The sequence below is a fragment of the Rhamphochromis sp. 'chilingali' genome (assembly GCF_963969265.1).
Source record: "Rhamphochromis sp. 'chilingali' genome assembly, chromosome: 1".
In the NCBI taxonomy this organism is placed as follows: Eukaryota; Metazoa; Chordata; class Actinopteri; order Cichliformes; family Cichlidae; genus Rhamphochromis; species Rhamphochromis sp. 'chilingali'.
Genome location: NC_137929.1, coordinates 35,857,545 through 36,112,742, shown reverse-complemented (window position 1 = coordinate 36,112,742; position 255,198 = coordinate 35,857,545). Strand labels below are relative to the sequence as shown.

The following is a 255,198-nucleotide window of genomic DNA, read 5'->3' as shown; positions in this document are numbered from 1 at the left end:
TTATAACCAACTATATTGAAACCATGTTTTAACCCACCATGTCATAACCAACCATATTATAACCAACCATGTTGTAACCAACCATGTTATAACCAACTATGTTATAAACATGTTATAACCAACCATGTTATAACTAACCATGTTATAACCAATCACGTAATTACTATGTTATAACCAACCATGTTATAACCATGTTATAACCAACCATATTTTAACCAACCATGTTATAACCACGTTATAACCAACTATGTTATAACCATGTTATAACCAACCATGTTATAACCAACTATGTTATAACCATGTTATAACCAACCATGTTATGACCATGTTATAGCCAACAATGTTATAACCAACCACGTTATAACCATGTTATAACCAACCATGTTGTAACCAACCATGTTATAACCATGTTATAACCAATTATGTTATAACCATGTTATGACCAACAATGTTATAACCATGTTATAACCAACCATGTAATTACTATGTTATAACAACCATGTTATAACCATGTTATAACCAACCATGTTATAACCAGCTATGTTATAACCATGTTATAACCAACCATGTTATAACCATGTTATACCCAACCATGTTACAACCATGTTATAACCATGTTATAACAACAATGTTATAACCAACCATGTTATAACCATGTTATAACCAACCATGTTATAACCAGCCATCTTATAACCATGTTATAACCAACCATGTTATAACCATGTTATACCCAGCCATGTTACAACCATGTTATAACCATGTTATAACCAACAATGTTATAACCAACCCTGTTATAACCATGTTATAACCAACCATGTTATAACCATGTTATAACCAACGATGTTATAACCAGCCATGTTATACCATGTTATAACCAACCATAACCAACCATGTTATAACCAACCATGTTATAACCATGTTATAACCAACCATGTTATAACCAAACATGTTATAACCATGTTAAAACCAACCATGTTATAACCATGTTAAAACCAACCATGTTGTATCCAACCATGTTATAACCATGTTATAACCAATTATGTTTTAACCATGTTATGACCAACAATGTTATAACCATGTTATAACCAACCATGTAATTACTATGTTATAACCAACCATGTTATAACCTTGTTATAACCAACCATGTTATAACCATTTTATAACCAATCATGTTATAACCAACTATATTGAAACCATGTTTTAACCCACCATGTTATAACAAACCATGTTATAACCAACCATGTTGTAACCAACCATGTTATAACCAACTATGTTATAAACATGTTATAACCAACCATGTTATAACTAACCATGTTATAACCAATCACGTAATTACTATGTTATAACCAACCATGTTATTACCATGTTATAACCAACCATATTTTAACCAACCATGTTATAACCACGTTATAACCAACTATGTTATAACCATGTTATAACCAACCATGTTATAACCAACTATGTTATAACCACGTTATAACCAACCATGTTATGACCATGTTATAGCCAACGATGTTATTACCAACCACGTTATAACCATGTTATAACCAACCATGTTGTAACCAACCATGTTATAACCATGTTATAACCAATTATGTTATAACCATGTTATGACCAACAATGTTATAACCATGTTATAACCAACCATGTAATTACTATGTTATAACCAACCATGTTATAACCATGTTATAACCAACCATGTTATAACCAACCATGTTATAACCATTTTATAACCAACCATGTTATAACCATGTTATAAGTAACCATAACCAAACATGTTATAACCATGTTATAATCAACCATGTTATAACCATGTTATGACCAACTATGTTATAACCATTTTATAACCAACCATGTTATAACCAACAATGTTATAACCAACCATGTTATAACCATGTTAAAACCAAGCATGTTATAACCATGTTATAACAACAATGTTACAACCATGTTATAAACATGTTCTAACCAACCATGTTATAACCATGATATAACCAACAATGTTATAAACAACAATATTATAACCAACCATGTTATAACCAACAATGTTATAACCAACCATGTTATAACCATGTTAAAACCAAGCATGTTATAACCATGTTATAACAACAATGTTACAACCATGTTATAAAAATGTTCTAACCAACCATGTTATAACCATGCTATAACCAACAATGTTATAACCAACCATGTTATAACCAACCATGTTATAACAATGTTATAATCAAACATGTTATAATCATATTATAACCAATCATGTTATACCAAACCATGTTACAACCATGTTATAACCATGTGATAACTAAGCATGTTATAACCAACCATGTTATAACCAACTGTTATAACCATGTTATAACCAATCATGTTGTAACCATGTTATAACCAAGCATGTTATAAAAACAATGTTATAACCAACGATGTTATAACCATGTTATAACCAACCATGCTATAACCAACCATGTTATAACCAACTGTTATAACCAACCATATTATAACCAACCATGTTATAACCATGTTATAACCAACCATGCTATAACCAACCATGTTATAATCATTTTATAACCAAACATGTTATAACCATGTTATAATCAACCATGTTATAACCATGTTATAACCAACTATGTTATCACCATGTTATAACCAACCATGTTATAACCATGTTATAACCAAACATGTTATAACCAAACATGTTATAACCAAACATGTTATAACCAAACATGTTATAACCATGTTATAACCAACCATGTTTTAACCATGTTATAACCATGTTATAACCAACAATTTTATAACCAAGCATGTTACAACCATGTTATAAACATGATATAACAACCATGTTTTAACCAAGTATGTTATAACCATGTTATAACCATGTTATAACCAACCATAACCAAACATGTTATAACCACGTTATAATCTACCATGTTATAACCATGTTATAACCAAGCATGTTATAACCAACAATGTTATAACCATTTTATAACCAATCATGTTATAACCAACTATATTGAAACCATGTTTTAACCCACCATGTCATAACCAACCATATTATAACCAACCATGTTGTAACCAACCATGTTATAACCAACTATGTTATAAACATGTTATAACCAACCATGTTATAACTAACCATGTTATAACCAATCACGTAATTACTATGTTATAACCAACCATGTTATAACCATGTTATAACCAACCATATTTTAACCAACCATGTTATAACCACGTTATAACCAACTATGTTATAACCATGTTATAACCAACCATGTTATAACCAACTATGTTATAACCATGTTATAACCAACCATGTTATGACCATGTTATAGCCAACAATGTTATAACCAACCACGTTATAACCATGTTATAACCAACCATGTTGTAACCAACCATGTTATAACCATGTTATAACCAACCATGTTATAACCATGTTATAACCAGTCATGTTCTAACCAACCATGTTATAACCATGTTATGACCAACAATGTTATAACCATGTTATAACCAACCATGTAATTACTATGTTATAACAACCATGTTATAACCATGTTATAACCAACCATGTTATAACCAGCCATGTTATAACCATGTTATAACCAACCATGTTATAACCATGTTATACCCAACCATGTTACAACCATGTTATAACCATGTTATAACCAACAATGTTATAACCAACCATGTTATAACCATGTTATAACCAACCATGTTATAACCAGCCATCTTATAACCATGTTATAACCAACCATGTTATAACCATGTTATACCCAACCATGTTACAACCATGTTATAACCATGTTATAACCAACAATGTTATAACCAACCATGTTATAACCATGTTATAACCAACCATGTTATAACCATGTTATAACCAACCATGTTATAACCAGCCATGTTATACCATGTTATAACCAACCATAACCAACCATGTTATAACCAACCATGTTATAACCATGTTATAACCAACCATGTTATAACCAAACATGTTATAACCATGTTAAAACCAACCATGTTATAACCATGTTAAAACCAACCATGTTGTATCCAACCATGTTATAACCATGTTATAACCAATTATGTTTTAACCATGTTATGACCAACAATGTTATAACCATGTTATAACCAACCATGTAATTACTATGTTATAACCAACCATGTTATAACCTTGTTATAACCAACCATGTTATAACCATTTTATAACCAATCATGTTATAACCAACTATATTGAAACCATGTTTTAACCCACCATGTTATAACAAACCATGTTATAACCAACCATGTTGTAACCAACCATGTTATAACCAACTATGTTATAAACATGTTATAACCAACCATGTTATAACTAACCATGTTATAACCAATCACGTAATTACTATGTTATAACCAACCATGTTATTACCATGTTATAACCAACCATATTTTAACCAACCATGTTATAACCACGTTATAACCAACTATGTTATAACCATGTTATAACCAACCATGTTATAACCAACTATGTTATAACCATGTTATAACCAACCATGTTATGACCATGTTATAGCCAACGATGTTATTACCAACCACGTTATAACCATGTTATAACCAACCATGTTGTAACCAACCATGTTATAACCATGTTATAACCAATTATGTTATAACCATGTTATGACCAACAATGTTATAACCATGTTATAACCAACCATGTATTTACTATGTTATAACCAACCATGTTATAACCATGTTATAACCAACCATGTTATAACCATTTTATAACCAATCATGTTATAACCAACTATATTGAAACCATGTTTTAACCCACCATGTTATAACCAACCATGTTATAACCAACCATGTTGTAGCCAACCATGTTATAACCAACTATGTTATAACCATGTTATAACCAACCATGTTATAACTAACCATGTTATAACCAATCACGTAATTACTATGTTATAACCAACCATGTTATTACCATGTTATAACCAACCATGATATAACCAACAATGTTATAAACAACAATATTATAACCAACCATGTTATAACAAACAATGTTATAACCAACCATGTTATAACCATGTTAAAACCAAGCATGTTATAACCATGTTATAACCAACCATGTTATAACCATGTTATACCCAACCATGTTACAACCATGTTATAACCATGTTATAACCAACAATGTTATAACCAACCATGTTATAACCATGTTATAACCAACCATGTTATAACCAGCCATCTTATAACCATGTTATAACCAACCATGTTACAACCATGTTATAACCATGTTATAACCAACAATGTTATAACCAACCATGTTATAACCATGTTATAACCAACCATGTTATAACCATGTTATAACCAACCATGTTATAACCAGCCATGTTATACCATGTTATAACCAACCATAACCAACCATGTTATAACCAACCATGTTATAACCATGTTATAACCAACCATGTTATAACCAAACATGTTATAACCATGTTAAAACCAACCATGTTATAACCATGTTAAAACCAACCATGTTGTATCCAACCATGTTATAACCATGTTATAACCAATTATGTTTTAACCATGTTATGACCAACAATGTTATAACCATGTTATAACCAACCATGTAATTACTATGTTATAACCAACCATGTTATAACCTTGTTATAACCAACCATGTTATAACCATTTTATAACCAATCATGTTATAACCAACTATATTGAAACCATGTTTTAACCCACCATGTTATAACAAACCATGTTATAACCAACCATGTTGTAACCAACCATGTTATAACCAACTATGTTATAAACATGTTATAACCAACCATGTTATAACTAACCATGTTATAACCAATCACGTAATTACTATGTTATAACCAACCATGTTATTACCATGTTATAACCAACCATATTTTAACCAACCATGTTATAACCACGTTATAACCAACTATGTTATAACCATGTTATAACCAACCATGTTATAACCAACTATGTTATAACCATGTTATAACCAACCATGTTATGACCATGTTATAGCCAACGATGTTATTACCAACCACGTTATAACCATGTTATAACCAAGCATGTTGTAACCAACCATGTTATAACCATGTTATAACCAATTATGTTATAACCATGTTATGACCAACAATGTTATAACCATGTTATAACCAACCATGTATTTACTATGTTATAACCAACCATGTTATAACCATGTTATAACCAACCATGTTATAACCATTTTATAACCAATCATGTTATAACCAACTATATTGAAACCATGTTTTAACCCACCATGTTATAACCAACCATGTTATAACCAACCATGTTGTAGCCAACCATGTTATAACCAACTATGTTATAACCATGTTATAACCAACCATGTTATAACTAACCATGTTATAACCAATCACGTAATTACTATGTTATAACCAACCATGTTATTACCATGTTATAACCAACCATGATATAACCAACAATGTTATAAACAACAATATTATAACCAACCATGTTATAACAAACAATGTTATAACCAACCATGTTATAACCATGTTAAAACCAAGCATGTTATAACCATGTTATAACAACAATGTTACAACCATGTTATAAAAATGTTCTAACCAACCATGTTATAACCTTGTTATAACCAACCATGTTATAACCATTTTATAACCAATCATGTTATAACCAACTATATTGAAACCATGTTTTAACCCACCATGTTATAACCAACCATGTTATAACCAACCATGTTGTAGCCAACCATGTTATAACCAACTATGTTATAACCATGTTATAACCAACCATGTTATAACTAACCATGTTATAACCAATCACGTAATTACTATGTTATAACCAACCATGTTATTACCATGTTATAACCAACCATGTTGTAACCAACCATGTTATAACCACGTTATAACCAACTATGTTATAACCATGTTATAACCAACCATGTTATAACCAACTATGTTATAACCATGTTATAACCAACCATGTTATAACCATGTTATAACCAACCATGTAATAACCATGTTATAACCAACCGTATTATCACCAACCATGTTATAACCAACGAAGTTATAACCAACCATGTGTAATGCAGAAGGCTTTAGTACCCAGGGGACCCAATGGAGGGTATAAAATAAGAAGTAGCAGCAGGTGTTCTTCATTTCCACTGACAAGCGGCTGTAAACAATGGTTGTGTGAGTAGGTGAAGAGCCTGAGAAGTTTTAATTGTCTGCTACCCAAACTGTTGTTTTAAACCTCTACAGCAGAGGTTTGAGGTACAGGCTGTTTTTCCTTTAGTGTTTTGTTTAAATTTGTTGAAATGTATTTGATGTTTATTGTATTTTATGTTTTTAGTAGTGATTTTAGAAGATAAGCCAAGATAAGCCAGGTGTGCAGCAAACACAGTTGTCTGCTGGAGGTATGTTAACTTAATATATTTGGACATTAAAAAAAGTATATTTATGCACTATAATCTAATTTATATTGTATTGCCTCCTGCAGGGCAGGCTGCACATGTGAATTTGTCACTGTTTATTCCTCCTCCTTTTTGTTGCGTTTTTTTGGTTAGTAGGGTCACCTTTTAAAACTGTTTTTTATGCCGGGTTTGTTTTTATTTCTACTTGGCTTGTGCAATATTAGTCGGGCAATGTGCAATCCCTGAGCGGGGCTCTTACCTTAGGGGAATTAGGATTTTTAGAGGTGCTCCGTGTGGATTTGCAGTGAATAAGTTTTTATTAAGAGTGATTTTTAGTGCCACCGATTATTGCCTGAACTAGCACTTGTTCTAGTGTTCTGTTGGGCTCGTATTTATTTGGGGTGGATTTGTTTCTTTTAAAGCAAAGAGCATCTGGGACCGCCAAGGGAGAGCAAGCCCTCAGGTGATAGTTGCATTGCTGGCAGGTTGCACCAATAACACTATCTTGTGGTCGTTAGTGACCTTTCCCATTTTGATGTTTTAGGCCTTTTGCAAACCCTTTGTGTTCTTTTAAAATAATAAATTTTAACATATCTGACTGATATTGACCCTCTTGTCCCGTTTATTCTGGGCTCATTCCTGTGAGACCTTTGGGCCTGAAAGTTTGCACAAGTAGTATAGAGGCCCTTAGCGGTTGCTTGGTTGGCTTTCACTCGCTACACATGTTATAAGCATATTATAATCAACCATGTTTTAACCAACCATGTTATAACCAGGACGGTCGTTTGATGAACGCAGTCAACTGTTTTATCAAGGGTGATATGCATCTTTGGGGTTGTGTTGTTCGTCCGCAACTGCATACTTGCTGCCAAGTTCATTACCTACAAGTCACATATTTTAAACAATTAAGGCGGTATGGAGAGGAAGTACCAGAGCACCTCCATCCAGCCACCCGGTCCTCTCTCGAGGCCCCTGCTTGGCTTTACTCAGTCTCTGTGGCGCAATCGGTTAGCGCGTTCGGCTGTTAACCGAAAGGTTGGTGGTTCAAGCCCACCCAGGGACGATATCGTTGTTATTGCCAGGTAATGCAGAATCCTGCACAAACGTGCAGTGCGACAGTTATGTTGGTTATACCATGTTATAACAATCATGTTATAACCAGGACGGTCGTTTGATGAACGCAGTCAACTGTTTTATCAAGGGTGATATGCAACTTTGGGGTTGTGTTGTTCTTCAGCAACTGCATACTTATTGCCAAGTTCATTACCTACAAGTCACATATTTTAAACAATCAAGGCGGTATGGAGAGGAAGTACCAGAGCACCTCCATCCAGCCACCCGGTCCTCTCTCGAGGCCCCTGCTTGGCTTTACTCAGTCTCTGTTGCACAAACGTTTACCCCACAACCAAAAAGACCGGAACACCCGCCCCCAGTCCCCCGTGCAGTCTCGACACCTGTGGGCTGCGCATTGTCAGTCTCTGTGGCGCAATCGGTTAGCGCGTTCGGCTGTTAACCGAAAGGTTGGTGGTTCAAGCCCACCCAGGGACGATATTACAGTTATTGCCAGGTAATGCAGAATCCTGCACAAACGTGCAGTGCAAGTGCTTCCCAAAAAAGCACTGATTTTGTTTCACAATAGCGTCCATGCTAGACTCGGTCATTTGATGAACGCAGTCAACTGTTTTATCAAGGGTGATATGCATCTTTGGGGTTGTGTTGTTCTTCAGAAACTGCATACTTATTGCCAATTTGTATTGTATTGTATTCTATCTTTATTTGTTTCAGACATATAAAACAAAAAAACAATATATACACACTACATATATTTTCATTTACAGATACGAATATATATGTAGATATACACATACACACGTATGTGTTCAGATAAACAAAAAATATATATAATGAAATAAAACAAAATCGTCTGACATAATGTAACAATGTTTGGCCTAAAAAGGAGTAGGAAGAAGTATGAACATACTTATTAATTCCTACCCCTGGTCAACATCTTATTGATCCCACATAATTCACCTAATTCCCATCATCACATACTCCACACAATACACGAGGAGAACCTATATAAACATGGCTACCGTGATTGATATAATTTGGATATAATTTGATATTTTTATACATACAATGGGTGATCATCTTTATCGGTATCATATTCTTCCAAAATCAGTTTTCGAAGTATTTTCATGAACTTACTAATTCCTGAGCATTGCTGTAGATCTATCGTAAAACTATTCCACAGTTTTACCCCATAAATAGTGACACAAAAGGTTTTAACCTTTGACCGTGCTTTAAGAATCCTTAGATTCAATTTCCCCCTCAATTCATAGTCTCCTTCTCTGTCATAGAACATCCTCTGTATATTTCCTGGTAACATATTGTATCTGGCCTTGTACATAATTTTTGCAGTTTTATAGTTTATAAGATCCATAAACTTCAGTATTTTTAATTTCAAAAACATGATGTTAGTATGGTCTCTAAATCCTGCTTTATTAATCATCCTGATTGCTTTTTTTTAAATTTTACATATTGGTTGAAGTGCAGTTTTATATGTGTTTCCCCAAATTTCCACACAGTATTCCAAATATGGCAATATAAGTGAACAATAAAGTACCCGGAGTGATTTGGAAGGCAAAAAATATTTAACTTTACTCAGTACGGAGATGCTTCTTGACAGTTTGGCTTGTATATGCTTTATGTGAGGTTTCCAGCAGATTTTGTTATCTATTATCACACCCAGAAATTTTGTATCCGAAACTTGCTCTATTTCAACATTGTTTACTAATAATTTTGCTTCTGCATCTTTTTTACAATTTCCGAATAACATAAATGTAGTTTTTTCCAAATTTAATGATAGCTTATTTCTATCAAACCATGTTTTCAGTTTAATCATTTCTTGTGTGACAATTTCCAAAAGCTGCTGTGAATTCTCTCCAGCACAAAAAATATTTGTATCATCTGCAAATAGAATAAACTGTAGTATATCTGATGTTCTACATATATCATTGATATAGAGGATAAACAGCTTTGGTCCCAATACTGACCCCTGCGGAACTCCACAAACAATGTCCACACACTCTGAGTGATATTCCCCAATTTTCACAAATTGCAGCCTGTCTCTCAAATAACTCTTTACCCATTCTAACACCACTCCTCTAATGCCGTAGTATTCCAGTTTATCAAGTAATATGTCATGATTAATTGTGTCAAAAGCTTTTTTTAGGTCAATGAATACACTAACTATACATTGTCTTTTATCTATATTGTTGGTGATATTTTCGATCAGTTCCATTAATGCCAATGATGTTGATCTATTTGATCTGAAACCATACTGACTATCCATTATTATTTTGTGTTTATCTATAAATTTGTCAAGTCTATTACTAAAGACTTTTTCCAGTATTTTTGAAAATTGAGAAAGTAGAGAGACAGGCCTATAATTTGTGAATTGGTGTCTGTCACCATTTTTAAACAGTGGTGTTACTTTAGCTGTTTTCATTTGTTTTGGGAATGTACCAGTTTGTAAGGACAAATTGCAAATGTGTGTTAAGGGTTTGGAAATGCCCTCCATCACTCTCGTAACGATTTCCATATCAATGTCGTCAGAGTCTGTAGAGTTTTTTGTTTGTGATTTCCCAACAATGTCAATGATTTCCATTTCTTCCACCACCGTTAAGAACATTGAATGAGGATTGCGGTCAATGAGTCTAGTTTCTTTCTCTACAGAATCTGTTATATCAGGAATTGTTTCAGCCAAGTCTGGCCCAACACTTACAAAGAATTTATTGAACTCATTTACCACATCTCTCATATTAGTAATATTTCTATCATTATTTGCGAAATACGAAGGATAGTCTGCCTGCCCCGAGCCCTTTTTGATGATGGTATTTAATGTAAAGTTCATTACCTACAAGTCACATATTTTAAACAATCAAGGCGGTATGGAGAGGAAGTACCAGAGCACCTCCATCCAGCCACCCGGTCCTCTCTCGAGGCCCCTGCTTGGCTTTACTCAGTCTCTGTTGCACAATCCTTTCACCCCACAACCGAAAACACCGGAACACCCTCCCCCAGTCCCCCGTGCAGTCTCGACACCTGTGTGTTGTGCGTTTTCAGTCTGTGTGGCGCAATCGGTTAGCGCGTTCGGCTGTTAACCGAAAGGTTGGTGGTTCAAGCCCACCCAGGGACGATATTACAGTTATTGCCAGGTAATGCAGAATCCTGCACAAACGTGCAGTGCGACAGTTATGTTGGTTATACCATGTTATAACAATTGTGTTATAACCAGGACTGTCGTTTGATGAACGCAGTCAACTGTTTTATCAGAATCAGAATCAGAATGGGTTTATTGCCAGATGTTGAGGTTTACAACATTAGGAAATTGCTGCGGTGCTTCAGTGCAAACAATAAGAATTAAAGTGCTATGTAGAAAGAAAGATATGTGCATGAGATATACATGAGATATATACATGAGAATAAGAATTATGAGTGCTACGTAGAAAGATATATACATGAGTGCAGGTGGTGATCAGTGCCAAACATATATACATGAGAATAAGAATTATGAGTGCTACGTAGAAAGATATATACATGAGTGCAGGTGGTGATCAGTGCCAGACATGAAATGATGCAGTGACACAGCGTAGGGTCATGTGTTAGTGGCGGGGACAGTCATGTGGTTATTGTTCATGTGTCCAACAGCAGAGGGGAAGAAACTGTTCTTGTGGCGAGAGGTTCTGGTGCGAATGGACCGGAGCCTCCTGCCTGAGGGGAGCAGGTCAAACAGACTGTGTCCAGGGTGAGAAGGGTCAGCTGAGATCCGGGCTGCACGCCGCAGTGTCCTGGAGGTGTACAGGTCCTGCAGAGATGGGAGTCTGCAGCCAATCACCTTCTCAGCAGAGCGCACAACACGCTGCAGTCTCTGTTTGTCCCTGATAGTGGCTCCAGCGTACCACACGGTGATGGAGGAGGTGAGGATGGACTCGATGATTGCAGTGTAGAATTGCATCATCGTCCGTGTTGGCAGGTTGAATTTCTTCAGCTGCCTCAGGAAGTACATCCTCTGCTGGGCTTTCTTGATGACGGAGGTGATGGTGGGCTCCCACTTCAGGTCCTGGGTGATGGTGGTACCCAGGAAGCGGAATGAGTCCACAGAGGTGATGGGGGTGTCAGTCAGGATGATGGGGGGGAGTGGGGCTGTGTGCTTCCTGAAGTCCACAATAATCTCCACTGTCTTCTGGGCATTCAGCACCAGGTTGTTGTGGCTGCACCAAGACACCAGACGTTCAACCTCCCTCCTGTAGGCAGACTCATCCCCGTCAGAGATGAGCCCAATGACGGTGGTGTCATCTGCGAACTTGATTAGCTTGACAGACTGGTGGGTGGAGGTGCAGCAGTTGGTGTACAGGGAGAAGAGCAGAGGAGAAAGAACACAGCCCTGAGGGGAGCCGGTGCTGATGGTCCGGGAGTCCGAGACATTCTTCCCCAGCCTCACGTGCTGCTTCCTGTCCGTCAGGAAGTCAGTGATCCACCGGCAGATGGGATCAGGCACATTCATCTGGGAAAGCTTGCCTCGGAGATGGTCTGGAAGGATGGTGTTGAAGGCAGAGCTGAAGTCCACAAACAGGATCCTGGCGTAGGTTCCTGGGGAGTCCAGATGCTGCAGGATGAAGTGTAGGGCCATGTTGATGGCGTCGTCTACAGACCTGTTGGCTCTATATGCAAACTGCAGGGGGTCCAGGAGGGGGGCCGTGAGGGTCTTGAGATGGGAGAGAACTAGGCGCTCAAATGACTTCATGACCACAGATGTCAGAGCCACGGGTCTGTAGTCATTTAGTCCAGTGATCCTAGGTTTCTTGGGGACAGGGATTATGGTAGAGGACTTGAAGCAGGCAGGCACATGACATGCCTGCAGTGAGGAGTTGAAGATGCCAGAAAACACTGGGGCCAGCTCGTTTGCACAGTGTCTGAGGGTGGCAGGAGACACACCGTCTGGGCCGGGAGCTTTCCGAGCATTCAGACTCCTAAACTGCTTCCTCACATCTGCTTCATGAATATGAAGAGTTGTGGTCGGAGGAGGTGGTGTGAAATCCTCTTTTGTGTGGGGTGAGGGGGCGGGTGTTGCAGGTGAACAGTTTGAAGGTGGTGATGGCTCTATGGAGGGGGGAGAGGTGGGGGAATGAGTGTCCAAAGTGCCTCTATTGTTGGGGTCGTTGGAGGTGTGAAGGCTGCCTGATGGCTCGTCAAAACGACAGTAGAAGTCGTTAAGGGTGTTGGCTAAGAGCAAGTCATCAGTGGAGTGGGGGGTTTTAGGCTTGTAGTTTGTAATATTCCTAAAACCTTTCCACACAGAGGCCGAGTCATTCTCTGAGATCTGCTGCTGCATCTTCTCAGAGTGCTGATGTTTGGCAATGTCCACTTCCTTAGTGAACCTGTACTTGGCCTCTCTGTAGCAGTCCCTGTCTCCGCTTCTGAACGCCTTACTCTTTTCCAGCCACAGCTTTTTGAGTTTAGGGGTAAACCAGGGTTTGTCATTGTTATAACTCACCCTGGTGCGTGATGGCACAATGCTGTCCTCACAGAAGTGGATATAGGAGGTGACAGTGTCCGTAAACTCGTCCAAGCTGTTAGAAGCAGCCTTCATTGTGTCCCAGTCTGTAGACTCCAAACACGTGCGAAGCTCCTCCACAGCCTCGTTGCTCCACAGTTTTTTTGTCCTCACGACAGGTTTGGAGAGCTTCAGCCTCTGTCTGTACGCGGGGATTAGGTGGATCATGACGTGATCAGAAAGTCCGAGTGAAGCGCGCGGCACCGCGCGATAGGCCCCGCTGATCGTGCTGTAGCAGTGGTCCAATGTCCTCTCCTCTCTGGTCGGGCATTTAATATACTGTTTGTATTTCGGAAGCTCAATCATATCAAGGGTGATATGCATCTTTGGGGTGGTGTTATTCGTCCGCAACTGCATACTTGCTGCCAAGTTCATTACCTACAAGTCACATTTTTTAAACAATTAAGGCGGTATGGAGAGGAAGTACCAGAGCACCTCCATCCAGCCACCCGGTCCTCTCTCGAGGCCCCTGCTTGGCTTTACTCAGTCTCTGTTGCACAATCGTTTACCCCACAACCAAAAACACCGGAACACCCTCCCCCAGTCCCCCGTGCAGTCTCGACACCTGTGTGTTGCACGTTGTCAGTCTCTGTAGCGCAATCGGTTAGCGCGTTCGGCTGTTAACCGAAAGGTTGGTGGTTCAAGCCCACCCAGGGACGATATTACAGTTATTGCCAGGTAATGCAGAATCCTGCACAAACGTGCAGTGCGACAGTTATGTTGGTTATACCATGTTATAACAATTGTGTTATAACCAGGACTGTCGTTTGATGAACGCAGTCAACTGTTTTATCAAGGGTGATATGCATCTTTGGGGTTGTGTTGTTCTTCAGCAACTGCATACTTATTGCCATGTTCATTACCTACAAGTCACATATTTTAAACAATCAAGGCGGTATGGAGAGGAAGTACCAGAGCACCTCCATCCAGCCACCCGGTCCTCTCTCGAGGCCCCTGCTTGGCTTAATCAGTCTCTGTTGCACAATCCTTTCACCCCACAACCGAAAACACCGGAACACCCTCCCCCAGTCCCCCGTCCAGTCTCGACACCTGTGTGTTGCGCGTTTTCAGTCTGTGTGGCGCAATCGGTTAGCGCGTTCGGCTGTTAACCGAAAGGTTGGTGGTTCAAGCCCACCCAGGGACGATATTACAGTTATTGCCAGGTAATGCAGAATCCTGCACAAACGTGCAGTGCGACAGTTATGTTGGTTATACCATGTTATAACAATTGTGTTATAACCAGGACGGTCGTTTGATGAACGCAGTCAACTGTTTTATCAAGGGTGATATACATCTTTGGGGTGTTGTTGTTCGTCCGCAACTGCATACTTGCTGCCAAGTATGTGTGACCTACAAGTCACATATTTTAAACAATCAAGGCGGTATGGAGAGGAAGTACCAGAGCACCTCCATCCAGCCACCCGGTCCTCTCTCGAGGCCCCTGCTTGGCTTTACTCAGTCTCTGTTGCACAATCGTTTACCCCACAACCAAAAACACCGGAACACCCTCCCCCAGTCCCCCGTGCAGTCTCGACACCTGTGTGTTGCACGTTGTCAGTCTCTGTAGCGCAATCGGTTAGCGCGTTCGGCTGTTAACCGAAAGGTTGGTGGTTCAAGCCCACCCAGGGACGATATTACAGTTATTGCCAGGTAATACAGAATCCTGCACAAACGTGCAGTGCAAGTGCTTCCCAAAAAAGCACTGATTTTGTTTCACAATAGCGTCCATGCTAGACTCGGTCATTTGATGAACGCAGTCAACTGTTTTATCAAGGGTGATATGCATCTTTGGGGTTGTGTTGTTCTTCAGCAACTGCATACTTATTGCCAAGTTCATTACCTACAAGTCACATATTTTAAACAATCAAGGCGGTATGGAGAGGAAGTACCAGAGCACCTCCATCCAGCCACCCGGTCCTCTCTCGAGGCCCCTGCTTGGCTTTACTCAGTCTCTGTTGCACAATCCTGTCACCCCACAACCGAAAACACCGGAACACCCTCCCCCAGTCCCCCGTCCAGTCTCGACACCTGTGTGTTGCGCGTTTTCAGTCAGTGTGGCGCAATCGGTTAGCGCGTTCGGCTGTTAACCGAAAGGTTGGTGGTTCAAGCCCACCCAGGGACGATATTACAGTTATTGCCAGGTAATGCAGAATCCTGCACAAACGTGCAGTGCGACAGTTATGTTGGTTATACCATGTTATAACAATTGTGTTATAACCAGGACTGTCGTTTGATGAACGCAGTCAACTGTTTTATCAAGGGTGATATGCATCTTTGGGGTGGTGTTGTTCGTCCGCAACTGCATACTTGCTGCCAAGTTCATTACCTACAAGTCACATTTTTTAAACAATTAAGGCGGTATGGAGAGGAAGTACCAGAGCACCTCCATCCAGCCACCCGGTCCTCTCTCGAGGCCCCTGCTTGGCTTTACTCAGTCTCTGTTGCACAATCGTTTACCCCACAACCAAAAACACCGGAACACCCTCCCCCAGTCCCCCGTGCAGTCTCGACACCTGTGTGTTGCATGTTGTCAGTCTCTGTAGCGCAATCGGTTAGCGCTTTCGGCTGTTAACCGAAAGGTTGGTGGTTCAAGCCCACCCAGGGACGATATTACAGTTATTGCCAGGTAATACAGAATCCTGCACAAACGTGCAGTGCAAGTGCTTCCCAAAAAAGCACTGATTTTGTTTCACAATAGCGTCCATGCTAGACACGGTCATTTGATGAACGCAGTCAACTGTTTTATCAAGGGTGAGATGCATCTTTGGGGTTGTGTTGTTCTTCAGCAACTGCATACTTATTGCCAAGTTCATTACCTACAAGTCACATATTTTAAACAATCAAGGCGGTATGGAGAGGAAGTACCAGAGCACCTCCATCCAGCCACCCGGTCCTCTCTCGAGGCCCCTGCTTGGCTTTACTCAGTCTCTGTTGCACAATCGTTTACCCCACAACCAAAAACACCGGAACACCCTCCCCCAGTCCCCCGTGCAGTCTCGACACCTGTGTGTTGCACGTTGTCAGTCTCTGTAGCGCAATCGGTTAGCGCGTTCGGCTGTTAACCGAAAGGTTGGTGGTTCAAGCCCACCCAGGGACGATATTACAGTTATTGCCAGGTAATACAGAATCCTGCACAAACGTGCAGTGCGACAGTTATGTTGGTTATACCATGTTATAACAATTGTGTTATAACCAGGACGGTCGTTTGATGAACGCAGTCAACTGTTTTATCAAGGGTGATATGCATCTTTGGGGTGGTGTTGTTCGTCCGCAACTGCATACTTGCTGCCAAGTATGTGTGACCTACAAGTCACATATTTTAAACAATCAAGGCGGTATGGAGAGGAAGTACCAGAGCACCTCCATCCAGCCACCCGGTCCTCTCTCGAGGCCCCTGCTTGGCTTTACTCAGTCTCTGTTGCACAATCGTTTACCCCACAACCAAAAACACCGGAACACCCTCCCCCAGTCCCCCGTGCAGTCTCGACACCTGTGTGTTGCACGTTGTCAGTCTCTGTAGCGCAATCGGTTAGCGCGTTTGGCTGTTAACCGAAAGGTTGGTGGTTCAAGCCCACCCAGGGACGATATTACAGTTATTGCCAGGTAATGCAGAATCCTGCACAAACGTGCAGTGCGACAGTTATGTTGGTTATAACCAGGACGGTCGTTTGATGAACGCAGTCAACTGTTTTATCAAGGGTGATATGCATCTTTGGGGTGGTGTTGTTCGTCCGCAACTGCATACTTGCTGCCAAGTTCATTACCTACAAGTCACATTTTTTAAACAATTAAGGCGGTATGGAGAGGAAGTACCAGAGCACCTCCATCCAGCCACCAGGTCCTCTCTCGAGGCCCCTGCTTGGCTTTACTCAGTCTCTGTTGCACAATCGTTTACCCCACAACCAAAAACACCGGAACACCCTCCCCCAGTCCCCCGTGCAGTCTCGACACCTGTGTGTTGCACGTTGTCAGTCTCTGTAGCGCAATCGGTTAGCGCGTTCGGCTGTTAACCGAAAGGTTGGTGGTTCAAGCCCACCCAGGGACGATATTACAGTTATTGCCAGGTAATACAGAATCCTGCACAAACGTGCAGTGCAAGTGCTTCCCAAAAAAGCACTGATTTTGTTTCACAATAGCGTCCATGCTAGACTCGGTCATTTGATGAACGCAGTCAACTGTTTTATCAAGGGTGATATGCATCTTTGGGGTTGTGTTGTTCTTCAGCAACTGCATACTTATTGCCAAGTTCATTACCTACAAGTCACATATTTTAAACAATCAAGGCGGTATGGAGAGGAAGTACCAGAGCACCTCCATCCAGCCACCCGGTCCTCTCTCGAGGCCCCTGCTTGGCTTTACTCAGTCTCTGTTGCACAATCCTTTCACCCCACAACCGAAAACACCGGAACACCCTCCCCCAGTCCCCCGTCCAGTCTCGACACCTGTGTGTTGCGCGTTTTCAGTCAGTGTGGCGCAATCGGTTAGCGCGTTCGGCTGTTAACCGAAAGGTTGGTGGTTCAAGCCCACCCAGGGACGATATTACAGTTATTGCCAGGTAATGCAGAATCCTGCACAAACGTGCAGTGCGACAGTTATGTTGGTTATACCATGTTATAACAATTGTGTTATAACCAGGACTGTCGTTTGATGAACGCAGTCAACTGTTTTATCAAGGGTGATATGCATCTTTGGGGTGGTGTTGTTCGTCCGCAACTGCATACTTGCTGCCAAGTTCATTACCTACAAGTCACATTTTTTAAACAATTAAGGCGGTATGGAGAGGAAGTACCAGAGCACCTCCATCCAGCCACCCGGTCCTCTCTCGAGGCCCCTGCTTGGCTTTACTCAGTCTCTGTTGCACAATCGTTTACCCCACAACCAAAAACACCGGAACACCCTCCCCCAGTCCCCCGTGCAGTCTCGACACCTGTGTGTTGCATGTTGTCAGTCTCTGTAGCGCAATCGGTTAGCGCTTTCGGCTGTTAACCGAAAGGTTGGTGGTTCAAGCCCACCCAGGGACGATATTACAGTTATTGCCAGGTAATACAGAATCCTGCACAAACGTGCAGTGCAAGTGCTTCCCAAAAAAGCACTGATTTTGTTTCACAATAGCGTCCATGCTAGACTCGGTCATTTGATGAACGCAGTCAACTGTTTTATCAAGGGTGAGATGCATCTTTGGGGTTGTGTTGTTCTTCAGCAACTGCATACTTATTGCCAAGTTCATTACCTACAAGTCACATATTTTAAACAATCAAGGCGGTATGGAGAGGAAGTACCAGAGCACCTCCATCCAGCCACCCGGTCCTCTCTCGAGGCCCCTGCTTGGCTTTACTCAGTCTCTGTTGCACAATCCTTTCACCCCACAACCGAAAACACCGGAACACCCTCCCCCAGTCCCCCGTCCAGTCTCGACACCTGTGTGTTGCGCGTTTTCAGTCTGTGTGGCGCAATCGGTTAGCGCGTTCGGCTGTTAACCGAAAGGTTGGTGGTTCAAGCCCACCCAGGGACGATATTACAGTTATTGCCAGGTAATGCAGAATCCTGCACAAACGTGCAGTGCGACAGTTATGTTGGTTATAACAATTGTGTTATAACCAGGACGGTCGTTTGATGAACGCAGTCAACTGTTTTATCAAGGGTGATATGCATCTTTGGGGTGGTGTTGTTTGTCCGCAACTGCATACTTGCTGCCAAGTATGTGTGACCTACAAGTCACATATTTTAAACAATCAAGGCGGTATGGAGAGGAAGTACCAGAGCACCTCCATCCAGCCACCCGGTCCTCTCTCGAGGCCCCTGCTTGGCTTTACTCAGTCTCTGTTGCACAATCGTTTACCCCACAACCAAAAACACCGGAACACCCTCCCCCACTCCCCCGTGCAGTCTCGACACCTGTGTCTTGCACGTTGTCAGTCTCTGTAGCGCAATCGGTTAGCGTGTTCGGCTGTTAACCGAAAGGTTGGTGGTTCAAGCCCACCCAGGGACGATATTACAGTTATTGCCAGGCAATGCAGAATCCTGCACAAACGTGCAGTGCGACAGTTATGTTGGTTATACCATGTTATAACAATTGTGTTATAACCAGGACGGTCGATTGATGAACGCAGTCAACTGTTTTATCAAGGGTGATATGCATCTTTGGGGTGGTGTTGTTCGTCCGCAACTGCATACTTGCTGCCAAGTATGTGTGACCTACAAGTCACATATTTTAAACAATCAAGGCGGTATGGAGAGGAAGTACCAGAGCACCTCCATCCAGCCACCCGGTCCTCTCTCGAGGCCCCTGCTTGGCTTTACTCAGTCTCTGTTGCACAATCGTTTACCCCACAACCAAAAACACCGGAACACCCTCCCCCAGTCCCCCGTGCAGTCTCGACACCTGTGTGTTGCACGTTGTCAGTCTCTGTAGCGCAATCGGTTAGCGCGTTCGGCTGTTAACCGAAAGGTTGGTGGTTCAAGCCCACCCAGGGACGATATTACAGTTATTGCCAGGTAATGCAGAATCCTGCACAAACGTGCAGTGCGACAGTTATGTTGGTTATACCATGTTATAACAATTGTGTTATAACCAGGACGGTCGATTGATGAACGCAGTCAACTGTTTTATCAAGGGTGATATGCATCTTTGGGGTGGTGTTGTTCGTCCGCAACTGCATACTTGCTGCCAAGTATGTGTGACCTACAAGTCACATATTTTAAACAATCAAGGCGGTATGGAGAGGAAGTACCAGAGCACCTCCATCCAGCCACCCGGTCCTCTCTCGAGGCCCCTGCTTGGCTTTACTCAGTCTCTGTTGCACAATCGTTTACCCCACAACCAAAAACACCGGAACACCCTCCCCCAGTCCCCCGTGCAGTCTCGACACCTGTGTGTTGCACGTTGTCAGTCTCTGTAGCGCAATCGGTTAGCGCGTTCGGCTGTTAACCGAAAGGTTGGTGGTTCAAGCCCACCCAGGGACGATATTACAGTTATTGCCAGGTAATGCAGAATCCTGCACAAACGTGCAGTGCGACAGTTATGTTGGTTATAACAATTGCGTTATAACCAGGACGGTCGTTTGATGAACGCAGTCAACTGTTTTATCAAGGGTGATATGCATCTTTGGGGTGGTGTTGTTCGTCCGCAACTGCATACTTGCTGCCAAGTATGTGTGACCTACAAGTCACATATTTTAAACAATCAAGGCGGTATGGAGAGGAAGTACCAGAGCACCTCCATCCAGCCACCCGGTCCTCTCTCGAGGCCCCTGCTTGGCTTTACTCAGTCTCTGTTGCACAATCGTTTACCCCACAACCAAAAACACCGGAACACCCTCCCCCAGTCCCCCGTGCAGTCTCGACACCTGTGTGTTGCACGTTGTCAGTCTCTGTAGCGCAATCGGTTAGCGCGTTTGGCTGTTAACCGAAAGGTTGGTGGTTCAAGCCCACCCAGGGACGATATTACAGTTATTGCCAGGTAATACAGAATCCTGCACAAACGTGCAGTGCGACAGTTATGTTGGTTATAACCAGGACGGTCGTTTGATGAACGCAGTCAACTGTTTTATCAAGGGTGATATGCATCTTTGGGGTGGTGTTGTTCGTCCGCAACTGCATACTTGCTGCCAAGTTCATTACCTACAAGTCACATTTTTTAAACAATTAAGGCGGTATGGAGAGGAAGTACCAGAGCACCTCCATCCAGCCACCCGGTCCTCTCTCGAGGCCCCTGCTTGGCTTTACTCAGTCTCTGTTGCACAATCGTTTACCCCACAACCAAAAACACCGGAACACCCTCCCCCAGTCCCCCGTGCAGTCTCGACACCTGTGTGTTGCATGTTGTCAGTCTCTGTAGCGCAATCGGTTAGCGCGTTCGGCTGTTAACCGAAAGGTTGGTGGTTCAAGCCCACCCAGGGACGATATTACAGTTATTGCCAGGTAATACAGAATCCTGCACAAACGTGCAGTGCAAGTGCTTCCCAAAAAAGCACTGATTTTGTTTCACAATAGCGTCCATGCTAGACTCGGTCATTTGATGAACGCAGTCAACTGTTTTATCAAGGGTGATATGCATCTTTGGGGTTGTGTTGTTCTTCAGCAACTGCATACTTATTGCCAAGTTCATTACCTACAAGTCACATATTTTAAACAATCAAGGCGGTATGGAGAGGAAGTACCAGAGCACCTCCATCCAGCCACCCGGTCCTCTCTCGAGGCCCCTGCTTGGCTTTACTCAGTCTCTGTTGCACAATCCTTTCACCCCACAACCGAAAACACCGGAACACCCTCCCCCAGTCCCCCGTCCAGTCTCGACACCTGTGTGTTGCGCGTTTTCAGTCTGTGTGGCGCAATCGGTTAGCGCGTTCGGCTGTTAACCGAAAGGTTGGTGGTTCAAGCCCACCCAGGGACGATATTACAGTTATTGCCAGGTAATGCAGAATCCTGCACAAACGTGCAGTGCGACAGTTATGTTGGTTATAACAATTGTGTTATAACCAGGACGGTCGTTTGATGAACGCAGTCAACTGTTTTATCAAGGGTGATATGCATCTTTGGGGTGGTGTTGTTCGTCCGCAACTGCATACTTGCTGCCAAGTATGTGTGACCTACAAGTCACATATTTTAAACAATCAAGGCGGTATGGAGAGGAAGTACCAGAGCACCTCCATCCAGCCACCCGGTCCTCTCTCGAGGCCCCTGCTTGGCTTTACTCAGTCTCTGTTGCACAATCGTTTACCCCACAACCAAAAACACCGGAACACCCTCCCCCAGTCCCCCGTGCAGTCTCGACACCTGTGTGTTGCACGTTGTCAGTCTCTGTAGCGCAATCGGTTAGCGCGTTCGGCTGTTAACCGAAAGGTTGGTGGTTCAAGCCCACCCAGAGACGATATTACAGTTATTGCCAGGTAATGCAGAATCCTGCACAAACGTGCAGTGCGACAGTTATGTTGGTTATACCATGTTATAACAATTGTGTTATAACCAGGACGGTCGTTTGATGAACGCAGTCAACTGTTTTATCAAGGGTGATATGCATCTTTGGGGTGGTGTTGTTCGTCCGCAACTGCATACTTGCTGCCAAGTATGTGTGACCTACAAGTCACATATTTTAAACAATCAAGGCGGTATGGAGAGGAAGTACCAGAGCACCTCCATCCAGCCACCCGGTCCTCTCTCGAGGCCCCTGCTTGGCTTTACTCAGTCTCTGTTGCACAATCGTTTACCCCACAACCAAAAACACCGGAACACCCTCCCCCAGTCCCCCGTGCAGTCTCGACACCTGTGTGTTGCACGTTGTCAGTCTCTGTAGCGCAATCGGTTAGCGCATTCGGCTGTTAACCGAAAGGTTGGTGGTTCAAGCCCACCCAGGGACGATATTACAGTTATTGCCAGGTAATACAGAATCCTGCACAAACGTGCAGTGCAAGTGCTTCCCAAAAAAGCACTGATTTTGTTTCACAATAGCGTCCATGCTAGACTCGGTCATTTGATGAACGCAGTCAACTGTTTTATCAAGGGTGATATGCATCTTTGGGGTTGTGTTGTTCTTCAGCAACTGCATACTTATTGCCAAGTTCATTACCTACAAGTCACATATTTTAAACAATCAAGGCGGTATGGAGAGGAAGTACCAGAGCACCTCCATCCAGCCACCCGGTCCTCTCTCGAGGCCCCTTCTTGGCTTTACTCAGTCTCTGTTGCACAATCCTTTCACCCCACAACCGAAAACACCGGAACACCCTCCCCCAGTCCCCCGTCCAGTCTCGACACCTGTGTGTTGCGCGTTTTCAGTCTGTGTGGCGCAATCGGTTAGCGCGTTCGGCTGTTAACCGAAAGGTTGGTGGTTCAAGCCCACCCAGGGACGATATTACAGTTATTGCCAGGTAATGCAGAATCCTGCACAAACGTGCAGTGCGACAGTTATGTTGGTTATACCATGTTATAACAATTGTGTTATAACCAGGACGGTCGTTTGATGAACGCAGTCAACTGTTTTATCAAGGGTGATATGCATCTTTGGGGTGGTGTTGTTCGTCCGCAACTGCATACTTGCTGCCAAGTTCATTACCTACAAGTCACATTCTTTAAACAATTAAGGCGGTATGGAGAGGAAGTACCAGAGCACCTCCATCCAGCCACCCGGTCCTCTCTCGAGGCCCCTGCTTGGCTTTACTCAGTCTCTGTTGCACAATCGTTTACCCCACAACCAAAAACACCGGAACACCCTCCCCCAGTCCCCCGTGCAGTCTCGACACCTGTGTGTTGCACGTTGTCAGTCTCTGTAGCGCAATCGGTTAGCGCGTTCGGCTGTTAACCGAAAGGTTGGTGGTTCAAGCCCACCCAGGGACGATATTACAGTTATTGCCAGGTAATGCAGAATCCTGCACAAACGTGCAGTGCGACAGTTATGTTGGTTATAACCAGGACGGTCGTTTGATGAACGCAGTCAACTGTTTTATCAAGGGTGATATACATCTTTGGGGTGGTGTTGTTCGTCAGCAACTGCATACTTGCTGCCAAGTATGTGTGACCTACAAGTCACATATTTTAAACAATCAAGGCGGTATGGAGAGGAAGTACCAGAGCACCTCCATCCAGCCACCCGGTCCTCTCTCGAGGCCCCTGCTTGGCTTTACTCAGTCTCTGTTGCACAATCGTTTACCCCACAACCAAAAACACCGGAACACCCTCCCCCAGTCCCCCGTGCAGTCTCGACACCTGTGTGTTGCACGTTGTCAGTCTCTGTAGCGCAATCGGTTAGCGCGTTCGGCTGTTAACCGAAAGGTTGGTGGTTCAAGCCCACCCAGGGACGATATTACAGTTATTGCCAGGTAATACAGAATCCTGCACAAACGTGCAGTGCGACAGTTATGTTGGTTATACCATGTTATAACAATTGTGTTATAACCAGGACGGTCGTTTGATGAACGCAGTCAACTGTTTTATCAAGGGTGATATGCATCTTTGGGGTGGTGTTGTTCGTCCGCAACTGCATACTTGCTGCCAAGTATGTGTGACCTACAAGTCACATATTTTAAACAATCAAGGCGGTATGGAGAGGAAGTACCAGAGCACCTCCATCCAGCCACCCGGTCCTCTCTCGAGGCCCCTGCTTGGCTTTACTCAGTCTCTGTTGCACAATCGTTTACCCCACAACCAAAAACACCGGAACACCCTCCCCCAGTCCCCCGTGCAGTCTCGACACCTGTGTGTTGCACGTTGTCAGTCTCTGCAGCGCAATTTGTTAGCGCGTTCGGCTGTTAACCGAAAGGTTGGTGGTTCAAGCCCACCCAGGGACGATATTACAGTTATTGCCAGGTAATGCAGAATCCTGCACAAACGTGCAGTGCGACAGTTATGTTGGTTATACCATGTTATAACAATTGTGTTATAACCAGGGGCCCGTTCTTCGTACGTCGCTTACTACATCCAAGATCAAATGACACATCCAAGATCAAATCATCGCGCCAACCGTGAGCTCGCTAATCCGGTTCCCCGAACACACCTGCTGTTGACGATTAGTACAGCTGGACGCAGTAATGTGACATCACTGGGTGTCATAAAAGGGGCTAGGCATCGATAGTAGAAACATTGATCGGCAACCCTCTGATTGGTCGGCGAAAATGTCGAAGGAGCGCGCTCGGCTCGGTATTTTTCGGCAGCAGAGCAAGAACTCCTGAGTGAGGGATTTCAGGAGTTTCAGAGTTTAATCAGAACGCAAGGGAACACTGCAAAGGCTGCAAAAGCAAGGAGAGAGGGCTGGCAGAAAGTTGCTGACAAATTAAACTCGTAAGTAATTTAATAATAATAATAATAATATATTGGATTTATATAGCGCTTTTCAAGGCACCCAAAGCGCTTTACAATGCCACTATTCATTCACTCTCACATTCACACACTGGTGGAGGCAGCTACGGTTGTAGCCACAGCTGCCCTGGGGCAGACTGACAGAAGCGAGGCTGCCATATTGCGCCATCGGCCCCTCTGGCCAACACCAGTAGGCGGTAGGGTAGATTTATTATATTACACTATATTATCCAATATTATATTACATTATATTATATTGTTATATTATATCCTCTTTCACATTAGAGCCACAACAGGACCCACTAGAACATGGGAACAAGTAAAAGTGAAATATAAGAATATTCTACAGAATGGTAATATTTATCACTTATATTGCTTTTCGTCTCTTGGAAAGAGACCCTGGAATACTCTGTTTGTTTGTTTATAACAGCAACCAAGAAAAGGGCAGAGCAAAAAAAGACAGGTGGTGGTCCTGCACCCCCTCGTCAACAAGTTGGTTAAGTAAATAATATCCTCACGGGAAAATCGATATCTCTCAATGAGCACACTGTCGCGCTGAGCTAAAGGATCCTGTCTGTCCCGCAATATACGCTGAATTCTGAGGACTCTCCTTATCAATCTTGCACCTTCCGCAATGGGTGGCTCGCGTAAACGGACAGGACATGGCTGCGACAGACTTCCCAAATCCACCTTGGCTTTTATAGCCGTGGTCTCTCATCTTGATTACACGAAGTAATTTACAATTACTACTCTGAAATATGAATTACATCTGTAATAATCACATACATGTAATAGAATGTTAATAGTACATTTCCCTTTTTTAGGAAATGACCTGTATGTATCTGTGTGACATCAATAAAAGGATCAAGTGCTGCATTATCTTCAGTTACATTGATGTTATTTATTTATCGCTGTTGCTTTCGTATAAATGAAGCGGACATACCTGCGTGGCCGCGATCTAATCCTGTTTACATAAAGTAAACCTGCTCCCGAGCAGGTTTACGCTTACGGCTCTGTTGCTATGACAGCAAGTCCCGGATGAGCTTCGGGGAACCGACTGATCCAGGATCACGCGAAATCGTCAACAATCTAATCCGGCTAACCTACTTAGCGAGGTACGAAGAACGGGCCCCAGGACGGTCGTTTGATGAACGCAGTCAACTGTTTTATCAAGGGTGATATGCATCTTTGGGGTGGTGTTGTTCGTCCGCAACTGCATACTTGCTGCCAAGTTCATTACCTACAAGTCACATTTTTTAAACAATTAAGGCGGTATGGAGAGGAAGTACCAGAGCACCTCCATCCAGCCACCCGGTCCTCTCTCAAGGCCCCTGCTTGGCTTTACTCAGTCTCTGTTGCACAATCGTTTACCCCACAACCAAAAACACCGGAACACCCTCCCCCAGTCCCCCGTGCAGTCTCGACACCTGTGTGTTGCACGTTGTCAGTCTCTGTAGCGCAATCGGTTAGCGCATTCGGCTGTTAACCGAAAGGTTGGTGGTTCAAGCCCACCCAGGGACGATATTACAGTTATTGCCAGGTAATACAGAATCCTGCACAAACGTGCAGTGCAAGTGCTTCCCAAAAAAGCACTGATTTTGTTTCACAATAGCGTCCATGCTAGACTCGGTCATTTGATGAACGCAGTCAACTGTTTTATCAAGGGTGATATGCATCTTTGGGGTTGTGTTGTTCTTCAGCAACTGCATACTTATTGCCAAGTTCATTACCTACAAGTCACATATTTTAAACAATCAAGGCGGTATGGAGAGGAAGTACCAGAGCACCTCCATCCAGCCACCCGGTCCTCTCTCGAGGCCCCTTCTTGGCTTTACTCAGTCTCTGTTGCACAATCCTTTCACCCCACAACCGAAAACACCGGAACACCCTCCCCCAGTCCCCCGTCCAGTCTCGACACCTGTGTGTTGCGCGTTTTCAGTCTGTGTGGCGCAATCGGTTAGCGCGTTCGGCTGTTAACCGAAAGGTTGGTGGTTCAAGCCCACCCAGGGACGATATTACAGTTATTGCCAGGTAATGCAGAATCCTGCACAAACGTGCAGTGCGACAGTTATGTTGGTTATAACAATCGTGTTATAACCAGGACGGTCGTTTCATGAACAAAGTCAACTGTTTTATCAAGGGTGATATGCATCTTTGGGGTGGTGTTGTTCGTCCGCAACTGCATACTTGCTGCCAAGTTCATTACCTACAAGTCACATTTTTTAAACAATTAAGGCGGTATGGAGAGGAAGTACCAGAGCACCTCCATCCAGCCACCCGGTCCTCTCTCGAGGCCCCTGCTTGGCTTTACTCAGTCTCTGTTGCACAATCGTTTACCCCACAACCAAAAACACCGGAACACCCTCCCCCAGTCCCCCGTGCAGTCTCGACGCCTGTGGGCTGCGCATTGTCAGTCTCTGTGGCGCAATCGGTTAGCACGTTCGGCTGTTAACCGAAAGGTAGGTGGTTCAAGCCCACCCAGGGACGATAAGTTATTGTCAGGTAATACAGAATCGAAGGACAGTGAGGAGGCATCAAAGTTCCACAACACCTCCACCTTTTCAAGTGGTGACATTGCCTCATCGCCATTCTCCTCCTCATTTGTTGTTAACACAGAAGACACCATGTGTTGCTTTGCTGTGTTGGCCATGTTACTTTCTCCTTCTTTAAACGATGCATCAGAATCATCATCGTTCTCCATTGTGTGAAAGCTATCAGTTTGTTGGAAATCGATGACCCAGCCTGTAGATTATAAACATTTATAGCAGAACAATAGTTCCCTGTCTGTGCTTACAAGTGAATGTATAACAATGAGTCTGGTTTAATCTAATGACCCAAAAACTAGTGAGGTGTACACTCAGTGTTTTAATATTAAATGTTCACTGGATAAAATTAAAAGACCTAAAATGCTTCGTTCAACTTTTAATGGGGAAAAATATGTATATAATAAACTGGCAAATTTCATAAAAAAAATAATAAATTGGTGTTAAAAAACTTAAAAATGCAGTGTTAAAGCATTCCACATATTAAAATATACTCTGTTATTTATCAGATGATTTACATTGTATAAATCAAAAGTAGCTCTGTCTTGTCAATAATAAGACCAAAGAGCTGTGTGTACAATGGAGAACACCACCAGTAGATGGACAGAAACATCTTCAACTTGCAGGTGAAATAAAGCAGAAACGGTTCAAACTAAAAGAATTAGTTGGTGCATTAAAAGCAAATACCAAAGCTAAACATATATAATTAACCAAAAGAGCATTTTAGGACAAAAAAAAACTAAATAATGAGTAGATCTATGATTAGCAAAGTTTACAAACAATCTCTGTGACACTAAGAGCTTTTCCACAAGAACAAACAGACTGGTGGGAGTAGCCAGAACTATGATCCCGGTACCTGTTACCATCCCAGTAGTAATCTTTCCCACATGAACACTTCTACTGCTGATGCTGAGTCGTGCTGTGGATATTTTGCTTTCCCAGTTGGACAAATGGGGCCAGGTCTCGGTTACTGATGCTTACTTTAAGCTTCATTGTGATTATTTCTTCTCTCTGGTGCTGTCTGGTTCTGCTGAAGAAGGACAGCGTGGAGGCAGTAAAGTTCCACAACACCTCCACCTTTTCAGGTTGTGGTACAGGCTCTTCTCCATTCTCCCCCTGATATGTGATTGATGCAGAGGTTGTCACGAGTTGGGTCCCAGTTTTGGCTGTGCCAGTATTTTGCACCTTCAAACCTTGTGAAGTGGATGACTGAGAACCTTCATTTCTCTTTGTTGTGAGGCTGCTGAGCTGCTTATCCTCCCAGCACAGTCCATACACAGCTCCATCCTTCAAGTTCTTTGCACACTTTTTATCACATAAACCAATCGTCCAATCAGACTCTTCGGACAGACTGACCACCCACCTCTGAAAGCTGCTGGCTGTCTTGGTACTACAGATTAGAAGAGTTGCATAGCACTGTCCCAGCCAGCTGTTGTGGAAAACCTTCCTGTTGTCTTTGGACAGCGACATGCCAGGACCCAGAGACTGTGGCTCAAAGATCAGGTCTGAACCAGTGGGAACAAGCTCCTGGTGATGTTCAGGATCAACCAGAGTCAGCAATGATCCCCAGAACTGAGACGCTTGCTTCACCATCTTCTCCCCATTCTGTCTCATCTCCTCAACCAGTTTGTCCCGATGGCTGCCCGGCTCCAGCCCTTTACTCAGATCCTCAGCTTTGGCCTCCTCCACATCCTGATGCACCTGAGAATACATCTGCAGGAATCTGAAGGTGTCCTTCTCCTTCTGTGCTGCTTCCAGGCTGCTCTTGCTGGTTTTCAGGGACACCATACGAGCAGAGACTGAGCTCTGGACGCTGGTCAGAGAGATGTCACGCAGCTTAGTCACAGCCTCAATCAGACGCACACTGCAGCCACCCAGCTTCCCTCTTTCACTCTTCTCCCACTTTTCCAGACTCACATTCTCATCGTCTGTTTTCTCCTGTAAGATCAGCTGCTCAGCTTTCAGCTTCTCCAGGAGCTCTTTGTGGGCTGTGGAGAAGGTCTTCATATTGTGTAGGCGGTGCTGGTCCTCAATGGCACAGGAAACACACACACAGGTCATGTCGTCCAAGCAGTAGTACTCCAGGAGCTTGCCGTGCTGAGAACATTTGGTGTTCCCACATAAATCCATGGGTTCAGTCAGAGGATGAGTCTGCAGTAACACAGGTGTGGTCAGGTGGGCCTGGAGGTGCTGGACACACATGGAGATCTCACACTTCATGCACGTCTTCTTTGCTGGTTTCCTGTCCTCTGCACACATGTCACAGAGGACAGTTTGTGGATCTGTTCCTCTCCTTTTTGTTTGTATGCTGTCAGACATGTTTTCCAGCAGGAAATCCTCCTTAGATTTGTTGAATATAACTCAGTGTTGTACAACAGTTTGGATTATCTGGAAGTTGGTTTGAATTTTACACTGCTAAAAGAAATAGAGAAGGTAGAGTCAGGCAACTTTTACTGCAGAAATATGGACGTGCCAACATGAAAACACAGATCAGAGTTTAATTTGCAAACACACTTTTGTGCTAGGGTAGAAGAGACATGGACTTGTAATAAAATGCAATCAAATGATAAAATCCAGGCAGCAATGTTTCTATTGTTGAGCCAACATTAAAAACTGTTAATTTGCCATAATATAGCTTATGGATGACATCCCTTCACTGCCCTTGCCCTAATTTTCTATCTGTAAAATAGAGGAAAGTTTTCATGTAAAGTCACAATATTTGATTATTATATAAAGGCTTTGATGCTTGAGGCAGGATTTACTTCAGTATCAGTTTGTCGGTGCACAGAATAAATTGACTAACTTTCTTCTTTTTTCATAGGAACAAACATGAAAACGCGGTGTTCTCGCTTCAGTCAATCAGATAAATAAAATCATCCTATATATTAAAAATATACTCACTTTATCATCTATCAGATCATTTAAATCGTATAAAACAGCCGCTGTGTTTCTTTGTTGTCATTAATAAGACCAAAAAGCTGTATTTATGCCGATCATAAACTGAAAACAACCAGAAAAGATGGACTCGACGATGCTAAGAACGACCGTGAAACCGAAGATGGAGTAAGATAACGCTAGCGGTCAGCCGACCGAGGCTAATGTTCTGGATGCAATTCAGTCGCTCAAAATGCACTTTACAACTTACCTGCGAAAAGTTTACATGAAGAAATGACAGGTGCAATCGGAGTGTTTTCCGAGAGCCTCACCTCAGCAGAATCTCGTATTAGTAAAGTTGAGGAAGTGGTTTCCTCACTAACAAGTTGGGAGGCCACTTGTTATTGAACTAAACTGTCAGGAACTCCTGCTGAAAGTGGACGACCTTGAAAACAGAAGCCGGAGATCCAACATGAGACTCGTCGGATTACCGAGAACTGAACCAGGGAAATCCCTGTGTTTTTACAGAGCTGGACTGTGTCCAAATTCAGGGGCTGCTCCTCCTTCGGAGCCCGATTACGTCGTAATGTTTTCGTATTATTTCCGTATTGTTATTCTATTTTAAATTTTAAATTATAAACTTTTTAGATTATAAACCTTTATACAATTGTGCCCTGTATGTGCTGACAAGTTACTGTAGAAAAACGAGCCCTGTCTTATATAATGACACAAAGTTTTTGTCATTATATAACACCAGTAGTATTTTCCAGCCTGGTTCTCAGTCTTTCAGTTTTAAATTGAAACTAATTAAAAGTTAATCCAAAGTTATTTACTTTACCTTTTAGACTGACATGGTGTACTTAATAAACTGGCAAATTCAGTAACTTTGGTCGTGGTCAGGCATTTTCCTTTCCCAGTCGTACAGTTCTTCTCCTTTCTGTTTGTATGTTGTCAGACATGTTTTCCCAGCAGGAAGTCCTCCTTAGATTTGTTGAATATAAGTCAGTGTTTAAATCAATCTTTATTGCTTTGGACTCCCTTTTAATGAAATTCACCATGAACCTCAAGAATAACTGGGTTTCGCTCTTTTTATTTAACCTGTTACTGGTCAATGTATTAAGTCTGTAACACATTCAATTCTCTGGGCGATATTATCTCACTACTGCTAAACCACACTCAAGGAGTGGTTAGACAAGTTTGACTGCAATTGTTTTCTAATGTTAGTAATTCAGTTAAATTTCCTTCAAGATTAACAAGAAACATGTCATACATACAGAGTGAGCAAGCGATGAAATTCAGGCAGCAATAAGCCAGCTATAGTCTGTCTTGAGCAAGTAGCTCAAGACTGTTGGAGTTGCACCATTTATGATGACCAAACTTACTTTAGACTTTCTTTGCAAGTTTAAGCAGTAATAAGACTTTTGCACAGCCAGCACCACATGTTCGTTTACAGATGATCAGCATTTTAAGAGGAACTGAAAACTGTGGTGGTCAATAAGAAACGTGGTGACGTGGGTTTTGGACAACAGCATGGGTGTTATTTACAGAAGTTCACAAAGCACCGCTGTGATTGGTGGGGAACCAATAATATTTCCACAAGAGCAGATTGACTGGGAAGAGTTGGAGCCTAATGCCCCTCCATAATTGAATCCATAACTAGACTTAACATTAAACATCCCACATGAGCATTTCGACTGATTCTGGTATTGTTGTGGAAATCCTCCAAATGGAGATGTCGTTAAACTTGAACTAAAGGACAACTCATTTGTCGCTTCCTTTTCTAAACCCTGGAGACAAACAAAAGGGTTGAGGTCTGAGCTGGTAGAGCTGATTGTTACTGTGAGTAAGTTTATTCTCTGGTGCTGCCCGATCTTGCTGAAGAATGATAATGAGTCTGGAAAGCTCCACACAACTTCCACTATTTGTGGTCTGTTCATCTGTTGTTCCACATTTCCATCTGCAGTGTTGATCACTTGTTGGGAAACCTTATAATGCTGTTGGGGCGTTTCAATTTTCGGCATCCCAAACCCCATTACAGGTGGAGTTTCTTTCATAACCCAACTAGACTCTGTTGTGAGAGAGAAGAGCTGGTTACCTTGGCAGTGTAGGCCATAGATATATCCATCCTCCATACTTGTTGCATAAGTGTCGTCACATACACCGATGGTCCAATCACAGTCTTTGGAAATGCTGATCACCCATCTCTTAAAGTCAGGAACAGGAAGTGTACCCTTAATGAAGAATAAGCAGGAAGAACAAAATTTCATCCACTGACTGTGGAAAACCTTCCTGTTGTCTTTGGACAGCGACACGCCAGGACCCAGAGACTGTGGCTCAAAGATCAGGTCTGAACCAGTGGGAACAAGCTCCTGGTGGTGCTCAGGATCAACCAGAGTCAGCAATGATCCCCAGAACTGAGACGCTTGCTTCACCATCTTCTCCCCATTCTGTCTTATCTCCTCAACCAGTTTGTCCTGATGGCTGCCCGGCTCCAGCCCTTTACTCAGATCCTCAGCTTTGGCCTTCTCCACATCCTGATGCACCTGAGAATACATCTGCAGGAATCTGAAGGTGTCCTTCTCCTTCTGTGCTGCTTCCAGGCTGCTCTTGCTGGTTTTCAGGGACACCATACGAGCAGAGACTGAGCTCTGGACGCTGGTCAGAGAGATGTCACGCAGCTTAGTCACAGCCTCAATCAGACGCACACTGCAGCCACCCAGCTTCTCTCTTTCACTCTTCTCCCACTTTTCCAGACTCACATTCTCATCGTCTGTTTTCTCCTGTAAGATCAGCTGCTCAGCTTTCAGCTTCTCCAGGAGCTCTTTGTGGGCTGTGGAGAAGGTCTTCATATTGTGTAGGCGGTGCTGGTCCTCAATGGCGCAGGAAACACACACACAGGTCATGTCGTCCAAGCAGTAGTACTCCAGGAGCTTGCCGTGCTGAGAACATTTGGTGTTCCCACATAAAGCCATGGGTTCAGTCAGAGGATGAGTCTGCAGTAACACAGGTGTGGTCAGGTGGGCCTGGAGGTGCTGGACACACATGGAGATCTCACACTTCATGCACGTCTTCTTTGCTGGTTTCCTGTCCTCTGCACACATGTCACAGAGGACAGTTTGTGGATCTGTTCTTCTCCTTTTTGTTTGTATGTTGTCAGACATGTTTTCCAGCAGGAAGTCCTCCTTAGATTTGTTGAGTATAATTCAGTGTTGAATAAAGTCCTTGTTGCTCTCTTTCTGACTCTTTTTTAGAAAAAATTTGGAATTTGATGAACTCCTGAGTTTTGCTCTTTTCTTGCCAGTTTCTGATCACCGTGTTTAGTCTGCTCAGGAGTGCTGCACCACACTTTCAATTCCCTGAAAACTCCACACTGAAGGGGTGGAGTCAGACAAATGTGACTGCAGCTGTTTTATAATGTTTGCAATTCAGTTTAATTTCCTCCAAGATTGACAGGAAACACTCAAAATGTTAAAACACTGAATAAGCAATCTATAAAATCCAGGCAGCAATAAGCCAGTTATAATTAGCACAAGATTGATTTTAGGAGCTATTTAATATTCACATTTTCTCACTTCATATGTTTGTACAGAACCACATCTTCATTTAGCTCCAAAATAAGCATCATCATTAAATGAAACAAAGAGGATACTGGAGTTCTCACACTTCATACAGGTCTTCTTTGCTGGTTTTCTTTCCTCTTTCACACAGAACAGCTTATGGATCGGCCGGTGTTTTTAGATGTTTATTTAAATCTGGATCTCCTGATTTGATTTGTTGAATGTCATTCAGTCCTTAAAGAATCTCTGCTGCTCTTTGTTTGACTCCAGTTCAATGAACAGAAGTGTTTTCTAGCCTGGTCTCTCAGTTATTTATAAATCCAGTAGCACCATACAACAGTTTGGATCATCTGGAAGTTAGTTTGCACTTTGCACTGCTAAAACAAATAGCGAACAGGCAGAGTCAGGCAAGTTTAACTGCAGAAATATGGACGTGTTAGAAAAAATGATCAGAGTTTGATTGGCAAACACACTTTTAGGGTAGAAAAGACATGGACTTACATGGAATTACGAAATCCACAGAGCAATTTTTCCATTGTTGTGCTGACATTAAAATACTGTTAATTTACCATAATGTAGCTTATGGATGACATTCATTCACTGGCGTTCAGCTGCCCTTATTTTCTATCATGTGTAACAAAGAGGAAAAACATTTTTAATGTAAAGTCACAATACCTGGTGATTATTTAAAGGCTTTGATGTTAGAGGCAGGATTCCTGTCAGCACTGAACAAATGTATTTATCAGATTGTTGGAAACTGACCGCCCTGCCTGTAGATTATAAACCTTTATGGCAGAACAATAGTTCCCTGTATGTGCCTCCAAGTTACTGTAGAACAATGAGCCTGCTCTTATCTAATGAGACAAAATCTTATCAGTTTTTGTGTCCTTATATAAGACCCGTAGTATTTTGCAGCCTGGTCTCTCAGTCTTTTCAGTTTTCAATATTCAAACTAATTAAAACCAATAGAATGCAGATTGATTTGCTTTACTTTTATACTGACAAAGGTGTACTTAATAAACTGGCAAATTCAGTAACTTTCTTTTGTCCAATTAACACAAATGAAAATGCAATGTTCTCGCTTCAGTTACTCAGATATGTAAAGCATTGCATATATTAAAAGTATACTCACTTTATTATTTATCAGATCATTTACATTGTATAAAACAACAGCTGTTTCTTTGTTGTCGATAATAAGACCGAAGAGCTGTGTGAACAATGTGAGAGCACCACCAGCAGATGGAGACACGTCTTCAACTTGCAGGTGAAATAAAGTAGAAACGGTTCAAACTAAAAGAATTTGTTGCTACATTTAAAGCAAACACTGGAGCTAAGAATATTTTAATTAACAAAAAAACAAAATTGTTTTACTTTTTTAATTTACATTACTTTCATATGTGATACATCGCACAACAAGTTAATCACTGAAGCAGCACAATGTCTTCACAGTTTATGAATGTGAAAGACAGTCAGTTACACTGATATTCATACAGGGACAGAAAATGACTAAATGATCAGCAGAGTTTGAACTAACAGAGTTTACAAACCATTTCTGTGACACATGGACCACCAATCATTTTTCCACAAGAACAATTAGCCTGGGAAGAAAAGCGGGACACATTATTTCTGTATCCATTACCATCCCTGTAGTAAACTTTCCCACATGAGCACTTCCATTCTTGCTTCTGGGTCGTGTTTTGGACATTTTCCTTTCCCAGTCGTACAAATGGAGTCAGTTCCTTGTTGTTCAGGCTCATCTCAATAGTTATTATTTCATCCCTCTGGTGCTGTCTGGTTCTGCAGTAGAAGAAGAGTGAGGAGACATCAAAGTTCCACAACACCTTTTCAAGTGGTGGTAAAGGCTGGAGGTGCTGGACACACATGGAGATCTCACACTTCATGCACGTCTTCTTTGCTGGTTTCCTGTCCTCTGCACACATGTCACAGAGGATAGTTTGTGGATCTGTTCTTCTCCTTTTTGTTTGTATGTTGTCAGACATGTTTTAGAAGAAAGAAGATTTTGACAGGAATTGGTCTTGTTTCCAAAGATTCAGAAATTAAAAAGCTTTGATCAGTGTGCATACCCCAGTGTGATGTGATAGTTTGAGCTGCACTCCGTCCTCACCGGTATACTTTACTCAGAAATAACCCAGTGTCAGCTATAAATTCTTATCGTAGCAACCTAATCCTATATGTTCACACTCCCATAAAAAAAATCTGTCAAAAAATATGAAATTGTTTAACACAGGCAAAATAAATACACAGTTACAAGTATAAACACCACACCTAAATAAAACGTATGTCAGCTAAGAAATGATTGACCTTTGTGGCCAGGGTTAGGCCACAAGGGCAGTTACTTCATATCATTTCTTAAAACTGTATTAAAAAAAGAAATTCCTAGCATAGCCTACCTGGCTGAACAGGTAAACCATGTGCCATAAGGTTGTTGCAGAGGACTGAATATGGGACCATTTACTGCAATTTTTCTCTCAGTTTTCCTGCCTTCTTTCTGTCCCAGTTAATATTTTTAAATGGGATATTTATTAAAACCAGGTGTATTTCTGGCTCAAAATCTTTGTGGGGTGTCATCGAGACAAAAATTAATTTTGTTTTGTTTTCTCATTTAATAAATTAAAATCGGAAAAAAAATGATTTAAGAACATTTCATTTGGGAGATTGAAAATGGTCAGCACCCCAGATGTACCTTATATGTAAAGTGAATGCAAGTCTATCACATTTCATATATAACCTCTGTCATGAGCCAAATAACAATGTGTTCCTAATGATGTGACCAGTGACTTCGGGGAAGAATTTGTAAATTATTTTTTCGCCTTTTTATTGTATATTTCGGACAGTTTTCAAAGGGAACATCAGACAGGAGCTGACGTTGTTTCTCAAGGTTGGCGGGCGCCAAAGTTTTATGAATGCAAGGCAAACCCAGGAAATACTTTTATTAAGCTAACTACACCTGTGCACCGAAGTTAGCCTTAAACGTACCGCTAGTGCTAACAAACAGGCAGCAGTGCTCCGATAAAGCAACGGGGTGAACAGTGAAGGTAACCAGTACTTTTTAACATCACTGTGTGTTACTCATAACCGGGTTAGAGAGGTCAGTCCCGGTCAGAATATAACAAGCTAACATCAAAGTGTAGCCAGCTAAAGTTAGCTAGCTAAGTTAGCTAGACTTTGTTTAGTTAATTAGCTAAAAGTATTAAACAATAAGTAATATTTAATTAATTAAAGTAATACGTAATTAACAGGAATCAGTTTGGGTGTAACCTTACTTTCTTGGGCATTAAATCACTGAAACCAAAAGGATTAAAATTAACATTTAGAGTATTTAATATGTTCAGTTCTTACTCTTACGTCTTATGTCTTACTCTTATTGAGGTACTACTAACTTAGGGGATTAAATTGAGCTCCAGGTATGAGTTAATTTTATAATTAATATTTTAAAAAATATATAAAATAACCAGCTGTTATAAATTACACAGCACCATTAAGTTTGTGAAACAACTTTAGCAGCGCCACGGTGAAAATGGTGATCATCTGCCAAAAAGTGATTTCTGATATTAAACTTTTGTGGACCTATCATCTATCAAATGTGTCTCTAATGAATGATCAAAAGCCATTATGTAAGCGAGTAAGAAAAGACCTGCCAGCATGTAGAAGTTGCAGCCACTCTTTGGCAAAGTCACTTTTATATATCTTTTGTTTATGTGGGCAAAATGTCTCATTGAAATCAAAAATCTGGTATAAAAAACTGCAAGAAATATAATATAACACTAATATTAAGACATTTAAGTGGCCAAAAGGACTGGATTGATTATAATGTGAAACAGACTACATACAATAATGCACAGTTATAAGGATGCTTGCAAAGCAGGTCATTTTTAAAAATTTAAAATTTTATCTATAACACCTTATAATGCCCGTTCATAATGTAAATAAAGATATTGGACTATTCATCTTAAGAACTAATCACTGTGCAATAGACTGACAATAGTCAAAATACTGTGCAATAGACATTTTCCTGGAGGAACCTACCCGAGGGATCTATCTATCTATCCGTCTTCTGTATCTTATCAGTTTCTCACATAGCTGTGGAGAAATTTTGGGATATTCCTCGTTACTTGTGTTCTGGTTTTGTTCAGATCTGCTGCCATGTTCATTCTAGACCAGGGGTGAGCAGGCCTCGAGGGCTAGTGTCCCTGCAGGTTTTAGGTGCGTCCTTGAACCAACACAGCTGATTTAAATGGCTAAATTAGCTCCTCGACATGTCCTGAAGTTCTCCAGAGGCCTGGTAATGAACTAATCATGTGATTCAGGTGTGTTAACCCAAGGTGCGATCTAAAACCTGCAGGACACTGGCCCTCGAAGCCTGGAATTGCCCACCCCTGCTCTAGACAGAAGAGTTTTTTCCCTTAACCCTTTCTAACAAGCCATACTTTTTCAGTTTTTTTTCTAATAATAATGTCATGAACATTAATCGTGCTAACTGAGACCTGTAGAGCCTGAGATGGAGCTCTTTGGTTTTTTTGCAGTGTCTCTGAAGATTGCATGGTCTGATCCTGTTGTGAATTTGCTGGGACGCCCTCTCCTGGGAAGATTGAGTCTTTATGTTAACACACATCTGAATGCTCCAGACCATTAAACTGCCAAAACTTCTGCTTTTATAGACATGCTCACGCCTGCTGATACCTCATTAATCAGGTGCATTTGATTATCAGCACCTGGCTGCTACTTACCGGAAGTGCACGATAAACAAATCAAATATCTAAGAAATCAAATACTTCATCACAGGCACTGGGAAAATCCTGCTCAGTAATTTTGACCTTAGAGTATTTTATTTAGTTGTACATGTTTCTGTCTGCTGTTTTCAGGAGTGCATCACGACAGATGAGTAAGATGAGGCACTTTGCTGATGAAGAGCTCCTCGGACTCGGTCAGAAACCACCTGGCACTCGTGAAGAGACTCCAGCTTTCTCAGACATGAGCCCTACCCCCATGGCTAACGGCATGAACCAGAGAAGTGTGGTGTGTTTCCCCTTGATCTCTGAGAGTAGGAAGCTTGTGTGGGTGCATTCGCACCAGATCGACTCACAGATACACGGCGCTGCGGAGCTGGACGAGGCCTTTGACAGGTTTCCCTACCTAACACACAGACAGACCGCCGAACTGGCAGAGAGTTGCCACCTGCACCCAGACCAGGTGAAGGCGTGGTTCATGGCACAGAGGCTCCGCTACGGCATCAGCTGGGACTATGAAGACATCCGTGAGGTCCAAAGGAAGTTCAACTCAAGTCAGGAAAAGAAGGAGCTTCAAGGCGGGACGGAGAGAGAAATAATGGAGGACGGAAGAGAGAAGAGAAAAGTGAAAGCAACTGGTGGGAATGCAAAGGGAAGAGGAGTGAGAGGAGACAGCGCAAATGTTAATGAGCAGTTGAAGAGAGACATGAAGGAGCAACCAGTGAAGGAGAAAAAAAGCAGCACGCAAAAACGAAAAAAGACAACAGCAACAGACCAGATGGGAAAGAAGATCATGAAGCGTGATAAGGAGGAGATGATGGATAAAGTGGAAAGTGGGGGAGAAAAATGCCCCAAGCGTCGTGGCAGAAAAAGAAAAAAACCAAGAGTGATCAAAAGTTGCATGCAAGAGGAGAGTAATGCACCTCCGGCTCCCAGCTCTCTGCTCGGCCCCCAGGCTGAAAACCAAACTTCTGATGCATCTCCAGCGCCTGACAACCAGACACGTCTGCTGCAGAGAGCCGGCGATCCCTGCTCTACCATAGACGGCGACTTCAGGGAGAAAAAAGAAATCGAGGGTGCAGATCTGCAAGCAGAGCCGGACCACAGCGTTTTCATCACAGATATTGACAAACTAAAGGCCCTCATCGAAGTGAAAAACACCCCCTCTTCCGCAGAGCCTACACCTACTACTCGGCTCCACTGCAAGACGCCGGCCCAGCTGGCAATGATGAAGATGGCGTTCCTGCAATGCCAGTACCCAGACAAGGAGCAGTACAGCCGGCTGGCAAGGCTGGTCGGTGTGCCACGCTTGGCGGTCATTCAGTGGTTCGCCGACATGCGCTATTTCATTAAGAGAGGGAGGCCTCGTTGGATGAATGAGGAGGAGCACCATCGGGTACTGGGCAACATCATGTATCAGCAGTACATGAACGCGATGACTAAAGTAAAGTTGCCCAATAGCATTAACTCCTGGATTATGATGCTCGAAGGGAACAAAGGCTACAGCGAGGAGAAAAATGTGAAGATCCCTCCAGAGTAGAAATAGCACAACAGCTCTTATGGCTCATATAAAAACACAGCTGGATCGTTTTTTAGTTCATCTGTTCTTCAGGCAGTTGTCAACTTGTTTATCAAGTTCCCATGTTAGACAGACCCCCTGATTCCATGTTTTTCCTGCTGTTTTAGTTAGTGTGTTCAAAAGATCCTCATTCGGATTCTAGGTGCAGTTTTAGTCTGTTTATGCTGTGCAGCTGTTTTCACTGTCTTAATAAAAGCACTTTTATTGCTCTTTCAGCAGGACTCAGCTGATTAGTTACAGCAAAACACAAATTATTCCTCAGTGCGGACAGAAAACACAGGGATGTTTGAAAGAAGACACATGTTTCAGCATGTAATCCACACTAAATTACACCAACACTGGACACTTTAAAACAGTGGTGTCAAACATAAGGCCCGGGGCAAAGAATCGGCCCAATAAAGACTTCAGTCCTGGACTGAAACTGTGAAGGAGAGTGTAGATTTTGGGCTTTTCACTAAATTTTACATGTTTTCCTACTAAGAGCTCTGCAGGTCATTCATACTAAACCAAAGTAATTAATAGCTAAATGACAGAGAAGTTATTTTTTCCCCACTGTGTACATTTCTTTCATTTTCTGCTATTTAGGTTAGGTTCAGTTTTATACTTAAAGACAGTCTAGAAAATGAGCTACCAGAAGTTTCTGTTATTTTACACTTTTATTTCTTACAATTTAAACCCAAAGAGCGCTTCTTTTTATTATAATAACATACTATGTCCAGGATTAAATGTGCAGTTAAACCTCAGTGCAGGAGTTTTACTGGTCTGGCCCTGCTGTGAAAGATATTAAGTGGGTAATATTTCACAAGTTAGCCAGCTATCTTACTAAATCTTGCTTTGTTAGAGGCAAAAAGTATTAAAAATCAGTTTTAAACCTGAAATATGATTACAAAAATACGACATCTATTCATACAATCACAGTTAATATTTACAGATGCTACCTCAGCAGATAATTTTCCAATACTGTAGGTACTGAAGGGTTAGAGTAAATTGAGAGGCTCTCAAACAGGTCCAGCAGTCACACAAAAGACCTCATTACTTTAGGTTGCATGTAAACGGGTCCATCTCAGTTCCATCTGGCTGCGTACTCCGCCCTCTGCGGCTGCCAGAGCTCTGCGCCTTCGATGATGCGGCGGATCATGGTGGCAGACGTGAGAAGCAGGTGTCCAGCAGCCTGAAGAAGGGTGGAGGCCACACGCAGCACTTCTCTGGGAACGGCACAGTGTTATCAGGATTAAAGGTCAGTGCAGATTCTTCAGCCTGAACCAGAAACATCTAATGTGATCGTTAAGCTTTTAATAGCTGGCTGTGAGTGACAGCTGCTATTTCTCTTATCCTCTTTTAAAGTTTAAAGTTAAATAATCCAAAATCTGTAGAAAACTGAGACTTATACACAAGTATTTCTTTAGTGTCCTTTTATTCAGATGTTATACTGTTATTATTTGAGGTACTAATCTGGGAGTATCAAATCAAGAAATATCAGAAAAATCAAAGCAAATTTGTGTAATAAAATTTATCGTGTGGATCAGCTGAACTCCACCTAACTATTAAAATGTATTTGAAGTACATAACACAGGCTGGAGCCAGAGCAGGCAGGAAACCAGGTAACTTACTGCACCCTTACTACTTCCATAGGAATTATTGTGCTGCTGCTGATCAAATGCATTTTGTTAACTGAGAATCAGAAGTTCTGGCAGTCTGCTGGTCTGTGTGATAACACCATGCAACATCCCAGCAAATTTACCTCAGGGTCAGGTCATGCAATGCTCGGAGAAACTGCAAAATCGCAGTAGCTACAGCTGAGACTCTACAGGTCTGAGTTATGATGTCAAATATTAAAGTTAATGACAGTGGAGTTTGAAAAAGACTGAACAGGTCTGTGAGCCTAAGCCTTGATGCCCAAGCCAAAATTGCATCTGAACAATCCACAGAACATCTGAAACAATGTCCTTTAAGATGAGAACAAAGTGGAGATGCACAGCACCACATTTAAAGAAAACCAAACTCAGCCTATCAGCAAACACACCTCACACCAACTGTGAAACACGGTGGTGGAGGTGGTGATGATTTGGGTGTCTTACAGTCAGTGAGTTGACTGTGAACTCCTCTGTATACCAAAGTTTTATAGAGTCCAATGTGACGTGTTAAAGTTATTGCTACTAAAGTTCTGTCTGTTCATTTTTATTAAGTGCAAACTAAAGTCTGTATTGATGCTAAAAGACTGAATTTTTCTTCTGCCACTGAAAGCTTGCACAGCACTACATATCCAAATGAACCTTTATTACCCTCCTAACCTTTTCACTTGGCTTACCTGAGAACTTTCTTGGGCCCAAGACACTGAAAGTCAGCGCTCACTGAGTACAGGCCTTGAAATGTGGCCTGCACATTCAATGAGCCAAACACATCTTTGGGGCTCATCCTGTAAAGGTCAAAGGTGACGCGGGCTATGTCTCTCCCAGTACGTGACTTGTTGTGGTCTTGAGCTTTGGGCACAACTGCACCCTGGGGGGCATCAGAGAGATTAGAAAACTGTCACCAAGAGACAAAAAGCACACCCTAAACCCAGACACAGCTTCTGCGGTCAAACCCACCTGTTGTGATCTCCACGTCTGTCCAGGCTCCAGGGCCATGAGCATGACGTTGTCGGGTAGGGTCATGAGGAACTCATCAGAGTCGACTTCTGTACCGTCATCCTCACAAACCAGAGACAGAGACACAGCAGACAGCGAGAGCAGCAACGCCTGGCATACCTGTCAGTATGAGGACAGTAAGCAGTCATATACAGAGAATATGAATTAGTGATATTTACTTCCCAGCTGTAAAAAAAACAAACCCTCATTCTTAATCATTTATTAGCATTAAATAATAATTCAACATGATATGGACTTGAATGGAAACATTTCCATGCCATCTTAAGGACTTAGTCTTAGCCTTTGTTAATACCATGATCATCAGTTAATAAACCAGTTTTTATGGCACCCAATTGGCAAGAAAAAATGCATTTGATCAGCCTCTAGGTGGAGCTGTTGTACACATAGCTGATATTCAGCTGGCGTTTGGAAATGCAGTTTGGCCCTCTTATATTCTGCAGGCAAAGGCAGTGAATATTTGACTAATGACTTCATGTGATCCTATACAAAAATTATAGATTATGATATCATGTTTTTAGATGATGTCATGGCCTTAAGGTAATGAACTATCTTCTAAAAGATTATTTAATCCTCTTTTATTGCCACATTGAAATCATTTGCCCTATTAATTAATTTTATAATTTTAAAAGCTTATTTCTCTTTTTTCAAATTTAATAGATTTCTTAATCTTCTATTTTATTTTGACATTTTTGGCTGAAAATATTTTCACCCTATTGAGAACCTTTCCTCAGTCACTCTCACCCTCTCCTTCAGCTCCTCCAGCGTCCCGGCCGTGACGCCTTTCCTGGTGTTCCTGTTGTGACAGCACACTCTGAAAGGTCTCTGTGTCGGGGACCACACTCGCTTGGTTACAGACCTGAGGACAGACGAGACAAAAAAAGGTTTGAAAATAATAGAACGGTCTCTTTAACAAATGTTTGACTTTTATCTGAGAGGATGCTGGTTTTGTGTCCCAGTAGGTTATATTAACAAGCTGATATTACCCGAACATGACCCCAAAATCTATCAACTAAATTGCATTGAGCCGTTTTTAGTTTTGTTATTTACACAAAGTACTTAACGTGAGTCAAACTGTTATGTGAGTTTGATCCTTGTGCGATAGAGACCATTTTCACATACATTCCTTTTTTTATTGTTATTTCTATTTTATGCACCATCTGTATTTTTATTTACATTAAATCATCCTCTCAATTTCACTCTTCCATTGTCACACTGATTTTACCTGCTTTTATTTTATTTTACGGTTTTTCTTAAACATTTTAATCTGAAATGAGAAAAAAGTTTTTTTCATACCTCAGTCTTACATAAGTCACAGTACTGTACATTTTTGGGAACACCTGTCGAATCATTAAGTTACTTATGCCTGTTTTACGATCGTATCAAGCTGCAGACAGCAGCAGTGTACTAACTGGTACGTTAAAACTCATTTGTCACTTACTTGATGAATGAAGATGTTGTATCCATGCTGGTTAGTTTCTTCCCTTCTCGTCTCTCAGCCTGATGTTTTTGGGGCTGTTTTGGTGTCACACACTGTATTAGTGTTCGTGCTGCTTGTGTTTGACCCAGTTGCTGGACTTTACCCCGGGACTTGGTGATAATTCAGATACAGAACAGAACAGGGTAAAGTTCATATTGATTGTGTTTGACTCAGACGTGCCTTCTTTTATCTGAAAAGCAGAATAATGATATCTACAGCTGATAATTCAGAGGTTGTTTCCTGTGTTTTTATAACTGAACATAAACAGTTTTTTAAGAAGTCTCTTTTTTTTTCTTTAAAGAATTATTAGATGGTGTTAGCTTTGTTGGGTCTGTAAGCCTGTATACTGGAGACTGTTTTATGTTGTAGGAGATAACTATAGTGCGTTGTAATCTTTTTGTAATTTTTGGCTGACATAAGGTGTTCAATAAATCATTTAAACAGAACCTGTCTGACAAAGTGAAGTAGGCTAAAAGATCTCAAAAAGTAACACATTATGCCACGATCTAAAGAGACTCAAGGACAGCTGGGAAGCAAACTGACATCTGTCTGTATGGAAAGGTTTGAAAAGTTATTTCTAAGGCTTTGGGATTCCAGTGAACCATACTGAGAGCGATTTTCCACAAAAGGAGAAAACTTGGACCAGTATGAACCTTCCAAGTTCATACTAACAGTCAAACATGGTGGTGGTAGTAGTGTGATGGTCTGGGGTTGCTTTGCTGCTTCAGGATGGCTTGCTGTAATTGTTATAACCATGAGTTCTGCTCTTTACCAGAAAATCCTGATGAGACTCACTGAAGGACAAGTTTCACCTGGGCTATGGAAAAGATCAATGATCCAAAACACATCAGCAATTCGACCTCTGAATGGCTTAAAAAAAGAAGAAGAAAGACAAAGTGTGTCAAAATTCCTCCAATGTCACGTGAAACACTTATTGCAAGTTATTGCAAACACTTGACCGCAGTTTTGCTGCCAAGTTGGGCACAACCAGTTATTAGGTTTAGGTGGCAGTTATTTTTTTCAGAGGATCAGGTAGATTTGTACAGATTTTTTTTCGCCTTAATAAATAAAACTATCATCTAAAAACTGCAATTTAGAAACAGTAAATAAACACTTTCGGGTCGTTATAAAGATATAAACTAAATTAATTATTAAATTAATCTAAATGAATCTTTTCTGGTATTCCTCGCCTCAGCTAATATATAATTTTCATTTCTATTTACCTTTTTTCCATTAAATGTTTTCTTTAAATCATGAAGTGTTGGCTGGCAGGCAACGTCAATACGTCATTTCCTGAAACCAGATTGGGTGCGCTTGTGTAAAACGTTTCAACACACGCCAGGGGTGGAGTATTGTGTTTTGATCTGAAGCACCGCCCATTCGGCAGATTCCAATGAACACTGCGAATGACTGCGAGCCTGTCAGTGAAGGCGGGAGGACGAGAAGGCAAACTTTTGATGGACGTGAACGAGCTTTATTTGCATCGCGGGAACAACAGCAGTGCCATTTATGTTTATCAACAGGTGACTCCAAACAGTACTCGAGCTAGTATGTGTTATTATTCCTAAATAAGTTCCTCAGCATTCAGTGTTAGTGCCCGTGCTATTTTGAAGCTCAGTGCGGTTAGAAGCTCTCCAAGTTGCTAAGCTAACGTCAACTTTAGAGCCGGTTTCCTTCTGGACTTTTTCAGTGGAATGGCCCCCAGAAAACCAAAGGGAAGCGGTAAGCGTAACGTTTAAACTGGACGTGTGGTGATTGATGCCACTATTTCCAACTTTTACTGTCAGGAGCTCATGCAAGTGTGATTCAGTACTGTAGTCTATTTTTGTTTCTTGCGCAGATGCCAGCCTTCCTTTCGCTGCTCTCCAGCTGCTTGCCCCGCCTGTGCGTCTGGTGTCTGCAGCCCTGTGGAAGGTGCTGAAGCGGAGGGATGTGATGCAGTATGGGGTTGTGGAGGAGTTCGTGACATCTTCCTGTGAGGCTGTGCCTGGGTTGCTCACTGTGAGACACCAGGGCAGGCTGACAGTGGGGCTGAGAGCAAGAGTGAGTATAACAGGAGAAGCTTCACCTCTGTTGCTTGTGAAGCTCGCACACAAGAATTTCACTCACCTGTACCTGCACATGTGATGTGACAATAAAAGTGATTTGATTTGGAAATCGGATTTAAATGTGTGCTTGAACCACTGTACTGTGTCCAAGAATGGCACAGTCCCAGTCTCCACCTCTGCAGCTTTAGCCTGGAGTTTGCATGTTTATTAGGGCTTTGACATAGTATTAAAAAGGAAGCACACCATCCTAACCTCATTGCTGGAAGACAGCACAGCATCGATTAGGAAAAGTAACACTATGAACAAACTTGGAGTCATTTCTGACCAGGATATGTCCTGCAGATTGCAAATTGAAATATTATGCAGGACTGCTTTCTTTTATCTGCTCATCATCTTTAAAATTGGAAGCACTCTGTCTCAGTGAACCTTTTTCATGCATTTATTTCATTTATTGCTTCTAGCCTTTAAAATTATAATTCATGATTATCAAGTTGCTCTAAACACTCCTTGAAAACCCTTCAGTTGATCCAAAATGCTGCAGTGAGAGTACTGACAGGGACTAGAAAGACAGAGCATATTTCTCCTATATTGGCTTCGCTTCGTTGGATCCCTGTTAAATCCAGAATTTAAAATCCTTCTTCTTGCATACAGCTTGTCATTAATAGACCTTATATTATCCCTACAGTACACTTCCCTGTGAGAGTGCGTGTTTACTTGTGGTTCCTACAGTATTTAAAAGTAGAATGGGAGGGAGAGCCTTCAGCTTTCAGGCCCCTCTTCTGAGGAACCAGTTCCCAGTTTGGATTTGGGAGATAGACACTGTCACTACTTTTAAGATTATGTTACTCATTTTGATCCAGAATACTGTAGGGTCTTTATATTACAGTATAAAGTGCCTTGAGGTGGACTGAATTTTATACCAGTGGGGAAAAAAGCCATAAAGACAAACTAAATCTTTGAACCTTTCAGTTACGAACCTTTCAGCAGACAGACGTTAGTGCCTATGTTATGCCCCTCAGCACTTGTTGACGCCGCTCTGTGCCTTAAAGTGGTCTGACACTTCATGGTTGAGTTGCTGTGGTCCATAAACACGTTCACTTTGCAATAACACCACTAAGAGTTGATGTTTGAATATCTAGGAGGGAAGAAACTTCACAAACTGACTTGTAACAACAGTAGCAGTTGCCACGCACTCATTCTCACACCATGCAGACCTTTTTATAGAAGAGAGGAAAAACACACCAGTGATGCAAAATTACAAAAATATGATGGCGGTCCTATCGGAGGCTATGAGAGTGGAGGCGGGGACTGTACCTGGTGTTTCTCTGTAGTCAGATGATCTTTACCTCGTTCTTTTTTTGTTTGTTTGTTTGTTGTTTAACAAGTTGATCTTGGAGCTGTGCAGTTCACAGCCTGATGCTGAGGTGATTGAGGAACACCTGGAAAGAGTCCGTGTACCTGCTGGAACTTCTTCAGTAAGTGACCTCACAGATCACACTGCCGTTTTTGACAACTTTTATTCTGTGGCGAAAATTTGATACTGATTTTCCTCAGTGTTTTCGTATTCCTTCTGCTCTGTGATTGATTCATTTCAGGCACTGACCACAAAACATGGAGCTGATTTCGGAATTAAACATTGCTCAGTTGAACCTTTGATATTTAGGGAAGAGCTCATAGTGTGTTGCAGCACAGTACTTGTAGCTGAATACTTGCATTGTGATGCAAAGATTATGTATTCAAAAAGACGATGTGCCAAATGGGGATTTTTATGTTACCAATCTACATGTCTTATTTGCTTACTTGCAGATTTCCTGATTGTGGAGAAAATAAATGTAATTTCTTCTCTTTTTCTTCCCAGAGTAAGGATGTAAAACTAATGAGAACAGTGAAAGATTTCCATTCTTTGATTCACACGTTCCTCACAGACCCAGCGATTAGAGAAAAGTTCTACAAAGTGAGTACCTCGCCTCTGCAGCACACACTTCAGCACCTCCACCTGTTGATGAACTTTCACGCCCTCTCCTGACAGGAAGTGTTTCCTGTGGATTACGGAGCAACGTTTGACCAGGAGCTGGAGAAGCTGCTGTGGGAGTTTTTGGTTCGACTGGACCAGCTGCTTCCTGTTCCCAACCTAGTACAGGTAATGAGAAAACGGCTGTTTCCATAGCGTTAGCCATGATTTATTGCTCTTATCGTCACTGCTTTAACAGTTTCTGTGTGCAAGAATTGATCTAATATTTGGGTTTTATTTAATTTTTTTGTCAGACTGCAGCGTGGCTCAGTGACGCCCCCCCTGTCCTGGAGGAGTGTGCACGGGCAGCCACGCAGCCCCAGCTCCTGAAGATTTTACTTCAGCATGAAACCTGCCTTGGCCACCTGGAGTCAGCAGGTTGAAAAAGATAAGATCTGTGTTGTGACGACTGTGACGGGAAGACTTTGAGTGTCAGCTCATGATAATGCTCTTTGCTCTTTACAGCGTCACTACCTCCGAATATGGGAGACTCCATCCTGGCTTCACTCTCTCTGCCACCATCCGGAAGAGTCCCATCAGATCAGCCGACAGCAGCCAGGAAGTTGTCAGTGGATGAATCTGAGGGCGCCGAGCCAAAAAGCAAACCTTCATTTATCGCACCTGTTATTGGACTAATATCGAATGAAGACGTCCCGGTCTTGAACTCTGGCATTAAAAGAACACAGAGAAGTGATGGTCCAGCTGACAATGCTGGACATGAGCAGCTGAACTCCAAATTCACCTCAGTGAAACAGAGGCCAAAAGCCAACGATAAAGGAGCGAAGGAAGGGCGAGAGCAGCTGGAGGAGGAGGAGGGATGCACCCCAAGTCAAAGGAGTGGGGTGAAGCGCAAGAACTCTGACAGAGGAGAAAGCGATTTGGAGGAGGAAGAAGTTCTAAGTGTAACAACACCCGTGGAAAAGAGACTGAGCGGGCAGACGCAGAGTAAAGGTGGCCAGAGGAGGAAGGAAGGCCGAGCAGAAACTATAAGAAAAGAGGGATGCAGCAGGAAAGTCCTGGCAGCCCGGATGAGAAAGCTAGGTGTTAAAACACTATATCACCCTGAAGATCAACACCTCTACTCTGTTTTTGTCGATTGTCTGATCATGGAGCCCAGGGTTGTCATCGAAGAAATGTCAGCTGCTTCTCTCAGGGCTAGTACATCTGGGCCAGAGGAAACATCCTCTTACCAGGCACAAAACAAGCAGAGGAGGAAGTTACCGGCCACAACGTCAACGCAGAGACAGACAAGCAGCCATCTGTCGTCTGACACAGAGTCTCCCGGCTCGCAAGACAAAGAGTAAGGGACTAAAGTGCATAATGGCAATAAACCAAGCACTGTGGTCTGTGTGAATAAGTAATATATGGGTAATGCTATGGCTGCATATTTGTTTAAGAACATGTTTGAAGTAAAAATAGATATTGTGGTTCAGTCAACTCGTTTAAACATGGCATAAACTGTCTGAATACAATAAAAACATCTGATTTAGCTCCACAGATTTCTGGTTTCTTTTGTCTGATATTAATGACTTAACTATGTGCAGCTAGATCACACACACTGATCAACATTTGTACTTCAGTGTTTTCTGGTTGCCTTTAGACTTCAGTTAGAAGTGCACGAAGCTAAGCAGGTCAGCTCGATGCTGCCCCCCCCCGTGATTAGTCACCAGTTAACAGCTACTGTTGTTTCCCCTCAACAGAAACCATCCTGCACTACACAGCATGAGAAGCTCTCCCTCTCAGCAGCAGAGTGACACAGGTGAATGTGGGGTGTAATTATGTAAGAAATGTATCACCTGCAAAGGTTTGAGCTTATGTGTGTTTACTGTTCTGTTCAGAGGTGCTGGCCGGTGCAGAAGATGACGACTACGTGGCTGATTCAGAGGATGAGGCGACGAAGAACTTCAAAGTCAGGGTGCGTATGCAGAACATATCCAGTCTTGGCTTTGATTATACCTGAATGATGTGCAGTTTCAGACAAAATAGTATAAATGGGAGTGTAAAGCATAAGACTCGGGGGGGCCAAAATCGGCCTGGCAAGGACTTCAATCTGGCACATCGGGTGGCTTTGTAAAATGTGGAGGGCATGAATTGCAGGCTCAAATACATGTTCATGAATTCTTACAGCTCTTCCTGCTGATAGAGAGCGCCGTCATGGCCATTCAGACTTCACCAAAGTAATTAATAGATAAAAAAATTAAATGACAACACATTGCTGTTTTCTTTGTTTTTCTTTATAATTCATTCACAGAAATTAAAAAAAAATATAAAACAAAAACATTTCTTTATAATTACAAGACCTTTTCTGTATATTTATACATTAATTTACAGTTGAAGCCCAAAGATCAAGGCTGACATTTCTCTCATAGCTGAACAACTGAGATGTGCTGAGACTTGTTTTTCTAATTTTAGATCTCAGGGGTTAAATGTGCAATTAAACGTGTTTACACTGATAGAAAGACTCTGGTCCGGCTCACTCAGGACTAAAACAGTGTAAAATAAGTTTGACGTCCCTGCTGTAACTGATGCCTGTAACACAGTAAACTCTTATTCTTAGTGCTTTGAATTCCTTTGTCTCCCCCAGCTGTTTATGAAACGCTACTACAAGACCAAACACGGCACCTACGTGCCCACCCTGAGGGAGTTTTGGAAACCTGCGATGACCCGGCACCGCTTATTGTCTGCTGGACACAAACGGAGGTGATGAAATGATTTTTGTCCTCCACCGGCGACATGGTCGGAAAGAATAACAGGTTTTTAAATGCTATTGAGACTGATGGACACTTTTATCTTCCATTTGCTTGAAATAAACCTGACTCAGGGCGATTAAAACTTGAACAGGTGCTTTGACATCGTGGATAAACGTAGCCACGGTTACAGGCAGTGTCATACAGCTTTTTTAAGTCATTTAAATTGCATTTTTTAAAAACATATCTGGATTGTCTGTTACAAATGTGAAATATTTTTAACTTGCAATATGTAATAATATCTCTGTTAATAAAGTTTGTGATTTTTGTATGAAATATATGAAATGAAATGCAAAATAAAAACTGGTTGATGATGAGACTGGTGCACGCTCCATTTGGTTCATCGATGAAGGCGAAGCTCTCAAACGGCTCCTGATGTTCAGCTCATGTAATGACTGTTAATAAAACCATCCCTGGCCTGTAAATCATGAATATGTTTATGCACTGAAAAAGCTTTTATCTCATAGCTGGTGCAGTTTAAAATGACACATTTCCTCATTTTAAATTATTTTCTTTTACAAAAACATCAGATTTTTCATTAGAAACCTTTACACAACAAAAATCAACCTGGAAACTCAAGACGCTCACAGTAACCCAGAGCTCTCTGCTTCATTATATTGGTTTATATTAGTGTGTTGCAGCTCCTGCGCTAAGCTTAGTTGTGGCTGTTCTCTGCCAGCACTTCAGAAAAATAGAAGAAATCCAATTAAAAACGATGCGTTCAAAGTCGACAGTTCATCCCTCCGGTCACTGTGATGGTCTCTCCGGTGATGTAGGACGCTTCCTTGGAGCACAAGAACGCGATCACACTTCCGATTTCCTCCGGTTCTCCAACTCTGACAGGAGAAGCAAATTCAACGTGTCAAATCCTGGACTCTGAATATTACCAACAAGCTTTCCTGTGACCTTGAACTTCACCTTTTAATGCATAGCTGCTTTTTGAACTCATCCACGATGCCTTCATTCTGCCACAGCTGGAACAAAAGAGTTTATTATAAAAAGTACAACACTAATAAGAGAAAGCACGACTGAAATGCAACAAAAACCACATTTTTAGCAAAGGACTCCAGCGCGTGTCCTCACCGCAGAGCTGAAGCGGGTCTTGATTATTCCAGGGGCCACGCAGTTCACTCTTATGTTACTCTGAGCCAGCTCCGGGGCCAGAGCCCGGGTTAGACCCAGCAAGGCCGTCTTACTCACGCTGTAAGGACCCAAAGCCTGGAGAGGTGCACATGCACACCACGTGAACAGGTTTGCAGAAACAAAACAGAGCATGTCACTTCTTTACATTCAGGTTTATGTCTCACTCGTTTTAAGTGCATATATCCATTATTAGCTGCTTCCTTATTAACACGGCGCCACAGCGGGTGCCTCTGCATGTTTGACTTGGCACATTTGCCTTTCCAGACACAACCGCCAAGGGATTTTTATGTTCTTCTGAAATCTCCTGGTACACTAAGACTACCTTACCAAACACGGTTTCTAAGACTTTTCTCCCACTTCAAAAGCCATAAAAGCTCAGGCTCCACACCTCTAATGCTGTGTCAAACACTGGCAGATACTGGAGTCTGTGAGTAACATAGATGCTTAACATTACAGCTTTTCTCCAGAGAATTGCTTTCTCACTTCCATCTCTATGTCTCGATGTGATGTAAGGAGGCGACCAACCAATCCTGACCGCACTGATGAGATTCAGTCACAGCACCACACGAATTCCTGCCAAGGAGAAATTCCTCACTGACCTGCATTGGTTGGTATCCAGCCACAGATGACACAAATATGACATTTCCACCTCTGAAAGAAAAACACAGACCTGTGAGAGGTGTTAGAAATATTACAGCAGGCAGGTTTTTATGGACGCCCCTTTTGGTGCCATTGTCACTCACCCTCTCTTCTCCATATGAGGCGCCACCAGCTTGGTCATGAGGAAGGCTGATTTTACGTTCACATCTAGGATCTGAAAAATGTCGACACAGTGACAGTGAATACTTTAAATAACAGAGTGATCTCAGAGTGACGTAAACAGCTCTTCAGAACCACATTTTGGATTTATGTTGTTTTTTTATGACAACATATCAGTGCTACTGTATCCTTCATTTAAAAAAATGCAAATTTATGTCGTACATCATAAATGATTGGTGTGGGCTCAATTTTTGTACGTACCTTATCCCAGACCTCCTCTGTGGAGTCCATGATGTTTCCAAAGAAAGGATTGACTGCTGCATTGGACACCAGGATGTCAATGGCCCCACACCGATCCAGAGTCTGTACCAAACACAGAGCCAAGCACTCGTTCACGCTATTACACAGTGACGCCAACAAGTGGAGGACATTTTAACAGACACGTGCACTTCACCTCTTAATGCAGTTTGAGTCACAAAAGCAGCTGCTGATGTGAACCACGCTTTGCCCAAAAGATGAACTGTTTGCTTTCATGAAACTCTTACAAAGTCGTGTAAAAGACACTGTTCAGATACACTGTCTAAAACTCAAAGCGTTTTACTTGTGTGGCCGCTGTCGTCCTTAAAAACAAGCGTTGAATACAATAAGGTCAAAGGTACGCCACTAAATACTAAACAAAGTCCAAAAGGAGCTCAGAGGAAAAGCTAAAGGAATGGCTGGAGCTGGTTCACATCTGTCTTAATGAGTCTACCATGCAGGCATGTTTTACGTGGCAGGACTCCACAGAAGAAACCACAAAAAAATGTAAAAAAAAACCTCCACTAAAGTTTTCCACAGAGCACCTTAGCAGTCCACAGTGCTTCTGGGAAACGTCTGCAGTCTGATGAATTGTCTGAATTGCTCATGACCAGTTGAGTGATGCAGCATGACAGCGACCCCAACCTTAAAAATACAGCAGACCAAGAAAATCTGCTTCACCTTAAACCCATCGGTTATTGTGGAATGACATCACAGACCAGACATCCTAATATGGCTGAGCTGGAGTGCCTCTTTAAGACAGAGGGGTCCATTATCCCCCCTGAGCACGTGCAGCTACAGAAAGTGCTCTAGGTAACCACCAAACCACCAAAAGAGGCTCAGCTAATGGTTCCCACTTACTTTTTTCCACCACCACTGAGGATGATGAAAGGGGACTTTTTGCTCACAGTAACATGGAGAGTTTCAAATAATGACACCAGCATATGTACAAGTAATCACTGTGAGCCAGAAGCTCAGGCTCAGACCGCCCGAAACGCTCAGCTTCAGGCAGCTTGTTCTGCTTTTAGCTCTCTGTGATGCCACTTAGCACAGATATCCTTAACATGCACATCTCAGGCACAAAGCTCTGACTGTGAACACTGAGGTAAATAGAGATAAGCTCCAGACTGTCCAAATAGTCTGTTTTTGAGAAGCAGCCAATCAGATGAAAGCACAGCAGTGCATGATAAGTGGACTTAAATAGCATAGACTTATACAGACTCATTCACCCAGTCACACACACACATTCATACGAGCTTTTATCTGTTCACACACACTCAGCGGGTGCAGTCAAACACCGATCCACCAACTCTCTGATTGGTAGATAACCCGCTCTACCACCTGAGCCACAGTGGCTCTTAAACTGTGGGGAAAGCCCTGCAGGTGTGGTGTGGATGATCGGGGACTTTAATGAGTTTGCGTCAGAGCTAAATATGTTAAAACACCAAAGTTACAGAGTAACTAATAACAGATGTAGACAGGCAGCTAAAGGCAAAATTACAGTTTTTGGACAGTTTGGTAAGACCATAAGAGTGGGTTCAGTTCTTCGTGGGAAAGAGCTGTGACAGCAACTTAAATCTTGAAAACGCTTTACATACAGTCCACATTAGAAACGGGAGGTATTTGAAACAGTCATAGTGGTTCTCTGAGTCGTCCAGTCGCGCACAGCTGTAGTTTCAGTGCTTGTGTTAGCAGCATGCTCTGACTCTGCCCTTCACACAAGTAAGAAGCATCTGGGGTGGAACTATGGCCAGATTTTAACTCATTGCCAGTTAGTTACTTATTTCCTGCATAGAAAAGGAGGGAAACTGTAACTGGAAGCGTTCCTGTTGCTGACAGGGCAGAGGAATGTGGCAGCGAGGGACTTCGGCTTCATATAAAAACATTATAAAAACACATTTTCACAAATAGCAACTTTAAGTGGAACTACATTGAAAAAACAGCGAAAATATCAGGCTGAACTTTATTCTACTAAAATCCAGCTTGGATTCCTTTTTATTGTTAATGATTGATAAAAATTGTTAGGTGCACGTTGGCTGAACTTTTCTCCACCTCTCAAGTGGCTCATGCCAGATAAAGTTTCATAGGTTTTTTCACAGAGGATCAACTGAGGGGCTAGACATATAATAATTATTTTGAACCATGAAGCTACTCTAATAGAGTCCAAGAGTAAAAATATATGTAGAAATGAGCACCCATTTAATAGTTGTGTTATAATAAAGAGCCAAAGCTTGGTCTTGTATAGTTTATGTGCTGCTCTACACCTCTGAGCACGATGGACGGCTTCTTACCATCTGAACCAGTTGTTCTCGGTCTTCCCCTTTCCCAACATTACAGGTTGTTCCAGTCACTTGGATGCTCTGGCTCTGCAGCAGTGCCACAGCTTTGTCTACATTGGCCTGCCGCCGGCTGCTCACAACCACATGGGCACCTCTTTTTCCCAGAGCCTGAGCCGCAGCCAGCCCGATTCTGAGGAGGGGGGAGAAGAGCTCTATGATGCATCGCTTTAACCCCTTTACAGCAGTAATTACTCTCATGAATGTGCTGAATCTGAGAAATAAGCATTTTAGAACATACACAAAACAATCAAACAAACATGGACTAAGCTCTTCTATTACTAATTCTCCAATAATCAGTGATTTGTCATGATTGGAGACAGGTGACTAACACAGTCCTTGCTTGGTTACTGTTTGTTTTTTCATGGACAGCACCAACAATCAGGGGTCAATCACGTCATTTTTACCCATCTGTGGAGGCAGTGACTATGGCTACTTTGCCAGAAAGACTGCTTTGAGACATATTTCTTTGGCCAGCTACAAGATTGGTCCTAAGGCACCTGAATACACTCCTCAGCATCACCTGTGGACAGAGAGCACGCACGGATATGTTTTCAGCGCAAACAGCAGTTAAGTAGGGCAGAGGCCATGCACTTTGTTGAGCTCGCATTCCCAACTTTATTGTCACTCGCAGTCCGACATTTTACAAAGCAAATGCAGTTGTGCAAATGTGACGAAGAGGATTGTCTCACCCTGCAATGCATGAAAAGCTCAACACGAAGAGGTGCAGAATAGTTTGATAAAAGACTCTCAAAGACCTTTGACTACTGACGATTCGTGTCGCTACAGTCGATATTTTCCGGGTAAACGTCCCCCTGTCAAAATAAAAGCATACAGCCTACTTCGCTCGCAATTGGCTGTGTGCATATGTATATAAAAGTGCTGAAACCATGCTCACTTTAATAATACTAGTAATTGTGCAAATTAATCTTTTTTCTATGGCAAATAAAGATAACAGCAGTTGCCAACAGCAGCTGACCGTTATTTTTCCCCATTTGAAAATCGTTTACCTGGTTTACAGAGTCAGTCGTCCTTAAACGCAACTTTTAGGAACGAGCCAATCAGAAGAGCTCTATTTTTGAAGCGACGGCTAGCTGCGCGATTTTACACACGTCGGGATTGGTGTAAACGCTGGAATTTACGCCCTGGTGTTACTTGTAGATCAGCGAAGCTCCGCGACCTAAGAAAGGGGCGGAGATAATTTTGTTGTCATCGAAGATGATTGAACGGCGATGACCGCAGATTTTCACGCATGAAAAGAAGGGATTTACGTATCAGAGGCTGTACCCCAATGGGAAGTTTATCGGCGATAAGAAAAGAGAAAGGTAATAATTTTCATTACGGCGGTCCTGAGTGCTAACGCTGTTCGGTAAATAAATCGCCTTTGGCCGCTTTATACGGCGGTGCCATTGTTGTTTTGAACTAAACCAGCACTAGCTAGCGCAGCGTTAGCCCGCGTTGGCTGGTGTTTAGTGGCTAGGCCGCGACTGCACGTCTATTTATACTGGCTACTGTTCAAATGAATTATCGTTTGACCTAGATAGCGGTTTCATACACAGCTGCACGCCGTATTTTAGACGCTCACTGCACACCGCTTCTTTTTTGCAAACGATGCTAAGCTGTTGCGGGCTTCCCCCGATAGGGTTGCCTTTAAAGAAACGTTACTGGGCGTGGAAGGCATAGACAGGTGTTACCTCCGTCCGCCTACCTTTCAGTTTCACGCGAGACTCAGAGCGCACGGGTGAAGTTTTGCTGTCTATACCTATTACATGTGACTCGTGAGAAAATAAACATTTAAAAAAGCGTTTCCGTGTGAATTTTAGGAGCCTTATGAAGACCGGGGACGACGGAGCCCCCAGACCGGGCGATGTGTCCTAAACAGAGCCAGCTGTGCCTCGGCACCGAGGGTCTCTGCCCACCGGCATATCCGTGACAGCTGACCTCCCAAAAATGACCCGACTGGTGTGGACACTTGAGTGATAATTTCTCGGAGACTAAGCTGATCACTTGGCAATCATGTCTGTCTCGGTGAGTACAGTTTTTCTCTTTATGTTCGTGGATTTGCATGTGTTCGTGTGGCAGTGTCGCAATAGCTCGGATACTTTGAAAGTCAAGGAATAATTTGCTTTCCTCGCTTTCTTTCTTTCTTTTAAACTGGTTTATTTGTTCTCTGTGTCTTATATTGGGATCCTCAGTGCCTCCATTGCAAAAGAGGTCCCACATGGCTCATTGGAGCTCGGTTGTCCCCGGGGGGTTGGTTTAGAGAATGAAAGGGGGCCTGACTCTCTGGCTTTGGGTTGGCAATTAAACCCTAAACAGCAAGGGACAGATGTGCCTCTCATCCCCTCCCCCTTCCCTCTCATCCCGCTCATTACCATTAAGCTCTTGTGTCCATTTGATCATTGATCCTCCCTGACTGTGGCCCTCTTTCTCCCTTCCTCAGGATGAATTGCACAGCTGTGAATTTTGATTTGGCTTTTAAATTTTCCATCTTTTTCTTTTTTTGTTTTGTTTTGTTTTCGTTTGCTAATCCCCCCCCCCCCCCAACCAGGTCTTTCACACAGACATTTAACGAGATCTTCCCTATTCACTCCCTTTCACTCTCCATTCAGCATCGAAACAATCACCCTTTTTATACTCCTCACTTGGCACTGCCACGTCAATGTACTTGTTTGTTTGTGGCGTGCAGGGAGTGTGAATTCAGGCTGTTGATTAATTTGTGCTTTCATATGGCCATTTTAGTTGTTGTTTTTGTGTGTGTGTGTTTTTGTGGGTCAGTGCTGATCACTGCTGCTCTCGTCTCTTCCTCCTGCACAGACGGTATTGGCAAAGGCGTTGTTTGACAACACGGCAGAAAGCCCAGAAGAGTTGGCTTTCCGAAAGGGCGACATCCTCATGGTTCTTGAACAGGAGCAGAGCGGCGGGCCCGGGTGGTGGCTCTGTTCGCTGCATGGCAGACAGGGGATCGCCCCCGCTAATCGCCTTCGACTCCTTCAGACCGCCCCGCCCCCTGGCTCGGACCCCTGTCGTGGCTCCAGTGAAGACTCGGTCTACCTGTCACCTGGTGCCCCGCTGGCTCGGACCGCGAATGATGCGGACGGAGTTTATCGCTCCCCGCCAGCGGTGGGCGAGGGACGAGGAGCGGGGTCGAGACCAGGGGAGCTACGCAGAACTGAGGGCGGGCGGCCACGCTCGCACTCTAGCTCTGGCACCCGGCCCAGACCTGACTGGGATATCGGGGTGGTGGGGCGGCCACGCTCACCCTCTTTGAGAGGACGAGGAACAGACATGACAGGAGCGGTTTATCAGAGCCCAGTGAGTCCCGCGCCTGCAGCAGCTCAGCATGCGAGGCAGCCAGGAGCTCACCTGGCTTCAGAGTCTGTGTATCTTGCCCCCAGCGGAGTGCCGAGGACAGCCGATGAAGCAGAGGACGCTACATATCTTGTTCCCAGAGAAACAATAACCACGGGGGCCTCGGATGACTGTTACTTGGTGCCCAAAGGCACGCCTCTTGCAGGCGATGATGTTTACCAATCCCCAACGGGAGGCTCTGTGGCCAGTGCTTTTTGCTCTAATGGACCATTGATAACCAATGGAACTACAGCTACCCCCCAATCAAAAGCGAACCAGGACACACCTGGGATGTACCAAACACCCACTTCTGTGGGAGTGAGCCTTCCGAGGACACCAGCAACAATTCTGGCTCACCACTACCCGCCTCAGATAACCTCTGCCCAAGCGTCTCCTCGAGCCCTGCTCAAGGGAGCTTCGCCCACCCCTGCCGCTGCCAGGGGCAAGCCCGGCCTTGCCTCTCACCGGGGATCCCCATTGCTTATCAGAGCTGGCCAGGTCAGGGCTCCTGGATCGCCAAATTTCGCCCGCAAACCACCTCCACCAGCACCTCCAGTAAGGAGCGTCACCAGGAAGGACACACAACCATCACAGCTGTCAGCTGACTCTAACTCTGTCCCCAAATCTGCTGCTCAAGCAACTTCTGCAAGCCTGCAGCAAGAAGAGGGCAAACAGAGGGCAGCCCCCCAGGGAACGGAGGAAAGGACGAGTAATGGCGTGGAGAAAAGCAGCAGTGTGCAGAATCAAAAGGGAGAAAATCAGGATTATTCAGATCCTGTTGATGATCAGGTATGTGACGATTATACTTAAAGCGATTAAAAGTTGTTCTATCTAATTCTTCAGTATTTATAAAGTAAGAATAAAGTTATTACCTGTTAATAACATCCTGGCTCAGCAGCTCTGCATGCTGTGAGGGCAGTGAGCCTGTTTCCTTGCTGAACAGAAAAAAATCTGCGTTTCCTGTTCAGTTTTGACCATTTGATAAAAAGAAATGTGACTCATATCAGATTTTAAAAAAGTGTTTCGTTTTTGTTAAATGTTTGTTTTTTGTTTCGTTCTTTGGAAACCCTGCTGGGTTTCATCTAGGGGGTGGGGGAGGAGGCATTTTTAGTGGTGTGTTAAGCAGGTTAGGTCGTCCTGTAATGTTGCTTTAGTTCTCAATATGATGACATCATAAGCAGTTTTTTTCCTCTGCATACAGAAGATGTTTGTGAAAGAAGTGGAAAAATCACCAGAAGTGTTACAAAATAACTTTAAGTCAGTATTTTTTTTTAAGCATGGCTTGATTTACAACAGTTTTGTTTATCAAATATCAGGAAACTGCATAAACTTGTGTTAACTAAGGTAACAAAGACTGTTCTCTAACTATATGTGGACTGATTGTTCTCATGTCCGTTGTCAACGCCCCGCACCAAAACTTTAAAGACGTCTATTTTGAGCCAGGAAAAGCCCTTCACCATGTACATGAATCCTTTTATTACTCCTGGATGGTACTTGTTTGGCAATAAACTTTTAAAGTCTCCATCATATTTACTGGGAATATTTTAGTGTTAAATTAAATTTTTTTTTTATGGATTTTTCTTTTTTTTTTTTTTTTTAATTCTAATGTTGCCTTGGTAGGTATACGATACACCTCCGAAGGGCAGGTGGCAGCATCCAGTCCCCTCTGCACTTGGAGAAGATGACAGCATTTACGACACCCCCCGCAGTGTGCCACCGCAGGCCGACGCTGAGTCAGAGGTAAAGACTTTGCACACGAGGCTGACTTATGGATAAACCTCTGAATTAGTGTCTAAAGCAACTGCTTTATTTGTTGTTTGACTGTGAGCTGTCAAGTGGCTTTATATCCTCTTTGCCTTCCTTGTGTGGCCACGATGAGCTCCACTGCTGGCTGTGGTAGCTTGGAAGTTCAGTGTTTTATAATGATTAAATGTTTGGGACAAACTGTTTTCCTGTGGTCAATCCATCCACCTGTTTTCATATCTAGGTCCACACACATTTATTTAATTAATTAAGCCAGTATTAAATATCACTTAGAGGAATTACTGAAACAGTGGTACGTTGCAGTTGCTGCTTCATCTCCCGGCACACAAAACGCAAAATCAACTTTAGAGAGCGTCTGACAGAGAATTACTTACAGGGCTTCTGTGTTTCTGTTTTGTTCCTGTCATATTTTGACCTGACAAACATCCAGCAGAATCAAAATGCTCTGATTACCCCCAACCCTAGTATATTAATTTGCTGGGAACTGTGGGAATCTGCTGTGCTGAATGCATGCCTACACAAGCAAAGAACAAGAGATGACTATCATATACCCCGCCACTATTTCTTCCCACATTCCAGTATTAGCCTGTCTCCCTGCCCCCCTTCGAGGCGAGGCCACACCTGTCTCTGTGTGCTCCTGGAGCCAGTCTATCCAGTACAAATGCTGCTTCTATTTTTCTCCCAGTCACACCCATCTGTCACAACCATGCCAAGGATACACCACCGCCATCACCACCACCACCACCACATCCCTGCCCCCAGTGGTCTCCACTTTAAAGTTACTTGAAAATGTGTGCCAGCTGCTGGGTTATTTTTTCCCTCCTTGCCTGCAGTCACTGTATGTGGACTGCAGGCTCGCTTTAAGACTTAATGAATAAAAATGTGTTTCCCACATCAGTGGGAGTCAGTAACTCTTTGCTGGATGTACCTACAGAGTGCATATGGGTTCCCTTTTTAATGTAGCATATAATTGGTACTTACTGCATTTACTGCATGGATGAAATGTTATTATTATTATTATTATTATTATGCCATTATTGGACTAAATAATAAAGAATCTACCTGGAGTATCTTCCTTCCTTTCTTCATATGTTTTTCAAATTTCAAAGTTTCGCAATGTTTTCTTTATTTATTTAAACAATCAAATCTGCTTTTCCCTCTTCACTGATAGGTCTATGATGTCCCCACAATCACTCTGACTAAGGCCACAGTAGATGTTCAGCCTGACGAAGCTGATGATGAAGTCTACAGTGTCCCTACACTTCCGGGCGTCCCTCTGGCACCGGGAGAGTCGACCAGCAGCCTCTGTGGGGAGGAAGTCCCTCAGGTCGGACGGGTTTCTTGTGTTCCTGGATCCGAGAAACGAGTCAGTGGTGGAGATAATAGCCGTGGTGACTCTGAGCCCGATGGTGGGATTTATGACATGCCAGCTCTGACTGTCGAAGTCCTTCCTCATTCCTCATCATCTTCTTCCACCTCCACACGCCGCCTCTCTGTGTCTAGTAACGGCTCTGGTGACATGCAGTGGCGAGCTTCGCTTTCCAGTCTGGTCCACTCTGTGCTCACCACAGTCTCCAACTCGCCCTCCACTCTGTCATCACGGGACCTGGCTACCTCACTGGCGGAAATCCTGTCCACCTGGAAAGCCAGTCATTCAGGGGATCCCCCGCCACCCCTTCAGCAGGCCTGGGCACGCTTATCGGACCTGCTCCCAGCGTTGTCTGCCGTCGGTAGCGCTCCTCCATCCGAAGGGCTCTTGTCGCTGGTCCAGCGCTCGCTTGAGGAAAGCACCCTCCTCTTACAGGCTCAGGGCCGGCCCCGTCTGCCTTCCCAAGAATCTCTGTCACGTAGGCCGTTGCCTGCGCTCCCGGTGCCTGATGGGAAGTCATCTGGAGGAGGAATGGGTTCCCGTAAAAGCAGCTGGATCCAGGAGAGGCCTCTGCCTCCAACCCCTCAGCCTGCTTTCCCCTTGCCTCCTACTCCAGCCACGGTGATGCTCACAGTGGGACCTGCTGATGAAGAAGATGATCCCAGCAACGAGTATGCTGGGATCGGCTTGACTCCCATCCCGGCTCCAGTTCCTACTGGAGACAGTGTTGGATATGTAAAGCTGCAGGTTAGTTTTTATTATGTTAGGAATGCATCGTTTTATAGTATCACATTAATTTCTTCCTTACCTTGATATTTATGCTATATATGCATCTAATTCCTTACAGTTTCTGTTATTGTGCTTTAACACATTTTTTCCTTTGCTGGTAACTAGTCACACATGTTCTCTGGTCACTTTGCTCTAGGGTAAACCTGAACCGCCTCCTGACGCCCGCACTGAGAACGGACAGACACAAACTATCACCTCAGAGCCACGGGTGAGCTGTTCCCTCTGTGTTTTTACCTCTGTTTACTTGATCCTTTGCTCCTGACTCACTCACAGTGATTCCCCACAGCGAAGGCATCAATTCACTCTTGTTTTCACAGTCTGCTCTGTTTACTAGTGAACAGTATGACTCTTTAATCCAGTTTGCAGCAGCTGTTTGTTTTACCAATACAAGCTTTATACTCCATAAGTTTACCTAGTGCTGTGTATTTGTATGCTACTGCAGTCTTTCAAATGAATCTGTTTACTCCGCAGTTAATTCTGAAATCAGTCATCCAGGTTGACAGGAAAGTCAAGTAAGCACATACATCAGCATAAATGTATGAGGTGCCATCAAAAAAATTAAATTCTTTTTATCTGTATTTGGCCTCCATCGCTTCAGAACTAGTCACATTGTGGATGGATACGCTGTTCCTTGGCCCATTTTGTAAGCACCTCAGGCACCTGGATCTCCTCCACTGTGCCAAAAGAAATCTTGAATTCCATTTTGGAAAAGAGCATGAGGTTGAAATCTGGAGAATAAAGCAGAGCAGCAGGGAAAGATGGTGGTAGAGGTGCAGCCAAAAAAACGTGGATGTGAGCAAGCATCCATCAAAACTCTGGGTTAGCGCTGATCCTCTCCCTCAGTCACCTCAGGGTGTTTGAGGAGAACTCTGCTTTGATAGCCTGACAAATTGTGGCCTTCATCTCTGTGAACCTGGGCTTCTTGCATCACCATGTGTCAACCCTAGATGTATATGTGCGTGTCATCTGCACAGCAATTAAAAATATACGTTCACATACTCTTGCCAAGTGAGAGTATGAAGACGGAAAATAAAATGGGGCTTTAAATTGAACCTTGTGGTACACCACAGGCATCAACACGACCATGCTGTGCTCAGTTTACACACGACGACAGTCTCTGAGCTTTTTTTTTTAATCACACCTTGTCCTGTCTTGCGAAAACTCGAAGTCAGTTCTGTTGCATCAGACTGAAGTCATGTCTTCTTATTGCTCCGTCTGCATTTTTCCTGCCCCTCGCTACATTCCCTTGTTTTGTCATCGACGGGTAACAAGAGGTCACTTGTGGATCTCAACAGACTTTCTTACATAGGACGGAGACTCCAGGACAATGAGTGACAGAAGAGCACAGTCATCCTTTGAGCAGTGGCTGACGTGCTGTATGGACCCTCTGTTTGTACGACTCGGGTTCAGTTCAAGGCTGCCTGCTTTGACTTACCATATGCTAATTTGGTTATATATTTTCTGCTCTCATTAGCAGCTTTTTCATGTGTTATTAATACATTTCCTGTTATTTGACTATTATATTAGGACCGTTTTTGTGTATGTACCACATGCTTTGATCCTATTTGGATTTTATGAAGACAAACAGCCTTAAACAGTTATTTGGCACAATTAACAGTGGCTGCAATTCTTGCGCAACTCTGATAGGAAACTCTGACATTTAGGACTTTGTCTTTGCTGGCTAATATTAAAATATGAAGTCAGTTGACTGAAGCCTAGAACTACTTTGACAATCAAATGCCTTCTCTGGCACACGATTTGTAAGTGGGGTGTTAATAAAATGTGAAAATGTCTTAAGCTTTGAGATGAAGGAATTTCTGGGCTTTAGGACGCAGTCCTGTGACAGTCTGTTTTGGTATTTTGGAGCTCAGTTAGGAAAGAAATAAATCAGAAGGAGCCATTTGGACTCTAAGACGTTTATTGCAGGTGGTTTCTCAGCCTCTTTTACACTTTGTGGACTAAATGATTAGTCAAGACATGGTTGCAGATTATTGCTAAGGTTAAAAAATAATATAGAATACTTTGCAAAAGTCTTGAGCCACCTTTCATTTCTTTATATCTGACTCTATTGTGATTATTTAATGTGGTCTTGAGCAATACTTCTCCAGTCTTTCTGAAGCTCCCTTAAAGTTTTTCTTTGGCTGCTTTTTCACTCATTTTCAGTCCAGCCCTCCTACCTGACCATTTTCAGATGTATGAATCATGCAATCGTAAAAAGCACCTAATTCAAGTGTTGAACCAGAGTTCTGTCTACACATCATAATTTAGCAAATATGAATATTAAGTGGTATCTTTAGGCACTTTGTTAGTAGCAGCCTGCTGCAACAACACATCATTTGATCCCATTTTTTTAAACATATATTTATTGGATTTTGCATATTCCCAAATTTAGTTATGTATTTTTCATTACCTCACTCTCTCTCCACTTCCTCAACTTCCCTAAACAAACTAAACTCGATGTTACACTGTTTAACCATTGGTCAAAAGAGGGGCTATCAACATTCTCCCAGCATACTGCAACACAACGTTTGGCCTGGAGTAAGCAAAGGTAAACTGTCTTTCTCTCTGTACGAGATAAATTACAGTCATCTGGATAAATGCTTAAAATACAGAACACAGGACTTAACAGAACAGGGAAACATGGGACCCGAGAAATGCATTTTAACACTGAGCACCAAAACTTTTTACACTTCCACAAACAGTGATACAATGAAGCTTGGTGATTGGTACACTTACAACATTTGTCCAGTATATTAGGATCAAATTTATTTATTTGCAGGGGAGACATTTGTTCGCATTATCCAGTTAAAGTCTCAATCGGGTGTTGATGGTTTGGGTGTGTGTCTTTAAACATATTTTACTCCACTCAATGGGTGAAATATCTTCTAACTCTTGTATTCACTCCTGTCGCTTATTGTCTGAGGTGCCTCTGTGCTTCTCAACCAACATGTTATAAAACTGAGAGACCGAAGCAATTTTTTGTAACGTGTTTCTAGGATGGAAAGTGGAGGCTGTTGCACTGAATTTTTGATTGAGCCAGAATAAAACGTCATTTGTTATTGACTATATAACAAAGATGACACAGTTACAGGCATAAAATTGTATTTTTGCATCAGTTAGGTGATTCCCAAAGAGCAATTAGCAGAATATGGAACTTTTCTCAGCATTTTGTGAAATGTGTCCTTAAATTTTTTTTGAAGAGACGGAACAAGTGGAGGACAAAAGAAATGTCCCCCAAAAATTATCTACAGCCGATGAACAGTTTCATGTTCTTTGTAATACATGGGGAAAAAATCCAACAAAGACCCTGCACAGGAGCTGAGAGATGCTTCAGTTGATCCATCTGCTGTTCACTGAAGCCTCATCAGAAGTGAGTGTCCACAGGCATCTGTAAGACACGGAGGAGGCTCTGTCATGGTTTGGAGCTGTATTTGAGCCAGTGTTGTTTGAGATCTTGTCAAAATTGGTTGAATTATGAACGCAGGTCATCATGAACATCAGATTATGATCCATTTAAGAACATCTCACACTGGCAGCATCTTCGTTTTTCGGCATGACAGTGATCCCAAAAACACAGCCAATGGAGTGGCAGAGCCTGGACCCTGAACATTATTGAAGCAGTGGGACCATCTTGACAGAGAAGAGAACCAAAGACTACTTGAAGAAATGACACCAAGGATTGCAAAAGAGAGTTCAGATTGTGAAGAATAAAGGCAGTCATACCAAATATTAGCTTTCTAGCTTGTACCACCTCTGTTTTTGCCTTATATACTATATTTTTATGTATGTTTCCACGTGTTTTAATAAATCGCTGCTCCCATTTTCCATGCACTATCCTAAGAAATAATGAGATTTGCACAGTGCTGTAAATATGTGCGTTGTGTTTTTTATTTTAATTTCTCAGGACTTCTTTCAGTTTGCTGTTTATGTATCTGAAAGTCTTGTTTTCATTCTCCTTAATTCAAATTAGAAACCTTCTGGCTACTTTCCTACATTTCTTGTGCAGATTTTCATTTTCCTTTCTCATCTTTTTCAGTTGACCCCCTCCCCTCCTCTGCCAGTGTCCCTCTCCCTGGAGGACTCAGAGCTGCTCTCCTTCTACTCCTCTCAAAGCCTCGCCCACCTCTCCTGCCTGGCGGATGCCGTCGATGTGCTCTTCAGCAGCGTGAAGGGAAACCAACCTCCTCGAATCTTCGTCGCCAGAGGAAAGAGCCTCATTGTAACTGCGCACAAGCTGGTGTTCATCGGGGACACGCTCTCCCGTCTTCTCACATCTGCTGACCTCCGGGCCAAAGTATGTGGAAAAGTTGGCATGATGTTTAGATCCAGCATTTCATAGCGGTGTAATATCTTTAATATTTTTTTCCCCCATCAGATCACTACCTCGGGGGGACGGCTCTGCCAAGCTTTGAAGGCAGTCGTGGTGGCAACAAAGGGTGCTGCACAGAACTATCCATCAGTATCTGCCACCCAGGAGATGGTGGACCGTGTCGCAGAGCTCTCCCAGCAGGCGGCCGGCTTCTCCACTCTGCTGCAGCGTCTGGCAGAAATATCTTCATGATGTTTCTTAGTGCTTACGTTAAAACAAACAACTTTGTCTACACTACACATCTATTTCCTCCTCTCTGAAATGCCTTATTTGTTGTTACACTCGTTCATTACCCCTGTGCTTGAATGGGATGGAAGGAAGCGAAGCCGAATCCTGCGGCGAGGCGTTTGTTCCTCGCCACAGCTGTTATCCAGCTGTTTTCACCGTGTTGCGTGTGTCGCCTGAGCGCGTGCTGGTTTGCTTTTGTTTCTCCACTGACCTCTGTGCTTTGATGCCAGGCAAAAATAGTTTTTTAAGTGTTAATTTATTGAAGATTTTGAAGCCCCTGTGTGGTTTAAGTGTCCGTGTGGACTTCCTATTTTGGGAGCTTTGCTTTAATGTGCTTGCCATATTTTTTTTTTCTCCCCCCCCTACCTCTCACACGATAGCCATTTTTCCTTCCTTCCTCTATTTATTCAGCCACCCCCGATTTCCAGAAATAGTCCAGAGGAGGAGACTTTACATCCTTTTTTCTTACTGTGATACCTGAAGGGCCTTTTGTGATTATCAATTCAGAAGCTGCAGAAGCAGCATGTTGTGTGTGTTTTTGGGGGGCTTTATTTGGGAGAAATGTTGGAAGTTTTCCCAGCTTCTATTCTCAATCTGTGCAAGTGTTTGCGTGTTTTGTGTAGTGCCCCATTTCCACTTAACAAGAAACATCTCCTCATTCTTCAGTTTGCACGTGTTTCACATCTCTATGAAGAAAAACAAAAGCTTTTTTGTCACAGAGGGAGAATATGTCTGTGGGTCGATGAAGGGGTTTTTGATTGAGCAACGTTAGCTGGGTGACAAATTGCCTCATCCTATTCTTTCCCCACAGTCATGTGGCAGGTTTGGTAATGGATGCGAAACCTGTTGACCGAGTTCACCTGTCTTCACACGTCTTGTTATGACTTGCATCACTTCTCTTCTTTGACTTTTGCTTTTCAGCATCATTTTCCCATAAACTGTCATCGCCTCTTATTTATGTCCGCTTTGATAGTTTGAAGCCATCTTATTGTGGAAGTGCACATCAGAAACCAGTTGTGATTATTATGACGGAACAAAGACGGGGACGACGGTTAACTCTACATCAGTTTGTGGGACTTTATTGTGATCGTGAACCTATGCCTGTGGAATGAAGCATAGTCTGCTTTTCAATTTAAAAGAGACACTTTGTATTTTACAATCCATGAAAACAAACCTGTTTTGTGTCTAACACTACTCCACTTTTCATACTGACAGGTGCACAGCACGGCCTGTGAGTCATAATTGGTATTATGCTCCTCTCTGCGACAACACGTCAGCATATTCACACTACACATCTTGTTTGTGAGAGAACACAGCCAGGGGGATAAAACTTGAATATAGCACTACCTTCTCTTCTGGCAATCATATTACTTTGCCCCCCCCCCCCTTTATTTCCCCCTACTTTTTCTTTTTCTAATGTTTCAGATTTAAATTGTTGACTTGGTTTCCAGCTTTTACATTTTCTTTGCTGCAGTGCCACCCTGTGGAGGTTTGAAGTATTTTCCAATGACTAGCAGCCTGTTAAAATGGGCTGTGTGTGTGTGTGTGTGTGTTAAGGGAGCATGATGGGCAAGTAACCTTTAGCTGTATATTTATTGTATGCCAACGTTTATGTTCCTTTGCTTTCCCCATCTGCATGGCTTTAATTTGCTTATACTTTATACATATATATATATATATATATATATGCACATCCTTCACCTGAGTGATGTGATTGGGTGATTTGCAATGAACAAAGTTTTTCTTTTTCTTTTTTTTTCCGAGTTACAGTTCAAAAATGGCTGTCTTTTCTTTTGTAACTGGATGGGGGTTTTTTTGTTTTTTTTACACTATTTGAACTCAGTATGATCTGTTATGCATATTGCTGACATATAGAAGTGAATGCTTTTCCTACAGTAATAACAGACCTAATCCTCCTTATTTTTAACACTACATTGGTTGTCTGTCTTGTATTCCTGTTCAGAAAACACAAATACATTTTTTTGCAAATAAAATATTGTTTGTTTTATTTGTTGTTATATTACTATATTAGTCGTGTTTATACAAAAAAAACATTTTGGTAAGAGGATCGTTCGGACAAGCCGAGCGCTTCCGGAAACTCCCGAGCTGTGACGCCGAGCGGCAGCCGTAGCGACGGAGTTTAGACAAGCGGAGGGAGCAAAATGGCGGACGAAGATATTACGCTTGATGGAAAACCTCTTCAGTCGCTCCGAGTTGCCGATTTGAAAGCGGCTCTGGAGCAAAGAAACCTCCCAAAAAGCGGACAAAAGAACACACTTATCAAGCGACTCAAAGGGGTAAGTTTTCTCTCACGTTACGGACGTCTGTGCCGAGTCTGGCCAAGTTCAGCAGGAGGCGAGAGACAGTGGGGGGGTTAACAGTAGAGGCCGTAACGATGTGTGTATGTGTGTGGGCTGTGAAGCGGGAATACATAAATCGCCGTGCACGCGTTATTACTCATAAACAACAGTTTTCCTCTTCGACTGGTTGTAACTGACAGTTTAACCCGACGGCCCGGCTACCGAGTTCGGACTTAATTCGTAACTACTCGCAGAGCACCGTGTTGCACACAGTTGAACTGTGCACCTGTCAAGTCCAGGCCTAAGCTGAGAGTAAGCAAGCCAACAGCCGCACATAGTGTACATGACAGTGCCCGCGCGCGCACCGTGCTTGCGTGTGCGTGCGTGTGTGTATTAGGGTTACGGGGGGCGCGCCTCGTGATGTAAACACATTCCGCGCATAACCAACAGCTATTTCATTCAAATTTTCTTCAACTTATATTTTTGTAAACGCCGTTTTCACCGTTAAAAACCGGGATCATCTCCTTCGCTAAAGTCACATTTAAAAATTATGTTACCAATTGATTGGTCTTTTTTTAAATAATACGTTGCTTTATGTATTTATTTTAATCATAAGATTATAGTGAAGCAACACCTCTTGATTGCGATATAAACTCCCCATATCTGACTCAAACCGTGCGTTAACGGCACAGTATTAAAATAAACTGATATCAGCATGCATACAGTAAAAAATACGGTGCTGATAAGATTAAAGCAATAGAGTTGCTCTTAAAGTCTCTTTAAGGCTTTGTTGATGGAGAATAATTTTATTGTGATTTACCTATATTCAAATTATTATTCAAAACAATGATGTGTAGGATGCCTAAAGTTTTTTTTATGTGCCTTTCTTGTCAAAGAATTTAATACACACTCACTAACTACTTCAGGTACACCTTACTAGCACCCTGTTGAGCCCCACACGCCAGATGGGGTTTCAACAGGGTGAATGAATGTGTTTATATGAAGCGCTTCAGTCAGGATTCAGAGTTTATCTTTGCACAGAAAAAGCACTGATGGAAAGTGTCTTCTCTTTACTTCGAACAAACATCTTGGATCTTTTAGGATTTAGGCAGTAGAGAATGTATAAAGAGAGACTCATGCATGCTTCATTAGTTAGACAGCGCTAGTACTGGGTTGGGCTTCATTTTTGAATTTCTTGATTCTTCTTGCCAAAGATTCAACAAGGTGCTGGAAACATTACTCTGGGATTTTGGTCTATATTGACAAGATAAGTTCACACAGTTGCTGCATATTTGTCTGCTGCACATCCATAATGGCAATCTCCCATTTCACAAAATCCCAGAGTTATTCTATTGGATTGAGATGTGGTGAGAGTGTAGGTCATTTTAAGTACAGTACACTCAGTGTCATTTTCAAGAAACCGGATTGAGATGATTTGACCTTTTGGACACGGTGTGTTATCCCTGTGGAAGCAGCCATCACACAATGGCTAAACAGCGGTCATAAAGGGATGGACACGAGCAGTGAAAATATTCAGGTAGGCTATAGTGTTTAAACAATGGTCAGCTGGTAATAAAAAGCCCAAAGTGTGTCACAAAATATCCTGCACACCATTACACCTCCACCACCAGTCGAAAACATTGTTACAAGCCAGGATGGATCCATGCTTTCATGTTGTTTACAGCAAATTCTGACCCTACCTTGCATATAATGGAACAGAAAGCAAGTCCAATAAGACCAGGAAACATTTTTCTGGTCATCTATTGTGTAAGACATGTGAATTGTAGCCTCAGTTTCCTGTTCTTAGCTAACAGGAGTGACACCTGGTGTGGTCTTCTGTTGCTGTAGTCCATCTGCTTCAAAGTTAGATATATTGTGCATTTAAGATGCTCTTCTACATACCTCAATTGTAACAAGTGGTTATTTGAGGGAATCATTGGCTTCCTGTCAGCTTGAAGCACCGTTCTGACCTCTGCTGTCGAGGCATTGCTGCTGCTTACGGGATATTTTGCCTTTTCCACACCGTTCTCTGTAAACCTTAGAGATGATTGTGTGGGAAAATCTGGCTTGAACAACCATGCTACGTTCAAAATCGCTTAAATTGCCGTTCTTTCCCATTTGATGTTCAGTTTAAACTTCAGCAAGTTGTCTTTATCATATCTGCAAGCCTAAATGCTCTGAGTTGTGATTGGCTGATTAGATGTTTGTGACAATGAGTAATTAAACAGGTGTACCTAATAAAGTGGCTCAGGAGTGACGATGCTTTTTAGTCATAAATTTATTGCATGTGATTAATAGACTATTAAGTTAATATACATGCATTTATGTTAATTCTTTTTACAATTCTTAAAGTGCCCTTTTTTATTAAGTATCTTACATTGTAGGCACATTTAGTATTATTATTGGGTTTAGGTCTGCCTTTTTAATGTTGTGCACAAAATGCAAACCTATATGCGATATTTAAATATACAAAAAGTCAACAGGTATAACAAGCGTTATAATTAGAGGACTCAGAATTCTAGTATCTGGTTTACAGTTTTCTTTAATATTCATTCTGGCATTACGTTAACATTTAAATGAATTCCCCTCCCCTCCTCCTTACCATCAGGCTCTGATGCTGGAGAACCTACAGAAGACATCGTCCTCTCACAGTGGGCTGCAGCCCAACTCTCAGGTAGGAGATTTTAAAATCTGCAGTAGTCTGGTGATGTTTTGACACAATGTCACATTGTTTTAAAAACGCTGTGTTACAGATAGGAGAGGAGATGTGCCAAAACAGCTTCATAAAGCAGTACCTGGCCAAGCAGCAAGAGCTCCTTTGCCAGAGACTGGAGAGAGAGGCCCAGCAGGGGCAAGACGCTGATGGTAAAAGATTCAGACCACAAACACACACTTGGCCCGTCCTTTGGCTCAGACGACTCGCAAAAACTCCCTGGTGGTCAAACGTCTTTGCTTACCTAACTTTATGTGCTTAAAAATTAAAAATAACATTTAAATAAATGTGTAAAACCTACAGTGGCTTGTCAAATGAGCATTTCACACTATGGGAAAAACTACACTCTAATCTCTGATTTCACAGCCATTAAGACAGAATTTCTCTAAAAAACGATTCAAGTTTTTATTTCTCTTTTTCGGTGTGAGGAAAAGAAATCATTACAAGTTATTGTTAGAAAAGTTTTGCTTGTGTGAGATCCAGTAGGCATGTCCTGGGAGTATAATTCTCAGACCGGGGTCGACTTTTAACCTCTGCCTCGTGCTTCTGTCTCTCAGAGAGCCCAGCTGTACCTGAGGAGGATGAAGAACACTCGGAGGACAATGACAGCTCCTCCTATGCCTCTGACAAGGTCAGTACCCTCGAGGAAAACAAAGCTTTTATCCTGTGGAGCAGAAAGGTACAGAAGAATCAGATTTTCCGCATTTGTCAACATTCTGTGTACCAAAACAAAAATAATAGCATGGTGCTTTTTGCATGATATAAACTATTTTTTTCTAATGATTACAGATTTAATCTGATTAAACTCATTTTTTTTAAAAATACATCAGCAGAATTAAGTCATCATGTTTCGTCTCCCACTGACTCAGTTATCTGTGCGCAGCCACGTCAGGTTCTGGCCAGGCCTGAGGAGAGAGGGGCAGGAGACTCAGTGACAGGTCATGGCACCACCCTTCATCACCAGGAGGCCCATGACGCTCCAGGAGCTAGGATGCAGCGAGCCACCTTTCACCAAGGACACAAGGAGCCACCAGCACCCTCTCCTCCCCGTGCAGTCGCCTCCCTGTCAGTGCGCGTTCTGGGACAGCCCGACTGTCCCCCAGCAGTACCCCCAGCTCAGGAGAAGGAAGGCACCGCACCGAGTGAACCAGGATCGGCTCGTTCTGTGCTCCACCTGAGCCGATCTGCTGGGGGTTCAGCATCAAGCCATGTCCATGAGGATAGTGATGAAGGTGATGATGGTGATGATGAGAGTGATGATGATGAGGACTGGGGGCCTGGTCCCGGTGGGGTCCGAAAGGGAAGCAGGGGACCTGCCCCATCGCAGCAGATGCCACCCAGCGTCCCATCATCAGCTGGAAGATCCAAACGCAAACTTCAACCTCCGCAGCACATCCCACCTCCACAGGTACACCACACCCCCATGCAACTGCGCCACCCCACACCTCCTCCCTCTCCACCCCCTAATCTGTTCCCCCTTCCTGACACTCCCAAGCAGAGCCCGCCAGACCCAGATGACCGTGAAGAAGCTGGACGCAGCCAAAGGGTGGTGTCATTCCCACCTTCCAAGGTGCAGAGGCAAGATTCTGACTCAAGTTCTCGTTCCAGCAGTCCCGAACCATGCGTGAAACGTGGGACAGGGCCCCTTTCTCTGCTTGTACACAAGATGGAGTCAGAGGGGGCTGGTGTGTCAGGAGAGACTGCACACTCCACTGCTGAGTCTTCCAGTGAATCCCCACAGCCAGGACGGGAGACAAAGATGCAACAAGAGGACAGGAAGATGGAGGAAGAGAGGCAGCTGAAGGAGAGGGAGGACAAGGAGAGACAGCAGGAGCAGAAGAGAGAAAGAAGGAAGGAAGAAGAACAGGAAAGAGAAAAGAAACGCTTAGAAGAAGAGAAGGAACAGGAGAGGAAACGAATGGAGGAGGGGAGGAAACAGCGTGAGAAGGAACGAGAAAAAGAGAAGAAACAACAACAGGAGGAGGAGAAGAGAAGAGAGGAGAAACGGCTAAAGGAGGAGCAGGAAAAGAAACAGAAGACGGCAGATGAAGACAAGAAGCTGGTGACTGAGGTCCAAGATTCAGGTTCTTCATCAGATTCTGACTCCAAATCAGACTCGTCGTCACGATCATCACAATCGTCCTCCTCTCAGGATAAAACACCACCTGCCAGGAAGCTGAAGGTTAGTAAATAAACTGTTGTGGATATCAGGGAATAGTTAGAAACCGTGCACTATCTGTAGCACTAGAAGAAATTTAACCTTCAGAGTGAAGAGCATTTTGAAGCTGAATCTCTTTTCTCTATATAGCTTTTTATTGTTTTTATTTTGAATCATCTCACAGAAGGTGGACCAAGAAGCAGATGGTGAGAAAAAAGCTGACCCGAGTAAAGGGGCAGAGACACCACACCTTTCCAAAAGGTAAGCAACCTTTATTAAAATATATGAAACCTGAACAGCAATCCTAACCCTCACTCTTAAAATGAGTGCTTTACGTTCTTCAACATAGCTTAACTTTTCAGTTCACCAGTTAAATGGTTTACAAGACAAGGCGGTTAACACTTGTCTCACCTCTTTATATCAGTTGTATTAAGCATTGCTAAATATGCCATACAAACATAAAATTTGCTTAATAACCTGTCATACAATAGACAAACACCGGGACTTAATTTGTGGTTCCATTTTTTTGATTCCTGTATTCCAGATTTCTGAAAGTGATTTATAAATCGCTTTTCAGGAATAACCTCACAGAGTTTGGTAACTAATTCTGGTGATGGATTTACAAAGAGATGCTCACTGGCTGCTGATGTCCAGGTCAATTTTCATCTTCTTGTTCTTGTTTCTTTCATGTTTCCTCTCCTCATAACTGTGTCTTCCTCACTTAAATCACAGGATGTTTTGGGTATCGTAGATCGTGATTCTATTTCATAGTTATATGGTCAGGCAGGGTTCAGCATAGCCAATGTTGGACAAGCTTATTGGCCATGTGCTCAGGCCTGTGATGGTATATGCAGCAGTTGTGAGGCACCCTGACCAATTAGAAGTTCTTCTTACAACCATTAAAATACAGTTAAAAGCTCTTCATTAAAACCCTTGCTCTGATAGTTTTGAGCTGCTTGGGTTGTTTGGGTCGCTACAGAAAAATACACACATCGAACACCTAGTGCAGTATTTCACAAACTTGCAACAGCTGCTGCTCATGTTAAAATCAGAAAATCTTTTGCACCTGGTCAACCCTGTAATCACAACTCTGGTTGTCATATGAGGATACGATAAAGTATGTCCTGTTTGTGTTTGTGTGTTTGATTTTCTGATAGTTGACGTGAGGTGCTGTACTTGCAGCACGTGATAGCCACTGTGCTTTTGGGCTATTGAAAATGTATAAAAACTATTCATGATTACAATGGCTGAAGAACACAAACCGAAAAATATAATGTCATTTTTTTTGTGTGTCTTTATCTCGGCTCACCGGAGCGATGCAGTTGCTGTGTGCAATGTTTCTGCACAGACGATGGGCCATATTATATATATATACACACAATACTATTATGTTACTGTCAGCAAGGTTTATGATGGCCTATACATGAAAGTGGAAACTGAAGAGGAATAGGCCTTTCAGCTTATTTTGCTTTACTATATCTATAACAAGGCTGTATAACATGCTACCGAAAGCCACTTCTGGTCACACCCAGGGTTAAAACACAGTGTTTATTGTGTAATTGTCAAGCAATTATTGCTATATAAACACTATATTGCTGTAGTAGTTATTCATGCATAAAGAATTCAGAATCATGTGTGATGGTAGATAAATTGGTGTGCATGTTTGTAATGGCAATCAACTTGAGTTTTATCCCAGTAAACTAGTAGTTTAATTGATAAAGATTATTTTTAAGCCTGCTTGGTGACATAAAGAGTGTTATATGTAATTAATGGGCATCTAATGGCACATATCTAAAAAGTTATTCATTTAAACCTAAACATATCTTAATGGTTTCCTTCTTGTAGCACATATTATGTAGTTTTCTTTTCTGGTGCTGCGTTAAAGTTTAAATACTTTTTCTTTCGATATGCGCCAAGGTTGGGCGTTAAATTGGGCTTTTATTTTGGAAATCTCAGACCGGAAGGTAGCCGTTGCTCTTTCGCGCTAGCCAACATGGCCGTCATGCATGCAGTGCATCCCTGATACCGACGCAGTGTATGGCTAATCAGTAATTGAAACATACGAGCAGGATATTTTTTAAATTTCGCGTTGCCGGTTTCAAGCAGCGCCTGACCGAAATAACATCCAGCGGCACGGTGTCATCTTTTATCCCCGGGGGTTTCCTTTCAAGGCCGGCCATAATGCTGTCCGAAGGCAACAAAAACGGGTAAGAGGGAGCCAGAGGGCGATTCAAGGCTTCAGGTTGCCGTTTGTACTTTCACACCACTTAAATAGAAATCTGCCGGGATACGTTATCCGGGTTCGGCGTGTCGTTTTGCGCCGAAAAGCTAGCAGCTCCTGCTCGGCTGATGAATATCATATCATGTGTCCACATTGGCCTGGTTATGAGCGTGTTCGCCCATGTGAAGAGGACCGGGGGTGGGGACGGCGGTGAAAGCCTTTTGTTGGGTGAAGGAGCAAGGGAAGACTTTTTTTTTCAGAGCGGGAAAGTGGGGGTCTCCTTTCTTTGAACAATCCTTGAATTAAATTTGCACTAAAGGAGCTATTGATGAATAAATAATGTCCTCAGATTTCAGGATGTGATGAGAAGTATGTGGACATTGATTTCTCCTCTTCCATCTTTCCTTCTGACCTCGTATTTTTCCTGGCATGCTTGCAGCCAAGATAAAGGACTTTCACCCCCCTCTTGTTTTAGAATATCTCTTTAAAAGCACACTTATGTTTAATCTCCGCATGCATTTTGATGCTTAAATGACAGTGAACAATATTTGCATTTTTGGCTTTGTGTTGCTGTAGCTGTTAATGATCTCACTGTTGTCAAGGGAGATCATTAAAGCAGACATCTGTTAGCTGTAGAGTCAGTGTGAATGGTCCCTTATGGTGTGATAAAATTGTCCCAGCTGGTACCAGCACTCTCGCTCTCCTCCCCTGGGATCTGACTGTATGTCCAGTTTGATTGGAAACCATGTTTTGTTAAATTGGCCCTGAGCCGCTTGCTTTTTTAAAAATCCATTTAACGTTAATATGAAAAAACGTTATGCTTCAACATTTTACAGATCTTGTTCCTCACCTTTTAACGGGCTTCCTCATTCCTGACTGGTGACATTATTGCAAGATTATTGAGTAGCGAGAGAGGGAGCTTTAAATGTGTTACTTGAGAAGAAAAAGCTGCTCATTCTTTCTCTCTGTGGTCATTCGTCTTAAGATCTTAAGCGGGGGTTGTATTTCTAGCTGACATCTGTCTTCCCTTTATAGCCGATGCAGGTGTTCCTCTGGCCTTGCCCACACACCCGTAGACAATGAAACCAACACCTAGAGCAAATGTGTAGTCTGTGTGTTGTGTGGAGGAAAGGGAATGCTGTCGTCTTCATGACTGTCCTGCTGGTGACTAATCTCAAGAAGAAGAGGTGAAACCGGTTCTGCTGTTGCCCTGGGTAGATTTCAGTACTGAGACTAACATTACAGCCCTTCCTCTAAAAGATGCAGTAAAACTTAACACTGGTTGTCTTACATGTCATGGAGAATGTGCAAAGCTAAGATTTGTCTGTCTTTAACCAAGACTTGTGAGAATGTTTGAGTAAGTATTGTTGGATTATAGCGAGATTGTTGTCACTTTAAAAGACATGGATTTGAATGTGTAGACCCACAGCTAACACCTCGCTGAAGGGGTTCTTTGATGCCTTTTGGTAAAAGTGACTCACCCAAAGTGACTATGGGTGTAAAACCTTCCAAATATATTGAAAACAAAATGATTGAAAAAAGCTTTTCCTTCATGCGTTATATACCCAATATGACCCTGTTCTTCAAACACTGTCCTTCAGACTCGCTTGCTGTTTAGTTTAGTGCAGGTTAAGATATCAGAAAGACTTTGGTCGGCCAGATCTGTGTAGATGAAGTAGAAGTCACAAAGAGATTTGTGTAGGTGAACCTGAAGGAGATGACCCTGTGTTTTCTACCACCTCCATCTTCACGTGATCGTTGCCCTTGTGAGATGGGCTTTAGAGTCAAAAATACGCCAGTTTTTATTTTTCATTTTATCTCGTGTAAATTAGATTTAAAGCTGAACCCATTAAAGTCTTTTTTGCCTAGTAATAAATGCTAATTAAGTTAATTGTTTGGTTTTTTTTGTTAAATAAGTTGTTTTAATACTGACCCACAATCCTATAACCATGATTCATATTTTTGGCATTAACAAACTAATCAATGAGTCACTTGTGTGGATAACAAACAAAAATGAAGGAGTTTCATCCTGTAGCCTTTTATAATGATCGAATAAGTATTTTTGGAATAGACACACATTACTTTATTCTTAAAGATTTAATAGGCAACTTTTATTCTTTTCCTCAATAATTAGTGAATTAAAAACATGTAACACACATCACATGCACTGCTCATATTTGTTTGTTTCTTTCTGGAGGTTATAGCTATCACTGCTGTTTTTCTGCACAGGCTGTTGAATAAATGGCATTGAACTAGTGCCTAAACGTGTTGGAGATTTTTGCATCTTGAACAGGCTTTTTGTTGCCTTCAGGTTTTTTAGTATTGAGAAGCATTTTTCAGTGTGTCCTGTTACATATAATGCAAATAAGCATGCGAACAGCAGTGGGTGATGAGCACGGTGATTAGAGTGAAGGATGCTACAGGATGTGATTCTCCCACCTACAGGGTGCTGCCTCGCTGCCCGTGGCATCACATGGAGGCAGCGGAGGCGGCTTCTGATAATGCTGGTTGGGGGAGTTGAGGGGGTAGCTAAAAATATAATGATGCCATCTCCTGTTTTTATCTTCATCTGAGATATGAGTAATAAAATATCACAACATGAGGGGAAGCATTTGACTGTGTGAGGTCCGACTCCATTAACCGCAGTTCATGGCTTTTATTGGTTGAATCAGAGGTGTTGTTATACTTTTCTTTACCCCCACAATGATCCAAATGGATAAGATGAAGACCACACACAGTCTTCTGTGAGGTTATGTCTGAGTATGAGTTAGTCTGAGAAAGGTTTGTGACCCTGGGTGTCAGTTAGCTGGTGAGTTATTTATAGCAGGAGTGACCCAGATCACTGGCCTTCACCACCCTTCCTCTCTTTTCCTACACATTGTTTTTTCTCCTATTATACAAACCCTAACACTGCCCAGGCCTCAACAGCTTAGACATTAATAGCTGCCGGACTCATTTCTGTCTCAGTTGTCTTTGATTGGAGCCTCAGCACTGGTTACTTTCTATGCTTGTTAAAATGTGGCCATGTGGGACATCCTTCCCCAGCAATCAAATAAAAATAATACTGGGAATTTCTTTTTTTTTAACTGTAATTTATGGTCACAGTAGTTTCTCTCTGCTCTCGGTTTCACCGTGTATGTGTGTGAACCCCTCCTCGATCCCAGGAGATTCACCAGCTGTTTTCACGCATGTTGCAAATCTGAGACTTTCTAGACGTTTATGCAAAGCTGGATGTGACAACATAAATGTCAGACATTAAATGTTTTAAAGACTCTGTAATCCCTAAACGGTTAATATGTTAACCTTGTAAAACCCCCTTCATGAAAGCTAAAAGTATGCATTTCATATCCACTGGGGTGGTTTACAGAAACAAAATTTTAAAAAAAACTGTCACTGGCTAAATGTTTACGGCTTGGACTGTAAGTTGCCTATGTGTTTATTATAATTGATTGTGTAGTTATGGTCAATGTGAGGGTTTTTTTCATGGAAATAACCTTCACTCTTATCCTTTCTTCCACTGTTTTCCTCCTGCAGGGAGGTGTCGGAGCCCAGTGCAGCCGCCGTGACGGAGGTGGAACCAGATTCGGAGAGCTCCATGGACCAGCAGCCAGCCTCCGGGGCTGAGCCTGAGAACAGTGAGGGCCGCCATGAGGAGGTAAGGTCACTGGGAGGGTGTAGGAGCCTGGGTCTTTTCCTGTCTCCCACTAACCTGCATCCTCACTCATATACAAGCATGTTTAATTATCAGTGTAATTTAAGGATGGGTTACTCAAAACCAACACACCCCAGTTTCTTTGCAGGTGTTAATGTATTTTTTGCCTTTGATTAAATCTGACTTTACAGTGTGTTCATCAGTTAAAGCATCGTAATAGACAAATCACTCAATTTTTTGCACAAATGTTTAGTGTGAATGACCTGGGGTTGAGTTGGAATTGGGTCCAGGGTTAAATAGGAATCACCTCATCCCTTCCATCTGCTTTTAATTCAACTAATATTTCATAACAAGCTCATTCATTTAGATGATCTCTCACACATGTCCATTGTTTGTGTGGGCCCTGCAGAGGTACATTAAGTGGTAAAAGCTGCTGGAATGAAAGTATTGATGGTTATACTGTGTTTAAAATAGATATCCATGCTGCAGAGAGTGCATGCTTATATATCCATTAGTGTGTGTGTGTGTGGGTGGGGTGAGGTAATGGCCTTAAACATCTAAAGATCCTGACACACCAAGTTGACAGTGACCCACTTGACATTGCTGTAGTTACTCCCTCAGTTGTGACAAGGGTCTGGTTGGGTCTGGTTTGATCACCATCAGATGAATATGAGGCTGCGTGTGGACATCTTCAACTACAATGCATATATCCATCAAGAAAGCACAATAGAATGGACTACTTGTCCATCGTGTCCACAGCTGTTTCTTTGCCTGTTTCCTTTTGTAAGAAACTATTTTAAAAGTTACTCGATTGTCACTTTTTGTTAAGTATTCTCATTAAGTTTGTTTCCTATTAAATTTGATATATAACTTCTTTCTCAGCACAAGTTCTTGCACGTGGTGTGTCAGGGTCTTTAAGAGGCATCATCACATCAGACAACATTTTTACAAGTACTGCCACCATTATAGTCTAATTATACCACAGAGAATTGTTGATAGTGCTAACAAAGCTCCCGTTTGTCGGATAAAGCTTTCATCCATCGCCCTCAGAAACATTAGAAAGGACAATCATGCATTACACTCCAGCCCATCTAAAGTGCTCGAATTAGATTTTCTGGTGAGCTTCTGTGCAGTTTGAAGTTGTTATCGCTTTTTCAATGTGAGTGTGTATTTGTGGGTTTTGTTTTCCCCCTTTGGGTTTGCATGAATAATGGACCCTGACATTGTGTGTAGAGATACATCAGGGCTTGTTTCTGCTGTTTCTTCCACCCTGTTTCTCATCTCCCTTTGTCCTCTTTCTTGCTCCTTTCAAGCTGCCTCCCTTTTTGTCTTATTCACTCTCTCTCTCTCTCTCACTGTCTATCTCCACCTCTTTTCATCTTTTGCCTTTGTATCCCATAATGAACACTTCTCTCTCACTATATATATTTATGGTGTGATTGCTGTTTAAAACCCCATTGATTGCTTTGTTATGAAGGTGCCCATGCCTCTTCCATTGCCCCTATTGGTACCTGCTGCGTACTACTACTACTACCACCAACAACACCACCAACACCTCCTCCACTCCTCCTCCTACTTCTCCTACAAGTCCTGTCCCGCTATGCCCAAGTGCGTCGCTGGTACCTGAGTTAGGCCCAGAGTCTGCAACCCCATGGCACTGAGTAAAGCGTCAGCCTGCAAGGCCTCCTGTCAGCCAGCAGTAATGGGAGCTTGCATCAGAGCACCACCGACAGCAGCGGCAGCCACAGGGCGTGGAAGCCTGCTCTCTGTTCTGGACTGGACTGTGTGGTGGTGATGAATGAAGGGTTAAAGGAGGGGGAGGGTGTCTGATGCTCTGTATCCCTCTCCCTAGCCCTTTCTGCCATTTTGAGGATAAACACAGTCTGCAAGTGTTGTCCTCCAAAATCCAGACAAAACTTCAGTTCTCCAGTTTGGTTTTTGATGCTTCCTCTGTTCCCACGCTGCCCTCTGCTTGTGGAGTGGAGTAATGACTTTGGACTGAGAACTGTTGCAGTAACTGCTAATTAATGCTGCTGTCGCCGTTTTGGGTTTTAAGACTCTTTCAAATGGAGCAACTAAGACAATCTGCTAGTAAGCAACAACCCATGGGCTTTTTTTCTTTTGTTTTTGTTGGACAACTTTGTGGATAAGACAAAAATCTATGGATGTGACACATCTGGATTTCTGGTTTTGTAAAGCCTGCAGCTATCATCTGCCTTGACAGTGTGGCACACCTTTCAAATGGGACTCATATTGAGCTAAGATCACAACAGTTTTCCTGAATGGTTCCAGTTTAGTAAAGACACAGAGAGACTTTTAAAGACATCTGTCCAAGGACAAGTAATCTGACCACAGTGATGCACTTTTTCTGTGGTTGTATTGATCATCTACGCTTTGCCAGGAAGGGTGGATCTGCTCCACAAACTGCTGCCCGTTCTTTCCCTGCAGTGAGCACCAGTGTGACTCAGTGGATGTCTCACCGTGACATTGTGATATTCTCTCTCTACTGTGGACCTTGCAGATGGACTCCTGCGGTTGTTGCTGTTACGTATTTATTTATGTATCCATCTCTTCGCTACACCCACAGCTTGGCCCTGGTAAATTTTTTTTGCATGGTTTCATGCGAGTGTGTGGGGGGAGTCATGCTAGCACTGCTATGAGCCCTCTGTCTTTGACTACAGCCGTGGATTGCAGTTCAACAAAGACTGGATTATTTTTTTTCCATCTTTATTCCTGTTAAGAGACTTGATTCTGATCTTCTGTGCAGTGAACTCAAAGCAAGCGTAAGACTCTCGCTGCATACTTGGAAACCTACGGAAACCTAATGGGTAAAAAAGAGCTGGAAGGCATCACAGACAATCTGGGGTTATCATGTTGAAAATCCCATTTTTTTCCCAAGTATCCACGGGGAATGGAGAATATGTAAGCACCAATGGAAATGAAAGACACTAGCCTCAAGCGTTAACAAAAGACTCATCAGATGTACGTCACAGATCCTGGACTCTAACAAAGTAAACCTACATCCCTCCCCTGACTCCGTCAGAGTCCACAGAGACGCTCTGAAACCTCTGCCACCCCCCTCAAAAAGACTGAATCGTGACTGTGTGACCAGCAGTCAGTCAAGAAAAGTCCTCCCCAGAAAAAAAGTCCAATCTGGTGATCAGTTCCTGCCTGGTGGCTAATCTGCACTCTCAAATCGAGCCCTGCCCTCACTTCTCTGCCTTCTCTGATTGGATCCTTGTTGCCTAGATACAGTGCACACTGTCGTGAGGTTGGGCCAGTAAGGAATCAGGTGTTAAATGGTACCAGGAAATGACTTGTCATTATACCTCTATTTAAAAATGTGTAAATATTTGACAGGAGTTAGTGTATAAAATATTTTTTTCCTCCTCTTGTAATTTAGTCCAAAATTCTGGAACTGTCATGTGTACTGCAGTTCAATTTGATATGTTTACATCAAGCCGAGAGTGCTCTGTATACATTTAAACACAGACTGTGGATCTGCAATAGCCTTTTGTTAATATGATGCATTCTTTAAGGTGAATTACAACTGCAGTATTGATAGTTCTGCTACAGATTAGTACGTCTTCAGCACTTGGTTTTCCACCTCTGCTCATTAGCACTAATATTTTACCATCATTCAATTGCACCACTTGACTCAGCTACACACCATTACCTTAATGCTTATTGAGTGCATTAGCAGCATCAGCACCCTGTAAACGCAGAATAATAGTTACAAAAAGCCACACAAGTTCAAACCATTCAAATTTGCAGCCACAAGAGGGCAAACAAAATATACCCTTATGTATTTGCATTTGGGGTTTTATTTTGTTTACCTGCACACTGCAAAATATCTAGAGATAATTAAGTAATATAGTGCTGTCGAAGAACACAGATCAGTAACGTTTCCCTCAGCACGAAATGGAATTAATGAAACTGTCAGGAAGCCACTAGCCACTTCATACGGTTTATTTAGGAAGCAAAGGTCCTGCACTTCCTGCCATCTACTGATCAAAACCTGAAACATGGCGAAACTCTTTTAAATCGAAAACAGTGATTTGAATGTGTTCGTTCTGTCAGGACCATAGTTGGGTTTGTGTGGAACATTTGCAATCCTATCAGCTGTAGTCATTGTGAAACATATTTGTAGGGTGTTTCTTATTGTAATAATAATTATTTTGCATGTAGAAAGCTAGTAAACATGACTTTACATACTTCTACATTCACTTATTATCGCTGCTAAAGTAACGCGAGCTCCTTCTCGTTACATCAGCAGTAGTGTGTGTAAAGTTAGGAAGCCTCTGAAACTTCACAACTTTGCCACAGTATGTAATGTTGGCACCAATTTTTTTTGGTGTCTGAAGAATTGTTTTAGTTTACTAAGACTTACTTGTGACTTTAGTCTGCAGATAGACACCATCTTGCTGCCCTACTTGTGTCCTAATACTGATCCTGTAGTTGCTTTGCTCTTAAAGTCCATATTGCTGTCAAACGCATGTAGAAGTGAAGAAGCATAAAGATTTATCTCAGCGGCTCTGAGCAGAGGTGGATGGCAGAAATGTGTCTGGAGCCTCTTGGTATAAACCAGAGATTTTTTATTTTTAATGTAATACAATTAGAGCCTCCGGGCTTCTGTTACTTTAACCCCCTCGTCCCCCCACCCCTCCTCCACTTTTCCTGTTTCACCTCGTCTCTGTTGATGCCTGTTTGGGTCTGGACTCCCGGTTCTCATCTCACCCCGCACCCCTGGGGTTTCTGTATGTTTTTTTCTGTCTCTCTCTCTTTCCAGAGCACCACCCCTAAGGCTTTTGCTGCTCGCAAGATATCCCTGACCAGTAAGTATACCAGTTATATCGTTTTTCCTGGAATCCTGGACCAGAAACCTTACCCATGTTACAGGATACATGACGATAGATTCAGCAGGATTTAAAGTGAAAGATTAGACACTTTTTTTTTTCTTTTCTTTTTTTTAAGCGGTGTACTTGCATGAGCAAGATGGCAAAAGTAAACTCTGTGTAATAACATCTAATCAGGAAAAACACTGCAGTACACAAGTTTCCTTTTTTATTTCAGCACATTATCTGGTTATTCTTGGACTCGACTACCATAGCTCCATGGATTTATCCTACATAGCACTTCTGTTTATCCACATTCAAACTGATGGGAACTTCTTCCAATTGGCTTCCCCTCACCTGGCCTCCTCAGTCAATCAAAACTTTATTTTTATAGGAATTTTTATGCATTAAGATGCAGAAAATAAACTGAAATACACACATACACCACCTTCTCTGCACTCTCTCAACACCCCTCCTACACACCCACTTCTACACATTAGACACCCACCTATCATACAGAGAAGAAAAAAATAAGTAAAGGGTAAATATAAAGTATAATAAAAATAATTAAATGAAAATCAAAATAAATAAAAATTAAAATAAATAAAACTGACACAAAAACCTTAACCAGGCGTGCTAAAAAAAGGAAGGTCTTGAGTTTTGTATTAAACATCTCAACAGTTTCGGCAGCCTTCAGGTCTTCAGGTAGACTGTTCCATAAACCCGGAGCATAATAACTAAAAGATACCTCTCCGTGAGTCTTGGTTCTAATTTTAGGGACTGTCTCCTAGCAGAGGACCTGAGGGCTCTGGAGAGTTTGTAGTGTAAAATTAAATCAGAAAGATAAGAGAGTCTTAAAAACCCGTTAAAGCATAGGTGTCAAACTCTGGCCCGCGGGCCAAATTTGGCCCGCAGCATAATTACATTTGGCCCGCGAAGCCAAACCAAATTACTATTAGAGCTGGCCTACTGGTATTATACAGCTAATATATATATTGTTTAGTATTAAGCTTTGCTTGTTCCATATTCAGTTTTTCAGCAAAACGTGTTTGAGTCCATAAGAAAAGATTCATTCCTATATCTGGAGGATTAAATATATTTCAATAAATATTAACGTTAGCCCGCGACTTTGTTCCAGTTTTGAGTTTTGGCCCACTGTGTATTTGAGTTTGACACCCCTGCGTTAAAGGATCTTTAAATCTTCCGGCTAAACCTGGTGATTGTGAGCACCGCTACTTCATCATGCAGGTGTGGACATTAAAAAAACAACCTAACCCTACTTGGAAACGCAGTTCCTCGCGTTTTTTGAGCATGACTGTCGTTCTGAATGTGAGTGTGCGCTGATTACTAAGACTGTGTCGGATATTACTGTCATAGCCTGCTTATTATGGGACCTAAAAGCAGACTTAGTCTTTCCATCAGAAGACAGATTTTTTTTTTTTTAAAACGTGCATGTGAAAAATCTGTCAGATGTCAGCAGATAAAGAGCCTGCCAGGAAATACAGAAGGAACGTGGCACATATGGCGTTCTGCTATCACCAAACTATTATACAGTATCTCCCTGCACTATTGGTTATATGTAGTAACCTGTAATAAGGGCCAAAATCCCAGATTTAGTCCATACCACAAAAAAAAACCCCACCACACTTGATTGCGATTGGATCATACACCAAAAATAAATTTAGTTGTCAACTGTTTCCACGTCACTTGTTACATGAACAAACTTTAAATAGTACAGCTTTAGATTGAGGAAAACTGCACTGACGTCAGTAGGAAAAACATAGAAGTCTACGTTTACCTCAGTGACTGAAGGTTTTGCCATATTTGAAATGAACAGCTGATGAAACCCTGTTATATCTTGGAGATGAGACAGCTGCTCCTCTGCGGTGTGTGCTGTACACCAATGAATGTAGTCTCTGTTGGATCGTAGCGTTGATGGTATTAAAACAACATGACATCCTTTGTTTTCCGTTCACACCTAATAGCTCTGGTAGCAGCACAGTGATTAAGAAATGATAATGAAATGAAATGGTGTGCTAGTTTGACTCAGAGTGGGTTTAAAAAAAAATTACTCACTGGTCTCTCCAATTTCAACACGCTACAGCAGGGATACTGTCCATGCTTGTTTCCTCAGAAATGCACTTTGCCTTTATCCACTACAGGATTCCTAGTCTCCTCTCTTTAAAAAGTGCTGCCTGTTAGCTCTGTGTTAGGAGAAAGCAGGTGTGCAGAGGCTTTCTAGCAGACTCTCTGTGGAAGCAAGCCAAAACAAAAATGGTCCAGTATTAGAAGATTGTTAAGGAAATTGTTTAATCTCTCAATTACATTTCTGAATTTTGTCCTAAATTACTTACTGCCACCATTGCCAAAACAATTTGGGTAAAAGCATTTGGACAATCATTGCTGCTTTCAGGCTGTGAGCTTGCAGTAACTTGTCAGTGAAATCCTTTTCACCAGAAGCCAAATCGCTCACTTTCATGATGATAAATTACTTTTTTTTTCTCTCCCCCAACTCCTGCAGACAGTAAGACTTCTCCCGCCACCACAGACGGAGGAGCAGGAGAGACTGAGACGGGAACCGCAGCGGGGAGAAAGAGGCGATGGGGTTCCAGCACGGCCGTCACTGCTAAGAAGCCCTCCATCAGCATTACAACGGACTCCCTGAAGGTACCAACACAGCACAGGGATGAGCACCTGGCATCCAACAGATAGTAGAGAAGTGAAGGTTATAAAAGGTGGTGTAAGAAGAAAGAACACTTTATTTTTTTAGAAGTTTCTGATTGAAGTGAAGCGTTTTTTTTTTTCTGGCTCCGGATCAAAACTTACATGATCATTCTTGTTCAAAGTGAAGACACACCCAGCACTTCTGACATTGTGATGACTTATTTTGGGAAGATTTTCCGTTTTAAATTGGAAAGAGTGATTTATCATGAGGTGTTCTTATTGTTTTCATTTGGTGGAAGCTTCACCTACATTTTACACTCGACTGCTGCTGTGAGGTGTGTCATATTATCAAACAATTGTGTAAGGAAATTGAAAATTTGGAAATTTGAATAGAATGTGTGAGAAGCTGTCAGATGTTCCCACATTAACATAATTCTTTTTCTCTTTTATCTCTTTTCTCCTGTCCACATCTCTACGCTTCAGTCTTTGATCCCCGACATCAAAGTGAACCAGGAGGCAGTCGTGGATCTTCACCCAGAGGAGCTGCAGTTGTCTGGTGATGAGGAGAACCCGGATGCCAGCAGAAGCGACCCAGACAAAGGCCTCAAGATCCGACGCACCGTCACACAGGTAAGGGAACGCCTGTAGGTGGCGTTGAGTGAAATACTTTGGAAACTACAAGGCTTCTCTTCATGTTCCTGTTTTGTTTTGGGCTTTTTTTCCTCTCCAGGTTGTCCCAGGTAGCAGCCAGGAAAATGGACAGACAAAGGAAGAAGAAGAAGAGGAGGTGGAGAAAATGGAGACAGAGAAACCACGTCGGACTTCCAGAGACAACAGGAAGAGCAGTCTTTCCGAGGACGCCCCAGAAACACAGACGTCTGTCAGCCTCGACGGGGAAGCGAAGAAAGGTGAAAGTTTGTGGATTCTTAATTGCTATAATTAATTGCTACCTCCAGCTTTCCGTCATGCCTGTAGCAACATTCCAGTGATTCCCTCTCACTCTTCCTGGCTCTTTCTCATTTTTTTTCCAACAGTTACCCCCAGCGACAGCCTGGTGCGTCGCTCCATAAGTCAACAGAAGTCCGGTGTGTCCGTCACGATCGACGATCCCGTCCGCACAACCAGGCAGCCCTCACCACCTCGTGGAAAAGTGTCAAACATCATCCATGTGACAAACCTGGTGGGTTTGTTACCACACACACACACACACACACCTCCCCAATCTGTAAAATTCCCCTCTTAATCGTGTGTGTTTATACCAGGTTCAAGAGTTAAACTTTTGTAGTTTTCCATGAATGGGATATATTGTATGCCAGTGGTAATCACATGATCATCACCATCTTTCCCATAATTACAGACAGGAATGCTTACCCAGGTGTTAAGGTTGTAGTCAGGCATCAGCTTAAGTCAGGGGCACAGAGCATGACTTAACAGACTGTGACAAGACTAGACGTTACACATTTAATCACTGCCATTTGGAGATTTTTGTTGCTTGCGTCATATGTGGGTTATACGTTGGTCACCAGGGCTCAGTAATCTCAGGTGGCCTTACACTTTAGAAACACAGGAGCTGACGGTGTAAGCAGATGTCAAACCTAGAAATGGCCGTCTTTGATCGTCAAGTGGGAAAAAATATGCTGTTTGGCCTGATGGTGGCACTAGAGGAGAACGTTACCTAAATTCAAAAGGGTTATTGTCTGAGCTGTGACCTTAGGGCATTCCCCTGTTTAATATGCTGCAGCTTTAATCTGTAATACAGCTGAAAGTGGTGAAAATACAGATTACATTTCATAAAACGATTAAAAAAATAATATATTGGTAGGGCTTTCTTTACCAGACCATCATTAAAGTATGTCTTCAAGTCTGAATCTTTTTTTTTTTTTTTTTTTTGTCCAACAGGTGCGACCTTTCACCCTGGGCCAGCTGAAGGAGCTGCTGAACCGTACAGGGAGCGTAGTGGAAGAGGGCTTTTGGATTGACAAGATAAAGTCTCACTGCTATGTCACAGTACGTATTGCCAAATGAACCGTTTCACTGCATCAGGAGTGGATGCATGTGGTTAACAAGCTACATGTGGAATTATGCAGCGCTCAGTTTCTAAAGTATATTGTTTCCTAATCAGCATCTGTCAAACGGCTCGATAATTTGTTTTTGCAAATATATGTTAGAAAATTCAACAAGGAACATTTGCATAATATTTTTGACCTCTGCATTCTCATCCATCTGCTTCCATCTGTTTGTGCCGTTGCCTGTTTTCCCAGCTTGTGTTGGCTGAGATGTGATTGGGTTGTTTTCTCTCTGTTTCCTTTCCTCCTACCCTCGTAGTACGCTACAACAGACGAGGCTGTCGCTACCAGAGCTGCCCTCCACAGAGTCAAGTGGCCTACGAGCAATCCCAAGGTCCTCAACGTGGACTTCTGTGAGCAGGCTGAGGTAATAACAAGCCAGAAATGCCACAAATAAAAATGCACTGCTTTCAGCACACACAAAACTTGAAGACTTCACATTGGGTGGTGGCGAGGACAGTCCAGCCTTAACATGGTTTGAGCTCATTTTATTATAATGGATCATTTTTCTGCTACTTTTAATGTACTGAGGAAAAATAGGGCTTCGCTATTACCTCTTCTTTAACTTCTAGTGAGTAGAAATAACTTGACCTCACTGGTTGCAGTCTAATATTGAGGTGTTTTAAAAAATAAACCTATAAATGCACCTTTGTGTGCATTTAATAATCTCTCCACAGCTACTCTTTAACCTGCCTGCTTATGTTTTCAAACAGCTGGACTTTCACAAAGGTGTCCTGAAGCCAGACAAAGAGGAGGAGCCTGTTCCCCCGCCCGCTGCCCCACCGATCCGGCTGCCCCCTCTGATGCCTGAGCGAGACAGAGAACGAGACAGGGACAGAGACAGGGAACGTGAGCGTGAACGCGAGCGAGACAGAGGTGTACGGGATCTGTGGGCAGAGCGAGAAAGGGAGATGCAGCGCCGAGAGAGGGCGCGAGGCGAGCGGGAATGGGACCGGGATAAAGTGCGGGAATTTGCACGGCCGGGAGAGGATGGACGACGATCTAGATCCAGAGACAGAGACAGGAAGAGGAGAGAGAGGGCCAAGAGCAAGGAGAGGAAGACTGATAAGAAGGGTAAGACAACTCACTAAGAGTATCACAGTGGGGGAGGGGGGAGTTTAATCCAAGTACACCTTACTGAAACAGACAGTAATGATTAATTAATCAACACGGAAAGCTTCCCGACTGTGTCACTTTTGGGGATGAAATGAGCTTCATGTATTTAAAAAGAAGCAGAGTGATCTGGGAGCTGGTTCAAAGAATCTGAGGCTTTTGAGAAATTGGCTCATTAACGCTTCAGTGTCCATCTCTTTGTGCAGCTCTACACTGCTCCCTGCACTCCTGCTGCATTTGGCTCACTCCTGCAAATATCTAACCATTTGCACAGGTCCACTTATCTGTGTCCTACCCTGCATTTGGAAAAACAAACCAAAAAAAACGCTACGGTAAGGAGAGATCAGTGGAGATAACTGAACATGATTTACTGAAGTTCAGAGCTTGTGATAAATAATTTGTCAATTAGACTCAAATTAAGCTACACAGCTGAGCTGAGTCCCAGCAGTGGGAGGAATTGGACTTTGGTGGTGGCCAGGATGAGGTGGAGATGGAGGTGAAAGGCGGAGTGATGGAAGAGATTCAAAGAACAGGGAGCAGAAGCTGATTGGCTTCTGAATGTGGGGAAGAAAATAATTGGACTGGATTGATGACACAAGTTTGGCAGCGTTGGGAAAGCTTAATTTTTTCACAGGGATCCAAATCTCTGTTTTATTAGATTGATGTTTCCACTTTGTGAGTTTAAGGTTTGTGATGAAATCACAAGTGAAAATGGTCAGAATGGGAGGGGGGTTGAGTTCAACTATATTTATACAGCACCACCTCCAGTAGGCCATTGGTGTGAATGTCTTACGGGGCTTTATATTGTAATAATACAGAGAAAACCTCAACAATCAGATGACCAGCTTTGAGCAAACACCTGGCAACAGTAGAAAGAAAAACTCCCTTTTCACAGGAAGAAACCTCCGGCAGATTCAGGCTCAGGGAGAGTTAGCCATCTCCCGCTATTGGTTGAGGTGAGAGGAAGAAGACAGGACAAAAGACACACTGGAAGATAGCCAGAGATTAACAATAACTATTGATTAAAAGCAGAGTGATGTATAAACACAGAGTGAAGAAGAAACACAATGCATCATGGGAAATTGCCAGGAGCCTTTGCTGCTTTATGAAAAAGGAAAGTTTTAAGCTTGATCTTGACATTAGAGATGGTGTCTGTTTCCTGAATCCAAACTGGGAGCTGGTTCCACAGAAGAGGGACCTGAAAGCGGAAGGCTCTGCCTCCCATTCTGCTTTAAATAAAATCTAAAGGTGCACAATTTGGCAAAGTAACTAAGATTTCTTTCCCAGCGAGCCCTTTACTCATATGCAATACCCAAAGTTGATAAACACAAGCAACCCCACATCCCCCAACTGTGCAGCAGTGTTTGCTGTGTGGTCTGTGAGTCACAACTTTAATCACATGTATATTTGCGCTCAGGTTTCCATGTGTAACAGCCTGGTTCTGTTTCCTCACTGACAGAGAAGGCAGATGAACCTCCAGCCAAACTGTTAGACGACTTGTTCCTCAAGACCAAAACAGCTCCGTGTATATACTGGCTTCCCCTCACCGAGGAGCAGGTTGGTCCTTCACATGTTGACATTTAGTGTCGAGTGACTGGTGTGGTTGTACTTGCACCTGAACAGTGCGCCGTGTTTGTGCCCCCTCTCAGGTGGCGCAGAGGCTTTTGGATCGCACAGAGCGACAAAAGGAGCGCGAGCGAAGGCATAAGGAACTGCAAGAGGAGGAGAAGAAACGCGAGGAGGAGAAGGAAAGGCTGAAGGGCCGGGAGAAGGATGGCAGCGTGGCGACGAGCGGCGGAGCAGCCGGGCGAGGCGCTGACGGAGACAGAGAGCGGGGCCGAGACAGAGATCGGGACCGTGAGGGGGACAAGAAGAGGGATGGCAGCCACCGGCCCCGACGACCTTCGCCGGGCGCTGCTAGTGGACGGCGGTCTCGTAGTCGGAGCAACCCGAGGGACAGGCGCCGCTGAGGGATGGACGGAGGCCGCAGGAAAAGCTGGAGAGGGAAGCAGTGTAGCTGAGGACGCAGCGGGCTGGCACTGGCAGGGGTGTTTCGGTGTCTGCTCCTCCCCTACCTGCCCCCACTGTGCTTGAATTCGTCCACTATGACACCAGCGTTGTCTTCCACACACTTCTGCCACCCACCCCACTCCCCATCTTTTTAACAAATTCCTTTGCAGAAACATGACGGTTCATCGCGCTCCCCTCCTCCTCCGTTCTCTTTCCGTCTTCCAGCAGAACACCGGCTCCTTCCTCCTGTAGAGAGTAGCGTTTCCTCCTCGTCTCTGTTTCAGTGCTGTCGGTTCCCCTTTGATTGAAGAAAAGAAGAAGGGCGGTAGTTTTCTGGCTCGCCTCTTCATTTTTTTGTCCCACTGAGGTTTTGGGAGCCCGCCTCATTATTTTAGTTCTGCGGGTGCACAGTTCCTTCCTCCTCAGCCCTGTAATAAAACCAGTCCAAAATAGATCCCTGACCTTCACATATTTTCTAGGATCAGTTTTAATGTTCTCCTCTTCAGCACAAAACATTTTTTCTTTATCTTTGTTTTGTTGTTGTTTTTTTTAATGTACCTTTATGGGCGACCTTTGTTGATATAAGTTAATTTTGTTTTCTTGGAAATTTGAGGAATCATGTTTATTTCTTCAGCCTTTGAAGGCTTGTTGTGCGAGTGACGTCTCGACACTGCGACAGTAGTGTTAGAGAGATGTGGCATTATGCCTAACTTTGTCCTTTTGTGGGATGAGGAGAGGATATGAAATACTCAGATGATTATGGGAAGCTGACCTTCCCTGCACTGATGTCTATTTGAAAACGCCTCCTCTGATCCTTCAATCTTATATTTAAGAGGAGGTGAAAATAAAAAATCTTTATCTTCTAATAGAGTAATGGTTAGAATTTTAAAATTTTCTTTTTTTAGTTTAAAACTGATTTTGTTGCTTTTTCCTCCTACAAGTGCTGAATGTACCGAGAATTAAAAAAAAAATATGAATAAACTTTAATTGGTTATCACATTGTCTGCTGGGATGTTTTTGTTTACATGCATTTCTTGTCTGGAGTAGCTTTGGATGATTCACAGTTAAAAATAATCCTTATTTATTCTCATACTGAACCACCCTGTTCACCCAGACTTAAACATGCTCCTTTAGCTCCCTTCTATTCTAATGATTGGTTGCCTCTTGCAAACAGAAGATATGATTAGTAGCAGGTGGGTGGGGCTTCTGTGCTGAGATGACCATATTTGGAAGATCCCCTCTTGCTGACGTTCATAACTAAGAGCAGAAAATGAATTAAGAGCAGTCTGAAGCCAGGGGTTTTGGTTCATGGGGATTTTTTCTTGAATATAACCGTGCCTTCATTACTTGACCCTTTTGGTCATGTTTAAATAAGACTGAGGTGATGATTGGTGATTAGTAGTGTGGCTTCATACTTAAAAGGAGCTATACAGATGTGATATTTGCTTTGAGAGGTCAGGCAGGAGTGTCTGTGGACTCTTAACTGCAGATGACATTGTAATTGTACAAGTTAACACCTGTAGAGGGAGTGAGTTTAAATACCTGGAGTCAATCGTTCAAAGCTATGGACAGTGCACAAGACAGGTGGAGTGGGTGTAGAGGAGTGTCCGGTGATTTGTGACAAGGTTTACAAGATTGTAATGAGACCTGCTATGATGTATGGTCAGTGTCATTGTCTCCTGACAAAAAGACAGGAGGCCAAGGTGGAGGTGTTAACATTTTCACTGGTAGTGAGCAGAATGGACTGGAGGGGTGAGCAGTTTGGAGACAAAGTTATTATAGAGACATGCTTAAGATGGTTTAGACGTGCAGAGAGTGGACATATGGGACAAAGGATGCAAAAAGAATATCTCAGAGGAGGTTCAGGATATTAGAGATGGAGGCAGATGATCCACTGTGGTGACCCCGACAGGCAGCAGCCAAAACAGACACGAAACAAGAAAGCACGATGACTCCTCTTTGAATTTTGACCTAGCTACACAATCTGTGTGAGCAGAGAAAATATTTATTACAACATAATCATTACAGTAATGTGTTTTCCAACTTGTACAGATTCACGTAACAAATCTCTTACAGTAAAGTCAAATTTAAGTGCAAAACTTCTGATAGCAATAATGTATGTACAAAAACAAAAAAAATCCCTCATTTCTCTACAGCAAACAGTAGCCACATTAGGGTAAAGAATTAAAAAAAGCAGTAGTTTTCCTGTTCCCTTTTAACTGTTGTACAGTAATAGTACAAGAAGTACAGCAAGCAGTACATGTGGCAATCAGAAACTGATCCAAGTCAGACAAAATAAAGGTGAAGTGTGAAAACATCTCAATCTCAGCAGGTTTGTTGTAAAGAAAGAGCGAATGGGAGGGGGATGGACAGCATATTAAGACCAGCTTTTACATAAAAATAAATCTACAGCTGCATAGAAGCCGATCAGTGTGTGTTGTGAGGGGGGACGTTATGTGTGGCGCACACTCTGTTCACATGGCACGAGTGGCAGAGGAGGTGGGAGTCCAGAGGGAAGCACTGCGAGCCGGGCTTATCGGAGAGCTGCTTGCCGCACTCCTGAGGGTGGAAGAGAGGAGACGGGGCGAGGTCAGCTGTGGGTTCGCTTCAAAACGAAGTCAGAAACGTTAAGTCGTCACTTACCTCACAGTGGTAGCACTCAAAGTGGTAGTCTTTGTTCATAGACACGACCCTGAGGATGTCTTCACTGCCCTGAAACAGCAAACAGGTCAGCAGAGCCACATTTCCAGTACTTTCCTGCCTGTTCTGTGTCACACTGCTGTGTAAAGTTTGGAAAACTGCCCAAAACAAAGTAAATTATGAACACAGTCATGCTAATTCGTTGCTGTGGGACAGATTCTGGTTCAAACATACACCGCTGAATCCGAAGTGTTGTGACACAGCAGCTTTTAGAGGGCAGTGTCTACACTCACGGTTCATGAGTGCAAGCCACAGCTCATTTTTTAACCAGGCCAGCTGACCAATCAGAGCAGATGGGGCCTTCTAGGAGGGAAGGCTTAACCAGATGGGAGCTTAAATGGTAGGAAGAGGAACAGTACGAGATAGGTCAGCGTTACTCACCTCAGTAGGCAAGATGGGTTGTAAACAGGCAGCGCACTTCGGGGCAAAAGTCCTGCAGTGAGACACAGGAGCGGTTATTTTTAAGCAGCAGCACATTCTGCAAAATGTTAAATGTGCAAACTTCATAACATCTTCAGTACAGAACAGCTGAAGCTCTTATAGCAGGAGTGTCAAACATAAGGCCCAGGGACCAGGATTTGTCCAGCAAAGGCTCCAGTCTGACCGTTTTGTGCTCGGGTACAATACTCACTTGTTGTAGTCTGCAACGCAGTAAATTTTGCTGTGCTGGTCAACGGTGAAAGGCACCCCATCCAGAGCCTTGGAGCACACCACACAGCGGAAACAACCGGGATGGTACGAGTTCCCAAGAGCCTGCAGGATCTGAGGGTGAGAACAACCAGATCTAAGATTTAAGTTCAAAAATAAAAATATCAAAGGCTGGATAAGGATCCACCAACTGCAAGGGAGTGGTTGGCTATTGTGAAGGATGTGTGTGTGTGTAGGAGCATAAAAGGAACAGAGAAAATTTTGTTAGGTTTTACTTTTTCTAGTCTTCCGTTTCTTCTTCCTCCAAAGAAAGCAGATTACATCAAAACAGACTACATCAGATTTGATGTAGGCCGCCCAGCTTTGACGATATCTCCCTCATCTTGAGTATAATGGCATCAAAAGCAAACATGTCTCTGACCAGAACTTACAATCTGGTTGCTCAAAAAACAAATAAAAGAATACAAACCTTGAAGCTGTTCTGAGTATTTTCAAATAGCAGTGATTTTTCCCCCCACCAGTCAAAGACTCACACAGCCAGCTAAACAGTACAGCCATTAATGATGACATCCTGTCACAGCCCTCTACTCCAGCTCCCTTTGCACCGTGGCTCTTCTGTTTACCCTCAAGTTACATTTTCTAGCTACTTGGGGACAGTTTCCAGTTAAAAGTGAGGTTTTTTGTCCCCATTGTTGTCAATCCCTTGCACATAAATGATTACTGGTTTTCTTTCTGTAATGCATTAAAGTCTCGAGTGATTTGGTGCCATATTTAAAAAGTAAAGGGGGAGGGGGGACTTCCCATAAAGCCAAAAAGAGCATCAGACTCAGGTAATAACAGGTTTAGCATTACCACACTGTCCTGCCAACATCCTCCACTTTCAATCAGTAATCCAGCAGAGACCAGACAGCGTTCAACAGGAGACAAAAGAATAAACTTTATTAACTTGAATGTTATACTTTAAGCAGCAGTGTTTCCAATTAAACTCCCAAGTCCAGCAGGAATGCATTTTCCCCTCTCAACACTGTTGCACCAACAAGTTTTCGAGCCACTGATGCAGAAAATAATGCTTGTGGATCACAGACACAGTGACAGCCTGCTATTTATATTATGGGTATTATGTGGTTCAAATATGGTGAAAAGTTTTAAGATAATCACTGCAGAGCCATTTTTTTCCCTTTATCAAAAACCCAAGGCAAACATTCCAGTGAAAATCTGTCGTGGGAAACCAACGAGCAGCCAACAGAAGGACGTCACTGAATTTCTCTACTCTCCGAGGTATTCTTCGAAAACATTATGGGAAACGTTGGATGTAAATAACTAAAAGGAAGATTAAAGATTAGAGCGTTTCTTCTGAGTTCTTCCAAATGTTTGGGAGGTATTTGGTGTGCTGGTTCTCACACACTCACACAGAGCCCTCACCTGTTCGAGAATAAGGTGGCCACACACGCTACACTTCTCCGCAGCCGCCTGGAATCCCGAAAACTGTAATTAAAACAAAGAGATTACTAATATCGCAACCTCGATTCCCCCCAAACCGACTCCGAGCACGTCTGAGTGTGTTTGTGTGTGAGAGAGGCGGATGACAAAACAAGCCTCGGCCTCGACTCTTACCATATAATCCTCTTTACAGTACACAGAGCCGTTGACATTGTAGAAGTCCTTGTTTCTCAGGGTGCGTCCTGCAGATGGGGGCAGAGGTGACTCAGCATAATTAAATCTCCACATTTTTGTGGTAAATGCTTCAAAGAGGGCGTTTGCAGAAGGTGTGGCGGTGGCACAAATTCATCATTAAGCCTGATCATCATTGCTGTGTTTGGTCAGGTGTGTGTGTGTCTGTGTGCGTGGGTGGGGGGAAGCCGTACTCACCGCAGGACACGCAGGTGAAGCAGCGAGTGTGATAGAGGTTTTCCAGAGCCTGGCAGGCGTTATCCGCCCCGTACACTCCTTTCCCACACTTCACGCAGGTTCCTGCCGGGACACAAACTCGCATTTAGTCGGGAGCAATGGCTCGGCGGGGGCTCTCAGCGCTCTGTTTACGACGCATTCCTGGAGAATGTGTCTGAAATCCAACTCCACACAAAGTGTCAACACTTGTAAATCCTCTCGTTCGCACCACCTAGGGGATTTTCACACAGTTAAAACCTCGTTACCCATGCCAGCCTGTTTGCTCATCCACTCATGAGTGTCTGCCGAGCCTCTCTGTTATTAAAGGGAAACTCCGCCGGATCTGACTTCTTGGCAGCTTTTCCAGAACATAGACGATTCTTTCTTCTGGAGTTTGGAGACCGAGACCTTTAAATTTAAACTTAAACCCCCCACATTAAGAGCAATTTGGAGACTTAACATCATAGCCATTTTTCCCTCCCCCTACCATGCTGGGGGCCAAAACTACAAAGCAAGCAACAACAAAATTAATAGAAATTAACGCTTGTGCAGCTTTCCTTAAATTGCTGGCCAGTGGCTAAGAAACAAGAAGCTTGGTGGCATTTTTGGGGGCTGAAATACTGAAGATAACCAAGCAAAATGGACCTACAAAAAAAGAAATGCAAGTAATCAGTTTTACTTCTGTGAAAAAGCTTCAAAAATGAGCCTGTTTGTCTCCAACCTCATTCCACAATCATATGTAAAGCAGAAATGTGGTGGCCTGCGCATCACTCTTTCTGTGATCAATTTAAGGGTTGGTCTGAGCTTTTTCCCCCCCTTCTCCTTTCTAATGTGGCTCAGGGAGTGCCACACAAATCAAGAATTCCTACACCCTGCTTCTGCGAGCTTGGACAATCCCTCCGATATTTAGGAAGAGGCATGAGCCGGTGCCAAAGCCAAAAACCAAAGAGCCGAAACTTTAAATATAATGTATGAAAACGGCTGCATATAGAAAGAGATGGAAAGAAAGCGGGGTTGACATTACTCACTGAAAAGAACGAAAAGAGAAGACTGAACTTAGGGTTTAAAAACAAAGGGTTTTTCAAAATAAAGCTCACTAGGGGCACAAAAGTCAAGTTGATACCAAAGAAAATGACAAATGTCACACTTTGAACTACATCTGCTCTCCTTTCATGACTTAAAACTAATCAATAGACACATCGCATGACTACATTTGTGTGACTACACCTTGTTCTTTTCACATCATGAGACAATATAAGGTATTTAAGGTGGACCTGTTATTCTTATTTCCATTTTGTTTTAATTATAGGACTCTACTAGAGCAGCTTTGCATGAGTCACAGCGCAAAATAATCCTTACTTATCTTATACTGGGTCTGTGTGGCCCCTCAGTTCATCCTCTTCCTGCTTTTTTCTGATTGACTGCCCCTGACAAACAGAAGCTTTCTATGCTCTGAGCCACATCCTATTAAAATAAAATAACACTCGCTGAAACGCATTTATAGCAGCCTGAAGCCTGAACTTTTGGCTCACACACTCGCACACATGCCGCCCTCCATGCTGGAAACTCTGAGCATGTACAAAATGAGCGTGAAACAGTGAAGCTTAAAAGCTATAAATCGACATCTGTTCAGTTTATGTTCCTCTTCTTCCATTTTTACTTTCTTTTTTCATTATTACTGCGTTTATTTTTTTTTAATTTTGTTCAGCTTTACACCTGAACACAGGTGTGTGCTGCCGAGCTGAGCTCAGGGCGTCTGTCTTCACGGCTCAGAGCTTCTGATTCCTCGCTAATGGCTGAGAGGAATACAGTATTGTATGTCCCCTCCAGGCACACATACCTGAGCTGAAAAACAGGCTACAGCACACCACCCCTGCACACGCCAAGGCAGCATTACACACACACACATATACACATGACTCACACACACATTGCGTTACTGTGGCCTGAAGTCACTCAAAGGGGGGGGGGGGGACACACCCTGCCACAAAGAAACAATATACACACAGAGACATACGCACATTCATCTAGCCATCCTAACACACACACGCTCGCGCACACACACACACTGGCACACTGAGAGAACTGGAGCCCTAATCTTGTGTGACTCAGTAATAGCTGGAGCTGTGTTTATATGGAACCATGTAATTTATGTCTGAGTGTTACAGCAGAATTTTGCACTTTAATCGGCGTGCAGATCCGCTGCATTAGCCCTCTGTGCGCACCACCACTGTGGCAAATTGGCAAGATGTGCAAACATCAGCTGACAACCGTGCGTAACTTTTAGCGCACTGATTTTCTTTCCTCTCTCCGGTCAAACACGTCTACTTGTCTGCATCTCGGTTTCTGAAGCCTGGCTGATGTTTTTTTTTTCTTTCCCCTCCTCCCCCCTCCCCTTCTCCACTCCTTTAATGCTTTGTGTGTTATGACCCTGCATGTCTCTGCAGGTTCTGTGGCACCATCCACCTATCCATACACACTCTTTCAACTATTAATCTGTCCATCCATCCATACAACCCTTTCATTTAGAGAGAAACCTGTGATCCGACACCAGGCGGTGAGGACAACAGTAATAACACAGTGAGGGGCGGACGCCGTGGGGACGGATGAGCAGTGAGGCTGCTGGCTCGGGTTAGGGATGTGATTTTACTGTTTTTAAAGTTAAACACAGCTGCCCATCTCCATCCAGTCCCACTGATTTGCTTCTTTTACTTTTTGTTTTGCAAAATAAATTTATAAAAATTTTTAAAAAAAAATAAGGATCTCACCAAAGAACTCCTGCCGGTTTTCTGTTGCCTCTCTCCCAGGCAAGGCTCCTGGCTCCTCCTGAGGTTTGGCCAGCCCTCCTGCTGGCGTGACGCCCGATTTGGCGTGAGGCGTGAGGCTGAGAGCCTGCTCCTTCAGCATCAGGCCCTCCAGCAGCCCATCGCCCTCCAGCGCAGCATCTCTCAGCAGAAGTCGGGTCAGCTCTTCCTGGTATCGGGTGCCGGGCAGGTCTGAGTATCGGGCCCTCTCTCCCATCGTGCCTGGATCTTTGCCTCGTACGCCCGCTTGCTGCTCTTCCCACCAATCTGGAGCTGTCTGATAACACGTTGCCGCGGGACTCCCAACCGCAGGCGGGTAGGAGTGACGGCTATCGTACACACCTGAACGTATCCCTGCCTCCAGGTACTGAGTCCAGGCCTCTACGGAGGTCACTCCGGCCCTGCCCGGGACTCCGTATCCAGTTGCAGAGCCTCCGGTCGGCACAGATGGGGACTGCTGCTGGGTAGGGAGGCCTCCGGATGCAGAATAGCGCAAGTCGTAGCCGAGACTGATGCCACTGGTCCGGTTGCTGCTGCAGCGGCTCCCCATGGGACTCCCTCCTCCTCCTCCGCTGGCCGTGCTGGAGGCAAAGCTGGACCTGGGGCTGACCAGCACAGACTCCTGGAAGCTGAAGGATGAGCACGGACTCAGGGTTGGCCCTGGCGGGTAAAAGAGGCCTCCACCTCCTACACCTCCTCCGCTCATATCAGATGGGCGATGTGGTGGATGAGAGAGGGATGCCGGCCGGGTGCTCTCCCACAGATCGTTGCCTGTGCTCAGCCGCTTGTAGAACAGGGTTTCCTGGAGAGACAGGCGTTTGTGCCGCTCAGGCTCAGAGAGGTAGCCGGGCTCAGCCAAGCCGCCTCCGCCGCCTCTGGGCGCCGATCCATATCCCGATGCAGCAGGGTATGGTGGCGGGACGGAGAGTGGAGGCGGCTGGGACAGGAGCTGCTGTCGTTGGACCAGCTGCTGAAGCTCCAATGAGTATCGACGTTGATTGAGGGACACCTTGGAGCCGAACGCTCCCATGGGGTCGCACTCGGGACTCAGGCCGGACTCACGCCTAAGGTGGGAATCTACACCTTCACCCAGGTAGCAGGAAGCCCGCTGCTGAGAGGAAGGACGCCTCAGCGGTGCCAAGGTAGAGGGGTGAGGTGGTTGCTCAACATCTGGGGGGATGGTGCCCACTGTGGAGGAAGTAGATGGTGTGGTGAGGAGCTGAGAGGAAGTCAACCCCATTCCTCCTGCTCCTCCTGTGCCGCCTCCTCCTCCTCTCCCACTTGCTGGCACACATGGATCACTTGTGGTTGCCGAGGCAAGCGGGAACTGGCCAGGTCTTGCGGGCGAGGCAGCTGCAGAGCTGGGAGCCAGCGGAAGAACGCTGCCCCCTCCTCCGCTGCCGCCCACAGGGACGCCGGTGTTGGCGTTGCTGTTATTGGAGTTGCTGGAGGAGTCGTGCTTTTTCTTCGACACGTTGAATTTCACACTCCCCGAGTCCGTTAGCTTCAGCTTCTCCAGCAGCTTGCTTATCGGCCTGTCCATGATTAAGCCTTCCTGTGCTCCCTCTCACACACACACCTGCCTGGGCAAAGTCAAGTCTTACAGCAACTCCCCCCTCTCTCTGTTTTTTTAAATGTTACAGAGTACTGCACTCAAATACAGTGTGAGTGGACGTACAGCAGAACAAAGACTGAAATCTACAGTTATTCCCTTGTGACGGCTACAATAAAATCTGTAACAAGAAATTAAAAAACTGGCCTGGAATCTAGTTCAAAGCTACAAAAGAAAAACAAAAGCAGGACCCCTTCTATACAGATACAATAAATACAAAAAAAGAGCAGATAAATAAAAACTTTTAAGACATTACAGGGTGGTTACATGACTTGAGTCCTGTGAGTCACCTGGCTGCCCTCATGTGGTAAATCCACAGGTACAGGTAGGCTGTGGTGAGGAAGAATCCATTGGAGTACAAAAAAATTACTAACACAATTCAATCCAGCCAGGAAACGGGAGAGACAGACATCCAGGAGACTTCTGCGTGGACCTATGATCGCAGAGGGCCTCCTTTGTGGACCCTCATGTGGCTCCACAGCTGCATGGTCTCTGTTTAAAGTTTTTAAAAAGAAGACTTAAATACACTCGAGCCAAGTCTCGGGCTGCTATCGCGGATCTCCTCCAGTCTGGGGTTTGAATTTCCTCTTAACGAAGCACAAAGCGGGGGGAGAGAGAGAGAGCGAGGGAGAGAGAGGTTCAGCAGGATGCAGGCTATCACCTCTTCATGTGGGTCCAGTGTAGACGAGAAAAGCAGAAATCCGCTTGTTCGCAGATAGTCGACTCACCCGACTTCTGCCATTCATCTCAGGGGGGAAAGTTACTCGGAGGAGGGAAAATAATGACAGAAAAGGCGTATTTTAGTTGTAAGCGAGCCAACGGAAAGCGCACACACCGCACTGGCTTTACACTCCTCCGTCCATCCGCCTGTGCTCGACTCCTTTTATCATTCCCGTTTTCAAAAGAGAAATCCTGTTCGGGACTCGGTAGGAAAGCAGCGGGGAAGTTTGGGAGGACAGCAGGAACTGAGGGGAAAACCGGCGCGCCGTTACACTCGAATCAACCCCCAGCAGGCCGGTGCAGGACTAAAAGAGCCGCTCGTGATAAATAAAAATCCCTCCCCGTGAGCACTGCACAGTCGACAACTTTGTTTCTTTCTTTCTTCCCCCTAAATAATTACTTACCTCCCCCTTCGCCCACAATGTCGTCAGGCTAACGAAAGCGCGACCAAGCTAGTTCCGGTTACGTTTTTTTCTAAATAAACCTCTCCAGATACGTGTTATGTTTTACTCAAGCAAGAGGATAACAGGAGCTCCTTTGTAGCATGGGTTTGTCCCAGATACGAAACAATGCTTTCGAGTAACGTTTAAAGTGCAATTTTGTAGTTTACAACGCCACAAAATCGGATTTGATAGCCTCCGTGTTGAAAGCGTTAGTTTAACGGCTTTTATATTGAAGGCGGAACATCGCGACCGTTACACTGCGTGTGAGTGGTGCGTTCGACTTAACGCATTTTAAACGGCGGCTTGTATCCCCCAACAAGGCCGGAACACCTTTTTACCAGACATGCTGTGTCGTCATTCATAACGCAAAACTCCACAGAGGATAACGCCAGCGAGACCGTCTCTACACAACTACATACTCAACATTTAATAAACATCATAATAATATAAAAAGAACACTTAAAAATAATCGAGCCAAGCCAAAACTGTTTTTTTTTGTTTTAAAGTTTCCTGTAACTAAATATTTAGACCAAAATAGATTGAAAAATGTTTCTATTCAGTTTCTGACTTTTTAAATGAAGACTTCAGCCTCACCCAAGGCCTTAGGAACCACTGAGGTAATGTCTAAAGTGGTGGAAGTAGTCATCAGAGTAGGTCAAGGGAGCAGCTCCACAATTCAACACTGCATTTACATTATAAGCACTGGACAATAAAATACGCTTAAATCCGTCATATAGCTATGCTCTACTTTTTTTTAAAAAAAGAAGAAGGTTATTTTAACAATAGGCTGTGATTTATTAAAGTGCAAACATAATTATTCTGGCTGCTAGTGATCTGCTTGATATACTACCTAAACTTAGTCAACTATTTTATTATTGATTACATAAGCTGCCAAAGAGATCTGCTCTTTTAAAAAGAGAGCAATATTTGCCTTAAAAATTTAGTTAATTTGTATTTATTTGTTCACCACTGGGGTTTAAGTCCAGTAAAATCACGTACTTCTACAACTGCACCGTTTTAATGCTCAAATTAGACACTTCCTGAAAAATAAAATTCAATAAAGTAAATAGGATTCAATTCATCTTAGTTTAATCTTTGTGCTTACATCAGTCATGCAGCAATGCATAAAAAAATAATGGTTTATTCAAACAATAAGTACCAATTCATTAGGTAGGTGTAAACATAATTATTCAGGCTGTTCAACTGTAGCTTCAGCTATTACACTAAAATTCACTACTTACTTTATATGTTTTATATAAGCTACCAAAGAGATGTTCTGGTTTAAAAAGTTCAATATTTGCTTTCAAAATGTAGCTAAGTGGTAAAAACTTAAGGAGTAATTTTACTTAGATCATTTTAGCACTGGTGTATGAGTCCACGGAAGTGACATTGTTGTACATTACAGTGTTTTAAAGGTCAAATCACACATTTTCTGGGGGACAAAAATCACATTTCAACAAAGTAAAGAGGTCTAAATGCATCCCCACAGGACTATTGCACATGAGGTGGTAAAACAGGGGCACATGTTCATGCTTGCTTAGCTTCATTTAAGTCTTCGTTTATTCTTTAATATGTTAGTTTATTTTATAATTGGCCTGTTTTTTGACTTTCACTGACTAATACACTTGGCTCCAGGAGAAGCATAAACAGGACCCCCCCCCCCCCTCCCCACCCTGGGGGCCCCTGAGAGGGTTAACCTGCCCCGAAGCGCTTCTAGCCATTAGGTTAGCGTTGTGATGGAACTCTGGATACACACGTATTCATGTGGTTGTGGCTTGGCACAAGCTTAAACTGTGAAATGACCACCAAGCCAAACCAACAGTATAAACAGTCCTGTTTTCAGAAATACCCTCATTTTGTCTGTGCTCATATAGGCTGACTGTAACCAAAACCACGGCCCTGTGCAGTTTACTGTAGCGCCAGCTGTAAATCCTAATGTTACAAAGCAGTAATGGAAAGTGACTAAGCTGAAATACACATTGAGAGTGTAGGCCACTTGGACTTGTCTACTTCAAAATAAGAGTGACATACTGCAGTTTTTTTTCACACTTCTTCACTTTAGCTGACACCAATATTTACTAGTTACCTTTCAAATTAAGACTTCCTCTTTATTTTTTCAACTTAATGCTGTTAAAGCACAACCAAAAGCACGTATATTTGCGGGAACAAGCACCACCTCGCTCTCCCTGCACATTAATACATCAACACCGTAATAATAAGCTCTTAGCTTCAAGGATATACATCCCTAATGTTTCCCAGTTGCTTGTAGTTCATTAAGAAGCCTCTGTTTTGACACAGAGCGCCTCTCTGGCTCTGTTTAACATTTATAATCACGTGTTGTTGCACATTAGAGTCACAGCAAGTGGATCCGCGTCGTTGAGGCAACGGGCCTACTTTGTTGTACCACCAGCCTGTGGAATGCGCGGAAGGACACGGCGCGGTGAGGCGGCCGGTAAATTTTTTCAGCGTGTCTGAGCTCTCCAAGGACGATACAGAGTAAACATCCCGCTGCTATTTCAGGACTACCCGGCATTAGTCTGCGCGGATTCCGGCCGATTTGCGGCACTTTGACGGAAACACCAAAAAACACAGCAAACACAGTCCGGCTGTATGCTGTGTTTGCAGGAGGCTCGCTGACCTTTCAGTTTATTTTATTTTTAAACATATGCCCCTCAGATCTCTTCCACACGCAGCCCATCGCAGCTCCTGCGGGTTTCACCGGAGTACCTTGCAGCAACCTCTGGCAACCTCTGGCGCTCGCCTCACGGCTGCGAGTGGGAACTTGTCTGCAAAGCTAACAGAAATTCTTCAGGGCTTAGTGTCGGTGCTGTTCATACAAAAACAGCACTTTGAAGAGCTGCGAGAGCGGCCGTGCTCTGCCGGTAATGATTACAGACAGGCACGTGAAGTGCAGACCCATCTATCTCCATCACTGTGTATATAAATCACTCACTATTTGTATTATTTCTCTTAAAAGGTAGCTGCAAATAGAACAAACACAGCTGCGAGGTGCCCCACAACCTCAAGTTTCTGGCAAAAGACCAGCTTTCCCCAAATGTTGATTTTGGTGATTTTATGAGCATTTTGTTTTTCAAAAAAAAAAAGTAAGACTGAAAAAATGTGGAGATTTAAGCTTATGAGCTTATTAGGCCTACACTTTATTTTACAGGCAACATGTTCTAAATTCAAGTTCTGATTACTTATTCAGCACCAAAACGCAACATCAGTCACCTCAACAAACTTCATATTATAAGGTTAGAGGTCCTAAAATAATACGGGTGATGATTTGGCGCCAGCAGCAAAGAAAAACTCCCTTTTAACAGGAAGAAACCTGCAGGTTCAGGGAGCTGTGCACAGTTGGGGTGAGGGAACGAGAAAAATGGCAACACTTACCAAAGCAAACACAAAAAGTTTAATGAACAATGGTAGTCATACTCTACCTTAAAATTGGAGGCACAGAGAACTAATATAATTGTTCCTTTGATGTTTTGGACACCTAGTTTTCAATGTTTCCTCCTTTTTGTGCTTTAAAGGCCCCAGCTGTGGGTCAGCTGATCTCACATTAAGGCTAACCTTGTGCGGGATCAAAACATCACACTACAACCTTTTGATCAGCTAAAAAAAAAAAAATCGGAATAACCTTTACACGATGAGCAAACATCTTTACATTTGAAAATTTCCAGCTTCCCATTAGCAGTCTGGATAACCTGCGACCTCTCTAGCATGAAAAACCTGTTTTTTACTGCTCTTATCACATCTGACATGCTAAAAAGTGAATAAATCACCTAAGCTGTTCTTTGAAAGATCTCCCTCCTATTCATTTCCATTATAACCTCATTATAAGTGGCGTTGCACTCACTCAAGAAACAGGTGCTCCTCAGACGTGGAGCGCCACGGGATGACCACAGAGGCCTGACTGGTTTGAAGTCGGCGAGTGCGACGGGGATGAAAAGAAATCAGCCTTCTAAACATTCCCAGATGTCTTGCTTCATCACCTTGTCGTGCCTTTGATATGCCAGCAACGACCACGCCATCCATAAACCGTGATCACACAAGAAAAGTGTGCTGTAACCAATTTCCCCGGCACATATCTGCACTTCCAAGAAAAAGCACAGGTGCCACATTAAACAGAAATGCTGCGTGGAAGCATTAACAACAACATGAGCTGCAGCCATTAAGGTTGTTACTTACAGCTGCACCTTTCCTTCACAGGTGGGCTGCGATGGTCCCAATGCAAAGGTTTCCAGCTGGATTAACCTCTTAAAGGCCCCCAAGGGGGAAAAAAGAGCTGCTGGGCCACTATTTACCCCTCTCCTGTCTGCATTGTTGCCCGTGTGTTCCCACCACAGAGTACACACACCAGACTCCATCAGACACACGTATGGCAGCTTTTTGTGGTCATTTTAAACACACATAGATTGAGGGATATGTACCATGTGCAAAGTTTTAACAGTTCTTTTATACATTTAGCAGTGCTAATAATATGAGTAAGTCTTTATTTCATTTGCTGCTATGCAACTGTGGAATGAACTGCTGACCCCTCAATCCACACACAACCACACATTCATACTTTACCTTTTTTCTCTGTACACTTCAATCACTTTGTTTACCTCACATCGACGGAATCTTTTAGATGAACCGTTTAACTTCATATGCATGTCTTTGTGCTAGTGAAGGAAGCTGGGGGACCTAAAGCATACTTGCAAGCTCATTACTAAAAGGCCCCAACAAGGTTTTATACCAGGATACTTTCACAGCCCACCATGTGGTGTTGTGCGTGCTCGTTTAAGGTCACATTTTCATCTCTAGGGGGGAACATCAGTCCTGAAAGTACGTTCTAATTCGTTATACTTCATGTGTGCTTTCCCCTAATTTCAAATACAGTTGTTGAGAAACATTTGAAACAAAGAACACACCTTTAATGTTTTAAATTACTTTTTATGCATGTATACCTTACTGTCCAATTTATTTGAATGTATTTTAATTCAGATGTGTCAAATTAATTTAATTAATTTATTAGTTTCTTTATTTAATTCGTTTATTTTTTTGTATATATTTTATTGGACACATAGATTGTCTTATTGTCTTGCTGCTTGTCAATAATAATGGATTGCATTTATATAGTTTTTCGAGACCCTCAAAGCGCTTTACAGTTCCACTACTCATTCACACACTGGTGAAGGCAAGCTACAGTTGTAGCCACAGCAGCCCAGGGGCAGACTGACAGAAGCAAGGCTGCCATATCGCCTTGCTTCTGGGCCATCGGCCCCTCTGGCCATCACCAGCAGGCGGTAGGTGAAGTGTCTTGCCCAAGGACACAACGACAGACAGAGCTGGGGATCAAACCGGCAACCTTCCGGTTACAAGATGAGCTTCCCAACCCCATCAATCACTGTCTGAATGGGGAAAAAAATCCATAATTTCAAAATTACATTATTACAAATGAGGAAAACGAGGCTTAATATATTATATATACTTTTTTCATGAAAGCTTTTTTATGCCACTGGGAAAAAAAGCATAATCCATGAGTAGGAAGAATATAATTTGGGTTTAATAAATCAAAATGTCAAGTTATTTTGTCACTATTTATAGATAGTAATTCGACATTTTGAGATAATAACCGAGATTTTTACTGATGGATGTGTAAAAACAAGAATGACGGGGCAAAGTGAATAACAGGACCTCGGCGTGTCTTTGGCGCCCCCTGGCGGTAGGCTCTAAATTGTGCAGGCAACATGGCGGCCCCCGTAAGGACGTTGTGCTGCTCAGGTGAGACAGAGGTTATCCTCACATATTTCCCTGTGTGTGTGTGTGTGTGTGTGTAGTTTCATCGCTGAAGCTGAGTGTGATAGCTGTAATAACCTGCTTTTACCAGGCTCCCTGCCTGTGCGAGTGACCGGCGTCAACGCGGTGATGTTGACGAGCAAAGCTAATGCTAATGCTAACAGTGTGTGTACCTGCTCGTAAACGCCACATATCTAATTAAACAGGCTCGTGTAGGTGACTGTTTGTTTGATGTTGTTTTCAGTGCTGAGGTACTCGCGCAGACAGTTCAGCACAACGTGTGGAGTCCAGGCTGGAGAAAAGTGGCGGAAAGAGTGAGTTCACTGTCATTTAAATAAAGATTTCCGCTGTTTGAATGTGGATTGATCGATTGGATGAAACCTTTAATTAAAACCTTTAGACACCCTCACAGCAGCCTCACAGGCAGGAGTGAATGGTCGTCAGCAGCAGCTTCATTATAACACATAACGTTTGCACTCACAGCGTCACAACAGCATGAAGTGTACGAGGAGAAATGCAGATGTTTCATCTTTTCTTTGTTTTTAAGAACCTGGGATGGAGTCAGGTTAAATGTGTAACTACTGAAAACCATTTAAAAACGAGACTGTGCAGGTTTATTGAAGCGTGTGTTATCTTGCAGACATGGACTTGCTAGAAGCGGCACAGAGTACGGGCCTCTGACAGATCTGCCTGATTGGTCGTTTGCAGGTATTTATATTTTTTTATAGAGAAAAATAAAAATCTGTAAAGCTGTATTGTTTGTGGACCATCTACAGGACATCATTTAAAATGTAAATAAAGGAAAACAGAAGAAGCAGCTACTTTTGTCTGCTGTTTTACTCACAAAGGGTTGGCACAGTGGGTAGCTCTGTGTGTTTCTAAGCAAAAAGACATCGTCCCTGGGTGGGCTCGAACCACCAACCTTTCGGTTAACAGCCGAACGCGCTAACCGATTGCGCCACAGAGACTGTGGGTCATGTACAACTGACTGAGCTAGCTATGCTAATTTATACTGATCTTTGTGAGTTTCATTGTGTTTCTTTCCTTCTTATCCTGATAAATTTTGAATGCATTTTGCCTGAAACTATTTGACAAAGCTGCACCAGCTGATTGCTTTTGTGCCAACTTTGTCTTCTTATATGCACAGATGGACGGCCGGCACCTCCAATGAAAGGCCAGCTGAGGAGGCGGCAAGAGAGAGAAGCTCTATCTGTGAGTGTCACATAAAAACCTCCTTATCGTCTTTAGCACTCCCACTCATCTGTTCATCTCTTTTTCTTCTCAGAGACGTATTGTGATGCTGAACTCGGAGGTGGACCGAGGGATGGAGGCGTGGAGGGAGAAACAGGAGGAGGCCAAAAGAATGGAGGAGCACAAAAAGTCTCTTTTGCTGAAACCCAAAGGGAAACTACTAATGAAGAAGAAATCTCAAAGTTAGAGGCCGACTATCCTAACTCTGATATTCCATGCTGATATTCAGGATGATGGATGTATTTATGATGGGTTTTCGTCTGCTCTGTCATTTGTGTTTTTCTCTACTCATGCAATAAAATGTTTCTTCTTTATACTCTGTCATGCATTCGTGGGTCCTTGTGGTAAAATCTCAGCTCATGTGCATCTGCTTCCACTAGAATGCAGCATTTCTCTTCTGTGAGGACGCGAGCTGGCTCGAACGCCATTTTGTCTGAGGCTGGGCGCAGAGCAGTACTGCTGGGCTGGCAGTAGAAAGGGAGGAGCTGGCACACATAAAGCAGCAGTGATACAGGACCAGAGCGAGGGGTTCACACCGTGGCACGCTGCAGTAACCGTGTTATTAGCTGAAGACAATGACAAACCCCTCAGTCCTGAGTGGCTCTGGGAGACCTGCTCCAAACTAAAACACTGATTTGTGTGAGATAAGGTTTAAGAAAAATCCAAGCTATAAAAGCACAAGGTCTGATGATAACAGTAAGCTTTATGGTCAAAGAATCACATTCTTTATTTTTCCTGGGGAATGCACTAAGGAAAAGGAAAATCTGGGGTTTTCATCGGGCCTTCCTGCAAGCCTGGTGCCTGGAAAGACGATTATCCGGCTGCAGGCGAGTTTTTGGCAGGAAGTTTAATCCCATGGAAAGTGATCTTTTTGGTGTTGACTCAAAGTTTTTTAGGTGGATAATGAAGATGCAGAAACACTTAAAAAAGCCAATAAGATGACGGTTGAGTTTCAGCGCTGGTCGATTTGCACTGACCTTAATCTGTTTTAACGTGTGAGACGGCACAAAATCCAACCCTGGCTGTTAAAAGGAGCAGCTGTGCCTTTGTTTAGTCAGCATTAATTCACTGCAACTTTGACTTGTAAACTCAGTATTTATGAAATGAGGTAAGCCCCCCCCCGCCTGTCTTCTCACCCTCCTTTCTTCCCCCTTCCTCACATTTTGCCTCCGTCTCTCTCTCTTTGCCCGGGTCTTGTGCAGACTTCAGCACAGTCCCATGTAATTAGGGCTTCTAGCCGCTGAGTTGCAGATTCTTTTCCGTGGAAGATGGGAAGTTTTTCTCTGAACCTCCCCCCACCTCCTCTGTGTCTTAACGTTTTCATACAGCTGACCAAAGGAGCTGACTCTTTGTAGTGTTACAGTGTGGGAGGACGTGGTGCAGACCACAGAGGGACTTAACAGACAAAAAAAAAAGAAGTAAGAAATTTCAGCAAGGTGACTCTAAGTTCACACACATCCTCACACCTGGATCATAAAAGACTCCCGACTGCACCGGCAGTGAGAAATGGAGCTCCTCATTCTTTCTCTTGACTCACTGTCTTTTCACATGGATGTCTTTTCTCCTCAACAGCCTCTCCCTCTCGACTCCTCCCAGCCTCCCCCTCCCCTCTTCCTCTCCTCCCTGTGTTGTTTTGGTTTTGTGGAAATGAGAACCAGATGTTGCTTATTGTGCAGAAGTCAGCGATGGATGGATGGAGGGAGGGAGAGAAGGCAAGAGGAGGTTTGGAGGGGGGGTGTTAGGTGAGGTTACAGGGGCTACAGGATAAAGGAAAAGGTGGGCGCTTGAAGGATGAGACAGATGTGGTTATATTTGAGGATTAGCTGACAGACCTCTGTAGCTTCAGCCAGAGACCAGATATGAGGAGGGTAGATACTTCCTGGGGGTGCAAAAGGTTGGGGGGAGGGGGGTTAGTTTGTGGAGGGTCTGATTCAGCAACTTTGTCCCAGAGACCGCTTCCTGACCTGGGTGAAGTGGGGGTGTGGGGCCGTTTTAGTAGCATGTTTGTCAAAATTACACAGTCTGAGTATCCTGAATGTACACGACAGAGAGCTGGCCCCGCAGGCTGCAATTATCCTTGTTTGCTGCTAGTTGGACAGTTAACCACGCGGCTTCCGTGGTATAACTTGTTTGTCCTTCATGCTACAGAAGCATCGGCATAAATAATCTTCAGCGCTTTATGGGAATTGTTGGTGACAAATCTGAGGTTGGGCTGAAGCTGGAGGAGTGAAACATTAAATCAGGACATGTACTTAAAATAAATGACAGCATGTCAGTGTAAAAACAAAACTCATCTGGAATCAAAGAGGGAAAGAAATAGTAAAATTATCAACAGAATACTCGCTTGTTCTTGCCAAAGTGACTACATTCATTCTGTTTTTGAGTTGTGGCTTTGTAGAAATACAGCCAGGTTTACTAAGAGAAAAGGATGCAAGGCTTTCTAATATTGTTACCTGGTAGAGCACAAGTGAAATAAGGTGTGAAAAACATTTTTCAAACCTTTAATCCAAATAATAGATCCCGATTCTATAATTAATTATTAAAATGTTCCTGATATAAGTGATTAAAAAAATTCAGACACCTATATAGAAAAAAATGGTCCCTTTGACCACCTGCTGAAGTTCAAACTGAACATCGAAATGAGGAAGAAAATTGATTTGTGACTTTGAAAGTGTATGATTGTTGGTTCACACACAACCATCTCTTTACAGAGACAAAACATCCAGGGAGCCGCAGGTGAAAGTCGTCAACGCCGAAGAAGAATGACCAGCGTGCTTTGAGCTTACAGGAAGGAAAAGTTACTCAAATAAACACTTGTTACAAACCAAGGTACGCAGAAGAGCATCTCTGAATGCACAGCATGTTGAACCTTGAAGAAGCAGGGCTACAGCAGCAGAACCACACTGCTTCAGCCACGAACAGGAAACGGAGGCTACAGTTTAAACAGACTCATCAAAACTGAACAACAGACAAAGAGACAAATGGAATGAAAAGCTCCACCCTGCCTTATATCAACAGTTCAGACTGCTGGTGTTGTAGGGTTGGAGATATTTTCTTGGCACACTTTGGGCCTCCCAATACCAACTGACCATTGTTTAGACACCACCGCCTGCCTGAGTATTGTTGCTGACCATGTCCATCCCTTTATGACCACAATGGACCCATTTTCTGATGGATGCTTCAAACAATTGACCTTTTTATAACCCATAACCAGTCAAACACCTCTTGACTTTAATGGGGTTTAAATAGTTGGCTATTCAACCTTTTAAGACAATTCTGTGAAGATCATTACTTGCTCAGCACACGCCAGTAACGTCCTAGATTTTCTGTGTAATAACATGGTTTTATTTTTTAACTATGCCAACAAGTATACATAAAAAAATGAACAATCCAATTAAAGGAAGTTTGTTCCCATGCTACAGTATTGTTTGACCTGTTTGTGGTGTTGACCGCTATGATGCATGTTGACTGAAAACGACGCAGTGCTGTCGTACACTGTTATAGGTGCAAAAATGCAAACAAAGAGTCATTTTAGCCCTCAGCTGGGTGGTTGCTAGGCAACACGCTAACATTGTTTTTTGTAATGTGTAATTTGGCTTTTGCAGACAAAACTGAGACTGTCATGAAGTTAAAATCACAGAATGCATTCATGAGACATAACATAACAACTTTGACATGACACACCATGTCATAACCCTCAAACTGGCTTCTTGAACATGACAATGAGTTCACTGTATTCAAATGACCTGCACAGTCACCAGACCTCAGTCCAGTAGAGCACATTTGGGATATGGAGGAAAGCTTTGATTGCAAATTTTAAATTCCGATCAGTTTATCTGCTTTTCTTTGGCTGGGCACAGATATGGTTTGAGTGAGCGAGTTTCTGTCCACCACTGAAAACCAGCAGAACGAGAAAAAGGAGAGACAAAGAAGTGGTACTGAAGTTTTAGAGTAGAAGTCATAATGTAGGTCACCCAAACAAAGTCCCAGGTTGAATTGCAAGCAGCTGTCCTGGCCACTTCCTGCCTGGCATGGAGAAGGAGTGCTGAGCCCGATGGTTGGTCTTGCCCCGCCCAGCCACACTGTATGAGCTCAGCATTAAAATGGCTGACAGACAGAGACAGAGAGAAAAGGGAGGAGAAAGAAGAATGGAAGCCAACATGGCTGCCAGAGGTTTCATGTGCATCCTTCTCTGTGACCGGACACAACTTTGAGCAGATGCTTGGCAGTCAATTCTGCAGCAGCTCCAAACAGACATCCAAACTGGTTCACAAAACAAAGGGAACAGAGTGAAAGAATGTGCTGCTTGTCACAGTTTGTTTCCTTTATTGCATTTTCAATCCCTGCAACTTACCAGCAACATCTTTCTCATACATTAAACACAACTGTGTCCTCTGAGTGTCTGCCCATCAAGATGGCATCACCTCAAAAACACAACTGATTCCCAGGCTAAAATATAGAGCTGTCTGGGAGCACCACCACAGTTTCCCTAGAACTGCACAGGACATATGCAGTATCATTTAAAAGGAGCACAGGGAGAAGACACTGTTAATCTGACACTCTTTAAAGTAACTGAAGCCACATAACTACTTGCAGTATGCAGTGGTTCTTAACCTGGAGTTTTAGATCCCCACAATAATTCAAAGGAGCTCTGACGAGACTAACAGGAGGAAAAACCAGAAAAATGTCTGCTACACAAAATGTGGCCTTGTTTCACTGTTGTGAATTCTTATTTAATAGGTTTAATTGTGAACTGCTGGTGAGATTTTCTGCTGTAGTGTTTGAAGTTTTGGATTTCTGCTTTTAATTTCCTGATTATTCTACAGTGAGTCCTTGTTTTATTACCCAGTCTCTGTTTACTTTATGGTTGTTTTTGTGATGGGCTTTGCTCTATGTGTTTACTGATGTTTTGGTGTTAGGGTCAGTAACCATAGTCATAATTTCTGTCTCAGTCTGTCTATGGATCAACCCTTTGTTTTCTTTATCATGTGTTATATCTGCGCCTCCTTTGGTTTTTCCCTGTCTTACTTTGAAGGGCTGTTTTCTTTGGTGTCCTGGGTCAGTTTTGCTTCCTGTCTGTCCATCCTGATTGCCTGATTTTTGTTGCTCGTTGCTAACTGTTTTCACCTGTGTTCAATCTTCTGCGCAAATTTCCATTCTCATATTTTTCTTTCATTTGGTCGGTCCTTCCAGTTTAGTTAGTCTTTGTTCTTGCTTTGTCTCCATACCTTGGATTTCCCCCCTCCCCTATGTTTTTGACTTCATTTTGGCCTTTGGTTTACTTTAAGGTTTGTTTTATCTCCGTAGACTTGGGTTTCAACCATTAAAGCTTACATTTGTTCATGACCTCTGCCACTTGTGTCCTGTGTTTGGGCCCCTCCAATCTACTAATCATAATAAATTAAAGGTTACCATTTATTCTTCAGATCTACCCCCCCCAACACAATTGACTTTTTTATAACCCATAACCAGTCAAATATCTCTTGACTTTAATAGGGTTTAAATAGTTGGCTATTCAACCTTTTAAGACAATTTTTTGAAGATCATTACTTGCTCAGCACACGCCAGTAACGTCCTAGATTTTCTATGTAATAACTTGGTTTTATTTTTTAACCATGCCAACAAGTATATATATATAAAAAAATGAACAATCCAATTAAAGGAACTTTGTTCCCATGCTACAGTATTGTTTGACCTGTTTGTGGTGTTGACCGCTATGATGCATGTTGACTTAAATGCTTGTTGACTGAAAACGACGCAGTGCTGTCGTACACTGTTATAGGTGCAAAAATGCAAACAAAGAGTCATTTTAGCCCTCAGCTGGGTGGTTGCTCGGCAACTCGCTAACATTGTCTTTTGTAATGTGTAATTTGGCTTTTGCAGACAAAACTGAGACTGTCATGAAGTTAAAATCACAGAATGCATTCATGAGACGTTGTAGTTGCATGAAAGCAAAAAGGAAAAAAGAGGTAATTTTAGCCCACTGGTAGGTAGTTGCTAAACAACATGATGAACTCATAATGTCTGATATAGATAAGGACCTTGAGGGGCCTAGGAGGTACCTGTGTGCCACTTTTAGCAGCGCAAGTCTTAATCGTGTAGGAGGAGTTTGCGGACAAAGAAACAAACAGACAGACAGAGCTTTTTTGTTTTATAGCAAGATAAATGAAAAATCAAAATGCAGCTGCTTTCCCGAAGTTAACTTGCTTCTGTTATTGCATCTGTATAAGACACATTAGAAACTTTAGGATAAGTGCACGGGTAACTGAAGCCTAATGTTTTGTCTGCTGGAACAGGAAGCATTCCCACACAGCATCTACAAATCCTTCACTGTTCGAACAGAGCAGCAGCTGGATAAGTTGACAGAGTGCGGGAGAGAAGTCCACTGAGACAAATGGAAAGAGCAGGTGACAGAGAGTTTAGCCAGAGGAGGAGGAAAAAGGTCGAGCAGATGTGCAGAGAAAAAAAAGTGGAAACTGAGGGGTTAGTCAGGTTACTTCTGTCAGGTTTACTCCTGAAAGTGAAGCAGAGGGTCTCATTCAGTAACACACAACCTTTGCATGACAACAGGTTAGTTAATGAATTTGAGAAGAGTAGAAACAGAGAACCAGTGTGTGACAAACTACACACACCTCATGATTCAGTTGCTTGTAGATCCACCAATAACAGCGATGACTTAAATACGTTTTTGTGTCTCTCACATCACAGTGGAAGAATTTTGATCCAATTACAGTTTACAGTGTTGCTTCTGTTCATTGAAATTTGCAGTCATTTATGCAGAGTTCTCTTAAACTCCCACCTCAGGATTTCAATCAAGCTGCGGTTTGAACTTTAATCGGGCCATCGCGACACTTTCATTCTTTCTTTTTTCAGCCATTCTCTTGTTAATATGCCTGTGCTTGGGATTCCTGTGATCACTGACCCAGTTTGGGCAAATATGGCCTCATGTTCGACTCTTTGCAAACAGAGAAGTTTGTGGTTGACTCAGTGACTGCAAGGTGGCCAGGTCCCATGGCTCCATCATGCCTCTACCACTGCGCTGACAGTTGGTATGAGGTGTTTGTGCTGATATAGCATTTTAAAGAGGGTATACTTTCCTTTTACCGCGACTGTAGGTACCACATTTATGCAGAAATGTACTTCACGGTGGGCCGCTACTCTGTAACGTCCCTGCTGAATGTGCATTGCTGTCTATCAAACTTTACCCCCACCTCTTTTATTATGCTCTTTTTGTTTAGAGTTTTGTTTACAGAACATTTAACAGATTAAAGACCCAAATTTCCCCTCCTGATATGCTGGCGTGCAAAACTGAGGTTTATAATCACGAGTTTGCATGAAACCTGAGCCCAGAGTGTTGCTGCATAAATGCTGGATGTGTAAATAAACATTGTTTTTTCCCTAACAAGTTTACAACATGCAGTGATTTGTCAGTGTTGTGATGACAGCTTCTTTCTCCAGAAAACAATGACCCCAAAACAGAAGAAATGCAGCTTTAAGAAGCCAACGATAGCTCGCCTTAACAAGGAAGTGGTGCATTACATGGACTATATTGCTCTTTTTACTGTCTTTTGTTTTCCTTAAAAACAACATTAAGCTAGTTATCAAATTACAATCTAAAATAGATAAGGCCTGAACAAAATCTGCATTCATAAAGAACAAAATGCACAAACAGGGCCGCAGATAGAAGTGCTGAAAACTAAAAGTAAAACAGGCGAGGTCAGAGTCGCTTAAATATTCTCCTTAAGTTTGTGGTTAATCCATCATTATTGTTATTTACCATTTGCTGTTGTGTGGATGTGAAGGGTTAAACCAGAGAGGAAAAAAAGGGTAAGGGGGGGAGGAAGAAAGAGCAAAAACAGACCAGAGATACTTGTGGTAAGAAGAGGAGGGGTGGTTCGAGTCTGCAGCCTCAAAAAAAAGAAAAATTTTGCAGCGGGTGAGGAAATAAGAGGAATTAAGGGACGGGGAGGAGGCTGCTTGCAAAAAAAAAAGTTTTTGGAGAGGAACTTGCAGAGGGAATCATATCCCCAAACCTATGAGATAATTTCTGGCCATCCCTTCCCTCTTCTCAGCTGACTTACTCGCTTCTTTTTCTTGTTTTTCTTTCTGTAAAACTGTTTTTATTTGCGTGTTTAATGGCATGTTTTAAGAGAAACGTTACCTTTAAATGTGAACACACACACACACACACAAAGAGGTGCAGCATCCACACACACGCATGTGCAGGCTGCAGCCGATGTTTCAAGAATACCAGATGCTCGGCTGGAAAGCGTTTCTCTGAAAAATGTGACCGTTCCATCATTTTTTCCAGCTCGTTCCTCGACACATGACTGCCGACTTCGGGTCCAAATCAACCAGCGGTGTAACTGTATCCAGACGGCTCCTCTGCAGCCCTCCAGCAGCTGCACCAGGCTCTCCTGCAGCAGGCTCAAACCTGGTGAAAGCCCTTTATCAATTCAAACGTGACACATGACCTTTGACACATATCTCTCTCTGTCTTTTCTCTTTTTTCCCCATCTTTGTTTTCGTGCCGCTCTGCTTATTAACCCTTTCTCCTCTGAAGGCCCAGCACTGCGCTGTTTTCTCTGCTTCTGAAGGTTGCAGAGAACACTTACTGTAGGTCGAGGTGCTCACGGCTAGAGCTTATATGGATACTTACAACAGATTTTAGATGGTTGTGCACAACGGAAATCAGACAGCTTTTTTCACTTTCTCTAAGGCTGTGCATGAAAACACAGAAACACCGCAGTAAGAGCGTAATCACCTCAGTTCAGTTCTGATGACTGTTTTTGTCCCACACAAGAGCATATAATGAAACGAAACACAAAAAACCCTCCTGAATGGAAAAAAAGGAGGAGAAAACCACAGATGTTGATCTGGAGACAGCAGAAGTTGAAAGTGAAGGCAGCAGGAATGATGTAACCCTCCCAAACAACCAGTTTTGTCTATAAGAAAGACAAATTTAGTAGGAGACATGGCAGTGAAATAATATGGCATCAGCTGGCACACATTTTGATTGCTGTTGTCAAACCTTGTTTACTGACGTACCTCTAAAGCCGGTCCAGATGGACAGGATGTCAAACTCCCTTTGCAAAGGGGGCCAAATAGAGTTCAGCTCGATCTTAACTATTGTCTTATAACCTATAAAAACAGAGTGGTCCCCTTTCATTCAGTGTAAAATGTAACTATGAATTTAATCAATGCCATGTTTTTAGAAAAAGAATCGCAATATCAGTAATATGTTACTGAGAGTGTCGCATTGGGCTTACGCTTTGAGTAATGCCCTTTTTTTTTTAACCAACCAATAGTAAAAAAAAATAAATGTTATTCAGTAAAAAACAATAAAAAACACAAGGTTCCATTTTCTGTCATTTAAGAGTTTATTTAGTTTACTTTGGTATATTATGGCAGGTCATGCGTCTCTTTGTCAGTTAAATATTCAGTATTTTCACGTTTTCCAAAGCCTTCCCGTGGGCTTGATTATACTGTGGGTGAAGCATTTTCTAGCACTGTGGTCATATGTTTGACACACCTGACTTCACCAAGCCCACCTGGTGATGCTCAGATGTGGACTTACCATCAGTGATCACATTCAGCTACCACTAAATGAAGCAGATCTCATTCATCTGGTGTGACAAGCCAACAATGTCTCTTGTTTAACTGCACTGTAGGCCTGAAATTTCAACCTCTGACGCTGATCATTTACATCTTTTCATTCATAATTTTCACCAGATACTTAAACTGTAAACTAGCATCTGCTGAGCTTATTAGTTTAACCGTACTGTTTGATAACAATTTCATCTCTTTAATGCAACAGATCATTTTTTGTCATTAACTTCCTTTATTTATATTTTGACTGTTTCTGCTACTAAATCACATCTCTGACTAACTTCACAGCTCAGATGTCTTCAGATCCACTCAGTGCTTCAGTTTTTGACCCTACTTTACCTACAAAAGTGTCCTCTGGGTTACATTTACCTTTTACTCGAATGGCTAGTAGCTACACACTTGGCATTTACTGTAAACTTTCGTTTTTCCGGTATCACTATTAAGACTGTGTATAAGTGTGGCGTGCAGAATGGGGAAATGTAGAAAAGAGTTTAATTCCACTCGATCCGATGAAATATAAACGTGAACAGGCAGGAAAAAAAGTATTTGTTCAATTTTATTGATAAAATCATCATTATAAATATAATTACCATTATCATTGTTATGAATTAAATCAATTTATCTTTAGATTTGACTGGTGTAAAAAAAAAAAAATCAAGCACCATTCGCATTAATAAATAGAGTTGCTTGTGCCAACATCTGGGTTATTTTGGGTATTACAATAAAAAAATATCCCATATCTCACATTCACCCCCCTGATCTGAACTAATTCTTCTCACACTGGATGTAAACTGGGATTCATTTCCATCATTGTCACGTTATGCCTCTGTCCAGCAGGACTCCAAATGACAATGCGCAAAAACAAAGAAAACCAAAAGTATTCAAACTTTTCCAAGAGAACAATAATAACAATAATCATACTTATAATAACAAGAATTTCCATGAAAACAATCATAATTAAAAATTGCACCATGTTGTAGCTCTGCTCGTATTTAACATTACTGTACTTCAAAAAAAAAAAAAAAAGAGATAAAGCATCACATTTAAAAACATAATCTTTACCATCTGACTGCTTGCACTGAGTTTGGTTTGCAAGTTTGAGTGTAAGACAAAATCCTTCGTGTTCATGTTTCGGTTTTTAGACTCGGTGTGAAGCCTGAATTACAAACCCACGTGTGTGCATGTTTAAGCCTGCATCAATCAAAGCTAACACTGTGCACAAGAAATGTGCTTTTACATAGAGAGCCACTACATACAGTTACAGGGAGTATCGACTGCATCAAGTACCTTTCATTAACAAATAGGAACATTCACCCCCATAAACACCAATTTTAGATTTAAAAAAGCTCAGTTATTGTAAACGTTGCAAAACAGAATTAGTACTTTGTGTCATTTGTGTTAGAAAATATTGAAATCTTGGATTTATTCTCAGTGCTGTGGATGCTTTAAATCACTATTATGTACTGAGGTCATAGTTCCCTTGTAGCCTTGTTATTGGTTAAAAAAGAAAAGAAAAAACGAAACACTGATTTAAGAGGAAAATGTCATGTTGAAACTTTAAATCTCCCCCCTCAAAGTCCCAACACTGTTACCAGAGACAAATTTCTTGGTAAAAGTCAAACAGAAACACAGTTTTCAGAATTATAAGTGAGTCAGACAGCAGTTCAGGTGGAGTCGTCCAGTTAAGGGTAAGGATGGGATGAGATGGGGGACAGAGGGGAGAGGTGGGAGGTTAAGCTGCTGATGAGGATGAGTCTTTGTATATCTCCCTCCTCTGTGTGAGACTGCGGGTATTTTCTTAATCTCTCAACACACAACAGTACACGTAAATAGTTAACATACAAATATACATTTTCCTGATTTCAGTTTCAAGGGCCTTTATTGTTTTGTTTTCCCCTTTTTATGGCACTTACAAACCACCCAAAAAAACTTTAAAAAATGTCCCCCTCCTGTCTCTCATTTCTTCAGGTTTTTCTCCAGTTTCTCTCTTCTTCTTCTTCTTCCTCTCGATTTCCATCCTCGCTCGGCCCTCGCTCCGTCTCTTTCTGTCCCTCTGCGGCAGTCTGTCAGCTACCTGCTGCTCTGTCTACACCTTGTCCAGCAGGGATCTCTTGCAGTAGAGGAGGCGTCGGGGCGTGCCGTACTTCCTGAAGAACAAAAGCGCTCCCAGGGTGATCACAACCAGCACCAGAAGGAGGACGGGGATCACCACGGCCAGGGGATTGGCCCAGCTCTCCGAATCCGACTCTTTGCGACCCTTCTTGGGGTCCTCGTTCTCGCAGCCCATCCAGTCTTTGAGCACGGACTTGGGGTAGCCGGACTCCACCTTCAAGTACTGGTTGTTAAACTTCCAGTACTTGTTGGCTTTGTAGAAATAGGTGTAAGCTGTGGAAACAGGGTCCGAAATGGTCACAGAAATTCTTTAAGTGTCAACAATGGAGCTGCAATCTAATAATTTTCATTCTTAAACTAATTCTGAGACTATTGTTGTTTCAGAAATCTAACCAGTGCATCTGAGATCTCAAAAAGAAAGCAGCAAATTAAAAACCCTTACATCCATCTTCACTCATGATGGTTGCTTTGACGTTATCTGGTGCACCGGTCCACTTGCTGATGGGCTTCGGGTAATCTTTGTCCACTCTGCGAGTCTTCTCGTTGAAACGGTAATATCTGCAAATGACGGAAACATTAAAGACAAGAAATAAACGGCCTCGGGTGGGCACCTCGAGCAACAGAGGCAGAGCAGAGGACTCAAACTCGAAATCATATTATAGGCAGTAGTCCTACATCGGGCTTTAAAGGGTTGCTCCATCTCTTTACAAGTGGGATTTTAAAAAAAAATATGGCCTCAAGACGTGCAGATTGGTGGCCAATTAAAGGAAAAACTTGAGCCCTCGAGGCAATGACGAAACATGTGTGGTTCTTCCAGGATTTCAAAAGCCCCATCCACGAGGCATGAATGATCACTCACTGGTTTGAGCGAAAATATGACAGTGCTGTGAATCATATGTTAACGCCTTTTAAGCATCTCGACCCAGTTAAACATGTGTGGAAGATTTTGGACTGGCATATAAAAACAGTGCTCACCATCAAACACAGGGAGTATCTTTAGAGAGGACTGTGCTCCATCCCTGCAGCAGAGTTCAGGGACTCAGAGGTCAACGCTTTGCTGTTCACACAGACGTCAGCGGCCCAACACATTACTGAGACGCTTCATGGTGACTTTTCCCCCCCTTTAATTAGCAAACTGTTTGTATTTTATCATAAAACCAATGTTAGGTCTGGAATTTGATCTTTTAAGATGTCTCGGAGCTTTGATGCAAGTCAGCCCTCACATATTTCCTCTATGTTGTTATTAAAAAACAAAACCTACAGTTACTGCTGGGGTAAAAATCAATTCTCATGCCCATCTGCAACTGTGTGTATGTTAGACAGCATGAGAGTAGCAGTGCTTATTTTTAACAAGTTCACAGATGAGCTCGCAAAGTGTTTATGCCCACAATCCTTTAACTTACATGTTTGAAACATGTTACATGTTCAACATAGATCCTTTAACTGGAATACATGTAAGTGTGTTACAAAAGCACAAGGTAAAACGTTAAATTTTACTGAAGCTGGTTAAATTACACTTCCTTGATAGCTATACATTAAGGTATATTTTCCTTAATGATTCATTATTTTAATAAATAAAACTTTGATTTGACATATTTCTGTTGGATTTTACTTAAAGTGATTCATGTTTATGAAAGCAAATCATTTTTTTAAGTGTACAAATACTGTTTTATGGGGCTTCACAGTAAAACCCATTTCATGAGGATATAACAAGAATTAAAAGTATAAAACGATTTTTTAAATCAATCTAACACCTAACATTACATGCAGATTTGAAAAGAGGTTTGGTATGATATAAAAAGTTACAAATACCTTAACAGATAAGGTTGCATATATTGTGAGAAAGGTTTCTTCTCATTTAGGAAACAAAATAAAACAAATGGGGAATAAAAAGGAAAACTCACTGAGAGTCTTTGAAGAAGTACGTCTGTCCTGTTGGCGTGTAGAAGAGAGCGGCGTCGATCTTATCTTCGGGCACACCGGCTCCCAGTTCCCTCAGGCTCTTTGGAGAGTCCTTGTCCATGGTGGACTCACTGAAAACCCAGTATCTGCTACCTGGAAGTTAAAAAGAACAAAGATTGAAAACAGACCATTTCGGTCAGATTAGAGTGTAGAACACATGCAACAGCTGCAGCGATGCAGTCATCATAAATCTGATTCTTCACTGATCCCATATGGAACCTACCCTTGAAGAAGACAAATTTTCCATCATCTCTCTCGTAAGCGGCATTGATGTTTGATGGTAGGCCTTTCCAGAAGTGGCTTATGAGCATCGGGTAGCCAGGCAGCACCTTGTGGTTGCGCAGACGCCAAAACCACTTGTCCTGAAAAGATACACGGGAACCGATCGACCCATTAAACAACCAAATCATTAATAATTAAAACTTCTGAGATTACCCAAATGTACCACTGAATGACATAAGAAATGTAGTTATGCCCTTTTGCACATCTTCTACAGAGAAAATAACAAAGATTTACAGTTTAAAGTAAACTTTCAATCAAATATATTTAATCTCCGTAATATTCTGGATATTATAATTGAGCTATTTGTATATATAAGAGCTATTTCTTATATTGTGTAACTTTGTGATGTAGTGTATTATTTCATTTAGTTTACATAGTTACTATTATTACATTTTGTAACCTTAGGGATAAATAAAATATTCTAATTCCGATTCCTCTACAAGCTGTAGTCAAGATTCCCAATATTTCTAGCATCGATTAAAACGTTGATTTTTCAGAGTTAGCCCTGATTGTGCATTTTTATCTGCTGGGTTATGTTATTGAAAACACAGCACTCTCCCAACTCAAAGAAACCGTCTTTTGTACCTTAAATACAAACTTTTCCCCTCTGAGGACAGCGATGGTGTCAAAGTGTCCATCACAGACGTCAGGGCCGTGGTCTGGCTTGTCGGGATTGGAGGGTTTAGTGGGACGAGGAGGAGGAGGAGGAGCCCCAGACTTTGATCCTATGATCAGAGAGAGAAGTGAAACATGCTTAATTTGCAGGACCGCAAAAAAAAATTTAATCTATTTTTAATTATGCTTAGAACTTCTTTTTGCTTTGCTACATATTGCAGTATTTAAAATGATGATTTATTGCACTTACTCAATATTCGTCTTAAATTTAACTAAAAAAAGAACAATGCTGACACAGTGAAAGAAGGTTTTGTTATTTAGACATATTTTTTCAAGGACATTGTTTTAATTGTTAGGTTTTACTTGTTAGCGTCGTATTGTGTAGATAATTCAGGGGGAGAGCCACGCAGTCTCGTAATCTTTGAGTTCAGGTGTTGCCAGTCCCATCGGCACAGGTGTATACAAACAGCCATATAGTCTACTTTACAAATTTTTATAAATGAATGGGTTTTTCTAAAGAGCTCAATGAATTTGAGAATGGTGCTGTAGCAGGATGCTACTTTTACAACAAGTTAGTTTGTGAAGTTTCTTCACTCCTAGATATTCCACCATCAGCTGTAAGTGGATTTATTGCAAAGTGGAAGTTTCATGAATCACAGCAATGAATCCATAAAGTGGAAGACCACATGAAGTCACAGAACGGGCTCAGTGAAAAACACCCTGCAGACTCCATAAGTGCAGAGTTCAGGGCTCCTCTGGCATTAACATCAGCACACCAACTGTGCACTGGGAGCTTCATGGCATGATTTTTCCATGGTTCAGCAGCTCCCGTAGGTGCAACGTGTAGGCGGCCCAATTATTTGTCCATAAAGGGTAGTTTATGGATTAAGCTTGCTAGCATTAGCTAATTAAGAAGAACTCTAACTTTACATATAAATATGGTACCTTTTGCCTCTAAAAGCAGATTTTAAAAACTCCAGTTTACAAAACAGACAAGTGATGTCAAGATAACTGTTTACTTTTTACTTATAGGCCATGGGACCAATGGGGTTTCTTTGTAAAAAAGTGACCCAGTAGCCTCAAAGAGGGGAGTCTCATAAAGTATTAGTGTCACCAAAAAAGTTGGTTCATTAATAAATAAATGCCTGCTTCTTCTACTAAACCAACGCACCATAAATTGCCTGGATTCCTCTGCGGTCATCATCAGGGAGCTGGAAGTTTTCGGTGTCAAACCATTGATAGAAGGGGGCCATGATGGCAGCGGGGTCGTTGGAGTGCTCTAGACCCAGAGCGTGACCAAGCTCGTGGACAGCGACCAGGAAAACATCGTTACCTTCAAAGAGAAGATCAGAATGTTGCCGAAAGCTCTGTTCAAAGTCCTGAAACTATCGTTTTCATGATTTCAAACAATCTGCAATACACAAAGTTTGTCTTGTCCTCTTCTTCTCAACCTTTCACCCACTTCTCTTCTTTCTCTTACCTCCCTGATCGACTGTCCCAGTGGTCCAAGGTTCAGCAAGGTCAAAGTGCGTGTCCCCACCAATGGCTGGACCGGGGAAGTAAGCGTGAGCTAGGAAACCGCCCTCGCCGTCAAACGGTGTGCTGTCGCCGTGGAATCCCTCTGCAAAGGAGAGCATGATGTCTGCGTACTTATCAGGTGAGCCTCTGATCTGACTGAAGGGGATCTCTCTGAAGGTGAGCGGGATGGCGCTCTCCCACACCTTGAAGGCCTTTCGAATGGCGTCGAACGTGGCGCGTTGGCCCACTTTAGGGGTATAGTTCTCTATGCTGGAGAAGCAAAGAGAAATGAATCAGCTTACATCAATAATAACAATTTGTGATTAGCATTAGTCACTGTGTTTTCTTGAGCTAGAACCCAGTACACTTCATATTTCCAGAATAAATCAGATTCTATATGCAAGTTGTAAAGTAAAACCAAATCACTGAATAGTGTGGTGAATTCTGACCTGAAGGTCACCTCAGACTTGTCCCACTTCAGACCCTGCACAGCATATCTCTTTCTCCTCAGGTTGCTCTTCAGCACTGGTCCAAACTTGTCAGGAACGCCACATCGCGGCCGTTTCATCGCCCTGGAAACACAAAGGTAACACTTTCAGTTTTAATCCAGAAAGTATGTGGACTCCTCTGAAGAACTTGTGGTTATTAAGTCTTTAATAATGGCAGTTTTAGCTTCTCACACAGCCGCTTCTATCCAAAAGTGTATAAAGAATGTGACAGTCCGCTATTCACCTGTAATAATCTGAGGCCAAGCTGTTATCTTTAATGTAAACCAGGACTCACTCTATTGTGTTGGTGTCTATGGAGCCAGTGACGGTCAGTCCGTAAAAACTCTGCATGGCGGATATCGCTTTACTGATGGTGTCTGGTGAGCGGATGGCCTGGGCTCTCACATCACCTGGAGGCAGGTAGCCATACTGCTGCAGCCAAGCCTGATGGAGAGACAGAGAGAAATAAATGTTGAATAAGACCTTTAATGCACAAATCATTTTCTGACTAGCTGGACTAAGCTAAACACTGATGCTTTACTGAAAAGAAGAACTGTCTTGTATGTATTTAGTTTTAGAAATTCAGTACTATTAACATGAGCATTTTCATTCAAAGTGGTGTAATTTTGTCATCAAGAAACACGTAACGTTTAGGTACAAATGAGACATGTCAGTTATGGAAGTTGCCCATAGTTTGCATGGAAGATATTAATTGGCAGACAACTGTAAAAAGTGTAAACTGGAAACAAAGACAATAAAAGTTGTATCTTTTCAGTGGTAAAATACTGGTACTGGTTGGCAAGTAGTTGGCAAGTGTTTGCAGACAACTCAGCAAATGTGGCAGTCACACCCAGCGACATCTAGCAACTATTCCCGAACTACGGAGGGAAAACACATTTCCCTCGTGACCACGTGTTGCTGTGGGGGTTGGCGACTGCTAGTTTTTTGGCCTAAGTGACAGAGACCTTGATTGGTAATTTACTTTGTGATTTTTGAGTCACACAAATGCATGTTTTTCAAATTTTTTGATGAAATAAGTAACTGAAACATAAAGAAAACACAAATTGTAAAACAGACAATAAGATGGATTAACATATTTCTATAATGTAAGAAAGTTTGTGGGCACGCTGCTTTAGAAACACCAAAACATCCTTTATTACTGCAGTATTTTCATCTATGAAGAAAAGTCACACTCCCACTACGCGTAAACCTTAGAAATCTACTGATGCGTGAGTGTAGAGTAAGTGAGGAGTGTGCTCGAATAGGCATGCTCACAAAAAGGAAAACTTCAAGCTTGTAAAATTTTTTTATTTATTTGCTAAAATAATATTGTTGCTATAGGAGACTTTTATTTTCTATTGGGCATATAATTGCTGTTGAAATCTGTTTTACTTTCTCTCTGAGTTAATCAGACGGGCCAAAAACAACAGTAAAACCACCTGAAAACATCAAAAAACATCTTAGTCAACAGAAAAGAAGGGACTGGCCTCCCGTATGAGCCTGTGGGTGTTTGTCTACTTCAAGTCAATTTTCAGAGCTTGTTTGGACCTGCTTCTCTTAGTTCAGCTGTACATCACACATTATATGGCAGATAATGGGTGTGTGTGGGTGTATGAGTGGGTTTTTGTGTGCCATGCTGTCTTGCTTAACCTCCCTCTTCAGCAGCCAACACACGCTGAGGTAACTCAGCATGCTAAATTTATTGTCTTTTCTTCATGTGACTGTGACATTACCCAGTTTATGGTTTCTTTAAAGCTAACATCAAACCCTCAAATGTCCCCTTGATTTCTGCTGGACTTGTAACGGGAAACTTTGTTGTGTGGTCATAAGGAGGCATGAGAGAGGAATTGAAAGCCAAATAAAACACTGATGTCATCTTTGTCACAATGACCCATAACTCTGTCTAGACGATCGCTGCCAAATACAGCTGTCACGAGGCTGGAAAAAAAACACCTTCAGGAACATTTGGGCTCCTCAAAGCTTTAACTTTAAGATCCCTTTGCCACTGTCTGTGTCTATTGTCCTCCTCACTGTCTGCCTATCTGTGCTCTTGCCAACCGAAACCACCACTGTTTATCTTTACACACTAAAGGTCGGTCTTTTCTTTCCACTGCTGGTGGTCAAAAACTGGGCCACTGTAATGGAGAAGTTTGACAATGGGGGAAAGGGGAGAAAAGTCAGATGACACCTTCGATGGCACTCCTACTTGCGAGGAGATAAAAAAATCAAAGAGCTAATAGGTAGTAGCTGACAGTAAGTAGTTGTTTACCCATTTGTAGATAGAAGCTAAACTAAATAAAAAGCTGAGCTGAGCAACCTTTACACTGGTTTAAGGTACTTCTTGAACGCTGCCTTGAATTTAGATGTAAATGAATGTTAATAAATTAACATGGTACATAGGTTGCCTGCTCAACCAGGTGAGCTAAAGGTTCACAGCCATGTATAACACACACGATATGGTAGACAGTGGGTGTGTTTGTTTTTATGAGTAGGTTTGTGCCACAAAAGATAGATGTATTAATCCTTTTATGGCAGTAATCTGTGCTTCTTGCTTTCTAAAATCTCTGCATGACACGGAAACAGCGTCAACATCCGTCCGTCCACATTTTAGTCTATGCCATCATGGACCACAAACTATTTTGATTAGGGAAATGAGGTCAAGGTTTTAACCATGTTTGGCTATAAATAGACAGCCTAATATGCATAATTTGAGTCAACATATAAAGGTCAAAATGTCTAACAAATGGTTGAAACAGCTAGCTAAACAAATAGCTAAATTGTTAGCCAATACAGAAAGTGCTAAAACTGCTCTCAAGTACCCTGGCGCATTTAAAACTGTATGGTTAAATAAATAAAAATGCTAATAAACATACTTGACCTTATGAATAAAAAATGAATTTTAACTAAAAATAAATTGCAATTGCAAGCTAAAAATATGACAATAGAAAACAAAATCGCTAACAAGGATAAACGGTTGAAATAGCTAGCTAAAAAAAATCTGGATAAGCAGTTTAAAGTTGTCACTATACTTGGCGGATGTTGTTTTATCACTATGTTCTGTTAATACTGTGATGACAGCAAACATCACAGCTGGTGTTGATAAAAGGTTCTTAAGTCAGTTTCGTGACATTTTAAAAAGGCTGTAGCTTTACATTTGACTATCAGATACTGGAGTTGTAGCTAACTCATCATCTCCTGACTCCCTTGTTGAAGCTAAATGCATCTTCAAGTGTGTGTTTCCAATTATGTATGTGCACACACAGAGTTAAAACAAATTTTTATCCCCACCACAAATTAAGCCAGTGGAATTACCCCAAATTCTTTCGTTAGCGTCATCTAAACCTCAGATATCTCTCTTGTTCCACCATATGTCCTGGTTTTCTCTTCAAGCCTGCCTCCAGCAAGTGAAGGGCAAACCATGGATGGAAAAGGAGCAACTGGGCAACAACTGGGCCATCCACAGCCTGTGCACACACAGCTACTGTTAGTCATGTGGTGGGCAGAGAGGCCAGAGAACAAGGTTCACTTATGTTAACCCGCAGAGCGACGACTTATCCCCCTTCTCCCTATCTTTGCATATTCAGTCGGATTATTTAAACATCTAGTAAATGTATTTTATCCTCTGACTCTCTAACACTAACCAACCAAATTTACTTTCTCTGCCTCTCCACTAAATACGACTAGTGTGCCCTGTGGCTCCAGTGCGGTGAAGCGTCTGCTTCTATAAAAACACTCTCTGCTCCACTGCATGAAAGTCTCTCCCACACTGTGAGGACCTCCACTTCTCTCCTCTAGTCCCAAACTACTCCACACACCGCCACCACCTCCGGTCGGAGCGCCAGGTATCCCAGCATGTACCTCGCCTCTGTGGAACTCCCTTACAGCCACCATCAAAGCTTCTATTTATTAAGATTTGTACATGGCTGGTATTGTTGACCTGTGGGTAGCCAATTACCTGGCTACACAGCCATGTGTGGTCAAAGTACTGCTGCTGGTGGTTGGTAAACACACCTTTGAGCCCGTGTAGTGACGTGTGGTCTGAACATATAATGCACAGAAACACAACTGATGCAACGTAGTGGAAAAGTTGGCAAAGCTGCACGATGTAGCTCCACTCTGTCGCTTTATCGATAATTAATCATAGATTGATTCAGTTGCCTAAAATGCAGTTCTTCCAGCTCCCATGGTGTTTTTGCTCTTCTTCTGTGTCATTTACATATCTGCTGGGCTTAGACTGATGAGGAAAACATTTCACTTTGGGGTCTGGCAGAACTGACGTGACATTTTTCACTATTTTTTTTCTCCATTAAAGAGAGAGGACAAAGTATCCCAACAAATATGGTTGTGATAAGAAGCCAAATACTGAACCGTAGACAGATGGATGTTGATGTTGTTTCTCAGTACAACAGATCAACGGGTCAGACTGTTTCTTAAAAAGAGAAAAATGCAGATCAAATGATGGCAAAGTAGGAATTAAATGCATTTGTCGTCGTCTTTAAACAACTAGAAATAATGGGGTTAGTACACAAGTAAATAAAATCAAGAACACGTTTAAGGCGCTTAGGAGTTTGTTTATCTGAAATGATTTAATGGTACAATTAGCTCAGTAAGTCTAGGCCCAAAAAAGTGAAGGTATCAGTTTGACTCATTATTCTTAATTTTTTAAAACAAAACTTTTCCTATTTTCTATATTCCAAGTGTCCAGGTGAACTATTTTTCAACCATTACTAGATTATGACTTGGTTATTCAGCACTGAAATGTTTGCTGGGGCATTGGTGGCGTCTGGTCACAGAAGAGTTGAAGAAAAACGCAGAAAGAACAAACTGCAACGTTTAAGTTTGAATCTGGATCATTGGCTTTGGCAGATGTTCTCTCAATGATATCCTGTAATTCCAACAATCTGCAGATTAAAGATAGAATTAAAATGCTCAGCAGCAGTTTTACCCTTCACTGTAAATTAGATGGCAACGTATTAAGCTTGAAGCAAGTCCCTGAAATTGAGGAAACATACTTTTAAAGCTCATAGCTGCTTTTTCTTCTTCAAAAACTCTCGAGTGCTGTTGGGAGTGTGTTTTTGATCGTTATCCTGCTGGAATATTCTTTTTCTGCCAAGCTTGTGGAGCCTGGCAGTCACCTTTTGCACTCATGCAGCCCCGTATCCCAGCACCTTAAACTCCCTGCTCTTTATATGCACATTTCCGTATAAACAGTTTTGGCACCAACTAAAGAAGTTTTTGCTTTGATCATTGTTAAAATCAGGCTTCATTTCCTCACGTCATAAAATACACTTTTGTTCATCGAAAGGCCAGAAGTACCAGAAAAATGTCCAGACTTCTGTGAACCAAGGTATTACAGACTCATTGCCTGGACTTTCTGCAGATCAATCGGGCTTCCAGACGCCCATTTTAAAGCAGAAAAAACCCCTGATTGTGAGGACGGAGTTATCTTGGCGTCATCTTCTCAAAGGAGACTATTCATCGGGCTTCTTTTCACAATCTTTAGAAAAGTCTCACAGTTTTGTACCCAAAAGCATGCAAGGTTATTTTTCTGGGATGCAGCACACAGAGATGGACCTATGTGATATCCTTTGCAATGCCTGAGCTGTCACAGCAACTCATCCCATTCCCTTTCCATTGGAAACATCTGTGCTGAGACAGGATGCTCTTATCTTTCAGAGCTCAAACTGCAAATACTGGCACTGTGGCTATCGCCTGGTCACCACTGCTGCTTTTTTTGTTGGTCAGAAATCTTTATATTTTCCCGCTTTTTTGAAGCCAAAAATCAGATTTTTTTTTTGTCATTTCTTTGTAAAGTCTTCCCCACATGGAGCCAAAATGCTGCCACGCAGACACAGCGGCACACTGAAACTCAAAGGTGCGGTAAGTTTTGCTTCTGTGATCACAGATTCTCTTACTCATTCTACTTTTAGGCCTATATTCTTCAATTTAAATACCATTACTGACAACAGGAACTTTTCCACTTATCAACACAAGATCTCTATTATGTCTGAACGTAGAGTTGCCCATCACAGGCCATGTGGGTGCACTCTCATGAGACTGGAGGTGCGCACACATACGTAAAGCCAACCACAACTTCCTCAAGATGTCATGAACTAGAGTTAAGAAAAAAATTCCAGGAGAATTTATAGTTCTTGAAGTCAAAAACAAAGCGATGAAGACACTTCCTCTTCAGAGGAAGAAGCATCATATGGGATTTTTTTTTCTATTTGTGCAATAAAAAATAGACAACAATAACAAGAAGGACAATGGTGTGAGTTTCACGGACATATTTATATTATAAACGATGCTAAATCACGCTCTTCTGTCCACTGCACTGCTGCTAAAACACTAAACGCTGCCTCTTTGACTTTTTTTGATGAAGACAAATTTTTCCTGTCTTTAAAATCTCAGCAGGAATGAGCGAAGAAAACAGACTGACCAGAGCAATGAGGGCAGCAGAAGATGATTTAAAGTGCAGAGTTACTTACATTAAAGAGGGAAAGGTAAAAGCATTAAGGACAGAGAGTGGGCACAGACACAGAGAGTGAGAGGTTAGGAGTATGGTTGAATTTAAAGTTGAGGGACTGAGTCAGTTGTTCCTCTCGCCGTGTGCCAACGGAAAAAACTGAGAATTCTGCTCATGAGCGGCTGAACCTCTCATTGCTTCAATTCTTGGCGTCTCTGACCCAGTTAGCACTCACACCAGCGCCGTGCAAAGTTTTGTCTGCTTTCATGTGTCTTCCTGGTCAAACAGGTCATAAAATGCACTCACCGGAGGTTTTGGTTATGGTGAAACACTATTATACTGATGCCCGACAGCTTTATAGAAATATTTACTGAACTGTCTCTACACTCTGCACCACAGCACAGTTCTACTAAAGTTCTCTTTCTTATTTTCAGAGGGAACATATTAGACTGTTTATTGGATTTTTGTTACAACTGTAGTTAATATTTGCACTGTGTGGACAAAAGTATTGGGAGACACCTCTGAATCTTTACATTCAGGTGTATTAAATCAAACATCTAGCCACACAGTCTGCTTTTGCAATAATCTGTGGAAGAATGAATCGTTCTGAGTCCGAGTGTGGCGTTGTAACGGGACGCCACCTTTGCAACAAGTCAGCTTTTGAAACTTCTTCTCTCCAAGATATTCAACAGAGGCTGATTATCAATGAATTATTGCAAAGTGGAAGCATTTAGGAACCACAACAACTCACAGTGCGTAAAAGTCACAGGCACTCTGCTTACTCAGTAACTGCAGAGCTCCAAAGCTCCTCTGGCATTAACATCAGCACCTAGACTGTGCACCAGGAGCTTCATGGCCGAAGCTGCAGCTCCTGCAGGTGTAACGTGTAGGTGTTTAATTTAATGTAAAAATAAAGGTTTTGTTCCAAAGCATTCGTAAAATGGCTGTTTAAAAATCGTTAATATGTCAAATAGTACTGCACATCTGGCCTTGAATCAGCTGTACACCTGAGACCAAAACCAGTAAGAGTGCAGTTTTAAACTGCATCTATTTTAAGTTAAAAATAGCTTAAATTGAAGCCTCCATTAGTGTCACAGTTAACTATTTTCTCTTTGATGTCCATATTCTTAGCCCGGTCAGCACAGATAGCCCCTCAGCTCTCTCTTGAAGTCCATCAGTTTCTCATTAGGCCTGGTGCAGCTGATTATTTTGACATCTCTTAGGTGACAGCTGCGGCCTGTCAAAGCAGCACGCAGCAGATCTCGAGCAAGGGCTTCCCTTTGATGCTACATCAACAGCGGCTCCAGTCAAGATAAAGGGAATTGAACCCAGATGTGTTTTGACCAGATCTGTACAAGCCCGCTGCTAGGATCATAAGACATGCGTCTCCAGATGGCAACAGGAAATCTCCAGATTTTTTTTTTTTTAAAGTCAAGAATCCTGTTTAAGAGTCTGTTGTTTTCATTGCTGCCCACTTCCTCTGCTCACGGCGTCTAACTAAGCATTTTATTTAAGTCAAGAATCCATAGAGAAGGCAGAAAAAAGGGGGAGAATGAAAACAGATGGTGGAAGGAAAACTGGGTACTTCAGAAGAAGTGATTTAATTTTCAGAGCATAGGGGGAAGTCTTACTTCTCTGTTAGCCGGGCTTCTCTTTTCACTCAGCTTGGATAAATTGGGATTAGTTTGTCAGAGCGACGTTAACAAGTTGAGCAACACTGATAAACCACAAAATTCCCGTAAACTCAGTATGAGTTACTCCGCCCACCCTCCCCCAAAAAAGGATCTTCAGCCACTTCAAGTAAACACTGATGTCACTCACTTGTTATTTTGTCTTTGCTGCTCTGGTTTTTCCACACTTGTTATTTTGTCTTTTGCATCTCATATCTTTCCAGCAGCAGTTTATTCTACTTTCTCCACACAGATGAGTCTCCTGTTTGATCACAGGTTTCATATACAGATCTTAGGTGATGTAATCCTCAACCTATAATTAAAACTTATCCTTCTTCTCCATCAGGGCTGACTGTTGTGTCTGACAGTAAAACTGTGTGCACAGCCTCCATCGCCAGACGTGACAGCCGCAATTCACCCGATCGTGTTTCTTTTTGCACTGAGGGTTATTGATACATCGCTACGTTGGTGTTTTCTAGCTGTGAGAGGCGACGCTGAAGTACACAGCCGTGTTTTCTCACTTTGTTTACAGACATTCATCACCGTGTTCGCCACGGGACAGCAGCCTGCGGCGTCCTATAAACTGTCTGACTTTGAGTTATCCACCTTGTCTGGCTTGACTCACACGCCAGCAACTTGTGGTCAGTGACTAAGGTCCTCCTTCGTGCTTCTCGTCTCCGCACAGAGCTGCAAAACACTCTCGTAAATTGAAATTACTTCTTTTGCACAATTGGGATGACTCAAATTTCACATTAAAATCTTTAAATGGTGCATCCTGTCCGTTATAGGAAGTGGATGGTAGACTGCAGCGTGCCTGAATGTCACGGGACATTGCACCATAAATGGTCACATAAATGTACTTTTGACCGATGATGTTATGGTAAACTGGAACTTTTAGTAGGTATGTTGTGCATAAATGGACTGAGACTACAACCACCCACGGTGCTTGAACTCAATTATTTTGGAGATCCGATGGCAGAATAAGTTTTTCAGAAGAAAGCTGCACTCTTCCTTAGTATTTCCAGGCTGCTGACACCTCTGTGCATCATGTCCGGCCTCACCAGCTTCCCATCTGTGCTGCCTGTGCAGGCAAATGAAAACCATTAACCCCCTCCCCCTTAGTACCACCACAGTACCCCCCCCCCCCCCTTTTTTTTTTTCTCAGAACAAAGCAGCTCAGCTGAGATTTCCACACTGTACACAGCCACTGCACGGCTGGGTCTCTGCCACTTACTGCTGAAAACTTTTGACTCATGGCTTCTTTCCCCCTGGATGGAAAAATAAAGGTTGGGAAGTTCTTGGAAAAAAATGTCAGGCTGTTTGAAGAGGAGAAAATAAACATGAACTGGCGGCTTTTAGTGGAAAAAAAACAACTAAAAATTATAAAGTTATAGGGAGTAAAGGTCATTGGAGTGTCACAGTAATAGATTACTATACAGTTATTAGTAATACGTGCTTTAAGTACATGGAAACTTCAACTCTTCAAAAAAGTGAGCAAACACAGACAGAGTTTCACGAGTACTGTGGGAGGAAAACACACCTGAAAATGCAGACACGCTGCAGCTCGTATTGCACATGCAGAAATGAACGTGTAGCCTCTATAAATGTGCACTGCATAAAGTAAATGCACCTCCAATTCACTTACCTCGGCTTTTAGTACGTCTGCGATGACAGCGGTAAGACCGAAGCAGCAGAGACCGCAGGCCAGGGCGAGGACCCGGAGTATCATTGTGATATCTGGAGATTATCTCGGAGATTTCAGGAAGCTTTCACTCTACACAAATCCGTCCTGATTAGGGAGGACAAAAAAAAAAAACTCCAAAACAAAATCGACTGATGCTACTCCGCGTTGTAAAACGTGGCACAAAAACTTTGTCGTATCCGCATGGACACTTTCAGGGCAGTCAGCAACTTTTACGCACAGAAACGATCGCAGCAGAGTCGGAGCCGAAACAACAACAAAAAGCAAAAGGCTGAAAAGGGAAAGAGAGATGCTGCAACCTAAAGCCTCGCAGTCTGACTCCCTTTCCCCTATAGCAGGACTACCTGTGGCGTGTGTGGACGTGGAGAGAGCGAGCAACAGAGAAGGGAAGAGGAGGGGGGCTCATTTTCTTCAAGGTCCTCCTCCAGTAAAAAAACGTCACGCTTCGCTAGGAAGTTCAATTACTACACTACTACACTTTTATTTATTTATTTGTAATTAAGGGAGTGATTACGAAAATAAAAGCTCCATAACTGAAAACACTGAGGTCGCACTCCTGATGCTTTTTCAGTATCAGTATGAAGCAGAAATGTTAATTTCTGTATTTGGAAGCTGAAGATTTGGGCACCGGCTGAAGTTAACATGTGCAGAAATGTCTGTCAGTGTCCCGAGTGAACACAAGGACAGCATGACGGTCTGGGTTTAAGGAGAAGAGTTAGGCCACGTTTCACGTTGTGTTTAAATGCGCATGCCTCACCCATTAACATTTAGCTGATTAAGATTTCCACCTAAAAGTCCCTGCAAGTTCAAAACAGGTAAAAAACAAAAAAAGGCTACACATGCAATGATTTTAAGGTCTCCTTTACATTTAGACTGTTACTGAGTGTGACTGAAGGCAAGATAGTCAGGCAACATTTCCTTCAGATAAGTTAGAAGGACTGGGAGCAACACTTGAGACTTTTTTTTCTCCCTCTCATAACTTGCATAGTTTCCAAACATTTTGAGGAGAGAGAAAAAAAAGTCTTAATATTGGACCTCCTCCTTTTTTCTTTGTGCTCCTCTGTGCCAGACAAGAGGAGAAAATGCTGTGCTTCTACTCACTGAGAGTGGGCTTGTGTGCTGTGGGGTTTTAGTTTCACAGCAGTGGTTGTATGATCTCATAATTCACAATACTTAAAAAGACTGTTTAAAACAAAATTGCCAGTTTATGATTTTGTTGAGCGTGATGAATGCATGTGTCCTGTATGTTGTTTGGGGCCCTGTGTCCTCATTAAATCTCCAGCTGTGGGTGAAAGTGTGCAAAACAATGTTTCAAACTTGATGCAAGAAAAATTTAAACTAGCTCAGTGCTGTGAATGAAGTTGTCAAGCTTATGCTCTACGCATAAACTGTTATGCTTTAGAGAAGATTGGAAATCACTGCAGCCGTGCAACAGCAGAGTTAAAAGTTAAAAAGTTAAAATAGAGTGAAGTGAGTCAGTTGAGTGGAGTGAAGAAAAAGAACAGGACTCTGAGGGATTAAAGACAGTGTGTTTATTTTCAGTGAAGCAAATAACAAGACTGACAATAGAAGGAAAGTAAGTTGGTGGGTCCAGGACTCTAGTGCGAACAAGCCCACAGATGAATCCATCAGAGGAAAACTCTCAGTAACTCACGCAGACACAGCTGGGATCCCTGTGCAGAAATGAGATACAGGTGAGGAGAAGACAAAAACCAGAGCGTGTGAAAAGTACTGAAGAAGGAGCCAACTTCACTTCACTGTTTCCAGTTCAACTATCAGGCATCGACTGAAAGATCTCCTCAGTCTTAAATAGCAGACAGCTCTTACCGATAAGTGAGTTCATTATCTCCAGGTATGCTGGAAAGGCAGGAGAAAGTAACCCCCCCTGCAAGAGAAGGTGTGTTTAACTCCCACACACACACACACACACACACACACACACACACACACACACACACACACACACACACGTACACGTGCACGCACACACGCACGCACGCACGCACGCACGCACAAGTTAACCATGTGAGGTCTAAACCATCATTGGTGACAACCCTGACACGAGCTCCTAACCAGACTGTTTTTTTGGGGGAAAGTAAATATTCCGATTTCTGTTTTCTTCACTGTCTGATTGCCAGATCTTGGGACAACAACTTAAATAAACAAAATGACATGTTATGATTGCTCATGGTCACTCCTGATGATGACTTAGACCTCACAGGCCTAAAATCTAACATCTGCAGGGAAATACGTCATTCGGGTTTTCTTTGATCGGATATGATTTGGCACAAATGGACTTCATTTGTGCCAAATCATATTTTCATTTCTATTCACCATAAACACCACAGACTTCTACAACTCTGCCGAATGCTTTCTAAAAAAGTTTTCTGATAACTCAGCAGTTGTTGGCCTCATCACTGATGGGGACTGCAGTTAGTACAGAAAACAGACCGAGGACTTTGTTGACTAGCACCAACAGAACCTCTTCCAGATCAATAATGGGAAAACCAAGGAGCTGGTGGTGGACTTCTACAGCTGCAGACATCTTCCACATACACCAGCAAACATCCAGAGAATGGACATTGAGATCTTGGACTGATATACATATCTGGGTTTTCACCTGACTGATAAACTGGACTGGACTAACAACTCAAAGGTCATCTACAGGAAAGGTCAGAGCAGGCAGTATCTGCTATGGAGAACGAGGTCTTCTGGAGTGCAGGGATGAGATCTTATCTTATCTCATCTTATTTTATCTTATCTTATCTTATCTTATCTTATCTTATCTTATCTTATCTTATCTTATCTTAATTACTCAATCAATCAACTTTCTTTCTCCTTTCATTTAAATTCAGTTGTGAAACACGCTTCCACTGGACATAAGACTCATGGACAGACTCATGTTGATACCTTTAAAAAGGAACTTAAGACCCACTTGTTCAGGCTTGCCTTTATTTAGTTTTATCTATTCATCCTATTTTAATAATTGTACTTTATTCTGTATTGTATAAATAAACTTTTCTCACTTCCCTGTTTCTTCTAGCATCACTGGTGAAGTTTGACAGCAGAATAAAGTTCATTCAAATCAGACTCCATTTTTATGAATTAAACCTGGTGTCGGATATTTGTGACAGCTGATACTGACACCTTGTGTTAACAAATGCACATTTCACCTTTTAAGACCGTGTCCAATCAGCAAATGTAGTTTGTAGACACGCGTTAATTTGCTATATTAAAAAACACTATGAGTTTGTTTTAAATTCAGCATAACCGCTTGATATTTAAAATTATATATATATACAGAGAAACACATTTTTATGAATGAGGATTAAAGCTGTAGTAAACCTGCAGCTCCATTCGGCGGCTCCGGTTTTAGCATGACAAGCTCCGCCTTCCTTGTCCTACGTCACGAGTTGTGATATACGGAAGTAGCTTCGAACTTGTCAACAAGAAAGGCCGACCGACATGGTAAGGGCTCTGTACTTTTTTATGAATTACTTGTGTTATTTCTGCTTCTGGACTATATATTTTAGTTGGTTTGTGTGTTTAAGTCGTTCGTGTTGTCCTCACAGAGCTTTTATGGGGGTGTCGCGGTTTGAAAAATGCCCTTCAAACGACGCGAGCAGTGAGATTTGGCGTTAGCCTTTAGCTAGGCTGGGAACTAGCTGTTAAAGCTGTAAAGGAGAGCAGCTGCTCCTTTCTCCAAACCGAAACTGTGGCGTTACCTAATCTGTGGTCGAAATCTTAACACGTATGGACATAAATATGACTTTAATCAAGCAGAACTCGATCTCGGTATGGTTTTATCTTAGTGGGAAGAAGAAACAGGGAGGAAAGTGTTAGTTTTCACGGGGTTTTTTTTTTCTCGGAAATGGGAGCGTTTCTGGCGTCATTGTTGAGAAGATTACAGGGAGGAAATCGCTGTGTGTGTGTCGGGTGTTACGTCTGACTGTGTGTAAATAAAGATCAAAATAACATCTGTGTTCAAGGGGCCTTTGCTGAGTTTTCCTGCCTTGATACTTCCTCAGTAACTGATTATTTTCGTGTGTATTAATACATGCTGGTGCTTGTGTGTGTGTTGCATAACGCAGAGGCATTTTTCCGCTGCTGTCCTTTTTGTAATTGTGGTTATCTTAAAAGTACCTTGTAACAAAGGATCTAAGGTAGTTTTAAAGCATTTTCAATATAAATAATGAACTTTATAAAATGTAGTATGTGTAATATTACTATATAATTAAAAATGTTATAATCCTTATATGAAGATAAGAAGTGATGGACGCCCAGTTTATTACTAGTTATAAACTCAGTTCAGGGATGACACTTAATTCTGCTCCACCGTCAGCTTACATATGACTATATTCTGCTATATCTACAGCATGCATTACTCACAGTATAGTTTAAGTTACTCTTAAACACATGCTCTAGTGGTTTACACCTGCACCTAACAAGGGAACGATTGCCGGTTTGATGCTAGGAAGAGATACAAATCCCCTTTGGGGAAGGGGGTTGCATGAGGAAGTTGCTCCGGCATGAAAACACATCAAACGCCTAATGAACAATGGAGCATCTAAACGTTACTCCTTAATTTAAAATCTTACTCATTATAACTGCTGCCGACAGCTGATTGTTTCAGAGAAGCAGTTATTGTGGATTTGATTGCGGAAATGGCTATTTTATGATGACTACGATGGATAATAAACAAATTAAAATAGCCAGTGTTGGCTCAGATGTTTTTGTGTTTCTCATTTGTCGTCCAGACAAACTTTGATAGTCGTTCACCCAGATCAAAGATGTGTCTCACTCATCTTTTCTTTTTCTCTACAGGCGAAGTCTTCTTGAACAAGACCTCCTGCCATGGCACTTCTCTAATATTTCTTTTTTACGCCCCCCCCCCCCTCTTAACTTTTTATTAAAAAACATTTTTAAACATTAAAAAAAGAAACGTTACCACAATGAAAATCAGTTACAGCTTCCCTGCCCTCCTGGTTTTCTGCATAACAGGTGAGTGAGTGAGTTTTTGGCTGTTTGTGTATCTCTCTTAGGTGGCTGCTTTAAATGTTTATCAACCAAAGGTCATGTTTGAACTTTTCGTGTCATACAGCATTTACAGTCTGTGTGAGTGGCGATAATAAAGCACATTCTCTGTTCTCTTTTTGCTTATTTCCTCTGCAGCATGGAGCCGTTTTGAGCCTGCTCTCAGCTCATGTAAGGAAAACCAGTCATTGCATGTTTCATCATGTTATGAAAATGAATATGCCTCAAACCCACAGATAATAAACAACACCATTCATGGTTTAGTGACGTTTACATTTACATTTTCTTCACACCTGACAGGTTCAACATCAAACAACAACAACACTTAATTTATTCGCCAAACCAGGAACTGCTTTTATTAACTCTACTTTCTTGTGTTTATCACAGCCCACTGTGGGCGCTCCCTTCAGGTGGTGGACGATAAGGTGGGAGTGATCAGGAGTTCTGTTTACCACAGCTGGTCCTTCTGCTTCGGCTCAATGTCCGACGGCTGGATCATCACGGGTCCAGAAGATGAGCCGATCGTTCTCAGGTACGGATGCTCAAAGGTGGCACGTAAAGGAGATGACGCTTTAAAAGCTCGAAGACGTTAAATAATTGACTCCCAATTATTTTACCGCAAATCAGGTGACCTGGGATAATTATTAACAGAGTAAATATACCAGTTGTGCAATGCATTGATTGTTTTTGCTTTATTAAAAGTATATAAATGCTTAATATTGCCTGATCATTTTCTGTTATCGTTTATGAAGTAATGAATGACCCAGATATGGAGATAAAGACAAAAACAAAAAGTTTTTGAGATTCAGTGTCTGCGATTGAGAAACTGTGGGTTCTGTTCACTGATACAAACTTTCTCTTATTACAAATCTTTCCACAGCTTCTCTCAGTTTTCTGTCCGCTGTAAGAAAGAATGGGTGTCTATAAACTCGTCGGCTGGAGGTGATCCAATCATCCTGTGTGGCTCTAAGTTGCCGCAGCCAATCGAGCTCCCAGGGGGAAATATTACAGTGATGCACCACTTCCTCCCTCATATGTTCCCTGTGTCATCATTTCTGTTGAACTATGCCAGAGGTATGACGTCCTGACATGTGCCTGCTTGCAGTTCCAGCTCTTTTTTCCCCCCAATTATTATCTAAATGTTCCTTTTATCTTCCTCCCTTTGTACAGATCCATATGAAGGCGATTGCCCAGAAACATCTTTTAAATGCTACGGGGGTCGCTGCCTTCCCCACTCCTGGCGCTGTAATGGGCAGGTGGAGTGTCTTGATGAAGAATCTGATGACAACGACGAACTGGGTTGTGACTGTCCTTGTGGAGGGCTTCTTCAGACCTTTTATGGGACCTTCTCCCCTCCAGCTTGTCAGGGTCAAAGTCAGTCCTGTGTTTGGACTTTGGATCCTGAGGACTCCAGGCCGCTGAGTCTGGAACTGCAAAAGCTGACGCTAGCTTTTGGGGACCGACTCACTATCTACAACAGAGAGGAAGGCAAAGGAGACATTATTAAAATCGTGAGTTTCCCAACCCAAACATTCATTACTGGCAAATGTTTTTCTCTTTTTATTTATTTTTATTTTTTTTGAAAACCCTTCTGCATTTTCACAGATTACCAGCTCCTCCAATTCCAAATCGGTCCAAGTTGAATCCAACACCGGCGTGATGTCAGTGGTGTATAAAAGAGTTCTTGGCACAGAGAACTCCAACTTTAACGCCACGTTTCATGTTAAGGGCTACTGCCCTCCGTGGGAAGGTCGTTGCGGGGGAGCGGCAGGAGGTTGTTTTACACAGGAGCAACACTGCGATGGGAAGTGGGACTGTCCCGAGACCGGAAAGGACGAGGAGGGCTGCAGGAACTGCAGTCCGAATCACTTTCCCTGTGGAATGGCAGGACAGAGGACGACAGCGACCAGCAAACCGCAGTGCTACTCGCTGACGGAGAGATGCAACTACCAGCTGAACTGCGCTGATGGCAGCGACGAGAGGGATTGCACCGTGTGTCAGCCGGGGACCTTTCATTGTGACAGCGACAGGTCAGTGTGCACCTGTGTCACACAGCTCCACACACAACATAAAAGGAGTAAGGGGGTGCACTAGGGTTTGTGTCAGAGGGCGTTCTCACCCTGTACATGCTTATTTTACTCACCGTGGAAATGGGTGCTGCTGTTTTTGTTTTGCTTTGTTTCATAACCATTCAGGTTTGTGGAGTTTCAGGCTCGGGCGTGTCTGTATGTGACATATGACCATCTTAGAGTTTAAATTGGCTTTGCTGTGGTTTTTGTGGTTCTGCTGTTTTTCTGTAGAAATATCACCCATCCTGCAGCAGTGTGTGACAGGCACAGAGTTACGTATGAGGAAATAAATATGCAATGTTGACAGTAGAGATTCTGCATTCCTCCAAAAAGCATTGATACAGGTTATATTTATATACAGCTGTTTATTATGGTTTTACATTATTGTGATTATTTTTGATGATGCTATTGCTATTTATTGTGTAGTTCTGCAATAGTGCAATGTTAACTAGTTGCCATTGTTTGCATGTTTTATCAAAAGCCACAGTGTCTTAAAATAGGCCAACGTCCTTTTTCTAAATGCAGCTCGCTCTGTAACAAAAGCACAAAGTGTGTATGGGAAAGTTTTGAGCTTAAGCGTAGGGATCCTTTTAACTCAGCCTGTTTCACTTCTCCTTGTTTACAGCGTTGTGGTTTTATTGTGAGTCTTAATTCAGGCGGCGTCTGATGTTTTCTGTGAAACTGAACCTGCCACTCATTTTCTTCCAGCCTGCTCTGGTAACAAACGGCTCTTTGTTCCCTCTGCAGGTGCGTGTATGAGAGCTGGCGCTGCGACGGCCAGGTGGACTGCAAGGACGGCACAGACGAGCTCAACTGCACGGTAATCTTGCCCCGCAAGGTCATCACCGCGGCAACGGTGGGCAGCCTGGTCTGCGGACTACTTCTGGTCATTGCCATGGGCTGTACCTGTAAGCTGTACTCGCTCAGGACGAGGGAGTACAGGTAAGTCTTTGAATGGTTCTGCTGCGTTTTTGTTTGAGGTTTGCAGCCGAAGCTCTTCTGCTCTACAAAGTAGCTGCTTTAGTTTATTTTCGTTCCGTTGATGAAGCATAATGAGTCTTTCTTGCCACTTTTAAAGAAGAAAAGACTGACTCATATATTGTGCTGATAATCTCAGATGATGAGTCAGGAGATGCAGACATTGTTTTCCTAACTTCTGGCTTTAATTGCTGCCAGAACTGCCAGACAGTAACTCTCAGATGGATAGCACAGCCTCCTACGACACTGACAGTACACTCCACACAAAAACAAAAAAACAGCCTGTTCGTTGTTGTTGTCAGCTAAATGCTTGAGTTATGTACAACAACAGGAACCAATAACCTGCAGTGTATTAAAAGCTTACCTTTTTTTAACCTTTAATAGTACTACCTCTTAGAGTCAAATCTATTTCTAGACTTTATATTTGTATACTTTATGTGGATCTGCGTGATGCTTCAAAACAAAAACAAAATGTGCCTTGCAAGTTTGCAATGTGTGTGACTGCATCTAAAAGAGCCTCTATCCTCTCACAGCATGTTTGCGCCAATCAACCGCCACGAGGCGGAGCTCATCCAGCAGCAGGCCCCGCCTTCTTACGGTCAGCTGATCGCACAGGGCATCATCCCCCCAGTCGAGGACTTCCCCATAGAAAACCCCAATGAGGTGAGAGAGCAGAGCGCCAGAGATTTTTAACTGCCCGCATGGACGCACCTGTCAGGATTTCATCAATCCAGGATCCTGTCAGGACTTTAGATCATGCTCATTTGTTTAAAGAACCCATGTGATTGACTGCAGCCTGTCCTGCAGAGTTACAATATACATTTAAGGCATTTAGAGGCGTTTTTTAAAAAACCCAAGTGTTGAAATTTCAGCAGGAAAAACTGATTAACTAACTTCAATTTTAATTAATGTGTTAAAACCTACAAATCAACATCTTATTGAAGGCTTTTTGATTTAAGGGCTTTAATAAATGTAATTAAACGCAGAAAAGCCGATAGCTGTTACTACATTAAACCACACACTCTAATGTGTAGTAGTGCTCTCTGTCTTAAAGCTCATCTATAGCAGCCTTATTGATCCCCAGCTGGATGTGGGCTGAAGTTGTAGGAGTGTTAAGATGAGGCTAATGTGCTGTTACTGTGCAAGTTTACTCTGAGTTTACTCCTTGGTGAGACAGCTGAGGCAGTGGAGGCGGAGGGATAAAGTGGCTGGCTCTGCCTGATGGGATTAGCTGAAGCCGCCTACACTAAGCTCAAACTTTGATTAGTGTCGCGTAAATAAATTCAGCAGGTTTAATGATTTTTAATAATGATTTTAGGATGTTGAACACGAGCTGCTGAAGGTAGTTGAAACAATCTGCTCTGTGTTTCTTTGTCAGACCTCGACTCTTTCTCTGAGAGGAATCCTGCAGCTGCTTCGCCAGGATGCCGCCAGCTCCCCACACCGCAGACGTAGGCCCCGATTTATCCGCCGGGCTGTTCGCCGCATGAGAAGGTGGGGTCTGATCCCCAGATCCGCATCCAGGCAGACTCAGTCGTCAAGCTCCAACCAGCAGCAGGCGCAGCAACAGCAGCAGTCAGACAGCGCTACATCAGGCCAAGAAGCAGCTCGCTCCACGCCCGCGAGCTCCCCATCAGCCGTGGAGGCGGTCAACCAGCCGGTGGCCCAGAAACTCGGCTTGTTGGCACAGCCAGCGCAGCACCAGCTGGAAGCTCCGCCTCCTTTACTGGCGCTGCCTTCAGCTCCTCCTGTCGCCTTCCCCCCTCCCCCTCCCTACGCACCCCCAGCTCCACCTGTGGACGCCCCCCACACTCCCCCTGTTGCCGTGCCTCCCAGTAGCCCATCTCTGGCCTCCATCTTCCACACGATAGGCTTGAGCATCTCCCGCTTCAGAGCCTCGCCCTCTTCCACCAACTACGTGCCCCTCTCTGCCTCGCCTTCCTTCTCCTCCTCCTCCTCTTCATCGGACGACGATGTGCTGCTCATCCCCCTCTCGGAGGACAACACTTCAGAAGACGACGTGCCCATGCTCACCTGAACGACTTCCTCACCCACCCCTTCCCACCCCCTCCCTCTTACTTTACCTCCCACCAGTCTTTCCACATTCGTTTGAACTGAAACACAGGGGCGGCCGGTGGTGGGACTCTTCCTCTCTGTGCCAGTCTGGTGCCTTTTTTTTTTTTTTTTTTAAATCGCTTTGCGTTGCTGACATATATGAATAGAGTATTTTTAAAGAAAGAAAAAAAGACTTCCTTAAGAAAATGCAGACGAACGGCACGGCCGATGAAGAAGCGCAGATGAGTATTATGCGTGAGCACTTACTGAACGCTGGGCTGCACGTAGAAGGTGAACTTTTATTTTTTTGCACAGAAGAATCTTCCCTATCCAGATACTGAGGCAGGCTACTGTCAGGTTGAATGATTATAGCTCTTATAATAGAATTTGTTGTGTTTGTGTGACTGCGACTGTGTGAATGCAACTGCGTTTTAGTCTCGCGTAGACAGCGGAGTGTGATTGCACATGAGGAGTGTCTTCACTTGCACCCAGTCTCATGATATATCACGAAACAAATCCCCCCTTTTTAAGTGCCTTTAAGGAGCCTCCTGCAGAGACCTCAAGGATGTTGAGAATTCCTGAACACACACTGCATGCAGAAACACACACGCACACAATGAGGGTCACTTTTTCCTCACGTCGTCATGGTGACTTCACTTCAAAATGGATTAAAAAAAACTGCATGTGTACTCTTCAAGCTGGCAATAACTTTTTGGATACCCTCGTTCTAGTGCACATCGATTCCAACATTACTGCGTGTTTAAATACTTCTTCCCCCGGTGAATGAATGTAACCTTCAAAAAAACAAAAAGCAAACGTATCAAAAGACAATCTCTTTGGTGCCTGATTTTATGACGTGTGTAGGTGTGCACAGGAAGATGAGGCACCCTAGTGATAAAAAGGGTCGAGGGGGGGCCTCCAAATTCACAAAAGAACCTCACATCTGACGAGACTCTACAGCATTCGGTCACATTTCGACTCAGCAGACTTGTGGTGTGCCATTTGTAATATTAATATTATTATTATTACGAGTTTTGTGGTCTTTTTTTTTTTTTTTCTTTTAGCAGGTTTTGTCTCTCTTTCCTTAAATTGTTCCTGTTTTGCTTTGTTGAATGTATTTTTTGGGGAGGGACAGTTTTAAATTTACAGGTAAATGGGGGGGGGGGGGGATTTTATTTGGGTCAACTTCACTGTATATAAGTAAAAAAATATGGCTGAGATTAAACGATTTGCACTTTTAGTTTTATATTTTTTGTCTTTTTTGTGTTTTCTTTTTGGGGATATCGGCTGTGGGGGTGCCACCTGACACCTCAGTGAGACATGTCAGAGGTGTTTCTTTGTGCTCTGTATTCAAAGGATCTGTGGTAATTCACACAGACTCCCCACAGAGAGAAGGAGAGAGCTGTTCTTGGTGGGAATGCAGAAGTTGTGCTCATTGCTCTGGTTTTGAGGATAAAAGGAAAATGCTTTTACTTTAGAGCTCTGAAACTTCACAGATGGACTGAGGTCGCAGCCGTCTACCAGGTAATAATACTGACTCCATTTAATTATTGAAGCGGTTTTCTACACAGCACCCCACGTGCAAGTTTCAACGCGATAACCTCTGTTTTGGCGACTCAATGATGACTCAATCTCCTTTACATCTAAAGAAAGCAAGATCTAAACGCTCTGCATTACATTCCTGTTTAACAGACCTCACACTCTACAAAACCCTGCACCACACAGTCCAGTTACACACCTGTTTGAGGAAAAACCTTCCTTACTTCAGATTATTCATGATGAGGTTTCCCAACCTTTCTGTCAGATTGACTCATGCACTCTTTCTTCATCACTGCCTTTCATGTTTAAACTTGAACCAGCATCAAACAGGATCTGGACTGCTTCCTGTTTGCTGCTTAGTGTTTGTGCTTAGCAAACTTGCTTATCCATAGCTGTTCATTATGATTTCCATCCACTACTTTCTTCTTTAACAGCTTTTCACTTCATTTAGTAACCACTTTCTATTCAGTATGTTTATTAAACAGTTGCAGCTATTAGCCAGCTTTTAGTGAGCTGAAACCTCAAAACCTTGATTTGTTTGTTTTAACTATTTCTACTGATGAAGTATTTATTTTAGTTAATCGTGCCAGCCCAAACTTGTTCTCTAGAGACTCTGAAAGTTGTAAAATGTAATTTACTATTATTTAAATAGTTTGAGTGAATCTATCCATGTAGCTGCTTCTGTGGACCTCTGATTGGTCATTACTGACCTAAGAAAGCTCAAAGCTGCAGACAGAAGAACTCAGTGTTTACAGTTACTTTATTATTTTAACTGTTCTGTTTGCAACATGGCAGCAAGATTTGCTATGATGGTTTGGAGACAGAGGAGGAGCTGGAGTTAATGATGTTACGCTTAACCCCAAATTGTCAGAATAATACTATTGATCCTTTTTTATAATCTGTACAAATACATGACACAAAGACAGAAATAAATAAAATCAAATAAATTCACGACCATATTTTGGGATCCTCAGCGGCCATCTGAAACATTACATCATCTCCTCTTCCTCACTGTTACCCTGAAATAGGTTTCCACCATAACTATGGCTTCCCCTCCATCCTTGAACCTCTGGGTGGGGATTGTGCTGGTGGTAATGGTGGTCGTGGTGGAGCTCCCAGGAGCCCTGCAGAGGTGCATCTTTGATGAGCTTCAGGTCAGAGTGGTCAGCGCTACAGACAGCCCACCCAAGGAGCTCAGGCTCAGAAGGTCAGAGGAGCAGAGGAGCATCCTGGGAAAATCTGGCTCACCTACTCCTACCTCACCACAGCCAATGAGGATCCGGACCTGGATTCCGAGAGAGAGCGACAGCCTATCAGAGGCTGAGAAAGGAAGGCTGGAGGCAGCGGTGGAAGAAGCTGTGAGAGTGGTGTCTTCTTTACTGTCAGGTGACTGTTGAACAGAAACGGCTGGTGTGCTGTAGATTATTACACTCCACAAGTCTGACAACAAAGAAATTTTAATGCAATCAACATTCTCTTGTGCGATAACTGAATAATTGTGTTTTTTAAATAAGTAACACTGACTTTATAACACTGACGTTTTTATGTATTTATGTGAGCTTGTGCAGCATAATTTCATTCTGCATTGTGTCTTTGAGGTAGTGCTCAGTAACAATATAGTAAATCTTGGATCTGAAAACACACACACACACACACACACACACACACACACACACACACACACACACACACACACACACACACACACACACACACACACACACACACTCATAAACTGCTGACATTTTAACAGTGAACAGAGTGCCGGGCCCTTTACTGCTCAGCAGAGACATCAACAAATACTGCAAGTTTCTCTGGAGGGATTCAAGTACTATCAACTACAACAGGTAAGTACAGACGAGTGTAGCTCCAGTCCCTCAAACAAACATCTCTGGCAAGATTTGAGTCGTTAAAATGATTTTTCCCCTATATTCTTATTTTACATACAACACAAAAATCCAACCAGCCAATCATATGACATGCAGTTAGACATGTACACATGGGTAAAAGGCACTCTTGAAATTTAACTGAGTATCAGAACGAGGAGGAAAGGTGATTTAAGTGACTTTGAAGGTGGCAGGTTGTTGGTGTCAGGCAGCTTATCTAAATATTTCTATATTTTCCCACAAACCACAAAACCAGAGTTTACAGATAATTATCCAGAAAAGAGAAAATATCCAGACGACTTTTTAATAAAAGCTGAGTATCATTTGAGTATTGTTGCTAACCTTCTGTTAGCTGCTTCCAGCTAACACACCATGTTTCAAAGTTAATGAATGCTCTCACTCCAGGTGTGGTAGAGCCAACAAAAACTACGGAAGTGAAACTTGCCTGGATGCGACCGTGAGTATCAAATGTTTTTGCTGCCACACACAGCATGTACTAGACTGCTGCTTCTGAATAATACAGTATCAACATCAGTAGATCCCAGACGACCACCTGGCTGGATGTGATATTTACCCCGAGGCCGATTCACACAAAAGGACTGTTCTCAGACCTGAAGGTGCTGGAGTCCCTGATACCGACTTCCTGCTTTACCTCCATGTACAGGACACAGACAAGTGCAGAGCAGAGGTGCAAACCTACAGATAACAGAAAAATCTTTGATATAAAACCACTCAAATCCCAGCAGTTCTAAAACATTTTGAAATTTCTTCATTAAGTTTCTATTCATGATTGAAAACAGCAGTAAATTGTTGCTCTATTTGATCATATATTTCTCCACTTTCTTATAAGAAATTTTTTTTTAAAGCGTCTAAATTAAACTTCGCCCACGTAGCTTTCACCTCTTCCTCAGTGTATCTTCTTGTTCCTCAGCCCAGTGTGTTGGCCTACGCTGTTCACTGCCAGACGGACAGTCACGGGCGACCTGTAGCTGGGGTGGTGGTCATCTGCAGGGACCGGCTGACAGGAGCCACATACAGCCACCAGACTACAGTACAGGTACGATTACTTTTATGGATACATGATGTGAAAAGTGAGGTTTCTGTGGCTGTTTTAACAGAGAAGGATGGATCATGATGACAGATTATACTCTTCTGTTCTCCAGACTGTCATTCATGAATTGTTCCATGCACTTGGATTTTCTAAGGATCTCTTCAGCACCTGGAGAGACTGTTACTCCTCCTCCTCTTCCCAAGGTTTTTAAACACATCATTTACACCACTTTATCCTTTTTTTAACTGTAATTTAACAAACATTAGTGAGTGTGTAATAACTGTGTAAAAATTCATTTTTCTTAATGTGTGTGAGTGAGGTTATTATAATAAAATCTAACGACGATTGAGATTATATAAGCATTCATCCTTCCACACATGGGCTGGTGTCTTCAAAAGTTTGTTTACTTTACTTTGAAACTGTGCAAAGTGTGGACGAAGAACAAAAATTGGGAATTAAAAATGCAAATATTAAGTGGTAACACACAAAGAAGAACACTCAAATCTGATTAAAATGTAGAAAACATTTTTTTCATTATAATAAGTTAGTGTATTGAGTCTGACCTTCATTAAAGATCACATGCTTTGGTCAGAAGGTGGTTCTTTATCAGCGTTTTCTTTGCTGGATCCTGCAGTGGGTGCTGATTGTTCTCCTCGAGGCAAAGCGAGTCACTCAGACGGATCCGGCCACATGAGGATTTACACCCCGTCCGTCATTTCAGCCCTGCAGAAGCACCTGGTGTCCAGCGATCCGGAGCTGGGAGGACCACTGGAGAACCTGGTACTGCACAGCTTCAAGTGCAGAAAACTTTAACAAACTAAAAAGGAAACCTAACGGTGCTTTCACCCCTCAGGAAGCAGCTCCAGGCAGGGTGTCCTCACACTGGGAGTCCCGGGTCCTGCAGGGCTCCATTATGTCGGCAGTGCTCGGGGATCCTAGCACAGTTCGGATCGACCCAGTGACCTTAGCTGCATTACAGGACACGGGGTGGTACACCGTCGACCTGAGCCGGGCTCAGAGTCTGGTCTGGGGAGACGGTAAGGAAACTGAAATATGAAGAAAATGCACTGAAAACTGCATCATCATAACAGGAGACTTAACAAAAGCTGAACATAGACACTCTGTGATCATACTTTTTAAATAATAAATTTTTTTTATGACTTATTAATAGGTGAAGGAGCCATGTTTGGCTCCCTGTCAACCTGCCAAGATAACTCCTCATCCTTCTTCTGCACTGGAAGGTAAATTAAAGTAATTTAGTGTTAACATATATTTTCATACAGAAATTCTGTCACTTTGTCCTAAATGTTTGTGTTATTTGTACTTCTCAGTGGACGTGGATGTCATTTTCTTCATCTCCACAAGGGGGAGTGCCAGACTGACCAATACCTGGAGGGCTGTCGAGTGTATAAACCCCTGCAGAATGGAGTAAGCTGAGTATCTTCGTGCATTCACACTAAACACTGAAGATGAGAGGACATTATTATTATTATTATTATTATTATTATTATTATTATTATTATTATTATTATGTATTTATCTTTAGTACACGTTTTGAATCTCGCACTTCAGAGTGAATGCTGGAAAAAAGAAAGCAGCAGGTGGACAGCTGAAGATGAGCTGAGCGGGGAGAGTTTCGGCTTTGACAGCAGATGCTTTCTCTCCAGCCTCAGCACACAGGTGTGTGTGTGTGTGTGTGTGTGTGTGTGTGTGTGTGTGTGTGTGTGTGTGTGTGTGTGTGTGTGTGTGTGTGTGTGTGGTCCTCCCCTGTACTCTCTTCACCCTTTCTTTTGAATCCTTTGTAACTTCTCGTCTGTCTTTCAGAACCAGAGTCAGGTCAGCAGCTCTGTGGAGGGCCGGTGTTATAGGCACAGGTGTACCGGACCGAACAGGTATCAGATCCAGGTGTTTGGCTCTGAGTGGGTGGACTGTCCAGCAGGGGGCAACATTCAGGTATAATAACATAATGGCTTATTACAGTGTTATATGTTTTTGGATGAGCATTAATTCAGAGTTAAAACTTGCAGTTTTTGTGCATATAAACAGTTTCATTTATACAGATGTTTCTATTATTACCACATTTATATGATTAAGAGCATCTTAGTATAAAAACATCCTAATGGATAATACAGTCAACATCTCATATATAAAAATGATTTATTTTTGCATCAGATTAACAGATACAATGGTGCAGTTTTCTGCCCTGACAGGAGGTTATGTCTGTACCCTGATGTGACTCCTCCCTTAGATGATGTCAGGACACTTCCTGCATGCATCAGGTGGTGAGTACAACTTCAAACATGCCCCGGCGTCCGTTAAAGCAACATATACTTCATTTTAACTTCTCTTTGTCTGTGTAGTGAGATTTCTACCTCAGCCCATGATGGGACCTGGTCTCCCCTCAGACCACCCACAGACCCACCTGTATCCACAGCGCTGTGCTTCACTGCTGCTGCGTGTCTGCTGGCTGCACTGATGGTGTCCTGCTGGAAATGTCGCTCATGTATGTTCAGAACACGCATGGTGGCCCCTGACCAGCAGGGTCATCTGTAGAAAGCCTGTTCTTAGGAATGGGCAAAGACTAAATTATAAATTTTAAAGTAAATTAAAAAACTGCTTTTACTTTTATTTCCTGGGGTGTTTTTATTTTCTACCTTTGATTGTCTCGCTGTGGAGTTCTCTATCAGCAGGGGAAGACCCAAGCCACAGAGATGGAGAAGCTGGATTTATACTTCCATAAATCAGTTTTTATTTTTGTCAAATGTGATTTTGACGACTAAATGTTAGTTTCGTCTATCAAAATCATTTCCCTGTCATGGACATTTCTCTAACCTACACTTGTTTATGGCATTAAATACAATGTAAATTCATAGAGGATGAGGGTAAACAGTAAAATAATCAAATATATGGTAACAAATTGTCAATTTTTAACTGTATTTAGATTTTTTGCACTGATTAAACCTCCAAACTATCCCCATCTTCACTTTTGAACATTTAGGTTCAGTAATTTAGAGTCTTACTGCTGATACAGCAGAATCGAACGAGCAATTTCCTTTAAAACACTTCCTCTAGAACAGTTTTGTCATCTCACAGGAGTGACACAGATGAAAAATGACCTGTGATTGTTATTGTAAGTGAGCATATTATTACCATATTATTTCCACAAGATGCAAATGTAGATATGAATGTCATGACATTCCTTGGAAAAACGCGTGCCCAGACTTGCCGAGACTTACAGGACACAAAGTCAGCCTGTTTTCCCACCTCGAGGTTCTTTGTAGTCATTCGTCACGAAGGGACGTGACAGAACAAACACCTGCTGGCAAACTGACAGATACTTTGAAACCAGTTTGGCAGAAAGCTGCTGCTTCCTAGTGCTGTGACCCAACACGAACATGATTGAATTAAACTTGTGCTTTTTAAATCTCAGCCTGTAGAATATAGTTTGGCTCACACCAACAGAAGCTGAGAGCAAAAATTATGGTGGTTCAAGACTTTTGCACAGTGATGCACATGCCTGAAGTTGTTAAAGACAAACAATTAAAGAAAAAATGCTTCAGCATAATATGTATCAAACAAGTAAAGGAAAATAAATAATGCTTAAACATTTGAATGAACCAAAGACAATTTCTGAAGCAGCCCTTTATCCCAATCTTTATGTTTACCAGAAGGTGGACGCAGTGATTTCCCAGGTTAATGTTGTGTCACAAAACTGAAAGCAGTGATGTCCTCTTTCACAGGCTAATCAGAAACTGTCAAACACATGTCCATACTGTCTTCATACATGTATTTATGCTTTCAGACACACAGGGATATCGAAAACGAGACACAAGCAGGTTGTGTTGAACACGAGGTCTAGTTTAACAACCAATATTCTTTATTAGTAAAAATTAGTTTTTGCTAAATTACCACAAATGTTTATTCTAACTTCTTCTCTCACTGCTTTAAAAAATAGCAAAAAAAATGTTGTGTTGTTGTTATAATTAATAAATACCATCTCTTTATTTGTGGCTAGATCAGAGAGGAGAGCAGCGTCAGAGTGAGGTCATCAGAGAGAAAATATAAAAAAGTCACAGTGGACTGGAAACACAGCTGGTTCCAGTCTCTAACCAGTTTTCAAGCCTTTTTCAAATACTGTCAGCGGCTAATAAGAGTCGATCTATCTTATCCCATTTAAATGAGAAAAACAGCATCCAAAAGATATTTTTAAATAATAGAAAAGTACAAAACGTGTTTCATTTCTTGAAATCACAAAATCAAACCATTAAATGTTGAAGCCCACACAGCCTGCTTTAAAGGGTTGTCCTCGAGCTACACCAGTGAACAAGCATTAGAAGGTGAAGCACGGTCTGCAGTGAGCCTCAGGCACGCAAAACAGAGCTCCACCCTGCAGCGAGGACAGGAAATGTTTTTACTCTTAGTGCCATCATGCACCACCAGTAAGCCCCTTTTTGAATGGGCTTAGGCTGAGGCACAGCCAGGATCCCACATTCCTCACATCCCTGACGCCGATGTTGTGTTCACGATTTCCCGCGGCTTGCTGATACATCACTGACCTCCAGGTAATTCATGACAGTGCTGCTGAGCATCTTTTTTTCAAAGTATTTGATTTCTGCAGGAGTCAGAAGAGCCATTTTACAGACCTCTTCATGTGACCACTCAGCATTGCAGTCAGGCTGGCCGCACACAAATCGGCTCTCACCCTGAGGGATCAAAAAGAAATCAGTTAATTGCATCTGAGCATGTTGACATGGTCAAAAGAAGCTGCCGAGGTTCAAACTGAACATCGGAACGAGAAAGAAATTTAATTTAATTGATTTTGAAAGTGGCATGGGTTTTGGTGCCAAACGGACTGATCTACTGCTGACCAACTCTAGAGTTTACAGAGAATATTAAAAAAGAAAATATCCAGTGAGCATCAGAAAATATCTTGGTGATGTCAGAGGTTAGAGGGGAATGGCCAAACTTTGTTATGTTTATAGGAAGGCAACAACCCTTGTTACAACCAAGTTATGCAGAAGAGCATCTCTGAGTGCACCACACACTGAACCCTGAAGCACATAGGCAGCAGAAGACCACACCTGCCAGCTATGAATTGGAAACTGAGGCCACAATTCACGTGGGCTATTTTCTTGCCCATTTTGCAACCAGCCACCAGATCTCAATTCAATGCAGTACTTTGGGATGTGGTGGAATGGAAGATTCCCATCACGGGATCTGCAGCAACTGTGTGATGCTGTTGAGTCAATATAGACCAAAACATCCAAGGAATGTTTCCACCGTGTCGAATTATATTCTTTTAAACTTTGCCTTCAAAACCTCTGAAGGCAAAAGCAAGTCTAACAAGGTGTACTTAACAAATTGGCCAATGAGTTTATAATAGATTTAGAAATGATTTAGAAATAGATTTTAAATTATGTAAAATAAATTTCATAATTTATGTGGAAAGTTGGGAAGATAAATGTGCAAGAAGGACAATGAGAGACGATGGAGAACTAATACTTCAGAATCTGATTAATAATAAACATGTGGTACCTGGTCCAACAACTGGTGACACCAGCTGGTGAGAGACATGGGGGTGACAGAATGACCGCAGGACATCCGGGCTCTCAGAGATTTATAATCTCTGCCCTCAACTATGAGACAAAAAGGAAGACTTAACTTATAAAAATCCTTGAAGCCCATGCTGTCAAATCTGAAAGTATTTATTTGGTTCTTTGACTACTTACAGTCCATATCATCGTCTCCTTCAACAAATGTAAGGGTGGTGTCGTTTGGGTCGTAACATTTCTCCTCTCCAGTCACCAAATTGGCGTCCAGACCTCCAGAAACGTCTTTTTTGCCCTTATCTCTCATCCTCCGCCGTGCATTTTCCAGATGGTTCTGCAGTTCGTGGTAAAGGTCCAGGTCAGTTTCCAAGTATCTGCGCCTTGAGGGATCAAAACCATCCCAAAGCCCGGTGCTTCCATCTATACTAGCAGGGCGGTTTTTCAGTCGGACGGACTGTTTTCTCTTCTGAGGATTTAAAGTTAAGCTCCTTTTAACTCTCGCTTGGTTGCTCTGGGGTCCTGTGTAGTCTGCGGTCGTTCTTTTCTTTGTCTCGCTGTTGCCCATCTTTGCCACGTTTATCTCCACAGGTGAGCGGCAACGGACACACACGGTTACTGGTTTCATTTACTAAAATCACGTGATTTTCAGTTACGGGGCTGTAACTCTCCGGTTGCACAAGACTGTGTGCCAAAGTGAGGCGCGACATTCCAGGTAACAGGAGGAGGACCTGTGGGCGGAGAATACACCTGGAGCACAGGTGGGTCCGTCTGTGAAGGTGAATGTCAGAGGGAAGTCCACACTGATGAAGAGCGTCACTGTAAACTGAAGAACAGAATCTGTAAAGAGTCAAAGATGTGCAACTTTTGCCTTTCTGAGAAATTTCTTTGGCGTTAACACATTTCAATAATAAAAATATAATAAAGTACAGTATATCGATCGGCCCTGCAGTCAGACGAATCAATCATCAATCTCTGTGCTGATGCTGTTTCCACTCAAACCGACCAGATTCTGTAACTTTCCTCTGTGTTTACCGTTATAAGCTTTGCTCTCTGCTTCTGCTCAGCTGGTGACATCCGGGTGGTGTTCAGGGCGGATGTTGCTGTTATGGGATCAAACACGTCCATCATCCACACAGTGCTACTCCTGCTGCTGAGGAGACGATGAAGACGAGACCACGAAGAACAAGAAGATAAAAACGGGACTCTGGTTATTTAGGCTTATTAATCTTTACTGTGACACTCTGACATGTGCCATAATAATGATATATAACAATACATAATAATAATGTGTCAGAGTGACCTATTTGTAAAAAATATATCCGGAAGTCTTAACTGCTGACCTTTTTTATTTAGCACACTATAAAAACATATAGTGCATATAATAATTCGACATATTATTATTTTTTTGACAGGGGGAAATGGTGAACATAAACATTATACACTGAATAAGATGCATCTCATTAGACTGGAGCTCTGTCTGTTTTTATGAACTACATTTACATGTCTGCATTTTGTTTGAGGACAGCTTGCTTTTGTAGATCTTCTTTTCCTGCGTGGTGTCTGTGAACGCAGCATGAAGATTCACCCCTCCCCTAGTTGTCTAATCAGAGGATTTAAGTGTTTGGGACTCATTTCTGTCGTAGATGGCGACGATAACATTTGCGTTGCAGATCGGATTAATTTCCCCAGAAAATTATTTGGCTGTGGTGAGTAGACACGTTTGGTGAGGTTCCCTCTTAAGCATTGTGAGTGTAAACACCGGGATACAACTATAAAGCAGCATTTAGGTTGCAGTGCGACGTCACGGGTGTGTAACTGGTGGCACCCCTTGGGCACTCCTCCCTGTGGGTTGCCTCCCCACGTGGCCGGTCTTTAGCCAAATTGATTTTTTTTTGAGGTGCTATTTTTAACCAGAACAACCTAGTGGCAGTGAATCTTGTACTTTTAAGCAATTTCTGGTTATAAAGTGTTTTAATAAATAAATATAAATTATTCTATCTGACACATGTTGTTTGACATGCATGCAGGAGGCAGTACTGATGCTGTGTAATTAAATAGGACTTCCTTGTGTTAAAAACACACCACTTATTTAGATCATGCCTGTTACTGGTAATTTCTGGGGGAACACCAAGGTGCTCCTAGGCCAGCCAAGAGATATAATCTCTCCAGCGTGTCCTGGGTCTATCCCAGGGCCTCCTCCCGGTGGGACCTGCCCAGAACACCTTAACTGGCTCCTTTTAATGTGGAGGAGTAGCTGCTCCGAGCCCCTCCCATGGCCTAACTAAATTCAATTCAATTCAGTTTTATTTATATAGCGCCAAATCACAACAATAGTTGCCTCAAGGCTCTTTACAGAAAAACCCAACGATCACATGACCCCCTATGAGGAAGCACTTTGATGACAGTGGGAAGGAAAACTCCCTTTTAACAGGAAAAAAAACTCCATCAGAACCAGACTTATCTGCTGCGACCGGTTGGGGTGAGAGAAGGAAGTCAGGACAAAAGACATGCTGTGGAAGAGAGACAGAGGTTAATAACAACTATGATTCAGTGCAACCCCCCTTTCCTGTCTGGTCCCTAGTGCAGGACCAATTTGCCATGGGAGACCCCTACCTTGGGGTCTAGCTCCCTGACAACAAACCCCCTGGGTTCCCTGGGACACACAAACCTCTCCAACACGATAAGGTAGCGATTCATGGAGGGGACTGAAACTTTATTGAAAAGTAAAAGGACATTATGTTGTCACAACTTTTAATTGAAATATTCATCTTTGTTGTATACCATTTTATCTCTGAACACTCAAAACCTTTTAAAAGCAGGAATTTTTTTTTTAATTTGCAGAGTTCAGGTGTGAAATTGAAAACAATGCAAAGAATAAGTTCATAGTAGGCATGCCATTTTCAGCCCCTTTTTATTTTTGTGCATATTTTTAGTCCGTGCAAATATACATTTTTTTCTTTTTCATTGTTCTCTGTACATGATATGAACTTTGTTTTGGCTGTTGGAAGTCACCTGGAAAATATCAAATATGTAATATCAGCAAAACATCAAGAGTTGTTATGAGAACATAAATGCTCTCAAAAAAGCTCCACTTGGCTCTGGCATTTATCATCATCATCATCATCATCATCATCATCATCATCATCATCATGTAATGTACTGCACATGCTGCTCTGGCACTGTTGTGAAACCTGAGCCTAAAGGTTCCCTCTCTTGGTAATGCTATTCTCTTTGTTACTCCACAGATTCAGTGATTTGGCAGCACAATGCTCTCTAGTCTGTGTGCCACTTGCTATTGGTCCAGATGTTCCACAGGTTTGGCCCCAGCAACACAATGAATAAATGTTATGTGTGGTGCAATGTGTCTCTAATAGGTTTTAATATAGTAGGTAAGAGTCAAGTAGATGCAGGGCACCACCTTTTGGCCAAACTGTCTCCCATAAGGTCTTTGGTATGGCTATAAATTTTCCTGTTGACTTTTCATGAAACTTTAAAAAGGACATCTGGTGTAAAATTGACACATTTTCAAGAAAAATGCCAGTCATGTTTGAAACAGGCTGATATCTTTTAGAAAGACCACCATGTAGATGTAGAAGTAGAATAACACTTTGGGGACATATAAAGTGGTAAATATGTTTGTTTGTTTTTTTTTTTAAATAAAAATGCCATGTTTATCAGTCAAGTAGAATCAGAAGACAGACGATTGCTGATCTTTCTGAATAACTTTTTGAGTAACGAGATAAAATATCAGTTTATGTCAAAAATCAGTGCAAAAAGTGGATGCAGCATTAATCGTACCACTGACGAATGATTTGTGATGTATATTCCCCACATAGTGATTAAAAATGAAAACGTTAAGAATTGGACTGTGATGGTTATTCTCACTGTTTGGTTTTGTGTATTTGCTGTAATACTTTGTGTTCTATGACAAGTACAAACAAATATCAACAGAGAGAGGAGAAAAGAGTCAAAAGCACTTGTTGTGAAAGGATTAAAACATGTCAGTCTGTAATCTCATCACCAACTTTCACCCACGTCAGCAGGAAAACACCTCCTTAAGGTGCATGAATTAATTACAGTTTGTCTTTTTAAAGCGTAGTCTGTAGAATATGGTTTGGTTCACAATATTAGAGCCTGAGAGCAAAGATAAAGATAAAGTTTGGAAACACTTTATGATATGGCCCTTGACTAAGAGTGTAATTCCACTCAAATTAATTGGAATTTTCTTTGAAATTACAATGTATTTACATTACTTACACATAGTTAAAGATTTGTACACTAATAATGGGGTAACAGTATCAGGTTTTTTCAAGAGTATGAGGCAGGACAATCAAGGTGGTTGTTATTCACACCTCCTAAAGGAATATCAGTCTGAGGAAATACAAAATAAATAATATTAAACACTGAACTATATTGGAAGATAAATAGATCTGAAATGTACCCCAGCAAATGAGATAATTTCAGTGATAAAAATGTTTTATTTTATTTATTGTATATGAAATAATGCAATAAAAGGTTTGTATTCAGAACACATTTAAATAAACTGTGGTACTGTCTGTCATCCTAATGGTGTCTTCAAATCAATACATGGAAAAGACAATATGAAAAGGAGGCTGGGATGGACACACACATGCAATTGTTGGTTTGTGTGTCCATTTTTGTTTCACTCAGGTGGTTTACTTGGATTTTACTCTTGTAGGTACAGCAGTTGGTAATTCGTTGTGTCTTTCTACTTGTGCTCTGACTTTTATTCTTACCCTTTGTCCTTTTTACAATCTTCATTTCTCTTGTAGTGCTTCTGTCTCCTCTTGCATTGCTATATAACATGCATAATCATGAATAATAATAATATCAAAGAATGACTGAATAAAAGAAAAAAAAATGCAAAGAACATGTAGTGTTTATAAAGCTTGACTTGGAAAAGCAAACATATTTGGCTCTGCAATGAATTCAGATCATGATTTTGATTACTAAATCATGTGCAAAAGAGGACCCCAAAACAGTTTCTTTCTATTAAGCAAAAGCTGATTTAGCACAGGGGTCACTCTGGTCACTGCAATGGCAGGGAGAAACCTTCACAGGAGTGGGGGCCACTGTCAAAGAGAGAGAGATGCGTTACTCCAAATTATGAAGGTGAGTTTATTAATGGAGGGCAGTGGGCGATCGTGGCTCAAGAGTTGGGAGTTCGCCTTGTAATCGGAAGGTTGCCGGTTCGAGCCCCGACTCGGACAGTCTCGGTCTATGTGCAAGACACTTCACCTACCGTCTACTGGTGTTGGCCGATGGCGCGATATGGCAGCCTCGCTTCTGTCAGTCTGCCCCAGGGCAGCTGTGGCTACAACTGTAGCTGCCTCCTCTAGTGTGTGAATAGGTGGATGACTGGGTGTGTAAAGCGCTTTGGGGGGAGTAAAAGCGCTATACAAATACAGGCCATTTACCATTTACTGGAGGCCATGACATCCAGAGTAAGAATCTACCATATTTCTAAGATTTTCATGATTTTCAAGATTTACATCTTTAAACTTAGTTACAGCACTTTCAGACAGACATCTATTGTGATGAAACGTATTCCCCGCTGCTCTTTAATCCCTTACAGTAAATTTAAATGTTATGCGAAAATGACAGGACAAGAGAAATACTGTTAAGATATAATATGTTTATAGAAATGACGAATATAAACAATTATTGTAATAACCAGCACACACTCAGATATTATTTTTAACATTTATATGGAATGCAATGCTAATAGAATTACATGTGTAAAGCATTTGTAAAGCACTAACCTGCACTATTAGTATTTGTCCACAAGGTGTCACAATTTCTACCGCAACAGAGTTGAAATTAAATCTTTTTCTTCTTTTTTTTTGTGTCCCGTTTGGATCTATAGCCATCAGAATTGTTGTCTTAAGGCCAAGAGAGATGCCAAGCGGATTTATTTTACCAAGTGGATCATCATGGCCTTGCCATATTGGTCCATTTGATTGACCTTTATTATAATTATGAATTTATTTTATTTTCGGTTGCTACAAACGGGACAGACATGACTGGGGGATAGGACAGGGGGAAAGAATGAAAGAAAGACGGGGAGAGAAAGAAAACCAGAGGGGAGAAGAGACGGTGAGAAAGGGGGGAAGAAAGAAAGAAAAACAAACAAAACATCTGGATCACCTGTATGGAGAAAAAAAACAGAAGAGAAAGCAAACAACAAAGAGCAACATAAAAAACAAAACAAAAGACCACCATCACAATAAACTTATTAATAAACTTATTAAATTAAATCTTTAAGGCCACAAGTTCAACTTCAGATCTTTGCTGGAAAATAAGCAAGCGCTCACAAAGTTACTGAATATTTTTCTGCAGCCATGAAAGTTTAAACGATAAATATTTCATGTATGTATGTATGTATGTATGTATGTATGTATGTATCTATCTATCTATGCTACAAATTATACCGCAATATGGATTTTAGGCTATATTGCCCAGCCCATAGGAGACACCCCCTAGGGTGCTAAGATCCTGTGGGACTCCCAGATACAGACGGACAAAATTGTGATGGCTAATCAACCGGACATAGTATACAAACAGAAGAAGATGGCCGTAGTGATAGATGAAAGCAACTTCAGGTGATGTTGCTGATGTTGCTGTCCTAGGGGGCGTCTCCTAGGGCTGGGTGATATAGCCTAAAATCTATGTCGCATTATAATTTGAAGCATGCGGTAACGATATATTGTGATATATCTATCTTATATCTCTTCTCAAAATGACTGAACATACTTGGATACCAGATACATTGCAGAATAATAAACACACTTCAAAACTGTACAGAATGCCATTTCGAGAACATTTATTGTGCAAAACTTAAAGAAGAATTTTTAAATTACAAAACTTTTCAACTTTTTCCAAACAAAGTAAAACAAAATTCTTAAATAACAAATAAAAATGAAAATAAATGCACAAACATTTTTGAATAAAAAAATGCAGGTAAAATATCACTAAAACATAAAATTCTAAGTTGTTTAAAATAAAGTGCAAAGTGTAAATAAATAAACATTACAATTCTTCCTGCTGTCTTGATTAATTATTTATATTGCACAAAAATAGAGCTGCACATATTTGAAAACCCTATAAGTTTAACAGGTTTCTTGTCTGTTAAATATCGAACAACAAATTTCAAACTTGCAATATGTAGCACAAATACAAACAAAACATCAGTGTTTATGGTCCTTGTGTGCACATCAGAGGTTGTTCGCCAGGAACACAAGTTTGTCAACAGTCTCGGGCTTCAGTGCAGATTGGTGGCATGTTACTATGTTACCACTGGTGCTGAATGCCCTTTATGAGGGGGCACTCGTGCCAGGAATGCAAAGGTATTTCCTGGCTAGGCTTGCCACCCTGGGAAATTAGCCTGGTGCAGCTTCCACCAATCCAGTGGGTCAGCGTCTCCTTCGTCATCCAGTGCCTGCAGGTAACTCTTAAAGTAACAAAGGCAGCAAATAAATTTAAGGTTAACTTTATTATCTGTTGATATATCAAAACAAAGCAGAAGCTCGTTTATTCTGAATTTTTTGTCTTGCTTTGACATGTATGTGTGCAAATGCACACTGAATGTCACATTGATTAAATGTAAACACAATGGAAGAAAAACAGATGATTTGAAACACTGACTGAAACGCTGTAATATGATATATGTAATACTGATGTTTGTGTTGAACACTACATATTGCCAATCCAGATCCGTTTAAAAAGCAGAACCAAATGTAGATCAGGACTCAGAACCAAACAAAGGTGACCTTTATGATAAAGCTGAGCGCTTCAGGCCACAATGGTAACAAATGACGAAAAGACAGTTATAGAGAACTGATCACAGAAACACAAACACTTACCTGTGGGGCATAACAAATGCTTCCGTTTGGTCTCTGTTCGGGTTACAAAAGTTTTGACTTATACAAACAAGGAAAAACAATAATAGTAGTTCAGTAAATTGCTTGCACAGGGTGAAAAACAGAGGAGTGAGATGTCAGGATGTTTTTCGTTCCGTGTGTAATTGTATTTTAATAATTATTCCAAACATTTACCATTATACGTACTCATGTTGCTACAGCACCTTTACAACTTGACTGCATACTGAGTAAATGCACAAAGCACTGCCATAAACAGGGCAGGACTTTGACAGGAAGTCGGGCACCTGGTATTTTTGGGCCAGGCCATACATCTCTATAATATACACATATCTATATAACAACAACAATAAACCATGGGTTGCTTCGTCGTGTTAAATGCTTCACTTATAACGGGACCAAATTGTCAGCTCTTTTTTGTACTAGGTTTAATAGCAAGAATAAGACATTAGAGTTAACAGGTTTTTAAATGGGTTTTAGAGCAGTGGGTTGATGTGGATGTGCGTGTGTCTTTGTGCATGCATGTGCCTGTAGCCCTGAGGCCGTCCTCAGTTCGTGCTGGCCTCTGGCATGCTCAGCTTTTTGGGTGTGGGCGTTCTGCCTGGTGCTTTGTCGAGCCACGCTTCAGATCATCATATATAGCTGATGACCGAACAGAGTTCACAAAAGCAAGAAATTCAGTCACTGCTAATGAAAGCTGTGTTTGCCACAGAGTCACCACCATCACACACAAGCTGCTGGAAAAGCCCAGAAAGAACCCAAGAGGAGTAAACGATATATGGGCAGCTTTTTCAAAAAGGCTCCGCTCAGCCTGGCCCAGCTGCCCTCACTGACAGAGAAGTGATTGAAATAGAGCTTAAAAAACAAAAACAAAAAAACCCCATACAGGTCTTTAGTTCAACTACAAGAATTGATGGCATTAATCCCAACAGACACTGTTTTTGTGTCCGAGGCATGGGAAACTGTCCTCCACAGACTTAGGATGCGGGTCAGATTGCTCTCCTGGACTGAGCCTGTCTTGGTTGTGTTGTTTTGTCATGTTGTACTGTGGCAGGCAGGAGGAAGGTCCCAAATGCAGGACTCGGTACACACAGGGATGAACTTAAAAGGCAGCTTCATTTTGCTGTTAAACCTTAGGGTACTACAAAACAAAACCTAACCTGGGAAACTTAAACTAAGACTAGAGAACAGGATACTAAGAGTTACAAGGGAACACTTAGCACAGGAAAATCACACAGCTAAGAGGGTACGAGACAGCAAAGGGCAATGGAAAGCACAGGGCTTAAATATACCAAGGAGGGAACGGGAAACGGGGGAAACACAGCTGGGATTAATTAGATATAATACATGGGACCGTCAAAGTAAAACAGGAAATAATACAGCCCATGTTTTTCAAGTCATTTTATTATCTAAGCAGCGAGCTCTGCTGCATCTGAGCTGTCAGCCTTTATGAAGTCAAGAAAGCCCTCATGTATGACCTCTCTGAAAGGTTTATCAGAATCAGAATCAGAATCAGAAAGGGTTTTATTGCCAAATGTTGAGCAGGTTTACAACATTAGGAAATTGCTGCGGTGCTTATCTGATGATCAGTGACATTTTATCTTTTTCCTGAAGGTCTTAGGTTTCATCAGCTATTACACTGAACTCCCAACTTTGTTTAACTTCCCTTTTTATTTCCTCTTGAACACTTTCTGCCGGAGTCTCTACTGATGGAGTGCTCTAACCATGTGTAGTCTCTGTACCACAAATGAATGCCCTCTTGCTGTGTCCATGTTGCGTCTTGGGGAAAACCCTAAGGACAGGCTGCACTGGACCCTCTGCTCTTGACTGGGAAATGTCTTGTGGGAAGCAAATTGAATTAATGTTTCGGTCAGTTGTTCAAATTCCTATAGCTTCAGAAAGTAATTTGAATGAGTGCATATTTTAGAGAAATTTAAAGACCATGTACAGAATGAAAAGCATACCATCAGGTCTTACTGGAGCAGAACATTCCTTTGACTCTGGTGGCTCAGCAGAATGAAGGGTTAAGTTTATTAATCTCACCCTGGTTGCAGACAGAGTCCTGTCCCAGTATGTGGCCAAAACACAAATATGTCACAAACTCCAAGCATGTTGTAACAGCAGTCTGGCGAGGAAGGAGCGGCTAGCCGGTCCAGCGGGCAAGTGGTGTGGAAGTTAGCCGGATAACACGGAGCCAGTCGGTTAAATCCAATAACAGACCTTTATTCGCCGTCATCAACATTACACTTTTTTAAGCCAGGTCTCCTCGGCTGTACTCGTCCGAACCTACATGCGCGGGGATTGGTACCACCAGCGCCAGCTTGTCACAACAGTAAGTAAGGTGCTTTCTTGGAGCATGGAACATGAGCAGCATGGAATGGCTGCCGCTAACAACTCACACACCCACTAGGAGACCCCCACAGCTACTACAATAGTTGGGCAACCCCCCCTAGTGGTGCTATAACCCAAAAGGTTTGTTACAATGTATCAAGCTAAAACTATTCTTTCTATAAGACCAAATTATTTTTTCTTTAAAATTGAAGGAAAGAGTTGGAAGCTTGGTGTCACGACCTGCGGGATCGGCAAGGCGCTGATCAGCCTCCCTTCACTCCTAGCCCTCCTTCTCTTCTCTTTTTCCTCTCCCCTGTTTTGCCGGGGCGGAACTCATGGCGGGTTCACGCCCTCGGTCCACGCCTTCCCGGATCATGCACACCTGGGCCTCATCAGACCAGCTGGAGGAGATCAGCTGTTCAACGCTGGATTGTTGTGAAGACTCTAGTCAGTACACGTCAAGCCCAAGTTTCGCATGCTTCCGTCGCAGAAAGTTAACGTGTGTCTCTGTGTTCTAGATTCCCCGGACCTGTCCCCATGTTTTCCCGTGTGGAGTGTGGAAGGAGTGACTGGTCACTAGCGGAGAGGTTGGAGTGAGCGCGTGTGTGATTCCCTTGTTTTCCCTGGAGCCCTGGAACCCTGCCTCTCACATCTTGTATATAGCACTATCCTCGCACTGTCTGTTAATACACTTGGTGAAGATCTTGTAAATAAACCATCTCTGTTAAAACACAACTCCGGAGTCCTGCAAGTGGATCCTCAGAGCAACCCGTGACACTTGGACTCTAAACTTGAGTTGTGGTAGATGTGAAGATATGCAAACCAATAAAAATAAAGCCATTATTTTAAAGTTATGATAAATCATGTCACCAACCCGGTGTACAAATTCAGTAAACTTATGTTACATTTCACAAGATGACAATATAGTTTTGCCAGATTGCGATAATCATTTTTTTTTCCAAGGATAACAACTCCTCAAAATCACAGGATCTAGAAGAATCTACCCTGATCTCATTTAATCAACTATTATAAAAAAACAATTTTGTTAGGGATTTTATCAAGAGAAACACTACACTTCTGGTTTGTCAGGACATATCAGATATAGGAGTGGGTTTTGATTTTTCTGACTAAAATCGATTTTAGCTTGAATGTAGCGAAATTGATTTATTACAATCCTAAATAGATTTTTAAATATAAAGTTATTTTGTGCGGTTAAATCTCACAAGAGTGTTTTGACAACTGCCGAACAGGTAAAACAGTAAATGAGAGCAGGCAAACAGATTCTGCAAAAAGACGTAAAAACAAAGCGCGGAACTGACGCATCAGAATCAGTCAGATGTCGGCTTTCTCCCTCGATGGCACGTACACTGACACGCCGTCGGGGCTGATAGATCGGCGGGCCTCCCTCATGTTCCTTGTGTTGTGTAGAAATTATAATTGCTGGATTGACAATTTACATTATTTAGATTTTACAATTTACACTAATTATACTGACACCCCTCCCCCCCCCCCCCAAAAAAAAAGAAAAAAAAACAACCAACAACCACAAAACACATCTACAGAGCATGAAACTCGATGTCTCCTAAACACACTTTAGCTCTGATGTGAATGTGGTGTCGTTTTTCGCTATCAAACCTCAGTATTTGCAAAGAGGAACTGGATGTTCAATCCAATTATGAGTGAAATGTTTAACACAGTGAAGCAACGTGTGGTTTGTTGCAGTACTTTGTGCATTTACTCAGTATGCACTGAAGTTTTAAAGTTACTATGGGAACTTGAGCAAAATAAAGGTAAACGTTTTTAAGCAATAACTGTTATAACCCTATTAGATTCACAACAGAAAACATCCTGACATCTCACCTCTGTTTTTGAATTTCTGCAAATGATTTGTTTTAAATAAATAATTCAAATCCACAGTAAAACTGAAAACAGTGAATAAGTGTTGATAATGTTTTAGGGTTAATTTACTTATATTGTAGGGACACCATAATATCTTCTATCAGTCTATACATAGGTATAGGCCCCCTGAACTGTCTGCTCATCGCCACCCTTGCCGTCCGCACGGTAGCACGGCCCCCTGAACGGTCCGGGCTCCTGTGCTGTTGGCCTCCGGGCCGGTCCTCTTAGGTGTTCTGTTTTGGACTTTGTTTTCTTGAGTTCTGGTGTGTTTCCTTTTTTTTTTCTTTTGATTTTGGACTCGTGATTTGTTTTTTTTGTTTTTTTGACTTTCCAGTGCTTTGGTTTTGTTTTCAGTTTTTCAGTTTTCAAGTTTTAGTTTTCCCAGTTTAGAGTGTTTTCAGTTCTGCTTCTCGCCACCCTTTCTTTTGTGTTGTACTTCACCCTTTTGTAAATAAAGCTCACTCACTACTACGCAGTCTGCATCTTGGGTCCATTATTAATCCTCACACGGCCTGCCTCGGCACCCCGTGACACTCTCTCTCTCTCTCTCTCTCTCTCTCTCTCTCTTTTATTTTTATTTTTACCTTTCTGTTGTGATGCTCTAAACCTCACAAGTTCACCCTCAATTTTCAACCCAATTTCCTATGCTCTCACTTTATCTCTATCTATCTATCTATCTATCTATCTATCTATCTATCTATCTATCTATCTATCTATCTATCTATCTATCTATCTATCTATCTATCTATCTATCTATCTATCTATCTATCTATCTATCTATCTATCTATCTATCTATATAGATGTATATATATATATACACGCACACACACACGTCAAAAAACTGCCACTGACTGCCAAGATAAATTATTTCCATTACCATATCACAACTTCACTTCATCTTCCAAACCTTAGTACCAGTACACCAAACTTTCTGACAAATTTAGAAGCCTTTATTTGTGTATTTCCAGTACCCAGAGGAAGTACTGGGATCCTCTGTCAAGCTCATGTACATGTACTAGTATGTACAAATGCACACTGAATTTCGCATGTGATTATATGTCAACAAACAAAAAAACCCCAACAACTAACAGATGATTTAAAACAGACTGAAACACTGTAATATAATATATGTAATAATGATATTTGTGTTCAACACTACATACTACCAATCCAAATCATCTGAGTCTGTCCAGAGTCAGTTCAAAAAGCAGAACTAAATGTAGATCAGGACTTAGTGTAAAACAAAGGTGACCTTTATTATGAAGCTGATTGCTTAAGGCTACAATGGTACCAAAAGAAGAGAAGGGAAGTACAGAGAAATTATCACAGGAACAAAAAGACTTCCCTTGGGCATAACAATTTCTTTCTTATAAAAAAACACCCAGCACGCCCCTGCGGGCGGTTTATCCTTCAAGCTCGGGTCCTCTACCAGAGGCCTGGGAGCTTGAGGGTCCTGCACAGTATCTTAGCTGTTCCCAGGACTGCGCTCTTCTGGACAGAGATCTCCGATGTTATTCCCAGGATCTGCTGGAGCCACTCGCCTAGCTTGGGAGTCACCGCACCTAGTGCTCCGATTACCACGGGGACCACCGTTACCTTCACCCTCCACATCCTCTCGAGCTGTTCTCTGAGCCCTTGGTATTTCTCCAGCTTCTTGTGTTCCTTCTTCCTGATATTGCTGTCATTCGGAACCGCTACATCGATCACTACGGCCGTCTTCTTCTGTTTGTCTACCACCACTATGTCCGGTTGGTTAGCCACCACCATTTTGTCCGTCTGTATCTGGAAGTCCCACAGGATCTTAGCTCGGTCATTCTCCACCACCCTTGGGGGCATCTCCCATTTTGACCTCGGGACTTCCAGGTTATACTCGGCACAGATGTTCCTGTACACTATGCCGGCCACTTGGTTATGGCGTTCCATGTATGCCTTGCCTGCTAGCATCTTGCACCCTGCTGTTATGTGCTGGATTGTCTCTGGGGCATCTTTACACAGCCTGCACCTGGGGTCTTGCCTGGTGTGATAGACCCCAGCCTCTATGGATCTTGTGCTCAGAGCTTGTTCTTGTGCTGCCATGATTAGTGCCTCTGTGCTGTCTTTCAGTCCAGCTTTGTCCAGCCACTGGTAGGATTTCTGGATATCAGCCACCTCCTCTATCTGCCGGTGGTACATACCGTGCAGGGGCCTGTCCTTCCATGATGGTTCCTCGTCTCCCTCCTCTATCTTGGGTTTCTGCTGCCTGAGGTATTCGCTGAGCACTCGGTCAGTTGGGGCCATCTTCCCAATGTATTCTTGGATGTTCGTTGTCTCATCCTGGACCGTGGTGCTGACACTCACCAGTCCCCGGCCCCTTTCCTTCCACTTAGCGTACAGCCTCAGGGTGCTGGACTTGGGGTGAAACCCTCCATGCATGGTAAGGAGCCTTATATATATATATATATATATATATATATATATATATATATATATATATATATATATATATATATATATATATATATATATATATATGTATATATATATATATATATATATATATATATATATATATATATATATATATATATATATATATATATATATATATATATATGGAAGGACAGGCCCCCTGCACAGTATGTACCACCGGCAGATAGAGGAGGTGGCTGATATCCAGAAATCCTACCAGTGGCTGGACAAAGCTGGACTGAAAGACAGCACAGAGGCACTAATCATGGCAGCACAAGAACAAGCTCTGAGCACAAGATCCATAGAGGCTGGGGTCTATCACACCAGGCAAGACCCCAGGTGCAGGCTGTGTAAAGATGCCCCAGAGACAATCCAGCACATACTGTAACAGCAGGATGCAAGATGCTAGCAGGCAAGGCATACATGGAACGCCATAACCAAGTGGCCGGCATAGTGTACAGGAACATCTGTGCCGAGTATAACCTGGAACTCCCGAGGTCAAAATGGGAGATGCCCCCAAGGGTGGTGGAGAATGACTGAGCTAAGATCCTGTGGGACTTCCAGATACAGACGGACAAAATGGTGGTGGCTAACCAACCGGACATAGTGGTGGTAGACAAACAGAAGAAGACGGCCGTAGTGATCGATGTAGCGGTTCCGAATGACAGCAATATCAGGAAGAAGGAACACGAGAAGCTGGAGAAATACCAAGGGCTCAGAGAAGAGCTCGAGAGGATGTGGAGGGTGAAGGTAACGGTGGTCCCCGTGGTAATCGGAGCACTAGGTGCGGCGACTCCCAAGCTAGGTGAGTGGCTCCAGCAGATCCCGGGAACAACATCGGAGATCTCTGTCCAGAAGAGCGCAGTCCTGGGAACAGCTAAGATACTGCGCAGAACCCTCAAGCTCCAGGCCTCTGGTAGAGGACCCGAGCTTGAAGGATAAACCGCCCGCAGGGGCGTGCTGGGTGTTTTATATATATCTATATATATATATATATATATATATATATATATATATATATATATATATATATATATATATATATATATATATATATATATATGTGTGTGTGTGTATATATATATACGCACCTGAGTGGCACCCGCAATCAGGCCTCGCCGCCTTAACGTCTGTGCTATCTGTGCTGTTGTGTTGGTATGTGTCGGGCTGTGAGCTTTAACACCGGCTGTATGCGTACAGCAAACGTGTGTGAAAAGTTGTCAGTAAAGAGATGCTGAAAAGCATGTTCATGGAAACATCGTTGGGTCTGCCGTGGTATGTTTACAATGGGACTTCTGCTCCTGAACCTCTGTGCACAGGGTCCGCAAATCGGGGCTGCACAAAGTCACTTTCATCTTTACGCAAGACTAAGCTGTCATCTATGAGGCGTGAGCGGTGTTTGTTTTTAACATAGTTCACGGTGGAGAATAGCTGCTGACGTAATGTGGATCCGAAGATCCATAACTGGCTTACCGGGGGTTGAAAGTCTCGATCAATGCATGGCGTTTTGGCGGGTATATTGGCTTCCGCAAGTGTGACGCTTATTTTGAGCGATCAAAAAAAATAATAGAATATAATTTTATATTTATATTTCAAAATCACAATAATCTTCCAATTTAGAACTACAAGTTAAAAAAAAACTAACATAAATAAAATACACTTCAGCTAAATACTTAAAAAAAAAAAAAATTCCCAAATCACGCGAAGCCGCATGCGGCTCTTTAGTCCTTTTAGTGCGGCTCCGCGTGATTTGGGAAAATAAATTATTTTATTTTCCGACCCCTAATCTAGGTTAAGAAAACCCCCCAAAATTGATTCTGGATTAAGTCACTCAGATGGGTGGCAAAACACTTTTCCCACTAAACTCGCTATATCCCTCATAAAAACAATAGAAAAATAAAAAAGAAATGTAAAAATCTATATATCTATCTTGTATGAATGTATCAAATCTACCGCCCCATCACCACCAAAACTGAGGCAACTGATTGTACTGAGATTTTTAAGTTGATGAACATATAAGCTGAAAGTTGTCAGAACTCCAGTATTTTGATTAAGGCAAGAAAAGAAAAGTAAAATGTTTAATAATTAATTTCAAAAATATTTTATAACTACAATTTAAAGTTTTCATTCATGTCTCCCATGAGAATAAGTTTAAATGTAATAAATTTAAAATGAAAGAGTATGACCCTTTTTCAGTTTAGCAAGACTTGTAATCCTTTGTAAAATAAACAAAAGTTAAAGGTCTGGTTATTGAAAACTCAAAAACACCAAGCTGCACACAAATCTTGAAAAAATATCAACGCATTAATCAAGATTTCCTCAGTGCAGTCAATACTGCTAAATTTAAAAGCTTAAGTACATTTCTTCATTTTGAAAGTATTTTCTTGATCTCTACCAATAATGGACAAGAACCTATGTTGATCATCAAAGTGAGTGAAGTGGGTAGCACATTTGGTTTCTGGCAATATTAGTTGTTCTTGCAAGAGACTGAAATAAGAATTGTGACTTTCAAAAGGCAGACATGCAGAAACATATTCATATAAAAAAGTCCAGCCATTTATCTACATGGTCATGGTCATAAGATGAACTTCTCTTTGCTCATGTCTTTTACCTAACAATTATTCCTGGCCATTTTCATCAGTTTTGAAATATTCATCAACTCCTTCCCCCGAATTAACGATAAGACTATGCATAATTTTTGTAAAGAATAGAGAGAACTGTATAAAAATAAATAAATAAAATACCTCCTTATAGACACTGTCTATAGTTTAACTATTAGCTAATTGTGCCACTGAATGAGAATTGCTTTGCTCATGTGTCACTAAAACATAACTTCTCCTTTTTTCTTTAAAGTAAAGCTGTTTGAGATCATCTGTGGATCAGAGTGCAGCAGGCTGGATGTGATGATGGGGCACTCTCTGCTCTGCATGGCGGGCTTTTTCTGTAAGTACACTTCTGACTGTTTGAATGGCACTGACTCATTAACAAAAGCCTTACATTTTATTGATTTAAGCTTTCTCTGTTTCAGTGCTCACTACTGTCATCTGTGCATATGCTGAAGGTAGGAAACAGTTTTCTTTTGTTGCTGTTATCTCCTATAATACTCTAAATAATATCCTTCCTGTGTTTACATTTCATGGTACATTTAAAATTTCACTGAATGTATCGGTTAACAATTTAAAATGATCATATTAAGAGTTTAACCACTTGAGCAGAAGTTTAACTCAGGTATTACATAAACTGTATATTTACTAAACAGTTTGTTGCCTTGATACAAAAGAATTTCTTTCTGTGCATGTTTATCTGAACAAATCACAGTACTGATTCACAGAGGTGGGAAGAGAAAAAGTAACAAAACTTACTGTAGAATTTTCAGGTATCTGCACTTTATCTATTATTAAAATTTATTTTTCTGACAACATTTTACTTCTTATATTTTTAAACAAATATCTTTACTTTCTAGTTCTGACATTTTCAAAACAGACTTGTTACTTTAGGGTCAGCTATGGCGTTTATAATGTGAGATAAAAGACATCCAGTGGACTACTTTTCGGCAGTGATGGGAATAATGGTGTTAAAAGTGACATTTCACTAACTAGTAATCTGACTAATTAGTGTTTCTATCGTTACAATGCTGTTACTGTTACTAACAAGAAATTGCGATTTGGACACGTTATTATTTTTCAACACACAGATGGTGTGATGGCGACGAGTTTAGTTGACTGCTAAATGTCACAGTTGCACATCACACCTGGAGACAGCCACCTAAACACTGTCTCCAGGTGTGATGTGCTCCTCTGTCTTATAGTGGACAGAAATTATTTTTTGGAGTTGCACAGATATGTGTATGGCATCTTTTACAACTCCTCCTTGCTCTGTAGATGACTTTTTAGGATTAATATTAATGAAACTTTGTCTTTTACTCAGATTGTGCAATATTATTATTCATCTGTTTGTTATTGATTGAATGTTTGTCTCATTCCCCCATTATATGCTTATATTATATGCTGCTAAACTATTTTTTTTATTCATTGCATGACGTATGTCACTTATATTGATAGGTATGTTAATTTATTTTATTTTATTCTATTTTTATTCTATTTTATTGTATTTCTTTTTAATTTATTATCTTTATAGTTTTTATTCTATTCTTGTGCATGCATTTTTTCTTTTTCCTCTTGCCGCAGTGAGCATATTCATGACAAAAGAATTTCCCTCGGGATAAATAAAATTCTTATCTTATTTTATTTGATACAGAACACCTGATTGATCTGTAAATAGTTTGAAATTGTTATATGAAGAATGCCTTGGCTGCCTTTTTTAGGCAAATAGCTGGATATAACGTTGTTGTTTGCAGAACTTGTGCATAGGTTTTTAAAATTTACAATTTGCATTTCAAGTTATGAAAATGATTAATTAAACATGTTTGTGGTTGCTTTTTGTTGGATTTTTGATCAACTGTTTGATCTTGTTACTTATTAAGATTTAGCTATTACTGTAGAATGGGAGCGAGCATAAAGAAAGTAACTTTTTTCAGTTGTCAGGTAATTTCAAAGCTCAGCTCAACAAGCATCAGCAAATACACAAACTGTTTGTGCGCAGTTTGTCTTATAGTGTGTTGCTAGCTCAAGATCCAGCTGCTGTATCTCACAGGGAGAGAAAGACATGAAAATACTGAGTAGTTCATATCAGGTAAAAAGTTTATCTCAGTGCACCATTGTGTATATTTTATATTTTTATTTTTATTAATGTATAATGGCTGTGGTCTTTAGGATGAGTGTTGGCTTACATCAAATGTAGTAGACTAATTCAGATTTAAGATGATGATGCTTTGATTAATTCACTTCTATACCACCTTTAGACACTTGGTTAAAAAAGAGGATGTGGTGGTGGAGGGTAGTATGGTGGCCCTGAGAGGCCAAACGGACTGCAACTTAAAAAAAACAGCAATAAGAAAAACGCTGCAAAAGCACACAAAATACAATGGAAATAGGAAAAACAAAAACTGAAATAGGAAAAAACACAAAGGAAGTGTTTCTGGGGAGACAATAACCCGACGGACCAGTTGCAGGAACCCAAAACATGGTAGGTGTGTTTTATCATGATTCATATAATACTGATGACTGATTTATAGGCTAATAGTCAGGCTAACACACTTACCACTCATCTTTTTTCCCCTCACAACACCGATAGATCCTCCACTTCTTTTAAGTGTCTCCCAGCGCAATTCTTACCATATTTTGGTTCCATGGTGCCCCATGGCCAACTGTAGAGAATTTCAGAGGAATTTCAGAGCAGTCGACCCCTGCTAAAGGGTGGCTCACTCTCGTACGAGTTGAGAACAAAGTCCCAGTGGCCCAGGTGCCCTAAACCCTTTTGACATCCAGCAGTGCCCCTCTTCATAAAGGGGAGGTCCAAGCCAGGCAATCAATTTAAAAACTTTGTTCTCTCATAAATGAATCAGATGCACAAGGCTTCTTTTGAGTAATTTAAAAGTCAAATAAAATAATCCCAAAATGTTCCATGTTTTTGCACCATTAACATGTGCATTTAAAGTGGCCATGAAACACTACATGTATAAAGACTACATGTATAATTTACAAAATGTGGACTTGCCTGCTCTGGCAAATGGTCATTAATCCAGTTTCTCAGACAAAGTGAAAAAATTAATAAATCAGTGGAAAACAAGGAAACTAAAAAGCGGTCTGCCTCTCCCCACCGCAGGGAAAAGGGTAACACCACCTGGGTCTGGGTGCGGTTCCCCCCTCCAGGGGCAAGGGTACCTAGACCCGGTTTGTAGAGTACGCTTGGGGAGTGTGATCGTGTGTACAGCCTCTCTTTATGTCTGTCTCCACATCGGTTGAGTGTGAAGTGCACATGAGAGCATGAGGGTGGGAATGGATGTTTGTGTCTGTGTGTGCCTGTATGTTTGTGTCTATATGTCAGGTTGGGTATCAGACGCCACCTCTCTGGGGACATCTCGGGCCCTCCAAGGTTTGGAGGCCTATCTCCACCCACCACCACTTCCCCTGCCGGTGGCGGACTCCCTCAGGTGTCGGTGCGTTGGTGGTTCTTTGTATCTGGGGGTGGGCGTCCGGGTACACACCGGCTCACTCCTTGGCGGCCGCTTATTGGGGCTCGCTCGGGCCATTTCGGAGGTGGGGTGTCCCCGGCCTCTCGGCCTGGAGCTCGGTCACTCAGGCACAGCTGGCTGCCGGCGGAGCTCACGGGCGCGTCACTGCAACTCCCCCTGGCTTCTGCTCCGCGGCTGCTGAATGAGCCCTCATCTGGGACTCTCCTTAGCTCTTACTGGGACAGTGGCGCGGCTGCCCCTCTGTGGGTCTTCCTTGGTCTCTTGTGTTCTGGGGGCCTCTGGATGTCTGGAGTTTTGATCTCCTCCATACCTGCTTGATACCATAAAGGACAGGGCTGTGGCTCCCCACACTCCCTAGCAGATCATTACATGGAGAAACTTTTGGAATGCAAGCATGCTGATCCACACAGGTATGCACACAGGTGTACACATGGGTATTCATAGACGCGGACTACAGCTTTCTTGGCTGCTGCCTCAAAGCACACTGTGCGCTGTCTATCTTGCGTGCTGCACAATATCGTTTATTATTTAGTAACTATTGATATCTATGGCTAGCTAGTTTATTGTGATGGTGCTTTTTTTTTTTTCTCTTATTATGTTGCTCTTTGTTGTTTGCTGTCTCCTCTGTTTGTTTTTCTCCATACAGGTGACCCAGGAGTTTTTTTTGTTTTTTGTTTGTTTGTTTGTTTGTTTGTTTTTTTCTCTCTTCCCCCCCCCTCACCGTCTCTTCTCCCCTTTGGTTTTCTTTCTTTCTCTCCCCGTCTTTCTTTCATTCTTTCCCCCTGTCCTATCCCACAGTCATGTCTGTCCCGTTTGCAACTGAAAATAAAATAAATTCATAATTATAATAAAGGTCAATCAAATGGACCAATATGGCAAGGCCATGATGATCCACTTGGTAAAATAAATCCGCTTGGCATCTTTCTTGGCCTCAAGACAACAATTCTGATGGCTATAGATCCAAACGGGACAAAAAAAAAAAAAAAAAAAAAAAAAAAAAAGGAAACTAAAAAACAGTCTAATATGTCACTTTTTTTCTGACCTTGGCTGCATCAGTGAGCGTTATGTTAAAAAACAAGAATATACTGTCCTCTTTCAGTCTGTCTCTTTAGCAGTAAGTGGTATGCATTGGTTCCAAGTGCATATTATCACCACTGAAGTTGAACTCTTTCTTCTGAATCCATACCGACTTTGGTTGATTGAATGATATTTATTTAAGAATTTTTCTGGTCTACTGCTAAAAGGTTTTTCTAAAGATTTTGAGCATTAGGAGAGGAGTGATACTGGCCTATAGTTTGTGAAAAGGTGTTCATTTCCTGAAATATTCGTATTATCTTTGCAATTTACATTTTATTTGGAAATGAACCAGTTAAAAGGCTGGAACAGTCCTTCCCGGAGCGGCTCCTCTTCCTCCAGTCGGTGTGGACCCCTTGGATCCTCGTCCAACGTCTCCAGCTGGAGCGGCTCCTCCACAGCTCGCGACTTGAGCAGGCTTTCATGCAGCAGCCCCTCTTCCTCTGTCCGGTGCAGACCCTTGCGAGTGGCTCTTCCACAGCTCCCGGCAGGAGCAGGCCTTAATCCGGCTGTTCTCCCTCCTCCAGCAGGTGCAGACTCCCGCGCGGCTCGTCCCCCACCTCCGGCTGCCGAGGTACCTTCAGCAGCTCATCCACTGCTTCCCACCGTCAGTACATTCCGGTGTGGCTGGCAGTGGCGGGGTCGTCCAGGCCTGGAGCAGTGTCGCCATCTCCTCCATTCTTCTTAGGTGGCGCTCGGTCTCGTCCTGCAGTTCTTCCTGCTGAAGGCGTTCCACCACCGCCTGCTCTCACTACGTGGCCGCCAGCTCGGCCACCATTCTCATCAGTTCCTCCCTCTGCTGGCTCAGTCCTGGATCTGCCATGCCTCCCTTCCTGGGTTTCGGCACCACTGTGAACATGCACAACACCAACGCCAACAATCCCCAGTCAGGACCCAGTCCCATATTTAAGTTGGCGGGGCATGATTACTGATGCCGTACAGGTGTGCCCACCTGCCCTGCACGGCCCTGCAGATCACACCCTGCCACAACAACACAATACAATAAAATACTTATATAAACAGCAGTGTTCAACACAATCAGTCGTTGTTGGGATTTACTGACCAGTGATGCTGTGTTTTTTTTATGTGATCAGAGACATGAAGGTTGGGGAAGGTTTTGTAATCTAATCTCTGGGTAGTGAAAACATTGTCCAAAAATTTTGTTTCCCTGTGTAGAAAATTTAGTCTGTTTGTGCAGTTTTGGGTCTGCATGGATGAAATGCAATGGGTTGATTTTATTGTCTCCTGCTCACTGACAAGCTGATACATTTATTGGATTGTCATTGTTATTATTGTTATTGGAGCTCGATAGGTCTGCACTTGATGATCATAAGGTCCAGCAGAAGCTCTGTCTGTTTGAAAGCATGCTAGCCGGTAGAGTTGAATGGCGCTGTCGGGAATGTCATTTTCACAGTTTACGAGGCAAGCTGTATGGAGGTGAGAAAAGGACCCAAAATACCACAAACTGGGTGTCATCAGGATGCTACTGTCCCCGCAGACAGCATGGCCAGGGAAGTAGAAGGACCTCACATCAAGAAGGCCCTGAGTAAATATGGTTATCTCCGTGAATTTTAAACCCCAAAACATGCTGCGCCAAAAATTGGTCCACCCCAAGGATGGGGTCCCCCAACACAAACAGAGTAATATAGTGTACAGCAGGGGTCACCAACATGGTGCACGTGGGCAAAATGCAGGTTGTTTAGCATCAAGTATGACGAGTCCATGGACAGCAGCAGCACAGCGCAGCTCATGGTCTTTGATAATTTTTTCACAAAAGAAGAACTTATCTCACTACTGTCGCTAAAGACAACTATGAGGGGAGTTAACAACTATAACACGGTGAAGGAGTTTTTCGCGGAGAAAAAGGTACCGTTGGAAAAGCTTGTATCAGTGACTACCGATGGGGCTCTGTCTATAATCGGCCGACATCCAAGATTAATCGCTCACTGTAAAGGTGACACAGACTTCCCAAACTTTTTGCATTACCACTGCATCATTCACCAGGTGTTATGTGCACAGGTAGTTGCCTTTGTGCATGTCATGACTCCCATCGTGAAGATCATAAACAGGATCCGATCCAGAGCTAAGCAGCACAGAACATTCAAGGTGCTATTGAAGGAGCTGTCAGCTGAATATGGTGACCTGCTACTAAACACAGCTTGGCAGGGGATGAATTTTGCTTTGTTTTTTGTGTCACTTTTGGGTGAAATCAAAGAGTTCATGCAATCCAAAGGCGAAGAAACCTCGCTACTGGAGGACACTGAGTGCACACTTGAACTTGCATTTTTAAAGGATATTACTGGGAAACTGAACCATTTAAACTGTGAGCTGCAAGACAAAGGTAAGACTGTTGCTGATATGATAAGTGAGTTAAATGCATTTAAAGCCACATTATCTCTTTGAATTTACAGAAAAAAAAGTGCTGCACTTTGCCTCTGTGCTGATGGTGCTGAAAGATGATACTTCGGCATCTGATACTTTTGACACAGTTGCAGAAAAGTACAGTCAAGTCATAAACAGACTTGGACAAGAGTTTGAGAACAGGTTTTGTGACCTTGATCAGCTTGAGCCATGTGTGCCATTCATTTCCAATCATTTCATGAACGTGGACACAACATGCAACTGCTCAGCAACTAAGTGCAATGTTCAGCTTGGATGCTGGACAGTAGGAAATCGAAACTGTGACATTGCAAAATGACCTCCATCTCAAAGCCTTTTGGTGCCTTGTTGACACAGAAAGGAACACTGGTGTATGCGCAGCAGCTATCAAGGATGCCAGCCTGTTTGGTTGAAGCTATATTTGGGAATCAGCCACTTGTGACATGAACGTAATCAAGAACAAACACAGAACACACCTCTCTGTTGCACATGTGCAAGACTTAGAGTTGCAGTGTCAAGTTATACTCCAGATTACAACACACTTGTGAACAGCATGCAATGTCAGGATTCCCACTAATACATCGGGGAAACCAAACAACCTCTGGCAAAGCAGATGCCACAACACAGAAGAGCTAACTCCTCAGGCCAGGACTCGGCAGTCTAGTCACACCTACAGCCTAGTGGACACTTTTTCAATGATGAAGATGTACACATCCTGGACAGGGAGGAACGCTGGTTTGAGTGGGGACTCAAGGAGGCCATTTATGTGAAAAGAGAAAGACCATCTCTGAATCGAGGACAGGGGCTAATGGCAAATCTTTCAACATCTTACAATGCAGTGATTACAGCCATTCCCCAAATGATTGGTACTCACGACCACTGATGAATGGCCTTTGATCAATGATCATGACAGTTGCCATATTAATGATCAAGGAGCTGACCTCCCAGCTCATTGTTGATTTAGTGGTCCTAGTTTCAGTCATTGTGCAAATGTGCGGTTTATAAGATTGGGGAACCCAACCTGCTGGCAGCTGAGACTGAAGAAGTCACTTCACAAGGATTAAGTCATGCCTCCAATTAATTATTTGAACTCTGCACGTATGTGTAATGTTTGCATGCCTCAAACATTAATGATGACACCTTCAGTATTTCTCAGTTCCATTCTTTAATTCTCAGGCTTTCAGCACCAACACAGTTTGCAGCGCTAACTTGTTTATCTCCCGTTTTTCGTTGTCCCTCTTTTCTATATTCTCCTTCCGCCTTACATTCGACCTTTCAAAATAAAATCTCTGTAAACATCACAATCACCTCTTTTTTTTTCTAAACAAACTTAGGTACTCAGCGAGGTGAATTATTAATCTGAACCTATGACAACAGCACCTAATAAAATCACTGAACATTCTTATTACTTGAGTTTCTCCACACCTAAACATCAATTAAACAGCACTACATTTGCGCAGATCTCTGACTAAACACTATCAACATTCAACACTCGAATATAGGTTACAGTGTTAGATTCAGGAACAACAAACATGTTACATGCAGCGTAACCTTAACTGGTCACTCAGATATTCAAGTCTTAGATCTGATGTAATCAGACAGATGCATAGGGTCACGTCTGTTAGATCTGACTGGGTATCTGGGCTTGTCTGTTAAGGTGGGGTCGACATGCCGTCCAGGTGTGGCATCTTCAAGTCCATGTCTGATTTTCTTGAAGAATGATGCATTTCTGACAATTGTGTGTCCATCCCTTGTAGTTGTAATTTCAGAACCCTTAACTTTGGTCACTTTGTAGGGTTTTGCATTGTATGGTGTGGATAATTTGTTGTGCTTGGGTTGGCGATGCAGCACTGTGTCACCCAGACTTAGTGAGTGTGGTCTGGCGCGACGGGTTGCATCTGCGATCACCTTCATCTTGATCTTTGCACTATCATCCCTTGCTCTCACTTTAGCATCTGAACACTTCCGTGGAGTGGTGTTAACAAAAGGGAGCTTGGTGTATAGCTGGCGTTGAAACAGTATTTCAGCTGGTGAGCTCGCTGTTGTTCTATGAGGTTTAGATCTGTACTCACGAAGAAAGATGTTTAGTTGCTGTTTCCATGGTGTGCCCTGTGTTTCGGCAACTCTCAGTGCTTTGCTTAGGGTTCTCATAAATCTCTCAGCAATGACATTCGTCTGAGGCCAACAAGGTGTGATTTTGCGATGATGAAATCCTAGGTAGCCTGCAAACTGTGAGAAAGCCTCACTGTTAAAAGGAGGACCATTGTCAGTTTTTACTGTCCTTGGGATCCCAAACATGGAGAACACTTTGTCAATGACTAGGATAACAGAAGATGCTGATGTTGAGCGTACATTTTCAACGACTGGATAGCGAGAATACTCGTCTGTGATAACGAGCAGGTATTCCCCCGTAGGGAGTGGTCCATAAAAATCTGCACTGACACTGTGCCAGGGTGTTTCGGGTAATGGTGACATCTGCAGAGGGTCAGTGTGTGTGACAGGTGTGCTAGCTTGGCATGGCAGACAGTTTTGAACTGCAGATTCTGCTTTCCGACCGATCTCTGGGAACCATACTTTGGTACGTAGTAGCGCTTTGGTCTTGACGATACCCTGGTGCCCTTCTTGTGCCAGTTGTATTGCTCTTTCTTGTAGGACAGTTGGAATAACTACCCTCGTGCCTCTGAGTATGAAGTCAGATGAGTCAGCTACTGTTAGTTCACATTGAACATGTTTGAATGTTTTCAAAATGTCAGCATGCTGGGATTTATCTGTGAGATGCCACATGTTGTTCCTGATGTGACTGATGACTTCCTGCAGAACCTGGTCTTTCAGAGTCTCTGTTTTTATCTCCTGTGTCATGGCTTTTGGGGTGGAGTGATAAGAGAAGAAATTGACATACTCTTCTGCAACCTTGCATGCACGAGCACTTTCATCTTTGATCTTGGGTTGTTCCAGATGATTTTGAGTGCCTTGTGATCGGTCACCAGTGTGAATGGATGTCCATAAACATACAAATGGAAATGTTCGCAATTCCACACAATGGCGAATGCTTCTTTCTCAGTTTGTGACTATCTTGTTTCCACATCACTCAGTGCTCTGCTTGCATATGCAATAATGTGTTTCATCCCCTTTTCATCTTTTTGACTGAGAATGGCGCCCAGTCCTACTGGACTAGCATCAACAATCAGTTCAGTCTGTCTGCTGGGATAGAAGTAGGACATCGTCGTGTCGTTTGTGAGACTGACCTTGAGTGCCTGCAACGCAGTTTCTTGGTCCTGACCCCATGTCCAAGGGGTGTCCTTGTGTGTGAGCCTGCGCAGTGGCTCAGAGATCGATGAGAAGTCCCTGATGAACCTTGAGCAGCAATTGGCCATGCCAAGGAGACTTTTGATGTCAGCAGGTGTTGGGTTGGGAGCGTGTTGAACTGCTGCAGCCTTTTTAGGATCTGCTGAAACGCCTCCTGCAGAGAAGATGAAACCAAAAAACTCAAGTCTTGTTTTATTAAATTCACACTTCTCTCGATTCAGAGTAAGGCCTGACTCTGATAGTCGCTTAAAGAGAGCTGTAAGATTGCTGTCATGATCAGCCTGGTCCCTGCCAAAGACTATAATGTCATCACTAAGATTTTTGACTCCGTCAGTCCTTGCAGCGTCTGATGAATATCATTTTGGAACACTTCAGCTGCAGAAGAGACTCCAAAGCTCAGTCTTTTATAGCGCCGAAGTCCCAGATGAGTAGTGAATGTCGTAATGTAATGGCTGTCAGGGTGTAGTTCAAGTTGGTGGTATCCTGCCCTGAGATCAACTTTTGAGAACACCGTAGATCCATTCAGCTCATGGATTACATCATCAATCGTGGGCGTGACATGTCGTTCTCGTTCGATTGCAGTGTTTGCTTGTCTCATGTCCACACATATCCGTACTTCGTCTGGATTCTTTGGTTTTGGCAGTGTTACAGGTTCAAGGTTCAAGGTTCAAGGTTCTTAATTTGTCACATGCATAGTTATACAAGTATAACACACAGTGAAATGTAGCCTGACACGCTCCTCGACATGTGCAAAAATTGGGGGGGGGGGGGGGGTGTAGAGGAAGAACATTATATATATATATATATAGTATATACACTGGGTGAATGTGCAGTAGTAGCAGCAAGCAGGTGAATTCTGTACATTAATATGAATAGACATCTGACTATTTTACAGGATAGACAATATAAACATATTTAAAATTAAAGGAATTTGGAATGTACATTGTGCCTTGGTTTAGAGTGTCTGGAAGAGAGTCCTGTCTCAGTCAATTATAGATGATGTGAGAGGGCGGGTGTGTGTGTTTAGGGCACGGATGGCTTGGGGATAGAAGCTCCTCTTGAGTCTCTCTGTCCTTGCCCGGATGATGCGGAACCTTCTACCAGATTGCAGAAGTTGGAACAGTTTGTTGCCAGGATGGGACGGGTCCTTCAGTAGTCCGGCATCTCCTGGTGTAAGTGTCCTGAAGCGGGGGGAGAGCAATCCTGCAGCAGCGTTCTGCTGTACGGATCACTCTCTGGAGAGCTTTTTGGTCCTTCACACAGCTGTTCCCGAACCACGATGTCATGTTCTGTGTGAGGATGCTCTCCACAGCGCCTGTATAGAAAATCCTGAGGATCTTTGGAGAGACCCTGAACTTCCTCAGTTGTCGTAGGTGATACAGGCGCTGCCTAGCCTTTTTGGTCTGGACCTGAATGTGGGCAGCCCATGTCAGGTCTGAGGAGATGTGGACACCAAGATACTTGAAGGACTGCACCCTCTCCACTGGAGCTCCATTGATGATAATGGGCTTGTAGTCTCTGTGCTGACCCCTTCTGAAGTCCACCACCAGCTCCTTGGTCTTGCTGACGTTCAGCTGGAGGTGGTTGTCCTGGCACCACGATGCCAGATTCTTCACTTCATCCATGTAGGCCGCCTCATCGTTGTTGGAGATGGCACCAAACACCACTGTGTCGTCAGCAAACTTCACAATGGTGTTGGAGCCATGGGTGGCAACGCAGTCTGAAGTGTAGAGGGAGTAGAGCAGTGGCGAGAGGACACATCCCTGAGGTGCTCCTGTGTTGATGGTGATGCTGTTGGAGAAGCACCTGCCCACCCTCACCACCTGAGTTCTGCCAGTGAGGAAGTCCAACACCCATGCACACAGACGGCTGTTAAGTCCCAGATCCCTGAGCTTTGTGAACAGTCTGCAGGGCACTATTGTGTTAAACGCTGAACTGTAATCAACAAACAGCATTCGCACATAGTTACCCTGTTTCTTGTCCACGTGGCTGAGAGTGGTGTGTAGGACGTGGGCGATGGCATCCTCTGTGGATCTGTTGGATCTGTAGGCGAACTGCAGCGGATCTGTGGTGTCTGGGATGGAGGAGGAGATGATGTTCTTCAGCAGCCTCTCAAACACCTTCATTACTACCGAGGTCAGTGCAACTGGCCGGTAATCGTTCAGGGATGAGGGTTTGCTGTTCTTGGGCACAGGGATGATGGTGGATCTTTTGAAGCATGTGGGGACCACAGACTTCGCCAGGGACTCGTTGAAGATGTAAGTGAACACACCTGCTAGCTGGTCAGCACAGCAGCGCAGCAGACGGCCGGTGATGCCGTCTGGCCCCGCTGCTTTCCTTGTGTTCACTCTCCTCAGTGCCGCTCGGACGTCATGCTCCGCGATGCTGGTCACCGGTCTCTCGCTGATGACGTCACTGTCCTCGGTAGTCAGGCGGTAGATAGCATTAGCCGCCTGGCTAACCTCGAAACGGGCGTAGAACCGATTCAGCTCGTTGGTGAATGCAGAGTCGGCATTGATCGGCGCAGTGTCCCTGGCTTTGTAGTCCGTAATGGTGCGTAATGGTGCGTACAGTGGGTGAAACCCACGGTGTTGGTCCCGTAACCTTTTCAATAATGTCATCAGCTTCTAATTTCTGAAGTTCGTCCTCCACTTTTTGATGTAAATGAAAAGGAACACGTCTGTGTGGTTGACAGGTTGATTTTACATCTGTGTGTTTATGTGCAGTTTCACTTGAAAATCTTTGAGTTTTCCAATTCCCTGGAAAAGTTCTCGGTGTTGTTCTACTAGATTGTCTGCAACGGAACGTTGAGACTGACAAGAGACCGCAGTGACAATCTGGAGGAATCCCAAGTCTTTTGAGGTTTCAAAACTCAAAATATTGAAACCTCCTCCTTTAATGACAAAGAAGGAACACCTAACTGGTTTGTCTTGTTTTTCCACACTGCACCTGAACGCACCACACATTGGGAGAGACGTAGATGAGTGGTATGGGTAAATCTTGATGTCTGTAGATGTTAACGTAGGACGTGGTGTCAGTTTGTTGTAGGTGGCTTAAGTTAAGCAGTTAGCAGTGGCTCCAGAGTCGATTAGCACCGGTATCTGGGTGCCCATTACTCTGACTTCAGTATGTGGGAGTTTAGGATGTTGAGCTGTGTTCACCACATATACATAAGCATCATCACTGCTGGATGTGTGCCCTGTCTCCACATGTGCAGCGCTGTCTGTTACTTGATGAACAGTTTGCAGTGGCAGGTTTTTCTTATACTTCTTTCCACAATGTGTCTCTTTTCTCTTTGAGCGACATTGCTTTGCAAAATGATTGAATTTGCCACAAGAATTACAGATTTTGTCTTTGGCTGGGCAGCCTTGCTCATGAGGATATCTGCCTCCACAGTTTTGACAGAGGTTATTCGGCTGCCATGAGGGCATCCATTTGTTTCTAGCCGTGGTGTCACGTCCTGTTTTGTGCTGTACTGTACTTTGTGCAGCTGTCTTGTCAGCTTCCATCCCTGTAGCTTGCAATTCAGACAACTCACATGCACGGCCATGATTTAATAGATCATCCAATGTTAAATCAGGTTCTCTGAGTGCTTTTCTACGCAGCTGTGATGATGCACAGCTTTGGATAATTTGTGTTTTGATTTCTGCAGTCATGTCTGCAAACTCACAGTTTTTGGCTAAAATCCTAAGCCTGGTGTGATAGTTGTCCAACGTTTCACCTGATTCCTGCATCGCTTTCCTGAACAGATAAATCGGATACTGCACGTTTTTCTTAGGCGCAAAGTATGCTGACAGTTTCTGTTTTGTATCTGCGTACTTGTCGCCATCTGTTGCTAACGTGTCGTAAACGTCATGCACTTTTTCACCAGCTACATGCAGCAATAATGCTCTTAATCTCGCATCTCCAGTAATGTTCATTGCTTTTAGATGAATTAGATGAAAGGTTTTTAAGCAAATCTGAGACCAGAAGTTTAGGTCTAAGTTAACTGATAAATCCGCTTCCCATTTTGCAATAGGAAGTGATATTGATTCATCTGTTTTAGAAAGCATTCTGTATATTTTGGATAGTAATTTGGGGGTTTTAAGAGTAAGAAATTGAACCACACTTGGTGGTGTTTGTAGTTCAACTTGACCCGGTTTAAATTTCTTTTTTACTATGGATTTAATTTGTTGATATTCTAAAAATCTTTTCCTGTTGATCCCATATTGTGTAACTAGTCCGTCAAATGAAATAAATTCTGTTCCTTCTAGTATATGTTCTAAATATTTGATTCCTTTACCACTCCAATCTGAAAAGTTTATCATATTATTGTTTTGTAATATGTCAGGGTTGTTCCAGATAGGTGTACGTGTGCATGGGATTAATGAAGACGCCGTCAATTTTAGAAACTCCCACCATGCTGTCAGAGAAGAGCTGATGTTGATGCTCTTAAAGCATTCATGTCGTTGGATGTTTGAGCTGATAAATGGTAGGTCTGAGATCTCTAGATTATTGCAAAGTGCTTGTTCTACAACTAGCCAAGGTTCATCTAAGAGGGTATGTTTTAGCCATCCTGAGATAAACTGAAGCCTGTTGGCTAAGAAGTAGTGCTGAGTGTTAGGTAGTTCTAATCCTCCTCTATCCTTGGTCTTTTGTAGTGTTTTTAAGCTTATACGTGGGGGTTTATTTTTCCAAAGGAATTTGGACATACATGAATCTAGAGATCTGAACCAATCTTGTGGCGGTTTAGTTGGGATCATTGAGAATAAATAATTTATTTTTGGTAAGACCATCATTTTTATAGCGGCAACCCTTCCCATGAGTGATATGGGTAGACATTTCCACCTAGCCAGATCATCTTCTACCTTCTTTAAAAGTGGGATATGGTTTAATTTAGTTAGATCTGCAAGCTTGGGAGAAACATTAATACCTAAATATTTTATATTTCCCGATTGCAGTGGTGTAGAAGAGGAATTATGGAGGGAGCAATTAATCGGTAGAACTGTAGATTTTGACCAGTTAATTGAGTAATCTGATATTCTTGCAAAAGAGTTTATCAATTCAATCACCCCAGAGATATTGGTTTGTGAATTTTGGAGAAAGAGTAACACATCATCCGCATAAAGGCTGATTTTATGTTCCACGTTCTTGCATTTTATGCCCTTAATTACTGAATTCTGTCTAATTGCTGCTGCTAGTGGTTCAATAAAAATTGCAAATAGTGAACGGGAGAGTGGGCATCCCTGCCTGGTGCCCCTCAAGAGACAGAAGCTGGAGGATGTCTGGTCATTTGTTCTAACACAAGCTGTTGGGGAATTATATAATATTTTTAACCAGTTTATGAAAGAGGATCCAAAGCCAAATTTGTGTAAAGCTGCAAATAGAAATTTCCAGTTAACTCTGTCGAATGCTTTTTCTGCGTCTAAAGAGAATATTGTAGTTTCTAGGTTTTTACTGTATGAGTAGTCTATCAAATTAAGTAATCTGCGTGTATTTGTTGATGAGTGCCTACCTTTTATGAAACCAGTTTGGTCAGGATGAATTAAGAGGGGGGTTATTTTCTCCAGTCTCTTTGAGAGAGCTTTGCAGATCATTTTAAGGTCTACATTTATAAGGGATATTGGACGATAGCTTGAGGGATATACAGGGTCTTTGCCTGGTTTTAGCAGGAGATCAATGTTTGCAGAATTCATATTTGATGGAAGTCTGCCCTTTTCTTTGATTTCCAACAGCGTTCTGTAGAAAACTGGTGCTAGAATCGACCAGAATTCTTTGTAGAATTCTGCAGGAAAGCCATCTGGACCTGGAGCCTTATTATTGGGCATACTTATCAGGGCTTCCTGAAGTTCACCTGGTGTCAGTGGTGAATCCAGTGCCATTGCTTGAGTGTCTAATAATTTTGGAAGAGTTATGTTGTCCAAAAACTGATCAATTTCGTTTTTAGATGGGTTTATTTGTGGTGAATACAACGTTTTATAGAAATCCCTGAAAATGTTGTTTATTTGTATCGGTTCATATATTGTGTTCCCAGATAAATCTTGAACAGCACATATAGTTGTTTTTTCTTTACTTATTTTTAGCTGGTTTGCTAGAAATTGACCGGATTTATTACCATGTTCATAATTTTGTAAGCGTAGTCTTTGGGCCATGTTCTTGTCTCCTAAGCTCCGGGTAGGGCAACTTCCTTCGTCTTGCTTTGGTTGTAACTAGGGATGGGTATCGTTTAGGTTTTATCCGATACCGGTGCCAAGTCGGTACTTTTGAAACGGTGCCGGTGCTCAAATGGTGCTCAAACCGGTGCTTAAAGAATGGAGAACACAAAATTGGTCCAAAAACCTCTCATGTTCAGCTGTTTTTTGTAAAAAGATAACAATGTTAGCCTTTTCTGCAGCTATGGGGCATATATGGTATCACTCTTGGCTGGAAGCAGTGCTTAAACAATGGAAAAAACACAAACTTTGTCCTAAACCTCTCATGTTTAACTGTTTTCCACTTTTTCTTTGGTCATTTTAGCCTTTTTGGCCAGGGTGAAGGGAGTATCTGCCATCAAACAAGAGGACAGCCGCATGTAGTTATGATGGTGTTTGCTAGTTCACCTTACATGCATTAATGTAATAACGTGGTTAGCCTACTCAACGTAAATTACACACGAACAACATTAAGCTACTCACGCTGAGAAGAACGGCTGCTGCTGCCATCATCATCCGTCATCATTTCTGCTACATTGGCAGGGCTAGGGGCCAGGACTCTCCTCTTCGTGTTTTTGGGGGATGTTGCATAACAGGCAACCCACCCGCAGTAGATGTGCTCGGTGTGAGGTCTCGCAGCAAGCTATCAAATACGGCGCATTTCTGGGCTTTAAAAAAACGCTATGCGTCGCCAGGTGTTTAATCGGATTCTTGGTGTTACCTCCTTTGACAGCATCACAGTATCAGCTTAAAGCACTTGTTGCAGGCTGCTGAGTTTGCATATTTTGCTGTGAAGTACAGCCAGACTTTTGACCGCTTCGCCTTGGACATTTTTAATCTGTAGCTCTGCTCTAAAAGAACGTACGTACCGGGGCCGCCTACTATCCTCGGAAACGTAAAATGATTGGCTAGAAGTGTATCACAGCTCAGGAAAAAAAAGCACCGAAATGTGCGCTGCTTTTCAGTCTGGTTACTACCATTTATGTCAGAACCGGTGCCATCATGGCACCGGACACCGGTACCCATCCCTAGTTGTAACCTTTACTCTCGTCGGCAATGTAATGTTTGAATGCCTCAAACATTAATGATGACACCTTCAGTATTTCTCAGTTCCATTCTTTAATTCTCAGGCTTGCAGCGGCAACACAGTCTGCAGCGCTAACTTGTTTATCTCCCGTTTTTCGTTGTCCCTCTTTTCTATATTCTCCTTTCGCCTTACATTTGACCTTTTAAAATAAAATCTCTGTAAACATCACAGTATGTATCTAATTGTAGAAACATAAAAGTAAATATAAACAAAATCATCATGCTGATCAACAGAGTATTTCAGAGTATTTTCTGTATGAATCTGTCAGGATTGACACAACTATTAAGTTTAAATGTAACTTCCCACAAAGCACTACATCTGATGGTAACTGAACCTTTTGTCTTTCATGTGTTTTTATTGTACTTTCTTGAACATTAACAGTCTCAATCAGGTCTGTTGTGACTCTGTATCCAAACTGGTCTGAGATATACAGAGGAGAGACGATCACTGTCAGATGTGAGATCCATGGAGGAGACACTGAGTGGGATTATGAGTGGGAAACAAGCAGCATGATAAAACCTCAAAATCAAACTGAGTACAGGATTAGCTCTGCTTCAGCATCCAACAGTGGAAACTATCGCTGTAAGGGCAGAATGAAAAGTTCACAGAATAAAACAACAGAGTGGAGTGATTCAGTCACACTGACAGTTTTTGACAGTAAGTGCAGTCATAACTCCTTTTTTCCTGAAAATACAAAAAGTTTGTAAAAATGTGTTTTTATTAGTACATGTTGAGATATTTCACGTTTAGATAGTCTCACTCTAGTTCATAATAAATATTTGTGAGTCAACATTTTTGTGAAATTGAATTCAGAGTTACGAAACAAAACATTGAGAGAAAATCTTTCTTGAACAGATCCTGTCCTCACTGTGTCTCCATCATGGCTGAGTCCTGGAGCCTCAGTAACTCTGAACTGTGAGGTTAAACATCCGTCTGCAGGATGGAGCTTCTACTGGTTTAAAGCTGTTCCTGATCTATCAGAGAAATCCTCCAGTTATGAGCTGCTACCTGATGGCAGTGGGACTGCACAGGACTCCTACATCATTCATGGACAGACACACACAGCAGGATATGTGTGCAGAGCTGGAAGAGGAGACCCAGAGTATCACACTGATCACAGTCAACCAAAGTTTGTCTGGTCTGCAGGTCAGTTTGTTTCTCTCTGTCCTTTCAATAAGCTCATGTTAGGTCATCATTTTTATTCAACAAGATTTATTAAAATCTCATCTCCATGACAACCATTGATGTCTGTGTACATTAAAACTTCCCAAAAGAAGAACTGAACTGAATATTTTCCTTTCTCTCTGTGATCAAACCAAACTGAATTTCCTTGTTTCCTTTTCTTATTTTTCAGTTTTTATTTAATGTGATAACATGAAAAACAAAAGACATCTATGACATTTTAAATGTTTTCTTTTTGAATACTTTTACTTTGATATTCAAACTCGTGTTACTGTTTGTACTGATTATTTTTACTTAGTGCACAGACAGGATTTACACAGTTAAGACTCTTTATTGCTCAGGTAGGTGTTCAGATAAAAAAAAGTCAAATATAGTTAATAAAGAAACAAAGATGTCAGCAGGCAGGTTAACAGCTCTGGTAAATACAAGAGAAACACTGACTACAGATGGACGCTAGAAGAAGACGTCACAAATAACAGCTGCTGTTATTGTTCATTTAAAATATACTTCAAAGGCTTTTAGTTTTGGTCCTGCTGCTGCAAAATATCTCACTGTAGAAGGAATCTGTGAAACAGACAATATCACAGAATTATGACAGAAGCATTTTAAAAGATAATTAGAAGAATAAAAGACTAAAAGAAAGTATTTTATCCCCAGGATGAGGTAAATTTGATGTGTGGTCATATTATGTGTTTTTGTGTGTGTGAGAACAGCAAGCGTATCAGGGTTCTGAAGTCTTCTCTGTGCTTTAATAACATTTTATGCTGCTAGAAATAGATGTTATTATTATTATTTAATTATTTATCTTTTAGAAAAAATGCTTTTACTTTTAGATTTTGAAAATATTTAGTTAATGCCATGTAAGATGTCATTTAACTTCAAATCTGATTTTAGTTTTTATGGAGGGCTTGAAATAAACATGGTCTAGTACACCCCATGCTCCTGTGTAGACACACCCTTGTTTGTTGCAGGTATCGGTAAATTGGGTGGGTGGATTTCGATCAGCTGTCAGCAAGCTGCCTGATTTAAACATCAGACTAAGGCAATGGTTCATCTGCATCTTTTCATGTAACTTCTGATGCCGTACTGTAGATTTATTGTCCCAAAAAGTTGATTGTGTTCTGGACTTTGTATGTGGTAGAAAAGTTTCATCAACCATCCAAGTGACTTCTTCGGTCTCACCTGGCTGCAGGTTTCCCCAACCTGATAAACAGTACATTTGTTCAATTGCTGAAACTAGAACTGGGGTGGATCAACAGGTCCTAGTTCCACCCAGGTTTTGCATATGAAAGTGATGTTTAGTCAAATAAGCGAACATTGACACTTTGAGCCTAAACTAAATATATTGCAGTGTCATCCCCCAGCGAGAGAGCGAGTGAGTGCAAGAGAGATAGAGAGAGATAGTGATATGGACAGCGAGTTTTGAGATGTGGGAGATTTGTCACATTTGGCGTGGTTGGAGTGTATAGTTAGTGTGTTGTGTTGTCTTGTGTAGTTAGTACGTAGTGTATTCATTGTTTTATTTTGCGTGTCACTGAGGGTACTAGTGCATGTCACATGCTGTCTCCAGGTGGAGAACAGGAGGTAAGTGGTGAACTGCCAGAGGTTATAAAAAAGATAAGGTTAACCAAAACTGAAAAATAATATACATTTCAGAAATATACAGAAAGGGAACACAAAATGGGTTAACAATTTAAAGCTGTTCTGCAGCAATGGAGCTTGATCAAGACTTCAAAACTGGTGCTACTAATTGCTACATGTGTTCCAACTTTTCTAAGTTACTTACAACCCCTTCTGTCTCCATAAAAGGAGTGTTGGAACACACACACTACACCCCCCTGAGCATCAGTTGAACAGTACTGTAATACAGAAAGTAATGTGTTGCTGCAAAAATTGTGAGAAAAAGGCAATTAGCAATGGAAGAGAGACAAACCGTCATAACACTTAAAAATGTAGGTCTTTCCTAGAGAGAAATTGCAAAGAAAGTCAAGGTGTCAGTGAGTACAGTTTCCTTTACCATCAGAGGTCACTCAGAAACTGGAACAAACTCTGACAGGAAGAGGTCTGGCAGACCCAAAGCCACAACTGAATCATAGGACAAGTTTGTCATAGTTAACAGTTTGCATGATAAGTGGCTCACAGAACGACAGCTTCAAGCACAGCTTAATAGTGGTCGCAGTAAGCAAGTCTCAGTTTCAACTGTGAAGAGAGGAATTCGAGCTGCAGCTTTGACACAATGAGTTCCAGCAAGAAATCCATTGCTAAGACGTCAGAATAAGACAAAGAGGCTTGCCTGGGCCATGAAACACCGCCATTGAAGACTGGAAGAAGGTATTATAGACTGATGAATCAAAGTTTGAAATCTTCCATTCCTCACGGAGGACCTTTGTAGGTCGTCAAGTAGGTGAAAGAATGGTCCCACAGTGTGTGGCATAAACTGTCAAACACGGAGGAGGAAGTGTGATGGCCTGGAGCTGTTTTGCTTGATCCAGGGTCGGTGACTTGTACAGAGTGAGAGGCATCATGATACAATGAGCTGGTTTGAGATGAACTGAAAAGAAGAGTGAAAACAAAGCAACCTAGAAGTGCCACACATATATGGGAACTTCTGCAACAGATAGGGGAAGAACTTTCTGAATATTTGGTTTCCGTTGTAGAAAGAATGTTTCAGGTGTGACATGCCCTGAACACCTCACCCAGGAGGTGCCCAGGAGGCATCCTTGTCAGATGCCCAAACCATCTCAACTGGCTCCTTTCATGTGGAGGAGCAGTGGTGGTACTCTGAGCTCTTTTCTGTCGCTTGTATCCACAATCTCAGTCTTTCAGTCACTACCCACAGCTTATGACCATAGGTGAGGGTAGGGACGTAGATCGACTGGTAAGTTGAGAGCTTTGCTTTTCAACTCAGCTCTCTCTTCACCCTGACGGACCTCAATCTCCCGCTCCTATCACTCATGAACCCCAAGATACTTAAACTCTTCCACTTGGGATAGAAATTCTCATTCCCACTGTGTCACACTCGGCTGCAAACCGTTCCATTCCCACCAGATGAAGCCAACAGAAGCACATCATCTGCAAAAAGCAGAGATGAGATTCTGAGATCACCCAAGTGAAAGCCTTCTGTCACTTGGGTACAGCTAGAAATTCTGTCCTTAAAAATTACAAACAGAATCGGTGACAAAGGGCAACCCTGGCGGAGTCTGACACTCACCGGAATTGAGTCTGACTTATTGCCGGCTACGCAGCCTAAGCTCTCGCAATAGTTGTATAAAGATTGAATGGCCTGTAAAAATGGGCCAGACACCCTTTACTCCCAATGCACCTCCCACAGGACTCTCCAAGGGACATGGTTGAATACCTTCTCCAAGTCCACAAAACACATATAGACTGGTTGGGCAAAATCACATGCATCCTCAACTATCCTTGAGAGTGTAAAGACCTGTTTCAGTGTTCTTTGACAAAGACCGCATTGTTCCTCCTGTTAGAGGTTCAAATAACAGACAGACTCTCTTTTCCAGCACCCTGGTATAGACTTTCCCAGTTGAGAAGCGTGATCCCCCTATAGTTGGAACAGCTGTATAAATGTGCGCTGTAGCAGCAAATATTTTTTTGACTGTGACATCATGATGTGGTAACTTTGTTTGTATGTACAACCCATAAATAAAACTGGACAGCTCACATTAAGAAGTGGAAGAATTAGTTCTCAAAGCTTGGAACAGAAATTCACAACTGCACTATATTTAAAGTTGTATTAAGAAATCTCATTCATAGATTTATTTGCAGCTATTGTGGGTTTAACAAGAAAAGGATTTGGTACAAATATGGTGGAGACATTTGTACAGCTGTGTTTTGTAGAAAAAGCATTTGCTTATATATTTTATTTTCCTTATGTTTAATATTTATTTTGCATGATTTTCTCTTTTTTCTTTTCATTTTGGACCAGTGAGTCTAATATAAAGATACTAAAAATATAATGTGTTCAATGTAAAAAATGCAGTTTCACCAAATAATTACTATCTTTTTACATTATTAGCTGATCTCAAGAAAAAAACGAAAAAAACAAAGGAATATTTTTACTGTGATATTTTGAATCCTAATGTCTCTGTACTTTGTCTCTTCACTGCATGTTGTTTTCAGATGTTAATTCAGCAGTGTCTCTGACAGTGAGTCCTGACAGAGTGCAACACTTCCTCTCTGACTCTCTCTCACTGACCTGTAAGGGAAACTTCACAGAGTGGAGAGTGATGAATGTTCTACAGCGCAACCCTTCATATTATAATAACTGTTGGCTAATGATTGGATCCACATGTATAATCCACACATCGGTGTCAGATACTGGAGTGTACTGGTGTGAGTCTGGATCAGGAGAGTTCAGCAGAGCAGTCAACATCACTGCTGTACAGAGTATGTTATTATACATTTTCTGCTTCGATTTTTATGATTTAGACATCACATTAAAATTTGTCCCAGCTTTGCTGTATGTGAAGTAATTTTATGTGGGAAGACAAACAAAAATTTAAATTTCAGAAGATTTTAGGCTCCATAGTATCAAAATATTCTTAAATTATGTTGGTCTCATTTCACTCGATTTATTCATAATTCAATTTGTCAAAAGTTGTTTATATTTTCTCTCTTCTATTTAAACAACTAAAAAGCTCAGTGTTTTTGCCATCAAAGTGTTATTCTTAAAGATCATCATGTAAAAAGGTGCAGTTGTATCAAAGGTTGTGCTGTGTCTGAGTTCCCCTCAGTTCAGAGCCAGTCAGGGAGTTCAAACTTTATTTATTTTACTTGCACTGTGCACAGTGTTGGGTCACAAATTTTGTACCCAGCATGATAACCTTTATCCCACCAATGAGGTCGAGCTTTTCAGATCCAATTAAAATCAAATCACTCATAATGATTCTCTGGAAAAGAGTTTAATTCTTAGAACAGAGTTTATTAACGATTTAAGACCTACCACAGAACCAAGTCCGCCAGAGCTTATCTTTATATTTTTACATGCTGTAGCGCCATTTTTTAGAGTATTTCAAGCTGCTATACATTATTACCACCATTGGAAGGGAGGACGAGCAAATACTGGCTGGCTGCGACAGACGCTGAGACAGCGCTTCATGGTGCGGTGTTTCCGATTTATGTGCTGCCTCCGTTGACCACCATGCTGAGCTCCCAGCAGCATGCAGCGATGCCTAAAATGCCAGCTAAGATACTGAAGTAAAACTGAGTCACCCCGCTACAGCCCTACCTCTCACAAGTCCAGCTAGCAGCAAGGCACAGTGGTAGGAGTGATGAGGAGGCCGCCACGCAGCTGGTGCTAGTATTATAGGGAGATGAATTGCAAGTACCTTTGGCAAGTGCAGCTAGCCAGAAGTGCTGTACTGCTAGAACTACAGCGAGCAGTTTGCGTCGGCTCTTGCTCTAGTTCCTCTCGGCTCAGCCCAGTGCACAGCTTATTTCCAACCCCCAAATTGCTGGCATCTGTGTCCTCAATGGAAGGCTGCTGAGCTTTGGGGTAGGCCAGAACCGGGGCTTTTGTGAGGGCCTCTTTTAGTTGGACAACGGCCGCTTTGCAGGGGTCACCCCAGCTGAAGGACTGGCTCTTATCCGTCACGCGGTGGAGGGGGCTGTCGATGGTCACAAACGCTTTGATGAACCTGCGGTAGTATGAGGCCAGGCTCAAGAAGCTCTGCAGCTCTCTGACGTTCGAAGGTGTTGACCAGACTCTGCAGCACATCAATCGGAAACACTGCACCATGAAGCGCTGTCTCAGCGTCTGTCGCGGCCAGCCGGTATTTGCTCGTCCTCCCTTCCAATGGTTGTAATGATGTATAGCAGCTTGAAATACTCCCAAAATGGCACTACAGCATGTAAAAATATAAAGATAAGCTCTGGCGGACTTGGTTCTGTGGTAGGTCTTAAATAGTTAACAATTTTAAAAAGTTGACAATTTTATCGGGTGTGCATTCCAGACATAAACTGCTATTTATGCTAAAAAAAAAAAAAGGTTTTTCCTGTTTTCAGGCAACTGAAGCTAGGACCAAAATCTCAGGTGCATACCCAGCTAGGGCTGTTTTCTGTACAGGCATTGAAAGGCCTGGAGACAACAAGGGCGTGGGGCGGTACAGATAAACACAAATGAATGCTGAGTAAGGGTTCTATGTGCATACTCTAAAAGTGCTGAGCTGCATTAACCTTATGTTGGACTAGTCACTGTTGGCCATAACACAATCAAAGGTTACTTTTTGATCCTAATTATTACATTTTCAAACAATATTGATCACAAAGTTTTTCACTGATATGATGGTAGATATATTTGTCCTAAATATATGGGCTGTGTGATTTAAACATTCAGGTTAAATGCTTAACACAGTGACTCCTCTATATAAATCGCTTCATTCTAAGTGTGCACAGCATATATGAGGATATATGATTACACAAGATTCATGTGAGTAAATATGACAACATGTCTAGTGTATACAAGTATATATGTCATAATAAAATCCACAACAGCAGCTCCGTGAACTATTCTGCCCCACCTGTCCTCCTGCAGCTGTGTTGAAACATCACACCACTACTACAGCAGTCACATATAAACATCATCTGACTGAATAAATTGTATTTTCTTTTCACAGAAAATTCTATTTATTATCCTTACGATTATGTTCCTATCCTGGTGAGTCCTGTTCATCCTGTGACTGAGGGAGCTTCTGTTAGTCTGAGCTGCAGTTTGACAACACAAAAAATACTTTCCAATGTGTTTTTCTATCACAATGACAAACTTATTCAAAATGATACCCGAGGGGAGCTGAAGATCTCTGCAGTGTCAAAGTCTGATGAAGGTTTCTACAAGTGTCAGTACTCAGGAAGAGAGTCAGCACAGAGCTGGATGTCAGTTAAAGGTGAGCAGGATCAAAACAGTGTGTGTTTCAGTAAATGTCTTATTAAGGTTCTCAGTGATCCAGGTTATCGTAGTCTAAGGAGCTTGGAAAGAAAAGCGTCTGGACTCTTCTTCTGTTCTAAGGTCAAATGGTGTAGAGTCCTAGATTTAAGCCCTGCGGGAGTGTCCCCCAAGAGGGACATGGACCCCCTTTTGATCCTTTACTTAATCACATGAGCCAAAGTGTGAAAATGGGTGTAGGTCACAATCAGCCAAGGTTTCGTGTGAAATCATTGTGAAACCTGGCCCCACCCTATCATGTGATTTCCTGAGATCAGATGGCCGAGGATGTGAGTGGGCGTTAAGGCGTCTGGGAAGGGATCTCAAAACTGGATTATAGATGGTAGACAGTTGGTGTCATAAACCACCGCGTCTGTTCAAAGATGGTTGGACCGGCTACATAGGGAATGATAATATTGTTATCTGTATCAGTGGCTTGGTACTCTACCTTTAAAAGAGCCAAGAACTTTTTATTTCCACTTCCTCCATGTAAAGGTTGGCTACAATAGATGACACCGGGGAGCCCATGGCACATCCATATAAAATTTCTAAAATCTGTAAAATATGTAGCCAGTTTATTAGAAAAACTCAGGAGAGTCTTGCCCAAGCACGACATCCCAGTGTACTTCACACCCAGCCACACACTCAGACAAAAACTGGTTCATCCCAAAGACAAAACTCCTAAACACAAACTTAACAATGTGATGTATGCTGTACATTGTTGTGAGGAATGCCCAGACCTCTACATTGGAGAGACAAACAGCCACTTCATAAACGCATGGCACAACAGAGAAGAGCCACCTCCACAGGACAAGACTAGGCTGTCCATCTGCATCTAAAGGACAAATGTCACTGTTCTGAGGAAGACAAAGTTCACGTTTAGGACAGAGAGGACAGATGGTTTGAAAGAGGAGTGAAAGAAGCCATCTATGTCCACTGTGAATGACCATCTTTGAACAGAGGCGGGGGTTTACGACACCAACTCTCTGCCATCTATAATCTATAATAAGTTTTGTGATCCTTTCCAAGACGCCTTATCTCCCACTCACATCCTGGGCCATCTGACCTCAGGAAATTACATGATGGGGTGGAGCTAGGTTTAACAATGAGCTCACCCAAAACCTGGGCTGATTGTGACCCACACCCGTTTTCATACCTTGGCTTGTGTGATTAGGTAGAGGATCATTAGGGGGTCCATGTCCCTCTTGGGGGAGAAACTCCCACTAGGTTTGTCTGTGAAGGTTCTCAGTCATCCAGGTCATCCTAGTCAAAGGAGCTTGCAAAGAAAAGCGTCTGGACCCACTAGGTTTAAATCTGGGACTCTCCACCATTTGACCTTAGAACTGAAGAAGCTTCTCAGATAAGAGGTGAAATGTCTACAAGAAACAAAGTCCTCATGCTTTTCTTTCCAAGCGCCTTAGATGATTTCTGTAAATGATTTTCATTATTATTATAAGGAACATTAAATTGTGTGTTTTAACTTTTGAAGTCAACGTGGTTTATTTTGTGAGAACCTCTGTAAAACATCTAATATAATTATATTTTATTAATACTTAATAATTGTCATTAGTCATTACAGTAACCGTGTCAGGAGCTGACAGCGCTTCATCTCCTGTGTGGTTGATGGTTGGACTGGTTTGTGGAGTCTCTCTCATTATTATTCTCCTGCTCTTGTTGTATCGCTGCAGACAGTCCAAGTGTAAGAGCCTCTTCTTTTCATGCTGTATTAGAGAGTTTATTTACTACATACACTTTAATTATTCACACATATACATGTATTCTGATCTCATGACACAAAATATCAGTGGAACAATTTATACATGACAAACATGTGTAATAACATTTGTCTCTTTCACAGATTCCTGCTTCACCAGGTTGGTAAAATACTTTTTAAAAATTATTATTTTAAACAAACATCAGTTACTTTTAAGTTTATTGTGTATTTTATGTTTTAGGTCGATCCAGTCTGAGAGTCACAGTCCGGGCTCCTCCACAAATCATGGAGTCAACCAGAATGAAACTCATGTGTACGACTCTCTTCAACATGGTCAGCATTTAAACCATCTTTATTATCATTATTAATATTGATCTTTATTAAACATCTCATCTTTAGTGTAACTGTAATAAAATGATTAATGTAACCCTGGCTTATATTTTTCTTTAGGTACTGCTAACGTCTATGAATCAATCAAACAAGTCAAAAACAGAAATGGTACAGTATATGCACTGAAATGCACAGAGCAGTTTGAGATGAAATTTATTTTTGATTTAATGAAACTAATTCCATGTAACATGTTTTTACAATCCTGTAAATAAAAATATGAACATTTGAGGACCACATAAATATGAGAAAGTCACCTCCTCTCTTATTGAGATTAAAGATCTTAGAACAAACAGTGATCGCAGAGTGGTCAGAAAGTTTTTTAAGTATTAATTCTGTTTTGTGGATTCAATTGATCATTTTAACAGGGGAGCATCATAAACCAGAGGGGAGTGCTTTTTACATCAATGTACAGATGTGAGCTGCAGGTACAGTCACAATATTTTCAGTCAGTGTTTGTACTGAAATGTGTCACTTCATTATGTTTTAGGTAATTATAGGTCAATATGGAAATTCACTTACCAGACTTAGCTACTACATACTACCGCTACACCAGAGTCGAATCTTATACACATCGAAGGCCATTCAGAGTTTAGAGAAAGTTTGTCTGCTTCCTAAGCAGAATGATATTGTATCATATTGTCCGTCTATATGTGACAAAATAAAGAGTGTTGTCATATTTTTACGCTGAAGAAATGTTCTTGCCATCCTTTAGAAAGTTTTGTTACACCTTCTACATACCTCAGGTATATTTGTTTAACATGAATTGCAAAATCCCACCCTATTGTTGGTTTTTGGCCAGGCCTGGTGTTTCTTATGTATGAAAACAAAGCGATGTGTGTAAATCTATTATTTTATTCTTTTCATCTTAACCCCTGGAGGGTCCTAGAAAAATGCATACACTATTGGTCTTAGAGCCACAAATCGACCACGCCCAAAAAAGCACTATAAAAAATTTATATATTAATATTTTTTTCCACTTTAAATTAGCCAATCTTTTAGACCTACTTCTCCTTGAAATATTCATGTCAAGTTTTAATTACATTTCGCGGATTTTAACCCTTTATATCCCGGTTTCGTCACATGAGCGCACTGCTTTTTTTGCCCCAAAAAACAAAAAACTTGAATATTTTCCAAAAAAAACATTTGAGGTAATATTCAATTGTTATTATAATTAGGCCTTTGGATGGACTAAAGATTGGCACCAAGAGTCATTTCGATCGCCTTTTATTTTTTTTCCAGGAGCGCATTTCATAAAATGCACACTATCGACCACGCCCAAAAAGTGCAATAAAAATATTAAATATTAATTTTTTTTTTCACTTTAAATTGGTCAGTCTTTTAAAACTACTTCTCCCTGAAATATTCATATAAAGTTTTAATTATATTTTCGTTGTTTTAACCCTTTAAATTACAAAAAAACGAAAAAAAAAACTAAAAAACTAAATATTTTCCCAAAAAAACATTTGAAGTAATATTTGATTGTTATTATAATTAGGCCTTTAGATGGACTAAAGATTGGCACAAACAGTCATTTCGATCGCCTTTTATTTTTTTTTTCAGGACCAGAAAATGGTCTCCAGGCGGCAAATGCTCCTCCTCTAGCCCGGAATCGGTGCATGCTCCCGGGTTGACTCGCGACGATGACCGGGGCATGTTGCGTCGGACCCCTTTTTCCAACACACACATCCGGTATCACGTCACAACAAATACGTCATTTCCTGTTGATTTAAAAAAAAAAATCCAACCTCAAACGGTCCTGGGGCCGAAAATTGTCCCGCCCGATCAGCGGGCGAAACCGCTGCAGCACGCCGGAAAAGAGGCGTCATTTCCCGCAGGTCTCTTTAAGCAGCCCGCTGTTTTCCAGCCCCGGGTCAAATGTGGAGCAAGGGCGCCACCCGGTGGACAAATAAAAAAATTACAACTCCAAGGCCAGTACTGCAAGCGGAAGCGGAAGCATTACCGATCGAGATCGATTTGACCGTATTTTTTTTGCCGTGAAAAATAGCGTTTATAATGGGTTTCAATGGGGCACAAATCGACCCTAGGATCAATAGCGTAAGTTTATCGCTAGCTTAGCCCCTGAAGCTAATTTCCGGAAGTCATACTGAAATTTTAACAGTAAATGTGACCAAACTTTTTTTTGCAGACTTTCGCTATATTCCATTCAACACTGTGCAAATGGCAGGTAATCAAAATTTGAAAATAGCCGAAAAATAGCCACAAATCGACCCAAGACCCTCCAGGGGTTAATTAAATCACAGTAGATAGTGTATTTAGTGAGATGGCAAAAATAGTTAAACATCAAACAAATTAAATATAAAAACATATATCCATCGTTCGCACTCAGTTTATTTGACTTAAATCCTTCACTTCTCAGCCCTTTCCTCTGGTTGCAGGCGTGCCCCAGGGATCTGTCCTGGGGCCCCTTCTTTCCATTATCTACCTTCTTCCTCTTGGAGATATTTTTTTTTAAATACATTATTCACTGTCACTGTTATGCTGATGACATCCTGTCACGAACACACAGAATTGAACTCAGAAAAATGCAGCTTTATTAGCAGACTCAGGGAAATGATGCAGAACTGAACTAAACTAGACTGAGAAAACGAAACCTAAAACTCCACAGAGAGGCACAGAAGGGATCACACAGCATGATGGAGGACACAACACTGACACAGAGAAACAGAAGGCTTAAATACCCTGGGGAATAACGAGGGGAATGAGACACAGGAGGAGAGCGCAGCTGGGAGAAATCAAACATGACAAGACCAAAGGGAAGCAAAACTCAACACATTCACCTAGCACTCAGACTTACAAAGTAAAGTAAAACAGGAAACATGACAGGCACAGACTAGACACTGAACTAAACCTACGAACAAACTTAACCAGAATAACACTGAAACCTAGGATTATAATATTCAAAAACGGACAACTAAAGAATCAGAAAATAAACCATAATACAGAAAAATACCAACATACAAGAAACTGAAAATGCTGGGTCAAAATGACCCAGAACCGTGACCAACCCAGCTTTATTTGTCCACTAAACCTGATTCTGCTCTACCCCCATCCTCACCCTCTGTTTAGCTGAACTAAATTCATGGTTCTCTTCCAATTTTCTCAAACTCAATAGTAACAAATCTGAGCTTCTCCTGGTAGGCACTAAATAAACGCTATCCAGAACTAATAGCTTTTCTATTACAATCAATAACTCGCCGGTCTCCGTTTCCCCATGTGTGAAAAGTCTGGGTGTCATCCTTGATAGTACCCTATTTCTTAACTCACACATCAATAACATCACTCGGTCTACATATTACCAACTCCGTAACATTAATCGTCTCTGTCCTTTTCTCTCCCCACATGCCACTGCCTTTCTTGTTCATAGCCTGTTCACTTCCCAGATCGATAACTGCAACTCTCTTCTTTTTAGTCTTAGTCAAAAATCTATCCATAATTACAAGCCAAAGTAATCTATTACAGGCACTGTTAGCGTCACTGTTTGAATAACTAGATATGCCTGACAACACATTGCATTGATCTCAGAGTGCCACTGCACTAAAAAACATATATTAGTCTGGACCAAAGCCGAGTTAACAATAAAGCTGTATTTTACTCTAATTACTTCCTTCAATATTATACATGCAAAATTCTCACTCATACATTTCTGATTAAATAACAACAAAGCATGAGCTCATCTCTGTCTGACAGTCAGTTTCATTTAATTGAGTAACATCATCGCAGCACAAAACACAGCATTGCTTCAAGTATCCCAGGTGAAGGTAATTTAAAACCAAAAAAAGGATAAAGTATTAATGATTTTTTACTGATATAGAAGAAGATAGAGAAGTGTTTCAGCTTCACATTTTCCACAAAAAATGTTCACAACACAGAACGAATTGCAAATAATAAGATGTCTGAGACCAGATGTTTACATGAAAGTAAAACCAGACGATATTCTCCTCCACACAGGTACAAAGTCTGTCTGCACCTTCTAAACAAAGCCTGCAAGGATACAGGTAACTTTACACTCTCTGTAAAGACTCAATCACACAAAACAGAACTTCACTTTACATCGAGGGCAGACGATGTTTGTTTTGTTTAAACTTTATTGTTCTCCAACAGGAAGTCACAGACACCAGGGGCAGTCGGTGACCCCTCACACATCCTTAAAGCTGATATCCACCAGCTTCTCATGTATTCATCCAGCAATTCCTCAGTCACCCGAGCTCAGAGCTGGATTCCTCATTCCCTCAAACACAAGTATAAACCCTTTTTTCTCTCACCACAGAACATCTATAGCTGGGACATAAAAACCATCAAGTTCATTCATGCTGTATATAAAACAGGTTCATATGTGAAATGAATTATATTTGTGACTTAAGATGAATATTTGTTTTTCTCACCAACACTGATTTTTTGCATGTTCTCCATTCTTCGTCTTCCAGTTTTACTGATTTGCTTTACGTCTGATTTGTAACTCTCAACAACCTGACATTAATACTTTTATTAAACTTACCAAACTATTTTTAATATGCAATCTAGTTACAGCCTTTTCCACCTCACTTAACATTCAGCTTGTGGTTAATCAACTGTCTCAGCTATTAATGCACAGTTTTTTGTCTTTATAGTTTTAACAGCTTGTCACTATTTTTAGTTATTATTATTTTTTGTCTGTGATGCCTCCAGAAATCTATGTTTAACTTTAGTCATTTTAACACATTTTTAACATTTCAGCCATAGTTTCAGTGAAATATTCCAACTTGTATCTCCCCTTTTAACCCTTACTTATTTATTATATTCATTTATTTGGACTGTTTCTATTTCTACTTCGTATTATTATTTTAAGCCTCTTCAGCTGCTTAAACTGTGATTTCTGTTCTCAGATCAGTTTAATATTTCCTTGTACTTCCTGTATAACAGAATTACTGTCTGTGGTACTTGTGAATACAAGGACCTGCTCTCCTGTTGCTGTCTCAGGTTGTCTGTATCAAGTATAAAAAAAAAACTGATGACGACCGAACTTACAAATAAGACTTAATACATAAATAAAGTGTGAATTTTCTTTTCTTTTGTGTGTAAAATGTCTCATTTCACGCCCAGAGTTAGGAGAAAAACACACATAAATATAATGCTTTACAGTGAAACATAAAAACTGTTTGTAATAGTAGAAACTGATCTGACATCAAGCAGATTTTTTGCCAAATGTCGAGTTTCATTTTCTCAGCACTTGACTGTCCACAGATAAACCTGCTCACCTGTTTTAGAAAGAAAGCTTGTGATCAAAAAGTCTTAAATACTGATAAAACTCAGAGTTGTAACCTAATAGATAGAAGCACAGAAGAAGTTTCTGACTGCACTGATTTTGTTTATATTTTTCTGCTTAATAATTTGCATGTCGTCACTTTATTATCGAGTAAGACTGTAATAAATAAAAGTAGAACCATTTACTTGTATGCTCTGTGTCTCTGTTACTTTCTTTTATCAAAATAATTCACTGCTATGTAGGGATGGGTATCGTTTAGGTTTTATCCGATACCGGTGCCAAATCGGTACTTTTGAAACGGTGCCGGTGCTCAAACGGTGCTCAAACCGGTGCTTAAAGAATGGAGAACACAAAATTGGTCCAAAAACCTCTCATATTCAGCTGGTTTTATGTAAAAAGATAACAATGTTAGACTTTTCTGCAGCTATGGGGCATATATGGTATCACTCTTAGCTGGAAGCAGTGCTTAAACAATGGAAAAAATACAAACTTTGTCCAAAAACCTCTCATGTTTAGCTGTTTCCCTCTTTTTCTTTTGTCATTTTAGCCTTTTTGGCCAGGGTGAAGGGAGTATCTGCCATCTAACAAGAAGACAGCCGCATGTAGCTATGATGATGTTTGCTAGTTCACCTTACATGCATTAATGTAATAACGTGGTTAGCCTACTCAACGTAAATTACACGCGAACAACAAAGAAGAACGGCTGCTGCTGCCATCAAATACGGTGCATTTCTCGGCTTTTAAAAAAAAAACGCTATGCGTCGCCAGGTGTTTCATCGGATTTGAGGTGTTACCTCCTTTGCACAGTATCAGCTTAAAGCCCTTGTTGCAGGCTGCTAAGTTTGCATATTTTGCTGTGAAGTACAGCCAGACTTTTGACCGCTTCGCCTTGGGCATTTCTAATCTGTAGCTCTGCTCTAACAGAACGTACGTACCTGGCCCCGCCTACTATCCTCGGAAACGTAAAATGATTGGCTAGAAGTGTATCACAGCTCAGGAAAAAAAAGCACCGAAATAAAGCACCGAAATGTGCGCTGCTTTTCGGTCTGGTTACTACCGTTTATGTCAGAACCGGTACCCATCCCTACTGCTATGAATATTTGTATTGGCTACACTTGTTTCTGATCTTAGTAAAGACAATGTAAAGTCATTGAGGATGAGGCTCAACAGTACAATAATCAAATCTATCGTGATAAATCTTCCAGTTTGATCTGTATTTTTATTGTTTCACCATTTGAGCACCATAAAGCAATTCTTACTTTAAATCTTACATTTTTAGGAGAAATAATTTAGAAATAATCTCACCCAAAAAACAGAAGAAATATTTCCACATTTCCACGTATAGGTCACAACATTACTTAAAAAAACAAAAACAAAACAAAAGAAACAAACAAAAAAAAAACATGGAGAGGCAAGATTTCAGCTGCTAGTTAAGAAGTTTGTGCTTCTGTGACCAAACATGAACATGAATGAATAAAACTTTGTGGCCTTTTGAAAGTCAGTCTGTACGTGGTTTGGTTCACAAACCAAGAAGTATAACTGAAAGTTCTCACGTAGTTACAGGCTTATCTGCACCATCTTTGCACTTAAAAACCCCCTCAGTGATCTTATGTTTTTCTCCATCAGCCTTTAGAACTAAAATAGTAAGAACAATTCAATTTATTATAGACACTGTGCTTTCATTTCTGCATTATTAACTGGGGAAAAAAAATCAGAGGACACAACTTCCACAGAGTTGAAACTTGATGTCTCTTAAAAACACTTTAGCTCTGGTGTGAGTGTGGTGTCATTTTATTCTTGTTATCTAACCTCAGTATGTGTAAAGAGGAACTGGAAGTTAGATCCAGTTATAAGTGAAATGTTTAACACAACGAAGCAACATGTGGTTTGTTGCAATGCTCTGTGAATTTACTAAGTATGAATTCAAATTTTAAAGTTACTATGGCAACATGAGTAAAAATATAAAAATAAAAATTTTTAAGGAATAATTATTATAACACAATTAGATACACAACAAAACATCCTGGCATCTCACATAATTACAATCCACAGCAAAAATGAAAACAATGAATAAGTGTTGGTAATGGTAGAGGTCATTCACTCATATTGTAGGAACAGGGTAATATCTTCTGACATAGTGTACACTGATATGTTTGGCTGTACTTCTGTCAAATCATAGAGTGTATTATTCTGATTTATTTATTTATGTTTACTGAAGGCTGTAAGTTGGGTCATCACAAGTTCTTCATATGGAAGAATTTGTGATGACTCACAGGTTAGTCTCCTGTGTTTGGGTCTCAACCAAACCTAAAGCCAGAATTTAACCACAAGGTAAAAACATTCATAGGTCTATGCTGAGATCAAAAGAACCTTTTTCACCACAGTACTGTATGCTGATTTTTCAGCTAACAGTCAAATAAAATCTACATGTTTTTATGCAGCATGAAATAAGAATTTCAACATAATTTCTCATAATTTTCTTCATTTAAAAGACTGAAATATTAAAATACAGCCTGCAAAGCAGAAAAGGTGTTTTGGTACATTCACTCCCAGTGACTCCCAATCTGCTGCAAGTGGAATATTGCAGCGTGATAATGATACACAGGACACTGCAAAAACTTGTCAGAGTTTAAATGATAAAAAATTTGACCTGGTCAAATATGTTGACTTCAAGCAAAAGAACATGTTTGTATATTATAGAGAAAGGAAACAACACAACGCAAGAAACAAACATCTATGTTTGCAATGCACAGGAAATTAAACATGATGCACAAGTGCTGCGGTCAAAGCCACAGGCACTGTTTGAGTTTTGTGGAAAAGGGAAGGAAGCACAGAGACACCAATCAGAAGAAAAAACTGTGGAAAAATACTCTTGTCTTATCTGTACGATACACAACTCTTTTCTGTCTTTCTTTTTTCTGCAAAGTAAAACTGTTTGATTATCTGAGGATCAGAGTGCAGCAGGCTGGATGTGATGATGGGGCACTCTTTGGTCTGCATGATGGGCTTTTTCTGTAAGTACACGTCTGACATTGTTTGAACGGCACCGATTAATGAAAATGTTTCTGATCTGTGAGAATTACAGTGAGTCACTGCTTTAACCTGTTTACTTGAGAGCTGGAACAAAGCAGACTTGTGAGTTTTTTTTACTGAATGTTGGATGCTGGATCATTTATAGTTACACACTGTGTTACAATTATTTTAGTTATATTGTTTAGTTTGACAAGTAGGAGCACAGAAATTTGATGATTACGGTTCATCTTTTAAAAAGAGCCTTAATTTATATTGATTTTGATTTCTTCAGTTGTATAATGTCTGATGAAGTTCTATTCATTATTTTAGTGCTCAGTACAGTCATCTATGGAATGGCTGAAGGTAAGAAATTGTTATATCATTTGCAACTTTGCAGATGGTTTTCACCTGTCTTTCATTTCCAGTCATGCCTAAATCGTCCCCTTTTTCCTTGTCAGTGTACTTGTTTTGTTCTTTTGTTCTCCCTTTTTAAAGACCGATTAGCTGGTAGAGCTCCTTATTATTTATTTAATTTTGTCTCCTGCATTGGGCTTACACCTCTTCACAGATTTGTACAGTGGCACATATTTACATGTCTATGGGCTCTACTGGAAAAAGGACAAAAAATACTTTTTTCCCTGTAATTTGGTGTTTGAATGATAGTGACTTTTTGTGTGCGTATTTCAATCTGTGTATAATCAATAAATATTTTTTATTTAGAGTGATGAAATTTGTTTCTTAAATTGGTAAAAATAAATTACGTTTTATAGATTTGCAAATGTGTGTGGAGCTGTACTTAATTCATGCAAGTTCATGCAAGGTGGGCTCACCTGGTCATTCTCAGGTATTCACCTAGTTTTGAAGTCAATGTTGCAGAAGAAGGGGAGAAATAAACCTACAGCTGGGAGTGATCGTGGCTCAAGAGTTGGGTGTTCGTCTTTTAATCGGAAGGTTGCCGGTTTGAGCCCCAGCTCGGACAGTCTCGGTCGTTGTGTCCTTGGGCAAGACACTTTACCTACTGCCTACTGGTGTTGGCCAGAGGGGCCGATGGAGCGATATGGCAGCCTTGCTTCTGTCAGTCTGCCCCGGGGCAGTGGCTACAACTGTAGCTGCCTCCTCTAGTGTGTGAATGTGAGAGTGACTGAATAGTGGAATTGTAAAGCGCTTTGAGGTTCTCGAAAAGCACTATATAAATGCAATCCATTGTTATTATGTGTGTGACAGATGTGGTGGGTTTGCAGACTTTCTTTGTTCCACTGAGCTCAGAGGCTGTGATCACTGTTTCTGATGGAGGCATCTACAAGACTTACTTAACAAACCATGCTTTGCTTTATTTTTGCTCTAAACCCAAGAGCATTAAACTCACGGCCACACTGAGAGTAGAAAGAATAATCATAGCAGCAGTTATACACTGTTCATCTTTAAACTGCAACTACTGTCTGTGGCAATCCCTTATTATCTAATAAAACCCCTTGTCTTTGTTAGAAATTATTTTAACTGACCTATTCCTCTATTTGCCACCTTATTCTACTTTATTCTGTTGCTCCTATAGAGCACTTTAAAATATGGACTTTGAAAAGTGCTTCATAAATGTGTGATTACACTTACATCTTACATCCTGTCATTGAAGCTAAGATCCAACATGAAAACGCATCAGTTATCCGCAAGCCACAAGGCGGCACAGAAACAACATTTAAATAAAGAATAGATGTTTTGATTATTCCACAGCTTTACAAACACAGGACTTAACCCAAAATAAGAAACACACAGAAATGTCTACTGCAAACTGAGATTACAAACCCAAAAGAAGTAACCCAAAAAACAATAGCTAACCTCCCAAGACTAATAATAAATAGCAGCTCACTGCTGCTTACATCTTCAAGATGCAGATCAAACATTAAAAGTTACAACATAACACTTATGCAAGTGGTTGGGCAAATTTTCCTCTGTAAGTGGAAAGCCATCTTGGCTCTTTATACTGAGGTCCTCTGGCTCGGGGAAGTCACAGCCAGGCATTTACACAGTCCAGTCAACGTGTATTATCATTATTATTATTATTATTATTATTATTATATGCACTCTGTGTCTCGCTACCTTATCGTAGTGGAGGTTTGTGTGTCCCAGGAACACCAGGGAATCCCTGTTGCTGGTGGTGCACTGAGTTGTGGCTGAAAGGTGGTTGATGCCTATTGTGGTGGTAACCTATGAACCAGCTGGTGGACAGCAAAAGTGAAGGGAGCCATCAGGGTGAAGGAGGAGTCCTATCGGGCTTGGTTAGCCTGTGGGACTTTGGAGGCAGCTGATTTTTCTTGGCAGGCAAAGAAAAACATGGCTCGGGCACTGGCTGAAGGAAAAACCTGGGTGTGGGAGGAGTTCAAAGAAGACAAGGAAAAAGACATTTGGACTTTCTGGATTCTGTCAATTTCAGACACTATTCTATAAAGTTTGTGGGCAGAGTGCTAGCTAAAGGTCCAGCTGCTGTATTTAACAGGGAGACAAAAGATAGAGAGCTAACTTCACTCAGAGATGGAGAAAGATAAAAAAAAAAAGTCAGGATCATCTTAAACATGTCAGTATTCGGCTCTTTGGCTTTCCATTTATTTTACTTATTTGTCAGACTCAGTGTTGTCTGTTTTATTAGTGCTGATCAGGGTTAAAGCTGGTAAAGTCCTGATAATTATATGTCTTTAACTTGGTCAGTATAATATGAAAAGTTTTAGAAAGAATTCTGCAGAAATATTAAACATTTTTATTAAGGGCTATGATAATGTCAGAGAGTGTTTGAAGATGACCAGATGATGAATGTATAGTATAGTACGACTCATACAACAGTTATAAATACACAAGATCAGATCTTCATAATGAAAAGCATTTTTACAATCTGTTCTTATTATTGTTTGTCAGCTTTCCTAAAAGTGTGCACCAGCTGATGTGACTGAAACAATTGTGTGTGATTGTGTCACAGATGATGGTAATGGTCCTATCCTGGTGAGTCCTGTTCATCCTGTGACTGAGGGAGCTTCTGTTAGTCTGAGCTGCAGTTTGAGAACACAAAAAATACTTTCCAATGTGTTTTTCTATCACAATGACAAACTTATTGAAAATGATCCCCGAGGGGAGCTGAAGATCTCTGCAGTGTCAAAGTCTGATGAAGGTTTCTACAAGTGTCAGTACTCAGGAAGAGAGTCAGCACAGAGCTGGATGTCAGTTAAAGGTGAGCAGGATCAAAACATTTGATGGATTTTTGTAAAAATGATTTTCATGCTTGAGAAGAAACATTAGATTGTCTGTTTAATGCTTGAAGTCACCTGGATCTATTTTGTGAGAACTGAAATATGCAGTATAATAATAAGTATTATACTTTATTATTACTTAATTATTATTAGTCATTTCAGCAGCTGTGTCTGGAGCTGACAGCTCTTCATCTCCTGTGTGGTTGATGGTTGGACTGGTTTGTGGAGTCTCTCTCATTATTATTCTCCTGCTCTTGTTGTATCGCTGCAGACAGTCCAAGTGTAAGAGCCTCTTCTTTTCATGCTGCATTAGAGAGTTTATTTACTACATACACTTTAATTATTCACACATATACATGTATTCTGATCTCATGACACTAAATATCAGTGGAACAATTTATACATGACAAACATGTGTAATAACATTTGTCTCTTTCACAGATTCCTGCTTCACCAGGTTGGTAAAATACTTTTTATTATTATTTTAAACAAACATCAGTTACTTTTGAGTTTATTGTGTTTATTTCCTGTTTTAGGTCGATCTAGTCTGAAAGTCACAGTCCGGGCTCCTCCACAAATCATGGAATCAACCAGAATGAAACTCATGTGTACGACTCTCTTCAACATGGTCAGCATTGAAAAACAGTCTTTATTATCATTATTAATATTGACTTTTATTAAGCCTCCATTAACACAAACATTTAATAGGTTCAGTTTGTGTTCAGCAGTTTTTCAAAGAACATTTAAAGATCTTACAGTCCTGGTTTTGACTCACACAGAGTTTCTGTGTTTGCTCTGATCTTTAGTGTAACTAATAAAATGATTAATGTGAGCCTGGCTTGTTTTTTTCTTTAGGTACTGCTGACGTCTATGAATCAGTCACACAAGTGACAAACAGAAATGGTACAGTATATGTGCTGGAAAGCACAGAGCAGTTAGAGATGAAACTTGTTTTTGATTTAATGAAACTAATTCCATGTTTTTACAATCCTGTAAATAAAATTATGAACATTTCAGGAGCAGATGAATATGAAAACGTCGCCTCCTCTCTTATTGAGTTTAAAGATCTTAGAAGAAAGAGTGAGTACATAAAACGCGTGCAGTTTAAAAATAAAACAAACATCCTTTAAAAACGTATTTGTTTTCATTTGTGGATGAATTTGATCACCTCACAGGGCAACACGACACACCAGAGGAGAGTGCTGTTTACTACAATGAAGATGGGATGCAGGTACAGTCACAACAGTCCCATGCAGTGTTTGGTTTGTTAGATCTCCACCTCACAGAAACACATAATGTACAGAGTAGGGATGGGTACCGGTGTCCGGTGCCATGATGGCACCGGTTCTGACATAAACGGTAGTAACCAGACCGAAAAGCAGCGCACATTTCGGTGCTTTATTTCGGTGCTTTTTTTTCCTGAGCTGTGATACACTTCTAGCCAATCATTTTACGTTTCCGAGGATAGTAGGCGGGTCCAGGTACGTACGTTCTTTTATGCAGAGCTACAGATTAAAAATGCCCAAGGCGAAGCGGTCAAAAGTCTGGCTGTACTTCACAGCAAAATATGCAAACTCAGCAGCCTGCAACAAGTGCTTTAAGCTGATACTGTGATGCTGTCAAAGGAAGTAACACCTCAAATCCGATGAAACACCTGGCGACGCATAGCGGGTTTTTTTTTAAAGCCGAGAAATGCGCCGTATTTGATGGCAGCAGCAGCCGTTCTTCTCTGCGTGAGTAGCTTAATGTTGTTCGTGTGTAATTTACGTTGAGTAGGCTAACCACGTTATTACATTAATGCATGTAAGGTGAACTAGCAAATATCATCATAGCTACATGCGGCTGTCTTCTTGTTTGATGGCAGATGCTCCCTTTACCCTGGCCAAAAAGGCTAAAATGACCAAAGAAAAAGTGGAAAACAGCTAAACTGAGAGGTTTTTGGACAAAGTTTGTATTTTTTCCATTGTTTAAGCACTGCTTCCAGCTAAGAGTGATACCATATATGCCCCATAGCTGCAGAAAAGGCTAACATTGTTATCTTTTTACAAAAAAGCAGCTGAATATGAGAGGTTTTTGGACCAATTTTGTGTTCTCCATTCTTTAAGCACCGGTTCGAGCACCGTTTGAGCACCGGCACCGTTTCAAAAGTACCGATTTGGCACCGGTATCGGATAAAACCTAAACGATACCCATCCCTAGTACAGAGACACTGGATACAAAGTCTGAGCTTCCTGGATGCTTTTATCTCCTGCTGGCTGACTAACAGCTACTTTGTAACCAGTTTTACACATAAAGCTTTTTCTCCAGCTCCACACTCAGCTCTGTATCACCTGCTCTGAAAAGAAGAAAATACATTTCATTTCATTTTCACATTTTTGCACAAAAAGAAATCTTTACAATACAGAACACACAACAAATGATACCATGTGTATATCAGAGACCACATGTTTAAATCAATGAAAGTAAATCAGGATGATTTCCTCCTCCACACAGGTACAGAGGTGTGTCTGAGGGTCGCACCTCCTAAACAGTCAATAAGGTACAGTTAACGTCACACTCTTTGTAAAGACTCAAACACACAGAACAGAACTTCACTTTACATCGAGGGCAGGCAATGTTTTTATAATAAACTTTATTGTTCTCCAACAGGAAGCCACAGATGGGACAGGCACGAGGGGCAGCCAGTGACCCCATTAAACTGATGTTTTACTGTCCTTATTTTCCTCGAGTTATTGGTTCTGTTATTAGTTACCTAACACAACCTAATGTGAGTCTTTTGACTGAAACTAACCAAGTGACCTGGTGGAGTCTTGTCTTGTTGGCTTTATTGTCACTTCAACCATATACATTTAGTTCACAGTGAAACGAAACAACGTTCCTCCAGGACCAAGGTGCTACATGCAACATAAATTTACAACATAAGGTAACACTAAACTAGCTAACTAAGAGGCCTAGTTTGCTGGCTAGCAGAGACAAGACAGACTGACCTAACATAAATTACAACATAAATTAACAAAAAACTAACTATCTAACTATCTAACTATCTAAGGAAGACTAGGAAGTAAAGAAGTTAGTGCAAAAATCCAGTAATAATATTGTGCAAAAGAGCATTTACAGGTTGGTGTATACGATAGTTTGGTGGTGTGGGTCGGTGTGTTTGCGCTTGTGTTGATTAGTCAGTCTAGACTCAATGCTTGAGGTAGTTAAGTTAAGGTGAGTGATAATGTTGTGTGTGTGTGTGTGTGTATGTTTCTATATGTGTGTGTGCGCGTTTGTGTTTATCAGTCCAGTCCCTTTTTGTTGAGGAGACGGATGGCTTGTGGAAAAAAGCTGTTGCACAGTCTGGATGTGTGTGCCCGAATGCTTCGGTACGTTTTTCCAGATGTTAGGAGTGTGAAGAGTGTGTGAGAGGGGTGTGTCCGATCAGCCACAATGCTGGTGGCTTTGCGAATACAGCGTGTAGTCGGGAGAGAGACCCCGATGATCTTCTCTGCTGTTCCCACTATCCGTCATGCTCTGTACTGACAGAATATGGTGATACATGTGTTTTTATAACTTTAAGCAGTTATTTCTTAAATCCACCTTCACAGTCAGAGTTACATCTGTGTCAGTTTTTGAGAGCTGGGCTCCATGATGTAAATTAGCCTTTTTTTACATGTAGTGTTTCATGTCCCCTTTAATGCTGAACACCTTATATGACATTTTCACACAACAACACTTCTGCTCAGTATTGATTTTTCTTTTGCATGTTTGCCATCCTCCATCTTCCACTTTTACTGATTTGGTTCATGTAACATTTCTGATGGTTTCATGTTCATCAAAATATTCTAATCTGCAGTTTCAAGTCTTAGAGATTACACTCACTTTACATTCAGTTGAAGTTGAAGTTGTTGCTGTTCTTGGGAGACATTTCTCTTTTGTTCTGGTATCAAACTGCCTCGTGTTTGCTGAGTTTCAAGCTCTTTCTGTTCACCTGTCAAACTATTGCTCATGTTTCCAGAGCAGCTTTTCTTCTGGGTGGTTCACCTGGTGTTTTCAGTTCATGTTCAGTTTATGTTCCACATTCATGTTTCCCGCTTCACCGTGCCAGCCCTCTGTCTCAGTGTCATTAGCTCTACTTCCTGTTTCATTATGTTCAGCTGTGTTCTCACCGGTCCCTAATCATCATCATTAGCCAGTGTACTTAAGTCCTCAGTTTCATCCTGGTCTTTGTCGTGTCATTGATGTTAATGTTGTCTACTCTGCACGTGTGTTCAGTTAAGACAGTCATTTCAGTTCAGCCAGTCATCTTATGTTTGGCTCATCTGCTCGTCATAATAAATACCAGCCTTCACCTACCTGTGAGTCCAGCGTTTGGGTCCTCCTTTCCTCGCATCCACACTCGACACCCCTGACAGAATGACATGACCCTGCGTTGTGGACCCAGCGGACTCTGACCTCTTCGAGCGGCAGCAGGCAGCGCTCTTTCACTGGACGGAGGCGCTTTTTTACCCGCTTGGAGCACTCAAAGCACTAATGGGCTTCATGTGCACATTAGTGCTCAACAAATTGTTTAAAATCCAAAGAGGAGAAAGTAGAAAGAACATGTGACAAAATGAACACGGCTACTTACAAACACAGTGACTGTCCTCAGACAGCGCACACAACTGTCAAGTAATTCAGTTCAATTCAGTTTAACTGTCTGTTGCTGTAATTTGGTGCTATATAAATGAAAGTTGACAATTTTTATTATAAGGTGCAAAATCATAACCACAGTCGCCTCCAGGGGCTTTATACTGTAAGGACTGTACAACAATACAGAGAAACACTCCAAATCAGACGACTATGAGTGAGCAGTTGGTGACAGTGAGAATGAAAAACTCCTTTTTAACAGGAAGAAACTTTTGACAGAACCAGGCTCAGAGAGGGGCGGTCATCTACCACCTGCTGGGGTAACACTGTGGAAAAGAGCCAGAAATGAATAATAACTGAGCAGCTTGACCTCACAGATCATTCGGTTGCTTTTGAAGACGATGACTTACTGTAAGTGTGATTCTGGGTCAGGAGTCTGCTGTGGCACAGAGACCCTCTGAAGCAGGGTGGGCAATTCATTTTCCTGAGGGGCCACATGAGAAACTGGGCCTGTTGTGGAGGGCCGCATCAATAAACTGAACTCAATCCTGCTCAGTACTAATTTGATCTCTGTATAAACTGGTACTGGTAAGAGTGGACGCTACAATTAGGCAACGAAAATGTGAAACAGACAGAGTTAGAAAAAAAGCCCTTCACAGCTTTTTGTTATTACGCTGATTGTCTTGTTTTGTCTCTGCAATAATTCAGTTTAATAAAGTGTTTTGAAATGAACTGAGTCACTGAGTCACTGGTGAATTTTGAAGAGCTTTTTCTGTGTCTGTGACTCTTTTACTGCTTTTTTACTTGGCAGCACTTTTTTATGCGGCTCTGCCATCATGTGTCAGAATACAGAGAGAACAGTCAAAGTCAACAACTTAAACACTTTTAGAGCTGCTGAGCACCAAAGCTTGTTTTTGATCTGTTTACGCTCTGAAGCCGTCTCACTGAAGACTTTGCAAAAGGAAAATATTGTTTATGTTTTGATAAATTAAAACTTTTTAAACCCTAAAAAATTGTTTTTACTATATTCAACTATACACAAATGTACAGTGATATTTTTATTCAACAAGTAAGATCATGCAGTGATAATATGAGATCAAACTACAAACATGGCATTACAGAATATCATCTTTGTTCCTCTAAGCAGCCACGTTGCCTACATGTGTGTCAAAGGCTGTTGTTGATATATAAATATAGTCATGATCCTGGGTTTGCACCCAGCGTTTTGGGTTTGGACTTTATGGTTTTGGGTTATTTAATATTCAGAGGTCATGATTCTGCCCTGTAGAGTTGTTATCCCTCTGTTTATGTTCTTAGGTCAGCCACCCTTCAGTTATCCCATTTCTTCTAGCCTGCATGGGGGTGACTTTCCCCTGCAGGCCCATCTTCTCCAGAATTGTCCTGATCACACACAAAAAATAAGAGAAGAGAGAAAACCATGGCAATTATGTTAATGCCTAAAGTTTTCACAGCAGAACACAAGAGGAATACCGTCTGGACATCACCGGTTCTGTACAGTATGAGGGTTAATAAAACCGTACTCATATGAATATGATGTGCAAATTGATTTATTCTTAAAATTTATTATTAAAACATATCAAACTGAAATCCTGAAATCCAAAATGAATCCTGGGATATGTTGGGCCACGAACGATACAGCCAACACATCCTTCAAATCTGGGGAAATGAAGGACGCATTTGTCGCCGCATTTGGAGGACTCTTCAAATTTGGACAGCCTTCGTCGCGTCTTTGTGACGTAATTGCCTACAAATGCAGCCATCGACGAATGCTACCCCTGAATTTGGACACAGCCTGTGTCTCAATGTGCGTTGTGCACACTTCCTGTTTTACTTTGATAGTCACTTGTGCTTTGTGCATCATGTTCAGTTTAAATTGTGTCCAGCTGTGCTTCCAAGTGTCTCCTCTTAGCTACGATTCCCTCCTGTGGTTTGTTCCCTTGTTTGTTCTTGTGTGTATTTATGCCTGCATCTCTCTCTGTCCTGCATCGCGGTCTCCCTCATTGCTGTGTGTTCTGCCTGCCGTTTAGTTTCAAATAATTTTTTTTGTAGTTTTGCATTTTTTTGTATTCCAGCAATACAGCTGGGTTTAAGTTAACCTTTTCTAAGAGTCTGCATTTTGGTTCAAATCCTCATTCCTTCCCTCTTCACACCGCCAATAGAATAGCCCTTTATTCTCATCGTACATGTACAATGAAATTAAGGATATTTAGATCAGACCATGGACCTTTAGATCAGACCATGACAGGAAGGATCACTTTTTAAAGAGACGTGGCTGATGGAAAATATTGTGTTAACATTTTTGAAACCGCAAGTTCGCAAATAGCTGCAAGTCTATCTGCACCATCTCTGCACTTAAACAAACATCAATGACCTCATGTATATGTGTGTGTGTGTGAGATAAAACATACGTGATCATGAGGGTGCAAAACCACAACAGAGAGTCAAATGGTGGGACTCCCCACCATTTGACCTTAGAACTGAAGAAGCTTCTCGGATGAGAGGTGAAACGTCTTCAAGCAACTTAAACAAGTCCAGACACTTTTCTTTGCAAGCTCCTTAGACTACGATGACCTGGATGACTGAGAACCTTCACAGACACACAACAGAGAAAACAGAGAAAGATCCAGGAGACCCAAAAACAAACACGTGTCCACACCAGCAGAAGCAACAAGGAGCCAAAAAGAAAGATCACCTAAAAACCAACCGGAAGCCGATCCTGTCAGAGGTTGGCCATCCCAGTACGAGCTGAGGACAGAGCCCCAGGGCTCTGGGCACATGCACATAAATGCACAAAGACACACACCTGCATCAACCCACCGTTCTAAAACCCTTCACCCTGTGTCAGTATTTCTGTGAAGTATGAATGAAAGTTTGCACGCAGCTGCAGGCTTATCTGCACTTAAAAACCCTCAGTGATCTCATGTTTTTCTCCATCAGCCCACAGAATGAATCTCAATGTCTCCTGAAAACACTTTGGCTCTGTGCTATGTGATAATGTCTTATTCTTGCTATCAAACCTCAGGATGTGTAAAGAGGAACTGGAAGTTTGGTCATGGCCAAATTGAAATATTTAACACAATGAAGCAACATGGGGTTTGTTTCAGTGCTTTGTGTATTTACTCAATATGCATTCAAGTTTAGAGTTACTATGGCAACATGAGTAAAAATATAAAAATAAATGATTTAAGGAATAATTACTAAAATGCCATTAGATACACAACAAAAACCTCCTGACATCTCTCCTCTGTTTTTGACCTTCTGCAAATGATTTTTAGTTTTTAATAAATAATTACAATCCACAGTAAAACTGAAAATAATGAATAAGTGTTGATAATGTTCACTCGTATGGACACCAGACTGATGTGTCTTCTGACATATCAGTCTACACATAGCTAAACAGTTTGACTGAACTTCTGTCGAATCATAAAGGATGTTATTCTCATTTATGTTGTAAGTTGAAACTTTTGTGACCTTGATAGAGACCATATGGAAGATTTTGTGATGACCCAGAGTCTCTGTGTTCCAGTGATCAGTTATCTGTAACTCAGTTTTCTTCATTTGTTACTATTGAGGCCTGAAATGATCAGCTTCAGTAAGCTTTAGTAAAGGTCACCTCGTCTGCATGTGACTCTGGAGAGAATTACATAGTCTTTGTTGGTAACATGTAACATTCACTTTGATGTGCCAATAGAAGATACATTTATTTGTTGTCTTTGTTAATTTAATTTGTGAAACATACAGGTCTTTAGTTTCAGTTCAACCACACAGTGAGTCATTTACTCTGTTTGGGTATCAGCCAAACATAGAATTTAACCACAAGGAGAAAACATTCACAGATCTGAGGTCAAAGGAGCATTTTTATTATAGCACTGCATGATGATGTTTCAGCTAAGAGTCAGATAAAATCTCTAGATGTTTTTATGCAGCATGAAAGAAGAATTTCCACATAATTCCTCCGATAAAGAATCAAAATGTAAAAAAATCATTAAAAAGACTTAGATATAAAAATACAGGCTGTAAAACAGAAAAGGGGTTTTGGTACATTCACTTCCAGTGTGCAGGAAGAGTAACATTGCAGAATGATAATGATCCAGGGGACGCTGTCAGAGTAAAAAAAGACCTGGTAAGATATGACTTAAAGCGATGGAAAACATGTCACAAAACTGCTGCGGTCAAAGCTACAGGAGCTGTTTGAGTTTGGTGTAAAAGGGAAGGAAGCACAGAGAGACCAATCAGAAGAAGAACCTGTAGAAAAACTCTGTCACACCCAAACAAAACACAACTTCTCTTTTTTTCTGCAAAGTAAAACTGTTTGTGATTATCTGAGGATCAGAGTGCAGCAGGCTGGATGTGACGATGGGGCTCTCTTTGCTCTGCATGATGGGCTTTTTCTGTAAGTACACGTCTGACATTGTTTGAAAGGCACCAATAATTAAAATGTTCCTGATCTCTGAGAATTAGTGAGTCACTGCTTAGAGCTTGTTTAGCAAACAGGAGAAATTTGGTGATTATTGTTCATCCCTAAATTTACAATAATCAATAATCAGAGTAAAGCCTTTAAAAAAAACTTTACTCTGAGGTATAATATCTGATGAGTTTTTATTCATTATTTTAGTGCTCAGTACAGTCATCTGTGGAAACGCTGAAGGTAAGAAACACTGTTTTTACTCCAGTTCATATATGTAGCTGTTATCTCCTACAATGCTCGAAATCAGGGGTGTCAAACCTACGGTCCACGGGCCACATTCGGCCCTCGATACAATTATTTCCGGCCTGCGAGCCAGTTATTAATGTACCCTCGGTATGTGGGAACTGAATATTCAGCCCTGCTAAGAATCCGTGCTTTGATGGGCGCACCAATCGCATGCAAAGACAGGCTGGGATCATACCATTATGTGAAAGAAAGAAGGGGGGCAGATGTCCTGAAGACAGCAAGTGTAGTGGTACAGGCCAAACCATTTCAACAACTACCAAACAGGTAAAACAGCAAATGATTAAAGTGCAGGTAAACAGAAATGTTTCTATTTTTCAGCATCTACTATAGAAATATAGTATAGATATAATAATGATGAGCTACCAGAAGTTTCTTTCTATTTTTACACATTTGTTTCTTACAATTTAAGTCAAAGGGTGGTGCCGACAGGTTTCTCTCTTTCTCACAGCAGCTTTTTCTTCATCATGTAGAAAAACAGTTAAATACTGTAAACCATTTCTTACACTGATGGTGTCAGGGTGGTGGCTCATTGGCTCCCTTTTCTGTTCCCGTGTTTCATTCCATGTCTCCTCTCTGTGGTGAGTCTGTTTTGTCACCCATGTTTGTCTCCATGTGCCTTATTCGATGTTTGTATCTCTCTGCCCTCTCTCTCTCGCCCTCTCCCTCACCCCCTTGTGTCTTAGTCGTTTTACTGTGTTTCATCTTCATCTTCATCCTCTCTTCACCTGTTCCTGTTCTTGTGTCTCTGCTATTGCCTCCCTGTTTGTTTATCACTGTTGTTGTCAAGTCCGTGTGTCTCAGGTGTAGGTCTCAGTGTTTCCTGTTTTACTTTGACAGTGTCCCATCCTGTGTTCAGTTTTGCTTCCTGTATTGTGTCATTATGTTTATTCCCCCCAGCTGTCTTCTCCGTGTGTTTCCTCATCACCATCTTGTATATTTATGGAGTCAGTCGTCAGTCGTTTTTATATGGCGTTATCTTTGTGCCACTATTCTGACCGCACGTAAAAAAAAATTGCAGGTGCAATTGTTGCATTTTTGAGGAGAAATTTATTTTGAGTGAAGAAAAACTAAATTTGAGTGAACAAAATTCATTGCTGCTTTGCAAAAAATGTATCTGTGTTTGCTATTATCCACACACACACAACAGCAGCCCCTCTCGCTCAGTTTTTGCACTTGCGCTCGCTCACAATGTGTTGCTCGCGCTCTCAACATTTCTGCCCGTGCGCGCTCAACTCTTTCTGTACACCGTTATATTTGTGCCACAAAACCAGCCAATCACAGACTTGGATGCAAAAAAAATCTGATTGGCTGTTCTGGTCTCCAATCAGCTCGAAATGATGAAATGTAATATCCCAGAATCCATTTCGTCCAAAACTCAAACGAGGCAGTGGCGGAGGAACACAGAGTGTTTAAAATGATCATATTAAGAGTGTGCTGCCTTCATACAGACTAATTCTCTTTTCATGGATGTTTATCTGAACAGTTTACAGCACAGATTTACAAGAAGATGATGATTTGTGTGAGTAGTGCAGTGTATCTCACTGATATTGGCATGTGTGCTGCTTACCTCAGTGTACGCTTTTGTATTAACTCTTGGAGTTCTCAAAATCCTTGTACAAAGCTACATGGATAAAAATGAAAGGAAATACCAGATACTCCGGCTTCCTCCCACAGTCTAAAGACATGCACTTAGTGGGGTTAAGTGAATTGATTATTTTAAATATGTGGGAGTGTGAATGTTAGTCTCTGTCTCTGTCTTAGCCCTGCAACAGACTGGCGACTTGTCCAGGGTGTACCCTGCCTCTCGCTCTATGATAGCTGGGATAGTCTATAGCCTCCTGCGACCCTGATAAGGATAAGCGGAAGAGAATGGACAAGAGTTTAAAGTGGGATTCAGCGTGTGGAAAATCCTAAAATCAGTTTTTAATGGCTCAGGCTATTTTCTATTGAGAGCTCCAGTAGATTTTCTTAATGTATGAGCTGTGATCAGCTGACTTGCTGCTCTTTACAGATTTATCCACCTGAATTCAGTCTGATGTAAGCAGACGTTTCATGAGTTGTCCTCCTCACTACACTCACAGTACACTGTTTATACTGACTTTATATTGGACTGTCACTGTGCACCAGTCACACACTGGTCTTTCCTTTAAATCCCTCACAGTACAGCAAACTAACCTGTTTATCCTGCACTAATCTGTAAAGGATTTTCATGCAGCCTTAAATAACACAGTGATTCTACCTCAGTTTGTTTTGCAGCATGCTTCACACTATAAAAAAACATAATGTCAACATAAATACTCAAGTAAAGTACAGATAGCTTACGTACAGTAAGAAAGTATTTGTACTTTGTTACTCCCCACCTCTGGAAATAAGTAAATTGTGTGATATTTGACTATAAAATTGAGGTTGTTTACATGATATTGTGTGTTTATGCGTTGATGTTCAGTGTCACAGTTTAGATTTTTGCACACCTGGTTGTGTTCAGTCACTCTGCTGGTAGAGTCTAAATATCATTTAATCTGTTTGGTACAAACTAAACTTTTTATTGTTTATTTTTTAAGTCAAATTATCAGTCTACTAATGCTATGTTTTATTTGATCAGCTCCTCCTAAGCCCACTGTGACCCTGCAGCCATCCTGGACTCAGATATACAGCGGTGAGACAGTCACTGTCAGATGTGAGATTCAGGGAGGTGAAGGAGCTCAGTGGACGTATGAATGGAGACGAGGCCAGTCAAACATACCTGAAACATCCAATGAATACAGAATCAGCAGCGCTGCTGAGTCTGACAGTGGAGAATACAGCTGCCGGGGCACAAGGACAGAGTGGAGTGATACCATCACACTGACTGTATCATGTAAGTTGGAGATCTGTTTTATCAACATTAGTAAGAATCTGTTGTTCTTGCAGCTTTGTATGGAACGCCAGGACTGCCATAATGAATTAATTAAATACACCATTAAATAATTAATTAAATGTGGCAATAATTAATTAAAATTGGAATTAATTAATTAAATAAATAGTTATGACACATGTAATTAATTAATTATTGACACATTTAATTAATTATTTATGTATTTCACATTTTAATTAATTATTGACACATTTAATTAATTAATTATTGACACATTTAATTAATTATTTATGTATTTCACATTTTAATTAATTATTGACACATTTAATTAATTAATTATTGACACATTTAATTAATTATTTATGTATTTCACATTTTAATTAATTATTGACACATTTCATTAATTATTGACACATTTAATTAATTATTTAATGATATATTTATTTATTTCATTTTGGCAGTCTTGGCGCCTGGCTCTCATCATGAAATAATTTTATCTGTCAGCCTCACCCATCAAACTCAGGGGGCGGGGTTAACGCTGATTGAGTCAAAACCATTGCTTTGGCCTGGTGGCCATTGTTTCTAGCACACAACAACCGGCATGTGGAAGCTAACAGAACTGAGCTTTGAAAAACCCTGTTTGTGTGTTACCAAATACCGTTTTAATATTTTTTTAGCCGAGAATGTAGTGGTTTAATCTTCATGTGTCTGGTCGGTTTGTCAAGATACAGCCTCTTTGCAAAAGTGTTTCGATGATTTCGGAGATGTCTGCCCAGTCTCACGGCAAAGCGTGGGATAGACCCGCTCGCCTCGCAAGCAATCCCACCGACAAAGCGCAGGCCCCGGTACACAGCTGTAGTAACCCCCGCTGACTTCTTTTACTGAGGTTATATTTATCGATGTTTTATTTCCTGATGTTCTTATGTGTCCTACGTGTTTCAGTCGCCAATTCTGAATTATAACTAACATTAAAAACATGTTTAAGGAGGAGAGAGAGCAAATAAATCTGTTTAACATCTGATCTTTGGGTTTTTGTTCAGTAATCAGCGTGACCTGTGTATAAACACATAAAAGAGATAACGTTGGTGTTTCCGTCATGTAGTAACTGCTGGCTTTAACTGTACAAAGGTTGTTCGACACTATGAAACACATACAGACTTCATGATGTTCGGCTAATATTTTTATTGTGAATATTAATCATGCTGACCTCGCTCTGTACACCACGCAGCGAGGTCAGCATATCCACGATATCCTCAGCTCCATGAGTTAACACAAAGTTTCCCAGCTGACTATCTAACTGCCAACTATTCCAGAGACGTGAAAATATACAGCATAAAGAAAAGTGTAAGAGACTCAGCAGCAGATTAGAATAACAGTTATACATTTAATAAATCACCAAATGAATCCAAGAAACGAGCAAACCTGTTCCGACAATTTGAATTTGTATTCCCTCAGCTGCAGACTCGCTGCTGTTTAAATGTTTGAAAAGGAAGATTAGATATAAAAAACGTCAAACATAGACTCAGTCTGCCTTCACATTTGATATGAGGCCAGCACGTATAGTGGCCTCAGCAGGCTATTACTGAAATACACGTGCTATATCATAAACTATGATATAAATAGGGAGGTCCTATTAACATGTTTAGTTTTAAAGGACACCTTCCTGCCTTTAGTCTCCTTCATGAGCAGTATTAGTTTTCTTCTAACATCCAGAAGTCTGCACAATGTGTTTCATAGTTTGTAACAAGCCTTTGACAGGTAAACATAACATGACCGAAAAAGCAAAAAAAAAGAAAAAAAAAAGAGAGAGAGTGTTGACATAAGAAGAGAAAATTCTCTCAATTATGGAGACAGACAAATGGTTCATTTATGTTTGATGTGTGTTTATTCCTCCCTAAATATCGTCGGTGAAGTTCGCCATGCATGTCAGATTTTCCTGCGCATTTTTATACCTCTGCCAACAGAGAGAGAAAAAAAATCACATTCTAACAGACAGCTGGTGCTTAGAATACAGTTGAATAACTATTAAAAAACAGATGATATTTAGATGATAGTTCAGTCTAACACATGTGCCAGTGAACCATTAAACGTCTGTGAAACTATGCAGTTATGAAACGTAACTTTAACCTCAGCCAAACCGATTTGCTCAGTTGTAAATAAAACAGCGAAGTAAACGTGACCCGACAGACAGAACCTGAGTGAATGAAGTCCAGCGTTTAACCACTGAGAGCTAAAACTCAGCTGAGGTTTGAAAGCTGTGTGCCGGTGATTGGACATCAGCCGCTGATAAAGCTGTTCGCCTATAAAGTGCTCTGTAAGGAAACGAGCTCCAGCAGCTCTGCGCTCGGGGAAAACACTATATTTACTTATCTTGTGCAGAAAAATGCGCTGACATTGCGTTATATCGAGCACCGGCTGCCCAGTTAAACTGTGACTATCACCAGGTAACTAGGCGTGTTTCTTGAATTAGCAGCAGGTGTTAAACAGCTGACAGATGAGGAGGAGGATGCATGCAGGTAAACTGAGGGTCTGCTGAGCTGATCGCTGGTTTCGTGAGAAAAATGTCAGCTCGTTCTTTATGTTACAGAAGCACAGAGACACAAGACCAGGCGGAAAGAGACGATCGTTCGGTGAAAATGAGAATCTGCGAATGCAACATGTGGAACACGGAGAGTGGAATATGTAAACAAACCGGTTAACGTAACCCCCTCGGTGCACTCTGCATGCTAACTGTTAGCAGAGCTAGTGAAATCTCTGAAAACATCTGAGCACTTTTGCAAACATGTTCTATGTTGACAACCTGACCAGACGTACGTCGCGACATTCGCGGCTAAAACACTGTTAAAAGTGTAGCTGGTGACAGAAAAACGGGGTATTTTAAAACTACACCACCACCATTGCTGCTTGTGATTTGATCTGCATTCTGGGATAACTGGCTGCCCCAAGTCTACACAAGCAATCGATTATCTAGGATCGACCTGTTTTGACTTACTTTGCACGGCAACCAATCAAATGTTAGAGAAGCTGCATGGGCAGCGTTAACCCCGCCCCCTGAGTTTGATGGGTGAGGCTGACAGATAAAATTATTTCATGACGAGAGCCAGGCGTCAGGACTGCCAAAATGAAATAAATAAATATATCATTAAATAATTAATTAAATGTGTCAATAATTAATTAAATGTGTCAATAATTAATTAAAATGTGAAATACATAAATAATTAATTAAATGTGTCAATAATTAATTAATTACATGTGTCAATAATTAATTAAAATGTGAAATACATAAATAATTAATTAAATGTGTCAATAATTAATTAATTACATGTGTCATAACTATTTATTTAATTAATTAATTCCAATTTTAATTAATTATTGCCACATTTAATTAATTATTTAATGGTGTATTTAATTAATTCATTATGGCAGTCCTGGCGTTCCATAGCTTTGTAGCTGTTTCATTTGTGCTGCTCAGTAACATATTTTGAAAAGCAGCTTTTTATTCACAGTGAAGAGAACAAAACATATCAGAGTAACGTCTCTGCTGTGCAGCTCTAATACATGAAGTGCAGAACAAATGCTGAACCTGTTTCAGCTGCTCCACCACATCCACTAAGAACAACAGTAACATCCAATATTTTCACTTCTGTATTTGTGTTATTTTTATTTTTATTACTCCCTGTTGCACCAACATATGATGCAGTTCCTTCAGTTGTTTTTAGCATGTTGTCTATTGTTGAAATGATCTTAGAGGATTCAGGTTTTAGTTAAAGAGTCTGGTCTCATGACAAACACACACTGGGTCTTTTTCACTTAGTGAACCTCGCCTCTGTCAGTGCACCCCAGGGTGGCTGTGGGTACCATGTAGCTTGCCATCACCAGTGTTTGAATGTGTGTGTGGATGGGTAAAGCACTTTGGGGTCCTTAGGGTCTAGTAAAGTGCTATACAAATACAGGCCATTTCATTTAATGAATATAGAAATAATCATCTCACAGACAAAACATTATGTGCAGCTATTGTCAGTGCCATTGATATTTATTTAGAGTTTTTTCTCTAATTGATCTTTCTGAGTTAGCTTCAGTAATTACTTCCTCCAAACCATCGATGTGTCTTTTAAAACCCATTCTGACACATCTGTGCACATCGACAGGAAATGTCAGCTTCCACAGCAAAAGAATATAAAACACACTTACTAGGTCTCATCTTAGCTATCAGAGGCTTTAACAGCAGATTTAGTAAAGCACACAAGGACATAGCATGCTAAGTACAATCAGATCATATTAACCTGGGTTACTTTCTCATTACAGATGAATTAACTAAGTCATGCTTCAAATTAATGAGAGTAAACGAACTATGCATTTATTAATTAATTTTAAATACACTGAAGTAAATTTTAAAAAAATTTGCTGTGCAGATCAAAACAGTATTTCAGAGTATTTTGTGTCACACACTTTGTTATAGCTTCACCAATAAAGTTGATCATTTACATATTTCCATCTTTAAATTGTTCTGATTCAGTCATTTTTACTTTTATGTTCTTGTTCTAAACTGAACTGCAGCGAAACCAAAGGCTGAACTGAGAGCTGATAGGACAGCTGTTCCAGTAGGGGGCAGTGTGACCCTGACCTGCTCTGTGAGCCCATCATCATCATCACCATCATCATCATCACCATCATCATCATCTGGATGGAAATACTACTGGTACACAGATGGCAAATCTTATCAACCTGTGACAAATGAACAAATCAGTGTCTCAGAGGGAGGACTCTACTGGTGCAGAGGAGGAAGAGGAGAACCAGTTTACTACACAGAGTTGAGCCAGTCAGTTTGGATTGACACAACTGGTGAGTTTAAATGTAACTTCCTACAAAGCACTACATCTGATGGTAACTGAACCTTTTGTCATTCATGTGTTTTTATTGTACTTTCCTGAACATGAACAGTGTCAAACAGGCCTGTTGTGACTCTGTATCCAAACTGGTCTGAGGTATACGGAGGAGAGACGATCACTGTCAGATGTGACATCCATGGAGGAGACACTGAGTGGGATTATGAGTGGGAAACAAACAGCATCAGAAAACCTCCAAATCAAAATGAATACAGGATTATTTCTGCTTCATCATTGATCAGTGGAAACTATCGCTGTAAGGGCAGAATGAAAAGTTCACAGCATGAAACAACAGAGTGGAGTGATTCAGTCACACTGACAGTTTCTGACAGTAAGTCATGTTTGCTTTAAGCTGTTTGAACACTTTGTAAAATGTGTTTCTGTTCATAGACTGAGATTATTATTCTTTGTATAAACTGAGCTCACTGTTCAGAGACTGTACTACATGTTCACTGAGAGAAAATCTTTGTTGAACAGATGAACCCCGTCCTGTCCTCACTGTGTCTCCATCATGGCTGAGTCCTGGAGCCTCAGTAACTCTGAACTGTGAGGTTGAACATCCGTCTGCAGGATGGAGCTTCTACTGGTATAAAGCTGTTCCTGATCTGAAAATATTCAACTATAAATCCTCCAGTTATGAGCTGCTACCTGATGGCAGTGGGACTGCACAGGACTCCTACATCATTCATGGACAGACACACACAGCAGGATATGTGTGCAGAGCTGGAAGAGGAGACCCAGAGTATCACACTGATCACAGTCAACCAAAGTTTGTCTGGTCTGCAGGTCAGTTTGTTTCTCTCTAATAAGTTGTGTCATCACTTTAATTCCCCATTATTTTTCTTGCAGCGGCATGCTGACATTGAAATCTGATGTCCAATTACAATTAAATTGCATTAAACGATTATACTTAAGTTTCCTCAGAAGCATTAAAGTGAATCTCATCCTTTCTCACTACATTCAAGTAAACTGAGCTTCAGTCAAACACTTCTGTTGTTATTCAAATTCCTCCTTGTTTGTTTCTCACCGAGTTAAACGAGGATGAATTTTGTCTCCAGGTCTTTTTAATCTTCATGTTTATGATTAGAAAGTCTGTAAAGCTGGCAGCACTCCTGTGAAGCACATTATGTACACAGATGATCTCGTGGTCTTTAGTCCTCATGTTGTTGTGCTTTTGCTGTGAAAAATGATATCAGACATGATGCCCATAAAAGTGCTGTCATGATTTGTAGAAGCAAAGACAACAAACATTTAAGATCTGCTGATGTTAAACTGTCTGATAATGATCTGACTGTTTGTAATAAGGTCACAAATGTCAGACATCTTATTACATGACTGATGGTGAAGATCTTTGCTTGTGCAACAACAAACATGCATGCTGTGGACAAGCTGTAGGAAAGCAGGTTTATAGAAACTTCTAATGTTGCTTCTAATGATGCTGTGAGATTATTACTGAGAGACCCAGATGGTTCAGTGAAATCTTTCCAGCTACAGGAGTCACAACATTTAAATCTGTATTAACAAATTTTATTCATAGATTTATTTGCAGTTATGTTGGGTTTAGCAAGAACTATTTTTTTCACTGTGATATTTTGAATCCTAACATCTGTGAGCTTTGTCTCTTCACTGCATGTTGTTTCCAGATGTTCATTCAGCAGCGTCTCTCACAGTGAGTCCTGACAGAGTGCAACACTTCACCTCTGACTCTGTCTCACTGACCTGTGAGGGAAACTTCACTGAGTGGAGAGTGAGGAAGTTCTCTGAGGACGGCCGACTGTACTCTGACTGTAGGAGAATGACTGGATCCACATGTGACATCAAAGCATCAAAGTCAGATTCTGCAGTGTACTGGTGTGAGTCTGGATCAGGAGAGTTCAGCAGTGCAGTCAACATCACTGTACAGAGTATGTTATTATACATTTACTTCTTGGATCTGAATGATTTAGACGTCACATGAACATTTGTCTCAGCTTTGCTGTATGTGAAGTAATTCTATGTGGCAACACAAACAAAAATGAGAATTTCAGATGATTTTAGGCTCCAAAGCTTCAAACAATATTCTTGGTTTTTGTTCTCTAATTAAATGAGTATTTTATATTTTCTCCATCAGAATGAAACTCTAAAAAGCTCAACATCTCTGTCATCACATTAGATAAACTTTTATTGTCTCCATTCAGAGTAACTTAGGGAAACACATCATGCAAAAAACAAACAAAAATGCAAACACTCACCCACAATTTCACCCATAATGATTCAGCAATTGTATTGATAATAATTTGACTCCTGCAGGGAAGACTAAACACTGAAATGTTGTCACTTGTTCAAACTTCTCTCCAGTCATTGAAACCAAGCTGAGATCTCCAATAGATCTTTCATCAAAGATCGTTATAAATATGACGATTATTTTTCTTTATATTTAATGCGAAGGTGTGTTTCTTATACCACTGCACAATCCCTTCTGATTTCCACAATTTTTTTTAATATAATATGAAAAGAACAGGAGATCTCACACAGCCCTGTGAGACTCTTGTTCTTATAACCTGTATGTGTGAACGAGTAGAACTGACTTTAACTTCCTGTTGTTTTTTTAATAAAAATAGCCAAACAACCATCTGATTATATAGGGATCCACTTTCATGTTATTTAACAGTGTATAAGTGTTTGTGGTATTAAACACTGATCTTAGATCATAAATAACAATCGTGCATAAGCTGAGGGGTTTTCTAAATGCTTTAAAATCAAGTGAGTTAAAGTAATTATATTCAAATTGTACTTCACTTCACAAGTGCTCAACCATAATGCATTCAAAGGATTTCATTACTACTGATGTTACTGCTGCAGGTCTGTGATCATTATTATGCTGATTGCAGCCTTTTTCTATATAGTGAGGATGAAGCTGATATCAACAGGACTCCAAGCTGGAGTCAGCTCATCAGCAAATGTTTAAAGAGAAAAGCTGAAACAGCATCAGGCCCACAGGCCTTCTTGGTATTTAAGTTTTTAAATGCAGTTATTTTTATTTCATTCTATTCACAACCCTTAGATCAGTTACTAAGTGAGTCTCTGTTAGATCACATTATGAGCTTGCAAAATAAAAGGATCAGCCGTTCAACTTCATTTACTACATGCATTTCTTTCTTACCTGGATTCAAGTCGATAATCTGTTTCACAGAGTCGCTTCTGTGAAAATCTCCCTGAAGCTTACATGTCCGTTTTTTTCTAAAAGTGTGCACCAGCTGATGTGACTGAAACAATTGTGTGTGATTGTTTCACAGATGATGGTAATGGTCCTATCCTGGTGAGTCCTGTTCATCCTGTAACTGAGGGAGCTTCTGTTAGTCTGAGCTGCAGTTTGAGAACACAAAAAATACTTTCCAATGTGTTTTTCTATCACAATGACAAACTTATTCAAAATGATCCCCGAGGGGAGCTGAAGATCTCTGCAGTGTCAAAGTCTGATGAAGGTTTCTACAAGTGTCAGTACTCAGGAAGAGAGTCAGCACAGAGCTGGATGTCAGTTAAAGGTGAGCAGGATCAAAGCATTTGATGGATTTTTGTAAAAATGATTTTCATGCTTGAGAAGAAACATTAGATTGTCTGTTTAATGCTTGAAGTCACCTGGATCTATTTTGTGAGAACTGAAATATGCAGTATAATAAGTATTACACTTTATTATTACTTAATTATTATTAGTCATTTCAGCAGCTGTGTCTGGAGCTGACAGCTCTTCATCTCCTGTGTGGTTGATGGTTGGACTGGTTTGTGGAGTCTCTCTCATTATTATTCTCCTGCTCTTGTTGTATCGCTGCAGACAGTCCAAGTGTAAGAGCCTCTTCTTTTCATGCTGTATTAGAGAGTTTATTTACTACATACACTTTAATTATTCACACATATACATGTATTCTGATCTCATGACACTAAATATCAGTGGAACAATTTATACATGACAAACATGTGTAATAACATTTGTCTCTTTCACAGATTCCTGCTTCACCAGGTTGGTAAAATACTTTTTATTATTATTTTAAACAAACATCAGTTACTTTTGAGTTTATTGTGTTTATTTCATGTTTTAGGTCGATCCAGTCTGAGAGTCACAGTCCGGGCTCCTCCACAAATCATGGATTCAACCAGAATGAAACTCATGTGTACGGCTCTCTTCAACATGGTCAGCATTGAAAAACAGTCTTTATTATCATTATTAATATTGACTTTTATTAAGCCTCCATTAACACAAACATTTAATAGGTTCAGTTTGTGTTCAGCAGTTTTTCAAACAACATTTAAAGATCTTACAGTCCTGGTTTTGACTCACACAGTGTTTCTGTTTTTGCTCTGATCTTTAGTGTAACTGTAATAAAATGATTAATGTGAGCCTGGCTTGTTTTTTCTTTAGGTACTGCTGACGTCTATGAGTCAGTCACACAAGTGACAAACAGAAATGGTACAGTATATGTGCTGGAAAGCACAGAGCAGTTAGAGATGAAACTTGTTTTTGATTTAATGAAACTAATTCCATGTTTTTACAATCCTGTAAATAAAATTATGAACATTTCAGGAGCAGATGAATATGAAAACGTCGCCTCCTCTCTTATTGAGTTTAAAGATCTTAGAAGAAAGAGTGAGTACATAAAACGCGTGCAGTTTAAAAATAAAACAAACATCCTTTAAAAACGTATTTGTTTTCATTTGTGGATGAATTTGATCACCTCACAGGGCAATACGACACACCAGAGGAGAGTGCTGTTTACTACAATGAAGATGGGATGCAGGTACAGTCACAACAGTCCCATGCAGTGTTTGTTTTGTTAGATCTCCACCTCACAGAAACATATAATGTACAGAGACACTGGATACAAAGTCTGAGCTTCCTGGATGCTTTTATCTCCTGCTGGCTGACTAACAGCTACTTTGTAACCAGTTTTACACATAAAGCTTTTTCTCCAGCTCCACACTCAGCTCTGTATCACCTGCTCTGAGAAGAAGAAAACACATTTCATTTCATTTTCACATTTTTGCACAAAAAGAAATCTTTACAATACAGAACACACAACAAATGATACCATGTGTATATCAGAGACCACATGTTTAAATCAATGAAAGTAAATCAGGATGATTTCCTCCTCCACACAGGTACAGAGGTGTGTCTGAGGGTCGCACCTCCTAAACAGTCAATAAGGTACAGTTAACGTCACACTCTTTGTAAAGACTCAAACACACAGAACAGAACTTCACTTTACATCGAGGGCAGGCAATGTTTTTATAATAAACTTTATTGTTCTCCAACAGGAAGCCACAGATGGGACAGGCACGAGGGGCAGCCAGTGACCCCATTAAACTGATGTTTTACTGTCCTTATTTTCCTCGAGTTATTGGTTCTGTTATTAGTTACCTAACACAACCTAATGTGAGTCTTTTGACTGAAACTAACCAAGTGACCTGGTGGAGTCTTGTCTTGTTGGCTTTATTGTCACTTCAACCATATACATTTAGTTCACAGTGAAACGAAACAACGTTCCTCCAGGACCAAGGTGCTACATGCAACATAAATTTACAACATAAGGTAACACTAAACTAGCTAACTAAGAGGCCTAGTTAGCTGGCTAGCAGAGACAAGACAGACTGACCTAACATAAATTACAACATAAATTAACAAAAAACTAACTATCTAACTATCTAACTATCTACGGAAGACTAGGAAGTAAAGAAGTTAGTGCAAAAATCCAGTAATAATATTGTGCAAAAGAGCATTTACAGGTTGGTGTATACGATAGTTTGGTGGTGTAGGTCGGTGTGGGTCGGTGTGTTTGCGCTTGTGTTGATTAGTCAGTCTAGACTCAATGCTTGAGGTAGTTAAGTTAAGGTGAGTGATAATGTTGTGTGTGCGCGTGTGTGTTTATCAGTCCAGTCCCTTTTTGTTGAGGAGACGGATGGCTTGTGGAAAAAAGCTGTTGCACAGTCTGGATGTGTTTGCCCGAATGCTTCGGTACCTTTTTCCAGATGGTAGGAGTGTGAAGAGTGTGTGAGAGGGGTGTGTCCGATCAGCCACAATGCTGGTGGCTTTGCGAATACAGCGTGTAGTCTCCTCTGCTGTTCCCACTATCCGTCATGCTCTGTACTGACAGAATATGGTGATACATGTGTTTTTATAACTTTAAGCAGTTATTTCTTAAATCCAGCTTCACAGTCAGAGTTACATCTGTGTCAGTTTTTGAGAGCTGGGCTCCATGATGTAAATTAACCTTTATACATGTTCAAGGTTCAAGGTTCTTTATTTGTCACATGCATACATGTAGTGTTTCATGTCCCCTCTAATGCTGAAGACCTTATATGACATTTTCACACAACAACACTTCTGCTCAGTATTGATTTTTCTTTTGCATGTTTGCCATCCTCCATCTTCCACTTTTACTGATTTGGTTCATGTAACATTTCTGATGGTTTCATGTTCATCAAAATATTCTAATCTGCAGTTTCAAGTCTTAGAGATTACACTCACTTTACATTCAGTTGAAGTTGAAGTTGTTGCTGTTCTTGGGAGACATTTCTCTTTTGTTCTGGTATCAAACTGCCTCGTTTTTGCTGAGTTTCAAGCTCTTTCTGTTCACCTGTCAAACTATTGTGTGTGACAAATAAAATTTGAATTTGAAATTTGAATTTATTGCTCATGTTTCCAGAGCAGCTTTTCTTCTGGGTGGTTCACCTGGTGTTTTCAGTTCATGTTCAGTTTATGTTCCACATTCATGTTTCCCGCTTCACCGTGCCAGCCCTCTGTCTCAGTGTCATTAGCTCTACTTCCTGTTTCATTATGTTCAGCTGTGTTCTCACCGGTCCCTAATCATCATCATTAGCCAGTGTACTTAAGTCCTCAGTTTCATCCTGGTCTTTGTCGTGTCATTGATGTTAATGTTGTCTACTCTGCACGTGTGTTCAGTTAAGACAGTCATTTCAGTTCAGCCAGTCATCTTATGTTTGGCTCAACTGCTTGTCATAATAAACACCAGCCTTCACCTACCTGTGGGTCCAGCGTTTGGGTCCTCCTTTCCTCGCATCCACACACGACACCCCTGACAGAATGACACGACCCTGCGTTGTGGACCCAGCGGACTCTGACCTCTTCGAGCGGCAGCAGGCAGCGCTCTTTCACTGGACGGAGGTGCTTTTCTACTCTCCTGGAGCACTCAAAGCACTAATGGGCTTCATGTGCACATTAGTGCTCAATAAATTGTTTAAAATCCAAAGAGGAGAAAGTAGAAAGAACATGTGACAAAATGAACACGGCTACTTACAAACACAGTGACTGTCCTCAGACAGCGCACACAACTGTCAAGTAATTCAGTTCAATTCAGTTTAACTGTCTGTTGCTGTAATTTGGTGCTATATAAATGAAAGTTGACAATTTTTATTATAAGGTGCGAAATCATAACTACAGTCGCCCCCAGGGGCTTTATACTGTAAGGACTAGGGATGGGTATCGTTTAGGTTTTATCCGATACCGGTGCCAAACCGGTACTTTTGAAACGGTGCCGGTGCTTAAACTGTGCTCAAACCGGTGCTTAAAGAATGGAGAACACCAACTTTGTCCAAAAACCTCTCATGTTCAGCTGTTTTTTTGTAAAAAAGATAACAATGTTAGCCTTTTCTGCAGCTATGGGGCATATATGGTATCACTCTTGGCTAGAAGCAGTGCTTAAACAATGAAACAACACAAACTTTGTCCAAAAACCTCTCATGTTTAACTGTTTTCCACTTCTTCTTTGGTCATTTTAGCCTTTTTGGCCAGGGTGAAGGGAGTATCTGCCATCAAACAAGAAGACAGCTGCATGTAGCTATGATGATGTTTGCTAGTTCACCTTACATGCATTAATGTAATAACGTGGTTAGCTTACTCAACGTAAATTACACACTGTTGGGGGAAAACTCTGTTAAAGACTCAGGAGAAATAAAGACACAATGAGACAAGGTTACTTTTTATGCTTTAACGTGCACACGGGTGAGCTGCAAGAACAACTCACACCGTGAACAGAGGCTTGGCACTTTTTATAGGAAAGACAGTGAGAACAGGATAAGAAAATAATAAACAGATAAAATAAACAACTCCATATGTGGCGCTAGTCTCGTCAGCAGAGAGCTGGGATAAAGCTGTGAGAGATAAAACAATCTAAAACAATATGTCCCAAAACAATATGTCTTCGCTGGGAAAGTCTAAAAGGATAATTCTAAACTAATCTAACCATAGACAAAGGGCATCTTTGTACATTTAAAAGAAGGTAAAGAAACATAGAATCATTTTTCCTGTAACATTCCCTCCTGTTTTAACTTATTTTAAATGTACACAACAATTGTCTGTGAAGGTTATTTATTAAGTATCTTAAGCAATTTTTAATTTTCAAAATGTCAGCATAGCAGAAATGTAAATCATGTGGTCTAAAGAATAAAACAAATAATAAAATAATAAAAAGAACAAAGAAAAGCATGGTAAATGAAATAACAAAAGGAATAATCAAGAGAAAACAATAAAACTAAAACTACAAAAATAAAATGATAAAAAGAAAAGAATATAAACCTCATGTTGTACCTGCATAACTACTAATGTGTTAATCAGTGCATGATCACTTGACAAGTCATTTTTAATCACCACGTCATTTATTAGTAGCTATTACAAGTTCTCCTCTAACAGAATTGCAACGGGATGCTGTTCTTCTTGAGGCACGGCAACATAAGCAGTCATTGTAGTTGTTATCATCTTTGAAATCATTACTCTTAGACATGGCGGTGTAGCTGCTCCAGATGTGTGGTCAGTGACATATTTCTGCAGAATGGTCAAATTCTGCAAAGCTTCATAAATGTCTCCGCTTACAAACTCCTCCTTGTGATGCTGTTAGCAGGTCTAGTGTCAGTCTGTTCTGCAGCACCATCGTTCTGATGGCCTTCTGTTCTCCTGCTAAAGCCGGTCCCAGGGTCTTTGGCAAAGTTGATGTGTCGTAGCAGAGCATATCGGTTGATCTCCACATGATCCCGCACCTCGGCAGCTCCAATGCCGGGGATCAAGCTCTGTAAGAGTTTCACTCCTCCTCAGATGCGAAACTCTGGTTCCTTTACTGCTTGGTGCCGTCCGTGCACATCCTGTCTGGTACTGAGTCTTTTTTTATAGTGGCATCCGGTAGATAGGTGAGTAGGCAGCTCCCCCACTGCCCGCGATCCATTGTTCATCACACATACTGGCAGTTGCGCTGCGTTCAGCTTGTTCAGTAGAATTACATCAGGCAGTGGGTCTGAGACTTGGGGCCAGGTCAGCAGGTTGGTCTGTCCGGAACAGTTCACATTTGTGGGTGATGATGACCTCCAGGTTGCTTTTGCTGGGATGCTGTAGTTGGCCTTGGACCAAAGAGTACCGTAGCCTGGATGTGTTGCCAGGCCCAACAGGCACCAACTGCGATCTTCAGGTATGCTGTACGGCCACAGGCCAGACGTCTGCGAGGATAGGGGCATATGGGTACATGCATAGCAGTCAGTTTTATTATTCAAGTGAGCTGTAGTGTTCATAAACTGCCACCAGAAATTAGTGGCGTAGCCATGGGGAAACTTGGTGTACTTTCCTTTGTCATACAGTGTCTGCCTTTTCTTCATATAGCGTGACTTGTTGTCCCTCACGGAAGCAAAGATGAGGAGCCCGGCCAGGGTCAGGGCCGCTGCAGTTATTAGGAGCCACCACCTCATGACGACAGGACACACCCTCCTGTCGTGAGTAGACCCCCCGGCCAGGAAGGCTGACCCCTCCACCGGGCGAGATCACAACAATTGGGCGAGCCTGTGTCGGCTGAGTTTAGATGGCTTCACTTCTGATGGATCCAGGATGGTCGTTCCGCAATTTTGCAAGCGGTGGGCGTGGTGAGGAGAACCTGATGTGGTCCCTCCCACCTGGGTGCTGCCCCAGCGCCTCCTCCCAGTGGGACATGCCCGGAAAACCTCGCCCAGGAGGCATCCTTGTCAGATGCCCGAACCACCTCAACTGGCTCCTTTCGATGTGGAGCAGCAGCGGCTCTACTCAGAGCCCCTCCCAAATGGATGAACTTCTCACCCTATCTCTAAGGGAGAGGCCAGCCACCCTTCAGTTATCCCATTTCTTCTAGCCTGCATGCGGGTGACTTTCCCATGCAGGCCCATCTTCTCCAGAATTGTCCTGATCACACACAAAAAATAAGAGAAGAGAGAAAAACATGGCAAGTATGTTAATCCCTAAAGTTTTCACAGCAGAACACAAGAGGAATACCGTCTGGACATCACCGGTTCTGTACAGTATGAGGGTTAATAAAACCGTACTGATATGAATATGATGTGCAAATTGATTTATTCTTGTACCTCCATGCCACAGTGGCCGAATTCTTCACCCCAGTGAAGAGGTGATCGTTTTCTCCTCTCATTTTAAGAAATTAAGCCATTTGGTCTTTGTTCCCTAAAACATATCAAACTGAAATCCTGAAATCCAAAATGAATCCTGGGATATGTTGGGCCACGAACGATACAGCCAACACATCCTTCAAATCTGTGGAAATGAAGGACGCATTTGTCATCACATTTGAAGGACTCTTCAAATTTGGACAGCCTTCGTCGCGTCGCTGTGACGTAATTGCCTACAAATGCAGCCATCGACGAATGCTACCCCTGAATTTGGACACAGCCTGTGTCTCTATGTGCGTTTTGCACACTTCCTGTTTTACTTTCATAGTCACTTGTGCTTTGTGCATCATGTTCAGTTTAAATTGTTTCCAGCTGTGCTTCCTTAGCTCCTCTTAGCTACGATTCCCTCCTGTGGTTTGTTCTTGTGTGTATTTATGCCTGCATCTCTCTCTGTCCTGCATCGCGGTCTCCCTCATCGTACAGCTGTGTGTTCTGCCTGCCGTTTAGTTTCAAATAATTTTTTTGTAGTTTTGCATTTTTTTTGTATTCCAGCAATACAGCTGGGTTTAAGTTAACCTTTTCTAAGAGTCTGCATTTTGGGTCAAATCCTCATTCCTTCCCTCTTCACACCGCCAATAGAATAGCCCTTTATTCTCATTGTACATGTACAATGTAATTAAGGATACTCTATATTCAGCCACATTTTATTTTTAATCTATTGAAAGGCCTCATTTTAATCTGTGCCATGCAGGAAAGAGGAAATGCAGCATGTTTCAGACAGCAGTCTTTTGTGTAGCTGATATCTTGTTTTACGTCAGCATATATAAGGAAGGAGCTTTTTAATCAAGTGCTTTCTTGTCCTTTTTGACTTTAATGAGGAGCTTGTTTTACTAAATTAACATGCAGTAAGATTTGAAACTGCAGTGACTGAGACCACAATTATTTGCACAAAGTATTTACTGGTGTTTTAAACTCGGACCTTTAGATCAGACCATGACAGGAAGGATCACTTTTTAAAGAGACGTGGCTGATGGAAAATATTGTGTTAACATTTTTGAAACCGCAAGTTCGCAAATAGCTGCAAGTCTATCTGCACCATCTCTGCACTTAAACAAACATCAATGACCTCATGTGTGTGTGTGTGTGTGTGTGTGTGTGTGTGTGTGTGTGTGTGTGTGTGTGTGTGTGTGTGTGTGTGTGAGATAAAACATACGTGATCATGAGGGTGCAAAACCACAACAGAGAGTCAAATGGTGGGACTCTCCACCATTTGACCTTAGAACTGAAGAAGCTTCTCGGATGAGAGGTGAAACGTCTTCAAGCAACTTAAACAAGTCCAGACACTTTTCTTTGCAAGCTCCTTTGACTACGATGACCTGGATGACTGAGAACCTTCACAGACACACAACAGAGAAAACAGAGAAAGATCCAGGAGACCCAAAAACAAACACGTGTCCACACCAGCAGAAGCAACAAGGAGCCAAAAAGAAAGATCACCTAAAAACCAACTGGCAGCTGATCCTGTCAGAGGTTGGCCATCCCAGTACGAGCTGAGGACAGAGCCCCAGGGCTCTGGGCACATGCACATAAATGCACAAAGACACACACCTGCATCAACCCACCGTTCTAAAACCCTTCACCCTGTGTCAGTATTTCTGTGAAGTATGAATGAAAGTTTGCACGCAGCTGCAGGCTTATCTGCACTTAAAAACCCTCAGTGATCTCATGTTTTTCTCCATCAGCCCACAGAATGAATCTCAATGTCTCCTGAAAACACTTTGGCTCTGTGCTGTGATTATGTCTTATTCTTGCTATCAAACCTCAGGATGTGTAAAGAGGAACTGGAAGTTTGGTCATGACCAAATTGAAATATTTAACACAATGAAGCAACATGGGGTTTGTTTCAGTGCTTTGTGTATTTACTCAATATGCATTCAAGTTTAGAGTTACTATGGCAACATGAGTAAAAATATAAAAATAAATGATTTAAGGAATAATTACTAAAATGCCTTTAGATACACAACAAAAACCTCCTGACATCTCTCCTCTGTTTTTGACCTTCGGCAAATGATTTCTAGTTTTTAATAAATAATTACAATCCACAGTAAAACTGAAAATAATGAATAAGTGTTGATAATGTTCACTCGTATGGACACCAGACTGATGTGTCTTCTGACACATAGCTAAACAGTTTGACTGAACTTCTGTCGAATCATAAAGGATGTTATTCTCATTTATGTTGTAAGTTGAAACTTTTGTGACCTTGATAGAGACCATATGGAAGATTTTGTGATGACCCAGAGTCTCTGTGTTCCAGTGATCAGTTATCTGTAACTCAGTTTTCTTCATTTGTTACTATTGAGGCCTGAAATGATCAGCTTCAGTAAGCTTTAGTAAAGGTCACCTCGTCTGCATTTGACTCTGGAGAGAATTACATAGTCTTTGTTGGTAACATGTAACATTCACTTTGATGTGCCAATAGAAGATACATTTATTTGTTGTCTTTGTTAATTTAATTTGTGAAACATACAGGTCTTTAGTTTCAGTTCAACCATACAGTGAGTCATTTACTCTGTTTGGGTATCAGCCAAACATAGAATTTAACCACAAGGTGAAAACATTCACAGATCTGAGGTCAAAGGAGCATTTTTATTATAGCACTGCATGATGATGTTTCAGCTAAGAGTCAGATAAAATCTCTAGATGTTTTTATGCAGCATGAAAGAAGAATTTCCACATAATTCCTCCGATAAAGAATCAAAATGTAAAAAAAAAATAATTAAAAAGACTTAGATATAAAAATACAGGCTGCAAAACAGAAAAGGGGTTTTGGTACATTCACTTCCAGTGTGCAGGAAGAGTAACATTGCAGCATGATAATGATCCAGGGGACGTTGCGAAAACATGTCAGAGTAAAAAAAAGACCTGGTAAGATATGACTTAAAGCGATGGAAAACATGTCACAAAACTGCTGCGGTCAAAGCTACAGGAGCTGTTTGAGCATTGTGTCCAAAAGGGAAGGAAGCACAGAGAGACCAATCAGAAGAAGAACCTGTAGAAAAACTCTGTCACACCCAAACAAAACACAACTTCTCTTTTTTTCTGCAAAGTAAAACTGTTTGTGATTATCTGAGGATCAGAGTGCAGCAGGCTGGATGTGACGATGGGGCTCTCTTTGCTCTGCATGATGGGCTTTTTCTGTAAGTACACGTCTGACATTGTTTGAAAGGCACCATTAATTAAAATGTTTCTGATCTCTGAGAATTAGTGAGTCACTGCTTAGAGCTTGTTTAGCAAACAGGAGAAATTTGGTGATTATTGTTCATCCCTAAATTTACAATAATCAATAATCAGAGTAAAGCCTTTAAAAAAAACTTTACTCTGAGGTATAATATCTGATGAGTTTTTATTCATTATTTTAGTGCTCAGTACAGTCATCTGTGGAAACGCTGAAGGTAAGAAACACTGTTTTTACTCCAGTTCATATATGTAGCTGTTATCTCCTACAATGCTCGAAATCAGGGGTGTCAAACCTACGGTCCACGGGCCACATTCGGCCCTCGATACAATTATTTCCGGCCTGCGAGCCAGTTATTAATGTACCCTCGGTATGTGGGAACTGAATATTCAGCCCTGCTAAGAATCCCTGTTTTGATGGTCGCACCATGTGGCCAATTGCATGCAAAGACAGGCTGGGATCATACCATTATGTGAAAGAAAGAAGGGGGGCAGATGTTCTGAAGACAGCAAGTGTAGTGGTACAGGCCAAACCATTTCAACAACTACCAAACAGGTAAAACAGCAAATGATTAAAGTGCAGGTAAACAGAAATGTTTCTATTTTTCAGCATCTACTATAGAAATATAGTATAGATATAATAATGATGAGCTACCAGAAGTTTCTTTCTATTTTTACACATTTGTTTCTTACAATTTAAGTCAAAGGGTGGTGCCGACAGGTTTCTCTCTTTCTCACAGCAGCTTTTTCTTCATCATGTAGAAAAACAGTTAAATACTGTAAACCATTTCTTACACTGATGGTGTCAGGGTGGTGGCTCATTGGCTCCCTTTTCTGTTCCCGTGTTTCATTCCATGTCTCCTCTCTGTGGTGAGTCTGTTTTGTCACCCATGTTTGTCTCCATGTGCCTTATTCGATGTTTGTATCTCTCTGCCCTCTCTCTCTCGCCCTCTCCCTCAACCCCTTGTGTCTTAGTCGTTTTACTGTGTTTCATCTTCATCGTCATCCTGTCTTCCCCTGTTCCTGTCCTTGTGTCTCTGCTATTGCCTCCCTGTTTGTTTATCACTGTTGTTGTCAAGTCCGTGTGTCTCAGGTGTAGGTCTCACTGTTTCCTGTTTTACTTTGACAGTGTCCCATCCTGTGTTCAGTTTTGCTTCCTGTATTGTGTCATTATGTTTATTTCCCCCAGCTGTCTTCTCCGTGTGTTTCCTCATCACCATCTTGTATATTTATGGAGTCAGTTGTCAGTCGTTTTTATATGGCGTTATTTTTGTGCCACTATTCTGACCGCACGTAAAAAAAAATTGCAGGTGCAAGTGTGGCATTTTGAGGAGAAATTTATTTTGAGTGAAGAAAATTCATTGCTGCGTGCAAAAAATGTATCTCAGTGTTTGTTATTATCCACACACACACACACACACACACACACACACACACACACACACACACACACACACACACACACACACACACACACAATAGCAGCCCCTCTCGCTCAGTTTTTGCACTTGCACTTTGCACTTTGCACTTAAGAGTGTGCTGCCTTCGTACAGACTAATTCTCTTTTCATGGATGTTTATCTGAACAGTTTACAGTACAGATTTACAAGAAGATGATGATTTGTGTGAGTAGTGCAGTGTATCTCACTGATATTGGCATGTGTGCTGCTTACCTCAGTGTACGCTTTTGTATTAACTCTTGGAGTTCTCAAAATCCTTGTACAAAGCTACATGGATAAAAATGAAAGGAAATACCAGATACTCCGGCTTCCTCCCACAGTCTAAAGACATGCACTTAGTGGGGTTAAGTGAATTGATTATTTTAAATATGTGGGAGTGTGAATGTTAGTCTCTGTCTCTGTCTTAGCCCTGCAACAGACTGGCGACCTGTCCAGGGTGTACCCTGCCTCTCGCTCTATGATAGCTGGGATAGTCTATAGCCTCCTGCGACCCTGATAACGATAAGCGGAAGAGAATGGACAAGAGTTTAAAGTGGGATTCAGCGTGTGGAAAACCCTAAAATCAGTTTTTAATGGCTCAGGCTATTTTCTATTGAGAGCTCCAGTAGATTTTCTTAATGTATGAGCTGTGATCAGCTGACTTGCTGCTCTTTACAGATTTATCCACCTGAATTCAGTCTGATGTAAGCAGACGTTTCATGAGTTGTCCTCCTCACTACACTCACAGTACACTGTTTATACTGACTTTATATTGGACTGTCACTGTGCACCAGTCACACACTGGTCTTTCCTTTAAATCCATCACAGTACAGCAAACTAACCTGTTTATCCTGCACTAATCTGTAAAGGATTTTCATGCAGCCTTAAATAACACAGTGATTCTACCTCAGTTTGTTTTGCAGCATGCTTCACACTATAAAAAAACATAATGTCAACATAAATACTCAAGTAAAGTACAGATAGCTTACGTACAGTAAGAAAGTATTTGTACTTTGTTACTCCCCACCTCTGGAAATAAGTAAATTGTGTGATATTTGACTATGAAACTGAGGTTGTTTACATGATATTGTGTGTTTATGCGTTGATGTTCAGTGTCACAGTTTAGATTTTTGCACACCTGGTTGTTTTCAGTCACTCTGCTGGTAAATTCTAAATATCATTTAATCTGTTTGGTAAAAACTAAAATTTTTATTGTTGATTTTTAGTCAAATTTTTACCAGGACACAAAAATATAATTACAATTAACAAGAGCAATAAAACCAGATTAGATTTTTAATGATAATGATATATTTTTATTTGAACAGCTCCTCCTGAGCCCACTGTGACCCTCCAACCATCCACGACTCAGATACACAGAGGTGAGAAAGTCACTGTCAGATATAAGATTCAGGGATACAAGTTAAACGCATCTCCTCACTTATTTTATTTGTATTGCACAATTCATCCAAAAACAGAACAAAATACTAACAAAAGTAGTGTAAAACAATAATAAATGATTGTCCTCATTTTAGGAGAGACTGGTCTGCTATGTTAGCCTTTCCCAAACTGCTCGTATGTTTACTCATAGCAGCAGTTTTTTCACTTCGTTTATCTTTAAATCTCCAGCTATGAATCCACCACTGGAGGTTTAACAGCATTGTTAGCAAACAACAGCTAACTGACAAGTAATGGATTATATGTTCATAAATGTATAAAACATTTAAAAAGTATAAAAACAACTTTTATTGTTGATTTTTTAAGTCAAATTATCAGTCTACTCATGCTATGTTTTATTTGATCAGCTCCTAAGCCCACTGTGACCCTGCAGCCATCCTGGACTCAGATATACAGCGGTGAGACAGTCACTGTCAGATGTGAGATTCATGGAGGTGAAGGAGCTCAGTGGACGTATAAATGGAGACCAGCTAAGGTAAACACACCTCCAACATCCAATGAATACAGAATCAGCAGCGCTGCTGAGTCTGACAGCGGAGAATACAGCTGCCGGGGCAGAAGAAACTCTTCCAGGACGAGTGGAGTGACATCACCACATTGAAAGTAACAGGCAAGTTGGACATATTTCTCACATTTTAATTTATACTGCACAATGTTTCATCCAAAGACACAACAAAATACTGTCTTTCAATTATACTGTTTTTTAGATTCATATCATAAGTACTCACATTGAAACACTTGGAAGGAAAAAAGATTTCCACATGTGGATTTATTGCTGCAGTTCCATCAGTTCTTTTGTTTTTAGCATTTTTACATTAATTTCTCTTCAGGTTTGACCTAAAAATACAATATAATTGTATCAGAGACTGATCTGCTTTGTAAGCCTTTCTCATTACAGGTTTTACTTGGATTCTTTCCACTGATTGATGTTAATGAATACATTTATAAATGAATGAAAAACTAATGGTTTATAGCACTCTGACATGTTTCCTCAGTACGACACGCCCAAACACACACACAAGGGGAGAGCTTTTAGATCCTGTGCTCACTTTTTATCTCTGTTGTTCACACACACACACACACACACACACACACACACACACACACACACACACACACACACACACACACACACACACACACACACACACACACACACACACACACACTTCCCTCCATTCTGCTCCACTCTGACTCTCAGTCTCAGTCTGACTCTCCTCCTCCAGACCCCAGCAGCTACTAAAATAAGGGAAAAGGTTATTAGTGCGGCTGGGATCAGCTGTTTCTGCCACCCACTCCTGACTCTGTCCCCTGAACCTGCAGCTGAGCCCCAAACCACACCCACCACAGGTGTTCACGAGTGTCAGAATACCTCAGAAGAACCTGTAATGTAGAACAGGTCCATATGTGGATCATTTGTTTACAGTTCAGTTCATGGAAAATCACTGAGAGTTACCTTGATCCGCTGCTGATGAAGTTTTTAGTAAACTTTGTTGAGCCCATGTGCTTGATGTTTTAAACTGTTTCCTGTCACATGTTTACATTCCTGATTATTAAAAAAAGTCTAGTGCTAAATCCACTGGTTCAGAAAAGTTTGGACTTGGATTGTAAAATTACATGTGACCCTGGCATGTTGAGTTCTCTTAATGACTGTCTTTGTGAGGCTCAGACTGAATATCAGCCAATGTCCTCATATCACAAAAGAAATGCAGTCATGCATTTATGTCTTTTAGTAATAATTAATACAACAAAACTTTTTTATTGCTGATTTTCAACTCATATTGTCTACAGCATGCAAAATTATGACTACCATTAACAAGAGCAATAAAAACTGGGACAACTTTAATAATGATTTTATATTTAAGTTTGTTAATGATATTTTTTTAACAGCTCCTCCTAAGCCCACTCTGACCCTGCAGCCATCCAAGACTCAGATACACAGCGGTGAGATATACAGAGGTGAGACAGTCACTGTCAGATGTGAGATTCAGGGAGGTGAAGGAGCTCAGTGGACGTATGAATGGAGACCAGCTAAGGTAAACACACCTCCAACTTCCAGTGAATACAGAATCAGCAGCGCTGCTGAGTCTGACAGTGGAGGATACAGCTGTCGGGGCAGAAGAAACTTTTCCTGGACAGAGTGGAGTGACATCACCACATTGAGAGTAACAGGTAAGTTGGACACATTTCACTCATTTTAATTCCCAAAACACAACAAAATACTTTAAACAGTACTGCAGTTTTTGTTTTTTTTTTTAGTTTAGCATCCAAAGTCATGTAAAACAGTTTTTCCTTTATAAAAATATTCAGTCGTCATTCAGAGTTAAACATCCGGAAAAGAAAAAAAATGTGTTTGTAACATGAAAAAAATAAATGCAATTGTCATTGTCCCAGCTGCCTTGTGTCTGTGGCTGCAAACGCAGAGTTTCCATCACTGTTTCAAAACTGAATGTGAGCTAATGTCTTTCAGCTAAACTCAGGAGAAACTTTAAATGTTGCCATTGAATCTCCTCAGCTGAACACACGCTGAACACACGCTGGACACATGCTGAACACACGCTGAACACATGCTGGACACACGCTGAACACACGCTGAACACATGCTGCCATCAGCTGCTTCTCTGCTGGAAAATCTCAAGACAATAACAAAAAATATTTCTGGATTAATTGCAACATAAGTTATGAATCATTTTATAACATTTAAAGACAGGAAACCATTTTACATGCTTTGATTTTTCACACCTAGATCACTGAAACAGTCTCAGCAAACAATCAGATGAATGACTGCAGACCAACTCAAACACATCACATCACATCGAATCACATGGGATTACACCTGTCCCACTGTTACACTGGCTCCCAGCATGTTTTCAAACTGATTTCAGGATTTAATTATTTGCTTTTAAGGTGCTTCATGGCCTTGAGTCTGACATGGAGTCAGTCACTTCCTTTTAATTCGTTTAAGTAATATTTTCATGAGACAAATTTTCCAGTTTTACTCGACATGTTAATGTTCTTTGAACTGTGTTGCTGTTTTTCTACATTTGTCACTTTTGTTTATTTATTCTTCTGCTCCTATAAAGAGTTGTGAAATTTTGAGTTTGAAAAGTTTTGTATAAAGTTGTCATTACTGTCACGTCCTGTCTTTGGGGACTAGTCTGTTCTTCTGTTTCTCTTTCTGACAGCAGGATTACTTGGAGAGATGGAAATAGAAAAATAGAAAAACTTCAGTTTTGTTGTGTCTACTTTAAGACTGTGAGATTAAGGATTGGCCTTGACAGAGTAACCTCTTCAAGAGCCTAACTAATCCTGGGATTTAAAAAAAGTCTCTCCTCATCCTGTTTCTAGATTTAATCTAAAGTGTTTTCTTGTTTATCCACACTGATTTGTTTATACACCTCAAAGATCGCATCTTTGTGAAAGTAAATCAGACTTAAGACAACTCATTAAAAAAAATCAGTAACTTTTTGTAAATAATAAATTTATTTATAAAGAATATAAATAAAAGATAACTGTACAAAGTAAATACTTGTACATTTTACTAAAAATGTTGTCTTACAGTTTGAAAGCTATAAATAGTTTTATTGTGACTTTGTTTTGATGTTGAGTCTTCAAACTGTTTGTCTGTGAATCAGCTGTTTTGCAGTGACTCTACTCTTATGTTATAAACAGCAGAGTTTTTATGTTTCTCTTTTCCTAACTGGATCATTCTTATGTGAACAGTTCCCAGTAAGCCCACTGTGACCCTGCAGCCACCCTGGATATACAGTGGTGAGACAGTCACTGTCAGATGTGACATTCAGGGAGGTGAAGGAGCTCAGTGGACGTATGAATGGAGACGAGGCCAGTCAAACATACCTGAAACATCCAATGAATACAGAATCAGCAGCGCTGCTGAGTCTGACAGTGGAGAATACAGCTGCCGGGGCACAAGGACCTATATGTTAACAGAGTGGAGTGATACCATCACACTGACTGTATCATGTAAGTTGGAGATCTGTTTTATCAACATTAGTAAGAATCTGTTGTTCTTGCAGCTTTGTAGCTGTTTCATTTGTGCTGCTCAGTAACATATTTTGAAAAGCAGCTTTTTATTCACAGTGAAGAGAACAAAACATATCAGAGTAACGTCTCTGCTGTGCAGCTCTAATACATGAAGTGCAGAACAAATGCTGAACCTGTTTCAGCTGCTCCACCACATTCACTAAGAACAACAGTTACATCCAATATTTTCACTTCTGTATTTGTGTTATTTTTATTTTTATTACTCCCTGTTGCACCAACATATGATGCAGTTCCTTCAGTTGTTTTTAGCATGTTGTCTATTGTTGAAATGATCTTAGGTTTCAGGTTTTAGTTAAAGAGTCTGGTCTCATGACAAACACACACTGGGTCTTTTTCACTTAGTGAACCTCGCCTCTGTCAGTGCACCCCAGGGTGGCTGTGGGTACAATGTAGCTTGCCATCACCAGTGTTTGAATGTGTAAAGCGCTTTGGGGTCCTTAGGGTCTATTAAAGCGCTATACAAATACAGGCCATTTCATTTAATGAATATAGAAATAATCATCTCACAGACAAAACATTATGTGCAGCTACTGTCAGTGCCATTGATATTGACTGGTGATAACTGGTGAGTTCAAACTTGAACTTACCACAAAGCACTACATCTGATGGTAATTGTACCTTTTGTCATTCATGTGTTTTTATTGTACTTTCTTGAACATTAACAGTCTCAATCAGGCCTGTTGTGACTCTGCATCCAAACTGGTCTGAGATATACAGAGGAGAGACGATCACTGTCAGATGTGAGATCCATGGAGGAGACACTGAGTGGGATTATGAGTGGGAAGCAAACAGCATCAGAAAACCTCCAAATCAAAATGAATTCAGGATTATTTCTGCTTCATCATTGAACAGTGGAAACTATCGCTGTAAGGGCAGAATGAAAAGTTCACAGCATGAAACAACAGAGTGGAGTGATTCAGTCACACTGACAGTTTCTGACAGTAAGTCATATTTGCTTTAAGCTGTTTGAACACTTTGTAAAATGTGTTTCTGTTCATACAGACTGAGTGTCACAGTCTGGCGAGGGCAGACTGTATGAATTGAAAAAGGACCCAAAATGCAGACTCCAAGGAACAGGGAACAAAACTTTAATGTTAACAAAAAGCGAGCCGTTTAATATGGCTGGTAAAAAAGGTACAAACAAAGGGCAAGGCAAACTGAAGCAAAATTAACACAAACCTAAACTGGGAAATCTAAACAAACAATAAGAAAAACCTAGACAAGAAACTTGGAAGCATGGCATAGGAAACATGGCGTGGACAACAGACGACCTGACAATCACACACTGAAAACAGAGGACTTAAAGACACAGGAGGTGATTAGGGGAAGTGGAGACACATGAGGAAACAGCTGGCACACATGAACATAATGACGTCACAGTGGGAGAGTAAAACTGAACATGATGAACACAGAACACCAGACCTCTTCACAATAAAACAGGAAACTTAATGAGACAGACATGACAACCCGAACTTGACAACGTAAGACACAGACATGAAACGCATGAAGAGCAGGGGAGATTTAACATGGTTGGAAACACGAGGGGAAAATAATAACTAGAAACACTTAGGCATAATAATACAAACTTGATAACATAAGACACGCAGCATGAAACACGAAGGGTGAGGGGAAGCTTAAATACAGGGGAAGAAAACACAAGGAGTCTAATAACCAAATGAACTTAGATAACCTAATGAACAAAATAAACTCAAACTTAAAACGCTGGGTCAAAAGACCCAGGACCATGACAGAGCCCCCCCTTCAAGGGCGGATTCCAGACGCCCAAAACCATGAACAAAGAAATGCAGCAACAAGAAAACAAACATGAAACAAAACCAAAACAACCCACCCAGGGCGGGCGGCGGGGGTCCAGGACGGAGGGCCAGAAACAAAACCACAAAAACAAAGAATCTGAAGCACTCAGTCCAAACACAAGGGCTTAAGAGTCCGAGACCCTGTTTCAGGAGGGCGACCATGATCTCGGCAGAAAAGGAGTTCATGGCGGAGTAGTTCAGGTGGCCGACCTGGAGGCCGATGGCACAGTAGTCCATAGTTCAAGGGTTCAGGGGGACGGCCATGTGGAAGGTGGCAGTGGCGAAGCAAGCATGGCTGGCCACACTCGGGTGGCTTGGCTCGTGGCCGGCGGCAACATGGACGAGACCTGTCGGGTGGCTTGGCTCGTGGCCGGCGGTGACGTGGACGAGACCTGTCGGGCGGCTTGGCGGGTGGTCGACGGCGTGGACGATAATCCTTGGATGGTTTGGTTGGTTTCCGTCGACAGGCTGTCCTGACAGGCTTCGGAAACAGCCGTGCTGGACCTGGACGTGGCTTGGCAGGTGGAAGGAGACAAGGCTGAGGCGTGGCAGGCACAGATAATGGCGCTGCAGGCGACGGCGTGGAAGCCGCAGGTGGCGGCGCTGCAGGCGATGGCGTGGAAGGATGCTGGGCGCGCTTGGCTGAACCTCCAGCTGGCACAACAGGACCAGGCGAGGC

The 255,198-nt window shown here is 41.7% G+C and overlaps 15 protein-coding genes and 1 long non-coding RNA gene across 23 annotated transcripts; 9 read left to right on the top strand and 7 right to left on the bottom strand.

The window, feature by feature from the left end:
* Nucleotides 1–28,864: 28,864 nt before the first annotated feature.
* Nucleotides 28,865–30,732, bottom strand: LOC308406238 (tripartite motif-containing protein 16-like). Its single transcript, XM_080897131.1, has one exon. It carries the CDS (start codon nucleotides 30,662–30,664, stop codon nucleotides 29,243–29,245), a length of 1,422 nt encoding a protein of 473 aa, XP_080753257.1. The 5' UTR covers nucleotides 30,665–30,732; the 3' UTR covers nucleotides 28,865–29,242.
* A 2,248-nt stretch (nucleotides 30,733–32,980) lies between these two features.
* On the bottom strand, nucleotides 32,981–34,380 carry LOC308407875 (tripartite motif-containing protein 16-like; the record flags this gene model as incomplete). The annotated part of the gene is made up of 2 exons (XM_080899813.1): nucleotides 32,981–33,006; nucleotides 33,495–34,380. 2 exons carry the CDS (start codon nucleotides 34,378–34,380, stop codon nucleotides 32,981–32,983), a joined length of 912 nt encoding a protein of 303 aa, XP_080755939.1.
* A 3,188-nt stretch (nucleotides 34,381–37,568) lies between these two features.
* homezb (homeobox and leucine zipper encoding b) lies at nucleotides 37,569–41,371 on the top strand. 2 transcript variants are annotated; one of them, XM_080897356.1, is made up of 3 exons: nucleotides 37,569–37,832; nucleotides 39,321–39,489; nucleotides 39,660–41,371. In XM_080897356.1, the coding sequence occupies exons 2-3, from the start codon at nucleotides 39,458–39,460 to the stop codon at nucleotides 41,062–41,064; spliced, it is 1,437 nt and encodes a 478-aa protein (XP_080753482.1). In that variant the 5' UTR covers nucleotides 37,569–37,832; nucleotides 39,321–39,457; the 3' UTR covers nucleotides 41,065–41,371. The 2 variants fall into 2 exon arrangements, with proteins under 2 accessions (XP_080753482.1, XP_080753483.1); XM_080897357.1 differs by lacking the exon at nucleotides 39,321–39,489 and having other exon boundaries at nucleotides 39,660–41,369.
* A 334-nt stretch (nucleotides 41,372–41,705) lies between these two features.
* On the bottom strand, nucleotides 41,706–46,489 carry cideb (cell death inducing DFFA like effector b). Of its 2 annotated transcripts, XM_080880604.1 has the most exons (7): nucleotides 46,452–46,488; nucleotides 45,901–46,098; nucleotides 45,190–45,338; nucleotides 44,493–44,607; nucleotides 43,692–43,850; nucleotides 43,412–43,602; nucleotides 41,706–42,308 (listed from the first exon to the last, which is right to left on the bottom strand). In XM_080880604.1, exons 2-7 carry the CDS (start codon nucleotides 45,982–45,984, stop codon nucleotides 42,167–42,169), a joined length of 840 nt encoding a protein of 279 aa, XP_080736730.1. In that variant the 5' UTR covers nucleotides 45,985–46,098; nucleotides 46,452–46,488; the 3' UTR covers nucleotides 41,706–42,166. The 2 variants fall into 2 exon arrangements, with proteins under 2 accessions (XP_080736730.1, XP_080736731.1); XM_080880605.1 differs by lacking the exon at nucleotides 45,901–46,098 and having other exon boundaries at nucleotides 41,711–42,308; nucleotides 46,452–46,489.
* Nucleotides 46,490–46,633: 144 nt separating this feature from the next.
* tinf2 (TERF1 (TRF1)-interacting nuclear factor 2) lies at nucleotides 46,634–52,010 on the top strand. 2 transcript variants are annotated; one of them, XM_080865085.1, is made up of 10 exons: nucleotides 46,634–46,950; nucleotides 47,069–47,271; nucleotides 48,662–48,751; nucleotides 49,135–49,230; nucleotides 49,306–49,416; nucleotides 49,542–49,665; nucleotides 49,753–50,587; nucleotides 50,988–51,046; nucleotides 51,126–51,202; nucleotides 51,872–52,010. In XM_080865085.1, exons 1-10 carry the CDS (start codon nucleotides 46,923–46,925, stop codon nucleotides 51,989–51,991), a joined length of 1,743 nt encoding a protein of 580 aa, XP_080721211.1. In that variant the 5' UTR covers nucleotides 46,634–46,922; the 3' UTR covers nucleotides 51,992–52,010. The 2 variants fall into 2 exon arrangements, with proteins under 2 accessions (XP_080721211.1, XP_080721210.1); XM_080865084.1 differs by having other exon boundaries at nucleotides 48,653–48,751.
* A 63-nt stretch (nucleotides 52,011–52,073) lies between these two features.
* dhrs4 (dehydrogenase/reductase (SDR family) member 4) lies at nucleotides 52,074–57,403 on the bottom strand. The gene is made up of 9 exons (XM_080865286.1): nucleotides 57,262–57,403; nucleotides 56,977–57,092; nucleotides 56,525–56,702; nucleotides 54,198–54,299; nucleotides 53,921–53,991; nucleotides 53,777–53,828; nucleotides 53,118–53,252; nucleotides 52,953–53,008; nucleotides 52,074–52,870 (listed from the first exon to the last, which is right to left on the bottom strand). The coding sequence occupies exons 1-9, from the start codon at nucleotides 57,271–57,273 to the stop codon at nucleotides 52,756–52,758; spliced, it is 837 nt and encodes a 278-aa protein (XP_080721412.1). The 5' UTR covers nucleotides 57,274–57,403; the 3' UTR covers nucleotides 52,074–52,755.
* Nucleotides 57,404–57,675: 272 nt separating this feature from the next.
* efs (embryonal Fyn-associated substrate) lies at nucleotides 57,676–70,424 on the top strand. 2 transcript variants are annotated; one of them, XM_080864896.1, is made up of 8 exons: nucleotides 57,676–57,894; nucleotides 58,393–58,597; nucleotides 59,387–60,709; nucleotides 61,541–61,660; nucleotides 62,856–63,800; nucleotides 63,979–64,050; nucleotides 67,879–68,136; nucleotides 68,218–70,424. In XM_080864896.1, exons 2-8 carry the CDS (start codon nucleotides 58,586–58,588, stop codon nucleotides 68,401–68,403), a joined length of 2,916 nt encoding a protein of 971 aa, XP_080721022.1. In that variant the 5' UTR covers nucleotides 57,676–57,894; nucleotides 58,393–58,585; the 3' UTR covers nucleotides 68,404–70,424. The 2 variants fall into 2 exon arrangements, with proteins under 2 accessions (XP_080721022.1, XP_080721023.1); XM_080864897.1 differs by lacking the exon at nucleotides 57,676–57,894 and having other exon boundaries at nucleotides 57,964–58,597.
* A 159-nt stretch (nucleotides 70,425–70,583) lies between these two features.
* On the top strand, nucleotides 70,584–95,168 carry acin1b (apoptotic chromatin condensation inducer 1b). 3 transcript variants are annotated; one of them, XM_080902626.1, is made up of 18 exons: nucleotides 70,584–70,736; nucleotides 73,348–73,413; nucleotides 73,493–73,604; nucleotides 74,010–74,083; nucleotides 74,336–74,860; nucleotides 74,951–75,634; nucleotides 75,795–75,871; nucleotides 81,366–81,486; nucleotides 86,273–86,318; nucleotides 88,840–88,985; nucleotides 89,466–89,612; nucleotides 89,713–89,890; nucleotides 90,017–90,162; nucleotides 90,882–90,989; nucleotides 91,308–91,415; nucleotides 91,762–92,122; nucleotides 93,621–93,718; nucleotides 93,811–95,168. In XM_080902626.1, the coding sequence occupies exons 1-18, from the start codon at nucleotides 70,602–70,604 to the stop codon at nucleotides 94,129–94,131; spliced, it is 3,453 nt and encodes a 1,150-aa protein (XP_080758752.1). In that variant the 5' UTR covers nucleotides 70,584–70,601; the 3' UTR covers nucleotides 94,132–95,168. The 3 variants fall into 3 exon arrangements, with proteins under 3 accessions (XP_080758752.1, XP_080758751.1, XP_080758750.1); XM_080902625.1 differs by having other exon boundaries at nucleotides 74,948–75,634; XM_080902624.1 differs by having other exon boundaries at nucleotides 74,336–75,634.
* Nucleotides 95,169–96,129: 961 nt separating this feature from the next.
* ajuba (ajuba LIM protein) lies at nucleotides 96,130–104,964 on the bottom strand. The gene is made up of 8 exons (XM_080880437.1): nucleotides 102,175–104,964; nucleotides 99,389–99,490; nucleotides 99,134–99,201; nucleotides 98,942–99,004; nucleotides 97,503–97,633; nucleotides 97,253–97,304; nucleotides 96,815–96,883; nucleotides 96,130–96,730 (listed from the first exon to the last, which is right to left on the bottom strand). The coding sequence occupies exons 1-8, from the start codon at nucleotides 103,751–103,753 to the stop codon at nucleotides 96,599–96,601; spliced, it is 2,196 nt and encodes a 731-aa protein (XP_080736563.1). The 5' UTR covers nucleotides 103,754–104,964; the 3' UTR covers nucleotides 96,130–96,598.
* A 5,716-nt stretch (nucleotides 104,965–110,680) lies between these two features.
* mrpl52 (mitochondrial ribosomal protein L52) lies at nucleotides 110,681–112,334 on the top strand. Its single transcript, XM_080892188.1, has 5 exons — nucleotides 110,681–110,754; nucleotides 111,014–111,083; nucleotides 111,410–111,477; nucleotides 111,917–111,981; nucleotides 112,055–112,334. The coding sequence occupies exons 1-5, from the start codon at nucleotides 110,721–110,723 to the stop codon at nucleotides 112,205–112,207; spliced, it is 390 nt and encodes a 129-aa protein (XP_080748314.1). The 5' UTR covers nucleotides 110,681–110,720; the 3' UTR covers nucleotides 112,208–112,334.
* A 9,832-nt stretch (nucleotides 112,335–122,166) lies between these two features.
* Nucleotides 122,167–138,825, bottom strand: mmp14a (matrix metallopeptidase 14a (membrane-inserted)). Its single transcript, XM_080876786.1, has 10 exons — nucleotides 138,388–138,825; nucleotides 128,902–129,050; nucleotides 128,568–128,690; nucleotides 128,081–128,388; nucleotides 127,772–127,933; nucleotides 126,571–126,710; nucleotides 125,927–126,065; nucleotides 125,646–125,796; nucleotides 124,184–124,299; nucleotides 122,167–124,014 (listed from the first exon to the last, which is right to left on the bottom strand). The coding sequence occupies exons 1-10, from the start codon at nucleotides 138,469–138,471 to the stop codon at nucleotides 123,716–123,718; spliced, it is 1,671 nt and encodes a 556-aa protein (XP_080732912.1). The 5' UTR covers nucleotides 138,472–138,825; the 3' UTR covers nucleotides 122,167–123,715.
* A 3,051-nt stretch (nucleotides 138,826–141,876) lies between these two features.
* lrp10 (low density lipoprotein receptor-related protein 10) lies at nucleotides 141,877–148,598 on the top strand. Its single transcript, XM_080891180.1, has 10 exons — nucleotides 141,877–141,912; nucleotides 143,269–143,445; nucleotides 143,617–143,649; nucleotides 143,866–144,010; nucleotides 144,359–144,552; nucleotides 144,649–144,989; nucleotides 145,084–145,508; nucleotides 146,295–146,489; nucleotides 147,059–147,188; nucleotides 147,904–148,598. The coding sequence occupies exons 2-10, from the start codon at nucleotides 143,397–143,399 to the stop codon at nucleotides 148,561–148,563; spliced, it is 2,172 nt and encodes a 723-aa protein (XP_080747306.1). The 5' UTR covers nucleotides 141,877–141,912; nucleotides 143,269–143,396; the 3' UTR covers nucleotides 148,564–148,598.
* A 149-nt stretch (nucleotides 148,599–148,747) lies between these two features.
* Nucleotides 148,748–155,696, top strand: cirop (ciliated left-right organizer metallopeptidase). 2 transcript variants are annotated; one of them, XR_013972756.1, is made up of 15 exons: nucleotides 148,748–150,104; nucleotides 151,148–151,505; nucleotides 151,873–151,966; nucleotides 152,411–152,462; nucleotides 152,544–152,693; nucleotides 152,937–153,062; nucleotides 153,169–153,259; nucleotides 153,691–153,836; nucleotides 153,910–154,093; nucleotides 154,228–154,297; nucleotides 154,388–154,484; nucleotides 154,629–154,736; nucleotides 154,881–155,009; nucleotides 155,267–155,338; nucleotides 155,417–155,555. XR_013972756.1 is itself a non-coding variant. In XM_080891308.1 (15 exons), exons 2-15 carry the CDS (start codon nucleotides 151,163–151,165, stop codon nucleotides 155,607–155,609), a joined length of 1,893 nt encoding a protein of 630 aa, XP_080747434.1. In that variant the 5' UTR covers nucleotides 149,960–150,104; nucleotides 151,148–151,162; the 3' UTR covers nucleotides 155,610–155,696. The 2 variants fall into 2 exon arrangements, 1 of the variants encoding a protein (XP_080747434.1); XM_080891308.1 differs by having other exon boundaries at nucleotides 149,960–150,104; nucleotides 155,229–155,338; nucleotides 155,417–155,696.
* Nucleotides 155,697–155,775: 79 nt separating this feature from the next.
* On the bottom strand, nucleotides 155,776–159,847 carry LOC308403001 (uncharacterized protein). The gene is made up of 3 exons (XM_080892212.1): nucleotides 158,786–159,847; nucleotides 158,592–158,692; nucleotides 155,776–157,759 (listed from the first exon to the last, which is right to left on the bottom strand). Exons 1-3 carry the CDS (start codon nucleotides 159,228–159,230, stop codon nucleotides 157,577–157,579), a joined length of 729 nt encoding a protein of 242 aa, XP_080748338.1. The 5' UTR covers nucleotides 159,231–159,847; the 3' UTR covers nucleotides 155,776–157,576.
* An 8,485-nt stretch (nucleotides 159,848–168,332) lies between these two features.
* On the top strand, nucleotides 168,333–169,834 carry LOC308402981. The gene is made up of 3 exons (XR_013972842.1): nucleotides 168,333–168,835; nucleotides 169,047–169,281; nucleotides 169,353–169,834. It is a non-coding gene; the product is annotated as an uncharacterized lncRNA (long non-coding RNA).
* Nucleotides 169,835–212,143: 42,309 nt separating this feature from the next.
* LOC308407868 (low affinity immunoglobulin gamma Fc region receptor III-like) lies at nucleotides 212,144–238,669 on the top strand (the record flags this gene model as incomplete). The annotated part of the gene is made up of 12 exons (XM_080899794.1): nucleotides 212,144–212,153; nucleotides 214,756–215,004; nucleotides 226,972–227,226; nucleotides 231,781–232,065; nucleotides 235,812–235,931; nucleotides 236,091–236,106; nucleotides 236,186–236,277; nucleotides 236,506–236,553; nucleotides 236,668–236,730; nucleotides 236,826–236,881; nucleotides 237,243–237,288; nucleotides 237,399–238,669. The coding sequence occupies 11 exons, from the start codon at nucleotides 212,144–212,146 to the stop codon at nucleotides 237,258–237,260; spliced, it is 1,212 nt and encodes a 403-aa protein (XP_080755920.1). The 3' UTR covers nucleotides 237,261–237,288; nucleotides 237,399–238,669.
* Nucleotides 238,670–255,198: the final 16,529 nt, after the last annotated feature.

Bases quoted from the DNA above. Each gene is read 5' to 3' on its own strand.
- ajuba (XM_080880437.1), bottom strand. From the start codon at position 103,753: ATGGACAGGCCGATAAGCAAGCTGCTGGAGAAGCTGAAGCTAACGGAC. The intron at 99,491-102,174 runs GTGAGATCCTTA...GTGTCCCGGCAG, and splicing joins AAACCGGCAGGAGTTCTTTG to GAACCTGCGTGAAGTGTGGG. The intron at 96,884-97,252 runs GTGAGTAACGCT...TTGCTGTTTCAG, and splicing joins AACCCATCTTGCCTACTGAG to GGCAGTGAAGACATCCTCAG.
- mrpl52 (XM_080892188.1), top strand. From the start codon at position 110,721: ATGGCGGCCCCCGTAAGGACGTTGTGCTGCTCAG. The intron at 110,755-111,013 runs GTGAGACAGAGG...TGTTGTTTTCAG, and splicing joins AAGGACGTTGTGCTGCTCAG to TGCTGAGGTACTCGCGCAGA. The intron at 111,084-111,409 runs GTGAGTTCACTG...GTTATCTTGCAG, and splicing joins GGAGAAAAGTGGCGGAAAGA to ACATGGACTTGCTAGAAGCG.
- cirop (XM_080891308.1), top strand. From the start codon at position 151,163: ATGGCTTCCCCTCCATCCTTGAACCTCTGGGTGGGGATTGTGCTGGTG. The intron at 154,094-154,227 runs GTAAGGAAACTG...ACTTATTAATAG, and splicing joins GAGTCTGGTCTGGGGAGACG to GTGAAGGAGCCATGTTTGGC. The intron at 155,010-155,228 runs GTATAATAACAT...TTTTTGCATCAG, and splicing joins CAGCAGGGGGCAACATTCAG to ATTAACAGATACAATGGTGC.
- mmp14a (XM_080876786.1), bottom strand. From the start codon at position 138,471: ATGATACTCCGGGTCCTCGCCCTGGCCTGCGGTCTCTGCTGCTTCGGT. The intron at 125,797-125,926 runs GTAGGTTCCATA...TTTAACTTCCAG, and splicing joins AAAATTTGTCTTCTTCAAGG to GTAGCAGATACTGGGTTTTC. The intron at 124,300-125,645 runs GTGAGTTTTCCT...CGTCATTTGCAG, and splicing joins TACTTCTTCAAAGACTCTCA to ATATTACCGTTTCAACGAGA.
- homezb (XM_080897356.1), top strand. From the start codon at position 39,458: ATGCTCACGCCTGCTGATACCTCATTAATCAG. The intron at 39,490-39,659 runs GTGCATTTGATT...TGCTGTTTTCAG, and splicing joins GCTGATACCTCATTAATCAG to GAGTGCATCACGACAGATGA.
- acin1b (XM_080902624.1), top strand. From the start codon at position 70,602: ATGGCGGACGAAGATATTACGCTTGATGGAAAACCTCTTCAGTCGCTC. The intron at 73,605-74,009 runs GTAAAAGATTCA...TCTGTCTCTCAG, and splicing joins GCAGGGGCAAGACGCTGATG to AGAGCCCAGCTGTACCTGAG. The intron at 90,990-91,307 runs GTACGTATTGCC...CTACCCTCGTAG, and splicing joins AGTCTCACTGCTATGTCACA to TACGCTACAACAGACGAGGC.
- cideb (XM_080880604.1), bottom strand. From the start codon at position 45,984: ATGGTTATAACAATTACAGCAAGCCATCCTGAAGCAGCAAAGCAACCC. The intron at 44,608-45,189 runs GTAAGTGACAAA...GTCTGTCCTCAG, and splicing joins ACAACATCTTCATTCATCAA to GTCTGTAACCAAGCGAGTGT. The intron at 42,309-43,411 runs GTAAGCCAAGTG...TGCCGTTCCCAG, and splicing joins GGGCCCAAGAAAGTTCTCAG to AGAAGTGCTGCGTGTGGCCT.
- dhrs4 (XM_080865286.1), bottom strand. The intron at 54,300-56,524 runs GTAAGAAGCCGT...TGTTTGGTACAG, and splicing joins GAGAACAACTGGTTCAGATG to ACTCTGGATCGGTGTGGGGC. The intron at 53,009-53,117 runs GTGAGGACACGC...CTTTTGTTCCAG, and splicing joins AGACCCGCTTCAGCTCTGCG to CTGTGGCAGAATGAAGGCAT.
- lrp10 (XM_080891180.1), top strand. From the start codon at position 143,397: ATGAAAATCAGTTACAGCTTCCCTGCCCTCCTGGTTTTCTGCATAACA. The intron at 145,509-146,294 runs GTCAGTGTGCAC...TTCCCTCTGCAG, and splicing joins TTTCATTGTGACAGCGACAG to GTGCGTGTATGAGAGCTGGC. The intron at 146,490-147,058 runs GTAAGTCTTTGA...ATCCTCTCACAG, and splicing joins CTCAGGACGAGGGAGTACAG to CATGTTTGCGCCAATCAACC.
- tinf2 (XM_080865084.1), top strand. From the start codon at position 46,923: ATGGCCCCCAGAAAACCAAAGGGAAGCG. The intron at 48,752-49,134 runs GTAAGTGACCTC...TTTTCTTCCCAG, and splicing joins TACCTGCTGGAACTTCTTCA to AGTAAGGATGTAAAACTAAT. The intron at 50,588-50,987 runs GTAAGGGACTAA...TCCCCTCAACAG, and splicing joins CCCGGCTCGCAAGACAAAGA to AAACCATCCTGCACTACACA.
- LOC308406238 (XM_080897131.1), bottom strand. From the start codon at position 30,664: ATGTCTGACAGCATACAAACAAAAAGGAGAGGAACAGATCCACAAACT.
- efs (XM_080864896.1), top strand. The intron at 61,661-62,855 runs GTAAAGACTTTG...CTTCACTGATAG, and splicing joins AGGCCGACGCTGAGTCAGAG to GTCTATGATGTCCCCACAAT. The intron at 63,801-63,978 runs GTTAGTTTTTAT...ACTTTGCTCTAG, and splicing joins TTGGATATGTAAAGCTGCAG to GGTAAACCTGAACCGCCTCC.
- LOC308403001 (XM_080892212.1), bottom strand. From the start codon at position 159,230: ATGAAACCAGTAACCGTGTGTGTCCGTTGCCGCTCACCTGTGGAGATA. The intron at 158,693-158,785 runs GTAAGTAGTCAA...TTTGTCTCATAG, and splicing joins AGGAGACGATGATATGGACT to TTGAGGGCAGAGATTATAAA. The intron at 157,760-158,591 runs GTACCACATGTT...TTGATCCCTCAG, and splicing joins GTCACCAGTTGTTGGACCAG to GGTGAGAGCCGATTTGTGTG.